General features: G+C 44.2%; 2 protein-coding genes across 14 annotated transcripts; one reads left to right on the top strand and one right to left on the bottom strand.

Moving 5' to 3' along the window:
- Positions 1-75,835: 75,835 nt before the first annotated feature.
- LOC138112768 (uncharacterized) lies at positions 75,836-288,047 on the bottom strand. The gene is made up of 9 exons (XM_069020365.1): positions 287,937-288,047; positions 259,450-259,530; positions 247,978-248,165; positions 247,739-247,897; positions 237,888-238,042; positions 195,918-196,077; positions 80,411-80,610; positions 76,693-77,508; positions 75,836-75,982 (listed from the first exon to the last, which is right to left on the bottom strand). Exons 6-9 carry the CDS (start codon positions 195,934-195,936, stop codon positions 75,836-75,838), a joined length of 1,182 nt encoding a protein of 393 aa, XP_068876466.1. The 5' UTR covers positions 195,937-196,077; positions 237,888-238,042; positions 247,739-247,897; positions 247,978-248,165; positions 259,450-259,530; positions 287,937-288,047.
- PAX2 (paired box 2) lies at positions 81,546-187,214 on the top strand. 13 transcript variants are annotated; one of them, XM_069019496.1, is made up of 13 exons: positions 81,546-81,649; positions 82,397-82,415; positions 83,220-83,368; positions 99,366-99,534; positions 100,816-101,013; positions 129,432-129,517; positions 131,561-131,680; positions 153,347-153,522; positions 155,362-155,488; positions 167,795-168,004; positions 171,704-171,805; positions 177,673-177,759; positions 179,684-187,214. In XM_069019496.1, exons 3-13 carry the CDS (start codon positions 83,344-83,346, stop codon positions 179,803-179,805), a joined length of 1,422 nt encoding a protein of 473 aa, XP_068875597.1. In that variant the 5' UTR covers positions 81,546-81,649; positions 82,397-82,415; positions 83,220-83,343; the 3' UTR covers positions 179,806-187,214. The 13 variants fall into 13 exon arrangements, with proteins under 13 accessions (XP_068875597.1, XP_068875594.1, XP_068875596.1 ...); XM_069019493.1 differs by lacking the exon at positions 82,397-82,415; XM_069019495.1 differs by lacking the exons at positions 81,546-81,649; positions 82,397-82,415 and adding an exon at positions 82,770-83,011.
- Positions 288,048-288,358: the final 311 nt, after the last annotated feature.

Below are 288,358 nucleotides of genomic sequence, written 5' to 3'. Positions count from 1 at the left end.
GTACACAGTGATCTCAGTTCAACAGCAGTCCAGCACCACAGATGACTGACTGAGCATCCACATGCTGTGAACCACCTCAGTAGGCGGGCTGGGACAGCAGAGAGAAAATGGATTAGGATTGAGACAGTAAACTCCACTGGGACTTGAATACTGGATATCTTCTCCACTGTCTGGCTCTGTGAATCAGAACCAATGCCAAGGAAGTGGGATCTCAGTGCACTGGGAAAAGAGACCCATCTGTTATACTTGCCTGGTGATAAAGTGAACCAAGGTGACTGCAAAGTGCCTGGCCATTCTGCACAGAGGAATAGAAGGCTGGTCAGGTATTCACATGTCCTCTTCAAAAGGTGGATAGCAGGTCTCTGTTCACACTCCACATCATGATTGGTTCAGACAGCATGTCAGAGGTGCCACTCTGCGAGGTGCCACTCTGCAAGGTGCCTGAGGTCGAAGTCCAAGCTTCTTCTGCTAAAAAGAAGGGAAAATGAAGCACAGAGAAGAAAAAAAATTTTTATGGGGTCTGCAGAATTCAACATCAGATGAGAAATTTTCCTTCACAAGTTCATTCACAAAAAGACAAGAAGTCCTGCTGGTTCCTTTAAATCCCTAAACTCTGAACAGACAGAGGATTTTCAAGTCAAAGGGATGGATTCCTGACTGTATAAACACTGTATCCCAAGACAATCTTATACTGATTCAATGGACAAAGAACATTTTCCAAAATAGCCATACATTGGAAAGTTCAAGCAGTGGGACAGTCTTTTGAAGGCACTATGAAGCAATTGGAGTAAAGCTGAGATACTTCTTTCTATTTCAGCTACTGTATTTTGGTACCTGCTCTGGACCTGAGTTTTCCCATCTGCAGAATGGAAAATAGGTTCCTGGGTTTTACACTTGGTCCTTAAGCCTGTTTTGCCCAGATCCCCATGGGATTTTTCATCCACAGCAAGTGGATGCCAGTGACTCTCCATATTCACACCATATTCCACCAGGAACCATGTGCAGGGCTGAGTCCACCTTCATGTGGTCCCACCCTCCATACCTATGCTTACCTGTGTTCAGGAAACCTGAGCAAAGGGGAGGGAGCATAGGACAGAAAAGAGGGGCTGGGCCTTACCCTACCTCTGGCTCAGACTTTCTACAAGATGTAGGGACAGAGTTCCAAAATGCTCAGTTTTCCTTTCTGTGAAACATGTGAGCTATATTCTTAGCCTCCTTTTGCCAAGGGGGTAATGCTTCCTCTCCCACCACTTCAGTCCCCATGGCATGCACCAGCAGCCAGATGGGTTGAGGACTGCGACCACCCCGTTCATAGCTTCTGGCCCCCTACACATCTTACTTAATCTGCAAAAATACCGACCTAAAACTGAGCTCCCTGGCCTGGAAAAATGAGGCTATTGGAGCTGCCCTGGCAAGGCTGCGTGGCAGTACTGTGGCATCACATCTCTGTCCTCACAGGATGTGGGCTGCGAGCTGACTCCACTTAGAGAGAACATTAACTACACCTCTTTATTATTGAGAAGAAATTTATTGGAGACATCCTTCCCTCTCTCCAGCTTCTCCTTTACCTTCGCAGAAAAGTAAACATTTAATTTTTTTTGTTGTTAATAGATTTAATGTTCATTTGTCGGTAGCCTAGGGGCAGGAACGCATGACATTTCAAATAATTGTTGTTTCGGGGGTATCCTCTGGAGGAAAATGCTGCAAAAGTGTGGAGAAGATTTAAGTAAATTACTGTGTCAGCTTCTATTTATTCCTTACATGATTGCCAGAGGCAGGGCTGCAAGATAACCATTAGACGCCCAGCCATAAAACAGGGAAGCAGAATTTCAAAAAGCCAGAGTGCCATTACTGGAAAGTTAGTGTGTAACATGTTAAATTATCCCCAAAGTAGGGGGATATAGGAGGGGGGAGCCACGTGTCTAAGAGTGAGAGAAAAGAAAAAGAGAAGAAGAGAGACTGTGTAAGAGAAGGCAAGGAGTTTCTCCACGAGGAAGGAGTGAAAGATAAGAATAGATAGATAGATAGATAGATAGATAGACAGATAAATAGACAGATAGATAGATAGGAGGGAATGAAGACTTGGACAGTTCTTAAGTCCAGCTCTGAGAGTCTGCCATGGTGCTTAAGGACCTTTGGAGCAGATGAAACCACTCCTTTTCCAATAGCCAGAATAGGTTGCAGTCAAGGCAAGTGATTGTGTCCCTCTGCTCTGCACTGGGGCAGCCTCACCTTGAATATTGTGGGCAATTTTGGTAACTGTAATATAAGATAGATATTAAGCTATCTGGAAGCATCCAAAGGACAGAAACAAAGATGGTGAAGAGTCTAGAGGGGAAGCTGTATGAGGAGCAGCTGAGGTCACTTGGTCTGTTCAGCCTGGACAGGAGGAGACTGAGGGGAGGCCTCACTGCAGTTACAACTTTCTTGTCAGGGGAAGAGGAGGGGCAGACACTGATCTCTGCTCTGTGGTGACAGTGACAGGACCCAAGGGAATGGCCTGAAGTTATGTCAGGGGAGGTTTAGGCTGGATATTAGAAAAAAGTTCTTCACCCAGAGGGTGGTCAGGCACTGGAACAGGCTCCCCAGAGAAGTGGTCACAGCATCAGCCTGACAGAGTACAGGAAGTATTTGGACAATGCTCTCTGGCACATGGTGTTACTCTTGGGGTGTCCTGTGCAGGGCCAGGAGCTGGACTTGATGACCCTAGTCGGCCCCTTCCAACTCAGCATATTCTGTGGTTCTGTGACAGGTTCCCCTACCCAGAACAATCAGCTTCAAGCTTTCCCTTATCAGATCCATTTCACCTCCCGCCTCTCAACTGTGGGACAGTATATCACCCAAAGGATTGGTGAGGGCCAGGGGCAGCCCCAGCTCTGCTGGAGACCATGAACACTGCTGCAAGATGATGCTCAGGCTGAAAGTTAAGCAAGTCTTGAAACCAAAAGGAAGGAAGTCTGTCTGGGTGGAATGGGAAATGCTCAGGTATCTAACATGGAAGCTAACAGAAAGGGACTTGCCCCCCACACCTCACACTGCTTGTTGTGTCTCTTTGTGCTGTTCTGGACAGATCCTGCTTGTCCTGCACAAGCTTCCTCATCAACCTCCCTCCACTCCTGTTTATTACTCACACTCTGCAGCTCAGCTCTGCCCTCTCACTCATTGCCCAGAAGCTGCTGTTTCTCCTTTTCTTTCATTGGAATTTATTTACATCGTAAAAAACAATTAAGTTCCAAAAAGTCTTATTATCCCAGAGATCTGGTTTTATCTTCCCCAGCATCACTCTTCATTTGTTCCTGCCACTGCTTCATTTTTCCTCACTTTTTTGTCCAAGGAAAGCTTGGCTGTGTGGGAGTCAAGGGGCTAACGAACTTGGGACTGGGGCCCTGTAGCCCCAGCCTCTCCAAGCCAATGTCTCTGCTTCCACTCTCTCACATACAAGGGTGGGAGTCCAACCACACACTCAACAATAAATAACCAGGGAGATTCTTTTCTTCTTCTTTTTTTTTTTTTTTTTTTTTTAAATGACTCACAAGGAAGACTTGCTGGTTAAATCATTGCTAACTCTCAACCTCCTCAATATTTCTTTGCTAATAGACTTCAGGTTTAATTGAAGGATCTTCTCTGGACTCTGTCTAAGGCACCATTTTCTCTTTAACCCCACCGCTCACAGCCTCACAAAAGCCAATCCATTAAGGGTCTTCATTAGTTTGAGCACCAGCCAACCACCCAAGCGGCAAAGGTCAAACACAGTCACCTGTCACAACATGGCAGTAAAACTACTAATTGTATGGGAACAAATGAGATAAAAAGATGGTACTATTATGCTATTTGATTTATTTTGTTTCCAAAGAGTCATTTAAGACTAATTTACTTTGCAAGCTATAGAGTGGGCCTGTGTGGATACGGATTCTTCTGTGAGCCAGTGTGGGTATGTGCATGTGCACACGAGTGTCTCTCTCTCTCATGGATGTACACACACGTGCACATACAGGGGTCTGAAATGCAAGTCTAGGGAACCATAAAGTCATGGTACCATAAAGACTTACATTTAACCCTTCATGCAGGAAGAACCCCACATCACACCGAAACAGCTCTGCACACTGCAGTAGTGGCTCAGAGTCAGTCACATCAGCCCTACTGCTGGCAGCTCAGCTGCCCAAGCACCATTCCTTAGCATTCCAAGCACAGTGGCAACGGCCAAGGCCGTCAGTGCAGGATCCCATTTTGGAAGGGCACTTGCTTTGGAAACTGTTCTTTACCTTTTTGTGCTCAGGAGGAGACAATGTACGACATGCCCTCTGGTGGACACGTATCAAGTAGCAGCAGGATCAAAATGGGAAGGTGGAAGAGGCCATATTTGTAGACACAGCAAGAAGTCGTCTTAAGAAATGTTTAAAAGCTTGCTTTCTCTCCAGCTTGTCCTGGGAATCATTTTCCCAGTACGTGTCTGTGACTGCCAGCTGAAAAGATCTGGGCTTTCTGAGACACAAAAAACACAGCCCAGCCTCACCTCTTTGTTGGAGGTGCCAAAACAACATGGCCATCTTCACCACCAGTTCCCCATTACTAGATGGGGGTATCATTTTTCCTAGAAGAAGACAAATACTACTTCTGGAATACAGGCCTTCTTACTCAAACACAGGACCCAACCTCAGGCTGTGCAGTCACCCTTCAGCACAGCAGAACAAACATCATCCAGGATCAGGACAATAGTTTCCATGGCTTTTAAAAGACACTTAATGCTGATCGCAGCTTTGATATTGAATATTAAATCACCAAGAATTCTCTGAGTAGAGGTGAAATGTTCAGGTACTTTTCAAAGAACAGATCTTTACATGCTCATGCATTAGGGACACTGCCTTGGCTACTTTGTTGTTCAGATCAACAGTTTCAGGGCAATGCAGGGAAGAAAGCAAGCTCTTACAACACCCAAATGTGGGGAGACATGATCTCCTCACAGGAACGACATAGCTCCTTCTTGTGCAATGAACTGTGTGGTGTGATACACGTCCAGACTTGATGAGTAGAGTTGGCAGAGTGGGAATATTTCCATGAAGGCAAGATTGTAATTTCTGCTTTTCTTTGAAGTTTTTTGACCATCTCTGTGCATCAGATGTAGATCACCACAGTTAATGCATGCTACCCCTCTCTTCTTCTGGGGCTCTCAGAGTCCAGAGTTGATCTTGTCCTATGTTTTCTATTCCTTCTGAAAATGGGAAAGACCTTGATCATAGCTTTGTGTGCCTACGGTGAGCATTTACATGAGCCAATACTATCACTAGGGACCTGAATTGCATGTCAGCTGTGCTTCTGCTCCCTCTTCTCCTCATTTATTTTCAGTTTGTCCCCAGCCCCTTTATTTTTGATCTGGTCTCACTTCACAACTCACCCAGTGCTGAGATAGCCATAGCAGACTGCTTGTCTTCAGCAGCCATCAAAATATTGCAGAGGATCCCACCAGCCCAAACTCATTAGCCTTTAGCTAACAAAGGGTTCATGAGAAAAATTCCCTGAGCCTGGATTTAGGAACAGACATGGCCTTTTGTGGGTGAGAAACAGGCTCCACCAAGCCTGTGATGCATCATCACAGCTACCAGCAGGACCCCACACTGGAGCTGATTTCTGGGTAGAAGGAAAACTAGAATTTTTTTGCTGGCAGTGGGTCATTTGCACCTTTTAAATGAATCCAATCAGCTCTAAATTTGATCAAGAACTGGAAGAAGGGAAAGGGAGGAGGATGACAAGAGCATTAGAACATTTCTCCCTTTTTTGTTATTGAAAGATTATATTTCAATCCACCTTTTCTTCTGTCAACATTTGAAAAATAATAAACCACGCAGAGCTTTTTGAGACCTTTTCCTCCCATTATCCAGATATTCCTGTAACATGAAAGGGTAAGCAGCATTTAACAGCTCCAGTGGAGTCCAAATTAGTTTTTCTGGCAACCAAATGCAGTGTCTCCTCCACTATGCACACACACACACACCACTGCCTAAAGCATTAACAGATCCTGGCCAAAGCACAAAGCTAAGGAACCAAAAGGATGCAATGCCTCATAGTGTTAAAGCCCCTAAATACACATTACATTATGTTATCAATTTCAATTACACAATTTCAACTGTATTTCCAAGGAAATGGCTCCTTAATCTAGGGTTTAGGATGGTGTTTCCTTAAAAAGTGGCTCTGCCCTTACTTTATTTTCTTTGTTCACTTAGGTGCTAGGAACTGCACAAACCTTTTTCTGAAGACCAAGCTGTACCTTTCTTTCTCCTGTGTTTTTGCTGGTGCTCAGGACAAAAGTGGTCAGCTGCCTTTCTTAGTTGAACCCACTTTATCTTCCAGAAACGGGATCTGTTTTTTCCATTCTAGAGACACGAAACTGAGGTACACAGGAATTAAGATCCAAAGGCATCTGATGCATTTTGTAAACCCTTTATGTTTTCAGTGCACTTAACTCACTCTGCAAGTTCCATAGCTTCCATTATATTCAGTAAGGACATCTGTGACTCAGAGCCACACCTCAAGACAAAGCAGGGGAAAGCATGACCCTAAAACTTAGTGAATTATTACTGGGCCAAAGTGACTCATCCAACAGCTCTTTGGAACTCCCCTTTCAGTAACTATGCAATGAGCGTTTCTTCACCAGACCCTGACTCACTGCAGGTTCAGTAAGTAAAGAGGCACAGACCATACAGATAAATGTCTTTCACTCTGCTCCACTCCTGACCACATCCAGGTTGAGAAGTGTAGAAGCTGAGAGTGTTATTTAAAATGTTTGCAACAAAAGACTTGTCTGTAAGGAATAGACAGAGATGCCTGACAGAAGTAATCAGATCTTCACCACACTAATGCTAACCACAGTGAAAAAAATGCTGTTTTGATGCTACTGTAACTATTTTGTGTGTGTGTGTGTGTGTGTGTGTGTAAGGGAGAAAAAAGATATCCTTAGCTTGCTTTTCCAACACGTATGAAAACTACACACTATCCCTCCTCAAATCACACCAAAAGAGAAAAGACCAGGCATCACACTGCCAAGAGTAACTGGCTATGCAAACACAATTTAGGAAGCAGCAGATTTGCAGAAAAGTATCTTGGAGTGATGATGAATCACATCCATGAGTCAACTATGTCAAGCTTTTCATGGAATAAAAGCAGTCACCACACCAGGAATATGAACAGCAGTGTCCTTTGCCAATATGTGAATTACTTTTCCCACTATAATCTATCCCACGAAGGCCTCCTTAGGTGGGCTGCTTCCATATGGGGCAATCTAAGCAACATGTCAATTCACTCAGGACTCCAAGTCCTCAGAGTGGGGAACATATGATCAGACATCTGTGATGATGAGATGGATGACCAAAAGAACAGGAACTGTCTAGTGGGAAGAAAAAGACTCAGGAAAGACATGGCAGCAGTTTACTAATAGGTGAAAGAGGGAAGGAATAAATTTTTTCCATGTCACTAACAGATACAAAGAGAAGTTATGGACTTAAACTGCAACAAAAAGAGATTTACTCTGGACATTGGCAAGAATGTTAGAGGAGTAAGTACTGCAATAGATTTGCCTGGCGAGAGGAGGATGACTTCACTGGGGTTTCTAAGGATGGATTAGACAAACATCTGTCAGAATTGCTTACATAACTGTGATCTCTCCTTGGGAGCAAAGATATAGGCTAAAGAACTCCTAAATAAAGCTCAGCCCTCAGAAAATTCCAGCATTGTGATCCAGAGCATGGTCTGCTAGCTCTGCTCAGAGAAACATATAGTATGAAACTGTGAAAAAATTATATTTTCCCAGAAGATATAAATTAGTTAATAAATGTAAAACTTCAACTATGCAAACACCTAGCCTGCAAGATCTGAGACCTTAGGGTTAATGGTTTACAAAATCATAAGGAACAGAAAATAGGGGTTGATAAAGAGAGGATCGGGCAGACCTCAACAACAGCTGGTACTTTCAGTCTCCATTGTAGCTCAACAGACTTGTACTGATTGAAGAAGCAGTGGCTTGGGGAGCTGATGAGAAAGTCCTAGAACGACTTTTCACAAAAAAAGCTGGGATGGCTGAGAACTCCAGTTCAGAGCCAGCTCATCCCAACGATCCCGTGAATTCTAATCTGATTTTGCCTGCTTATCAGTGGCCTGCTTTCAGCCAGCGGGTTTCTCCACACCACGGGCTCTTTTTATGTCGTGATGTTCCGGACCACCGGAAAGCTGGCAGGGCACTCTCCGCTCTCCGCTGCGGCCCCGCGCTGCAGGCGCAGGACGGGCCGCTCCTTCAGCACCGCGGAGAGCGGCCCCGCCACCGGGCCCGGGCGCCGAGCGCGCCGGCATCCTCCGGGAAAGGGGGGCAGGCTCTTCCTCGGGTCACCTCCATCCCAAACCATCTACCAGGCAGTTTGTTACGGGGTAAAACAAAACTTGATTTATTCAGGCTTACTTTGCGTGGGCTGAAATGTGTTCCAAGGAAACACTTAGATCTGAATGATGACCAATTCCAAAACAGAACTCTAAATTATAGTTTAACTTTGCAACAGTTTTGGATCTAAAATGATTATATTGAATAAAAGTGTTCCTACTATTTCTTATTTTAGAGGGGGAAAAAAAAAAAGAAAGAAAAAAAAAAAAAAGAAGAAGGGGAAAAAATGCCAACAAAACCCAAAGCAAACCACAAAGCTCCATACTGCTGAAAGGAAACGTCCTAGTATGATTTTGTTCCCATTGTAAATGGCACCAGGTCATTAACCAAGCTAGTTAAGTAACTCACCAATTTTCTAGCCATCCTGCCAACCAGAAAACCAGCCTGTTATTTGCTCAATCAGATAATTGCATTTTACATTTTCAACTAACCCTTAACAATCGGGAACTAATTAATGTCCATAACACACCAGTGAGCTATGAATGTTTGCTTCCAACTTACTGATAGGGAAACTGAGGCAAAGATCTTTGTCCCAGGCTGGAAAACCTATCCAGAGCAAAGGAATAGGTAGAAAACCTTCTGCTTTCCAGCCTTGTATCCGCTACATTCCCTTAGAAACACATGAAGGATGCTTTTATCCATATGATGAAGCTACCAGCAACCACTGAATCATCAACTAAACCATCAGTCAGCCTAATAATTAGCCAACTAATTAGCAACCACACAAAGCAGATTCATTTACTTGGGGTGCCATCCAATACTGTAGTAGCAGGAAAGTTGGATGGCAGGATCTAAATAAGGAGTGGAATAGCAGAGCTTTGCCCCACGCCAGGCCCTGGCCAGCTTGCTAACAGGGAACAGTGGTCAGCTTTAGGCTCTAGCACTGCAGCAGAGTTTCTTGGTGGCTGATGCACACAGGTCCACATTCCCAGGTCTTGCTGGAGGAGCAGGGGAAGGAGCAGGCTAGGGAAAGGGAAAATGAAAAGCCAGTTTTGAACCTGAGTCCCAACATTCTTTCCTGGGGGCCAGCGGCAATGCACACCCTTGGCTGCATACAGGGAGTAGGCAAGGTTTCAGCCATCCAAGTGGCAAACTTTCAGTGTAGTGCAGTGTTGAGAGCCTGGTAAAAAAGGTGATTGCCTTTATCACACAGGGCTCGGTGTATCAGCCATCTTCCTGTTCAAGTCCTTCTTACTAAATCCATTTTCCCACGTGGAAACTACCAGATCCCTACTGAATTGAGAGGGATATAAGAATATCGAGAGCAGGGAGGGAATCTCCCAACAGAAAATGCAGCAAAGAGGAAAAATTGAGCATTTGCATTCAGGGTGTCTGGGGAATACCAATGCCCAGAATTAGTCATTCAAGCAGTCTGGAGTCAGAAAGCAGCTGCAGTGAAAAGTCAAAAGGTCTATATGAAATAGAAGGTTTTCTTTGCAGGTAAAACCTTCAGTGTGAAGCATCTAGAGAGATTTTTTTTTTTTTTTTTTTTTTGAGGACACAAGACTGTTATTTTAGTTCTTAGTACAATTACTAACCTCTGAACTTGCAGGGAAACAAAATTTGTATCTTCAAGAGCACTCTATCCGTTAGCCAAGAGACCTCAAATATCCAGCTAAAAATGTTTGGGTTTAGCATGGAGTGAAAAGAAAATAGAAGTTAAATTTATATTTGAAGCCACTTTACTTAACTCACATCATCAAGGAGTGAAAGACTAATTGGTAGCACTAGGAAAGAAGTTGTTAACCCTGAAAAAAAGTGGGTGAAAAACAGAATCTTGTCATCACCTTCATGTAAACTTTTCCTCAGCACTTGAGGGATTTCAGTATAAATTTCTTCCAATGGAGGAAAAAAAACTTAAATCGCATGGACTCCTGAAAGACCAAGGCCACACCAGCAATAAGTCTGCAGGACAGAGCAAGGTATATGATGTACATTTTCCCCTTCCTCCTCCTGAAAATCAGAGTGAATTTTTCCAAGTGCTTAATGCAAAAAGATTTTTACTGTGCTAATTAAGTGAATCAAATAATTATTTTCCTCCTTTCAAAGCAAGATATTTTATTAAAGCATTTTGATCAGACTTGAAGATGTAAGTCCAGGTTCATAAAAGATGATGTAACTATGCCTTAACCATTTGCAATGTGTTAGCTGAGCTCTGCAACCCCCTTTTAGCTCCTGTGAGTTGCAGAGTGCAGACACCTAAAGGTGGGGTAAGCTGGTTCATTTTGCCTCCTAGCTGAGGCAGGCTGCAAGGGAGCTCTGAGCAGCTATGTGGGTTTAGCTAATGGGAGATAACTTCTTATATTGTGATGCACTTGCAATAGTGACTCCAAGTATTTGCTTTAGGCTTACCCTCATTCTAATACCATTAAAATGGTGTGGCTCAGCAGTTCCCAAAGGGATTATCATGAGCCTCCGTTTGAGGAGCTCCTCATTTCACCAGCCCCTGAGAATGGGTGTTAGGCTCACCAAGTGCCCAGTGGACTCATCCCCACTCTCCAACTCCTTCAGCCTGTTCTGCAAGAGAGAGTGAAAGAAATATTGACACAGATTCTTTCCCATTTTCAGCATGCAGAACTGCCAGGACTCTCTTGGGAAGCCCAGCAATCTCCCTGCACCTCCAAGGCCCACAGAGCTTTTTGTCCATAGTGCATGAGGAGCAGGCTGGTAGGGAGGCCAAGAACCATGAAGTAGGCTACTGCAGCAGGAAAACCTGTGTGAGGATATGTGAAAAATAACCCTGACTTGCTAATCCTAGCTGTGAGCAAACAATTAGCAGGAAGCAGAGGCAAACAGGAAAGCTGATTTAATTATGTGACACTGATACAGCCAGTGAACTGGAGGGAAGGGAAGGGGGGAGGCGAGGGGGGGCACCGGGGATGTGGGGTCAAAACAGTTTGTAAAAATCTGTTTCACAAAAGCTGTTGTTCCCCTCGGGGCAGAGAGAGATTACCGTGGCTCAGTGTCTATCAAACACGGGAAGAGAATAGGGCCAGGGGCAATGAGACAGCTTCCGAGTATGAAGGGCCCTTCTTCTTCTCCGCAGCAACCAGCAGCCTGCCAAAGAATTCCTGTAAGCTCTCGGCGGCTTTGTGTGCCTGCCTGGGCTGTGGGCAGCTCTGCAGCAGGCCTGCCTATTGTCGGCAGGGCTCAAAGGGAGCAGGGGAGAGAAAAGGGGAGCTGGGGGGAGGAAGAGGGTTTAAGGGGGCTTGTTGTTATCAAAGCCACAGAGGTTATTGTGCTGGAGCAGAACCACGCTGCTTCTGAGCCCCTTCACTGGGGCTGTTAATGGAGGCACTGCAGGGAGACAGAGGGTGGGATTTGCTCCATGTAAACTCGCTGGGGTCTTCCTCTGCCTGCGCTCTCCTGGCTGACACCTCTGGCTCAGAGCAGGCTCAGAGAGGTGTGTGGACAGAGGCGAATGGCCCTGCACCCTCCTTATCCGTACCCACCAGCATCCAAAGACACCTGCCATGGGAGCTGGGCTCACATATGCTCCCACCAACACACCTGTGACAGGCACACACGGAGCACAGAGCAAACGCCCCTGCTCAGCACGGGTACCGGCCACTCAAGGATTCAGAGATACAGAACGCTTGTCCACATCTGCAAAGGCAACAGTTCATCGCTGAAGGCATCTACAGCTGGGCATACAGATACACCTGATGGCTGATATGCATACCCTCAACATCTGGGTCCTTAAACCAAACACACAGTCAGATAAAGCCATGCACAACAATATGAAGGCATGATTTTCCTAGCAGGCACAAACAAGAAAGTCTCAGGGCACAGCCTCAGAGATCATAAGCACATGGCAGAGTTAGCACAAGGGATGCTAAACCAGGTTGTTTTAAAAGCTCCATCTGCATCACAGGAAGAGAAGCTGAAGGCCCTTGGGGAGCAAAAGCCTCAGGAAGGAGCGTGTGAGCAGGGGTCTGTTGTCAGCAGCTTTTCAAACACTGGTGCAATGTGTAACAGAATCTCCCAAAACACTGCGCTCCAAACAGCCTCCAAATACCATGACCGACCTGAGGAAGGGCCTGATCCTGAAACTGGGACGTGCCTCAAGATACCACAGAGTCAGGGTAGACAGGATGGAAGAGCTGGATCGCTGCTCAAACTCTAGTCTGACTTGGATCAGGACAACTGAGCCAGGCAGTTCCCAAAGCCTGGCATGCTAGTGCAGCAGAATCCATGACAAATCCAAACTCTTGCTGAGGAAACCAAGCCATCCAACATGAAATCACAAAGGAAACTTTTAGTGGGAACCACGGTCTCTATCTCCTTATCCCCTTAAACTTTGAGAGGAGAAGTAGCAACTAAAGTCCTTCCAAGGCACAGAGGGAGGTTTCACGTGTGTATCAGACCCACAGCCAAAACCTTGATGAAAATGGGAAATCACAGAGGTCTGGCTCTTTTCTTAATCTAAGTTTGGCTGTAAAAGGTTATCACTCTGAAAAAAAAGTCAACAAAATATTCTTTCTGCATCAGGAAAGCTTCTTCATGCTCATGTCAACAAGGTTGATAGATGCTTTACTCCCCAGTAGCCAAGTCCACACCTGATCACAGCTCAGGTCAAAACAGCCTTCACCTGATGAGCATGGACAGTGGAGAGTTGGTGCATTACACAGCAGCCAGACTCTCTCCTACTCCCAGGGTGGCCCCACTCATCAGTCCCAGAGAGATGATTTGTCCCAGTGCTGATTCACCACTTCAGTGCTAATCATTCCAGTCCAGACTCACAAAAACACTCATGGGTGAGAGACCCACGCACACAAACACACACATGCATGTGTGGGGTGAGAGTAATTCAGGTGCACCCAGAACCTTCTTCTTCCCTTCTCCTCCCACTTCCACCCCATCGCCCAGCAGATGCTGCTGAGACAGCCCAGATAGGCAGGAGGGAAGCTGGGAAGAGGGATGAAGAGGTACCCCAAGAGGGAGAGCAGCAGCCTCCAACAACCATGGTAGGAAAAGTAGGGGGGCTGAGACTGTGGGGGAGGGGACGGAGGCAAGGCAGGGAGGGCTTCTCATTGTGAGGGAAATTTTATTTTTAACAGATGCTAAGGCAGATGGCACAGAATTAACAGAAAATGGGAGAGGAAAAAAGAGGAAGAACATTACTGGCTCCAGAGAGAGTGGACATTAAAAAAATAAAGAATAAGGGAATGAAAACAAGTTTAAGTACTCTCTCCAGAGGAGGGGGGGAGGGAAAGCGCGAGGCAGAGCAGGGACGAAGCAGCGTGATAATAACCAAAGGCGTGAAATTGCAAAAGTAAAATTTGTGGCACTCGGGAGGGGCTGATAAGGCCCCAGCTTCATTGCAAAACTCACTCAGAAATTACTGATGTGATGTTTTAGCCTTTATCATTAATAATAATCGAGAGTGGGGAGCGGGGTGGGGGTGACTGAAACAAAGAGGGAGAGAGATTGTGTTAGCATCTGAAACCTGGGGAAGGAGGAAGAGGACACAAGAGGAGAGCTGGGGGAGAGGAGAGGTAGGGGGTGGGAGAAAAAGGAGTCCAAATGAGGGGAAAAAAGGGATGAGAAAGGAAAGTTGAAAAGGAAGCAATACTGGCCAAGAAAAAAAAAGGAGGAGGAAAAAGCCAGAGGAGGAAGGTTAAAGGACATGAGGAGAACAAAGGGGGAAGGCAGACAAACAGGAGTTGGGGAAGAAAACACCAAAAAGTGAGAGGGGGGGAAAAAGCAGTCAGGGGGCGAGAAGAGGGTGAATGAATGGAGAAGTGACAGCAGAGATGAAATAGTGGGAGAAGACAGACTGTAGGACAGGGATTAAGAGAGGGGGAGACAAAGAGATATGGCCCTGCCGCTCTCCTCCCAAATTAATCGAGGATACATCAACCCAAGCCACTAAAACAGAGCTATTATGAATGGGTTAGTCACAGGTGGAGTTAAAGGCCTACAGAGGGATATTAGCCAAAATTGAGTGGCTTTTAATTTCTTTCTAACGAGAGATTGTGGCTGGGGAGCCAGACACTGCCTCGGCTTAGCTAGGCCTGAAGGCAGCTAAACACAGGAGCCGGCAGCTTCCCACAGCCACGCTACACCACAGGCGAGCTGACCTGTGCCGCGCACGCAGCGAGCTGGAAAAGGCGCACACGGGCTGACCTGCCCGCTCCGCGCAGCCACGGCCCAGCCGCGCACCGCAGCGCGGGACGCGCAGCAAACCCGGCAGGGACCCCGCACCGCCCTGCCGGCAGACGCGCGGCCAGGGCCAGTGCCTCACCACCCATCCGTGAGCTCAGGTGATTCACCCTGCCCGTCAGGGCTTGGCTTTTTACTGGAAGATCCCCCGGCACTGCAGTCTCCTCATTGCCCTCCTGGAGAGACCAGGGAGCTTCGACACAAGACCAGGACATCTGGGTTCTATTTCTGGCTCTGCTGCTGGCAATTCACCACATTTCTCCATTTTCCCATCTGCTATCTGGGAATAATGCAGTATTGTTAAAACTAAGCACTTAAAAATGATGAATCAGACCATCCCCTCACTCCAAAATCATGAGATTGGTTTAAAAAAAATCATGACATCTTCTAGAAGGATAGGGCCATGTATAGAAGGACTCACACACCTTCAGAGAGCTCACTCTATTGCACCCTAGTTTCATAAAATATTTAGAGAGTTTAATTTTTTCCCCCTGAGCTTAAAGCTCACAGTTCATCAGGACTCATGATGTTGGGGAAAAAAAATCTTCAGAACTGGTGATACAATGCAACATAATTTTTTCGCCCTATAGCTGGGTGCAGATTTTCCATTAAAACCTCTTGCTTCTCAAAGTATAAGGAGCTATGTCATTAAAACCAAAGGGAGTCAATTACTAACAACTCTCTCTCTCTGTGAAGCAGTTTCAGGGGGGATCACAAAAAAAAAGCTGTGGAATCATGGCAACATGCAGCTCTTAACATTTTCTAAACAAAAACATTTGTTTTATGATTGAAAATTACTTTCATTTCCAAGTTCTAGACCATTTAGGCTTAGAAGGGACTTTCAAGTGGTAAAAAGTTGCACTGGGAACAAAATATTTCATTTTATCCAATACAAAATTTTGGGGTTAGGGTATAGGAAAAGGGAGCTAGGATAAGGATGAGAATCAAATTATTCCTTTGTGAAAGCATTACATTTTTTTAGTTCTTGTCCCATTTTGGAGCAGGAGTAACTGCAGTTTAAAAATTCTCATAGAAAAAAAATATTTCCTGCCTAGATCCAATTTCCATCTATAGGAAATGTTTTAAGGACTGCAGATAGTATATGCTAAGTATTCTTAATTTATGTATTTATTTCATCCATTGCTGATATATCCCAGCCTACATAATCCACATACACACCATCATCTCAGTGCTGTTCAAATACTCACACATCTTGCTCTTTTTTCAATCTGAACCCAGGCTTGCTTGTGATGGTTGCGGAATTTACTCAGAAGTGGATGTGCTTTCAGGTGAGAGACAAATCAGATGAGCTGGAAAGTGTGTGTGACCTCTAAGCCAACAAAAACACTTCTGCAGAATACACATGAAGGCGTTCCCACAAATCAGGGTGAACTCACGTGATACTGGCTTAGGAGCACAGTGGTACATGCTGTGATACAGGGGGTGCTGTTCATGGAACAGGTATCCTGTGTGTCACAAAACGCCAGAGAAGCTGCTCTTAGTGCATGGAACATCACATGAAACCTGATAACAACAGCCATGTCTAATGAGCAGAAGTCACACCTGGAAATCACTTGCTAGTTCATCTGAGAATAATTCATAAACTTAAGAGACAAACAATCTTAGTGGTGAGGCAAATCTGTATCACTCCTCTGGATCTTACCGACACTTGGATGAAGCAATGTTATCCTTCTAATGAAAGAGCCTGCAAAGAGAAGGGACAACATTCACATGAGGATGTCACTCTCTGCTGGGGCAAAGGACCCAGAGGCAGGGTTGCTGTGTTCTGTGCTCAGCTCATCTTCAGCACTTTGTCTCCAGCTCCACCAGAAAACAGGAGTAGCAGCCAGGTGTCTCTGGTTTGGCTTTCATTCATTTGAAACTTTGCAGGCTGTTTTTCTTTCAAAGACACAAGAAAAAGATCCTGCACATTCTTCTTTTACTCAAATAGTAAGTTCAGCTGGGAAAAGTCAGCAGTGCTGGAGTCTGGCTTGTCCAGCTTCTGAGCCTCCTTCACATCTCCAGCTGGAGAATCTCTTACCTGCCCATCAGGGAAACAGTCCTGTGGCACAAAGTTCAGCCTTCAGGGATAATTTACTTTCTCACTGAGACTGAGGGACCCCAAGAAATATCTTTATAGTGGACAAAAAAAAAAATATCCTAGAGAGAGAATGCCCCAGGGGACAAAGAAAAGCAGGCACAGGTGATCAGACCACATGGAAAACGCACGTGAAACAGAGAGGAGGGGGACAGGGCCGCAGAAGTCAAGCATCAAATAATGTCAGTGTACGTTCTTATTCAGAGACCTCAGACTTCCACACGGAAGTTTTCCAGCTTGCTCACTCCTGCAGGAGCACTGGCTGAGTTCAGTGTTTCCTGTTGATAATTTCTCTGCCTCGTCTGTCGGCATGGAGCTAAGACCATCCCCGCTGTCGCGAAAGCCTTTTTCAATAGGTACCGTCCCCCCTGGGCTGCCAGCTGAGGCTGCTCCCTGGAGAGCTACACACCTCTCAGAGTCTATTAAAGCTCAATTACCCAGGGCTGACTGGCCTCGTTGTCTGGCAAAGGGAGGTAGGATGTTCCTCTCCCTCCCAGGGTCAGGGCTGCTTTACTATGGCCCAGCCAGATCACATCTATGTATCAATTTAATAAGATCAAATCGAGTACAAGATGTAAGGGGAGGAAGGCAGTGAAAGGAAAAGCTGTAAGAAGGCAGCTCAGAAAGCCACCACCGCCTGCTTAGTCAAGACTGGCCGGGCCAGCAATGACAAAGGGCACATTGCTGATTTATGCTGCAGGCACAATGGAGCATCTTGATTTACATCAGCATGGACCTCCTGGTCTCACACACCCTGTCCACCAGCATATTCCTGTGCCAACCCAGCACAGCATATGAGTCACGAGTGTTTTCTCAGGGACCAAAACCACTCTCTCCTATGTCCCACTTCCCTTCTGTTGCCATGCTGTTCCCAAGGAGGTTTCGCATCTTCAGCAGTCAAGTCCTGGCCTTCCCTATGTGCTGAGAAAGAGCTGTCATCAACGCCAGCACAGAAGTTTCTATCAGCGATAAATGGCTTCCCTCCCACCTACACCCTCCCTCTTTGGATGTGTCTTCTGGGGTCTGAGTCCACAGACAGAATTATACTAATAGATCAGTCACACAGATAGCAGTCGTGTTTCATTTATTACTCAGAATCCTTATGGGCAAAGAAAATAAGAGAAGCTGAAAAAATGTAAGCCCACTTATTTTCTTCCTCATCCCTTAAGGACCCATGTTTTCCAAAGCTGCTTCATCAGCAGAGAAGGTGGGGGTGAGGGAAAGGAGGACACACTGATACTCAGAAGGTCTAGCTTTGGGTTAGCATGTCTCCACCATGGTCCACAGGACTCTAAATGTCACACAGAGATCAAGAGGTAAAAGTCTCAGGTGAATCTGGAAAGAATCCTTTATCCTCATAACACAGGCAAGGAAACTGAGGCAAGGGAGAAGCCTGGCAGCCATTTACAAAACCTCTCAGAGATGTGCCTGAGAAATGGAGACAGGTGAAGAGGGGTCCCCTACGCACCAGGCTCCCTGTCTTCCTTGGTACACTGTGACACCTGCCACCAACTGAGGAATGGGGGAACAGAAGAGAGGAAACTCATCAAATGCAAACTATTCACGAGTGTCACAGACATTCAGCCCAGAAGGTCTGTCTGCACATTATCCCGTCTCCAAACTGCAAATCACCACTCACCTCCAAGACAAACCTGAGAGCTCTGGTAGAAGGCATATACCAAGCACATTGAGTCACATGGCAAGAGTAGGCCTTATTAAAACCTCCCCTATTCCCTGTTTCTGGTAGAATCTGTGGGAATGCACTTCAGAGCTTCTTGTGAAAACTCATTTCTAATGCTGAGCAGGGAGAGCACGATGTAGCAGTGCATGGAAACATGGATGGCCCAGCCTATCCAGCCCAGAGACGCACAGAAGAGCAGGGCTGGTGCACTCCTTGTGCATTCAGAACACCAGCACTCTCTTGGGTGCAAAGTGGAGCTGACAAGGAAATGCCTGAACCCCAATGCTTTTTCTCCTGCCTTGAGTTAACAGAGTATACCATGCAGCATGGAGCAGCGGCAGGACCTGGCCAGTTTCACAGGGCAGGAAGGAAGCATGTGCCCTGCTGCCAGCTCTGTCAAGCCTCCAGCTTTCTACCTTTTGGTAGAACTCCAGAACACCCCTCATTCTTCTGCAGGACTTTCCTCACTGGAACTCTACAAAAAACTTGCTCATTTTCTGACCTAGAGCAGTGAGGCCATCAAATGTTTCACTTCAGAGGAGAGATGCATCACTTCAGAGGAGAGATGCAGAGAGAGGAGAGATGTGGGTGGGCATTTGATCTGGTAAAGAAAGCAAGGACTGGGTGAATGTCATTGTCCATGAATGGAATGGAACAGATAGGAAAAGCAACAAATATCCTCATTCAAGTTGGGCATTAGCAATGGTGATGGCATCTATCAATCAGACACTGGTTCCACTGGGATTGTGCCTCCATGGTACATTTTCCAGGAGGGCCTGCTACATATCCAGTTTCCTTCAAGACAGCAGCTTAAGGAGGTTATGGCTGCATGACCAGATCCGAGGAAGAAGAGTTGATGTATGCCCTGTAGTTTGCACCGGCAGTCATGTCCAGAGGTGCTGGCAATTTGCATTCCGTGGCAGCCCTGCCACACTGGGCACCACAACACCCTGTCTCCCAGGCACAGGTACACACAGACATGAGATCCACATGAAACTGCTGTCACAGTCCCTTTAGACCTGGGGAAAAGCTGGGTTTCTGTCTGCAGATGCCTGCTTTCCTAGCTTTATTCTGGACTTTTTGATATTTGCTGCTTCTCTTCAAACTTCAGCATCTGGAGCCATGACATTTTAGGGGATATGAATTTGAAGAGGAGTGTGGGGTGGCAGAGATTTAGCTGTTTGTTAGTGGAAGAAAACCTAACAGATTCCACAACCCCAAAAGGCAGAAAAAAATTAAAAGAACATTACACCAAAGCAAATGGGGTTTTATTATGTAATTTACTGGCTTTGGCTCTAGACATGCTGAACTAAACCTCCCATCAAAAAATCAACCCAAACTTTCCACCTGCACAAAGAGCAGGAAAAGTCCCATCTGTGCCAAGGCCACGGAATGTGGAAACATCTTGTCCCCTTCCCATTCAGAACAAGCCCAAAGTGAACCCCTGCAGACCAAGCTCAGGCTCAGATGCTTCAGTTAAGAGGAATTGTACCAGTCTGGTGATCCAGAGAGAGATAAACCTTCATTTAAGAGGATTTTGGGCTTTGTGCTGTCTATGGTTTAAAACCTTCAGAGCCTCAGAGGTGAAGATGTTCTTGCTGGTAAAAGAGAAGAGATAAAGCCAAAGAGGAATAGGTCCAGCCTGCCACACACTGATGAGGGGGACTTCCAAGGAGACAACATGCACCAAGAGAGCTGCCCAGCTTGATCAGCCGCATACTTGGTGCACTGAAACCCTGCTGAAGCGTACCTTGACCTGCAGTGGGCTTGAGCAATGGCTGGGAAACTCCAGCAGAACACCAGTGCAAGAACACTTTGCCCCACAGAGTAAGAGGCAGTGAAAGGCAGATGAAGGGAGGTGAGGTGGCTTAGGCTACCCAATAGGCTGGCGGAAAAGAAGGATTGAATATTCCCCCATGTGCTGCCCATGTCCATTGCTCCAGCTGCCTCCTGCTGAGGAAGCAGGATCTGATGGCACAAAGCACCTTATCCCTGGCGTTGACACCTGATGCAGCCAAAATGGGCATCAAATTGATACTCAACTAAAACCGTGGCACAGTGCACTGCCCAGGAAGCCCTGGGTGCCACGGTCCCAGATGGAGACTTAAGGCAGCCTCCTTCCTGGAGTACCAAGCAAAATTACCTTCCCTCCCCCCATCCCCAGACATCATTCCCTGGAGCTTTACAGCAGGACCACAGGCACTTAAGGGAGGGATGGGGACACAGAGAGATGATCTCCCACCAGAAACTGTGTGGGGAGGATTAAAAAAAAAAAGAAAAAATATGGAAGAGGCTGTGAGCAGAGACAGAGAAAGAAAAAAAGAAAAAAAGGAGTGGGAAGGGAGAAAGTGAGAAAAAGAGAGAGAGTGAGAAAAATGACAGGAGCTGAATTTTCGGCGCCCTCACTTTAAATCAAGATAAAAGACTGAAATGGAAAATAACAGTCCAGAGAAACCCCTGGACGGCTTTGGGCGTTAATGGAAACACATGGCTGAAGGCTGTAGTGTTGTCAGCTTCCCCGTGCTCTGACATTCCTTTCTGATAATCCGGCCTGCCATAAAATTAGAATAGCAAATACCTCCTGACAAAGATGCATGTTTCCCTCTATTGTGCCATCATAAAAAAAACTCCGCTGGTGACTCGAGGAGCCGCAAACTTCAATTTAAATTTACAGTGCGGCGGAAGGAAAGTGATATGCACTCAAAAATTTTAATAACCTATTAAGTTACGACTTCAATTTCATTTTATGAATATTTTCCTTGGGGAGCAGTGCTATCACAGAGAAAGATAGAAATTTAAAAAAGATAAATAGTGCCATTAATCTCCAACATTTCTCTTCCATTATCCTTGAAAATTAGGAGTTATTTTTGTTCAGATCTTCATGTAATTAGCTCCCTACACTTGATTCACTAGCCAGAAAATGACCATGTTCAGAAAATTAAAAATTTGTCATTAAGTGGAATTTAACATAATATCATTTATCTTTATCTATTCCCCAGCTGACAGCAGGAGCCTTGGAAGTGATACAGGCTTCTGTGTCAGAGAGTAGAGGCAAGTCCTCGACATGAGAGGGAGAGTGCAGGAGTGTGGGGGGAGGCTATAAGGATGTGGGAGAGGGGGAGCATGTGAGACAAAAAGGAAGCAGGAGCTGGAGTCACAGGAAGAGGGGGAGAAAAGGAGGAGTGGGGCATGGGAGGAGAAGGAAAATGCGGCAAGCAGGCAGAGGAGCAGGGCAGACAGCCAGGCAGGGTGAAGCGTGGAGGAAGGAGCAGGAGGGGTGAGGAAGAAGAGGGCAGGGAAGGCACAGTAGAGCTGTCTGCTGAGCTCAGTGGCAGAGCTCAGGAGGTGCCACCATGAAGCCAGCTGGGTGTCACTATGAAAGCAGAATTGGTGGCCTGGTGAAATCCTGACCAGGCAGGATCCCTGAGCGTGTGCACTGCATGAATACCAAGGCACTGGTTCCTGCTGATGGCTTTCTCTAGATCTTCCCCTGTCCAGCTCACCAGTCCTCCATGAAACACAGGGCACAACCCAGAAGACATCCTCATTAAAGTCAGAGGAAGGCTTTTGCTGCCTATTAAAGACCTAGAGCCTGTATTGGCAACAAGATCCAAATGAACATTGGCTGTTAGCAGACCTCATCCTCTTCAGGTGCTTCAGAGTGACCCACTGAGTACTCTCCACCACGTCATTATCACCTCGTACAGAAGGCAAACTGAGGCATAGAACAGGTTTCTGACTTGCCCAAGGTGGTGAGACTGGAAGCAGAGCTGGGATCAGACCCCAGCCCACACTGGCAGACCCTTAGATACCTTCTGCTCCAACTCTTACTTTCCACTCCATTCCCTCAACTAATCCTGTGTGCACACCAGAAGTGCAGCAAGAGCAGCTCTCCAGCATGGGCTGAACTACAAGAAGCATCTTCAACTTCTGAATCCCTCTCATTGACTGAAAAACATTAGCTTCCTAACCATCTCATTTAATCTGTCTCTCCTACTCTCAGTGGCGAGATCTAATAAAATATCTCTCTGGGGAAAATGAAAGAGAATAGGTGTAAGGAAGGAGAAGAACACCATAAAGCAAACACTATGGGCAGGAGCTATTTTAAATAACTGGCTAGCTAAAAAAGCCAAGGACATTAGCTACTCAGCAGTTCCATCACTAGAGCTTGTGCTATTTTAAGCAAATCTCTTTGCCTCTCTATTCTGGGTTAAAGTTTGGCGTTTTTTCCACTCCTCCCAAAGAAGTTTTGGGAAGTTTTATTTATCTGGGTTCCACTGTCCTATATCTTTATTTTCAAATTTTGTTCTTATTTTCTCTTGAAAGTACAATGAAGTGTGTTGGGGAAAAGCCACAAAGATTTGCATTTCATCAAAAACAAGCTTAATGACCTACCACATACTCTTCTGTGCTAAACATAATACAGAATTTTGCACAAGTGTCTACTGGACAGTGTGCAGTATGTCACATATCTGTACAAGAGGGCATAAAACAGCACAGGAACATTCTAGTTCAGATGCTCATCACCATGCTCCATGGTTGTGATTTTTTAATGCAACCTAGGGAGTTATATACAAAAAAATCTCCTCACAGGTTCCTGCAAGCCACAGTTGGCAGCTACAAAGTACCAGCCCATGTGCATCAACCTATTCCTTTCTATGTATAAAAGGACAAGATAGGTCAGGATGATTATGCTCATCCTGTAGCAGGACACAGAGGCACTGGAAGTACCTTGGGTGCTACAGCAAGCCAACAGCAGATCCAGGCATGGGACCCAACCATCCTGCCTTGTTTCTACAGGCAACCACACTCTGACAGCTCTGAAGTTTCCCACCACCATCTGGGGAATGCAATGCTTCTTTATAACTCAGGCAACTTCTGTATTCTGGTGCACATGTAGCTGGAGTCAACAGCAGGGCTGGATAAGCATAGGTCTGTGTACTGGTTTTATCTAGGTACTGAGTATGGCTTGAGATCGGATCAGATCTTAGCTAAAGGAAAATAGCAGCTGCTGTTGCACTTGCTGGGGTGGGGTGCTGTCTCTAGGGATCTCTTCTGGGACCCATTTACTCATCTTAAGTGTACTGCAACCATGTCTCTGGTCTAAGCACTGACTGGAAGTACCCGACACTCATTACCTCCCACATCAACATTGCTGCAGAGCAAACTCCCTCCAACCAGTGATCTGAAATGTCAAGAATCACCTCATCCCTTCAGCAGGCCATCTCCAGACAGTTATCTGGGACAGTCACGAGGCTGGAGGGCCCAGGGTGAAAAGTAAGGTTGAGTACATTGGCATAGGAGGGAAATGTTGGTCTTTGTGGAGCACCTCTCCATGGCAGCACCAATCTGACCCACAGAGAGACCTGTGAAGCATTTCCTTCTGTCCATGTTGGGATGGGTTTCTGACTGATGCAGAAGTCAGGAACGTGATTTCCTCTCACTGCCGTGTTGCCCAAACCATTTTGTTGTGCATCCTAGAGCATGTTCTTTCCATGCTGGATCTCAAACAGCCCTTACCCTCAGGTCTCCTCCCTCCCACCCTCTCACTCAGACTCATGCTCCTCCTCTCCTATCCCTCCACACTCGCTTCCTTTTGCCGTTTCCCTTCATTTTCTGTCTTTGCTCTGTTTCTGCCCTCTCTTCTCCACTACTAGAGCTGTTTGGTTCATGATGCTCTCAAAGCAGAGGAGAAGGCCCCCTTCTTCTCTTATCTACTTACGATATGATTTACCAAAGTGCCTTCAATTTGTTTCCCTATTCCTTGACTTAGTAGCTATCCTTGCTGCTCTCCTTAAAAACAGTTCTCTTCTTCCCCTCCACTGTCTTCCTCTATCCACTTCAACCCTTTTTCATACCCTTACAGGCTAAGCCAGGCTGTTCTCTTCCTCTCTCCACACACAGACCCTGGCCCATCCCCTTCTGCTTCTCCCATTCCTTTCTTATGCTCCCCCTCCTCACCAGAGCTTCAGCACTGCAGCCTTAAAGCAGGATAAATGGATATGGATATCGTACAATAAAACCTTCAGAATGGAGAGTTTTGTGCAAGTGAACAGCAGCCAAGCCTGAGAGACTGAAAATTGGATAAAGGGATTAAAACAGTAGCACATTAACAGGAGATTTAGAGTGTAATAAACTCATTTCATAATAATATGTGCGTTGGGGCTGGTAATAAATCATCGCGGGATCCCTGCCTTCCGCAGTGCCGGAACGAGGCAGTGACCCGAAAGCGGGGTAGGATTTCAGCGAGATGTGGATTAATTTCACAGGGTTCTTGGCCAGGAATAGAGCGGCTGTGCCATTCCCGTACAGCTGCTGCTGTTACTGCTGGCTTTTTGAAAAAAAATCCACAAAAAGCTAACAAATGAAACCAAACAAGAGGACCTGCCAACACCGCCTGGCACACATTTGTGGAGAAGGGTACTCAAGTGGCCTTCACCAGCACCACCCCAGAGGCCAAACATTAGGCCAAAACACTTCTCAGTCACCTCCCTGGACAATGTCCTGCACCCGTTCCACACAGATCTGTGGGGTGAAGATGATAAAACAGCAACAGGAAGGAAGCCAGCTAGACAGAAATGCTAGGCTAAGTCACCACATTAATGGCCTAAATAACCTTGCCTAAGGCACTAAACTCAAAAGAATCTAATGAACACATGCAGTAGATATTCAAGCCTGGTGGGCAGCCCAACATGCAACCTCAGGACAGGTGGGGATGGGGAAAGGCTGAGACTCCAACTCACCTCTGCTGCACAAAGCTCATGAAAAGTTACAAACGTGGTGAAGCCTCAGATCAAGAAAGGGAGGAGAGCAGCATGCTGGAATGTTCCCAGAGAAAGAATACAGATGGATCCAAGCCGTATTGTCATTAGGTGAGGCAAGGACTTTGCAGCAAGAGGTAATAAAAGAATAAAAACAGGAAAATGTACTACAAGCATCCTGAAGCAAAGGTCTTGAGGAGGCCTTGGGGAGGTGGGGACAGTTTGATGGTATCTTAAAAGCAGCTGGGGAGCAAAAATACCCTCCCCAAAAGAGAGGTATGGAGAAGCTCACAGCAGTCAAGGCACTGGTCCAGATGACATGGGATTCGGGCTCTACTTCTTGCTACTGCAGCCATGGAGATTGCTTAGGACAGTCAGTGCTCAGGAAAAATCCTGCCTTGCTTTACCATAAGCCATAGGAGTGTGGCCCAGTGTGTTTGAGAAAAATACACGTTGGTTGACATCTAATACAATGTTAATACACGTTAATACAAATGACATGAAAACTATAAGCTGTATTGAATAAAAGATAGGATGGGCCAATCTCTGAGGAAAATCTCGAAACATAAACCAAGACTAGACTGGCATGAAGAAGGGAGGGTAAATTTAGGTGAGGGATATGGAGCACTGTGGAGACTGAGGAGGAAGTGAATCACCAACAGTACAAAATTCAAATCTCAAAAGCAGACCTGAGAACTTGAAGACCTGCAGATTCACAGAGATTTCTTTGCTGGTATTGCTAGGGTGAGAACCACAGTGCTTATTTAGTCAAGGCCCAAGTCACAGCTCTGGACGTCAGTGAAAGTATTAAGCTCTATGCTGTACTATCCAAAGGCAGTGGTAACAAAAAGTCATCAGTTGGCAAACCAGCCATCTGCCTGCAGGAGCAGATGGAGGATGTTCAAACCAAACAAGCCATATAACTGTTCCTCAAATGGAAGCCTAAGCCTTGCAAGAGGCCTGCATCAGAGGAAGAATGCTACCTTCATATATGATTTTTCTTTACCATGTGTGCGGTGGCTGCTGACAAGCCACCTACTATGCACAAATCCCTCAAGAAACCTTGTTTCTTTGTCACAGGGAGTTTTGCAGAATCATGCATGTATGTACAGAAGACACAGCAAATACCTACAGCTTTTGCAGGACCAGATTGGAAAGTAGGCTAAAGTGGCATGTTTGGGTTTCAAAAGAAGCATTTGACATCACATTGAAGGGTGGATTAAGGGAAAATTCAAAACAAGGAGAAAGGCAAGATTTCAGTAAAACAGAAAATGAGATTCAATAAGACAGAAGGGCTGAATGTCTCAGATCTCCCTGAGACTCATTCAGTCACGGGACAAGAAAGGGTCCCCAGCACCACTTGGAAAGCCATGCCCACAGGTCCTCAAGAAGAAAGCACAGGAAAGGCATGACAAAACATCGGGTCCCAGAAGACCATTGCCTAAACTCCCAAACTACTTCAGAGGAAAATAAACTACCAGGTTTACAAAATGTTGCAAGGTTTGGATAAAAGCAAAACATTTCACAGTTTTTTCAGTGCAGAGCACCACAGGTAGCCATTACTAGGTCAAAGGCCCAGCCCTCAACTCACAGCTAGAGAGGTCACCAGCCTGACTTCTGGACAAGGGTCCTGCACAAGGCAAATAGTCCAGCCTCATCTTGGGCCAATTACTAGTCACTGACACAGACTGGAACAGGTCTAACAAAAGTGATCTGTACTTCTACACTGACTGAAATGTCTACTTGGAATGGAGGAGGTACATAGTCTTGTTCATCCTCTGAATCACTCAGTGCAAAGTCTTGAGTTTGACTCTTCCCTTGGCCTCTAAGTGCCCAGAGCATAGATTTATTAACCATGTCAGGTCACATTCTGTCCTGCTGGTTTAGACCAGGCAGCTTAACTTCTACTCAGGCAATTCTCATAATATGGTTGGAGACTCCCCTGTGCTCCCACCAAACCTTTTGATGTCAATGAAACTACTTGAGTTTCAAGGAAAAAGATTCATGAAATGTATTCCTGCCAGTTCAGTCCTCCCAGTCCCCGGCTTTATACTGTGCTTGGACATCTAAGGGGAGCTACATGTTGAATACCCCATTTTGGCCATGAACTGCTGTTCTGCACAGCACTGAGCTCAGAGGTTTACCCAACACCCCAGACAGTCTGAGGCCCCAAGACCTACAGCTGAAGTCTTTGTTGTCTTTGCTTTGTTGTCTCCCACTCCGAGCAGCTCTACCATATGGCAGAGTTGACTTCTTACACTTCAACATGAGATGTGACAAACAACAGAACACCACTCAAAGGTAAAATGTGCACTAAGCAAAGGGTTGAGTATTTTTTCCTCAAAAGAAAAAGAACTTATTTGAAAGCACCTTTTGTAAAAACATACTTCAGAGGTCACTTCCAGGCTGTAAAGGCTATTTTCGGCTAATAAACAGGAACAAGTATAACTATGTTTTAAAAATGCATTGGTTAAAACAATTTAGCAAGTCCCTTGAAAATAAAAAGCAACAAATTTGAAGAAAAGTCTTAAGAAATCAGAAATTTTACTCAACATTTCTTTTACTTTTTTATAAATACTGGAAAATGTGGTCAAAAACCCCAAGCAGGTCAGCTTGACTGTCAGCCTATAGTAGTGGGAAAAAGGGAAAGCAGAAAGGAAAATTTCACTTGGCTATTTCTTTTCCTCTGGTAGTAAGGGATGATCCCAGCTCAGCAACACTGCACAGTAAAATGCTGGGAGTCCCAAGACTCCACCCAATGAGGTCAAACAATGCACACAAAGCTACCAGTGGTACATCAGTGTCACAGACAGCAAGGTGACAGTCCTTGAGAGGAGAGCTCAGGGCCTTTCCGACATGCCACAGCAGCGTGTGGCCCTCATGGTATTTGAGCCAGCTAGGAGGGTGTCACAGTGGCAGCAGCAACAGCAGCACTGCTGCTCACCTAAGCTGGCTTTCCCTCATTACCATAGCTCTTGCCACACCACTGAAGTGTAAATTCACTCAGTAAATCACACCGGCTTCACCGTTGCAAGACAGTACTCAAGAAGCACTAATAAAGAGGGAAAATTGGATTTGCATCGAAGTCAGCCTCAAACTTCATCTGTCAGTCACTGCCAATCAAGGCCGGTAAGCCCCAGCCAGACTTCCCTGGTAGTACACTGGCCATGGAAACTTGGGAAGCCAAGGCACAGAAGTGAATATACTCCACACAGGGCCTTCATATTCCTTTACCCCACAAGAACCAACAAGACCAAGTACTGTGTAATAAAAGCTGGTGGACAGTGAACCACAACAGTAAGTTACTCTGAGTAGTGAACTAGAGAGCCAAGGGGCTGTAAAGTGCCTTGATTTCTCTTCTGCTGAATTCAAAGGAGGTATTTCTTCCCACTACCCCTAACTAGGTGATATTTAAGAATAAGAAGTAAATTCCATAAACCCTCCAACAATTTGACGTATAATTTCAACTGGAAAATACAGGTAGCTCTGAAATAGCTCTGAAAATGCTGAAGGACCCAAGTTCAGTGTCCTCCAAACACTACATCACAGCTATCAGTCAAAACTATTTCTTTTGTGTAAAAAAGGACCAATGCTAGCAAAAGGGCTGAACATGGCTAAAACAAAATATGTCTTTTTTTAGTTAAATGTAAAGGCTTGGGTTGTCCCAAAATGACATTTGCATGAGAAAGGAAAATAATGAGAGAGATAATAATATAAGAAAAATTTTAAAGTTTTTACTCTCATTTCATAAAAAACATTTAAAAATGGGGAAGAGCAAAGAAAAGCATAAGGCGTTTTTCTACATGAAAGATTTTGTCTGTTTCACAACATCCCCCTTCTTTACTAAGATGAAAAATGAAATTAAAGCTATTTGATTCATTTCCCCACAACTGGTGCACAGTTACACTGACCTGCAGTAGTTTTAGGTTTGCCCTGCTGAAAAGGGCCACCACCTTCCAAGACACACTGCAGGTATATGGCTGGTGAGTTAAGGCATACCATTGATTTCTTATTTGTCACAAAATATCATTGCAATGCAGCTGCATGATATTGCGCTGGCCAGAAATCACCTTCAAGACAGTTTAGTGGTATGACATGGTACATTGTCAACAGTAAATCTGGGCTGGAAGGCAATAACCCATTCCGATGCTGATCATTGAAGACACCAGAAACAATTAAATGCCTACTGTTAATCATGCTACCTGGCTTACAGGCAAACCACCTTGTTCTGTAACCTTCTCTGATTTTATTAGCTCAAGAGGCTCATATTAGGTTGCTTTGTAGACAGAAGACCTGCAAAGACCATGCAATGTTGGTAGAAATGGCTTGGCTGTAGTGAAGTGCTGACTCTATTCACAACAGATTGACCCTGGGCAGTTCTAGCGAGTGCTGGTCAGGTGAACCCTAAGCTCAAATATGATTTTTACAGTTATAACACTTTCTGTTGGAAAGACAAGCCACATTTACCAGCATTTCCAAGTTCCTGCACAGACAGTTCCTCCCTGTGTAAATTCCAACTGGACAGCAGAAGTCTCTTCTTCAATTCCATTGCAAAGGAGTTATTTAACATTTCCTTGGGTGTTAATAAATGCACACATAAACAAGTTGCCTTGCTTTGGCAGAATAATCAATGGCACAAATATGAGAACAAGAAGAGTAAGTGAGGCAGAAATTCTGCAGAAAAAGCTCAAGTTGAACCAGAGTCATCAGTGCAAAGTAAACCAAATTCACTCATGGACACTTCAAAGAGGAGCACAGATGATCAGTTATGTCAGACCTCGCTACACTGGGGGGGTTTCAGCTGGAACATTAAATCTAGGCCTGGATCCCAGATTCAAGGGAGATGGTGGCAAATAAGAGCCCTTTGTGAAGAGAAGTATGAGTGGTCTAAGACCTAGAGAGCATGACCTGTAAAAGTGAAAAGAAATGAAGACGTTCAATCTACAGATGTGAAGGCTTAGGAGAAACATCTTTCTAGTAGGTAAAATACTGAACCAAAAGGAAGGTAATTAGCCCTTCTCCATGCCAACATGGAAAAGACAACAAGACTTAAACTGCAGCAAGATCTAGATTATCCATGAGGACCAAGTGTCTAATGCTGTGTACTAGTGCTACAGGCTAGTGAAGCACTGAAACAGATTGCTGAAGGGAAGCTGTGATATCTCATCACTGAAAGCTTTTAAAGACAGAAAATTAGCTAGAAAGTTATAAAATACTCATCTGAGGTAGAATGGGTCTTGCCCTAGGGTAGGGAGATGGATTGGATCATCTCATGATGCTAATTCCAGGCTTAATTTTTCTGATAAGCATATTCAAATTAAAGAAACTAATTCACAGTGAAGCTGATGGATATGTCCAATACCATATATTAGACCAGTAGCAAGAGAGTATTAAGACTACCAGTAACTGGTATATGCACATCAGTGACATTTGCTTCAATACTAGCTGCAAAAAAAAATTGAGAAGCAAATGGGGAGAAGGGTAATTTACTGTGATTTCCCTTCCTCAGTGTCCAAAAACATTTCCAAAATAGCCTAACCAACAGGCTGTGATATGTATCTCTATATTGGCATAAGTAGAAAAATTTCTCAATTAAAATTGAAATATTTTTTCTTCTTTAAGTTTGGGGGTGAGTTAATGTTAAGCACTAAAATTATCATACTTTTCATTAAGGAATACAGGCGTTTTGTTAAAAAATAAGAGAAGTACAATATTTAGACTTACCAGAACTTTTTTCCCTGAGAAAATGCAATGAAAGGCAAATGTTTTTCAGGTCATTCTATATCTACCTTTTCTTCACAAGGAAAAAAAGATTTTTAAGCAAATTACTTCCCTGCTTTGGCATTTTTGAGTCCAGATTTCATACTCAATCAAAGCACATTTGTGTTCCTGTCTTATGGAAGGTAGCAGCAAGAATCTGGGGTTCCTCAGATATGTAGAGAGACACAATGTCAATGGTCTTGATGACTTTTTGGTCAAGGAGCAGCAACACTGGTACTTGGACAGTTTGGTTAGCCTGGGGTTTGTCTCTGATATTTCTCAAAGCAGGTCCCTCTGTTGCCTTCCTGTAACAACACAATTCCTGAACTGCACGTGCAGAGCCATGTTTTGGGGAGGGGCTGGACACCTCATTGCCCTAGCTCATCCTGCTGAAGCCATTCCTTATACAATAACACCTTCACGTAGTACAGTGCACCTTGTACGCTGCCTGGCAGATCCCGACTGGAACCATGTGCTCACTCCCTGTCACTCCACTTCCAGAGTCACACATTAAAAAATTAGTTCCTTCTCCATCTGAAATTGCAAAATCTGCTTATCCTTCTCTCATAGGGCCAAAGTCTTATCTGGTAGAATTTAGTGGGACCCATTGCTATTCACTGATGCTGCCAGTTGTCCTGCACGTTCCTGTTACACTGACAGATTTTATTTATTGCATGCAGCTGGTATAATATGCCCAAATCTACATGGCTGTTTCCCAGGACTGTGTAACCAGGACAGCAAAATAATTGTTTCAGAGCATGGACAGAGTTCACCCAGATTCTTCCATCAGATCATGAGCAATGGTCTATAGTGAGCTGCCAGTGGCATAAAGAGGAATTATGTAAACGGAGTCATTAAAATGACAGCCTCCTTTGAAAGGGTGAAATGCACACATGTTCATCCAAACACAACATATACGCTTCACTACAAATGGGACTTGTGCAGGTTAAACTTTCTTCTGTGTAGGACCAATTGTCCCTTCTGGGCCACATTCTTACCTCATGTAAGTTGGTGTCTTCATGTTATACTCCTAAAGCCCTGTTGAGCTGAAATCTCCTCCCCACCCCCCAAGCTAAGGATCTGGAGCTTTCCCTCAAGTGACAAAAAATCCACATTTTTAATACTGCTTTGTTGCTATCATCACCAAATAAGAGTCTGTTCAGCACACGGTCTGCCCTGTATTTTTGTCAAAACCGAAATACAACAATTACTCTCATCTCTCTCAAAGGTCCTGTGCATACACTTCTTGCTGTAAAGTAGGGAATATAGTTTGTCTGAACTTCACTTGAGTATTGGTCATTTTCAATATGTTTCTGTTGTATTAATGGAAAAATATGGGAGCCCTCCGGTGGTAAAAATAATACCTTTAATTTCCCATAGATGATAACCAGAGTCTGTAACCTGGCAGACAAAGTGCCTACTTCAGCTTTCAAAGGTACAGCTGTGAGTTCAGAACTGTATTTTTGTACCTTTTCTGTTCACTTTATTCTGCTCATGCAGTTTTAACTTAATTAATACCCACTGATTAAGCAGGACCGTCAAAATCATAACAACAGCTACCATCACCAATGGGTCAAATTTAGATGTGCAGTAAGGTGTGCAAATGCTGTAGGAGGGAAGGGCACATGAAAGGATGAATACCTGGGGCTTGTGTTAAAGAAGAAAAATCATGGTGTCAATGCACTGATTTTCATCAGAGGTCAAGCATACCTGATCACATTCAGCTGGCATAATGAAAGCCTCAACTTCAAAGAAAAACTTTATTCCTCACAAGAACAGTTTTTAAAGCTATAACGTCCAACACTGAACTTCTACCAGCTGTGAGAACACCTCATTAGATTCACTCAGATCTACTTCTTAATGGTACCGTCTTTCTCTTCCCCCCCCCCATAAGTTTCAACTGTAAAACCACACACTTATCCAAAAAATAGTATCCTGGAAAGGGGTAAAAAAGGGAAGAAAGATCAATCTGACAAGTTTTGTCTTGGCAAAATGAAAAAAATAAAGTGTTTCACAGCAACCAGAATGCACAGTTTTTATCCAAGTGATACAGTATTAGATTTTTCTTTCCACAAGTCTTTAAAGTTGCACTTAAATTTCAAAATAACCAATGTAATAGGAAAAATGAAAACTTGTTTTGCTTCTAAATGTTAGGAAAAAAACATTTTGAGTTTCCCTGCATCACTGTTTTTTGTTAAAAATGTAGTTTTCAGCCAAAACACAATTTACCAATAATGACAGTCACAGAGGCAGTGGTAAGAGGCCAAAGAAGGAATCATACACCAGGGTTGCAAAACCAGCAATGGGAATTACTCCTTTATTTTGCTACATATGTGGAACTGTGTGTGAAGCACTCACAGAGCTGTCTCAAAATCCTTCCTCTGGCGTTCATAATTGCACCTGAAAGGCACACAGAGACCCATGTGTTGCCAACAAGTGTCATTTCCTCATTTGGGAGACAAACCAGCTGTCTTCTTTCATCACTCAAAATAAAGTAGATAGGGATGTTGACAGTGGGGAATTCTCCAGAAGTGGCCAATCCACCCAGGTACCTGTAGCAAAGGGTGCGATAGAAGCTCGTGGTAGTGGCTTGCCCGGGTCACATCACAGTCCCATGGACCTGCAGTGCTGGAGCACAGCCTTTCCTGCTGATTGCTCCTTCCTGGCAGATGTCAGTCCATAATACCATGGAGCATGGTACATAACACTGCCTATGGTCAGGTGACCATCCATCACATTTACATGTCTCCTTATTTCTGATCACAAGGACCAAGATCTCCAAGCCAGGACCCAGCCTCACATCATGCGGCAGATCTTCCTCACTGGTTTCACTTTTGAGTTGGTTATAGTTACAACCACAAGCTACAGCTGTAGCTTAGAAACCCTTTAGTACTTTGCCTCGTGCAATGTAGGAAAAGAAAAGGTAGTTTGGGCCAAACCCAAGAGTAATGCTCTAGAAAATTGTATTGGCACAAATAAGAGGCTCATCTAAAGCACACAAGGGTTAAAGAATTTCTTTACCTAGCATAGAAACTCACAGTTCAGAAAGCATGTTCTGAGAGACAGACCTGCCCCCTCAGACATGCAAGGACCTCTCATCAGGAAAGCAGAAGGCAAGATCCACAGTGCAGATCTGAGAGCAGAAAACAGCAGTGGCCCTGTGCGGCAGCTGTTCTTCCCGCTAGTAAATAGGCTCAGCTCACCCTGACTATCTTCAGAGCCAGTTGCCTGATGCAAACACCGTAATGTTTTGCATCAAAGTCTTGCTTCTGTACTGTTCACAGTGCTGGAAAAGGAGTTTCCCACTACCCTTCTAGTCTTTTCTATCTGTGCATTAAGCACAGAAGAAAACAGAGTAAAAGATGCTGAGAGAAATTTTGGGATGCACACCTCACTTTCTGAATTTTATTTTAAATACTTCCTTTGTCAAGTGACACCTTGGATGGGAAGGTCAGGCTTTCCACCTGTCCAGACATCACCTGTTAGTTGTCGAAGATAATTTTTATCTTCTTTAGACTCCAGAATTAATGTGTCTTTGAGATGAAAACAGCTCACAGCTATATTATACATTGAAAATCTTCATTCTACTTTTGTGCTATTCTGGATTTATAAGCCTAGAGTAATTTTAACATCAATAGAGGAGGGCTCTCCAAGAATAAAAGACATATGAATGGCCTAGAGTTCATAGCCAATTTTAAAATATCAACTTGCATAATCAAGAGTATAGCCCAAGAATCAAGGAGAGGCAAAGCAAAGAGGAAATACACACTATTACATTATAGATAGCCTCATTTACGGGAAATGCTCTCAGAGCCAGTCATGAGTTGGAAAATCACATCCAGTCATGGTTTGACTCTCCATGGATAGGACACAGCTGTGAATTAGGTATCTTCAATCTTCAACCATATGCAAAATAATATTTCAGAAATAATCTGGGCTTCCCTCTTTCCATCCCAAAAATAGATTTCCTCAAAACTGGTATCAGTATTAACCAAAAGACAGTAGGATAAAAGGAAAATATTTCTGAGGAAGCAATCTGCCAGATCTCTAGCTCACGCAAAAAACTGTTGTGTTGATTTCATCTCCCTCAGATCCAGCCCCACATTTGGAAAGAGATTTTTAATAGCACTGCTTTTAAGCTGATCAGATAAACGCTATGCATACTGCTGATTAAGAGTAGTCAAGCATAGCATGAACTTCAGCACTTCAGAGTTTTGTGCTGCATCTACCCTGCACCATCACCTGCTAACACTGGGCAAACACAGAGAGAGTGCATGTCCACGGGGAAAACCCTTGACACTGACTGCACGTGGACACGGGTTCTCTCTGCTGTTGCTCATGGTGCTTGAAGAAGATGTGATCAGCTGTAAGAAAAATGCCAAGCATAAGCAGAACTTTTTGTGAGCAAATCAGCTGTCTCCCCTTCAGAAGTTCAGACCTCTCAAAATCCTTATTTACTAAAATTCAAGCAAAAAAAATCAGAAGCAAATAAGCGTCTCTGTGTCACCTCTTGGCACTGGAAATGGGAAGACTAATTACAATTTTTCCTCTCCACCGTATTTCTTTCTGTGACTGTAAGGCCAAATGACACAATGACCTAAATCAACATGTCCCTGGTTCCATAATTTCTGTCATTCTACAACCGTGTCTGTCATTGGTGTCCTCTACTTGTATTATGTCCACATGACGGTCCTTACCCATTTGGAAGATTTCTATGGCCAGCTATGTAGATTTGAGAGTATTTGCCAGTAATGGGAGTAATGTCCACCTTCCAGTGCTTGTCCCAAACCTCATCTTTAAAGCCCCACAGAAACAGCAGAAGGCCACCAGAAAGCAGCTGTGTTTTTCAAAGACTGTACTCTATTGTCTCCTAAAGGCTTCCAAAAAACGTACTCTTCTGGACCTCCCAAACATGCTCGAAGATTATCATCCATGTTTGTAATGACCCAGTATTCCAGCTAGGGATTTATTTTGTTCTCCCATCTCCCTTTTGTGTTTTTTTTTAAAAAACAGCATCACAGCATAGCAGCCACCACTGCTGCAGCAGCTCTGTGCAAGTCACATCAATTCCGTTCCCAGGGGTGCAAACCAATTTCTCTTGTTTTTCCACCCGTCTCTCTGGCTGAACCTCCAGCAGCCTTCAATCCCATTAATCCAAGCACTGCTGGCGATGACGAAGACTGATTTCACCAGCAAACGATCAATTTGTATCTCCCCCCCTTTTTTCTTTTTTCCCTTTTTTTTTTGATGCGATGTACAAAATATCATGAAAAAGGCGTTAGTGGTGATAGTTCCACAACAGTGAAATAATAGAGTAATAAGGCAATCCACTTTTGACCTTGCAGGACAGCTAATTCATCTACCCATCTATCTTAATTATTCCCTGGGTTACAAAAGAGAAACTGTACAATTCATTCATTCCACGGTGACAATTCCATTTTCCACCCCCAGTAAAGCACCATCCTTTCTCTGCAGTGATCCTGCCATAGACCACATCCCTTCTCAGCCTACTCACACCAGCCCTCATGCAAACAGTCACTAAAGGCCTGATCCAAAGCCTGTTGAAGTTGATCAAGTCAGGCCCTTGTTGGCCCTGGTGCACTCCAGTCCATGCCCTTCCATACTTGCACCTCATTTCTAAGCAAACAAGGAGTCAGCCACCTTCACAAGCCATATTAAAAGTGGGATCTCTGGTGGAATAGACATGTGTGCAGACAGACTAACTGTGCCCTGGAAGACTGACTTTTTCAGATCTCCTCTCATGTTTCTGGAAAGAAGGTATCTTACAAAAAGGGACGTATTGTCTCAGAAAAGTCTGTCTGCACTGGATGAGAGCAAGATAGGACTTCTGAATTTGAGGGGCATATTGTGATAAGGGTACATAGAAGACATAAGCCAGACAGTGGAGAAGAGTCACAGAGCATTTTTTGATGGCACTGTTTTAAGTTTTGCTTTGTGTCTTTTGCTGAATATTAATTTATCTTGGAAGCTAATATCTGAGTCTCAAACACCTTACATCCATACAACCTGATCTTCCTGCTGCGTCCCCTTGGAGGCTGAATACCACAGCTTGCCCATTTTTAGACATAGTATATACAGGTAGACTGTTGGCACATGAATCTCCAACCTGCAGGGAGAGTGGTATGAATGAATGTCTCCTACCATGCTGTGAAAGAGCCAAGGTTAGTCGGGGTCTGCTGGCATTTGTGATGCCAAAGTTTGACAACATCCCTTACAGCTTAACAGTTGCTAGGAAGTGGAGAATTGGCCACAAAAGGAGGTAAGGAGAAAGGTGCTTCAAAGGGAGTAGGGGTAACTGAGATAAATCCCACTGACTCTTGGTTGTTCCTCCTGTGAGTTAAGTTGGAAAAAAGCCATGGAAATCCCCATAAGGGACAGCTCTTTCCAGTCAGGTTTGTCCTACTGAAAGGAGTCTTGGCTGCTGATATATCCTTGAAGATTTGCACTTTTCTAGCATCTGACTTCTCTGTTTTTAAGGTCATCTTTGGACTACAGCTTACTTTGTTTCTCTACTTAGCATCTTCATATTCCCTCTGGACTCTGGAGCAAACCAGACTCCTTTCCCCTCCTCACCCTCCTCTGTTCCCCGTCCCTCAATTTACTTTCTTCTTACTGCTCAAGCCTGTATCTCTGCTTGTCTTTCCAAAACCCAATTCTCCTTATCTACAATATACACCCCTCTCTTCCTTAAAGCCACTAAACCCAGCACTTCATTTCCTCTGTCTGTAACACGTCTTTTTAGCTTGATTTCCTTTGCTGCCTGGTTTCTGCACCTCTGTCACATTTGTCTCCAGTTTCTGTTGCCCTACCATAACAAATCCGTTCTCTTTTTCACATCCCCCCTGTCACCTCCTGGACTCCTCCATTTGTCCCACATAGTCCATCCACACTTTTGATTCACTTTAGTAAAGCAACTTAAATCTTCCACCAACTTCACTCTGCTGATACATCTTCTGCCCCCTTATATCTTTTCCCACTCTTACCTTCATTTTCCTCTTATTATGGTTTTTTTATACTTACTGTGGTCCCTGACCCATTATCTCACCAACCTACTCTGCTTCCTCCTCCCCATAAACTTTTACATGGTTAGACATTCTATTTCCCTCTTTGTCACGTCTAACCTGAGATCGTAATCTCTCTTAAGAGAAGTAGGCACATCTTCTTACGTGACATTTATACTGTGCCTTGTCGATGTACAGTGCTTTGAATGACTATTATTAACACATCAGTAATACAAAGACACCACCCTGGGTTCAGGTATCCCCAAGACACAGATTTCTCTGAGCATCTAAGTGCATCAGGGTAGTATTAGGGCTGCTTTCCCCTTTGTTACAGTTTTCCACTAACTCTGCCACACAGTCAGGAACAAGGTCCTGGGCTAGAGCATAAACCGAAAGATGATACCCTACATCCTAGACAGCAGAACTGGAGCCTAAAGTCAGGTGTACACAGGGTTAGCAGGAAAATCCACCCCGATGACAATAAATACCCAGGACATTGCATAGATGTCTTCAAATCCCTTAGTGCTGAGATGCCTACTGCCATCAGCTCCTCTGAAGACCCTAAGTCAGTTGATAGGATCCCGGCACAGAAATGTGGGCAGAATTCAGGCCAGCTGAATACAGCCCAGGATGCCACTGAGCAGTGAAAATAGTGAAGCAGAAGGCAGAGCCTGGACCAGTGGTGCTGCTTCACTGCCACATGTATGCCATTGTGCTCCATGCCTTGATGTGCATTTCAACAGAACCTGCATAGTATGTCCAGGCTCTTTGGAAGCAGCAAGTGGATGCTTCGACAGATGAGGTCTACAGTGAATAATGTTATAGCAGGACACAGATCATGTGTGAGTGAAAGTACCAGCAGCAAAGCAGGGCAAGCTGATGCACAGATAGAGCTGACACACGTTGCTGCAAGCTGGAAACAGCCTGTACTGTAACTACCCTAAGTCCCAGCAGAGAAGCTGTACAGTGTCAGAGTGCAGAGTGACACATAACTGCTTTTCCAGTTAAGACATTGACTACCAGCTGAGGAGGATGCATTTCAGTCCCTGACTGACACAGGTAAGGCCCTCTTAGGTGGCCAACTTCTCTCTGTTAGCATAGTTACAAGGATGATAAAGGGGATGGCCCATGAGCCCCAGCACGATGTGATTTTTTTTTTTTTTTTCAACAACTCAGAATTCATACTGGAAAAGCATCACGGTCCCCTCAAGAATTAACCTTTCTGCACCTCCCGCCAAGCTGGTACTTGTGGTATGCAGGAACATTTCCCACCTCAGGCATAGTTGCTAGTCTCTTTCTTGGCATTGGATATGGTGTATAGCTAGACAGCTGAATGCTTTGATCTTCTTGATGGCTGGTGCACATACAAAGCTTTTGGAGTCATGTACTTCCTTGCTCCCCAGGAGAGCAAAGTTTCTTGCTCAGCTGAAAATTAACTTCTGGAGTTTGCACTTGCTCACTTCCTCTTAAATGGCCTGCAAAGCAGCTCTGAAAGCCAAGTATTACATTCCCAGGATCCCATGACTGCCTTTTCCCAGGCACTCCTCAAGACAAAAGAAAGGGAGAAAGGTGAAGGGAAGATTAAGAAGAACAGGCCAAAGAAGTTTCAGAGGAGAGAAAAAGGAAAATGGAATGAGAAGGGAGTGAAGGAGAGAAAAAGGAATGGAGAGAGAGAGGGAGCAGCAATAATAAGGTCATTTGTTACAGGAGCTACTCCTAGTCTGTGTGTATGTAACACAATTTGAGCTAATTGTATTGCCCTCACTTTGGGGACGTTGCTGTCTGTCTCTGAAGCTTTTTCTAATTTCCCCCCTTAATGTACGATTTCAGAATCTTTCATTCTAATGATTTTAATGCAATCAGCAAAACTATGCATGTAATTGTCTTTGGCACGGCACTCGCTGGAGTGGCACTCAGGGACAGCTCCCTGAACCCAGGACTCCGACAGGAGAATGCAAAACAGGCCTGTTTTCAATCACCGCGGCAGAAGGCAGCCGGCAACGTCTGCGAAAGGCTGCCGAAAAAAAACATTTGTCGGAAGACAATGACAAAAAAGGGGGTCTCAGCTCGGTGCTATTCAGAGACAATTTGTAAGCACGGCTGTTGAAGTCGATCCAAAGGCTCCGGAACAGCTGGAGCTTTGCAGTGATTGATAAGTGCGCCCAGGAGAACTTCATTTCTGCCTGAATGAAGACAAAAGCCCCGCGATGCTGGGCGGATGGGTAATGTCACTATCATTAAGTAGTGAGAGTGGATATGCCAGACCTTCAGATGGGGACACAGTCAGGGCTATGAGGAGAGGTCAGGGCACCCTCCCTTCCTTCCCATCACCGCCAGCTCTCTCCCCTCCCTGACTCCCCCCCTCCTCTCACACACGCTTTCTGGACAAACACCCCCTCTGCTAATTGTAATGCCCATATAATAGAACTTCCCTCAGCTTATAAGTACAGACCGTAGGTCTCTCCGTCTTCTCTTCATAACTACTCTGCACACACTCCTTCCAGACCTTTAGAGATGGTTCAGACTGTAGGTGCTCCAGGCAATCCACATGCACCTTTTCCACGCCTAAGGTCACTGTTGCTCATGATCTCACACTCAGAAGACACCACCTTTGAGAGCTATCTTCAGTACCTATACTTGGGTGACTCCCCCCAAAGGCTGCTTGTCTCCTTCGTCCCTGTATTGCTCACCAGTACCTTCTGAAATCCAAAGCCTGCATTTCTAAAATCAAGTTCAGCTGAAATTTTTGGGCAACCCTGTGAAAACAGACGTGAAATACAAAGCTGATCACAATGGAATTGAACGCATCTATGTGCTTTGCATTGAATCTCAGCTGCTTAAGGTTTGTCTGGTTTGGGATGTTTGCTCACACAGTCTCTTTTTCCCTGCAGAGTTACCACATCTCACATGCAGTCATCATGGAAAGCATTGGAGACAAGTCAAAAAATTAAAACCTCAGCTTTCACTTTGTGCTCTTCTCACGGTGAAGAAAAAGCTGGAAAATAAAAAGCAAGTTGTTCTGAAGCAAGCACCAATATTAAAGGACCCTTTACATATCAAATTACTTTTGGTGCTGCCCACAACTAGCCAAATTCAAGAGCTGGCTCCTCAGTTTCTACATATTCTGTAGCCAGGACATTGGGCACCTCTGAAACTCTGCAGTACACTTGCAAATGAGCAATGCACCACAGAAGCCGTCAGAAAACAGTACACAGCAAGGGTGACATCCCTGCAGGAAGGGGAACAAACTGCTTGAAGTTTCTCTAAGCCTAGATCACAAATCCCCAGAGGATTTAACAATCTATTCAAACACTTGCTTCTTTCCCTTCCAAGTAGCAAACCCACCTCTCTTTTCCTGCTGTCAATGGCCAGCCTAGGCAATGCCAGAGACAAGACAAAGACCTCTTCCAAAAATCCTACAGTCTTTCCTTTAGCAAGAAGTATTAGTCCGTCACCTTTTGGGGTGGTTTAAGGAATGTGAAGGCAAAAGAAACAGAGAAAAAGGTTCAGATGGGCAGATGGCCCATCACTATTATACTTCTTGCTGATATTTTAGGCCACCCCTCTCACGCATAATGCTATTTAGATGACACGACCTAAGAACACACAGAGCTACAGTTCCTCAGTGGGGATCCCGGTACAGGATACTCTCAACCAGCCACAGCTGAGTGACTAATCACCAAGGGAGATGAACCTGAAGAAAGATGAGAAGCTTAGAGTCAGGAGGTCTGGGACTGTTTCCAAACTATTACTGACCTGGACCAAATCACACCCACTCTGCTGTATCTTTTTTCCCCTGCTTTTCTGCTCAAGGGCTCTGCAGTAGAGGATCCAAGCTGTAGTGCAGCTCTACAGTAACTACAGCAACAGTATCCCACCCTGAGCTGAAACTATAACCTTCCTAAGCAATAACATTTATAAGAATCCCTATCTACCAGCACCCAGCATATTCCTGCCTTGTTGCCACTGTGTCAGAAGCCATAAACCAAAGTTACTCAGGGAAAGCAAAAAGTCCAGCTATCAGATTATCACTTCCCCTCTGCACTGCAGCTCAGATCCATTTGAACCTTTTATGAGCACCACCACCATCACTCCCTTGATTCCCATATCCTTCACAGATATTGTGCTGCCCTAAGGGAGGGTGCTGAGAGACCTAGGGATGCCCTTTGCTGGAGGTGATCTCTGGTTGCTCACTTTTGGCAATTAACTATTTAGAGCCCAGGAGGCATAAACTCACTATTCTCCTACTCATCCAGTGACACCTGTGTCAGCAATCCCATGTCACCTCAGACTGTTAGTTCTTTGGGCAACGGAAAGCTTTGTGCCCACTATACAAAACCTACCACATGCCCAGGCCTCTCTGCCACCACAGGAAGCAGCAGCAGCCCCCATACAGCTCCAGCACACATACAGATGCCCGACATCCTTCTGTGCCTTCTGTTGGTGGTGAAAGCAAGATCATCTGACATTACCCTCACCCTCCACCTTCCAAATTCCAGGAACCTCTTGCTGAAGCAACATGATATTTTTTACTGACTTACACCCTGCCAACATTTTGCATTCTCTGCAAGGTGATGGAATAGCACAGGCCAGTGATCAGCAGGAAAGCCAGTTCCCACTGGCCTGCAGAGGAACACCAGCCCCACTGCTATTTGTACATGTCCTCTGGAATCTCCACATTCAGCACTGTTCTTGCCAAAGCCACCACCAAAATGTGCACATCATTCCCTAACCTCACTGTCCCCAGAGCTGGCACTGGCTGCTTGTTCTGCCTGCCTGCTTGGACAGCTAAATAGTTTATGCAGGGCACTGCAGTGCTGGGGGGATCCCAGGCCTTCGGCACATGCTTTGGAGGGCCCCTTGTGGATATCCTTCCTGAGCTGGTAGCCCAACTTGGCCGCAGCAAGAGAACATCTCTTGTAGCCTTTCTGGAGCAGGAGGGTCACAGCAGACACTTTCTGGAAAGGAAAATAGAGGCATTCAAACAGCTGAGTGGTCTCTATCAGCCAGAAAAAGAACAGAATCCCAAAGGCCCAGTGGCTTACAGCTGCTGTCTTCCACTGAGCAATGCTATTTCAGCTTCTATACCTCCACTCTGCAGGCAGCTGTGATGATACAGAACCTGCTTCTGCAGGCAGGAATCTCTTTTCAGAGCCTGCACATTCAGCACCAACGTTACCAGTAACATGTCAGAGCAAAACATTAGCAGTGAGAGGAAGCAAGGTACCCAGATTTAATGAACTAATCTAGACCAGCAGAGACTTTATTACAACTAAGTAAAGACCTCCAAAACCTCCACTCAAGCTCAGTCAGGCCTAAGTCACTTTCCAGAAAAGTGACTTTCCATTGCAGTAATATATTCCCCACAAGACACTCCATTTGTCATAGCTACCAGGTTCCAGCTTCTAGCAGAAGAAATTGCCCAAGCATCTCACTGCTGTAAGCTTCCTGTTCCTGATTTTTGTTCCCAGAAAAGGATTCTGCAAAGTTTTCAATTATATTTTCCTAGTTTCTTACACCAGTCTGGGATGTCTGTTTAGCCTGATCCTCCCAGTGACTGTCATTCACCCTTCAGTTGTCACCTGTAGCATGACTGACAATACTGTCAGGTACAATACAACCTTCACATGGAGATAGACCAATGGTGAGCATTAAAATTCTTTGATATTTTCATAGAGTCAGATACAAGACTCCAAGGTCCCTCCTTGGCAGTGCATAGCCTGCATCATATCCTTTTGAGTATAGGGCACTCAAGAGCACCAGGCACAGGAGCCCATGGCTAAGCAGACCAAGACAAGCTGTATGCAGCCCACACACAAGGCATTCAGAGGGACAGTCGGGAGGTGGTCTGTTATTTTAGATCTGTATAAATACAGCCTCTATTCCCACCATGAGAACACATGGCAGAACCAGAAGTAGACCCATGATCTGAGAGCTCTGTTCTGACCTGGACCCAAACAGCAATCATACCAGGTGCTGACAAGTTCTGATCCCTTCATGGTCCTCCCTGCCCTAAGCTATGACAGTAGGGCCAAGCAGGATCCAAAACCTCCTCCAACCTGCCTTTGTCCCCACTCTGATCTTTGAAGTAATAAATAGTGATAAATCTTGACAGAGAGCATCCAAGTGTCTGGCATGCTGTGGAGGGTGAGGGCAAGGCAGCTTCTGCTACAGGAGATGATCTCTGGCCTGCCTTTCTTGATGACCCCAGAGAATTCACACCGCCCTGCTCCCTCCTCTTGAAAGGTGATAACAAAGGTGTGAGTTTCTAAGCCTGAGTGGCTCATGGAGTTAAAACCCAGTGAACCTGACCAGATCAGTGATAAAGCCAGAGCTCTGCTGAATTGGTCATTCTCTTGCTCTCTCCTTCTCTTGCCTGACCCCTCTTTTGCATGGTTCATAGAATCGGCAAAACTCCCTGACACAGAAACTGGAAGACACTCCATCTGTCGGTAACAATTTCCAGCAGCTCTGACAGGAACAGGCAGAGCACAGGAAGAATAAAAAAAGGGAAAGGGAAAAAAAAAGAAAATAATTCCTTCTGCCTCGTATTCTCCCTTTTGTTTTCCCTTTGGCTTCCTCTCTTTCTTAGTGCTGTGCAAGTGTCTCCTTTCCTTTGTCTGCAGCTGGACGATTGAAGACAGTCCATGGACCGCAGGAGGCATCCCAGCTCGAGTCATAAAACAAACTGACTCATCCCAAGACGAAAGACTACATGGAGATGGGTAGATTAACCTCTCTTATTTTAAAGCCCCCACAGCACTTGCAGCATGCTGGCTCCCCGTCCCGCTTGCCCACACTGGCAGGGAGGCTTGGAACAGGTGAGGAACATCAGTAGAGAAGACGAGACTGGCGATGATTTATATCCACATACTATTTGCATTTTTTAGGTCACCTTTGCTGGGGCTGGGGGGATGCTTTCATTCATTTTATTTTGCAGAATGAAGCGTGGCCTGGAACCATCAGTGTGTTTTTACCCACTAGATGCGTAGCTCTGTCTTTGATCCTTCCTGCTCTCATCACTGTGGCTTCAAGCCTCATGCACAGTAGGCTTCACAGAGGATTGGGGAAGGGTCTGTGAGAAGTCAAGGCATACAGACTGAGATTTCTGCAGGCCCTTCTGAGTTGTACATCTGAGTCACAGACTGACACTGTCACTAAGGAGACTGGACTCCAAAACCCAAGCTGTTCCTGCCCCTCCTGGAGTTCTGCTGTCCTTCACTAAGCAAAAGTCATCCTGGCGAAGTGTCTAGGGAGAGGCAAGTATGATGCCTACCTCTTCAGACAATACCCACCCTAGCCAAACATTAGATCAATGAGAGTTATGGATAGTGGTATCTGTGTTGTATCTTCAGAGCTGCATTTTCCTCATCTCCCTCTCCCACTGCGGGATTTGTTTTTCAGAATAGGTGATCTCTTGAAGGAGGCATGTGAGATGATAGGAAGGAGAAGCCATTGCTCTGATAGGCCAAATGCCAAGAAACAACAGTATTTATTACATAGGACTAACTTCCACCATGACAGAACCAGAGTATCAAATAGTCATACAACCCACACCTTCAGAAAATACACACCCTTGGAAGAGTCTGGCTTGAAAACAAGGCCTTACATGATACAAGTCACCTGTATACAGAGAGGAAGGGAGAGCACAGGAGGAGAAATAGAATGACAAGAGCAAAAATGCACAGAACATACTTGGTTACCAAAAGTCACAGCAAGTCAGAATTTTAAATTTAGCCCAGGCACCACTTGTGACATACCAGCAGAATACGACACAGGGTGATATCACCAGCAGGGTGCTATCCACCATGAAGCCCTTTCCTTTAAAAGACAAAGCACATTTGGCTCAGAACCTACATAGTATTTCATGGCCTAGATGACACTGGGTCCATGAGTCCAAGACACGCAGATTGATTTATTTTTAACTTCTGACACAGGTAGAAATTCAGAATAAAAGCTTTATTCCTTCCTCTGTGGTAGAAACATCATCAATGTCTATTTAAAGCAGGAATTGGTCCCAGAGTTGAAGAGAAGACTGAACTCTAACTTTGGAAGTGATCAGTGCTTGGACTCTACCCAAAGGCAGGAGTTCGACTTCCCAGCCAGCTCTTTTCTGTGCCAGGATCAAGCTTTCATGGTGCCCAGCCTCACTTGCTTTGAGTACCATGGCACATCAACAAAAGGAAGCCCAACACGTAGCTGCAATTGTCCTTCCTATCCAAAACAGCTGATCAGAGCTGTGCCAAAGGCTGCTGCTTGTTTCCTTCTCAAGAGATAATTACAGCAGCTAGAAAACACCATTTGCCATGTTGCTTTTAATTCATGTCAGCAGAAAAGACAGCTACTGCTACACTCACTCAGGGGCTGCAGGTAGAAGTCTGGGAAGGATTGAGTTGTTCCAGTCTCAGCTGCAAAGGGCTGGGAGACTTTCTCAGCCATCACTGTTGTCACCCTTTGCTTTGCCTTGCCTTGACCCACAGTCCACTCTGCTTTCTGTGTCTGCTCCACAAACAATTAAGGCATCTGCAGTCTGAGGTTGAGCCCATTGCTGTGAAGGGAAGGGTGACCCTGTGCTTGAGGCACTGCTGCTGCCTGGAAGAACAGGAGTTCGGGTCTGCTGCAAGCTCCTTGACCATGTCCTGGGGAAGTTGCAAAAACTCCCCAGGCTTTTGGTGGATACTTCTCCTCAGTGAGCCAGAGAAGCTACCATAAGCTGGCTGCTGAGGCAGGTGGTGTGTGACAGTGCAGACTGGCTGAGTGCTCCAGCAACTGCTAACAGGGGCAACAGTGAAATCTGGGGCAGGAGGGACAGGGGTGGATGTTGCACTCCACAAGCTAGAAACACGTGCTGTTTGCTGGGGTGGCGAGGGAAATCCCAGAAGCGGGAGACACAGACTCAACAGCTCAATAAAAGAGAAAGGGAGAGGCAATTAGATAACTCATAGGAGCTAGGAGGAAGAGGCTGTAACAGATCCCCACTTGAGAAAACCAGAACTCTTCTTGCAGACCTGGCAGCCCTGTTCTTTTAGACTAAACAGCCTTCAGAGCAGCTGTTGCTTCAAATCATGCTTTACACAGCACCCACCACCACAAACCCCAGCTGAGATGGGCCACCAGGCCATGAAGAGCAGCAATGAAAATAGAACAGACAACTCAATTCATGGAACATCCCTCAAGCAGAAAGCACACACAGTGAGCCACAAATGCTTCTAGTGAATCTGAAAGCAAGTCCTCTTTAAGGTCAGAACTGGCCCAAATTGCCTATAATTGTACAAACTGATGAAAAGCCTGAGTGACTCAAAACCTAGGGAGTTTCAGCCATGGAGAATCAGGGCAGGGAAAGTGAGGAAGCAAATCAAGCCCTCCTGGTACAGCTGCAACCTCATGCAAGTCAGCACTCAGTGGGTGCTTTAAGATTCTATCCACGACAACCACACCAAATTCAGACTATGCCAGCATGGCAGTTGGAAGTGAAACAGTCAAGTAGCTGGACACCAAGGATAAATAAGATTTCTGCTAATCCTGCTTTCACAGCAGGATACTAGAAAATTTAGCTGACCTTTGTTAAATAAGCTCAATGGGTCCCTTGAGAGATGGTGAATTACTGTGAGTGAGCAAAGAATGCCTGCCCTGGGCTATAGCCTGCAGAGAGAGTTTTTTCTTACACAAGAGGCTGCAATCCAACCCCCCCTTCACTGGACAATGTATTTCTTTTATGCTACAAGGAATAGGCCACCCCCAAGCTACTGCAAGGCAAGCCAGTTGTACCACATCTGTAGAACATGCCTCAGCAGCATAGGAGACACTCCTCACCACACAGCTTTTCAGCTGTGGCACTGGAAACTTTCACCAGGAAAGCTGAGCTGCCAACAGAGCAGTTCTTGCCCCAGGATGTCACTACCAAGCTGCCTGTTTCCCTGCTCACAGGTTTGCCCTCTGGACTGCCAGCATGTGCACCTGTGTGGGCCCAGGATATCCTGTGGGATAGTGGAGGACCAGCAGCAACTTGGAGACAAGCCCATCATAGACTTCAGTGGCACAGGGTCCCCTGACTAATATACTGTGAATCAGTACATGCACAACATGGACCAAAATGTACCACAGCCAGATGCAGCCAGGCTAAAGTTTCATTGCTACACACACATTTCCTTTGGGAAATAAAAAAATTAAACACCTGTCCACCTGTTCCAGCTTGACTAGCTGGAATTTAGGCCGCCTCATCTGACTGGCTGAGGAAGCAGATGAGACAGAGCAAGGTAACATGAAGCTTTTCATCTGTGTTCTGGCTGAAGTGGATTTGATGAGACACAGAGGTCACAAAGGGTGACGTCAGTTGAGACATTAACATGCTACAGCAGGAACTACAGACTATTTCCTTTCCAGGCATAATAAAACAGAAAACAGTATTGCAAAGCTGCATCTAAGGTCTTCCATTCAGCATCTAACAAGCTGGATCAGAAAACCAATCTGGGCCAACCTCTTTAGAGTGAACTGAGCTAGGACAAATCCCACCTGGAAGTGATATGTCCAGAACTACATTTCTGGGCATCCACAATTTCTCCAGGTGCCCCTACTTTTTCCTTTCACAACCTCAAGTAGTGAGAAGGAGGAGGGATGGGAGAATTGCAATCCAACTATTTTCTTTCCATTTCTCATTCTTTAAGCAATCCCTGGGTACCTGGATAGACAAATACTTGGATTGCCCACTCATGGCAAATTAAAACCAAAAAATATGCTTCAGGTTGTTGAGCTCCCTTTATTTGTCTCTCTCATCTCCTCCCAACTCTGACCTCTCTAAAGTTCTCAACTGGATCAGATCACAGATTCCAGTGTCCATAAAAACACGAACACTTTTATTTTAGTTTGAATCCTATTTCAGTGACCCTGCCAGGACGGGGGGTGGTAAGGAAACAGGATCATTCATCGTGGCTGAGCAGTACAATTCCATTTGCCAGGCTCTGAAATGAGAGGCACTGCTGATGAAGTCAAAAAAGGAAAAAGCTCCTCTGTGTCATTTCTCTCCTCTTCCCCACCCCAAGCCTTTTATATTTCTTCTCCCCTCTCCACCCCCTCTGTCTCCCAGCAGGCTCTCTGGAGATAAAGGGGGAGAGAAGCATAAAGATTGGTATCTCAAGGGAAACCACACCTCTCAATATTCAGAATATTGTATATGAAATGTCAGAGGAGTTATCAATCTTACTTTGAAGGCACAAGGAGCTTAATTTGTTAGTGCAGAATGCAAAAGGGGCCTTCCAGAGCCATTCACTGACTCTTCAAAGTACATTTCACCACTGGAGGTTTGTGACTGCTCACTCTATGTAGAGTCCAGGTAGGAAAGGGAGACACATCCAGTCCAATCTGTCTTAGGCAGCAAGGAAAGGTGCAGACAAGTAGAAAAATATACAATGGCAGCAGTGTTGTGCAGAGGAGCAGCATGAGGTGAGGGCCAATTCTTAGCTGGTGGAAAGTCATATGCTACTCCAGTTGGCCTGTAACATAAGATGATGCAGCCCAAAACATATAAGGAAATTAAGCAAACTGTCTGCTGACTCCAATGACTACAGCAGCTTTGAAACCAACTGAGCCTAATCCTTTCCCTCAACCTTAGGCTCATCCCTTGTCATCATCGAGATATCAACATTCTTCCTTACCTCTTCCCTAACTTCAGTGCATGTAGAGAGAAGCCTTAGTGAGGACCAGACAGCAGCCTGAGATATGACAAATAGCCCTCAAACTCAATAGTCACATACTACACAGCATTACAGAGAACTGGATCCTGGCTGACAGCAGAGCACAGGGAGAGCAGGGATTAGGCTCCAGTGAGAACAGTGGAAAACAATACTGGTAGGGCATCTCCAAAACAAAAGAGACATATATTTATATACACACACACTGTCAGTACAACGTTTCTGAGTGAAAGACAGGTCAGCTCTATGACAAGCAAAGACAGGGGGCGGGACTGCTCCCTGCTGAAGAAAGATTACACTGGGGCCGTAGGCTGCAGGTTGTGTGTTCTGGTCTGTCTGGCTCCCCACCTCCTTGTCAGCCCCACAGTTCAGGAGGTTGACATTCCTAACCATCACTTGTTTTCTAGATTGTGTCATCCACAGCCTTCAAGTCTGCACACCATCCCTCTTCAGGGCAACCAGTAGGAAAAGGTTTCAGTCTTCCCCTAATTAATCTCTCTGATATAATTCCTCAACACCAGTGGTTGTATATGAACCAGATAGTATATGATCCCGTTCTCTCTTCACTTGTTACCAAATTACAGACAAATTAGATATGTGTTAGTTTCAGGGACCTACAAGAGATCATGTGTGTTCCTCTCTGACCAACATTTTCAAGACTTGAAAATAAAGAGTTGATTCTTAGTTGTACATTCTGTACTACTAAGAGTGTTCTGCTGCTCAAAAGTTAGTGTAAGTAGCACATCCATTCAGAGGATGGGAGAGGAAACCTGGGCACCCCACAGTATTCAGTGCATCCTGTTTAAGAACCAACTTGTGCAGACAAGTACAACTCCCTTGATTCCCAGGGAGCTACACTGATTTAAACTGACTAAATGTTCAGACCCCAAGTTTTATACAGGAAAGTTTGAAAATGCTGGACTGCTGCTGTTTCCTGCAGAGCCAGCATGTGGAAATGAGGTGCTGTTTTTTACGACAGACTACTGTGCAGAAAAAAATCTCCTGGTCTCAAATGTGACCTTTCCATCAGAGGTCACCAAAAAGTCATCAGTGATTTCATCAGATATCAACCAACTCAATTGCCCTTACGTGCACACACAGCAGTAGCAACGTACAGGTCACACTCATTTCCTTGTGTGAGTCAGTCACTCTGAGCCCAAGGCCACCAGTTAGAAGAAAGAAAGATCGTCTGAGATCCTGAATTAGATTTCTGCTCTTGGCTCAGATCTCATTCTCAGAAATATGCCTACTGAGTGATTACAGGAATAATATGCCCACTTCAATGTTACAGGAGGGTGTCCTAGGGACAAGTGGGCTGCACAAAGGCTTCTACCAACAACCCAACACCTCCGCTCAGATGTGGATTTGCTCTGGCATATTTACCCCATGGATTTGTATGGCTGCTGCCCAATGTTAGCTTGGAAAAGACAGTAACAAGATGAAAGAATAATACAGACATGAGGGTGACTATTTTCCAAAGAGGAAACACTTGCTATAGCTGTCAATGATTTACAGGGTCATGTTGTTCATTGTTGACATATTTTATTGTCATTATTTATCACGCTCACTGCAGGAGCCCTAAGGAGCCCTGCACAGGAACTTGGGCCATGCAGCGCAAGGTGATGTACAAATACAGAAAGCTGTCGGGGGGGTAAAGGCACCGGAGTCCTGCCAGCTGCTGCCACTGCAGAAGATACTGCAGATTCACAGCAGGACATAAAAGAGGCAGTAGGGGGAAGATGGCAGGTGTCCAGAGTGCCAGAGTATTTCTCAGCTCAGCACAGAACAAAAAGATTCTCTTCACTCCATCAAGTTTATAGAGTTAAGTTCACAAATGCTAAATGCTTGCATCATTTTTAATGCTTTCTTACTGGCCACAAGGCTGTCAAAATGCAGAGGAACTGCCTGCGCAGTCAGAATCCTGAACAGCAGATTACCCAATAATAGTAATTACTATTGGTATTATTACTACAGATTTATATAGGCTGCCTCTATCAAGAGAGATGTTGTGCTCTCCTTGTGAAATAGCATTTTCTTTGCTCTTCCCAGAAGAATTAGAGGCTTTACAGGTAAAAATATACTGGCAAGCTACTCCAAAAGCACTCCAAGAAGGCAGAGGTCTACATCAAATATGTACATTTGCACCTGCTTAGTCTGTGATCACTTTTGTAGTGGTGTAAATCAGGAGCAATGCTCTAGACACTCCACTAATACACATCAGTGCAGTTCACTGATTTTATATAAAAACCCCGCAGACATTGGACAGGGAGAGAGCGCAATCAGACCCTGTCCGGGATCACCCCGTGTCCATATGCTGTTATTCATTACAAAGTATGATCTCAGTGCCTAGGGGCTCCTAGGAAGGCCAAAGTCCCCTCCACTACAGTCTGCACTGATCAGTAATGACATACAGCACCTGCTTCAACAACTTGAAATGAAAGGAGACAGAAACCAGGTATTCTGGGTACACTCTCAGATTATGAAAATACTGCCAAGTCTTGCAATTATATGGGGAGCCCATACAAGTCACAATTTTTCTTCAAGCCTCAGCTCCCAATCTAGTGAATTGATAAGATCTTGGAGAAAAAAGCTGCTTTTTTACCCAGAGAAGCCTCACAACTCAGACCTTCAGGCTGGCCTTTCTGCCCATTTCTGATTCCCAACTGCATCTCCAGTGCATGGATGAGTTGGCTCTCAATCCTATTTATGCTAAATCAGTCTAGAAGGAACAAGAAGCCCAAAGAACAAAACAATGGGAAAGAAAGAACGGTTAACAAATGCCACTACAACCCTTGTGAGTCAAAACTGACACAAACTTTCCAAACTGAATTTTCAACGTGCCTGAACTTGAGTCAGAATTCCCAATTCAACCTGCACATTGATTTTACTTATTATTATTCAGATCTAAAGAAATCATTTATCTCTGTCAAAAAAAAAAAAAAAAGTGAAATACCAAGACACACTAGGAAAGAAAAGAAACACACCACTGCTCCGAGACTGTGGTGGGAGCTATGCAGAGCTGGCAGCCACACCCCTCTTGAGAAACAGTGTGGCTCCTCCCTGCTCTGGTGAGTTCTGTGCTGTTTTAGTTAAAGGGAGTAACCCAAGTCTCCCAAAGAGCAGTTGCTGCTATTACCGATACATAGAGTTACTAACAAAACAAAAAATGACAAAAAACCCACACAGGATAAGAGACTGCTGGCCCTTCAGGGAGCACAGCACCTGCAGTCCAGATGGGAGAAAAGGCATGGCTGTTAGCAGACAGCCCAAAGGCCTCTCTGAAGTACAGCATCCTTCCTGGACCATCCTACAGGTCCCACAGACACTCACAACTCCGCAGCACTGCCAAGCTCCCCGCATCGAAAGACTTTCAGGAAGTTACAGGGAGACTGCTTCAGGACCATGTCCCACACTGCCTGTACCAGTAGAAGGACCCCCTTCAGGATCTTTTTGCTGCTTAGCATGAAATCACTGACCGGATAGGTCAGAGGGAACTACAGAGATTGTCTTATTCAACCATCCTGTCCCAACCAAGATCAACAAGAGACGGCTGCTCAGGGCTGTGTCTAGTCAGTTTTTAAATATCTCCACAGCTGGAGACCCCACAAGCTCTCTGTGAAACCTGTTCCAGTGTTTGACCACCCTATAGAAGCTATTGGTACATGCCTCTCATGTGGAGATATTCAGCCATCTCCTAACCTGATTTGTTCACCATGCATCAGAAATTAAATAAAATAACTCCACTGTCCCTAGTCAGCATGTTACTGGTAGTGTAAGAAACCTACTGCAATAGCACTTGGAGCCCAGCTGGAGCTCGGGAGCCCATATGTTACATCTGTCACACCATGAACAGACAAGACACAGAAAGAGTGAAGAAATAGGATACAGAGAAGTGGCATGGTTCAGTTTAGCTCATACAATAGGCAGGACTAAAACCAGGGTCTCTGAATCCTCTGTTCACTTCACAGCATCAGGAGAACCATGCTAAAACAGCCACAATAAAGCATCTGTGTTCCACTCTGCCACCAACTTTGGTGACATTTTTCGTAGTAAGTACAAGCTGTTACAAGTTTAGCCTTTACCTTTTCTGTTCATAGATCCAAATAAGGCTTTCTAGAAGATAGTTCCTTGGTTGAGTATTCCATCCATAAGGAACATGCTCCAATCTCAACTGCAGCGATTCCCCTTCAGAAGAACTTTCATTGCTATACAAGACATCTAAGGTCACTAAAGTTATCTGCCCTTACTACTGCAACATGGATTAACCATGGAAAGAGAAAATAGCCACAAAACAGGAATTTTCTGATGGACCAAGAGCCACATATGTCTGTAGGCCTCTTAGAAGGCCATAGGTCTCCTTCTCATTAAGACTGCCAGGTGCAAGCACATACCCCCTGTGCCATGGTCTGTGCTCTCATTTGTAGAGAGCAACTCTGTGCAACTTCTCTATCCAGGGCAGGGATACAACTGCTCTGAGAAGCTCCACTTTTCCCATTTATTGCCTTCTGCCAGCACTTTTCTGGTTAAAGGCAAAGCTGAGGGAAAGTTAAAGAGCAGCAACAGCTGCTCCGGTGTCTTCCCCAGATGTTCAGCTATGTTCAGCCGGTTAACGGTTTGAGAAATCATTCGTCAGCAAAGGTTTTGCTGCCTTGCAGGCTTATCTCTGAAACAACATGGTACTTACAGAAAAACTCACTCTCACCCTGCCACACTTAGCACCTAAAAACCCCTTGTCATTTCTTAACCACACTTTCTATTCTCTCTTTGGGGTGTAGAAATTATTTGGTGCCTTGATGGACCAAGACCTGACAAAGCACCCACTCAGTAAAGACTATGTGCATGCACTCTCAAAGGTTAATCTGAATGTTTCATGAATTTAAAAAGTTAACCCAGTTTTTCCAAGTCCTGTGCTTCAGCATGTCTCCCTGCTAGAGTGCTTTCTTCTGCTGATTATCATTCAATTACTGTTATGATTCTCTGTTCCAGGGATTGATTGCAGAGGTCAGTGAAAGGAAGATTACAAGGAGTGTTAATGTTGAGATTAGGATATGGTGGAGATCAGGGTGGAGCAGAGTGGCTCATGTCCACAGTTACAGCTGGTCAAATTGCAAACAGCAAAGGGCAGTTTAAGGAGGCCAGTGTTAGGTCCTCTTAACACCAGGTATTAAGAACTTGGAAGTGAACCACAGTGACAAGAGCTAATTGCCAGCAGGATACAGTCAGGACACATTACAAGTGTTAACTGCCAATTAAAATGACAAGGCCAATATCAGGGCCACTACAAAGATCAATTATGGGATTACAGCAAAGGTCTACAAGTATATAGGAACAAAGCCCACCTGCAGCCACACAGACAAACTCAGATGAGGAGCTTCCAAAAGTGGGAGAAGACTTTTTTTGCCTTGAGGCAGCTGAAAGACAGAGGCTCAGTCTCTCACAGCTGGCACAACTGAGGTTCAGGGAAGTTCAGGAAACAATGCTGATTTCCTCCAGCTGGAGTTTCAGCTGGAGACCTTTACAGGTGGTAGGAGTAAGATATGACTTATCTTCTCCATGGTGTTAACAGCCTTATGGGTGTGAAAGACCTACCAAGAAGGGCAGGAGACAGATGTCTTTACAAAGGGCTCACTGGAAAAAGAGCACAGAGCATAGCTCTATCAGCCTGAGGAACCAGCCAGGTGTGAAAACAAGACCTGCTGTACTGCTTCTTTGCTAACGTTGACACCAGTGAATCTGGGATCAGAGGTTTTAAACTCAGCCTTGCTCTTTCCGTGCTTAATTACCTGTCCATCCATAAGCACATTATGTAGTGTGTGAAAGGGCTCCTCAGACCTCTGCTGAGCACTCCAGTCATTTCAGAGCAACAGATGGAGCTTTATTAATAACTTTAGGGATTTTTTTCTTCTGTTTGCAGAAATGTCCTATTGCACTTTGGACCTGACCCATCTTCCCAGCTCACACTTTCTCGCCCCTTTTGAAGGCATCTAGACATAGCTGTAGCACAATCAGGACAGGGCTATAAAAATGCCATCTCTCCTTTGCCCTCCAAAGCCATCTAGGTGAGGACTGAGGCTAGAGCATAAGGTGGGAAGGTAGAGAAGCCACACTGGGCTGGAGGAACATATGTGTAGATTTCCCTAGAGCCTGAGCTTTGGTTTGTTCAAAGAAAGATGCCCACGTTCAGGCACATTCCAATTACAAAACTCTGTTCCAGATTTGCTCTCCCCTCATATCAACCCACCAACACCTAAATGATCCCATCTTGAAACAAAATTGTTTAGTGCCCACAGAGACTGACCACATCCACCTTTGGGGCAGAGCATGTCACTCCAGAATCTTTCATACATGGAGAGGACAGTGATTCTCTGCATGCCAATCCTACCAAGTTCAAATTACACAGTCCTAAGTACCACAGAAGTTGCCCAGATTTCTTTGGAGCTGCAGGACCCACAGTGAAGTTAACTACAACCTGACAGCACACCTGCCTCTGCAGAATAACCAAGATGACACCAAAGCCCCATCCCAAAAAGCCTGACTTTTTATTCAAGCCTTGCAGCTGCCCTTACACTGCCCAGCTCCCAAGCTATACCAGAGCACCATTTGCCCAGGCTGCTAAATTATGTCCCTTTTACTGGCTGGACAAGATCCCCTCAGTCCTGTGCTGTGCAGAGGCAGCCAGTCAGAACTGCACTGCCTCCTCAGCTCACCTCCAAGATGCTGCTGTAAATCCAAAGAGAGATTATCTTACCTGCCACAGTGTTACCTCCTTGACTGCCAGCAACGGCAAAGGGACTGGTGAAAAATGCTGTAAATTAATTAACATCAGACCTCTTGTAGCTGTTTGTTACTGTAAACAAACATTTTAATATGCAGTAATTAATTAAATCTGCCATGCTGTCCCCCTCCTCCCATTGATCTTTCTTCAGCTTTTCTTCTGCTCTGCCTCATCTTTTTCGCTTGGTGAAACAGATCACTTGCAAACAGAGACACAGCTTTCCCAGTGGTCCAACAGCAGCGACCCAATTCAAAGAGATCACTTTCCTCTTCTTAATCAAATGTTGGGTTCTTTTTTGCCCATACATCTAGGGTTTTTTCTCCTCCTGTGCACATTCTTTTCTCTCTCTGACACTTTCCTTCTCACTTATCAAATGCAAATATAAAACTATTTTTTTAATAAAAATTTGAACAACATCCCAACACTTACCAGTTGTTCCCCAGACAAAAAAGAAAAAAAAGAAAAAAAAAAATCAGATTATGTATCTTGGCACAATCCACTTCCGTTCATCAGAATCTTTCCAGTCCCCTTCTATTACAGCTCAGCTTTTTTATTCTCCCTACTCTAAACTGAGCCCTAAGTTTTCTCTTAAGCTGTAGGCAAGCTGTACCGGGCACTGCTCAGAAAAAACACATCTTCCAGTTAAGTTTTCCTGTTAGCTTCTGCTAACACTGTTACAACTAGTAGAAAGCACAAGCCCAGCATTCCAGGCAGAATGGGCTGAAAAACATCAAGGAGCAGGAAGTATAGGGCTGCTCCATGACAAAGTATAAACCAAGACCCAAAGGTGACTGAGCAGCAGCAACACTCACCAGTTAAGTTTCACAATATCTAGACAGGAGTGCCAGACCAGCATCCATGAGCATTCCCTTCCCCCCCGCAAGGTGTGTCTTCACATGTTACAAAGACCCAGGTATTGGTCATGAAACAATTTGCTTTCTGTGGGTTGACTGGGCCTATTTCAGGGGCACACAGAGCCCAGGCACCAACATGGCATGGGGATCTGGCAGCTAAGTCACAGCTATGGTAGGGACATGGAAACACAATAGAGATGTGATGGCAGGAACCCCAAGGACACTTAGGGCAGTGCCCTTTTCCACTATCACAGCAAATACCATTTGAACTCTGCCCAGCCCAGTCTAAGTTCCATTTGGCATGTTCACCTCACTTCCATGACACAAAAATTATGGTAATATTTGAATAGTCAGAGTGCATAGGTTTGTGGGATGAGGACTGGGATTTAGAAGCATCCCTGTATGTGCATACAGATGGAGGTAAGCGTATGACAATGAATTTACAGAAAGGTATGCATATAATAAATGTTATAGCAATGCATGTCATTTGTGGAAGGAGCCCTTTCATTGATAGGTTGTAGCAGCTTCATATTCACACAACATTTCCAAAGACACCCAACAAAATTTTATTCCCATGGTAAAAAACCTGTTGGTGTGGGTGGAGCTAAGCCAGCAGTATTTGCAGTGGGAGGCAGATGGAGCAGAAAGGAGCTGCAGTTCCTCACCAACACTGGTTTGTACTGCCACTGGGAGAAGTTGCCCCTCCTGGCAACCACAACTACCTAAAGAACTGAGCTAGGGCCAGGAGCAGAGTCAGGAGCTGTGAGCCCCTTTGTGCTATCCTGATCATTTGATGCAATCCTTATTCCTTCCAGAGAAGAAAATTTCTGCAGGCCAGATAGAGCTGCCAGGCAGACCACCAGCCCTGTTCCATTGCAGAGGGAGAGTGCCCTAACCTCCACAAGCCTGCCAGAGTGTGCATGTCCTAAGGCTGCCTCATACTTTTTAAATTGTGGGCTTCACCACAAAAGCTGGCTCCAATGAAGCCAACCACAGTCGTGAGTACCCAGCCCCTCTAAGGAGCCAGCCTTGTATTTGCAGTTTTATTATCCATTTTTCTTTTAATGTCCTGCACACTTGAGAAACCCTGTGTGAGAGTCAGAATGAGAGAGGGAGAAAGAGAGAGAGCTCATCATGCCCATAAAAGGGACAGATTCTGATTAGCTGAAGTTATAAAAATGATTTATACTTGCAAACATTATTTCTACTTGTATTGTTTGCCTGCAAGCGTTAACATCACGTCATGGACACTGTAGCCAGACTCAGTCATCCCTTGAGACGGGACAGATGGCTAACGTCCCCTTCCTATCAAAGAAACCCCAGAATGCAGAATTGGGGTGACCAGAAGAAAGACTTTGCTCTGGCTCTTGGCACTTCCAAGCCTCATGGGAACATTCATCCACATGCAGCCAAAATAGAGTCCCAGGCATCAAGAAGAGCAATCCTGATGTCAGCTCCTTCTCTGTGCTTGGCATTTCTCGAGCAGGAGAAGCATGCTGAGTCCTGCCTATATTGTGTGCTTTCCCCGCCTCCTGCCAGCCCAGATCTGGGTTTATTTCCTCATCCGTGATTATTGTAAAGAGGAGCAGAATGAAATGCAGATGCAAAACATGCTCGTAAGAATTTCCTCTCTCTCTCTCCCCCATCTGCCAGAGAATAGATTTTAATCTTTAATCCATGAGCAATCAGCGAACACTAGCGAATTGCAAATTACAGATGTTTTACTGTCTTTGGCATTTTTAGCTTCCTCGCTTCCCCACTGCCACTCAGTGTCTTTCTCACATCCTCCCCTCTTCTGCATTCATCGAATGCCACGCGCCATCACCAAAACCATATGACACTGTCATCATTTGGTAATTAAACCTTTACTCACTTTAAATACGCAAAGCTGGCTGGGGTAAGCAGCACTTAACCCTTTCCTGACAGGCTTTATGCATATCTGGAATGAAGGGAAGGGGGTGGATGGTGGACAGAACAGTAGGTGAGGGGAAGCCCATGTCCAAGTGCTGAGAGACTTCTCTGAAAGTATCCCTGCTCTAAGAGAGGCCAGAAGAGATGCAAAGGTCTCTGCTTGTTTCCATTTAGCTTCTGTCTGGACTGTGTGGTGCCACTGACAGAGGGAAGCACAGGCTCCTCTGTTAAACAAACCCCATGGGCTGCTGGAAGACATTGGGTTCCTGGTAAAGGAACTGCTCACCACAACTATAACCCTGCACCACACTTTCATACTAAGCAATTACAGGCTCAGCCCTGGCTGTTTCAAGTTGTTTATTAGCACAAACTGTCCCAGTCTGAGGTCCTTGGTTTGATTCTTTGCTGCTCCAATGGAAATCTCCAAAGAAAATCAAGTGCAAGGACATCAGGCAGACATAGAATAGATATAGAACCATAGGTAATGCCTGAAGAGGGGTAGAAGGTAGGTGTGTAATCACCCTTCCTGGAAGTATGTTTCAGCTGTGAAGGACAAGGAAGAACATTTATATTGCCTCTGTTGCAAGCTTATGGAGAAAAGACAAAATATGGCATAAATGCTTTCAGCAAGAGCTGCTGCACTGGCCTGGATCTCTTATCTTAGGGTGGCTTCCAGCAGGGCCCCAGGCACAAGTGAGCTCTTAACCCTACTAGTCAGTGAGAGATCTGAATTCTCAGTGGAGGTTAAATCACAATTCATTATCAAAGGAGTCCAAAGTAAATCGGAGCTGGAAAGAGTAAGACATGGCAAGACAGGAGGGAGGGAGGGAGGGAGGAAGGAAGGGAGGAAAATGTTGCTGCAATTATTTTGCCATAGATTGGCAGGGCCTGCTTTCCCTGTAAGAAGACTGCAACATTTGGGGAAACATAAATAACAGTTGACAAGAGACTGCACCATAGAGACAGGCAGTAATTGTTTCACCTCCCTCTGTGCCCTGTCCACTGTAGGCTCCCAAGGAACTACCTTTGTATCTTAGCTCGAGGCAGCAGCTCAGAGCCCCTCTGGACCAGGAACAGCCAGAGCCTTAATCATTTTCTACAAGTTTGTCAATTTAACAAGTGTTTGCCCAAGGGGCATCTGTCTTCCTGCCTTCTTTTATTCCTCTCTCTGCTTGTTTGTTTGTGAGCTGGTGTGTTCTGGCTGCTATCACCAGCTTCACACAAGTCTGGCTCTAAGCAGGATGTGGCCCTTACTGGAAGCAATATGGTTAACCCCAGTTTCAGAGGTTACTAAATGGTATCCTCTCCACTTTCTGCCTTCACTTCTTTTTTTCCTCCATCTCTCATTCCTGTACGTGTGGGCTGCAGCAGTCACACAGGGATCATTCTCTCCTGCCTCCCTTCACCAGAGACTGAGTTTACCCTATGGCAGCTGGAATTAAATTCATCCAAAAGCTGAGCACTGGCTGTTCTTGAAAACAATATCTTTCAGCAAGTCCCCGCAGTACCTGGGGCAGCACCAGGGAGCTCTGGTTCATCAAGGCATTTTGGCACAGCATCCTGCTGATAGGTGTCTAAGCTGAAGGTACAGCTGTGTTGGGTGAGGAAGAGGAGGAAGGCAGGAGTGAAGACTGACTGCTGATGGGAAGGGGATGCACTCCCCTCCCAGTGCCAGACCCCCAGGCCCTCTCAAAGTGTGACAGATTGAAACACAGAACATAGGAATTTTCACAGTACTCGAGACAACCAAAAAATAGGTACTGAATCATCTCTCTTTTTCTCTTTGAATGTACCAATTAGAAAAAAAGAATACCATAAGAAACTTTACAGTGCCTGATTTTAAATGTATTAATTTGTTTTAAATTTCTCAGAGTGGGGTTACTTACAGAGACACTGTTCCTCTTAGCCATGACCCTCAATATCATTGTAACATGCCATTAGAACAACTGAGCATTAAATCAAGAAAACAACTTACTCCCTCTCACATTACTCTAAGCTTCTGTTCTAAGAGAGCACCAACATTTGGTGCCCACGATTACCAAGACCTGGTCTTAACCTTAGCCCAAACCCCAAACTTCAGGGTCAAGTCACTCATCTCTACAGTAAAGCAGAATGAAGGACACAGAAGTCCAAAGGCACCAGATCTCTTCCTTGTTGTAAAGGCCCAACAGACTGACAAAAAAATAGGGTGTTCAATCAAACAGGTGATAGCCAGAACTGTCATCCCGTAGTAAGAGAGGACAAAGTCCTGATGAGAACCAAACATCTCCCTAAGGATGACAACCCTACAGAACACATTCATTTTGGCTGCCTCAACCTAAAACTTCACTTGAATTATAATGGACAGCCCATCCTTGCAGTCAAGAAAAATTAAAGACTCAGCAGCTGTGAGAGCTCTGTAATGTCCAATCAAACTTGGTTCTAGTCATTTGGATTGAGATGATTCTTCAGCTTATATTTCTGGCTGCAATCAGACCTTTATTCTAATTTGGTTGTGGGACTACAAAGATTGAATCTTCTAGTTCAATGTCCCATCATACTGCTATCTACATCTCTATAGTGCTGTGCCTTTCTTTCTTCAAGAGAGGGCTGTGTTTGTCTGGAAGCATTACAATATTTTTCCTGAATCACTTTTATGGATTTGATTGTTCTAGTATTTCAGCACCAACACGTTTTGGAGATCCTTGCACAGTATCTCCAGGACAGTTATTGCTGTCTTAAAGACAGGGTAAAAACACAGAATAAATTCAGCCAGTATCTCCCACAACACTCAATTAAGCCACAAATAGGAATATGCTGGAGGTTTGGATCCTATCCTCACTTTGTTTTAGGTCTAAATATTAAATATGTGACCAAATTACTGAAGTGTTTAAAGGAGTCATTAAAGATGGGAGTGGAAGGAAACTGCTGGCAATTACTCCCCTGTGAGATGGGACAGGGAAGAAAGGACTGACTGCAAAACACATGTGTTCCAGACATGGCTCTTATAACAGAACTGGGTGATAAGAGCTCAGCCAACATGACATTACTGCAGGCAGGCAGCACAGCAGTCCCACGAAACCTCCCTGCCACTCACCTGTCAGTATTTCTTTTTTTACAGGGGGGCTGGCCTTGAGCTTTGTACCTAGGTCAGACTAACTGATTACAAGGGAAGACTTGACCATGATCCCTTTGAGAAATGTGAGGAGAGGAACCTCCACTTAAACACTTAGATTCATGGCACATTGCATCTCACATAAACCATATGAGAGGCAAAAAGTCTCAAGTCCAAAGAGAAATCTACCAGGATGCTCACCTGTTGGCTTTTCTTGATCTTTGAGACAGCAAAGAAATGCTTCACAAGAGCCAGAAGTACCACAACAGCTACAGTTGGGATTGCCACCTCCAAGAAGGTATCACTGTGAATAACTATGAACCACAGATTCCAATGTTTCACTTCAGCTGCAAGAAACCTACAGCTGACAGCAGAATTTGTCTCTGTAAGCTGCCCTCTGTTCTCTATGTGCTTGGAACTGCATCACAGCTTCTCCAAGACTTGCTGCCCCCAGGCCCTTCACATGCCAATAGCAGTTTATAATCGCATTCTCCTTACTACTGGCAGGCAAGTCTTTAAGAAAAGTGAGTGAAAAACCCAGGAAATGTGTGTCCTTATTAATCACTGTTAGGGCTGACAAGGAGGAAGTAAGTCCTGGACCGTATCTGGATACAGGAAGGAGAACTGGAAAGACCACTTCCCAAACAGTAAACAAGGCCCCAGAGGCAGAGCCCAAAATTACTCACATGCAATCAGAGAAGCTGGAGTATGTTTACAGGTTCCCTTCACTCTGACATGAGGATGGACAGGACCAAAGCAGACATACCAGGGCACTTTCCACCTGCCACTTTGATCAAGAAAAGTCTCTTCTGCTTTCCACACCCACTTCTTGGTGATAAACATCTTCCCAGGTCACTTCTAATGCAGGCCATGGGTTTAAGGAGAGATGAGCAAACCACAATACATGGAGCATTTGCCAAGTCCTGGTAACAGGCTAGAGAGGCAGAAACACAGCCACCCTTCCCACCGGTCTCAACTCCTTCTCCAGTGGATTTGGCCACAGTCTGCTATGTGCCAGAATATTTTCCTCTGTGGCACTCTTCTCTGCATGGCACTGTTTCATATTAGAGACCCCAGGCAAGACAGAACAGAGATGGAATATGCACTTGCTGAGCACTGACCACTGTGGAATTAACAGAGACACCAGTGAGGAGTTTCTAGGGAAGACATCTTATTACCCATGCTCTGTCCTCCCCATCACCCTTCCACAGCTTTGTCTGACTCACTGACATGTCTCCCTCAAGTCTTCTCCAGCCCTTCCACTCATCTAGCCTAGGTGTTTCACTGGCACACAGTCAGCCTGTAAGAACAAGGACTGCTCCAGAAAGCAACTTGAATCCTAGGTCAAATCTAGGTTCCCCAACTATATCTCTGGCTCTGCTAGCAACAGAAAGAGCCTCAAATATCCAGCATTCCAGGTGAAAAGATCCAACAAGACATTTTGCTGGGGTGGGCAAAGAGCTGCAATTGGGCAGGCAGAACAAAAAGGAGGAGTGGGAGTGAGTGCTGCAGAACATAAAGGCATTGTACTTAGAGGGATAAATGATGACGCAGGAGAGGTGAAACTAAAGTACTACCAAACTTCAGAGAGTCAGTAATTTACATATACCAGTCCCAGGGCCGGGGCTTCATCTGTGCTGCCATCAGTTTCCACAAGCCAAACTGGAAAGTATGTCACATCCTGTTCAATCCTGGGAGGTAACAGGAGTCTTTCAGACTTGCAGGTCACTGTGCGTCTATACCCTCCTTTCTAGCACACTAAAAGATCATGTAGAATAATGCAGCCCCCTCTTAGCATGCTGCCCAATAATACTCACAGAGCAATCTGCACAATGAACTGCAAGGAGAGATGGAGGCTTTAGGAGAATGCATGGACACACAGTCCAGATGACTGCCATGGAAACAACTTGGCTAGCCTGGCTCCATCAGGAGGAATACCTGCCCAAGGCCAGCAACCCAGCAGGAATGCTGCTCTGTTGAAGAGAATAGGAGCCCATTTCCAGACCATTTCTTCCATTCCTCCTGCCAACATCAGCTGTTCCCCTATTGTCAGGCTTTGGCCAGGTGCTTTCCATCAAAGTATTGTCATGATCTACTTTCCATTTTCCCTAGGCCAAAGAAGCTGAGGTTACATAGGAAGATTGCAGAATAGGCAATATATTGTTTAAGAGCTTCAGAAAGCAATGGAGGTAATTGATTCTGGAGTACTTGGTTGAAAAGAGGCAAGGTAGGAAAATGTTCAGAAGTATTTAACCTGGCCTTCTAGCAGAGATGATAAACTCTTAATAAGAGTCTCTTTGTATTGTTAGGGGAAGCAATACAAGCCACTTCCCTTCTCAGTGCCTTTTTTTATGTCTTCTCAACTTTTCCCCTCCAGCCACCCTCACCTCAGTGCTTTTAGGTACATGTGCTCTCTGTCTCTACAGCACCTTGCACACAGCTGCTGGCCTTACAGTGGTAACAATGACAAACTCCATTGGCAGACAGTCTCCTGGGGAAGCTGGGAAAGATCTGGGACAAAAATGAACTTGTATCGGTTCAGGAAAGGAAAGTGGGAAGTCCAGAAGTATTGTCATAGTCTTAGAAAAGGGCCTGGCAAAACCCTAGTTGGAAAGCAACACCAGATGGACCTGCACAGAACACCATCACATGGACTAAAACCTGGCTGATGGCCCATGAAACAAAGGTAAGGTAGCATAATAGTGATCAGCACAGCGAAGGGAATAGCCGAGTCTGGTGTCAGGCCAATCCACTGGTTTACTAATGACATAGAGCAAAGGATATCAAACACTTTAGTAGATTATACCAAATTTTCGCCTTTGTCAGCTCAGCAATGAAGACAGGGCCAAGTAAAGACTCTTCACTCATTTTATGCCTATGGTCTAATACAAGTTCTTCTGCCTCAGTTATGGTCACAGCACCCATTCTGTGATGACCACTTCCCTTGCAAGAATGAAATAAATCCCATCCTGCTCAGCTTCTAAAATGAAAGGAGATCAGTCTGCCTAGCAAAGCTGGAGGCAAGCTGATGTGCTGGGGGTTACCTGAATGCTTGATGGTTAAATCACACTATATTTCATCATGATAAAAACCCAATATAAAAACAGACAAGACATGAGAACCATCTATATAAAATAACTATCCATAGGTGTTTTCCAATACTTAGGAAATTCACAGCAGCTTAGACTTTTTTTTTTTTTTTGTGGGAGGTGTTAAGAAATGAAGAATGTTTGCCCTGGATGACTTTGCCCTCATATGGAGTGCTGCAGGACAAGGACATGCACAAAACCTGCCTGAAATAGCCAACACTCAAGGCATTCCCAAGGCCATTTCACCCCATAGTAACTAGTTCGACTGTGTCTCAAGCAGCCACAGATGAGAATTTCCTGTTACTCTCTGAGGACATTTGAACAGTAAGACACCACGTCAGTCGCTCCCAGACAGTAACTATCAGACTGGTGGCCAGGATCTGTGCAATCAGCACTTTAATTAGTTTGGCTATATGTCTGTGGTAAACACATGCCAGTCACAGGGCAGGCAGATACCCTCCCACACCACTCTGGTGGCATCGGAGAAACCAGCCAGAAGGAAAAAAAGGAGAAAGGTGGCTTTTCAGCAAAGTAGATGGGAAAGTCATGTTAGAAAAGACAGTGAGCTGGCCCTCAGCATCAATATACAAAGCTCATGGTCAAAAGAGGGGTTTCATTCATGAATGAGGGAAGGAAGAAGCAGCATTTTTATCGGGCACCAGAGATAGAGGAAGATCTCACTAAATGGAATTGAAATGAAGCAAGCAAAAGTCAACTTGCACGTTACATGGAAGTGCCCTAAGAGAGAGGATGAAAGCCTTGGGATTATTTAGGTCACTTGAAACTTTCCTGGATAAGGCATCTAATCGCACACAGTGAAAAATCTTCTGCTCACCACCCGAGGAGGGATAGCCAAAGGACCAACTCATATTCCCTATGCAGGAGTGGTTTCCACCAGAACACAACTGCTGAAGCATTCAGCTATCCCAGAGCATTACCCAGTGGTTAGCAATGCAGTCAAATGCAGGCAGAGCAATACTGAGGGCTCCTTGCAGGCTCCCGAATCAGTATTGGGAAGTTTGGCTCATCATCAGCCCCTGATGCGAGTTCTTTCCTTTGCCCAAGCAGACTGCTGATTAACTAGGAATTAAGCTGGCATGAGACAAGATCTTGTTGATGTCTCTATAAAGCTTCAGCTGATAGACAAAAATAACTTTCATGTTGTCTATTCTGCTTTGTCTTCTGCAAACATGCCTGGTTCTGCCAGGCTGTCAGCCAAGGTCCTCCCGATACTGTACTTTTCTGCTTGTATTTAACAGGAGGAGATGTGCAGCTTGCTCACGCTTCCTTTCCCATACATCCATGTTCAGCCATGTGCAGGCTCACATTCACAATGTGCTCCACACATTCCCACTCATGACTTGGACACCTGCACGTGTGTTCACATAGAAGAATCCCCAGGCTGCCTGCATATGGGTGTCCACCAAGCGCTCAGGGATACACAGGGGATCTTATATTGTCACATAGACACACACTTTCTCACCTCCCTCTCAGGCATAATCATATCCCTATAAATGTGTGTGCATGTTTGACAATGCCTTCACTTGAAGAGATACATTCCCTTTCCTACTCATTCCCCACCCAAGCACTCACGTGCACCACAGCACATATACTGTATGCAAAGCCCATACCCTTTAGACATGCTAAAACAAATTAATACTTACATACAAGACATGCATACAACATGCATATTTGAACATGCTTGCAAAGAGTGCAAATACACTGCAAACCTACAGAAAGAAATACTTTTAAGTCATGTTCATCTATGTGTGTGCAAAGCAACCTCACTGAGAAATGAGTTGCTGACATTTCTGTAAGGGGAAGAGTCACTCTTTAGTAAAGATCAAGCTCTTTTTCTCTTCACAGTTCATCATTAGGTTGGAAACATGGAGCAGTTTTAAACTGCAGATATTTGTTACCATAATTAACATCAAAGATTCCTCACAAACCAGTTTAAGAGAAAAAACTTCTGTCCTGTTCCCACCATACAGTCACCTCCAATGCCACCACTGATACTCATACTACAGCAGTACCAGGTGAGGGATCAGGAGCCCACACTGAGCTGTACAGAGTGACCCTACAGCCCCTATCTGAATTCCTTCCTGTGCAGTACAATAGATGATGACAGTGGTAGGGCCTGTTTTGCCTGGATGAGCAGTACCTGCTTGCACAATCTCCCCTTTCCCACCCTGCACTCTCTTTCCCTCTGCACACCTCTGTGCCTCTGGCTTCCTGGTAAACACACAGCTTTCCTCTCTGGACTCACCAGCAGGCACCTGGTTCTCGGCAGCCTCCACAGAGAGTGACGGCGCAGATCTGTGCAAGCGCTGACACAGGCAGCCAGGCAGCTGTGACAGGGTGAAGACATAGTGGTCTCTGACACACACATTTACATCATCAACACAATCACTGATGTGAATTTGAATTCTCACCTGCTTAGAAGAATATTTTCCTCTCTCCAAAAAGTGCTAGTTGATCACTGCTCTTTCCAATGAAAATTTTTCATACTTTTTTGAAAGTATATTTTCTTCACAAGTCAGTGATCTGCGAGTAATGGAAAAGCTACATGTATGAACTTACTTGTTTCAGAATTATGTCTTTTCTTCTTTTTTCCCTAACTCTGCCCCCAAGAAGTATGAGGTGCTATCTAAGTGCAAAACTGCTAGCACTTACACAGAAGACACTTTGGCAGATCTGTCTCCAGATCACTTTAGCAGTCATAAGCTAGCTTTGAACTGTGTAAATTTTTTCAGAAGAGGGAAAAAGAAAATAATTATGAGGAAAAACTCTCTGCTGTATTTTAGCTGTTAAAATTAAGAAATTCAAGTTAATTTTGTATCACATGCCAAAGCAAGCACAGGGGGGCTACTGTCCCAGGCTGAGAGAACACCAAATTTGAGTCAAGACTTGCAAATTTTCATAGGGGTTTTTGGCCATAAGGGCTCATACAAGACCAAACACGGTCATATCAGAAAAGCATCTAGCAATACATTCTTGGAGTATTCTCAAAGGCTTCAGGAAAAAAAGGTACTGGCACTAAGATACCCTAACACAGATGTTAAGTAGGAGAAGAGAGAGTAAAAAGAAGTTTAAAGTCTCGATAAGGAATAATCAGAGACTACAAAGGTTTTGATGTGAAAAAAGTACCCAAACTGTAAAGGGAAGGAGAAGGGGAAAGGGACTGTTCTTAACCTCTCCATCAAATTTTTTTCTGACCCAGAATCCTTCACTGACCCTAGGAAATGGTTTTGAAATATTGATTTCACAGACAACAGAAGAGGGACACCTCATAATCGCCACCAATCCACAAAATATTCAACCCTTATCTTGCAAGTATTTATTGACCTCTGATGGTAAAAAACACTGAGGAGTATAGGCTTTTAGATACTCTTTTGAATTCTCAACTGCAGCCAGATTACAAACAAACAGTATCAACAACCTCAAATAATCCCTCGATGGAGCCTTCAGGCCTCTGTTTGCAACATCAGCTCTCAAAAACAAATGCAAACCTCAATAGGAAGCACAGAGGGCTGCAGTAGCTCTGTGGGATAAGCAAAGACACCTGTGAGGAAGAACAAGGGCCAGCTGTGCACTCAGGGAGAACAAGCCAGGGGCCGAGGGCAGCCCCAGCACGGGCACACAGTGGTGGGGCAGGACTGCACAGTGCCTGAGCACAGCAGGCAGAGCCAGGAGCTGCCAGCAGGCTCCATCAACAGGGTCAGACAGGACTGGAGAAAATGCTGCAGCATGGGCCTAAAGACCACGCAAAAGCCACAGCTAAGAGACATAACTGGAGGCAAACTGTAAGACACATATAAAGGGGGCATCTAGGAGACAAGCTACCTAAAATGTAAGGTCAAAGTCTATCCAAAAGGTCAAGAAAACAAGCCCACCGACTGCATAAACAAAGCAAGGCCCAGGTCTGAGCTTAAATCGACCTCCTGGGTCCCAGCCCATGGGCCAGAGGGTGTGGGGCATGTGGAGGCTACAGGTGAGGCTGGTCAGAGCATTAAAGGTCACTGGGACATTTGATGCAGGATAAGGTACTTTGTCCCAGTAGGATGCAAGCAGCCTAACATCCAAGCCCTGCTCAGAACAGAGTGCTCTATAGCCCATACCCCTTCACAGACATCCCAAGAAAGAGCTTCCAAGAACTGCCAGAATTCTTCTGCCAAGAGGCGCTGCTTCTCTGTGGGATTCAGGAAACCTGGTGTGACCTGCTTTTAGACCAGCAGGTCTAGACAGGAGAAGATCAAACCTGCTCTTGATTTTGTCCAAGCCTGAGGAGGCAACTTAAATATTTTGTTTAATAGTTCTTTACTAAATTAGCAATAAACTAGAGATACATTCCAACTGTATCCAGAGGTTCCCAGATCTGCTACTCATTTTCTTTGTGCCTTCCATCTACTTTTGCCTTTGCTTCTCACCAGTAACACAGAAACCCTCTATCTGTTTTTCCTACTTATCTGCTCTGTGCTAACTTTGAAAAGCATTTCTGAAAAGCATCCCATAAGGTTCTCAGATAGGTGCTTCGAGGAAAAATTCTTTCCTAAATGAAGATTTTAGAGCAAAGACTAGTCTGTATCTTTGCCTTCCAAGGTGACACCAGAGTATTACCTAGCTAAATAATGACATTTCTGTTAAAATAATCTAAACCACCTGCACCATTTTATTTTTTTTAAGAGAAACTTGCATCTGTTGGACTTGTTCACCTTAAAAAAAAAAAAAATTTAAAAAGGAATAGTATAACTGAAAAATAAATTTTTTAAATTAGGTTGTTTTTTGTGTGTTTTGGTTTCAGGTTATTCTTTAACTCTGGACCATACGAATTTATGTGATTACCCAGCTGTAGACTTCTTAGAGAAAAATTATACTCAGAAATTACTAGTAATCTTGTTGTGTGTTTTTAAAGAAGGAAAGTGTTGTCATTCATAAAATATACAAGACTCCCACTGTCATCCCCAAACAATGTATCAATCACTAATCAGTTATAGCTTGAGATATATATGAACAAATTTACAAACTTTACATCCTTCTCATTTTATTGCTAAGGTTTGAGCTATGCTTTTCTCCGCAGCTGTATTAGTTGAAAATACATCAAAGCTGAGACTTGCATTTAATCACTTGACTCCAGGAGCTGGGACTGAGACAAATTGCTGTTAGGGTAATCTTGGGGACTGCATTCCAAGAGCTGTCAGGGCAGCTTCTGAAGGTAGCTGGTAGATAAGGCTGAGAGGCGGCCGTCACATATGCCCTGCAATGAATACAGAAACCCCTCCAGTATTTCAGGCTGAGTCTGAGACAGAGTTCTTAAATGCTAGTGACCAAGGGAATAACAACATCCAATCCTTGTTCAAAATGCAGTCCCTCAGTTAACGGGCACTCAGTTCATTGCTACCGTATGATTCCTTTATCTGCTGGGTGATGATCATTTCTGCTTGCAAGTCTGATTAATTTGTAAGGGCATCTAGAAGTTGGGGAGCTTGTGTGCGGGGGCGGGGGGGGTATTACCGCAGGCCTAGGCCCTAGAGTATATCACCGCCATAGGGAGGAGGAGGAGAGAAGATCCAGCAGGCAAGAATTGTGCAGCAAGATTGATTTATTTAATTATTTCACAAACTCTTTTATAGACTTTTTTCTTCATAGTCTAATTGGACAAAGGATCAGCCACCCCTTGGGGGTGATTGGCTAAAATCCTACAACATCCATTGTCAAAATATTCCTCTACTGTACCATAAACAAGACTTTTCAAGGTTGCAGGTGGTTTGGTTTTTTACATAGCTCTGCTACCTCTTCTGTGAGAGAGAAAAGTCTCTCATGGACTTAGAAAATAGCAAGAAAATCCTTGCTAGCAGCATTTTTGTATCTACGGGGGGGGGGGGGGTGATTTCCAGTTTTATTTACATCTAAAGGGATTTGTTTCATTAAAAGTCCATCTGAGTGCATTTTCTGAACCTATACCTCTTCTAGATCTATCTCAGACTACTCAGCAAAACAAACAGCTAGGACTCGGGCACCTCCAGCCCAGCTGAGGTCAACAGAAACCAGAGAGCTAGTCGAGCTCAACTGACTGACACCAGCAGGACTTGCTCTAAAGCTGCTGCTCTGTGGAGCATCTCAATCAACCCACAGACAGAATTACGGAAGGAGAGGCAAAATAAGTGCCTAACTTTCCTTTCTTGTGGGCAGCCCTGAGAAGGCCGCCAGCTCACGCCTGCAGCACAGCCAGCTTCCAGGCTGGCAGCAGAAAGCAGCAGCAAAGGAGGGGGCAGAGGGACCAGAGCTGGGCAGGCCATAGTCCCCATCCACAATGGAGTGACCAGGGCTGGGTGATCACCACTCCTGGCCCACCTCTGGCTCTGCCAGAGGTACACCCAAGGAGCGCAGCAGAGGGCAGGGGCTGGAGACTTCCAAGGCATCACCCCCTCCCAGAAAAGGGAAACTGAAATAAAAGGCAGAGGGAGCCTTGTGTGTGTTTTTATTATTATTATTTCTGATTAAAGAGGAATTCATTTCATCTTTGCCTCCTGCCAGGGGCTGAGGTGCCGCCATTGAGGTTAACGGTGCGGAAGAATACAAAAAAATTTCATTGAGGAGGATTATAAAAGTTACTAGCTGGAACATTAACAGAAGAGTAACTTGTAAAAAATGCAATATTACAATATTCACAAGGACGGTAGAGCGTGGTAAAGCTATAAAATTCAACATTAAAATCTTCTACAGCCTAGATAACCTAGTTAACAAACATTGTATTGGAACTACTTTTTTTTCCGCGGTGCTGAGGTGCGTGGGGCCGGGGGCGGCGGGGCCGGGGCCCGGGGCCGGGGCAGAGCCTCTCCGCGCTGCCGGTCCCTCCGCGCGAGCAGCGCATCTGCGGAGGGGATGCGTGAAGGCGTGGAGCCGGCGCGGCTCCAGCCCCTGATTCAGCACTGATGAACTTTATGTCATTAGCAAAGCGTGGGAAGTGATTTGTCTCATCCAAACCCGCAAACAGGAAGCACGGATTCGTGTCATTTGTCACTAGCACCTAGTGCCCATACAAATAACAGCCAATATCTTTCCCTGCGCTGATGAAATTCTACGAGGCAAAAAGAAAAAAAAAAATACACAAAAAGCACAAAACCCAAAACAACCAAAGCTCAGAAAAAAAAACACCAAAGTGGAGAGGATCAGACATTACTGTAACTATTACTATTACTATTACTATTACTATTACTATTACTATTACTATTACTATTACTATTACTATTTCTACTAGTATTCTGCTCTTAATAATAACGGTCTCATGCAAAGACATCAGCCGCAAAGGTAAATTGATGCCATTCTCCCAAAATCGGCAGAAAGAGCTTTAATCTTTAGAGTCTCCTACATCAGGCGAAACTTATTTCTCTTGCAAGAAGTAGGGACGCATTTCCCCTTGTTGTGTGTTATTTTAATGTTGTTTGTCGCCGCATCCTTCTCCCCCCACTCCCTTCCCTCTGCGTCCTCGCTCCCTCTGTTCTGGGGGCTGCGGAGTCGCAGGAAGCAGATAGTGTGAAAGGGCCGGGAGAGAGGGAGAGGGAGCGAGAATTGCTCTGAGCGACTGCGGAGTGGAATTCAGTTCCCTGGGGAGTTAGCAGACAGTTTGTGGAGATGTTACTCCAGAGTTTCAGACTATGATAAATATGATAATTTGTATAAAATTTGAATGGGTTCTTGTTTTCAGGGAGAATGCCTCCGATGATGAATGTTCATGATTTTCAGATAGATGGCTGATAAAAAGTGTATTGAATTGTTGAAAGCGATTTTAATTTTAATTCTCTACCTGCAGATGTCTGATAATAATAATGTCTCCTAATAAAATAGGAAGGTGTCAGTTTAAGCAGCAGTATTTCGCTTCACTTCATCCTTCCCATCCCCAGACTGTGGCAACATTAACCTCTTCTTATAAAAAGGCACATAAAATTATTATAATTACAGAGTTATTAATTTTAAAAAGAGGGTTAGCAGGATTTTTTATTATTATTAATAGAGCTCGCACAGTACCCCTGCAAGTAAATCCCCGTGTGAAATGATGGATCCGATTGCTAATTCTATTATTAGGTATTGCCTAGGAATTGCCTTTCGGGTTTTTAATTAGAGTAATTGAAACTAGAAGAGGCGGGGCTGATTATTTTTATTTTTTCCCCTTTGTTATTATTTAAAAGTCATTGATAATGCTCCCTGCATTCAGATATCATCTTCAGAAGGAGACTTACAACAAAGCAACAAAGGGAAAACAGACAGATCCGCGGGTCTGGAGCTTGAAACTCCCAAGCCAGCAGTGTGCGTGTATTAGGTTAATTGGGTTTTGTGGGTCTGGGGGATCTCTGAGACTATCCCCAACCCAGCTCTTACTGCCTCTGAGCTGGGCTGATATTTCATGTGTAAAAAAAAAAAAAAAAAAAAAAAAAAAAAAAAAAAAAAAGGAGGTAAAAAAACCCCCAACAACAACAACTCTAGTAACATGAAATCAATGACCTGGCAGTTACACTCTAATTAGCGCCTCCTGCGAAGCAGCCCAAAGCCAGCCCAGGAAAGCCGCACACAGGCACCGCACGCCGGGGAGCGGAGGCAGGCGCGTCCTCGGCGGGCTGCGGCTCCCCGTGCCGGGGGCAGCCTGGCTCCCGTCCGAGCCTTCCCCGCTGCCTCTCCCACCCGCAGCCGCACCCTCGGCTCACCCACTCGCGGCGGCGAGAGGCGCGGGGGGTGGCTCGGCCGAGCAGCGGGGACCGGCCCCACTCGGCTCCCTGTGGGGCAGCCGCCGAGGAGCCCCCGGCTTCGGTCTCGTTTGCCCGAGCTATTTTTCTCTCGCCCTGAAAAGAGCAGACAATATTGTCCATTCATCAGAAAGGCAGGAATTTGGTGCTTCTGGTTGACTCCGAGACGGGTAATTCAGGGAGAAATGAAAGCTGGATAAATGACTCGGTAGTGTGAATTAGTACGGAGGGTGCAAGCCGCCTGGCAGAGAAGTGCGATTTTATAAACAACGGCATCATCTGGCAAAAGGGTAAAGAACTGTGCAGAGCTCACAGCTTTTCTAAAGCATCACATTGATATTTTATACATGGAGAAGAGGGGGGAGAGAGATACATGTGATATATGTTCATAAGCACCGACTATGCAAGCACAAGGGAACATTCCCGTTCAGATCCCCAAACAGGTGCATCTCTCCACGTAGTAAATGCTCCCTAGCTGTCTCCAAAATAAATGGTTATATGCAATAAAATATATAAAAATTAAAGTCTCTTCATTTTGATATAAAGATTCGGGTTTATATTATAAATTTCTTATATATCGCCACGTATTCCTCTCCACAGACGTATCTATTTCGGGTATATGTGCGTAGTTGTGAACATAACATATATACTTATAGTTACACAGGGAATCCGAGAGTTGGCAATACGTCTAGCAACGAGAGCGCTCGTTAGATATATGGTTGCATAAAGGATCGCGTACAGTTACATTAAGTCCCATTAAGACAGTGAATGTCGGTCTGCACCGTTTCGCACACGAAATTACAATTACAAGTTCCTGACTAAAGAGCAGGAGGAAATTGCCAGAAGCTGGGGTGGTCCGGTCCCCCGGCCTGGTGCCTGCGACCTCCTTCCCACCGGGGTGCCATTGGACTTAGGAAACCGGAGATGGGGAAAGGTATTTATTCAGGGCAATTAGAAACCAGGTACCGCTTCAAAAATCGATTTATTAAGGGGGAAAGGAGTCGAAATTATTGTTAAAAAAATGCGCATAAACGAGTCTAACAAAGTAGGGAAGCAGAAGCATATTGGCGTGTAAGGTATCACACTGGAACTGCTTCTACTTCAGACCTCGGGATTAATCAAAGAAATCGGTGCTGCTGATGAGGAGTTATTCAGCAGCTGAGCTCTGGAAAACTGCATCCCTGCTTTCTTTATACATTTTATTCTTTTCAATTGGTTTGAAAAATTAGAAGTGTTTAGAAAAAAGAAATACACATTTCTTCTTCCAGCGGGCTGGAAAGCTTTGATTTTATCCCCCCCAGCCCATCCCCTCTCTCTTCTTATCTTTCCTTCCCTTTCTGTTTTTTCTTCCTCTCAAGTTTGTGGTGGGGACCGCAGGGAAGGATGCTTTTCAGAAAGAAACTGAAGCACCTTTTTGGAGAGCACTGCTCTCCTTCGCCACACCCTCAGCATTCCTAACTCCTGTTTCCACCGACGATGCCAGTCCTGGAAGCCAGCAGCCCGGGCGTTTTGTAACCTCCGACGCCAGGCAGGGAAGAGACAGATCAGGGCTCTTCCTGGCAGTTTCTCTGCATTGTGCTTTTAAACCTCCCCCTGGCAGGGCTCGGCAAATGCTTCTTTGTCCGCTTAGGAGTGGCCGTGGCAGGGGGAGGCGAGTGCTTCCCCTTTACATGGACATTCGTCGATGACAAAACTTTATTAGGAAACTTGGAGGAAGACCCGACTTCTGGCAATCGGGGAGAGATGACAACTGCCAGAGATGCCCGTGGCCGTTAGCTTTAACTTTCTCCGCTTCCAAAAGAGATGTGAAAACTCCTCTTTCCAGACTGGTCATCTCCTCCCTCGAGTGTTTTTAAGTGCAAATCTTTAATGCTGTTGAACCAGAACCTCTGTCCCTTGGCCGGCTCGCAGGCAAAGTTGACAAGCTAAGGGGATAGTGGAGAGTGAAAGTTACTGATAGGAGTGGGACGAGGCAGGAGTGGCCGCACCCTTCTGCACTCACTCGCTGGGGTGTTACGCCTGGCCCTGTCCTCGCAGACATGGACCGCTCGGGAAGTAATCCCCCGAGACCTACTGATCGCCGGGCGAAGAGCAGCGGATTGCATCTCTCCCCTGACGGTCGACGACGTGTTACGGTGGAGGGTGTAGGCCGGGGGGGTGCTCGCGGAGGGGGGAGAGGGGAAGAGGGAGTTCTTGGGACAATTTATCAGTTATTAAAGGACCCTTTCTGGACCTACAGAGCTCAGGGGCATTTCTCATCTCAACTCCAAATAGAAAAAAAAAAAATGTAGTCAGCTATCTTTAATCATTGACTCGAGGGCACATTTCACATCATCTCTCAAATCTGCATTTTTTATGAAGTGGCCAAAACGTGTGCTGTGTGCCTAATTTTCTCTCCCTTACAGGCGTTAAGAAGAGTAATGAGAAATCGGCTGGAAATTAACTTGCTTCTGCCCCTGCAGCCTTCTCCCCTCATGAGAGACTGGAACTTTTATCCCCCTCACACACACTTTTATATCAACTGGTTCAGAGCCCGGGGGCTGCCGGGGTTGCGGGGCAAGGGGGGGTGGGGGGGAGGAGGGAGCTGCCCGCAGCAGAGTTAGGAGACAGACCTGCAAAGTTCCCTTTTCTCTACAGCTCCCAGACCATAACAGAGATTCTTGTCACAAGGACAATGGTTGTGTTCCCGGGAAAAGGTGAAAGGCACACGAGTTACATCTCCCCCGGCTTTTACTCTTCCACTCAGTGTTCCTCTCTCAAACCTACTCCAGCCTCCAAAATACTGAAAACTCAGCGCGTTCAAGAGATCCGGGGACCAGGGAGGCAGCGGATGTAGGAGGATATTTATTTTCTGTGCTTTAATATACGGAAACACATTGTCATTGTTGTCATTATTGTTACTCTTATCTTTACTAGTGCCTGGAGTATTGGAGTTTTCCACCGAGGTTTGGAGTTTTCCACCGACGTGGAGACGACGTGTAAGAACAGGCTGTCTGGGAAGGGAGAACCACTGTTCCCTCACTTCTTGCACCTTGAGGTCTATTTTTTGTTGTTCCCGTAGCCGTTCCCCAACCCTCGCCCCCGCGCCCGGCAAGAGCTGCAGAGCAAGCAACCCGGCAAGGCAGCCCAGCCGTGCCGTCCTTTGCTCCCTCCCCATCCCGGAGAAAACCGTGCCCGGGGGAAAAGCAGGTTCTTCCCTTCCCTCGACGTGCCGGGGAACTGTTGCATCTGCGCACCGGCCCACACCGGCGCCTGCGAGGCAGCTGCGAGCCTCTCCTGCTGGTCCCCCCGGGCTGCCGAGGCCGGCCAGGGCTGGAGAGCCGGGAGTTGCCGCGTCCTCCCTGGTGCGGAGGGGCCAGCGCCCGCTGCCCTCTGATCGTCGGCCCGACGGGAGGCGCTTGCTCGCGGGGCAGCTGCTCCGGGGCACTCGCAATGGAAACTGGAAGGGAACCTAAAAAAGAAAAGTGTGGCGGAAAACAATTCTTACAGCTCAAAACAGCGTTAAGCTGAGATTTAGGAGCTCCATAAAATGCCAATGGGGAAATCACCTCGGCGCAGGCTGCCATAAATGTTTCAGCTTTTCTGTTCTAATTCTCATGTCTACCAAGTGTTTGACGGCTCTTAAAAACCTCTTTACTTCTTTTCTTTTCTTTTTCCTTTTATCCTTTCCTCTCTTATCCTTTCTCTTCTCTGCCCTCTCACTCACTTCTTTCTATCCACAAACGCTAGAAAGGTGGGGGGATTGTTTTCTTCTTCTCATATGTTCTATTTTTTTCGCACATTCTGTTTATTTATCCATCCATCCATCCATCCATCCATCCATCCATCCATCCATCCATCCCCCTTTCATCATCAAATTAAACGTCCCCGTCCTTATTCAGACCTTTTTCTCTAGTATTAGTAAAGATCAATGTTGGTCTCTCTATCTACCCCTTCACCCTGATTTCCATCTTCTCACTTAGTTCCATGCTTCTTTTATTTTCACCTCCTTTTGCACATTGGCCCAGGGCCTGCCCTGCGTTCCCAGTCTCTCATGGTTTTTACATGATCTTCCATTTTTCCTTTCCTTTTCTCCAGTTCTGGCAATAGCGAGCGGAAGCCCCCCGCCTACGTGTCCACCTACTTCATTCCTATCCTAATCCACGCTGGGACTCTCCAGATTCCCCAAGCCCCGAGGCACCTCCCGGCCCCTGCGGACCCAGGCTGTCCCTAAGCACAAGGGCGCCCGCAGGCCGTCTGGCTGTCGGGTCCCCTTCCTTGAGATAGAAACTTGTGTCGAACTACCTGGAGAAGGAATAAGCAATCACACCGACTCTTCCCAACTCCCGGGAGAGCACTGCCGCCCGCCCGCCTCCAGCCCGGTGCAGGGGGTGCGGTAGCCCCGACCGCGGGAGACTTCACCTGGTTTTGCCAGCCACCGTCTCCAGCCGGGACCACCAGCCGGGGCCGTGGAAACATCCTGGGAAGCGCTTTTGAATCTAAACGTCATCACAGGGCAGCGAGGGATAAACGCTCCCCGGCTCCAGGGCTGGGGCAGCAGCCCCCCGGCCGGGCCGAGGCCGGAGCCCCGTGCCCGGCACCGCCGATCTGCACTGCCCCCTCTGGCGGGACGCGCGGCCCGGCCGCCCCGCCGGCAACGGGGCCGGGGCCGCCCTGCTGCTGGGGCGCCGGGAGCCCCGAGCCAACAGAGCTGCGCCCCCCTCCCGGCTGCCCCCGAGCCGGTGCAGGAGCTCCTGGCCTGATCCTGGCGGGGGACCCGGCTTCCCGCAGCCGGCCGGGTTTCGTGCGCCGGGGCGCCATCGGTACGCCCGCCCAGCCCACCCCTCCCTGTGCCACGTCCCGGTCGGCAACTTCACGCCAAGAGCCCTGCACCGACGTCGCCTGGCGCAGCTACCCTGGCTCCATCCCGCCCGCTCACCTCCCACCCCCGCCAGCACCCCGACACCCCGCCGGAGAAACTCGAAGGCAGCGATAGCCCCTGCAGCCCGCGGGCGGCCGGGCGGCCCGGGCGGGTTCCGTCCCACGGCAACCCTAACCCGCCTCCTCCCAGGCACTCACCCCACCCATCCCAAACTTCTCGCGAACCCCTTCCCACTCCGCTGCTCTGACACCAGCTCAGCCACGGGAAAAGCAGCCTTTCCCCGTGCCAGCAGCATCCCTGCAACTTTGGTAGTTCGAAGTACTCCTGCTCATCTCACAGCCTCTACGGACGGCCCCGGACCAGGGGAGAGGCCCATTCCTTGCTCTGCTCCTCTCACCTCTCCCTTTGTCCTCCCCCGTTCCGCCATCACCACGAAAAAGCACCAGGTGGCCAGCCCAACACTAAGGCAACAGTGCGGGACAGAGCGGCAGCAACACGGGCATCCCGCACCTCTGAAGTCACCCCGAAACTCTCGGGAAAGGGCTGGGTCTGCCCGTGCACGGCTGTCGACCGGACGAACCGCAGGGAGCGGCCTCCGAGTGCCGAAGCCCCCGGCCAGGGTCCAGCCTCGCCTCTGTCCTTGCGTGTCCCTTGCCGGTTCCTCCGCAGGTCCTCTTTTTAATATCCTCTCCACCCTTCAAAGCACACCCTGCCTCACAGAAAGGGAGAGGAGACCTTGGACAAAGGACAAGGCACTCGTTTCCTTACGATGCTCTCAAGCCAGACAGCCAAGTGATGTGCATTTCCCCTCGTCATTGGAAAGCGTCCCTGCTCCCCGTGTCGCTAGTGTCTGCCCTATTACCTGTTGCACCACTTTCTCTCTCGGACTATGGGGAAAGAGCCTGTCTGCCTTCCTTTTGCACACCACAGCCCCATCAGGAGTTTATTCCTTAAAACACTCCGTCCTGGTTTCTTTCCTAAAATGTGCAGGCAGCCAGAGCCCGAGCCCGCAGCGGAGGAGCGGGGAGATTTTCCCTAGTGGTACGAGCGGCCGCGGCCAGAGGGAAGCGGCGGCCGGTGCTGGCTGGGAGCAGGGAGAGCCGCGCTCGCTCTGCCTCCGCATTTCCCTGGGAACTTTCTATTCCGGAGTTAACTATTAACTGCAGGAAAGCAGGCAATTTTCTTCGGAATGCGAACTATTTCCTTTATCCAGCAGATAGATGTTTGGGGTGATTGATTAAAATAGAAATTGATATTAAAATATGTGTCGTAGAACACTTTCCCTGTAGTCACAGTCGCACGGCTACTGCCGCATGCAGGAACAGGCGTCCTGGGCAAGCAACGCACCGAGCTGCTGCCGAGGGTTTTCCTGGTTCGCCAAGAAATGTTTTAATTGTGAAATACATGCAGATATAGTTGTAATAGCTCGCATTCATACATTCTGAACAGTGCTGAGCGAAAGGGCACACGGAGGGCGCACAGCAGCACTCACGCGGGGGAAGAAACGCCGGGGGTCCCACCACAGAAGGGGGAGGTGTTGGGATAATGCTTGGTGCTCCCCTCGGGAGCAAAGGCGGGGGCGGGCGTCCAACGTGTCGGCAGGGTCGGTGGGTAAAGAGCAGAGATTCACGTATATAGAGACGGTGTAGAGCCAAACAAGTACTCTATAACCATTTGTGGGGCACCAGTTTGCTGCAAAGAGAGAAACAAGAAATTTTAAGAGGGAAGTCTGTAATTCTAGACTCGAGTTAGATAATACTTCAACACGGATTTAAGGTAGGAAGAGATGTGTGTCCGTTAAGGTACCCATAATCGTTCACTCCTTTTATGTGTAGCAGCACCTGCGCTCCTTGCTTAAGGGTCGCAGTCTGACACCGAAGACGACTGTTACACCCCGGGAAACCGGGAAAAGTCCCGTTCCCGTTTATCCCGGCCCCACCATGTGTTGCTGCTCTCCCTCGGCCAGCCTCGTGCTAATTAACCTGTGCCCCTTTTAATTAAGAGAGGACTCTCTTGGCGGCGCCCCCCGCTCTGCCCGACGGCGCGCAGCCGCACCTCGCCCCTGCTGCCCCCCGAGGGGCTGGACCCCCAGGCAGCCCCGGCCAGGTCGCCAAGCCCGCCCCAAGCCCCTGGGCCGCCCGCCGACCCGCCCCATCGCCCGCAGGGGTGGCTGGCATGGGCACCTGCCCTTCTCGGCCCGCTCGGCTCAGCCTCCTGACGGTATTTTTCATGCTTCGGCCCCCTCCTTCCTCTCTCTGCCGATTTACACAAACACTTTTATCCAGAGAAAGGGAAATTTTCCATTCTCTTTTGCTGCTTTTTCCCCTCTTTCCCGGGTTTGCTCCTCTCCCCCTTGCTCCCTTCCCTTCTGTTTCCTTGCTCCTCGCCCCCCCGCCGCAGTTTTGTTTGTCCCAATGCCCGGCCGATCATCGCGGTGTATGAAGTTCTAACTGGTTTGTGTCAGGCAGCTCTCTCTAAGCAGTCTGGCGTGACGGATTAAACATCAACTAGTTAAATAAAAATTAATATCAACTGCCTCCTAACTTCTAATGTCATGTTGTTTATAACTAATGAACTGATTAGGGGATAAACACATCAGGAAGACATTTCTGCTTCCCTGCTCTTTCGAGAGAGATTTGCAGAATTCAAAGTAAATCTCCCAGAGTCCCTTCTGGGTTTCTCCCATACCAGTCTGGAGAGGCAGGACGGGGATTCCGTGGGGTTTGTTGGGGTAAGCTCGGAGGAATCTGATGCATGTGTCAGGGTTAGCTGGACTTATTTACACATCTCACCCAGGAAGCGTTTCAGCGCGGCTCCGAGCAGGGCTCGGGCTGCAGGGAGGTGAGGAACCGCTCCAGACAGATCTGGCGGCTGCTGCAGACCGGGCTGGAGACGGCGTCTGAGGCAAATACTCGTTGCTGCAATTATTGACTTTTAGTGCCCCTTTTTAATACTTAAAATGAAACTTATTTTTTCTTTGCTTGAAGAGGCAATCGATGATTTTTAAGTGATATGAAGGAAAGCGTTCCCTCCACCTTCCTTATTTTCAAAATTCTCCACTTTTCTGGGGCGTGCTTTTCGCCAGTCCGCGTTGTTAACATTTTCCTAAACACTTTAGAAAAAGAAACACATGCACACACATAACCCCCAACAGCCTCATCTTGGAGAGGTCCCAAGCTTTTAAATACTGTTTGCCCAGCACCGCCGGCTCTGACAAGACAATAATAACAGGGGAAGCTTTTTAAAACCAATTTAGCAAATGCAGAAATGTAATTTTAATGAAGAATCGATAGCAGAATGGTTCATTTTTCCTGGGACTCCTTGTTGGAGCTGAGACAGACTTTCAATCAATGGGGAGATAGAAAGGGGGGGTAGAAAGAGAGAAAGAAAAATATTCGTTCATTGATGTCTTTAGCACTGGGAATTTTTCTTCTTTTCTTCGCAGCTTTTTTCTATTTATTATTTTTTTATTTTCAAGCCTTTACCAAAACGCGGTGGTAAGAGCAAGAAAAGAGACTAGTGGACAGATAAATGGAGGGACGGATGGATGGATGGATGGATGGATGGATGGATGGATGGATGGATGGATGGACAATCTCTCAGAGGCAAAAAGCTAAGCGTCACAGAGGCAGACTTCACAGGATTGCCTTCCGTTGCCTCCAAACTAAACAGTGGAATCCCCGTCCCCCGCCACCCCACCTAGAGTCTGCCCGGACCCCCGAGCTGAGAGCTGCCAGCTCCCGGGTGGGCTGCACCACCATCTAGACCAATCTCCCACCCCGTCCCCGACGCGCTCCCCCCTCAGCCTGAGCCCACCGCCTCCCTTTTCAACTTGGAGGAAGTTCCTCCTCTGTCCCGCGTCCCTCTCTCCTTTGCCAGCCCCTCTCCGAGCACATTTTTATGGTAATAAGACAACAAATTAATCTGCTGTTGCAACAAGACTTCCCTACAGGTAGCCAGCTTGAGGGAGGGGGGCAAGGGGAAGCAGATTCAAAGTCCAGGCATTGTCCCCCCTCCCGCAGGATCCCCGCGGGACCCCCCCCCCCCCAGCCCCTTTCTTCCCTGGCTGCACAGCCCTGGTAGACTGGAGCAGGTGAGTCCCTCTCCACTTTTATAAGCAGCAGCGCTGCATTTGCTTTGATTGTTATTTATTTTCCCCTCCTTTTAGCCTGTCCCGGCTCAGTAGAGCGGCGTTTCTTTCTCTGTGGCTGGCTATTTTTTTTTTTTTTTTTGGTGGTGGTGGTGCTCTGGTGTGTGTGTGTTGTTATCTAAACCGTTTAGTTTTGGGTGGTTGCGCCTAGATCTCGAAAGTCAGCGGGGGAAAGCAAGACACCCAAGCGGGGAGGAGGAAAGCGAAGAAAAGGCCGCGGCGGATCTACTGGCTTGCAGCCGTCCCGGGGAGACGGGCCATTAGGCAGAGGAGCCATGGCTCAGAGCTCAGGGAGAGCAGGTAAGGCGGGGGGGCGCTGAATATTCAGCAGGGAGGGATGAGACCGTCACCCCCAACTCCCTCCTTTGGCAGGAGGCAGCCTGCCTCTGCTCTCCTCCACACACACCCTCCTCTCCTCGCCAGATCTCCCTCTAACACTTGCTATCTCACCTGATAAATACCCTTTTCCTTACTGGGTGCCCGCTCCAGTACCCCTCGGAAGGCCGAGTTCCCACCGTGTTTACCGTGGGAGCTTCGCAAGGATCCGCAGCGGAGCCCTCAGACGCGAGCGAAAGCCGGTCCGAGCCCCGGTCCCTTCCCTCCCGGCCCGGTCCTGCCGCCAGAGGCCCCGGGCGCTCCGCCTCGCCTCCCCCGGGTTCCCCGGGCGGCCGAGCCAGCCCCTGCCACCGGCCTTTGTCGATTTGCCCCAAACGCGGAGGTCCCTCCCGTCTGCAGAAAGTTCAGGGCATTGCTTAAACTCTTCCGCCAACGACTCCCTCCCCACCTCGGGAAACTTTGCTCGCTGTGCTGGCTCTGGATCCGCGTTGTCCCCGCCTCGGGCAGCCCAGCGCCTTGCCCGGGCTCCGCGGGGCCGAAGCGCGGGGCTGCGGCGGGCGGGGGCCGGGACCGCGCCGCCCCCGAGCGGGGGCTGCCTCTGGGACCCCAAACCTGCCCCGCCGACGGACGCGTCTCCGGATCGCCCCCGTCTCCCAGTGAGCAATTTTATGATTTGCAAACAAAGCTTCAAACAAACCCCGCCGGAGAGGTTTTCCTCGGCGCTGCCGCTCGCGGTAAAAGCACAATTACGCGGTTTGGTTCCCTCAAATTAAGTATATAAACAGAGCTTTTAATTTAGGGATTTTTGGAGGTAAAAGGACATAGAGGTTTAAAATACAAACCTCACCGGCTGCCAGCACAGAGCCGTGCTGTTGCCCCGGCTGCCAGTCGTTTGCTGCAGGGGAGGGTTGGAAAAGAAAGGCTGCGGCGGGTGCCGGCAACCGAGGCTAGGAACCAGAGCTAGCAGCGCCGGTTTTCCTTTGTCATTTTTGATGGAGTCGCAGGGTGAAATATCCCCCACCTAGAGAGGGATTCAAGTGCACAAACAGAGAGACACGTATGGGAGACAAATAAAAATATTCGCCATTCAGAAAACAACATCTCTTCTGTCGATAGTTTTCCCGCATATAAATGTGTGTGCACCACCTCTGTAAATCTCAATATTAAACACGTTGTGTGTGAATATATATATATGCATATACACGTACAAGCTTATGTTTTCATAATCGAACCAATTAAATCTATTATATATGCTGTATACTATATATAAATATGACAAAGATTCACCAAAACGTAAAGGAAAATTACGAAGGCAACGAAAAAGGCCTCCTAAAAGAAAAGGCTACAGAGGCGCTTTTTCGCTATTCTGCACCAAAAATCTTCTAAGCCAAAACTGAAAAAAACCTTCAGAAAGTTTGCAAACCACTCTGTTCCTTTTCCCTTCTGTGTTTTTAAAGGATCTGCCGAAGTCCCTTTGCATCTGAGGTTTAAATAGGGAGATCAATAGAAAACAGTTGTAATGATCTAATTAATTATGGCAAAATTAAAAGCGAGTAGAAAATCAATCTCTGATGGTGTTGAAGATGGAATTAAATTGATAGTCCATCTGTTCACCTCCTAGACCGTATAAATATGCAACCCAAGGACGGAGCTAATGGGATCGAGCTGCCTGGGAGACTCTCTCATTCTCTCTCTCTTCTTTTTACTTCATTCCTTCCCGAAGTTCAGCCCCGCAGCCCCCGTGTTCCCGCTCGCAGCCCTCTGTTCACCCAGCATTTCCCCTCTCGCTGGAGACACGCAAAACGCTGCTTGTGTCGAGCAACTCAAACCGGCGGCAGCAGCAGCCCGCAAATCTGAGGGTACAAAGCCGTGTGGTTGGGGGGGGAAGAAAGCTGAGGAGACAGCGTTCAGTAAAAGCGTGCTCCCTATCGTGCTGTTTTAAAATCAAACGGACATGATGATGATGACGATGGCAACGGAGTAGTTTGAGGATGTTCTCCCTCCTTCTGAGCGTCTTTTTTACATTGGTCGTGGGTTCAGGAAAGTCAGCCGGATTTCTATAAAATACGTGTGTGTTCTGTCAGGGAGAGGCGACACATTGAATTAGTTTTGTTTGTCCGGTTTTCCTGACTGTGAAGCTCTAAGAGCAGAGACACAACGGGAGGCCCTCAGTGCCGCCCTGTGCCGGCGCTGTCCCCTTTCCCCACACACGCCCTGTCCCCGCCCGGCCAACCTTCCTCAAGTGGGCACTGGGCACTCCTGCGCCGGGCTGTCCTCGGGCTTCCACCCGCCTGCCCACCACGGTGACATTCTGCTGAACGACCAGCGCCACTTGAAAATAAAGGAGAATCGGTGTAATTGCTAAATTTGAGGCATAACTGTATCTGCCCGTTTTAAAAAAATAGTAATAAAGAAATACCCTGTTTCCCCATTTCCCCGGTAATTTGTAGGTGCTGAGCATACGCTAACATCAGGGAGAGCTAGGGCGAGCTGTCAGGCTGGAGGAGTTTCCCTCCATCCCGGCTGCTTTTTAATTGTGAAAAATTAAAGCTAGGGGCTGCGGTTCCGTTGGAAAATAACCAATCAAACCGATGATATTATTGCCTGGGTTAGAGCTGCGTGGGGTGGGACGGTGGGGGAGGGTCGTTTAAATAAGTGAAGCCTAAATATAAATCAACTAAGACGGGGGGTCCCGGGCCCGGATCTAACCGCGTGTGCACACCCCCACTATGGGGGCGAAAAAAAATTGACCGTATCTCACCAAGTTGTGTCAATTTAGTTCTGCCAAACCCCGAGAGCCGACGGAGGGAGTCCCGCCGGCTTCGCCTGCCGCCCCCAGCGCCGCGCCGAGGCTGGAGCCGGTCCCGGAGCCCCGCGCAGGGCCGGAGCGGGGGAGAAGGGGAGGGGGGGAGGGCGGGTCGGGTCGGGCTCTGCCTGCGGGGACTTCCCTGCCAAAGTTTGCCTTCCCCTCACACTTCCCCATCCGGCCAAAAAGAGTGCCCCGGGGGGCGAGGGGGGAGGGGGAGCAGCCCGCAGCACCAATCGGATTTATTAATTGATGTATTGAAAAGAAAGATTGATTGACATCTCCTAATGGAAATTACAGCCTCACTTTCCTGCTGCACGCTGCCCTCCCGGCTATCCCTTCATAAAGAAAGCCTTGAGGCAAAAGGTAGATTTTCATTTAAAGTGCCCCGGTCCTCAATTTCACAGATTAGATACATTTAAAACACAGACACACATATTGCAAATTAGAAGCTAATTTAATTATAAATCAAAACTGGGCATAAATCTGCACTCACCACAAAGGATCCATTTAGCAGAATGCAACCACCTCCTCTAACCCTGGAAAACTGCCTTGCAGAAATAACACTACATATACATTGCCAAAGTTATGGATTGTGCACAGTTTTAAAGACATCCACGGGAGATATTTTTCCCCACGCTGGGGGAGGGTAAAGCCCCGTGTGTCAGAAATCAGCCGTTCACATGGTGACAATTTCTCTTTCTCCTAGAGAAAGGATTTCTCCGACAAATAAAAGTTTGCATAGATGTAGAAGGTTGTAATTCTGAACTTACAGGCTGGGAGGGAGTCAGAAGAGGCAGATTTTTGAAGTCCAGCAGGTCAGGATCAACAACCACGCTCACACACGCACACACACACACCCACAGAGCCGGGGCTCGTATTGATTGGTGACGTTTGGTTTGCAAACCTCAGAGAGGAGAGAAAGGAGGAAAGTACCAGGGTCCGAGTGAGGAGGAGGAAAGGCAAACACCCGGGAACAACGCTTCGCGCTCGGAAAACCCCTCTCCCTCTGTCCGTCCTCCATCCCGGATCCGCTCGTCCTCTCTCCTCACTGCGTGCCACTCTCCCGCGCCCGCACAGTTGCTCCCTGACTCCGCATCACTCCCGAGCTGCCCAGATGAAGCAGCCAGGGAAACTGGAAGGATGTGGTGTCGGCTCACAGTTCAGTCCTTCCCCGCCCCCTTCACCTTCCAGCTCCTCTCTATAAGTTAGAATTCTCCATTTCCCCCACCTTTCCTTTAGTCTCTCTTTCTCTTCCTCCACTACGCTGACACCCTCCCCCCCCCCCCCCCCCACTTCTTTCAGCACCTCCGTTTCCCCGCACACTTCATTCCTCTGGCTCTCCCTCTGTGTCTTCCTCCTCAGAGGCAGTAAACTCCGAGGCCATTAACAGCTGATGTTAAAGAGGCATGAGTCTTCCTGCCACTTTTTTTAATTAGGCGTCTAACTTGAGCTTTGGCGGCTCTCAGCCAGGGGAAGGGAAGGAGCGAGCCCCTCTTTGCGAATGGCACAGGAGGAGAGAGAGCTAAATTCGCCCGTTTTCCCGGCTTTCGCACAAAGAGGGGAAGGGGGAAGAAAGTTTCCCCACCAACTTACGACCACTTTCTCCTGAAGCCCTGCAGACTCGCGTCTTCCCCCCCGCCGCCGATTCAAGCACTGCTCCGCAAGCAGGACCCCCCGCGCCCGGCCGGGCAAGCCCCAGCCCTCACCTGCGGCTCTCGCACGGGGCGGAGGGGCCGCGCCAGGTCCTTTGTTGGTGCGTTTCCAGCCTTTGTTTAGCGGTGGAAACGAGCCTGCCTTCCCCGACCCAACTCCCGGCGCATCCCATCGGACCGGAGAGCCGTCCGTGGCGGAGGGAAGTGGGGGTCAGAGGCAGGGCTCACAACAGGGCTTGGGAAGCGCTGCCAGAAAAGCAGCAACTTTCTCCGGGGAGGTGGATTCGTGTGTGTATAGAAATTGTTTGGGCTCAGCTTGGCTGGGAAGGAAAAGTATACGGGAAGGAAGGAAGGAAGGAAGGAAGGAAGGAAGGAAGGAAGGAAGGAAGGAAGGAAGGAAGGAAGGAAGGAAGGAAGGAAGGAAGGAAGGAAGGAAGGAAGGAAGGAAGGAAGGAAGGAAGGAAGGAAGGAAGGAAGGAAGGAAGGAAGGAAGGAAGGAAGGAAGGAAGGAAGGAAGGAAGGAAGTCAGTCTCGAGGCGTATCTATGACTTTCTAAGGCATGTGTGAAGAAGTCTGCTTCCAACTTCCCCCGCCAGCCCTGCGGAGGGAGTGGAGCGAAGCGGTCGCCCCTCTCCCCGGCGGGTCTCTTTGTGCGATCATTTTTGGAGATGTGAATCCCAGGCAGTCATTACCACACTTTGGCCCCTCTGACTGCTGGAATTACCCTTTCCGGGGACTTTAATGGGCAAGCCATAGGGTTTTTCGCTGATCCGCAGCAGTTTTCGCTCCCTCCCCGTTTTTATGGGTGTATTATAGTTAGGGGTTATATAAATGTTTTTGCGTGTGATAACTGTAAATCCTAACATTTGCAAATCGCCCTGAGGCAAACTAACCTTGGACGGGCAGATAGAGGGAGGGAGGATCTCCCACTACTGCTGATTAAAAGGAGACTTTAATAAGCGTCTAATTCACTCATCGGGAGTTTTATGGAGAAATTAGAGGACAAAAAAAAAGACATCTCCAGCGTAGGGGGGAGGAGGCAGTAGAGGGGGGCTCCCACCCCTCTACCCCAGCGGCAGCCCAGGGCAAAGGCAAGAGACAGCAGGGCCTTGCCAGTGGGACAGTCTCCTATCACGAAAGAGGCAGGGTTCACATCTGGGCCAGTTCGTTTTTGGGTCAGAGGAGCAGCACGAAACCCCTCAGCCCGCTCCTCCGCTCCGGGGCAAAGAAATGAGCAAGCAGACGACCGGAGGGGCTCTGGGACTGTGAGACAGACAAAAGGAGAGATCGGTGGCAGGAGTTTTGTGGCGAGTGGGAGAAGCCGGCCCGCGGAGGCCGCCTCGACGGGAGACAGGTCTGGGGACCCCGCTTGCAGCGGGGCTCCTCCAGTCCGTACTGGGTGCGAGGTTCGGGGGCAGGGATGGACCGAGACCCCAGCTCGGTGCTGGGAGCCGTGTGCCCCCTCCCTGCCTGCTTGCTTAGGGTGAGAGGGGGCAGGCTGGGACGGCCTGTGCTGAGGCCGCCCCTGTCCCCACATGTCTGTGGCCCGGGAGGCTTGGAGACTCGCCCCAGCTCCGGCCGCCCCGGTGCGCTAAGAGGCGGCTTTGTTGCAGAAGTGTCTCTTCACATTGTTGGCTCTCCCCCCCTTCACTCTTTCTTTCTTTTTTTTTTTTTTCCTTTCCTTTTTATTCCTTTTTTTTTTTTCCTCAATGAGGCTGCAAAAGGTCTTCGGCTTGTCTCGTTTTTGTGGCAAACGCTCTCTTGTAAAGAGGAGAGGTTAAAGTGTCGGTGACTGAATAAAGAGCAGCACACGTGGGCTATTACCATTCAGGGCAAACAAATGCAGAGAAGGGAAAAGCCAGCAGCAGGCAGGGAGAGGGGGGAGCGCAGCCCCCCCCGGTGCACACACGCACCCGCCCCGCTGGCAGGGCCCGGCCGCCGGCCTCCTCGCGGCCCCGGCATCCCCCAGACATGCAACCCACCCATGGCTCACAAAAGAGCTAGAGAAAGAGAGAGGGGGAGACATGAGGGGGTCTTAGATGGGAAAAAAAGAAAGTAGCTTTAGGGGGAATGTGCTGTGGAGTGTGAAATTGCAGCCCGTGGTGCTCCATATTGTACCAGAAGCTCTCCAAAAACTCATCCTCCAACGTGACCAGAGGTGCTTAGAGGGGGAGAGAGAGGGAGAGGGGAAGAGGGGCTCGGAGACACAGGGGGAGGGGAAGGATGGGGGTCTTTTATTCTTTTCGCGCCCTCTTTCTTATTAACAGTTCGTTTAAAACCTAACTTTATGTTTATTTGTTGAACTCGGCCACCAAGAGCAATCTCGGGTGTCCTGGGCAGAGCGGCTGGGGGAACGGGGAGGAGCAGATGGACGCTGACTGCCTCCCCTAGCCCTGCTGGGCCCTACCCGGCCCTACGCGGCCCTCGGGAATCCTCTCACACAGCTTCGGTCCTGTTTCCATATCCCCACGCTACTGCTCGGCACCTCCGCCCTGCCCCATCGCCCGCTCCCCTCCGGGATGATCAGACCACAGCACCGCTACAGAGAAAGTGTGGATACCCCTTTCATCTGGGCGCTCGTTGGCGAGAGGCAGGGAGAAATCTCAGGCCAGAAATCATCCTGTCCTCAGACAAAGCACCCCAAAAGTCGTCCGGGAATGTTTTACCAAAGTGTCCGCTTCCTTGAAGATCCCTCTGACACTCACACACACGCCGACTCCTTCCGTTAAATGCTCGCATCTTTGTGGGGCCTTTTTATAATTTTTTTCCCCTCTTCATCTTTTCACAGACAGGGATTTTGCCACTGACTTTCTCATGAGAGGTTAAATTAGTTGACACAGAAACTATGTGTCAGAAAAATACACATAGAAGGTCAGCATAGATTTATTCTGTGAATTCGTAAATATGGTGCTGAGAATATTAAGGGTTGAGCTAAACCACCTCCAAACTACCAACATTTAGGGTGTAAGTATTTGTGCACTTGACAAGGGGAAGAAGACAGGCAAGGTGTGGAGCCGAGAACTTAGCAGCATCTCCATGTTGTACAGATGTCGTACCTCCGCAGCATGCCCTCCTGCATCCTATGGCCATAGGTCGCGTTTAGCTGTTTTCCAGCGTAATTGGCTACAGACAACCCGCAGAAAACAGGGAACCAACGTGGATGCAAGTGCTGGCTCTGGAGCCAACTGCGATCGCAGGCACAGCCTTTTACTCCAGGCCTGAGCTCTCCGAGGGGCTCCCCTCGCTGCCCAACCCCTATTGTTCCTGGGCATGGTGCCCTTCCCGAGCGGGCAGCGGAGCAGGGGGAGCAGCTTCCGAGAGCAGTGTCTGTACAACCTGGTTGCCAGGGACAAGGCGAGGCGGCAAGTTAGCGAAGCCAAGGCAGCACGGCAGAACTCAAAGGACTTCGGAGGGAACCTGACAGGGCCCTCGAGGTTATGTGTATTGGAACCAAGGGTGGGAAACAGGATCAATGCAGAAGATTTCGACTTGATCAGCTGGAGAAAGCCGGCTAATGAAGCAGATCGAAAGATGGCTATCACTACTATCAACTCACCCCAAAAGTTTATTTTTCTTGAAATTTCCGCAGGGAGGCGGCCGCCTCTTTTGAAGTGTAAATGTTTCTAGTTTGGGGGGGGGGGGGGAGGCTGGGTTAAAGAAGAAGGGGGAGATCCTCAGATCCTCTTTGAGTAAAAAAAATAAAAGCAGGAGAGAAAAAAGGAAAAGGAAAGAAAAGAAAGGAAAAGAAAAAAGAAAAGAAAAGAAAAGAAAAGAAAAGAAAAGAAAAGAAAAGAAAAGAAAAGAAAAGAAAAGAAAAGAAAAGAAAAGAAAAGAAAAGAAAAGAAAAGAAAAGAAAAGAAAAGAAAAGAAAAGAAAAGAAAAGAAAAGAAAAGAAAAGAAAAGAAAAAAGAGAAAAGAGAAAATATTAATCTAAAGTGGGGCAGGGGAATAAGTACCCAGGGCTCGTGAAGTGGAATAGGTGTGAAACTATGGGAGTGGAAAGAGGACCGTGGTCTTAGCCTTGCCCGGTCCCTCGGGACACACGGCAGTGTCCGGGGGCGTGCAGGCAGGCCGCTATTTTTAATTTGGGAAGGCAGAAACTGTTCAGTGGATTTAAACGTTGACAAAGCAATACTTCCAGGAAGTCTGGTGTGGGAAGGGGCACCAGGTGATATTGTGGTATGTGTGGTGGGGGGAAGGGGACAGCTAGCGGACAGTCTTCCCTTCCCTTCCCTTCCCTTCCCTTCCCTTCCCTTCCCTTCCCTTCCCTTCCCTTCCCTTCCCTTCCCTTCCCTTCCCTTCCCTTCCCTTCCCTTCCCTTCCCTTCCCTTCCCTTCCCTTCCCTTCCCTTCCCTTCCCTTCCCTTCCCTTCGAAAGCTGTCTTGTTCTACCAGGCTCAGGGTTCCCCGGTTTTCTCGGGTTACCTCCGTGCCGTGGGATTCAGGCGTCGTGTCGCAGAGTGCTCATTTTGTGTATTTCTCGAGTCTGTTATTCCTGTCTTTCTTCTCAGTGATATGGGAAAATAGTGAGGAAACTAAGGCAAAATACATTATCGGGAGATTTGGGATTCGCCGGCTGCCCCAGCCCACCACCAAGCTGTTATCTCCTCACCGTACAATCGGCAGTTACAAAGGCTCAGAGCATCTCTGAGAGAGGGTCCATGAACTCACCAAGCGTTAGTGCAGGCGCAGGGAGTTCCCTTCCACCGGGCATTGCCGGGGGCTCCCGCCCGCATCTCTCGCTCTGCCTTCGGGCTCGGCTGTGTGCCTAAGCACGCCCCCAAGGGCGCGGGGCAATGGGGGCTGCCTGGGGCGGAAGGGAGGGAAGAGCGGGGGTGGCTGCTGGAAGACGAGAAGTGACCTAGACCAGTCGGTGAGGGAGAGTTGTAACAGGGCCATTTCCAGCCACGGGCAACGCGGGAGGCGCCGAGTGGCGGGAGGGGCTCCCGGCAGCGGCGATAAGCAGGCTCCCGGCCCCGCCGCGAACAGGAGACTCTGCTGCCGGGGGGCTCGACAGCCGCCGTTGTCCCACCAACAGATACACGCGGGCCGTGCCGGGCCGTGCCGGGCCGTGCCGGGGATCCCGGCGGGATCGCGGCGGCCCGGGCCCGCCGCCGGCCCTTCCCCGCTCTTCCAAGCGACCGGAGGGCTCCATCTAGAGGCCGCGGTGGGGAGCGCCGCCGCCCGCACCTGAGCCCCGGCCGCCCCCCCCGCCCCTGCGCGGGGCGGCCCCGCCGCGGCCGTGCCCGGAGCCCGAGGCGGGAACGCTGATAAGGGACCCGGAGGGTGGGCGGGAGGCGCTGCGGGCCCGGCGCGGGAGGGCGAGCTGCGGCCGGCGGGTCGGAGCCACGGCGCGTCCATGGTGAGCCGGGCACCCTGGCCCGGCAGCGGGGCAGCCCGCGGAAAGCAGCGGCCGCCCTCAGCCTGGCGTGAGGCGGCAGCTCCCCGGGAGGGACGGAGCAGTGCCTTTGCCTTCGCCAGGCGGGCGGCAGCGATCACCGGTCCTGAGCGGGCAGCGCAGAGCCCCCCACTCCCGCGGAAAATTCGCCCTGTGCAGGAGTTGCTGCCAGGAGCGGGCAGGGCCGCCTCAGCCGTGCCCTCCGCGCCTGTCCTCAGCGCAGCCCCGCAGTCACCGAGGACTCACTTCTATGTAACCCCGGTGGTGTAGCAAAAAATTTTATTTTCCAAATCATCCTTTTTTTGCACACAAGGGAAAGACAGAGGGGAGAGAGAAAGATAAAACATCAGCTGAAGTGCCAAAATGATTTATGAGACAGTGGAAAATATTTCATAAAGATCTCTCAGACATTCTTTACTTAAAGTGGTTAGAAAAAAAAAGGGGAGGGGGGGCTGTTTTGTGACAGATAAGCAGAGGGATGGGGAAGGATGAAGGAGGAAAAGAGAAGGAAGTACATTTCAGTTGATGGTAAACTCTCAAGTCTGAAAGTCAAAATTGAGCTCACAGCAATTTCTGTCTTCCCTTTTTGCCCCTGGTTATTACGCTAAGAAGGTGTTTCTTACTTGCTCTATATTGCTCTGCTAGGTCAAAGCCATGTCTTTTAGCAGTAGACTTATTAGTGAAATAATTTTAAAATCCCACTCTAGCATTAAAAAAAAAAAAAAAAAAAAGAAAAGAAAAGAAAAAGAAAAGAAAAAAAAAAGACGCAGCAGAGATGGGGAAAGTGTGAGATTGAATTTGCTGTTATATTCCCCAAATGCGTGTGAGGGAAAACTTTGCAATGACTGAAACGGGCCCAATCTCTCAGTTTAAAGAGGTGCAAGAAGCTCGCTTGCTCCTTCGTTCTCTCTCTGTCTCGTTCTTTCTTTCTCTCGGTCTGTCTGGCTTCTATTTATTTTTCTTTTTTTTTTTTTTCCTTCTTTATACATTCCCCTCTTGATCTCTCTCTCTCTCCTCTGGCTGTCCCTCTCCTTTTTATTTTCCTTCTTCTCTCTCCCTCACCTCCTTTCTTTCTTTCTCCCACACTAAGCCGCACACCACGGGAGCCTTGATGTGTATCGAATCCTCCTCCTGTGCCGCTTTACCCCGAGTAAAGTCTCCGGTACAAAAAAGCGGAGCGTGAGAAGGGAGATGAAACTAGCAAGGCGTGTGTGCTTGTGTTAAATAAGGGAGTTAAGGATCCTGAGCCGCAAGTGACAACAAAGCGGGGCTCACGTCCGTTCCCGCGGGCCGGGCAGGGGCGCCGCCGCCCCGCACACGCAGGGCCCGGGGCGCTCCGGAGCGCGCGGCCGGGGCTCCCCCGCCGCCGGGTCCCGCAGGCAACGGCCCCCCCCGCGCCGAGCGCCGCCGGCCCGGCCCTCCTCTCTCTCCTCTCTTCTCTCCTCTCCCCTCTCCTCTCCTCTCCTGGCCGCGCTCGGCTCGGCGCGCTGGCGAATCAGAGAGTGTCGGAATCTATTGCCTTTGTCTGACAAGTCATCCATCTCCGGGGAGGCGGGCGGGGGGCTGAGGGCGCTGCGGCTTTTAGAGAGACACACACCGGGAGCGGAGGCTCCAGTCTCCGGCCCCGGCTTCTCGCAAGCACTTCCCACCTCGGGCGAAAGTCCGCCAGGCGCCGGATCCGCCGCCCGGCCGAGAGGAGGGGTCGCGCCCGCCCGCCGCTCGCCGCTTTCCCGGGGATTGCTACTCTGCTTTGAACTTAAATGAACTAGCCCCGGACCGCGGGAGGAGAAGGAGGGAGAGCCGCGTCCTCCTGCGCCTTCTGCCGCCTGGCCGCCGGCCGCACCTTGCTCCGGCACCCCCTCCCCGCCGCCGGGGATGCTCTGAGCCCTCCCAGCCATGACACCCACCTGCCCCCCGGCGCCGCCAGTCCCTCGCTCCCACGGACTCTGCTGACTCCCCCAAGGCCGGCGCAACCCTCCCGCCCCCCGGAAAGTACTTCGCTGCCCGCTCTGCCGGGCAGGGGGCCCAGCGCATCCTGCCGCTCCCCTCCTCTCCTCTCCTCGTGTGCTTTTTTGTTTTGTTTTGTTTTCCTTTTTTTTTTTTTTTAATTTTTTTCTCCCCTAAGTCTTGAAGTTGAGTTTTAGAGGCGACACGGCGGCTTCAGCCGATTTCTTCCCATTCCTTTGCCTCCCCATGGATATGCACTGCAAAGCAGACCCCTTCTCAGCAATGCACCGTGAGTACTGGAGCCCGGCTCCTTCCGCTGCTGTCCCTTTCTCATCCCTTCATTCTTCCTTCCCCGACCATCCTTCCTCACCTGATCCTCCTTCAGGTCCACCTTTCCACCCTGGTCGATAAAGGGCTTAGAGAGGCGTTCAAAAGGCAGGACGGATACTGCCGGCCCGACCAGCAGAGCGAGGATGCCGGGCAGCCCCGGAGCCGAGGGGAGCCGAGCTCCGTGCCGGCACTGGGGAGGGGGCCAGGACCCCCAGTCCGAGGGCAGGGGACTGTGTGAGGCTGTGCCTGTGCTGCGTGCCCTGTGTGTGCGAAAGAAAGGCCCCTCTGAACCAGCTCTATCCTCCGCAAATACACTTTCCCCATTGCCCCTCAGACAACAGGAGTTTATTCGGACTCGTGTCAGTCCCCGGGACGGGCCCTTTCTCTGTCCGTGCCCAGCCGGGCCGGGACTCCCCGCAACCCTCCGCGGCTTTAACCCCCCAGATTTCCCCGCGGTCCGATGCTGTTTGCTTTGATTTCGGATTTCAGTGGCAGGGAGGGAAGACGCCAGTTTCAAATTAATGGCGGGTTAGTAGGTGGCTGTTCTGTGAGTCGTTTTGGTTTGGCGAAAGGTTGGACTGCGGGAAAAATAGGACAATTGTATGGTTGGGAGATGAAGTGGCTTTGGAGACTCCCAAGAAGCCACGATCCCTCCTGGTTTATTTACCAGATACCCGGTGTGAATTTTAAATACATTCCTGGCACAGAGGAAAGGGCATTCGTGCTTATTTTCAATTTTAAAAGGCTTTCTTAAGAGGGGGACGAAGGAAAGCGAAAAGCCCCCTTTACTAGAGACTGTAACCAGGAATTTCCAGTGATTTTAATTTAACCACAGGAGAGAAAATAATTCCGATATTTAAACTGAAGAAGAAAAATACAAATAGAAAGCTGAGATTGAGAGTATGTTGAGTCAGGAAATGAATAATTAAGAGCAATTTGTAACTTTTGACACCGAAACTTTTGAGGACACGCCCTGCCCGCTGCATAAAACACACATCGAAAAGATAGAAAATGTAAATGCTTGAAGTTTTAAAAAATCCCGATTTTGCCTTGAGAAGGAAGGGGCAAAAATACAAACCCATTACCAAATCCCCAAACGCGGATGTAGGTAACTGCCTTTTTGTTTCCTAATAATTGATTTCCAGAATACATTGCTTAAAATGTGAGGTTTAATTTCCGAAGAGCTTTAACAGCAAACAGTCCGTGCATTAGACATTATTTTTAGTTTTCAGCGGTGCGACCTGTTTTCAGATGCGATGTCAGTAATTCTGGCTCCAGAATGATCCAAAATGCCTCGAAAGAGGCATTTCACTGTCGCTGATTTTTAAAAAACTCTAGAGAGATTCCGGACCAATTTTTGGCTTCCGATTAGGGCAAAGAAAAAAAAAACAAAAAACAAACCCAGAACAAAACAAAAAAACCCCACCAACATTTGATTCGTTTGCTAAAATGGATTTCTGGAGCTACAGACCTGGATATTATTAAGCAATTAAAACAGATGCGGGCGCAGGCTCCTGACACGCAGACAGACAGACAGCAACACACGATCGGTACGACAGCGGCACGACTGGGTCTGTGCGGATACAGATGCCAGCACCTACATGCAGATAAATACACGTAAATATCTGACTGCTCCGATAGAAAGAATCTTAGAAAACCATGGGGCAGAGCAAAACAAACTCGTGTGAAAAATACCCGGACTGCAGTAATTTGAATTATTAATTTTTAATCTTTTTGCATCTGTTGCCTTTTAATACTTTGTAATGCGAGTTATAATAGGTGCTTTGAATTATTTATCATGGAGTTGCCGAAGAAATTGCTATCCTGTAACTTTAGAGGCAACATGTGCAGAAGGGGTTCTGAACAAATGAAGGAAAAACACAACAATATATACCCGCGGGTTTTAGTAGAGGAAGATAAATATTCCCCGTCCCCTCTGAAACCCTAAATATGTTTTAAAAAATACTAACAAAAGAATGCAAAAAATAACCCCGGTTCAGCGGGGAACGACGAGAAAGCCAGCCGGCGCCCCGGCCGATGGGGCTGGGAGGGGATGTGTGTGAAGGTGTTACTGAAGGGGTGGGGGAGATGGGAAAAACTCTATTTGTGCGAAAGGACTTGGATCGATCGCAGGGCAATGAGAGTTTCCACTAAGTTCAGAGCCAATAAGTCAGTGTCAGAAGCAGGAAAGAAAAAAACCCTCAACGAAAATACAAACAGATCATTTTTCAGCAAACTGCAAAACGAACTAAGATCTCTTGGCGACGAAAATACAGGAGGTTAGGGTTGTATGAAAAGAAAGCTTTAATACAGAGTGCACTCCACAGCTATATCAGCTGGATATTCCAGAGACAGAGACGCTCAGGTAGCAGCGCCAGCGAAGCTGTACCGCCTGCGAGTGGGCATCTCCCCGTGCCCGGGCAAAGGCGAGCTGCTCTCGGCTCTAACGTAGACGTTGGATTCACGACCAACTGTCTAGTCGCGTCTCAAAAGGAGATATTTCCCTTTATCCCTGTCACTCCGTTTCTCGTGCCCACGCTTAGCAGGTGCATACCTTTTTTTTTTTTTTTTTTTTTCCCAAGTTATTTCTAGAAATGGAGAAAGACAGATCGGGGGGAAAAAGAGATCCTAGCAGTCCTATCTGAGAGAGAGCGGGCTTTTGCCTGGAAAGGGGGGAACAGATGAAAACAGCTAATTTAAAGCCTCCCTGAATTAGGTTTTTGTGGTGGAACAAAAACCCGGAACCGTACGAGTCTGTTAATTTTTTTTTCCTGGAAATTTTTTCCTGTAAAGATCGAAAGCTAATGAGAGAGAGGGTCCGCCTGTAAAGGAGCACCAGCTGCGGGACTCAAAATATTTTCTTTCTCTGTCTCTCACTCCATTTCTTTCCCTTTCTCTTTTTCTCTGTGAGTCTTTTCAACTCGCATCCCAAAATAACGGTATAGGACTGCTTGCATGGGGGACATGCCGCGGGGTGAGGGAGGGCGGAGTTCGCGAGGAACTGTAATTGACAACGTGATAGAAAATCCTGGAAAGAAAATAAGAGAAAAAGCCCAGGAGTAAAGAGAAGGGGGTCTGCGGCAGAGTCCGCCCGGAGCCTCTAAGAGGTCGAGCTCTGGAGTTTGGGAGTGCATTGCTACCCTGCTCTGGGGAGAGGAGCGGGCGCGGGCGCTGTTTCCATCTTCGGCCCATCACAATGGCCCTGAGAATCCACCGCTCCGTCATCCCGGTCGGGACCGCAGGAGGAGAGCGGCTCGGGGAGGGAAAGTGGCGTACGGGAAGGTGGAGGACAGTCTTCCCCCGGTTCGGGAAAATTCACTCTGCCTTCTCTTTCCATCTTTCCATCTTTCATCTTTTTTTCTTTTTCTCTTCCATCTATCTATCTATCTATCTATCTTTCTTTCTTTCTTTCTTTCTTTCTTTCTTTCTTTCTTTCTTTCTTTCTTTCTTTCTTTCTTTCTTTCTTTCTTTCTTTCTTTCTTTCTTTCTTTCTTTCTTTCTTTCTTTCTTTCTTTCTTTCTTTCTTTCTTTCTTTCTTTCTGCTTTCATTTTTTCTTTTCTTTCTATTTCCTCATCCTTTTCTTTCTCTTGTTATCTCTCTCATTTTCTTATTCTCCCTGTTTTTTCCTTCTTCTTTCTCTCCTTCCTCCTTTTTATCTTCTCTCGCTTCCCCACGTCCTGTCCCCCACTCTCGACCCCCCGCCATCACCTCCATCCATCTGTAATGACCGGAGATTTTGCAGTACGAGTGGTAAAGAACCCACGACTAACGGTGTGTTTCTGGTGTGCGTGGGTTGTTGTGTTTTTTTTATTTCTCTTTCCCCAGCAGGGCACGGGGGTGTGAACCAGCTCGGGGGGGTGTTTGTGAACGGCAGGCCCCTACCTGACGTGGTGAGACAAAGGATAGTGGAGCTGGCTCACCAGGGGGTGCGACCCTGTGACATTTCCAGGCAGCTGCGGGTCAGCCACGGTTGTGTCAGCAAGATCCTGGGCAGGTAAGGAAAGAGGCAGCTCCTTCCCCTCCCCTGAGACTGCAACGTTGCATCCCTTCCCCGCTCCAGTATGACCTTCCGCCCTTCCCGCGGCACCGGGCTCTCCCCGCCACGACCCCGAGCGGCCCCAGCACCTTCGCACAGTAGGGACCCGCGGCTGAGCAGGGCCCCCTCCTCCAGCTGGCAAGGACGTGTTTCTCCCCCGCCTCCCCCTTTCTCTCACCGGCGGTGTTTGAAAACTCCTGGGAAGACAAAATAATTTGAGAAGGGTGGGCGGGAGGGCGGGAAAGAGAAGGGACGGGAGAAAGAAAACGAAAGAACGACCAAAAAACCCCAATCCAGCAACAACAAAAAAAACCCTAACTCACAACAATCCGTAAGCAGCCTTACCAAATACATGGGTAAATAAACAACGGGGTAAATAAATAAATAAATAAATGCCCGCGGTAACCGGTCATCGCCAAATGCGGTGTGCAATATCCCTAGGGGTTACTCGGGGAGACCCGGCGCCCTGGCCCTGCCGTTTGAATGCGGAGCGGTGTGAGCGGGCGGCAGAGCCCCAGCCGCCGGTGCGTACGGTATGCGCGCCGCCGTGCCCGGCGAAGGCCAGGACAGAAACGCTGCCGGCAGCAGAGCTAATGGCCAGCGGGGAGTGGGCTGGAGGTGCCCTGTACGAGCACCCGCTTTAGAGGGACGCCGGGCCGGGATAAACCGCTCTCTTGCACCCGCAGCCCGGCCAGCGCCCCGAGTCGGGAGCGGCCGGCTGGGAGATCCAGGCGGGGGAATGCGAGCCCGCCACTGCTCGTTCTCCACGCCTCCTCCCGGGCCGCCCGGCCCGATCCCGCGTTCGGCGGGCTTCACCTCCGTACGACGGGGAAGGTTTCTGTTTTATTTCCCGACCCCATGGCCTAGAAGAAGTGTGTGCGCATAAAGCCGGGGAAGGGGGAGGCAGCGCCCCTCGCTTCTAGCACACACACAAACACACGCACACAAAAAAAAAAAGGAAAAAAAAAAGGGGGAAAAAAAAAACCCCAAACGGAGAGCGAGCCCTAGAGAGGCGAAGGGATTGCCTTAGCCCCAGGTCAGGCCGCCTGGTATCTCGCGGAGCCGCGACATGCACCTCCCGAGCGGCCACGGCCCGACGCCGCGTACCCGCGGGCCGAAGCCGAGGTGGGGCACAGGGCAGGGGGCCGCGGGGCGCTCTGGGGGGCAGTCGGGCTCTGAGTGCTCGAGGACGGCGGAGCCATTCCTGACACGGCAGGTCACTGACCGTCTTTTGTGCAGGTATTACGAGACGGGAAGCATCAAGCCCGGCGTGATCGGAGGCTCCAAACCCAAAGTGGCCACCCCCAAAGTAGTGGATAAAATCGCCGAGTACAAGAGACAAAACCCGACAATGTTCGCCTGGGAGATCCGGGACAGGCTATTGGCCGAGGGCATCTGCGACAACGACACGGTCCCCAGCGTCTCCTCCATAAACAGGTAAGAGCAACCCCGCAGCTCGCGGCCCAGTCGCATCTTTACGGCCCTATGAAACCCTTCCAACAGCGAGGACGGCCTAATCATTCCTCGGTCAGGGTAGATCCAGCCTTCTCCAGTCCCCTGCCAGCAGCGGAACCCGTGGCCACAGCCCGCCAGTCCCCGGCCCGGTCCAGCGGACACTCCCCGGCTCCGCTGTGACTTCCGAACTCAGTTCTGGGCAGCGGGACCGAAAACAGCTGCCCGTTCCCCCAGCGCCCGCAGCGAGCAGCGGGTGCGCGGATCTGTCCCGGGGCTCGCTGCCGCAGGGCCGCAGCGTGTGCCCGCCGCCTGGCCCGGGGGCAGCCGGGGGTCGGGGGAGCGCTGCTGCGAGAGCACCTGAGCTCCCGCCGAGCAGCCTGGCACTGCCACAAGCTTTGGGTGCTGTTCAGGCTGGAGGGGTGATGGGCTGCGGAGCCGGGGTTTCCCGTGTCCCTCGAACACCCCTACCGGGTGTAGATGACCTCCAGCCTTGCCAGGGTATTAGAGCTCTGAGCCGGAAGGCTGCCGTCATCTTCTGCCAAGCTGAGCTCACAGCCGCGAGCCGCTGAGCGCGGGAGGAAGGATTCCCTTGCACCCACTCCCCCGGCTCACTCCCCGTCGGTAGCCCGAGAGAACGGCTAAATTTTCCGGGCGGTTCTTTACTCGGCTGGGGAGCGCTGCCCTCCGCGGTCCCTGTGGCCCCGACTCGGTCTGATCCCTGCCCTCGAAGAAGGCTGGGCAGCAGCGAACCATTCCCCCCCGTGCCCCCCTCCCCCCCCCCCCCATTTCCTCCCCCGGCTGTTAGGGTGCGAATTTTGTTGTTGGAGGGACTCAGATTTGGTCTCAGGTTTGAGGTGAGAAAAATAACCATATGACAGGCAAAAAACCAGGATCGATGCAGGAGAAAAGGGAATAGATGTAATCGAGTACTGACAGACGTCAAAGCACTCAGACTGTTCACATGTCTGCACGTTCAAACAAAACGTACATCAGACCTTCACACTTCGGCAACACAACACTCTTGTGCACACAGAAAAGTAATTACACTGTTTTAGTGTTATGTATGTACAGATACCCTGACCATACCCACAGAAATACAACCTCTAGAAACAGAGTAACACAGAGATATTTGCAAAAGGTACATACATAGGCATGAAAAACCTCACCAACAGAGTAAAAATACGTGAAATTTTGGATGCAATCCCAAGTGTGTGGCTCTTCCCAGTCAAATAAACATACATAGGGTATGTGTAAATAAGCATGCAGGCTTTTGTAGTGTCTACACTGACAAAATGCACAAATCAGTATATTGGCCCTTTTGATATATAACAAATTTAGCCAGATTAAAAAAAATAAAACCAAAACCTGGTGTATTTTTATAGCAAGGGAAGCAAAAAATAAATAGCAAGGAAAACACAGTGGTATTTTTTTGTCCTGCACTTTTCATGGCAGATTTATCAAAATATGTCTAATAACTCAGACTGTGTATTTCTAAATCTGGCATCCTATATAAATGGGTTTTAATATTTTGCAAATGATATGGAATTATCCCAAATCATCTTGAAAACAGCAGGTAGAATTAGCTAGTGGAATGTACCTTGGCTAAGAAAGATTCCCTCAGACACACTGTCTCTGTAATATACTGCTAGGCTACCCTAGGAAATTATCCCTGTGTGTGCCATCTGTATTAAAATGGTTATTAAGTTATGAACAGGGTAACATAATACTGATCGGCTAATTATACACCCTCCTAAAAAACCTCCAGGTCTCTGTTACTCTCTCAGTCAGGTATTGAAATAATAACAGTTTGACATTCAGACACCTTACAAAGGCAGCTGTGGAAGGACAGACAGCTATTCCTGTAAGGAATTGAGCTGGCGGTATGGAAGTCCAGAGGAACTGGACACAGGCTCTTTGGAGGAATAGCATGTGTGGACCCAAAATACATTTCTACTTCAGCTAGCTTAAGGGATCTCAGCATCCAAAAGTCACTGAAGTCTCAGTCTTATGCTTGCTGGACTCAATGCCTCATGCCTGGGTTGTGATGTCATGGGCAGAAGGCAGAGCACCAGATTTGGCTCCCACCATGCTACCAGTCTGCGGCACGACTTTAGGAGTTTTGTGCCTCAGTTTCCCCACACTGGAAATGAAAACTGATTTTTCTCAGCAGGACGTGGAAACAGATGTCAGTTAGATTGTACTTATAAAATACTTTGAGGACAAGTATTTTGTAGCTACTAAGTATTATTATACTAAAGATGCTCAGCTGTGACCCACCACTGCAATGGCATTTGAGTGTGCAGTCCCCAAGGCTCAAGAGCATTTTAGCTTCATAAGATTTTGTCTTTCCCCATTCCTTTATGAAATTCAGACCCAACTTCCCACTGTTCATCTTTGTATGAGGCTCCCTGAAACTCCCATCTGTGAGGAAGTAAGCCCATAACACAGGTTGCAGAATTTGCAAGTCTGTCCTAGACAAGAACAGGACAGTGAACTGGGAAAAAATTGCCATGAAATAGGAAATATTGAGTATATTAGGGCCGAATCCTAGTGCTGTGGAGAGTAGCGGGAACTTCATCACTCCAGTGACTTTCATGACTCCAGCTCACAGAACTCACAAAACACAAAGAAGGGACTAAGTTCACAGTTTAAATACACATTTTCCTCTCCCTCGTAAAAATTCACATAAAGAATTGGATCAGTTCTTTGTAACAGCAAATTCCTTACCTGGAGTACATTGTCATGTCTCTGATCACCAATCACAAATTGGAGTTAATCTAATACGCAGTCTCTGAGCAGCTTCAGAGAGATGACAGTTTTAAAACCTAGCCATCAGTAAACATCTCTCTTCTTACTTCTGCAAAATGTGAAGTTTTCAAAGCAAAATCTGGTTTGGCCCAGTGTCTAGAACAGTTAGAGTTACATCCAGGAGTGTTTTAACATATTAAGGCAATTAGCAAGGCATTTACAGAAATAGAAGTTACCTATATCCCTAGATAGACTATGAATACTGTGCTTCAAAATGGACATGTCTTTGTACATAGAAAAAAATTACTTTTGGTTATTATAAGATTTTCTGACAAAGTATTAATTACATTTTATTTTCTTTCTGAGAATTAGTTTAACATTAGTAAAGGCTTTTGGGTGAGAGACTACAAAACAACACAGTTTCAATTCAATTTTAAAAGTCTCCCTTAAACAATTAAATTTTTTTTTTTTTTAAATACATTAATTCTGTGTGCCTACATTGCACTGATCTGTCACTGTTGCACTGAGAATAGCAGGACGCATTTGGGACGACATGTTATTCAGTTCTGAGTTTTATCAGAAACTTGTTCATACCAAACTCATGCAGATAAAGGGTAGATAAAAGCTCTAGTGAAAAACATGACTTAACTACCCTGTCAAGATTCAGAAGAAAGTACTAAAGTCTTCTGCTATGCAGTAGATTTCTTTTAATTACGGGAAAAAGTCTAGAGAGTATACGAGTTAATAAGCAAAGTGCACCAGAAATGACAGGATGGAGATCAGTTATCTCTACACCAAGAGCTTTCCTGTTCCCACTTCATACATTAAGTATTCTGCAGCATAAACCAATGGTGTATGTGTAGGTATACACACGTACATATATACAAACGTATATATACGTGCATATGTGTAAACTCACACACATATACACAGTGCACGTAATTGAGAAGCAGGCAAATGCTTTGGTAAGCAATTAATGCTTTAAATTGCTTGAGCACCTTGCTTCTTGAGCACTCTGCCAGCCCAAACTTTTCCATCTATCATATGACTATAAACCAGTTATCTTTGGTCACTTCAGGTTAGAGTATTTCAACTGAATTTAGACACTGCTAAATTTAGATGCTCCTTGTGGCAGTCTCCTAAAAATGAACTTGGAGGCAGATATAAGTGAGAACTTTTCCTTTGTTTAGCAGAACATATAGTTTGCCTAAGAACACAGGTTTCATGAGATGATAATCATCCCAGAAAAATCTTTTGAATTTGACAGTGTACTTCAGTAGGAACAGGATGGAGCACATCATGGACATACATTCACGGTAATGCAAGTTATGCAATGGACATTGTATTTTAAGCACTATTTCCTGCTTCTCTTAAATTAATGAATTATCTTAGATTAATGAATGAGGTCCAGAAAGGCAAAGCAAAACAACCTCCTCCTTAATTTGTCCCTCTATCCCAGTTCTTGGATGGCCAGGTTCAGTACTAGGGACTCCAGTTAGTCCTTAACCCAAGGCATGCCAAAGGTAAAGCATTTCAGAGTTCAGTCAGCCTTCTGGATACACTTTGGACCCTGAGCTCCTGAGAGCAGACCTAACTAATGCCCCATGGCAGAAAATAGAATTTAGTGGATATATTATCTCAGTCAAACTGCTGGATGCTTTTTCAATCTTCTCATTAATTTCTAGTATTAAGCACATAGTTTAGGGAGGTGTTTCCATTTTCACGATATAGCAATTGGCTAATGATGCCTAGTTGAAGTCTCCAATAATGATGTGCTTTTAAAAATACATATGGAAAGATGCATACATTGACTTGGGTTATAAAGACCAGTGAAATATACTTGTACACTGAAATATTATTGAGCATAGGGCCAATTTCAGTGGCCTCAGGCTGGCCTGTAGTTTAGAGCAAAGAATGGCATAGTCGAAGATCAGACTTCTCTTACTAGTTCTGACATTAATTTTCTGATTGATCTTAGGCAGGTCACACGGACTCCTTAGGAGGCTGTTTCGCCATCTGTAAAATGAAACTAACAGCTTTTAGTTACCTTTGTAAAACTCAGTATGATCTTTCACTAAAAGTGTCTATCGAGTTCAACACATGACAAGAAAAAGTTCAAATCTGGAGCTAGGTTGTTTTACATCAGCTGAGGCTTTAGCTCATGCAACTGAGGTATGTGCAACATTTCAAGACAAACAATTGTCTGGCAAAAACCAGGGCAGGGCAGGGGCTGTGTTATATGCGGAAGAAATCAGTATTACGCAAACAGAGCTTTCTGAGTCACCCTCACTAGCCGGCAGCACTTGAGAATTCCCCAAAGGACATCCCAGCAAAGTCACTGGTGAATCGCTTCTTGTTTTCCTCCCTGAACAAATCTGAAATTCTTGGAAGACAGGTAATGAGTCTAGGGAGAAGCTGGAAGAGTACAGAGTATCTCTAATGGCAGCTTGTTCATAGAGATCAAAAGCAGTGACAACTGCATTGTCTGCAGTGAACTCAGAGTGAATTGGCCGAGCTTCACCCTGCAAGCATGCATGTGTGTCACACAAACCCATCACCACTGCTAGTATTTAGTAGCCACAAGTCAGTTTCCTCAACATAGAGACCAAATATTCGACTTGTCATGTAGACTGGATCTGCCTCTGTCTGACATTGTTTTGGTGCAAGGGAGGGGTGAAGAAAACTTGTCTGACAGTACTAAATGGAGATTACCAGGTCTTGTAACCTGGCACTTCCTAGTACGCACAGATTCTACTCAGGATTCTAGCAGGAATCCTCTCTCCCAGCTGATGCTGAGTCTAAGATTCCTATGTGATTTCCTGCACCAGGGCATGCTCTGAAGATAGAAGACTTCTACTGCCAGTTGCTTTCAGCTGAGCAAAGAATCTAATCGGGTCACACAGGGCTTCATTACAGGGAATATACTCCTTTAAATTCAGACTCTTTTCCATCAGACACAAACCTGGTATTATCTTCTTTTTATCATTGCAAATAAAGGACAGGCTCATAAAGCAGAGGTTACAGACAATGTTACTACAGCTGAAAGAGTAAATGAATACTCACAGCATTTCTCTTTGTCTTATTCATCATATCTGGCCATTGGAAGGTTGTATGGGAGGAAGTACAATAAGCTAGCTGCATTTTTTCTAATTTTCATATTGCAGAGATATTAGCTCAACAGAGGCAGTCAGCAAGTAGAATTGGTTGTGCCTGGGAAGTTTTGAACTCCCTGTTCTGTGAACCTCCAAGTTCAGAACCGTATCGGCCCCTTTATCTCCTAAAAATCCCAGCCCTTCCTTTTTTTATAGATGCACAAAAAGCTTGATTTTTGCTGGAAGTTGAATATTTTCAGGATTTTGCAATCACTGAATTATTGTTGCATTCTGCCATAGAGGTAGCTGCACTTCTGCGCTGGGTGAGTGAGTCTTATGAAGCTAAACCTCATTTACCAGAATCACTATTATGTGAAAAAAACTAATTTGACTTTGGGAGAAAAGAGGAGAAAATATAAGTAGCTTGGCCAAGAAATGACGAAGGGGTGAGAACAATATAGTGATCTGAAGGGCACAGTCCTTCCAACAGGAAAGGAATTATTCACATTTAAACAAAGCACTATAGCCAGGAATGAAGGGAGGGAAATAAGAAAGGAAACATTTAAATGGTGACAGAAGGTATCCCCTGATAGGGAGGTCCATTAAACTGTGGGATTGCATCCCATAGGAACTCCTGATTTCTTGGAATACATATAACTAGGTGGCATTAATAACAAGCAAATATACAATAAGAAATAATCTTGTGTTGGCTAAAGAGATAGATAATGGTCTAGCAGGCCAGCTGGACCTTTTACGATATGATGACATGGTGCGTACAAAACAAAGTCATGTTTTCAGACACATATCAAATGTCAAAAAACTCCCATGTCTAACCCTAAAGCCTATTCAAACAAAAGATTTTCATATTACTTGAATAACAGTATATGACTTCAAAACAGTTGAACAAGGCTGAGCTTCACTTAGATTCCAGTGTCCTTAATTAAGGCATGGTGAAATTCAAATGGAATTTAGGCTCTCCACTTAAAATCAGCAAAATATTTACAGATCCCACTTTTGGTGTTGGTCTCTATAAATGGAAAGCTAGAGACTTCTAAAAGCATTTGCCATTGGTCCGACATCCACAAATCTGACTGGGGGCTTAGGAAATCCCATCTGTGTGTAGGTGACTCTAACAATGATTACTACTCATGAAAGCATCAGAAAGGTTTGAGTTCTTCTCCCAAATGATTATTTTTTAAACTGAGACTAACAGGAATGAGGATTTTTTCCACTGTAATCCAAATTAATCTGTTGGAGCCTATAGCTGCATTGCCATATTTATCAGTCCCAACTGTTTAAAAACGCCAAGGCAGAGCCTGAACTGTATAATTGGCATAAGAATCATGAGCACTTGTAATACAATGTAGGTTTGTTTTTACTTGTTTTCGCCTTTCTACTCTAAATTTTAAAGGGGATTTGGATATCTGACTCCTATTAAACAACTTTAAAAACATCTTAACAATGCAGTCCTTTGAGTCTTCTGAGAGCTGACAGATCCCTTTTCAAGCCCCCACAAGCACTGGCAACATACTTTGCTAAATTCTCATGCTACCACTTGACTAGAGGAGCTGAAAAACCCACAAAAAACACCGTTAGGCTTGTGATGAAATACTAGACACTATGATATTCAGCACTAGCCTCCAACGTTCTCTAGTGCCAGTAACTGAGGGGTGATTTAGCAGCACTTACATGCCTATCTACCCAGCTGAAAATCACCAATCTAATCACTTGGTCTCCAAACTCCTCAGGGCTCACTTAGAAATATTCATTTCCAATCAATTTGCACCTGCTAATATTTCTCAATGCTCACATGTGATCACAGAGTCAGAAGCAATGCCAGTACTTACTATTTCTATTGCAATAGCATAAAGAGGCTCTGTGCATAGGTCACAAACCATTGTCCAAAACAGGCACAGCATAAATAGGAAATTCTTTCAAGAGGTGCTTTTAGAAAATCAGTATATACACATCTTGGTTTACACCAGCCCCTTAGCTTCTACTAGGCTCATAATTCAGGCAGTCCTCAAGGTTTCAGGGGTCCTGAAACAAACATCTTTGTCTGTCATAGGAAATGAGATATGTGGGAAGGGCTCACTCATCAAGTCCAAGTCTAGGTAAAAAACAGAGCAAAACTGGAGAGTCCTTCTCTATGGGCTCATATTTGACAAGACGGAGGCTGAACACCAGCTAGGCTGAAAGAGACTCCCCCCTCTTCCATGATAAGTAGGCATATAAATAAATAAATAAATGGCATCCTAACTGCACTGAGAACTCAATAAAACAATCACATCAAATATGAGGAGGTATAAATCTCATGTCTGCACAGGTAACCCACTCAATTGCTTTTATTATGGCTCAGCCTGACTCCATTTATTACCATCCGTGGCCTGGGTGAAGGATGTTTGCATGGAGGGTGGTCTCCTGGTGAAATCCTATCCCTGGAGCAGTGACAATCAGCCCATACAGAGGTGGATTTTGGTGGGGAGACCAAAGGCAGATCCATCTGTCTGCATGAAAACCAATCAATAACCCTGTAACTAGACCCCTTGTCACCGGGAAATGGACAACACAACAGTTCAATCCTGGAGCCATAGGAGAGGAATAACTGTGGTTGGGGTATGAAGAATGACAGGATGTATGCATGAAATGTTTGAGACATATGGAGAGAATATGTCTGTCCATATAGATATTGAGAAGGAGTGATGGTATAGAAGGAGTGTAGAGGGTACATTAACATATAGTAGGCAAATTTGAAAGGTTGATGTGTTCAGAGGTGGGCATGGGGAAAAAAAAAGCTGAACTATACCACATTTTTTTGTATAGGACTTTATTTATACAGGGACTTTGAGTGCAAGGCAGATAGGTACTTTTGGGGAAATGTGCCTGCTGGTTGGGTACTACATATTGGTATATGGTAGAGAACACGTGTCTCTGAGCAGGCACGTAGACCATGACACAAAATGCAAAAGGAAGCACATGCAGGAGTTGGAAGCAGTCAGGGAAGAATATTCCTTTGTCCTTTGTCTGGCTTGGGATTTATGCGTGTACTGGTTTTGACAGAGAGGAGGAAGAGTGATGTGCCAAAAGCCTGAGCTAACAGAGTGTGAGTCCACAGATACACTTCCCAGAAAACGCTATATATGAAACATTTAACCAAACCTCACTGTTAATTCAGGAAGGGAGATTCTGGTGGCTTGTCTCTGCCTCTATGAGAAATAGAAATAGGATATTTCTTGCTTTTGTCATCCCCTAGCTCTGCAGTTCCTGTAGCATTTCTAAAACCTGCACAGTGTATTGCTCCCCAGGCTTCCAGCAACTCCCCCAACACATGCACACAGGCATACATACACAGGTATGATGGAGTTTGCCTCTAATAATTGTTCTCTCCTGGAGACAAATTTACTATTCCTATGTTAAGTTCCATTTTTGACAGATTCTCCTCCTTCCAAGGTAAGAATCTTTCCCTCTTTTTATGGGTCTAAGGCATAAGGGTTGAATATCCATCTCTGCTTGGGAGACAAATTGTTTCAAGATTAGTTATCAGCTCTGCTCAAAATGCCCATCACTGTATTTCATTTGAGCAGGGTGGTAGCTGTGTTTTGCAAGGCAGACTGGGTCTGTTTGCTAATTTACACAAGGAAAAGCAGAGACTGTGACCAGACAATAAAGTCACAAAAGAAACCCTCACGTATCTGTCAGACAGGATGCCCTGTACCACCTCTCGTTCCAGGGTAGTTTGCACAGTTCTGGCAACAAAAAGAGTACTCATTTCATTGGTCAGGAAGGATTAATATCCCAGCCCTTTGATTCCCAAAACCAATCCTCATTTGTTTCAAACCAGGCAAAAATACAGCAGCAACCTCATTACCCCACTGCCCACTTTCAAGCTCTCACTTTAAAATTGCACTAGATTCTTTGAGCACTAAGATTTGGGCTCTTCTTAAAGGGATTACTGCCTTTCAGTATACCCATGTTTCTCTAAAAATTCTTTTAAGAACAAGTTTTGGTCATCTGTCTCTAAAAAGAAAGTCCACAGCACGATGTAGCTAGGTAATAGTGCCTGCTGTTAATATTTGCCTAAATTTAGGCCACTTCTTTTAAATGCAGACTTTTGAACTTGAAAAATTAAACATTGCACCTAAATTACACATATACAAAAAACACATTAATAAAATCAATGTGAAGGGAGGAGATGTATAAGAGAAGAGAAAAGGAAGGAATATTATTTCTAGAGAAAAGGATATCATGTTTGCAAACTGAGTGCATAGGGGAAGTGTATTTCAGGGATACACTATGTACAAATGTGCCAAGGCAGTGCAAGCCAAGGCAGAGTGGAAAATGTGCAGTGTCACAAATTTCCTTTCCCTATGGAATAAATAGCAAATTTAGAGTTTAAAGGAGACAATGTTTGTAGTGCTGACTCTGAGAGACGAGCCACAACATGAAGTTTCCAGAATAGGAAGAGAGCACAGCTGGGTGGGGTTGGGTAAGGAAAGGGCAAGAGATAAGGATGGAGTGAAAGACTAAAGCAGATTTGAATTGTATACTGTCAAAATCAGAGCTGCTGTGGCTTTCCAGAAGGCAGTTTGGGCCACTGTGCCAAACAAGATGCCAAGTCAGTCAGTGTTAACATCAAACTCCCTTATGTGGCTTTAACAATTTCAGGCTACATGTGTGCCTGAATTTAGGGTCTGTGAGTATGAAGGCAGCCAGGATGGGGACAAAGTAAGTGGGTCTGGCTGTGTGCAGATTCTTGTGAGGTGCACAGGCTGGAGAACAGGGAGGAACTGCATGGGTGAGTCTGTATGCTTGCACATGAAAAAGCACAAATAAGTTTGTAGAAAAATGAATGCCATTATTCTAAACCACCTTTACAGTTTACATGAGGTTTTGTGACCTGCAAATATTAAAAGAAAAACACATGCCTATGGCTCTTCATTCCCCACAGACAAAACTGGGAGAATCAGTGGCACAGGAAGGCATGAAATGGAAGGGAGTGTGGCCCATTTCAGGTGCATGTGTGTACAAGGAAATGCCCCTGGCACAGTGAAGGACAAGGGATAAAGTGATCCTGGGGAATAGAGTCTTTTGAAGCCGGCATGAGGAGGATGCCAGCCCTGTAAATGAAGCCTTAGCACTGTTCAGAGCACCACCTTTCCAAAATGAAAGCACCTTCTGCACCATTTGAATGTGCTCCAGGATCACTCTGTGCACGGTGAAGTAATCTGAGCATGGAAACCTGGGTGCGTTTGTGCAGATAAACCGCTGAGTCTCTATTGTTCCATCAGACAATCTTCGCTGTATGGATATTTGGGCGAGACATGCCCTATACCCCATGACATGTGTACAAGGAGGAGCATGGGCATATCACTAGGACAACATGTCCAGCTGGGAGTATAGACTTAAAGCAAGTAGGTATTACTGGTCTGTGTAAGAACTAAGAATAGTCTTATCCATGGAAACAACAGCACAACTCTGCAGTTACATGCAGGGAATCACAGTGGTGAGCAAAGGCACGGCAATACATGGGACTCTGCACAGGATTCTGTGTGACTGCTTCCTGATGGCCAGAGAGTCTTGTAAACACACTGATGAACTATGGCTATAAGCAGATGCAGGGGGGACTCCTAGCAGTGCTCATATCTTTGTCAGCAGTTCTTTTGGACAGACATGGAGATAAGGTGCTTTGGCAGCCATACCACCAATGTGCTGAGGAAACACAGCTGGTGAGATGAGCAGCATCAGTAGCACAAACACGTGTGCAAGCGTGTGTGTGACAAAGGGGCATCTGCTGACATGTCTGAACACTAAAGGTGTATGGCAGGGCAGATACACGTCATGTACAAATGTAGGGACAAGTGCCTGTTGTGCGTACCAAGTGCAGCCGAGGGAATGAGGGGTGTATATGGCATGATACATTTGTCAGGGAGTGGATGTATGGTAGTTCACCTGACATATGATGCAAGAAGAGGATACCTGGGGATAGTGGGGGCAGAGGAGATTACACTAAAGGAGATATTTCTAGTTATATCTATAGTTTAATGCACTGGACTCTGCCCTTCTCCCATCTCCCCTCCCTAGTTATATCTATAGTTTAATGCACTGGACTCTGCCCTTCTCCCATCTCCCCTCCCCTTGCACTCTTCTCCTCATTACCCAGGTTATCTTGTTTGGGTTAAGAGGCCAATTTCAACAGACTATAATTGAAGAGTGAAGCGAATCTGATAAGATAAGGAAGGGACATCATTCCTCAAGGGATCAATAGAGGTTTCATGTTCCTCCTTCCCCTGCTGTGTCCCTAACATGCTAACACTCTGTGTCCATGGGCCTGGTTTATTTACTCTGCTTGTCTGCAAGACTGGGAAGGAAGTGCAGGAGTAGATGGGGGCTGTAGCCTATCTGTCACACAGCCAGAGCAGGGAAGGGGGCATAAGGAAGGGACCACGGTCTCCTCTGGGACTCATGAGGAGGCAGGGAGGTGACAAGTCTGATACCCTCCTGGCTCTGGCAGGGGCACATATTCACAGGGGAGATGTTCACCTTTGGTCTTTTATCTCATCGTTGCGCTCAGCAAGGAAAGGATATGGACAATTTTTCTTTATTTAGACTTGCTTTCCCTAGCATCCATATGCAGACAAGCTCAAGCTTTTTATAAGTACTCACAGGGCAACCGCTCAGGGCTCCCAGGATGACTGAGGCATAATTACCCCATCCACAAGGCTGGTAGCTACTCCTGAGTAGGTTTATGTTAGTATCTGAAGTTCAGGCTTGGCAGACCCAGTATCTCACAAGCTGTTCTTAGTGGTGTTTGGGACCAAACCAGCATGTGAGGATCCCCTTAAGAAACATGAAGCTGTCTCAGCAGTGAATACAGGTGTTCATGGCAGGGCTGCCAGGGCACCCGCACTGCAAAGGCAGAGTTTGTTCCACTCCTGATTCATGCTCCTTGGCAGGAAGATGTGTATCTCACAGAAGCAATGTGAGATCCATAGGAACCATGCCCATGCGAGACACATATGAATGTGCAGGCAGCTGGGGCACTGTAAAGAAGTCCCTCCAGGAGGCCCAGACTCTCACATCAGGCAAGCTCTGTGGATGTTCCCCTGTCCCTGCAGCTGGCACAAGGAGATGAGCTGAGAGGTCAGCACAGTACAGGATCCAATCCAGATCCCATACAACAGGGCTGGGCAAGTTGCTGGAGAGACTGAGACACGGAGGGGTCTGGGACTGAGATATCTTCTTCCAGCTGATTTCTCTTTTATTTTTAACACCCAGAGAAACAGACGCTGAGAGCAAGTCAGTCATGCAGTAAGCATGTGGCAGAGTTGGGAATACAACCCAGATCCCCTGACTCCCAACCTCAGGCTTTAACCACTAGACCATGCTTCCCTCTAAGCCACCTTGAACTTTCCTCAGTGAGGATGGGGGCTACTAAGCCTCTGTGGGCTGCAGTTTACCAAGCTGTCAGGAGTGTGCTCACTGGACCGCCTCACCAGAGACAGCCTTCCTCACGCATGCTAAAAAAGTTGAAAAGAAATTCATTTCATGGCCGGTGGTTGCTTAAAAAAGGCGATTCCAGCATATGTATGTGATAAATGTTAACTGTGCATTAATCGCATTAAAGAGGACCCTATAAACTTTTCATTTCTAATTAAATTCTGGCCGGTGATTCTGGCGAAGCCAGCTCACTCCGGGCCTTTGTTTATGTGGAAAATTAAAATGCAAATACAATGGAATTTATTTCCATTACTAGAGTGATATGCTGGGCTCCTCTGTTTAACAGCCTCCAATTATTTTTCAAACAGGTCTCTCTCCCTCTTTCCCTCCCTCTCTCCCTTCCTCACTCCCTCATTTTTTCCCCTTCTCCCTACTACCCTGATGCTGCTACCCCAGTGTGAGGGGTGGGAGGTGGTAAAGCACTAGGTGGGCTAAGGATCATGTAATCTGTTCAAGGTCAAATTCAGGCCAGAATACAGAGGAGAAAGTGGAGAAAACAGTGTGAGAGCACAAACAAGGGAGCAAGGGAAGTAACAAGGCTTGAGCTAATGCAAGGATGAGTAAGGAGTTACCTGTTAGCAACCTCACTGAAAAATACAAACTAAATTCACTGGCTTGCTAAATCCCAGCCATATAGATGGCCTGACTCAGGTCATAGATCTTCCCCTGATGAGATATTTTGATGAGAGGGTACAACTGACAACTCTCTCTGGAAGTTTTCTGATCTTTCACAGCCTTTTTCTTAGACTTTGTCTGGATGTGACTGCTACTGGGCTAAATCCTAATAGCTGGGGAAGGACAGAACAGGCCCAGTGCCAAACACATTGCCTGCGCAGAGCAAATAAATTCATGCAGCAATGACACATAATCATCAGCTGAAAAATAACTGAACTCTCTTGTTCATTTCCAAGGGACCAAATGTGGCCACACTGTCTTAAAGCATTACTGCACAATATCCGCACAAGTCAGAAGCCATTGCACAAACCCAGAGATTCATTGTACGTTTAAAATTTAACACATATATTTACTGCTAAATGCTGCTGACACAGAATCTCATTCTTTCTTACATATTTGAGAGAACCAGGTCAGTTCAGACTTGGGAACATTGCTAGTCAGTCACACACAGATCAGAGGCATCTGTTAACTGACACAGATGCCCTTCTATGCATTAATGTAGAAAGTCATACAAGAAGACCCTTGCAAAGGCAAGTGTGTGCTTCACTGAAGACATGTAGTAATTTATAGATCCTTTCACTGACTCAGTCAAATCTATTTGAAACTGCATAGTATAGTCTTGCTCGTAATTCTGAAGAAACTCATCCAAAAATGTAACTGAAAGGTCTTAGCAAAAGCCCTGAGTTACACCAGAAGACACACACACCTCGAAGCATGCAGCTGAGAACCAGCCAGACATGCCACCCCATGTGTCATACACACACATGAGAGACCTACCTTCGGCATGCCCCACTGGCAAGGACAGCTTGGGAGCCAAAGGGATATTCTTTAACGCATGTGAGCATCTTAAGGAATCACCTAGTGTAAATGATCCTGCCCCAGCCGAGACAGGGAAACAGGAGAAGGACACATTCACTTACAACACTGAAAAGAGACCATTACCCAGTCAAACAACCCAATCCCTGACATCATTATTCAATACACAGGAGCCCTGAAATGCACACTAACTCAATCACACGATTACAAAATAATACTGATGGAATCAATGAGACAGACATGCGGTCATACAAAGCACACCCACCCTGGTGTTAATACACAATAACAGCCGCCCAACAAGCGAATACAAAACAGCCATTCACGACTACAGGGCAAAACACCAAAACATGGGGCCACATTCTCAAAGGAGGCTTGAAAACTGTGGTAACAAAACCCACCCTTGCCAGAGGGGTCTTAGGGTATGGACAAAATCTGGCAGTTGTCAGCCTAGTGAGCAGCAAATAGTAACAGCCTTGTTGAGCAGCACAACCGAGCACATTCATGTCCTAGTGAGGCTGGTGGACTCCCAGGGCACTCAGAACCGTTCAGGATTGCACCCACAGCCTTGAAATAGACTGATCTAGTGAAGTGACACCTGCTCAGTGGCCAAAAGTATCATGCAGGCACTCTTAACACAAGCAGGGGTGCTTGACATTCAAGACTCACCAAAACACAAGCCAATATAAGAAAGGAAATCCTACAGAAAATCACAAACAAAAGAAATTCACACCGTGGACAGATGAAAATACTGTTCAGCACCCAAAGCCACAGAACCATCTCACAGATGTTGCATCTGCAAAACAGCCAAATCCTCTTCCCAAACTACAACAACACACCAAACCTACCACAGCACTACTGTCTTTCCTCTTTAGAGAGGAAAAAAGCAAAGTGACACATAGAACATGCTCATAATGCCACAAATAATCAACCTTCCTCATGCCTTGCAGATTGTGCCAGACCATGCTAACCCAAGCGCTTAACACACAGCCCAAACAGCCAGCTTTTGCAAATCCTGCATGATCTTCTTGGGAGGGAGATGGGGGAACCAGACTGTAAGTCCTTTCCCTGGCATGGCCGGCATCAGCTCATAGCAGGTTGTGTGCACAAGAATATGCTGTTATTGAAACAGCCAGCAAGGCTGGGGAAAGGCTGCTGTTGGTTGTGTGTGCCTGCGTGCGTGATGTGTACAGGAATTCCCCTTCCTCTACCCAGTGCCGCTGCTTGTAGCCATTAAAAAGCCCAGGTCCTCATGCCGGGTGTTCAGTGAGTATTGATTCAGTCTGCAAGCAATTTTAATATTTCTTCAGGGACTTTCCAGCAACAGCACAAGTCATTAATTCACCCTCCCAAATTGCTTATTCAATAGAAGGAACATGGCTCCTGAATAAAGTCACAGAATTTATGTGACTCACATGAGTCAGGAGGTCAAACAACTGTTATGGAGCGAAGTTAAAAATCCAAATAAAATATTGACACTTTTTTGGGAGTGAGAGGAGGGGGAAGGAGGAAGGCAAAGAAAAGGTATTTAAAATAGGGTTTTGTTGCAATGCCCCCAGGATAAAGAACGGAAAGAGACTGAAGACAAGCTGGAGTTTGTAAAATCAATGGGATTTATTGCATATCCGCTTGGCATTTAATAACTCCTTCCTTTCCATCTTTCCCTGCTCTGTTTGTACACGGGGGAGATAAAACCTACAAATAGCCAGCCACAAAGTACACAGATGGACACCCCAAACACGAACACACAAAGGCAGGTACATGCACAGATGAATGTTACTGTGAGGCAGTGGCATAGCATCAGAAGGTCCTCTCAGGACTCAGTATCTTGGCTGAACTAGATAGAGCCATTCACGTAGGGCATAGGAGGGAGTGTGTGTCCACAGTCTCAGTCAAATAAAAAGCTGGAAGGGGAAACAGAGGCACAGAGTGATTTAAAAGATTCTGCTCACTCACAGAACGCACCAACGGGGATCCAGGTCTCTTGGTGCCCAGTTTGTGTTTTTGCCACTGAATGAGACTGCCTTTTACAGGAACAAAAGCACTCACAGTGGCCAAGATCAGGCCTCAAGAAGGAATCCATCTCACAGGAGGGACACACAAACCACACAAAGAAATGGATCTATAAACACCGTGCAAGCCCATCCATATGCAGATAGATGCATACACAGATACAAATACATACATGCTTTTACTAAGGTCATTGATATTCAGAAAGCAGCGCAGCCAGATCACACACAGAAGCAGGAGCACACCTGCAGACAGACAGACCTGCAATGGCCTGCTTGTACAAACGCACAAGCACACACACACACACAGATCCATCAGTACAGCCCCGTACAGCAGCACAGCCACACTGAAAGTCACTGCTTCTGCAAGCCTAGATTTTACTTATAGTGGTATCCTCTTAGCTAGCTGCACATAAATGGATGCCCACATACACTTAAGTGCATTCTGCACAAGCATATTAATATATAGGACTGTCTCCTTATTGCCTTATACTGTGACTGTTTCAGTGAAACCATGCTAATTTTCTATCAGTCAAAGATCTGAGACTGCTGTAGCCATCAAAAACATTATTCATAAGCAATAACTCCATAAAAACCAGCACAAAAGAGTATAGCCTAACCATCTAATCAAACAGTACTGCATGGCTTGGGACATTTAAGTGGCTTTCTCTGGTTTCTTTGGGTTTTTTGTTTGTCTGGTTGACTTTTTAGCAAAATCTTAGGGCAGCTGTTTTCTGAGATGAGATTTTCCAAAAGGCAATTTTTCAAGGGCTTTTTTGCATTGTGATAAAGATATTTGAGAGCATTTCTTTTGTAAGGTATCTTTTGACCAAATACACAGTGTGTTTTAAAATTAAGGAAGGTAATGAAAAAGATGAAATTTCCATAACGATGCTTTAAAAATAGTAATATTCTTGCATTAAAATATGCTTCTGTCTTACTTCTAAGATTATTTTGTTCATGATTGATTTTGCAATTGCCTTTTAAAAATGACACGATAGAACCTTCGGCTCACCTTATGCTACCTCCTGTCTTCTCAGACTACAATAAATTCTAGAAAAAATGTAAAGGGAGTATAGTTTTTTAAATACCACTGCCTACGTCCTTCTCTATTCCTCTGCCTATGAATCCTGATTGCATCTGATCTTGTTGAACTTAAGTTAGATTAAAAAAATGAAATACATGTTGATTTACAGCTGGAGGCATTCTGATTCATTAGGTGAACAAGTACTTGATTCAGATTAAGGGGACCATGTTTTGAAATAATGGAACTGAATAAAATCACTAAAATTCTCTAGAATATCATGATTTGCAGAAATAATACACCATAATTTGCAATACCGTATTCCACTGCAAAATCCTTAACTGCAAAATTTGAATAATTAAATATTTATAACTCAGGTCTTCAGATAGTGTTAAACAATTGCTGCATCTCTTCTGTGTTTACCCCAGCTAGTGCCTGGTTCAGCAAGTCAAGCTCTAGACAAATCAGTCTTAGAGATCACTAAAGCTCACTGGGAGAAAAGTTGCCTGCATGGGGATGTAGGGATAAGGAAACACTTGTGGGAGGATCATTTAAACTGCTCCTCTTGGGAGGTTGGTTGTCAATTCGGAGTTGTTGAAGGAGTCTCAGCTGAGATGGTTTCATTGAGAGGGAATAGGAAACAGGCTTGTTTACACAGGGGCAAACAGGAAAATTAATCTGAATTAACTTTGCAAGTACATTGGTTAAAAGCGTTAAAACATTGTTCAGGTGCTCATTCAAAATTTGAGTGTCCTAAATTGAATTTAGTTCACTTCATTTCCAAAGTGAATTAAGCTAAACTAAATTAAAGCTGCCTTAATTCTAAACAAGGGAGTCAGAGGTGTAATGCAGTTTAACTAGACTACTTTAATTTCACACATTCAGTTAATTCAAATTATTTTGCAGAGCCTTATGTAGATAAACCCTCAAACTGCTAACTCCTATGGACAGAGACTGTATTTATCCAGGAGCCAGGAAAAGGGTACCCAGAGGCTAGGGTACTCTACCAACCACTGCAACAGTAACAGAAAAGGATGGAAGGCTCACAGAAACCCACAGTTCTGCAGTTAATCTGATGGAAGCCAGATATGTTTTTTAAAAATAGAGCAGATCTGCATTCACAAACTGACACAACTATGCAAATGTACGCACTGGTATGGGCCTTATAACACAACAAGTTTCCACATTAATTATGTATCAGTATTCAGATACATTAGCTCTTACATCATAAATATGATAGCCTTGTTAAAGACTACTGCTAGGTGATTGTGACTTATTATTTGTAATAAGTATGTGCTGTACAAAAACATCCATATAGAAAGCTGAAGATGGTTACAAGCCACACATCTGAATATTTTCCTACAAAACTCTGTTAAAACTTGAAATAGTTGAACAAATATTTATTAATTCTTCATGCAGCCTGCATATATAATATGTGACCCAAATGTCTAACTCCATGTAGCCATGGTCATAAATGCAGACCTACAGGTGAAGATAAAAAAGTATGCTGGCTGTGTGGTGAATTGAAACATACTAAGAAACAAATGTTAATGCATTTGCCAACACAATACGGACACATAAACATACAGCTTGTATCTCTAAACACTAGGCCTGACAATGACTTACATGAGCCAAACACACTGGTTACAGAATTATCTTTTCACTATATAAAGCTGGCTTTGTCCTATAAATATGAAAACTAGACAAGAGACTTCTACAGAGACAGGCACCAACTTGATGCTGGGAGCCATGTAGACTCACACCCTGAAGTGCTCACCTGTGCTTAACTGCTTTGGGCAGCATGATAAAGCAAGGAAAAAATTATACTAAGAGCAACAAGGACTAGAACAGGAAGGGAAAGATTCGGCTTCTTGAATATTTGATTTGATTCAATTGAAAATGGAGTATTTTCAATGTGGTTTTGAATCAGAACTTTATTAAAATTCTATAGCTACATTTCAGTGCAGTTGGAACCTGCTTTTTCAATAAAATAGAAACATATTATTCTTATTTTTATTTTTTAGCATAGTCACCAATTCACCTGAAAAAGGGAAAACCCACAATTCTGCCATTCTAATAAGACTTACATTCTTCTTACAACTTCATTGATTTCTTTAAAACCCAAGGTAAAAATAAGATTAGATTAAACAGACACATTCTCAGCACCGTTTGTTTTTTTTTTTTTAATTTTGGCAAAAATCTTGTCATGGTAAAGGGTCCACTGTGAAAATTTTCCCCAGTCCTGACAAGCATAAGGGAGGCACACAAAATGACACCCCTATAAAGGGGATCATTTACTTATCCAACACATGCAAGCACATACTGCAGTGCAGCACTCTGAAGGATGCAGAGATAATACACTGCTAATACACAATACTGCCAAAACCAAAAGTTAAAAAGTCTCGAGTCAATAACCTCCAAAATGAAGAGACTGGCATAAAATTCCCAATGCTGTAAATAAGATTTTTTTTTCCCTTGCCTCCAGTTCTGGCCCCTTGGGAGGCAGCCAGGTCCCACTTCCACCTGGTCCCTGCAGTTAAGAAGGCCAGAAATACCTTGGTATTAAATGAAAGCTGAACTAATTGTTTATCTTCAAGATCTGAGGCTTTACACAAAATACCAGGTATGGCATAACTTGGAAGAGGGCTGAGAATGTTATCTACACTTATCTGATTCCTCCCAGTTCAAGACTCCCTTCCTAGTACACACATGTCTTCTGTTAATCAAAATGAATGTCCACAAGGAATTCAGCACAGACTCTTGAATTTTAATAACTGGAAATGGGCTCAAAGCAAAGCTTTCAATTAAAAGTTCCCATACTCCAGATTAAGATACTTAACCTTAGCAAGCCCATGTGTTTCTGTAGGTCTTCTTAACTCACCTGCTGGTACAGCCGCTGTTCTGACAGCTCCAGCCCGCTCCGCATGGCAGTCACTGTGTGCTGGCAGCTTGTGGGGCTGTGCCCCATGCCAGCTCCATGCTGCTGCAGCAACACTGCTGGCAGGACCCAAGCCAGCCAGTCTAGAGGTAACAGAAGATGACACCCTGAACTGCAGAGCTGACACTCTGAACTACACATCACTGCAGTGTAGGTGTAATCAGAAAACAATTCATTCCTAAGAGCTCAAAAATTTTTGGGCCTTTTCATGGCAGAAATGTCTTGCTAGTGAAAGGGACTTCAGCAACTGGCAATGTTTTTCTCCTGTTCTCTTCCTGTGGCTTGTTGGTTTTGTAGCTTTTGGTCTTCTGTTGCAGAGATTATAAATTTGTTGAGGGGGAAATGTAGATCTGTAGCTGCTTTGATGGATACTTTGATGGATGCTCTGAGCTGAATGTCTGCTCCGTGGTTGCCTATAGTATTAAAATTTGGAACTGATGACCCAGGTGGTTCCTCCCAGGCCTGTGTTTCTATGTCCAAGACCAGTAGAACTCTTTTGGTCCTTTAAGATTTCCTTAATTCACCTTAAAACCAAGATGTCAAAAACCCAGGATCGTTTGCTTCCAATATTTTGTTAACTGTATGATATCTTCTAGATGTTTGGATTTTAATGAATTTCTGGAAGAAAGCCTTCCAGACGTGAACTGAGTGTAATAAAAGTAGAAACACCTGAGAAAAGTAGAAATGCCTGAGGACATTTCTATGCTGCAGTCACTGCTTGAGAGCAGCTCTTGTAGACATATTTTAGCCAGCTTTAAGCCAACCAGCCTGGGTTCTGATGGCTCTGTAGCCACAGCTTTGCATAACACAGCAACTATTCAACTACACCTATTTCCCAGGTGGGAAAATGGTTCTTACAGCCTCATGCAGCAATTCATTCTAGGAGGTCAGGCTAGGCAATGTATACACATGGGGCTGACCGCTGTCAGTCACCAGTACCAGGGGCATGAAGTTGTATGTTACCACTCTGCAGAATGAGGGGGCAGGCCAGCCTCCTGCCTGGCACACCTACTCTCAGAAGGCAGACATCTTCACCTTTCTTCCCTTCCACCCCTCTTCCTTATGTCTGCACTTGTACCATATAGCACAGCAGAACTGGAATGGGTAGAGATCTGCTAGAAGCTGAACGTTAATGCTCTGCTCAAATTAAATGAAATAAAACCATATGGTGTCATCATGGGTCACTGATTTAAAACAACAAAAAAAATCCTAGCTCCTCTCTAAGCCCTTCAGATAGTAAAACTGATGCTGTGAATTGTGTGTCTTCTTAGAGTGCAGCCAAGAAATGCAGTGAGAGAAATGGGCAGGATTGGGCTTTCTCTCATGTTTGTAGTGAGCAGGCGAACCTGGAACAAAGTGACACTTTTGTGCCCATGTCTGCAGGGATGATGTCAGTATAGCCTCAGTGAAATTGATGGACCTGCACAGATTAACAGCAGATAGAGAGTCAATTCTTCTCAGAGAGGGCTGGGATTGTGTTTTGAGATATGTAAGGCATCTCCATTTCGACCTCTCACCTATTTGGAAGCTTTGGGGAAACAGATAATCCCTCTTCATGCACCTTCTAGGACTATCAATCTAATCAATCTAATTTATCTGTCATACTTGTGCTTATACACTAACATAGTACATGATGACCCTTCTTCTCTCTCCTTTTCCAAAAGGTAGGGAGAAGAAAATGCAATTTTCACGATAGGAACAAGTTTGAATGTGTGAATATTGCTTGTGGCCCCTGAATATGGCAGGGTTTGAAGGCATTCTGCTGTCTTGGCAGGGAGTGCCAGAGCCCCAGGCCAGCTAGCGAGGAAGCTGAGTCTGCTGCTCCTGACATTGTCAGCTGTTGTTCTGAGGGTTTTACGTGTTGCAGGAGATTTTGAGAGCAGTAGCTTCTACTGCTCCCACCCTGCTTCCTAGGAGAAATTATGCTGTGGCTTTTATGTAGCAACTGCAGCTCTGATCTTCCCAATTACATCTGCTGTTGCAAATTCAAACACGACCACCAAAGCCTGTGCAGCTGAAATAAAATTCTTGTTGCCTTTGCCTATTTCCCTTCACGTACCGCCACTGTCAGCAGGGTACATGTCACTTCTGCTTCAAGCAGGAGAATGAAGCCAATACTGTGCTACAGCTCGCTGAAGCACTTACTTGGCCCCTGTTTATTAGAGAGTCTGAGCCCTTCACTCCTCCTTCCAGCTGTCCTCACTGTGCCCCAGGTGGCACGGCAAAGCTCCTATCTTCACACTTCAGGCAGGAAACAGAGCACAGAGAGAAATGCCATTTGTCCAAACTCTTGATGAGAGGTCCATGACAGAGCAAGAACTGAAGCCCTTCCCTAAATCGGATTAGGCTCTAACTATCAGACTTTCTATTTCCCTTCCTTCTCCCCCAAATCCCTTGGCTGTTTTTCCTCACCACATTACAAAGCTTGCTTTCCATTTTGAACTTTGTGCAAACAAGTCTTTCCCTCCCCCACTTCTTTTGCTCAACTGTGAATTCAGCTGTGTTTCATCCTATGCACAGAAACATAAGACTGTCTCCTATTTGAACCGAAGCCGCATTCAGAGCTCTTTATGCCTCTGCAGCACCAATCTGCAGGTGGGATATTGTTGGTTCCATGGGGGCTTTCACCAAAGACCCCAAAGCTGCCTCTTCTCATCCCATGTTCTCCCTCTCTGCCAGCATCACTGGGATGGTCACAAGCCCTTTTGTAGGAAGCCATCGGATGCAGAGCAGGCTTCACTGTCTCGCTCAGCCCTGCTCCGCGTCCCCCGCAGGCTGCCTTGCGCGCAGCGGCGGCACAGCCCGTGGCTCAGCAGTGCAGCCCGGCACTAATTAAGTAGTGCAGCACAGCAGGGTGTGTGTGCCTTGGCCATCACAGACTCCCCTGGACACACTGCAGAGAAAAGGCTGAAGCTTCACAATGTTGGCCTTCCAAGAACCGCTTTAATTGCCCAGTAATGCACACCCTGGGGTCTTGTAATGTGCCTCTAATATGGAGCATTTAAAATATGAATACTCCAGAACAATTACAAGGAGTTTGGTGCTCTTCTGAGTGTATCCTTCCACTCTCAAAAATAATCCACGACAAAGGAATATGATCAAAGTGAGGATACCAGTGCTTTCTGAAATCTGTCAGGTCTTCTTGAGGCAGCAGGACACACCAATCTTTCCTTCAGTTCAACTTCATCTTGTTCTTCCAGGATTAAAAGAATTGCTAAATTGTGACTCCAGATGATTCAATCCTACCTTATCTCCCTCTGATCAGCCCTAGTATGATTTTTTTTATTTGAGATACTGTCGAAAGTCTCTGCAAGCCGTAGTAAGAGAAGAAACCACAGAGTATGTTAGGCTATAAGAGAGTTTGGATAGAAATGTCAGAGAAGCAAGGTGAGTTTTCTGTGATCTGTCATTCTTTCAGCAAGTAATTTCTGGACAAGTTTAAAAGTGATTTTCTACTTGCTTATTTACAAGGAATGAAAGTTCTTCTCAGAAAGCACTCTGGCTTAACTAATTTTAACTTCTAATATTTCTTGCTACCTCTCTCGATTAGAGCTTGTTACAACTGTAATACTAGAAGAGAAGATTTTTTTCTGCCCATCTGTATTCAGAATCAGCAAAAGGAATTGCATTAAAACTGACAAAAATAATGAAATAGAAATCAAACATTGGAAATTCATGATCTAATGTTGAAGATTTAAGAAAGTCAAAGGCATTTGGAAATAAGCAGCTGGTTTCAGCTGGTGCTGTATGTAGTATTAACTCTAGAAGGAGTTACTAGAAGCCAACTATGGCAACTCATGAATTCCAGGATGGATGTATAATTCACAGCATGATACTTTTTACTGTAATGACATTATATGCCATTACTTAAGATAATATTGCATATTAAATTCAGATTGGGAAATGAAGTTCAGTTGCTTTACTGCAATCAAAGATCTATAAATGTCCTGTTGCTGAGACTTCAGAAGGTTATGTATTAAACCTGTTTATATTATCCAAAACTCAAAGTAGTCAACTTGTGCAAAAATCTCCCACTGGAAAATGAAAAATGGGAATTTACAGTAAGTACCAGTTCCTAATTAAATAGAAATGCTGTTATTGGAGTCACTGATTGTGATGGAATTAAAGCAGGGATGAATTTAGTCCAAAGGGTCAATTGATGCTTGAAAATATCGGCATCCATCTCAAGGAATCAGCACTGCTAACTGATGTGCCAGGACTTGTGTCCCTTCTGCTTTTGGGAAGGGATGAGGATGTAGTCTGCAACACTTATCTTTCTCCAGTGTCTGAAGGCAAGAACAAGCCATCAAAGACAGCAAGAAGTGATTGAGGTTTTGCGACCTCTTATACAGCCGTAATCCAGAAATCCTAGATTTGAGGCAGCAGAGCTGGCTTAGTGTGTATTTCAATCCCTGGCAAGGGCGAGAAGCTTTCAGCAACACCGAAGTTTAAAGACAGCATTATTATGCTGCATTTGTTGCTACGGGGCCAGGTCAGCTCTGTTCATCTTTCATCTGCTGTTTCATTAGGTGGTCTTGTGTAGGACAGACTCACTCGAAGCCTCTTAAAGCAGCAGCAGTGCTGCCTAGCTAGCCTGCTGTTTATCACTGTCCCTAAGTGAATCGACCCAGGGGGATGCACTGCCGTCTTCTGTACTGAGCATTAAGATCCTGAAATTTCTGCTCTTTCCTTACAACACTAGAGTTCCGTCATGACTTTAGGGCAAAGTAACACTGCTGGGGAGAGCCTTTTCAAGACCTGCCTCTTCTTTTAGCCATAGAAAATACATTCTACCAGAGACCTCATTAGGTTCACTGTGCATTTGATGCCAAAAATTATTTGACCTAAGCCACTGGAGGCTGCACAACCAGAACTGCTCCCCTCTGCTCACGGGTTCTGGACACTTCCTTTTGACATAAAACCAGTTTCATTCTTAGGAAGGGAATGTTCTTGAACAGAGCCTTTCACCTCTGGGTCACTAGCAGAAATCTGGCCCTGCTTGGTAGTGACCGAAAATCATTACCAGCTGACAGCTACTTGGTGCAATGAGCTGGTGAGTCTCATTCCAGTTCCTAATGGACACATCTCAGTAAACACAGTCACAACTGGCACTAACTGGTGTTCTCAGCCAAGAGACCTCGAACTGAATGGGGAAGGAAATTGAACCTTCCTCTTCATCCCCTGCCTGGGTTTTTGGAATATTATGGACAGGCATTTTATACCTGCAGCGTTTCACAGGCTGTTTTTACTCTAAATGGCTTTTTGAAACTTCGCAATTTTCATGCAGCATGATTCAGCACAGCCTGATCTGCCATCTCAGTATAATTAGACTCATCTTATGGTTCCCCTCAGTAGAAACTGAGCTGTCTAGTGCCATCTCCCAGTACAAATGGTAAATCTGATGTCATATCTCAGTATGAATGGAACCGTCTGATGTCACCTCAGTGCTAACAGGACGTTTTATAATATGTCATCTAAGGCTGCAGGGGAAATCTTCTAATCCATTCACTATGCTACACTACAATAGAACATAACACAGTATAATGTGTAGGTTAAGTTAGACACCCTCAGGCAGATTTTGGATAGATGGATAGATGGATGGATAGAAACATTTATACAAAGTATACATACATTATATCACTCTATTGATTTTTAAAAAGTTCCAGGACTGCCTGGCTATAATGAGATTTTTGAACTTTGTGTTGCGATCAATGAGGGGAATATTATTGGCCTGGAGAATTGATATACCCGCTCTCTGTGGCTTGTTCTGCTCCTGGACTGCCCCTGCCCCCAAGGTGTACGATTCCATCAGACACTTAACCTCTTTTACAGTGTCATCAGGCTAAAAGGAATCTAATAGTGACACGGGACTTGTGCTCAGCACTCTGGCACTATTGCTTTCCTGTCACAAATAATTTATAGCTTTCTATTTCCATCCCTTTGCCTGCACCCCATCCCCTTTTTCTGTTTCTATGGGCTGGGGGAAATCAATAAACTCAACAACCAGAGTGGCACTTCAGGGGGTTTTAGGGGGAATGTGAGACAAGAGGGAAAAAAAGAAAAAAACAGAAAAGAAGAAAAAAAGTTATATTATTTGCCCTAGCACAGTTTTCAGATCAGTTCCTCACCTAGTAGAAGCTGCATGACCTCAGAGTCTGGCCCTGAGGCCTTCAGATGCTTTTTGGTATAGGTTCTCAACAACTGTAGATTAGGGCATCTGGTACCACCAATCTGGATGGAGTGAGGATTTGGACCTCCATCCCCAGCTAGAACCTTGACATTCTCTGTCTCCAGCTATGTCCCAGGCAGCCTCTCTGCCACTCCAGCTACTGGTCAGGCTTTATCAAGCATGTAGCAGAGTATTCTAACATGCTGAGGTGAGATGTTTTCTTTCATTTCCTAAAAAGGTTTCACTCTCAGGAGTTGTGGTTTTTTAAAATTGCCTTCACAACGTCTCTGCCTATCTCTATCCATGCCATACCACCCACTAGTCACACATTTGCTCTTTGAAGTTTTGCCAACTTTTTCTTTAGAACAAATTTTTAAGCTCTCAAGTGGGCAAGGAGAATCTTCTATTTGCTTTCACTTTCTGGAGAGATTTTTTGGGAAGAAAATAAAGCTAATAGAGTGCAGGGCTGAGAGTTCCAGAAACTCAGGCTGAAGAGAATCTGCAGTCTTTACCCTAACTAGACTGGCTGAAGAGAGGAGAGGATTGTTTTAATCTCAGAAAGGAAGCTAGGCTCCATGGCCTTCACAGGTCATGGCTTATTTGCTGAGTTCCTTGGCGGAACAGCTGTTCCCAACTCACACACACCCAATATCTGCCAGTAGTCAGGGACCTTGGCAGTCAGGTACTAGGTACTAGTTATTTTCTTTCACCACTGACCTCAGTTAGATTTAAACCAGTGACCTAGAGGTGAAAGATTTCATGTAACAAGAAACAGAGCACTGACAATTACAGTTCAGTTCATTGTCATTCTGAGTTACATTATGAGCTTTGTGATGTCTTTTTGAGTTCCCATGCTGTGTTCATTCACCACTTGACAAACACCAGATTTTGCCCTGTTTGATGGAACTTCTTTTTCCTGGTGATCTATATCCCACCACCACTCCCTACAGATGCCTTCTGTTTTCACCTTCTCGTTTATGAAGGGCAAGGGCTTTGGGCAAGCCTTCCACAGTTCAAAGCATTTAGTCAGTCAGAAGGGTATTTTTCAGGTAGACAGCAAAATTAAAGCTACACCATTTGTAAATTCAGCAATGTCTCTATTAGCTGCAAAGACTGCTTTGTGATTATGCTCACAGATCAGACCATAAATGACAATGCAGCTGTCAACACACAGAAGATCCTAGCTTGCTCACTGAACACCATCCTCATGCAGTGAACACCCAAGTTTGGGATAAAGATGACAGAGCAGAAATAGGATGATTCTCTGAGAGCTGGACTATTAAAGCAGTAGGATCAGGACCACAAGGCAAATGAAGCCATTCTGATACACCAAGAGCACAGATCACACCTTCAGATTCTGATAGCTGGGACTGTGGGTCTGCAGAGGCACAGAGAAGATGCATTTGAGCTCTGAATGTGTTTTGTTCTTTTCCAGGATCATCAGAACCAAAGTTCAGCAACCTTTTCACCCAACACCAGACGGGAGTGGGACAGGTGTGACTGCACCAGGACATACTATTGGTAAGTCGACTGGCATGAGGGGTGGTGACAGGTCAAGTGGAAATGGGGATGAAGCTTAGTTGAGGGAACAAAGTCTGACAAGCAGATGCTAAGCAAAGCAAAAGGGAGGAGGGGGTGGGGGGAAAGAAGCCTCCATGGAAATCAGAGTTTTCTATTCTTTGTCTCCCCTGTTACATTGCAGAGAAGTGAATCACAGAGAAACTAGCCCAAAGTAGGGGTTTGCCCAAGTGATTCTGCCTTAACATCCATTTCACGTTCATGGTCTCTCCTTCATCTCCCTATAGAGAAGTATTTACTGCTGTCCTGTCCAAGCGCCAGTCTTCACCTTTTCTCTTGTCCTTACTCTGACTCTCTTTTTCCTTCCTATGAATTTCTCTTCTCTCCTCTCCCTTTGCTAGAACTGGTCCATTTCTCAGCGCTAGTAATACACAAACATGAGTAAGATACTCCAGCTGCCTCACAACTAAGTTCTTCATTGTTCTAGCTCTGCAGTCAGGTATCCCATGGGTGTATTTCACTGAGAAAATGCAAATTTGTTTTTGCTGGGGGAGATGTTTTGCTGGTTTGTTGAGGTGAACAGAAGATGGAGGCTGTAATACAGGGACCAAATGTCTCCTAGTCTATTTAAAGATACTGTGTTAGATGTGTGATGAGATTCTTTTGATCTGTATGGTGGATATGTCTGCTGTTGTTAGCATAGCTTTATCTAGTGACCAATCAGAGCAAGAAAAACATGCAGTATTCTGGGATACTGTGAAATACAGTGGCTTATTTGTGGCCTAACACTTTCTTAGATTCTCTTGGTTATTGAGGATAACCTGCTGCTACACAAGGATTTACTGGAAAATGCTCATCTGCGTGGGACAGAGCTGGTAGATACAATCCTGTACACAAAACATATTCAGGAGTACAATGGAATTATTGGGCCAATATGGAAAAGCATTTCTGGATGCCCTTTTAATCTGGGCTTGCTCATTGGACTGGCAATCACTGATCACAACAGATGGAGTGGCAGATATGATTCCTTCTTGGAACAGTAGTGCAATGTCTAGGGAATGTAATGGCTGAGCTGGGATAGTGCTTCTAGTGGGGTCTCTCATTGCTCTGGGATGTACTGGGAAGTGTGGGTCTACATTGGATAGTGTTGAAAGGGTCTTCTCCATCCTGAAAGGCTTGTGTTGGGAGTATTGATTGCTTCAGGTCAGTGCTTTATGAGCTGAATGATGAATAGTGGCCTGTAAGAGAATTGGGATATTCTCTCCATTACTGGGACACAATAGATATGCCTGCTGGATGCACAGCTCCACCTGTTCTACCTTCTAAAGGCCTGATTATCATGAAGGGATCATTTCTAATCTGGATAACTTGTCATTTTTGATATATTGGAAATTCATGAGCAATCTTGAACAGCCAAGTGGCCAGAGCATTCTGCCTACTGATAATTGGTCAGTGCAAAAAGAAGGCACTAGATTTTCATTAATCTGGGTGGTAGCATGTATCACCAACCAGTTGTTCTAGTAGAGAACTGAATTTAATAGTCCAGCACTGAAGTGCTTCTAACCTGTGCTAAGAAGATAATTTTTCACTGAGTGTTTCAGGTGGGCATGTAAGAGGCTATTCTGCCTAAGATAGAACATGGGCACTCCTGGTGAAAAAATGCTGAGAGGAAATGATCTGGTAAAATATGGATGGACTATGAAGTCACTAGAGAATGTGACCTATGCAGCATTTCACTCGGTTACCTTGAAAGCCTGCTCTGAACTGGGATGTAACAACAAAGTTTAGCTTCTTGATGGAATACACTTGTTATTAATGGCCCTGTACTGGAAGGCTGTGAAGCCACAGTATAGAAATGGATAAGCAAAGCTGGGATGCAGCTTTGCTGGGATACAGTAGAGTAAGTCCTTCAGCATGAGGGACTGGGAATCTGATTAGTGCCCAGGCTTTCCTGTTAGACTGGTGACATGCATAGCTTTCAGCTGGGGATTCCTGAGTGCTGTGCTGCTCTCCTGATGGCCCTTTTTCCCTTTTCCTTTTGTCCAGTGCCCAGCACAGCATCCCCTCCTGTCTCCAGTGCCTCCAATGATCCAGTGGGCTCTTACTCCATTAACGGGATCCTGGGGATTCCTCGGTCGAATGGCGAGAAGAGGAAACGTGATGAAGGTAGGGGGAGGGGAGAAGCTCATCCTCCCTTTTATATTCTTTGTCCCCATGTACAGGCTCCAGTTTCAGGCCAAGGTTTGCAGCTGCTCCAGGGGCTAGATCAGTTTTAGCAACAGAGACCAGTTCCCCGCCACTGCCCTGCTGGCTTGGAATGCTCTTCTTCCGAGGCCCTTTCATGACAGGCTGCGTCTCCAGACATCTGCTCAGCAGGCAGAGAGCCGTCTCCATTGCTGGAGCTGATCCCAAGTTCATTCACTGCTGGAAACGGCTGGAACTGAACTCCCCAGGTGCCAGCAGGTGCCCGGACTTTGAACTGTGGGTAAACATGGTTTCCCTGACTCACTCGATTTCAAACTAAATGCCATCTCGGAGAAGCACCAGCAATGTGGGAGTTGTCTTTCATCCCCCTTGCAAACAAGTTCCTGCCCTGTGACGTGCCATGAGCTACATTAGCTGGTGATCACAAGGGCCCAGTTTTCAACGGGTAGCATCTACCGCAGCAGAACTGTCATGCTGGCAACAGTCTGAAAGGAAAACAGGAGGTCTTCTGAGTACTGTGACCCTAAGGTTGTTTTCTAACCCTTTCACTAAAGCTCTAAGGAAATAGGATTAAGCTATCTCCTTTTGCTTCCTACTTGCTGTGAAGTATTCAGGGCAAAGATCCTGAAATGAATCAAAAGCTGGAGCCTCCATAGACTGAGTCAGGAGGGGTGGGTGAGGTCTTGGTGCTCTTATGGTGGCTTTTAAACACTTTTCCTTAAATCTGGATCTTTTAATTTGGTTTGTTCTAAAATTGAGGGCCAGGAAGTGAACTTTTAAAAGAATATTGACTAACCAGTTTGTTGGGTTCAGCTCTGACTTCAGTATGTTGAGTTGCTTGTTGCTTGGAAAGACCTCTTAGGACAGGTAGCTCAGTGTGCTGTGTGTGCTGTAATCCCAAGGCTGTCCAGTGCAAGAGCACATGAGAGTTCTCTGCGATATGTGGTGAGAAGAGAAAGCCCTCCTGAGACAGATGCTGCATTTTGAGGTTTTGCTAGTAATTTTCTCAGCATTGGTTCTGGTGAGGTTCACATCTGTAAGTTTTTGATCCAAATAAACACAATAATCCTAGGAATAAAAGGCAGTCATCATATTCCCTTTCTCTCTAATGCAAAGTAAAACTAGATGCAAGGACCCAATCCAGCTTCTATTAAAGCAAATGGGAAGATTTTTTTGCTGATGTCATTGGAAATTGGATCGGGCCCCAGAGGAAGATCCATTTCCCAGCTAGATGGCAGTAGGGCCCAGCTAAGAGAAAAGTGTAGCAATGGGAGGGCTGAGTCAAAGTCAAAAAATGTCAGGAGTAAGAGACTACAAGTATTGCAAACCTTTCCAACATTTCCCATCATTACCTATACAGGAAGTAGACATTTCAAACTAAATGACACGTTTCTCTAATGGTTGTGCAGATCTCCTGGCAGTCATTTGGGAGTTTTGTGAATCCCTGTTCTCATACAGTCCAACGTGGTGATCACCAGCTCTCAACATGGTGCCTCCACATCTCATTAGAAATGAAGCTCCTCAATCTGGCTTTAGCTACTGTTCAGGCTAGATGCAGCCACACAGTCACTTCCAGCTTCAAAACCTGAGCTTTCTTTGGAACAGTACAATTAAACACAGAAACAACAGAGCAGCCATCTAAGTCTGTGACACTTCACAATGATATATTGACAGTAAGAACTACTCTTTGTGTCTGTCCTTAATTCATCCCAGATTTGATTTAGGCAAGTGACACTATGCAGCTCCTTGCTGTTGGCCAAGTGCCCACATATGCCACTAGGAATCAAAAAGGTACCAACCAGACAATCTTGCAGATGTTACCTGTCTTTAGCTCTCAGAGTTTTAGGTGGCAGTTATATGACATGGTTGCAACTGCCTTGGATAACAGCCTTAATCCTGCCATCCCAGATATCTGCTGCAGGGACATGTGCTTCTGACCCAGAGAAAGCTCACATGGGACCCCCAGCTAGCTGCTGAGGGGTGAGTTGAGTTATCTGGGCTCACAGTGGCCTTCAGAAATGCTGAAAGATATCATCCCTTTGCAGGACTAGGTCCTAAGGTTAGAAGGGTCCGAGGGGAAGTTTTGCAAAGCCAGTGACCTGCACTCATTCCTGGGCAGTCTTCTCTGTAGCTCTGAAGATTGATTGTTCCTACTTGAGATGGGGAGTAGGAAAAGTCTGTCAAGAGATCCAATGCGAGTATTTCTTTCATGCTCATGCTGGATGCATACACCTTCTCAGTATTTCCCAGAGCTTCTGAACACTTTGTTGGAGTTTCTTTCTTAACTGCAGGGTTTATTCTCACACTGAAAAGCCCTTGTGAGCTTTGCACATCTACTTCCCAAGCATTTAGGGAATGGTTCTTCCCTAAAGGAGGCAGAAGAAGCAGCACTGCTCTCTCTTTCTTTCCGCTCTGTTGGACCAGCTCTGCTGCAAGCATTCCTCTGTGAGGAATGCAGTTCAGCAGAAAGGGAAAAGTACCAAGCTGCTCCTGAATCACCAGTTCTGAAAACCTTGTTAGCAACCTCTGTGTTGGCTGGGGGGAACAGGGTGGGAGAAAGACAGAGGAGCTTCTATCTGAGCACACCCCCTCCCCCAGGTCCTCCTTGCTGCAGCTGGTGCCTACATTAGACAGTAGCACAGATGATTAAGAAGAGGAGAGATAATTATGTGTCAAGATGATGTAGCAGAACTCCCGAGTTGGACAGAAAGAGCCAGACGGATGCATGAGGTGGGCTCAGAGATGGACGCTGACAGCCAGGTGTGAACCTCACAGGGGTTAGAGGGAAGAGTGGGAATCCCAGCCTACCAAATATACTGGTTCCAAGTGCAAGGGTGGCCTGGGAAACCTATAGCATCGAGAAAGAGCTAGCTGGGAAGCAGCTCTGAGTGTCTACTGGTCACAAGTCTTTCCTCAAAACTCAATATGCCTTCCTCAGGTGAATGCCAAGAAAGGATGGTCAGGATTTACCTTGTTAAGACCACATTACCCTTTTGTTTCAGTTTTTAACCAGTGATTGCAAAACTTCTGCCTTCTGTAATAGATTAGACAGAGTTTGTCTCCTGCGATTTTAAAAATAATTTTACTAAAAAAGTTCACCACCAATTGTCTAGCACAGTGTGTGCCATTTCTTGCGGTCTGTGGGCATTGCCAGTGGAGCTGAAACTTCCCTCTTTTTGAAACTTTTCCCAGCACTTCCACCCACCATCTTCCAAAGGCAGATGTGATCCTGCAGCATGTAATGACTTTCCCAATACCTGTGAGGGTCTTAAAATATCACGCTGCATCTGAAAACAGGAATTCCTGGCTCTTCATGATTCGAGTGTTGTAGTACTCTGTGATGGCAGGCCAACCATGTTCAGCAGGGTCATTGCCAGACTAAGAAACAGCAATATAACGTCCAGAATGATAAAGGGGAAAAATATGAAACTATTTCTGTTGTTTCATAACCCCTTAATTGATAGCTAAAAGAAGGAGAACTGGGTTGATCCAGACGCACTAACAAAAACTTAGTATCACTCATGTTGTAGTCTTGAGCACTGTAGAAGGAGAAAAAAGGAGAAATGCAGAGAAAGGAAAAGATAGATAAATACATAGATAGATAGATAGATAGATGGATATAGATAGATAATTCATAACAGGAAAACAGTATATCAAACTGCTGCCAGCATGCCCCAGCATCTTCAGCTGGGAAAAACTTCAGCAATTTTTACAAAAGCATTCTTATGAGACATGGCCCTTTCTTTCTGTAATAGGCTGCAAACAGATGTCCTGTCTAAACCCAAATTCTCATTTGGGATTCATCTTCCAGTGAGGTTGGTTCTGTAACATTCTCAGCATTATTAATCTTGGTCCTTGACAGTATCTGTAGTATTTGACAGCATTACTGGCAATAATATCTGCAGTGCCAACAATGGCAGAGATAATATCCCCCAGTATTATTGGCATTAGTAGGGATCATATCTGCAGCCTGTTATTGGTGGGAGCAGACGCAATGTGTCCAGTATTATTAGTATCAGTAGTAATAAAACCCAAAGGCTTGTTAGTGTGATCAGTGCTAACATCAGCAGTAGGTTTGTGGGAGAGGAGGGGACAGAGTGATTACTACTTTAAATGGCAATAATACTCAGGCTGTTTGCAGTAAAGGAATCCCCAGCAGAGATGGAGGAGCAAACCTGAGAAGGCAGAATTCTCTCCTTTCCTTTCCTCACCTGTCATTTTGATGATTAGAGTTACATTGATTCCCAGTAATGCAGGGTTGTGTCAGTGCAGGGGGACAGTGCAGAGTCACCAAAATTTCTGCAGTTCTGGTGGTGTTTTCCAGAAAGTGTTAGCTGGATCAGTGCAGATGGTTCTGCCATACTCTTCAAATGGGATTGAGCTATGCCAAACAGGGTGTTGCCCACTAGCTGTAGGAGCATCTGCACTGTAAGTTCTGTAGCTATAGGATAGGCAACATCACTGCCCTTCTCTTTAGTGCTGCTCATGTAATTTTCTGACTGTTATTGCCACAACACCCTCTACTGAAAATCAGTGCTTCTGTTACATGTGGTTTTCTCTTTCCTCACTCCAAATGGGAGTGCAGAGCAGGGTTTTGACAGTGTTCAGCTTGGGACTTTTCCTACCTTGTCATAATCTCATTTTCATGTTGGGAAATTACAAATGTCTCCTTCCGGTGGAGTGTGAAGCAGGGAAATCTGTGACAGTCCCAGTTACCGAAAGCTGTTTTTTAAAATACTGCCCCAGGACATAGGCTGTTTTAAAGACTTGAGTTCAAAATTTTTTTCAAGTAGAAAGTAACACAGAGTGGAGAGGTGTGTAGCGTGTCTAAGTGTTTGAGCAGCTATACAGAAGCTGAGTATGCCACTGTGAGTATGATCCCATTTGTGTTGTTCAGAGTGGCAGTGATAGTATAATTTGAGAGATGTAGCTATGACATTTCAGATGACTGTGTCATTGTCAGTGGCACCAGTATGTTTTTGCAGGCAGTTGTGGTTGTGGTTATCCTGTTGTTGTAACTATCACTATAGGTTGTGGGTTTGTGACACTAATGATGAGATTAACTGTATCACTACTTGCTCTGCTGCCCCATTACACTCAAGGCCATTACACTCTTCACAGAAGCAGCTGTGAATTGTTTCTTGTGGTACATTTGCATCACGGCATGCAGTAAGGTTGTTTCAACATGGTAATTGTTGGTACACTGGTGCAGTTTCTACTGTGCTGTCACTGCAATTCATAGAGTTGTTACTGCAGCTGATGTAACATGTTGGTTGAAAACAGACTGTCACCTGGCCATGACAGTGAAGTCAATACAGCTATGTCACTGCAGCACCGTGTTCAGAACAGTATGTTTTCATGAAGCATGGTATTAGTGTTCCACAGCACACTGGGATTGTTTCAGAACGTACAGTGTGCTTATGCTGTCATCTGCAGTATGATGATGCTTTGCTTGTGCTGGAGTTGTACTAGAGCAGAGGTCTAGCCCGTAACTGTCCTGTAGGGAAATGCATTCATACATTTTTGCTATGCTGCCTGCATATGTTTGCGAAGAGTATGAGTGAGTCATTCCACTTGACCATGTCATGACCTGATGTATGTTCATCTCTGGGCATATTCGGTGTATTTCTGTCCTCCCCAAACCCTAATACTTGTTGAAGACAACAGGGTGTGTTTGGACCCCTGCAGGTGACGGAACAGCACTACTGTCTGTGGTAAGCCTGCATTGTTTCACAGTGTGATTTTTTGTCACCACAGCTGACCTGTTTGTGTTATTCTATATGACTGCTTTACTGCAGGTCAGCAATAGTCTTAATGACACTGGAGACACATGCAGTTATATTGCCTCAGGTGCTAACCCCATGTTCCAACCATCACACACAGTTGTGGGGTGCGCACACAGCAGTTTATGGCTGTGCAGATGGGCTGAGCAGATTCTGGAGTCTTTCTCACAATGTCTTTCTCCTACTTTCCCTGGGACTGTGTTGTTTTATGCAGCGCGGCTGAGTTTCCAGTGGCTGGCAGCTTGCAGCAATGGTGTATCTCTGCAAACAGGAGTGGTCACAGGGGACCAGGCTCACTGTGTTTATACACACAAGTCTACGTAACACTCTCTGCCATTCTAGATGAAAATATAAATTGAAGAGGGAGTTTATTCTAGGTAGCCACCCACTTCTCCCTCCTGAAGGTCTTTGGCTAGTGAGACTCCTGGAAGAATGTAAGAAAAGCACCTGCTACTCATCCTGCACCTCTCTAAATAAACTGCAGGAGGATGTCAGAAAAGGGAGAGTACATAAGGAAAAAGAGAGGAGGGGGAAACTGGATAAAGCAGAGGACAATGAATAAGCAGCACAGCACTGTCAGAAATGAGGGCTGCTGCACCAGGAATCTGGAGGTCAGCCTGTAAGCAGGAGAAACAGGATACGTGTGTTTGTGTGAGCATGTCTGCACAGACCCTGGGAGTCTGGGGAGTGCGCATTGCTCAGGAGGAAGTCAGGTAAGGGAGAGTTAACAGCTTACATCACAGAAAGCGGTTTGGACAGAATGCCCTGCTTCTAAAGCTTATAGTGCTGCTTAGTTTGGCAGGGGTTGGTATTGTCTGAAGACAAGCTGGTCTGGCTTCAGTTGTATTTGTGTGCATCTCTGATTGTGTATTCGTGTCTCTAGGAATGCATGCCTGTTTGGTTTTTGTATTTCTGTGTTAGGATCACTGGTTTCTACTTATCTGTGCTTATGTACTGGGGTGAGTGGCAGGTTGGACCCGTATTTTTGTGCATGCCTATGGAGACCTGGAAAATGTGTATGTTAAGCTGTGTATAATATTGCCTAGTAGGAGAATGCATACTGTGGATCGTATGGATGTCTGGGCTTGTATGGCTCAGTATTAGTGCTATGTATTTCTATAAATGCCAGGTATTTGTATTCACATTTTGAGCATATATGTGAATGTTGAATATTTGTATGCATATTCTGAGTGTATGTGTTGTTACATACTTGGAGTATCACTGTATCTTTGTGGTTGCTGGATATGAATATGTAGCCTGTTAGTGCTGTGCACTTCTGTATATATTTTGTACAGATGTGTATTTGCATTGAGGTTATATATTTGTGTGTATGTTATATATATATACACATATTGGTTGTTCTTGCCTGTATAAAGGCTGTTTATTTATGTAAATAGCTTGTATTTGTTTACATGATTTGATTCTGTACATGTTAATTCAAGGAAATTACTTTGAGTTACAGGTTTTCATTTAGTTAGTGTACATATACTTTTGTAAGTTATTTATTCAGAAATTACATTTAATTGACATGCATCTGCATTTGTACCTCTGTGTGTCCCAGTTTGCGTTCTTGTGTCTTTAATATTATTTGCTAGGTTTTGTGGGTGCTACCTATGCATAGAACTTTTCTTTACTTTTATTTGTGCGAGTACCATGAGTGGGTGCTTTTCTGACTATTTATTATGGGTATTTAGTTTGTGGTTAGATCTTTCTCCACTTTTTGACTCATTCTTGGGAGGGGTTGTTGCAGCTAATGTATCAACAGGAGTCAGGCAGCTACAACTCCTCCCAGTGTCTCTGCCCCCTCCATGAGTCTACCTGTGCAAAGGCTGCTCCCCAGCTTTGCTAGATGCCCGTCTCTCTGGATCTTCTTGGTCACTTTAGATGAGTTTTACTTTGGGTCTGCCTGCAGTCAGGGAGGTGACTGTTACATTTTTTCATGGATGTAAAGAGTATGGGAGTCAGAGGGAGCACAGTGTCTGAATCCATGAGGATCCCAGGTTAATGTGCAATGGATGACAGAATCAACTGTCAAAAGGAAAATCAACTGTCAAAAGGAAAATCAACTGCAAAAGGAATCAGAAATAGTTGGCAATGTGCAGGCAAATGGTATTTTAGAGGGTTGTTGGTTGTTGGTATAACAGTGGATGAGGATGCCATGACAGTGAGAGATGACACTGTTTTGGGATCAAGTGACATGGCAGTGAGACGTAAGGGCAATACTACTGTGTAATCAAGGTGACATGGCACTGAGACAAAACATGGGTCAAGGTGACATGCCAATGACCCAGGCTGATCTGCCAGAACAGGAAGAGCTGGGATCTGCCCATCAGCTGAATCAGCTGACTAAGGCAACAGGAGAACAGGAGGAGATCAGAGGCAAATCAACAGACCTGTACCTGGGCTGTAGGACCCAGGTCACCAGCAGTGTGGGACATGCACTGTCTCCATGGGATCAGTTGCATCCTGGTGTGAAGGGCTGGGGCAGTCTGTTGGTAGTGGCTGTTTGCTCACAGTGATGGAGAGCAGGGATAACACAGTGATGACATCAGGTGGTGGACATCAGGCTACCTGTGAAGGTAGCCGTGGACCATAGGGACTGTGTGGGCAGGGGCATTATTCCCAGTTGCTGGAAAAACAAAGAACCTAACAGGCAGTAAAACAAAAACAAAGGAGACTTGGAAGCACCTGACAGCCCTAATTCATCACAGCCCAAGATTTTTTCCCCCCTCATGTTCCCATTATATTTGTTTGTAAAAGTGGAAATCAATTTTGAAGGTAATTTTCTGGAAAGAATGGAAGGGAGGTGGGAGGGCCGGATAAGGCAGAGATGGCAAGAGGAAAAAAAAATTTAGGCCAGGCACAGCCCAGGGGCAGCTCTTGGCAAGGTGAAAGAAAATTGCATATTCAATCTCCATCCATGAATCTCCCTTGCTGCTGCCCGCCTCCTGCTCGAAAACAATGAAGGCTTTCTCCCCTACGCTGCACAACGCCTGAGTATCAGCGCTCACTTTAACTTCAGGGTCATTAATTCACCTGATTATTGCAGGAGAGGAGAGGAGAGGGTTGCAGAGGCATCTATTCTAAAGAGCCCTCCCTTAGCTCATCCTTTGATTAGTTCAGGGTGGGGGGAGTTGAGATAATGTGTTGTCTTGGACACAGTTTAAAATGGGAGGGGTTGAAGAGGGGGTGGAAGGAGGTAGAGGTAGAAAGGGGAAGATGTGGCCCAGCTTGTTGTGGAAGGGAGGGTTGGAAAGCAGTCATTCTTGCATCCCTCTGCTGTGGTGTTACAGCAAATTAAAAGTAGCGTGTTCCACTTCGTAGCTATCTTTCAGGGAGGGGAGGGGCATGGGTATATGTCGGCATGGGGATGGGGGGGATCTTATCATTGCTTCCTCAGCAGCCCAGCGTAGTGTCACCCTGTGAGGTGACATTTGAATTTACAATTCCGCAGAGAAAAGCCATTAATTCACAAATTAACATTTCTCCCTCTCTCTCTCTCTCTAGCTCTTTCTCTCTTCCTCTCTCTCTCTCTCTCTCACACATGGATGTGCAAGCAATTGAAAAGACAAAGGAAATAGCCTTAAGGAAGAGACTTTACTGCTACTCTGTCTGTGCAGAGATTGCTACTACTGCTTCTAGATAGATAAACCAATTACCTGAGCTGCTCTGTTCATGGCAGCCTGCTATTACCTCCTTTTGTAGAGCTGATTCCATTGCTGGATTACACTGTGTGTATCTCATTAATGTAAACCAGCATGATACTGGGCACTGTTTCTGACCCTTCTTGCCATAGCCCCTTGCTCTGCAGTGGAAGAGGGAACTGGGAGAGGAGTTGAAGAGAGGTGACAGTAGGCACAACGTACTTCCTAGTGCAGGCCACACACAGAGCTTGTTAGAATACCTGTGCTAAGCTTAGAGGAGATAGGGGCTTCCCTTCTACAGAGGAGATTGCATGACATTAACCCTGATCTCTTCCATGTCTTGATGAGCACTGAGGGTGCGGTGCAAGAGGCCTTGTGTGTGGGCACCTGTTATGGGCAGTCCCTTGCATTCTCAGCCCTACACAGCGTTTTCAACAGGTGTAGAAATGTGTGCGGCAAGCAGACAGAGAGGTGTGAGTACAAATACTATGTATTCGTAGCTACAGCATGTAGCTGACTGCACCAGGACCTGACTGACTCACAGAGGTACACAACAGAGCTCAGAATAAGAAGCAAGAATAAGCACTTCAGCTTACAGACTGAGAGGGCCAGATTTCTCTGTAGTGCAACTCCATTGAAAGCAAGTAAAGGATGCCTGTAGAGATGTTTTTGTCTAAGACAAACAATGGACACTACTTCCACACAGGCCTGTTGTCTTCTGATTCCCTCTTGTTGCTCTTTCCTGCCACAGTCTTTCTCACATGCTTACTTCTGCTATCACTGCTGCTGTAGCTCCTTGGACAGCACATGTACAGTATAGACACACACCACAAACACACACACATAGGCATTCAGCCACATGCTGGTGCCACCCCAGGCACACATCTGTGACACTGGCAGCCTGACTATGCAAACTCACACCCCTGCAGACGCAGCTTCTCCCCACCTGCTCTGGCGAGGTCCCTTCAGTGGCTCCAAGCCCGCCTGCTGCGGCGCACACTGGCAGTCAGCTTTCTGAGCACCTTCTGGTGCTCTCTGCAGACAGCCTTGTAGGAACACGCTGGATACCCCTGCTTTTTGGCCTGCTCACACAGCTGCATGTGTTTGGGGAGAAAATGTCCAAGCAGTGCTGTTTACATAAAGACTTGTACATACTAATGTGCAAGTCTTTGCTCACTAAGCATTCTACCTATACAAAACTGGACAGAAATCTTCACTAACAGATTTTTCACCCCAGAAGGGTTTGATATGCCATGTTCAATCCATTCTCCTAACTTTCATGAAAGGAATAAGCTTGCAGGGGGCAGTTATACAGGTAAAAGAAAAATGGATCACAACGGCTGTTTCTAGAAACCTGGTCTCCACATGCTCAGTGGTTGGAGTATGTGCCTTTCTTCAGCATTGGCTTGGCTCCTTAAATCTTCCTAAAAACTTTTCCTTTTAACAAGAGCATCTGCCCCTCTGACATTCCCTGTGCCCCACACCGTGCACAGCACATGGCTGGGGAGCATCATCCCACAGCTGGTGCTGGAAGACGGATCACGATCAGCGGAGGAATCGGCAGGCAGTGCCAGTAATTCAAACCATCCTGACCGTTCAGTGAACCTGAACCTGCTGACCTTGACAGCACTAGACAGCAGCGGCCTCAGGAATCCCAACCTTTAGAAAGGCGTTGGCTGGAGGATGGCTCCTGCTCTCTCCCTTTCTTTCTCTCTTTCTCTTCGTGATCACATCCAGCAGCCAAGGGGACCCAACAGTCAATCCCCAGTGCACCAATTAGCTCCTAATTTGGCTATCTCTGCACTCCCAAGTCTACATCAATGTAATGTTAAGCACTGCTTGCTGTTCATAGATGTAAATCATTCCTATAGAAGAGTGTCTTCTTGTGCTAAAGGAAAACACTAAGCACCTTGTTCTCAGTCAGGGCCAGAGAAACCCCTCCTCCCAAAATGGGAGCTGCTGCTGCTGTTTGGAAAGAAAGCAGAAGCACTTTACTTCCCTAAGTGTAGTATCAGATCCTCTAGCCTTGTTTCACTGGATCCCAGGGGGAACAACAAGATCTCACCAAGCTATTATCCCGTGAGAATCTTGGTTGGATAGATGAGGGGCAAGGAGGCAATTTGATTGGAAGGGAGAAAGAAAGAAAAAACAGTGCATTTAATTTTGTCACCAGACCTTGCATTAAAAAAAAATGCAGTTTGTGAACACTTTAGGATGCTTTCAGGAGGCACCAGATTTACTCCAGCTATCTCTGTAGCTGCCAAGCAAGACCTGAAAAACACAGCATTTTGTGTTGGCCTGCAGAGACTTTGCAAGCTCTCGGATGTTGCATATGGAGGACAACTCTGTTAATAGTAGATGGCCGGAAAGAAGCAGTTACAGATACATATTTGTATCTATCTATTTACACACACCAGGCATGTCTGTCTTCTGTCTGTCTCCATCCATAACTCTTTGAAGGTGATTTTTCCAAGTGTCAATCAGATAAAATAAAGGATGTTTTAAATAAGTGTCAAATGCAATTCATGCCCATCTTAAGGCCCTTTAAAATGTCAGAGTTTTGTTAAGGAGGCTAAAAATAATACCTAGATCCACATTTTCCTTTCACTTTTGCTTCATTCATCCAAGCATCCTACTGCTTACTTCCCAACAGGTTCAAGGTACAAAGTCCTCTTCCCACAGAGTTCAACAGCTACAGGAAAACACACAGGAGTACAGTGCCAGAACAGGAGCTAGGTCATGAGTATCATGGTTTCCATTTGGATGTGCATCAGGTCAGGACTTTTTCTCTCATTGACCCTGCTTTTTTTTGGGAGCTTGGAGGAGCTATTCTGTTTTTAAGCTAGGTGGTCTGCATTGGAACAGATTTGTAGATATCTGATTAAACCTTAATGAGGTGGTTATTGTGTATGAAATGTCCATCAAATCTTGAGTGCCTTCTTCTGCTCTCTTAAATGCTCTAGAAAAGGCTGTTATAAAGGACAGGTGTACTTCCATGCCTGGTTTCCCAAAGGACCAGTTGTTCTTTGGCTTTTGGCATCTAGTCTGAGAAGAGGTAGGCCTTGAATAGAAGGGTTGACTTTCCAAGAAGATCAGAACTGTTCTAGAGTTTGGGACAACTTTACTAAATCCCAGCAAATGAAAAACAATGCTCCACTAGCTAATCCTCAAGGCTACTTATGGCTCTTCTCTGCACAGACCTCACTTGTCTGTGAAATAGATTGCTGCCCATGACTGGGTCCTCTCTTGTTTGGAGACTACCTTTTGCAATTTGGAGCATATCTCCAATATACATTTTATTGAGGTCACATCAGTATGGGTTCCTTCATATACCAGTAATAGCCTTTATATGACCTCATGCAGAAAGATGACAAGTTATTCTTCTAATAATCTACAGTTATTATAGGAATAAGCATTCAAAAAAAAAAAAAAAAAAAAAAAAAAGAGGTTTGCATGGTGACATTTCAAGCAGATTGCTGCCTATTGCAAGTCCGTAGCTGTTTTATTGCATGGCATTTCACAATTATCCATCCTGTATCATATGTTGTTTATTAACCTTCCCATTCTTAAGATCTCATTTTCTACTGAAATGTGGCTGACTCTCAGGTGGACCATGGCAGATGTTGAACAATACAGAGCATCAACTGTGAAATTTTGCTGTGCCATGTCCAAATGAAACCACAGGAGAATTAAGATATGCTGTGGGTAATCACTCAGGCTGGATTTTGTTCAGGACAGCCAGGTTAATGTCTGCACTCTTGCAAAAAATGCCATGGGAATTTTAATGACTCTGAGTGATTGGAGCCTTTGTTTTATAGCATGTCAAAAATGGCAGCTCTAAAAACACTCTACTTGAATACTGGTTTAGTGCTGACTCAGAGGAGCTTCCAATAACATGATTCACGAGTATCTGGCTCAGGGGCAGGTACAGACTCCTTTGACTAGTGAGGTTAAGGTAAACGTGTGTATGAGGGGAAAATACGTGGAATGAAAGGAAGGGAAAGTATAGAGCAAGGGAAACAGAAGCAAAGGCAGTATTAAGAGGCATATGTATGGGGGACCAAGCCAATGGAACTCAGCAGGCTAAAGAGGAATTCATATTTTCTAGACTGTTCATTAGAGATGTCCATGGTCTGACCCTGAGCTGCTGAGTCTTTGTGCTGGTGTCCTCTCAGTGCTCTCCACTGGAATCTCACGGATTCCCAGAAGCTGGGAGATGGAACTGGATGGTGACAGGCCAGCTCTGCGCTTCCTGCCTTGTCTCTAGCAGTCCTGATAGCAGTGTTGATTTGCATGTCAGGCAAAGCACTGCTTGAGAAAAAAAAAAAAAAACAAACCCTCCAAGTGTGGCGGTGTCAGCGCTCGCTGTTGTTCGACAGTGTAAAATTAAATTAATAAAGCCCCCAACACAGGAAAACATAACAGGAAATTAATGGCCTTTACTGTCGCTCTGATGCAGTCATTTGCAACCCTGCTTTCCGCACCAAAGACTTCATAAATGCAAGCAGTTTCTCTAAACAAGCATAGTTAGGGCTGCATGCGATGTAATTTTTTGTGTTGCTTCTGTCCTTTGGAGCTAACAAAAGCCACCCTTTTTTATATGCTCACCAAGGGGGATCCTGCCAAGAAGTAGCTCCCCAAGAAACATGCTTAGGAAGATGAGAGAAGAGAGCTAAGTCATGCCAATGATGCTAAGAACATCATCTTCTCTGGTAGAGGGAAAGCATAGCTTCTGGAGCCCTGCTTCCCTGCAGCAGCAGCAGCAGCTGTCCCCGAGGGCACTGCACTAAAGGAAATGTTGTGGACACCACAACAGCATAAATCAGGATAACCCATCTGATTACTTTTAGGATGTGTAAATCAGTATAACCGCTGAATGCAAGAGGCTTACAGATTTACATTGACCAGAGGATCTGGCTCACTGTGTGAGAGTGCTGATTGCTACTTTGTCAACATAAACAAAGCCAGTGTACTGGATCCTGGAGCCAGCCTCATTTCTATTTGTCTAACAGTTAAACCTAATAGCACTAGTAAGAGATACTGGACCTAGGAAACTACTACCTAGGCTAACACCCCTCACCCGCACACCCACACGTGCTGTAGTGCATGTTGTATACACACCTGAGACAGCTGCTTGCATCCTAACACCTGGAAAGACTTTTGCGGCCATTTTCAGTAAGGCTGGATGTGCTTATTATTACTATCCAACACAGACTTAGTTTCCCAGATGCTCTTGTCCAAATTTGCAATCATACACTTAGATACAGTAGTAAATACATATGATTTTCATATGCATATACACACTCACTTCCTTAAATGCATTTTGCATGCTCCCATGATAATCCAAGACAGATCTGAGCACATACTTCATTACACATTTGCACACACAATTCATTACATTTACATTCTCATTGAGCACTACCATTTTTGCTCATGTAAGCCCTATATCGGAGCTGCACTGCCTATCCCTGCTCCATCTAGGGTACTCAGTCATACAAAACTCCTGTCTTAAAAGCACTGCTGTCAGGCACCAGCACTCACTCTTCCTCAGTCAGGCACACTCACTTCCCTGCATGAGCAGCCTTCCTTACTCACCAATCCCTCATGTGAGCTATACTCTCATTTCAAAATGTAAAATCCCTTTGTTTCTGAGCCTTTCTGCTCTAAGTAAGGAATACACACCGTCTATGTGTTGCTGACACACTTAAATTACAGAGACACATGGACCAGCACAGTAGTATCAATTAGCATACTGAAATTCAGGCTTGTGGATTCCCTTGAGGCAAATGGACACAGGAATCTGAACAACTGTGGAGTTCATGAAGGCTGATGCACTTCCTTGAGGTGATAATCTTCCAGTATTTATCTCCTACTATCCCTATTTCTGCAGGATACTGTACATAACCTGAACTTGTACTGTATCTTCTTTCACCATCGCAGCATAGATCCCTGATAACATTCCTTCTCTATGCATTCCTGAACCTTGCCAGCCCCTTCCGTGCTCCATCATCTCTAGTCTGCACTCACTTAGGATCCTTCCCACCTGAATTTGAGGTTCATCTTTCTCCATACCAGTTCAGTTATCACAATCAAAGCATTCAAAATTCTTGCAACACTACTACATGCTGCAACTCAGAACTGACCCATCTAGAGATGACATCTTCTTTCACACTGTCTAAAAGACCACAAAAATTCTCATGGAAGGAAGTGTAACTCAGAATTTACAGCCTTCCTTTTCCAAATCCTACTGACTAGGGCAAGAAAGTTACACAGGTGAAAAGATCACCGGGTTAGAGCTGCCACTCCTTGCACTTGTCCTTACTGGGGGGAGTATGGTACTAGTTTAATAATTATTGAGGATGCAGTGTCTCTAGAAACATTGTGACAGCTAGACTGGATCAGCTTGTGCCGAGCAGGACATGAGTACCAGACACTTCTGGCCATCTGAAAATGTGTGATACACTACCTCAGGAGAAGGTCTTTGTCCTTGATCTTTCTCTTGGTTGGGGGTCAGTTCAGACACAGATGTGGGAGGTCTGCTATTCCCAGTGGGAGCCTGAGACCAGGGTTTGAAGCACAGGTCTGATAGTGCTGGGGTCCTTTGCAGACCCCCACTGAATGCAACACGAGGGTCTGCACAGGGCTGGCTGCCGTGAATGACAAGCACTGGCTATCGATCGCGTTCTGAACTCGGCCCAGCCGATAGAAGGTAATTAATGACTCCATTTGCCTCAGTACTGAGGAGAACAATTGAGTTTGAAACTGCAACAACTGGCAGTGTGGGGAAAGGCCCCCCGGGACGGCCAGGAAAGCTGTCTGACAGGCCCAGGCTGCATGGGGACACAGGAACACATCAGAGGGGGAAAAAAGAGAAGGGAAATCGGAAAAAGAGAAAGAGCAGTCTTAACACAAAAGTGTGACTTGGGAAGGGGAAGCACATGTAGCCACAAATGCTCAGAGAGTGGGAGAGGCATGCTCTGAGTTAAGCACCCCAGCAGGGATGGTGCAGGCAGGCTGCAGGAGAGGACAGGGTTGCCTTGCTGGTGCAGAGGGACAGCATTGCAGCAGCCGGCTCAGCACCACTGCATCAGAGAGTTGTGCTTCTCTCGGATCCTTTGATAATTAGATGGGTTCTGCTGTGTCACCTGGCTGGCAGTTCTCATGCCAGTCACACTCGTTTTTATTATGACTGTGATTTTTATTGGTAGAGCTGCTAGGCCCCAGCTGAGATCAGGGCCCCACAACGCTGCAGGCAGACATGTCATGGGGATGGTAACAGCCCCTTCCCCAAAAGAGAGCAGTATCTCCATATTTGTGTGGCAGCTGCACAGCTTCTCATGACCTTCCTACATGTTTCTGTGCCACAAAGGTCTCCCTATGTCAGCAATACTTCTGAGTTATTTGTTGAGATGGTCCTGTCCCACCCTGAGCAAGAGTTCTGTCTGTCACTTGTAGCCAGGGAAGTAACTGTATTATGCTGCTTTGTGCTACTTGTCCATTATGGTGTCTTTGTCACTTCCAGACCTGGGAATGTCTCTTTGTTTTGGAATTATTTAATGGGCATATTCCCTGTGTCAGATGCAGTTAAGGTTGTTCTGATGTTCTTTGGCACAGCATTTCTTTGTTATCTGTCAGGATACTTCTGTGACACCCGTGGAGCATTTCTATATCTTGTGTTGAGGGTTTACACTGAACATTCGCTGTGTGTACTCCCTCAGCTGCCCCTCAGGAGAAGAGAGATTTCCTGTCACATGTGCAAGGCCTGATCAAACCAACAGCAATTGTGCTCTTTTGTGAGGGACACAGTGACTGAGGCCATGGTTCACCTCTCAAGCTGTTTGTTAAGATTCTCATGATTTAAAAGAGGTTTCTCTTGCCACTAAAAGGGAACCAGGAAAGATGATGGTGCTTCCTATTGGTACAGTTACCAGTTACCTAGGTGGCAGCCCCAGACTCATCCTGGAGCCGAAGCCTCACTTTACCCCTTTGAATAGCCCCCCCTTCCAATATCTGCTTTCCTGGCAAATCCCTGTCCCTTAAGCTTTTACTCCTAGCACTGTTGTTCATCAATTGAAGTGACTGTTGCCCACCACAGCACCATTCCTCATGCGATCTGCTAGTCTTTCCCAATTCAAATTTTCCCCATAAGCCCCTTCTTCACCAGCACCCACAGCCCTTTGATGGACTGTGTCTCTTCCCCAAAGTCCTCTCTGGTCTTTCTGCTACCTTCGCTATATCCATGTGGCTGTCAGCTCTCATACTTTGTGTACTACACTATTTGAAGCTTCTCCTCATGGTCCAGCTCACAGTCATACACTCAGATGAGAATTGCAACTTTGATCTAAAACCAGATATTAGTGTCTGGCCCTTGCAGTTTCAGGAAAAAAATGAAAACACATCCTCTATAGGTTTTGACACCAGAAAACAAACACAGAGGATTTACAATCATTTGATTTTGAAGAAAATAAAATGATCTGTGACTGTGAATGCCTCAATGTTAGCAACACAAGACATACAAATCTGTCATTCAGGATCACCTCTGTGAAACCTTCTCTGCCTCCTAAGTAAAATATATATGCACAATTCATATAATTGCTCTGTGAAATTTGGGATTCATGCGTCCTATCATTATTAAGCCCAATACTACTGCAAGCTGTTTAGACAAGATCCACCTCAAGGTACCCTACAGGCCTCTGTGAAAAGTTTCTTTGCTTTTGTAGATTTTAAAGCCTAGGCCAGGGCAGAGTGGCCTACCCCTTCCTTCCTCCCTCTCCCCCTCAGGAATTTCCACATAAACTAGGGCACTGTCTTTCTCCTTACAACTTTTCCACCCCTCTCTATTAATTTGCTCGCTTTGATCATTCTTATTTCTTCTTTAACCCCATTCTTTACCCTTTTCTTTCTTTCATCCTTATCTTTCATTTCCCATAGACTATACAGATCCTCACTCATCAGCTGGTCCTGAGTTTCCCAAATATACATACACACTTATGTGTGCTCATGCACACACACACACACGCAGACACAAATAAATAAATAAATAAATAGAAAGGTCAGTGAGCAGAGCAGCAATAACCCCTAAAACAGTACTATCAGAGGGACATGATTGATCAATTGAATTCCATAGCAGCTCAAAAATGTGGGATTAAGTAGTGTATTATACGCACAATGAGTTGAGGCATGATGTTCATTTCAAGTTCATTTCGCCAGCCCTCTGCCACCAGATCAGGCAATCAATAGGGGCAGCAGATATCATATATCACCTCTCTCCGTGCTAGGCAGAGAGCACCATAATCTCTCGCAAATTTAGAGTGACAGATTTGTCAAGATCTGAAGGGCCCCTGAATAAATGAAGGAAAAGAGACTCAAGAAAGCTGTGATTTCAGCTTCACACAAAGGCATGGCCTGTGCACACACGGAAGGCACATGTGCTTAGGGCTCTGAAGGCAGACAGAACTGCAAATACATGTGCATGTGTGCACAAATCTGTGTAACCACCCAGGGCAACTCACTAAGGGTAAAATCTGATTTAATGACAATCAGTGAAAGTTTTACTGTACACCTGTCCACTCACACCAAACACCATGCAGAGTACAGGGCTGCCATCCTTGAAAATCAGATATAGTCAAAACCAGCAACCACAGACAAATGCCTGGTCAGGCATGTACTGTGATGCAGAATCTAAAGAATACCAGAATAATTATCTACTGCAAAAATACCCATGTGTATTAGCATCATGGTGTGTACAATCATGCACACTGACTGACACATGTGGAAAAATCCTCAAAGGCAAACAGCTTCACAGGCTGTAGACAGGTTGAGGCTGATACAGAAACATTTTTTTCTGAGTCTGGGCCCAGGAGTTCTGTGCCAGCTTTCTGCAGGGAAGACCAGAATTCTCTTAGTCCTCCAGAAAGCCACCCCCTGAAGAAACAGCCCAGTCCATCTAAAACATGAAAACTGTAGTGACCCACACAGTGTGCAGTCCACGAAGCCTGATCTTTGCTTTGTTTTCTTAGTCAAATCTGTAATGAACTTCAGATTTCAGGAAATTGATAACTTTCTCTTGTGCAAATAAGCCTGGGGAGAGGAGAAAACTCCAGGGATCAGTGCCAGTAAACAGCCTTACTCTGACATGGGGTGGAAAAAAAGAGAGAAGAGGCTGCTCGAGGGAAGGCTGCTGGCAGGGACAAATCAATATGTAATATTTTCTATGGTCTTGTGAGTGGTACTGTACTACGCTACTGTATATAATGTACTATTGATTATATCATATCGTATAATCACCTATAAACGGATATATCTCATAGCCAGAAGGCAGCAGGCTCAGTTGTAACTCTCAGGCACCAGTTGGGCATTAACTGTGCCAGGAAAATACCATCTTGGCACCATCCGTGAGCTAGAAGAGGAAGCAGCAGAGTGCCATTGTTCTGGATGCTGCACAGTGAATGTCACTCCAGGCTCCTGGGAGCATCATGTGTCCATGAGCACCTCGTGATTGCATGGAGGAAGGAAAAGGTCTATACAGAACCCTCGAGCAATTTCTTGACAGACAGCAGGTTTCTGAGATTCACAGGCTAGAGACCACTGAGAAAGGCTTAAGTATGAGGCATATTAGTGAAAAACCAGGAAGATAATTGCAGCACAAGAGGAAGAACCTGATCTTAGGTTAGTCAGGGTGATAGGGCAGTCAGACTTGTGTCTGATGAAGCCCAGTAGGTAGGGATTCAGGTGGGGAAGGAGAGTATGGAGGTATATCAGCATGGATGATGCAGAGAATTATAACCAGGCCTAACCTATATATATATATAACCTATATATAACCTAACCGAAGTTAGGCTGAGATGTGACAGCAGAAAGATACTCAGCACAGTTGGAGGAGATTATAATGAGCAGATTTGCCTCAGATGAGATGAGGGATTATGACAGAGGAAGATTCACTTCAGCTGGGACAGGAGGTTATAACAGACAGACTCACCTTGGATGTGACAGATGCTAATAGCAGGAGACTCACTGGAGATAAAAAGGGGTTATAACAGAGAAAAATGCACCTCATCTGAGTTGGGAGATAACAGGGGAAAAAAACCCAAACCAAACCCATATAGGTGATCAGATGGTTTATCACAGGAAAAGATTCACTTTGGATGGGGCAGGGCATTTATAACAGACTCACAGCAGAGGGGATGAGTGGGCTATAAGAGATGTGGGATGGCACAACAGAAATAGAGACACCCTGGAACATGGCAGGAGACACTGCTGTGAAATTGGACTGTGTCAGAGGGCTGTTGTAGGGACAGAGATGCACTTATAGGGAAGCTTCTACCAGAAGGCAGCTATATTCCTCGTAAGAACAAAGGAATACCAGGAAGGCTGATTCCCACTGAGCAGGACTAGGTTTCATAACACAATAATTCATTTTGGATAATAAGGGAGACTGGCAGAGACAAAGATTCATCTCATTTTGGAGGGAGTTTTATAACAGAGATATAGGTCATGATAAATCACAAACTACACATAGGTGAATGGGACAGAAACCAACATTTTTTGGATGGGACAGCTGCCCCACAGGGAGAGATTGGTCTGTGGTGAAACATGGAGTCAGAAACCAGATTTTCCTGTTATCTAAGGGGGATGAAAGACTCATCTAGGACATGATCAGATGAGAAGGAAATTATAGGAGTGATAGCTGCTCATGGGACTGGGGAGCTATGACAGAGACTGGCTCCCCTCCAAGCTGTAAGAGAGACTTTTTCCCATTGCAGGCTTCCTCAGTCGTCTCCAGTACAGACCATCCTCAGCACTCTTGTTTCTCTGTGAACTGCCTCTCCAGTGGTCTTCTAGCGATGCTAATCGCTTTGCTTTGCTCCCATTTTATGCTCAGCAGTGGAGATTTGGCAATTTTTAACACCGAAAATCAGCGGAACCGAAACTCATCTCTGAGCTAAGCACCATTCTCCACAGCCTCACTCATCCTGGGCAGGAGAGTCCCACAGAACCCACTGGAGCAGCCTGGCCACTCCATCAGAGAGGAGGGGGCTCCTCTTGGATCCCTGCAGCCTCCTCTTCCCTCAGGAGTGGCACAGCTACCTGGGTGGAGGCAGAGAGCCTCATTCTTTCTCACTCCATCCTTGTCCTGCATCCATTACCAGTTCAAGCCAGGGTGGTGCTAACTCCCTGTTTTCTCTGTCTGTGCCCTGCAGATGTATCCGAGGGCTCAGTTCCCAATGGAGATTCCCAGAGCAGCGTGGACAGTTTGCGGAAGCACCTTCGTGGCGACACTTTCACCCAGCAGCAGCTGGAAGCTTTAGATCGAGTTTTTGAGCGTCCTTCTTACCCTGACGTCTTTCAAACATCAGAGCACATCAAATCTGAGCAGGTGAGGGCTTGGCCTGGTAATGGGAACCCACAGGCACTGAGAGGATGATGGCAGGGAGATTCCCTCACCAAAATCCCTCTCCCCCTCTCCACCCCTTGTTCTGACACTGACCTGTTAGTGCACGTACCTTTTACAGCTCTGTCTAGTTGTAACTATATCACTGTGCTGATACTCGTGTATACACAAGCTTTACCTCCTCTCGTGAACTGGCTGTATACATGCACACTGTGCTCTCCTCTGTCCCCATGACATCTTTTCCTTCTGCACACACATCTGTCTGTATGCAAGCCTGTTCTTGCCATGAACATGCCTACACCCCCATGCATGTTCACTGGCATGCAGCACTGCACAGAAACTCTGCACACTGAGATCCCACTGGTGACCAGCGAGCCACAGGGTTTGGTTTTAATGGATCATTTTCCTTCATGGCCCAATGCTGAGACTTGACTCCCATCTCCAACATAGTTTTCCACACTTCTGCAGCTCTGCCCACCTTTTCTTTACTCCCCCACTCTCCCGGCCTTTTATCCCAAAAGCTGTTTGTCTTAATAAAATGAAAATCAAAAGTCTTTTTAAACCGCCCCAAGCCATAAACCAACAAAGGAAGAGAAGGAGAGGCTGGCTGTGGACTCCCTTCATCCCAGAGTCCCTGGGTTTATTACAATGAATAACCTTTATTTACTTTCATTAGACTATTAAGCACCAGCACAGTCATTTTTCCCCCTGAAACTCTGAGCAGGGCCCATAAAGCAAATCCAAAGCCTAATTGAGTTCATTTTAATTTCTCTCCGATCACAGCGAATTACTCTGGTGATAAATCAGGGGGCAGGCTCACCCCCAGTAGAAGGCCTAATTTGCAGCTAATTACAAAACTGATTTCTACAGGAAGATCAATACAAGAAGGAATTGGAAATGACTAGGCAGTCCTAGCCAAGCAGGGACAGGGGCGGGGAGGGGGCAGCATGCGTGGAGCCTGCTGGAGGAGGGGAAGATGTGGGGAGGGGGTTGGGGAAGTGCATGGAAAAAAACGGAGGAGAAAGAGCAGAAAATCAGTTTTAATTTAACGTAATATTAATCAGAGCAACTTTTCCTGCTGTTTTGTAGCCTTCCTGGTTTCTCCAGCTCCCGCGTCTGGTCTGGAGGCTGCCACAATAAAAAGGCAATTACCAGAGCCTTTCGGACAGGACACCCTTTCAGATTCAATGGCTCTCCCCCTCCCACCCTTCTGTTAGCCATGTGGCTCCCCCCTCCCCAATTTCATACCCCAATGCACAGAGTGACAGAGGCAGCGGATGAGGCTTTGTTTCTAAAAAGCTAGGACAGAGGTAACAGTGGAGGGGAGGCAAGCGACCCAGGCAGAGACCCTGGCGACAGTGGGCTACCACTGGCTGCTTCCTACAGCCCGCCTGTCCTAGTCATGTCATTGTAGTCCTATGCCCCAGCTGTCCTTGTCACCAGGGCAAAACACCTCCCACCTCCACTCAGCCAAGAGGAGGGGATGTGGATTTCCCCTTTCTTTTCCCCTGGGCAGACACAGACAGCCATCCCCATCCCCACAGCACTGAACGAAGGCTCAGCCATACCACAGATAACAGGCCAGATTCCTCACCCCTCTTCCCCTTCACAGCATCAAGCAGGCGGGTGGGACAGTTCATCCTAGGATGCCCTGCCCTCATCCTCCTCAACCCTCTTGTCACTTCATCTTCTCCATTTCCTCCTCCTCCTCCTCTTCCATCTGTGCAGGGGTTTGCATCTCTACTCTTCCTCCCCCCCATCTGTACACCCTTCCCTTTCTCCCATCGCATCAATAGCGAGCTGTCTTTCTCCTCTCTTCCCCAGGGTAATGAGTACTCCCTCCCAGCTCTGACCCCTGGTCTCGATGAAGTCAAATCAAGTCTATCCACCTCTGCTAACCCAGACCTGGGGACAAATGTGTCAGGACCCCAGACGTACCCTGTGGTGACCGGTAAGCTGCCTGACCAAACAGCAAAACCAAGCTTTTTATTTATTTCCCTCATCACCATTAGCTTCTGCTTTTTCTGCTAATGCAAGATATCCCTCTGTGGCAAACAAGGACAGAGACAGAAAGACTGTGGAGAACATAAGAGCTCAAAAGAAGTTTGAAATTCAGAGTGTTGGCAGTTTGGGGTACACTTAGATGTGTCCAGGTGTGACTCAAAGACAGGCAAACCCAGATGTGAATCACGAACTTGTGTGCCCAGATGGGACTTAGGGTTGGATGCTAGTGGAGGACAAATATGTCCAAATATGCACTGTGATTTTTTCCTTTGTATCTGAGAACAGGGTCATAGCTTACCCATTATCTCCACTTGGTTTTCTTTTGGAGAAATAATAGTTTAAGTTTTATTCAGCCCTGGCATTTTGAAGGGGCATTTGCAAATTAAATACCAAGATCTGCTGAACTGTGAATGCTAAACTCCCCCCTGCTTAAGCCCATGAGTCTCTAATGAAAGCTGGCAAAAAAATTTGTTCACAGCCTTTCCTCATGTGTGGGTACATATAAACTCAGATGTGTCTGGGAGAGTAGAAACTGTGAGCAAGCACGTGACGGACAAATCTGGATGCAGAGAAATAGGAGGCAATCTCTGTGCAGATGCATCACTGAAACTTCCTTTTTGCTGGTGGCACATGCAGAACCTGAGTGGCACAGCTTGGCCTGGGACCACAGGTCACTCCCACACTGTCCTGATACTGGTGTTAGACTGCCCGGTCCCGTGTGTGTCTAGAGCCATAAGGAAGTATTCTGATGCCACGGCCCTTCTTCTCAAGGCTTTAGTTGCCATCTGTGGCTGCTCACACAGCTACTATAGACTTGAACATCTCCTCCTGGGTAGCTAAAGTGGCTGCAAGGCTCAAGTGACTTGCCCCTGTTTGGTATATCCCCCTTTCTTGACAACTTTCTAGCCCCTCTAGAAACCTCACGGCAAAAGTTGAGAAACAACTCAAGACAAAGAGGTCTCAGTCCTGTTAGCAAGGGAAGAAGCTTCTTGTCCCTTGACCAAAACAGTCCTCTGATGGCACAGAATCAAGAGCACTGGAGTTTGTATCTCATTTTTCTCTTGCAGAAGCCCCAGCTAATAGTCCCCAATGTCAAAGCAGCTCATGGCTGAGGCAGGCTTGCTTGTTCAGCAAACACTGACCAAGAGCATATTGTTGCATGCAACTTCTGGCTACCAAGAACTTTGGGACCAGGCAGGATTAGTAACAGTTAACTGAAACACAGAGAATATCCAGTGTGAGGTCTGCAAAATCTCTTGGAGAACATGGGAGATGAACTACATTATTCAGGAAGTGTCTAGAAAGCATGACATCCCCAGACCTTTTTCACGGCTTTTACAGCTATCAGGCTTGAGTCAGTATCCTTGTATCCGTGCAGTTTCTTAGCCAACCAGAAAAAAAAAAACAGCTTAGCTGTGGCAAAAGTGTTTTACTTTTCTTTGTATTTGCAAAACTCAGCTGGCGTTCATCTACTGTTCAGCAGATCCACATCTCTTACAGGAAATATCTTCTTGTCTTTGGGGAGCAAAGCCAGTAGGAGAGCAAGGCAAATCCCCACAGCTGAATGCAAAGGTGACGTGTCTACAGTCAGAGTTTAAGATTCAAAAGGACCATGAAAATAATTCTTTTTAGTCCTTTTGCCTAAGCGAAGATGGTGCATTCCAGCCTGTTAACGTGAGAGCAGGCTTCCTGAAGGCTGGGACACTACACAAGCCTTGGACATGACTCTCACAAGGGCACAGCAGGAGACAGATTTGGTCTCACAGAAGAGACTATAGGCCAAGACAAAAAATTTTCTTCATGTCCCCCCCAACCTGTGCCACCCCTACTCTGTTCCCTGCCACACTCCCAGCTCAGCTTGAGAATATCCCCATCTGATCCATCTGGATCCAAGAGTGAGAAAAGTTCATTTCAGACCCAGCTTGACATTCCCAGGTGGCAACTTAGCACTAACATCTCAATCTGTATGCGACATTTCAATCAGTGCAGAGTAACAAAAGCAGAACTATTAGCACTGGGAGCTGTTCACTGGTTGTAATGATGGAGAAACTCAGAAACTGGAAATGAAAAGGGGAAGAAAAAGCCCCTCAACACCCTGAAAGGCATCAAGGGAAGAAGGGCGGAGAATTTTTCCTCTACACTTAGGCCAGGATCCAATGTTTGGATTAATGGTGCCATTACCCAAGAAAAGACTTCAGATAATGCTCATTCTTAAAATGTTTTTGCTGGCAATTAAATGGTTGCAGGTATTGATCTCCATTGATCTGATGTTCTCAATTTGCATAATCTATTAAAGATGAATGATTCATGATATGTTTGCTATGGGGCTGGGCAATGCTTTCAGGAAGGACCAGAGAGGTGAGGAACTCAGTGCTGCCTCCTGATCTACCCCAGCTAGGAAATTAAAGAAGAGGCATGCAGATTTCTTTGGTATCACCCAGATCCTGCTCCCAGGAAGGGATATTGGAGTAATAGTGAGTATTGAATTGCTGGCTGCCTCTTTTGCTGCTATGGTGTCATCCTCAGAATGCCTCTTACTTTTGTCCCAGGGCAGTCTGTGAATCCAGGTGATACCTGAAACAAATGTGAAACAAATCTACCCATTCAGGGTACAAATTCTGTGTGCAGTCACTTCACAATGTAAGATTTAGAGCTTCAGTCTACAAGCAAATCTCCCCAGGTTAGTCTTCCCAGACAGAAGAAAATATCGCTAGGTCTTTCCAAACCAAAGCTGTATGACACTAGATTCTTGTCCTTTCTGAAGACTTAAGAGAAAGTTCTTCTCTCTGGCTCATGACTAACTGTCCTCAGCAAGCTCTTTCAGTTCACACCATTCTGAGAACACACCCCTCCAAAAGCCATCAGAACCTCAACAATATGTAGCTACCTAAGATTTTGAAATGTAGCGAGATCGTTAAGGAACAGTGTTACTGAAATCCCTTTATCTGGGGACTTGTCTGGGGGCTTCTTGGAACTGAAGAGCTGAAAATGCTGCAAAACAGGCAGCCACCACTTCAACGTGCCAGAAAGTCTTCCCCAAAGTCCTGGGCATCTATTCAAAGACACAGCTTAGCACCACAGCTATGTACAGCCCAGCCTTACCTAGTACTGCCAATATCAAACACTCCCCTTCAGACAATTATTCTACTAACATGTCTTAGATGGCTCATTTCTTACTCATGTCTCCTAAAGCATTTTTTTGCTGTGGAGCAGACAGGTCATCTTATTTCTCCCTATTAAGTACATGCAAGGAATTTTGAGTTGACACTTAGGGACTAGCTGGACCCTAGGCTAGGAAACATACTCTGCTGTCCTGCATATGGAACAGACAATGCAGAAATTTTCAACTTCCTTGTGACAATGCAGAAAGAGAAAGCTCTTAAGAGTTACTTGAGAACACCGCCTCATGTCTTTCTGCACACACAGGCCAGCAGACCAGCTACATCTTGCCTTGATGTTGCATGGCTCTCAAAGCTGGATTGGTGTAGATCCCTCACAGTTTCTTGGACAGTATCTTTGGTCAGAATTTGTAGAAGCAAAGATCCAAGCTTGAACATACCATGATAAAGCAAGTACATGCAGTTGAACACTGTTCCAAGAATTTTGTTGTTCAGAGTTGTTCTACTTCAATTATGTCTCTTGAAGGCAAACAGTCAAAGCAGATGAGCATAAATCTCTACAGGACTAGGTAAAACCAGAAAACCTCAATAGCTTTCCTTTATTCACTCATTTCCATGGATCTTTGAGTTTGGAAGGTACTCAATAGCTAGGTAGGTACTCAACAGCCAAGAGAGGAGTGGAGAAGAACCTCAAGATTTTGGCACTAGCAATAGGAATACTTTAAAAGCACAAGGATGTTCACAGAAGCCTTGAATCAAGAAGAGAACAAAGGTTAAGATCTGTCTTTAAGCACCACCAGAAGTCACAGCTTCTGGAATAGTCGTGCAAAGAAGTGAGATGTCTTCAAAGCAGGTTCTGGGGACTTAGATTAATCGTTTGGGAACAGAGCCCTTTCCAACTCAATTATCTAGCCCAGGAGTTACCCAACAGAAAGGCAGTACTACAGCACGATGGACCTTTCATGTATGGCTTGAAACTTGCTTGTTAACTACTAAAGGGGAGGGTTTACCTACTGGATGGGTCATAAATTTTACAGGAAAGGTGAAGAAAAATTTCCTTTAGTTGAATCCCAGAAGTTTTAACTAAATAGACCTTGTTTGTGAGCCCACTACAATCCATGAGATGTACAAAGAAAAAGTAAAGGTAAAAGACAAGATGAAAAAAACCCCATCACTCCAGGAACTTCTATGGTGACTGAAATGGGAGTACGTGTCCCCTTCTCTTCCTGTGAGGAGGTTTATGAGTGCTTCTCTGCTACAGTTAGCACCTATTAACAGGAATACAGAACTTTTAAAGTCATCACCACCCACACCAAAACACCTACCATGTACTATATGGAAAATGTTTCCTTCTCTCTGGGAAATTTTTTTTTTTTTCCTAAAGCAACAAATATCATCCAGGGTGAGAAATCCTGATGACAACTCACAGTGTATCAAACAAAGGCACCACAAAAGCAAAAAGTTCATGGATTTCACTTTCCTTTAGGCCTCCCCTCTCTGACATGGGATCAGATTTTTTTCAGTTTATTTTTTAAATTCATACATGAACGTATGCAAAAAAGTTGGAATTACTGACTAAAAAGGATACTTGCTATACCTGAAAGACATAAAAAACGTAGTAATCAAACAGCATCTGATTTCTATGAAAGTTTTCAGGAAAGCTGTGATGCCAATCATGGAGAAATCACTGGCTAGACACTTGGATCCAAAATTTTTCTGAAATGCAAAACCATCCTTTGAGAACTTTAGCCTCCTGCCAGGTGAAAAGATACTATTTCCTTCATTTAAAATTAGTGAGTGAACCAAAGAAAATTTTGTTCAGTTCAATAACCTGGTCATTTAAAATGAAGAAACAAACTAGGATTTGAAAAAGCAGGAACATTTGTTTTCCTCAAATTAAGTGAATTAGAGTTGGTATGAAAGGATGAAATCTATAAGTTTTAAAATAGGGTTCTTAAATCAGTCCAACTTCCTCCTTATATCTATCCTTTCCTCCATTTAATAAATAATTTTTTAAGGCAAAACCTGATTAGAAAAGCTTGCTTTTTCTGTTCTAATATATTTAGGAAGTCAGGGAACTTATGGTCATTTTATTTAATTAGCATGAATAATTACAAATACTGTGTTTAATTTAAGTCTAATTTCCATCCAAATATAACTTGACACAGATAACAAGTAAAAAGTTAATAATCTAATAAAATAATAATATGGACTCATTGTTCACTATTTTCCCATGTAATAATATGTGAAGACAAATTATATTAAACAACATAATTGCTTAAATAAATGTGCACATGATGCAGTTCATCTACTTAGCAAAAACTGAAATAACTATGTTTAGGGTAAATTTTGTATTTGTCAAAATATTTGTTACGTCCCATAAAATTCAAGCATGTAGAAAACAGCCTCACAGTGGAAATGTAAAACAAGTTGATCCAGCTTGCTGTTTTAAATCATGACTAAAACTGACCATTACATTCAGTTGTACTTATAATGTTATGGTGAGAGCAGAAGCATTTCCTTCCCCTTTTCCTTGTTTGTACTGGTGAAAAATTCTTGTCTTACTCCAGTCTAATTTAGCCTCTGATACCAGTGAGCAATGGCCCTGGCCAGGGCTTGACTAAGCTGACTTAAGAAAACCTCTTTAGCAAACTGCTGTGGGGGCCCAAGTTGGCTTTGGTGATGGCAGATCCCACAGATGCTGACCCCGCTCAGCAGCACAGCAGCATGGCTGCAGTCAAGCAGCCTCTTAGGCACACCTCTGGATGCTCCAATGCCATGAGAATGGAATATGATAATCATTCATGCGACTGCTACAAGGTTCTTACTATCCTGCCTTACTAAAATGAAGGTCATATTTTCTGTGAGCAAGCCTCTCATATTTAAGATGAGGAACTGGCAAAAGCAGACGTCCACAGGACCTCCAAGTTTAATCAACTGTTTCCCCTCCTTAAGAAGAGATAATATCTTCTTATCTAGTCAAGGAATTTGTAAAAGCAAAAGGTGTTACTATTCTTCTCTGGGACCAAATGGCTGAGAGTGATAGATGGTCAGATGAATGATCCCTGGAACAGACAGGAATGGGGGGGTAGAGGGGAAGGAATCACTTAAACTATTTATATGCATTCAGTGGGATTTTCACTGACAGTAACTTTATGATGCTGAAGAAAGCAGCTGGTGGGCTTTAAAGGCATATTCAACTAAAGAACACAGAAATGGATGGACCCAAAAGAAATAATATCTTTGCTTTCCTTAAATTAGTATTTAAGTGAACAATAGCAGTGAGTGAAAATAATGTTATATAATGACAATGGCAGTGAATTGGCATTCCCAGTCCAATTTTCTTCAGCAAGAGGACAGCATTGCAGGCTGCCACACTCTATGGTGCTGGACAAAAGGGGACTTTTTAAAAGAAAATAATTGTATTGTATTGTCTTTCCAGAAATTCAAGTTTTGCCTTTTCTTCTGAGGTTAAATGAAGGATCCAAGAAGTACAACTTTGATAAAAATTCTTATGATGTAGATATTTGCCCAGTGTAGCGAAGACTGTGCTTTATAACTGGGTTAAGCAGACATTAATAACTTTTGATGTCCATCAGCTGTACTGGAATTAATCAGAATTTCTCTTCACTTCTTGTACAACCAAAATTGCCCACTGCAGTCTTTCAGAGAACTAGAGAGACTGGAGTAATCTTTTTCCCATCTTTTTAAGTTTAGGACCGCTGTGGGTTACCAAGGAAGATCTATCCTATCTTGTGATCAGTAAAATACCATTATGATGAAACCTTGGAGTTACCTGTGATGAGGACTGCATGAAAAACTAACAGGTTCTAATTGCATTGCCCAGTACATATTTCAAAAGCATCTTGTTTAAGAGGTAACATTCAAGTCCCAAACCAACAAGGAATAAGCACATTACATTTCAAGACAGGCAGAACTTGCCAAATCCAATGGGCTGGGACTCAAGAAAGGGGACAGGATAAACTCCACTGAATTTCTCTTTGCCAAGTGCACAAGTTGCATACACATCTTTCTCCCCTCCATGCAGGACTTTAAAGCATATCTTCCTTCTTCAGGTCCATCTCTAAACAAATGTACTGAGAGCCATATGAAATAGACTTCAGTGGAGTTCTCAAGTGATTAAGTGATCAAGTAGCTTCAAAGAGTAAGTCCAGATCACAGGTCTACTGGAAGCTCCATGTTTAACTCTATATGAAGACTATATAATTTTCTCTTCAAAGTAACATTCAGAGTTAGCAGGTCAGTTTACTTGGAAAGCATCAGTTGATCAGATCAGACACAAAACCTAGATTTATAACATTCAGTTTAATGAAAAAAATAAGGCAAATAGATTACAAAATTTGACATGGAATGTGATGTCACAACAGCTTTGACTCTTAGGGGAAAGCAATCCAAGGTTGTTTCTTTAAACATGTACTCAACAATGTAATGGGCTAAGAAAAGGGATTAATGTGTGCAGAAACAGAAAATAAACCTGAACATACAAGGCTCACTCTCTAGTCAGTAGGAAGACAAGAAAGGTATAATGAGAAGTAGGCTAATCTTGGCACGCTTTTAAGTTCTTCTAGCAAAGGTCTGTTATGATCAGAGAAGGGAAGACAGTCTTTATTTTCAGTGCAACTTACAAAACACTCTTGCAACAGAAAACCTAGGAAACTAAGAATAGAAAAAGTGGTTCTTCTGACATGACAGTAAGCAAAAGTAAACAATATGCTGTGTCAGTCATGTCTGGTCTTTTGTATGGCTTTTGGAACTGGAGGCAAGATTCCCATGTAGGAGAAAGTGATGTGACTCCACAGCCTATAGTGTAAACTCACCAGTCCATGAGTTCTGAGGACCCAGTCCCATTCTGTTTACCACAATGAAACTTCTCGAAGGAATAGAGAACACAAATACAGAAAAAGATGTTTCAGAGGTGGGTACAAGGATAGAATTCACCTGAGATAAGATTCAGCTTTGGCACAGGGTTCCGACACGAACTTGAATATTCTTCTCTGGGCTCAGTTCTTCACAGATAAATGAGTGACCTCTAAGTGATGCTGTAAGGATATGGGTTCTAAAGTGTGGGGCACTGGGGTCATACAAATATTTGATAGAGACCTCAGGAAAAGACAAAGAGCAGGAAACATTGTCAAAATGGTAAACAGTGTTGAGTGGGTGTGTAAAAGCCATCCCTCATGCATGGATGTGCCATTTTGGTATTCTTTGTGTACTGTAATGAAAAGGAGCACTGGATGCAGATAGCTTATCCTCCAGGAAGCCAGCAATGAAAAACAAGCAGCTTATCTAGTCCTGCAACCTCCCCCTTCCCCGCTTCCCTTCCCTTCAGCACGAGAGAGCATGATAAAAGCTGAGATGAGTCTCCATAGGAACCCAAAGCTGTGAATCTTCCTCTCACTGTCTGCCCAAAATCCCTTCATTTGCAGTGGGAATTTAGGCTAGAGATCACCAGTTCTTGCTCTTTGCCAAAATAACAGAGGAGAGGGTTAGAACGGAAGAAAAACAACCATAACACAGCAAGTACAGTCAGAAAGAGAGGAGTAGGTGATGCACAAAATGTTGTTCTCTGCTGTGTTTCCACCTATATCCCCACCCTGTTGACTTTCAAGTTACCCCCACCATGACAGTGGGCAATTTTTTTTTTGTCGCCTACAAACAAGGATACTGCTTGCCTTTTAGAAGAAGAAAGGAGACTGGGGCAGGAATAGATTTCTGCTGCTTTGGAAAGGGGTTGCAAACTCATTCCATTTCCCCCCCATTTGATTACAGGTTGGTATTCCAGCCTTAGGAGCAAGACATACCTTGGCATTTGCTTAAGGAGCCTTAGAAAGGAACACTCCTCAACACAACATAGACAAGCCAGTATGGCACTGCTCCACAGCTTGCTGGCAGTAGCAGGACTTCTGATAGGCAGGGGCAAGTTCTCCATCACAAATATGAAAGAATTAGAGAATGGAAAAATCAAAATTGAAAACATAAAAGATGCAGCTGAAGTTTGAGGTGGTTAAAATGAAAAATGGGACTGTGCCATTCACAGGTGGAGAGATAGATCAATCAATTGATTTTGTATACAGTGACATGCTTTGGAGCTATAATTCACTGCTGGGGCAATTATTCCAGCATAGCAGTGGCAGGAGTTATACCAGAGACAGAATTCTGGTGCTTTTAGTCAGTGGAGAGTTGGACAACAAAGGAGTAAAAAATGGTAAATGCCATCCATCAGTAAAGATACATGGGATATAAATTATGTCTGTGCAGTTGCAGAGTGTAGAGGGAAAGATAGACAGACAGATAAATAGACACATAAAAGTCTGAGTTTTGGTTGTGCAATCATTCGCTGTCTGACCTTATCCTCGCCTCCTTTCCACTATTCTTAGAGAGAAGAGTGTTTAGCATTATTGTGTTCAAGTCTCTTTGCCATGTTACTGTTGACTTCTTTATCCCCCCACACACTGAGTAAGTGGTGATGCCTCTGGAAGGTGCAAGGAATTTTTCTTCATAAGCCTTGATGTGTTCAAGAGAGGGCTGGGCTCATCTCCACTGTGAGTCTGACAGGGGTTTTAACAGCCTCACAACATCGGGACAAATAGCTCCTGGTCCCTTAACCCTTCCCAGCTTTGCAAGGCAAGGCCTAGCACTGTTGTTCCCATTGCAAGGGCTTTACACAGTCTTTCAGGCTGAAATCCTCTCTGTGGTGGCTGGGCAGAGCGGAAATCCAGGGGCTGGATCAGATTGGCCTAATGCTACAGCAGCTTAAGCAGTCTGTTTTACCAGAGATTATGGTTTCACTTACACAGAGCGCCTGAAAAATGCTGCGGTTTAGGAAGGATTATAGCTGAAAATTCCATGCTTTAAAAGAGAAATAAAGCAGGGGAGGGACTAAGAAACCCAATGTGCCTGGGGGCTGTGCAAACAGGATTAACCCCTGCCCATAGCACCTCTTGCTTCTGCCCACCCACGCTTCCATGTCCACCTTACTCTCTGCCCTTTCCTCCTCAGCAGCTCCCCACACCTGCTGTCTCGGAAAATGCCCAGGACCGAAGTGTCCCTACTTTATTTATGTATCACTGTCAAATGGATTTCTTGAAAAATATCACTTCACTTGCAGCCTGTGAAAGCCCAGGGAACTTTTGGCCCTCTGCCTGCAGATAGGTCTCTACATCCAAATTATCTTGTATCAACATTATTTGGATAAAGGCTTCAAGCCCTCCCAGAATGCTGGTGATGACTCTGCCTGTCTGGTCTGAAAGTAAATCTGTGCACTCCTTTCCATCTGATGAGAGAAGATGCAGGAGAAAAATAGCTTGGGGGGTTCTCGATCTGCAGAGACTGGCTCTGGCATATGAAGTCTCCACTAGTGGGATAGTAGGACAGTGTATGGTTGTAAAAAGCAGAAGCTGGGTGCTGATGTGCTGCCTACTCTGGGGACTTTAATTAACTGTACAACAAAATCCAGATACTCCAACTTCTGTTCCCCATATCCTCCACAAAAGGTCCTTGCCAAACAGAGCTTCCTAGCAAAGAAGGGAAAAGAAATTACAATCCTCACTTAGCATACCACAGACTTGAGGAACTGTATCCCTTTTATCCAGGACTGATTCTTCCCAATTAATTGAAACTTTCCTGCAAAGAAGTCTTGGGGATCAGAGACCTGTGCTGGCCATCCATGTTAGAAGTACTTGGAGGAGAACACAGATGGCAAACTATCATTTCTGCCAGGTAGCAAATCTTTAGGAAACAAATGTCTCAGGATAAACAGCATTCGCAGAGAGAAATTGCCCAGCCCTTTATTGTCTAGGTGAGCACTACAGCCTCAAGGCAACAAGGTGCCGAAAATTAATTAAGCCAGTTCTACATTAATGAAGTCAGATTTATGACCTAATTATATGTCGTATTTCTATTTCTCTGTATAAATCAAAACCACCAGAACTAACTTATTTCATAGGCTATTGGCAATAGTTGTCATCACAGCGGAGAGATGGCTTTCATTTATTGGCTTGAATGTGTTTACCTGAGGATGGATGATTTGCTAGATAATTTGGATTTGATCTGATCACATCATCCATGCTTTGCTTTCAGATGTCCAAATACAGAACTCTATTACTGCTGACACAACAACAGTGGGTGTTCTGGAGTACCCATGCTTTAGGTCACAGAGTTCTCCAATTCCCAAACATCCTACTTGGCAGCCAAGTTAGGAGCAGTTGCAAAGCTGAATCTATTGTGCCTATGAAAATCTGCACATCAAAAATGGAGGCCCAATGCAAACAATGAAAATTAGACCTTTTATAAGTCCCCCACATTCCCTCTCTTCCATTATGTCTCTCTGTCAACGTACCTATCTGGCAAAACTACTCTCTGGGAATAATCAGAGTCAGTCCTGACTGCTTTTATGGTTAAATCTCCAAAATGTGCCACTGTGAAAAAGATCAATTGATTGATCCATCTGTCTATTAATTGCACAGTCCCATTTGTATTTTAACCTCCTCAAACTCTAGCTATACCATTTTTGTCAAACTTTTATGAAATTTGGCTTGAGAAGCTTTGGCCATTAAACCCAGCAATCTGTATAATAGATGTTTATAGCAAGATGCTCTCCTGAGGAAGGTTACCTTGGGTCTGAAGAGAAAAAGCTGTGTAATTCCTTGGGCCCAACTGTGTAAGTGTAGCATCTTCATATGCCCTTGGCCAGCAAGAAAAAGCAGCAGGAAAGGGAGCACAAAAGCTTCAGAGCATTCTTCTTCCCAATCCTATGCTTCTTCCTGTCCTCCCTTTCCTGCATGTTCCCTCCCTCACCTCTCCTCTTCCTGCCTCCCATTCCTCCCCTCTGCCACTGCACTCCATTCCCCTCATCTCCTGCTGCCCTGCAGAGGCATTCCTGCAGTCCGAGCCTAGCCCCCAGGCACATTAACTGCTGTTGTCTCAGCACTGGCTCCTCTGATCTACTCCTAGCCTTTTTATTTTTGTTTTTGTTTTAAAATTAATTTCCCTGTAGATTTTAACCACTCCATTTTCATTTACCCATTTTGTTCTTCCTCTCCTCCCTTCCCCACCCTCCTCTTCCTTCCCCTGTTCCCTTTGTCTGTCTGTGTCCATCCCTTACCCTACCACAGAAAACCTCTCCTCTCCCCTCAGTATAAAGCAAGAGCCTCATGGAGCCTCTCTCACCCCTTTCACCCCCACCACGCCGGTCGGCTCTGGGCAGGCTGATCTTCAGCCCTTCCACATGGCCCTTTCAGACGATGCGTCCACGCCTTGCTACAGTGCCTTCCTTCATCATGGTGCCCACTTTGGGCAGTCCAGCAGCCAGCCTCTGATAGCAGGTAACCGGCCTTGGCCACGAACTGAGTGGGGATGCTGTAGGCAAGGGGTTTAGTTTCGTCTGACGGGGAGGCCAGTAAATGCTGCAAGCTCTTTGAGTGCAAGTGGGAACCAGAGCAACCATGTTCTAGGTCTGCATATGCAGCATATGTTTTCAGCTCCATGAAGAATCAGAAAGTTTTCATGCCTGTCCTTCATTTTTAGAACAAAACAGGAAAAGAAGCTCTAACTACCTAGAAGTCACTGGGTGTCCCAGTTGGATTGGGCTTGGGACTTAGTATAGAATTTCACATACAGCAAAACATCCTGTGTTGCCTCAATTAGCCATCCAATACCCTGAGTACTCAATACCTTGAGTACTGCAGGCGTAGCACACTGTGTGCTAGCCCAAGGCAGATGATAGCAGCGTGAAGATCCCAGCCACCTCCAGGCCTGTCTGGGTTGTTCAGCATGGGTTGTAGCTACTAAGTCAGATAGACATTGGTGAGCACTGCCATAGCCATGCTGTGAGCAGCATTTGAGTCACCGGTTTTGGGAGTGTCAATGTGAGCTGGTGCCTTCACACAGCAGACCAAGCAGTTAAGAAACCCAGCATCATGTCTGAATGTCAAGAGCAGGAAGGATGTGTGAGAGACTATGTTTTACAGTTGAAAGAATACAGAGCTGAGATAGGTAGCCTTCAAGGGAAGAGCAGGAGTGAAGAAATAGGCTGCAGAAGATGGCAGCACTTATGAGCAGCAGGCAGGAGGGGAAGATGGGGAGGAAGGTCAAGTTTCAGGTAGGTAGTAAGGAAAACTCCTGAGAAGGTGACTGAAGCAACATTGCTGCAGAATCCCAGGGGGGACTTGGGTGAAATAGTGGGTATCATTTTAGGTGACCACTGAGCATTTTCCAAAGGATGTAATCTGGGCTCTTTCAGAACAGACAAGTCTTAGTGCAGACCACAGTCCCTAATACTCAAGAAACATATCTTACCTCCGCCTCTTCATGTTCCTATATTATTTTTCTTTTTTGACTTAATATCCTTCCTTTGTCTTGTCATGTGAGATTTCCATTTGTAAACCTCCATGTAGGAAAACAGCAAGTAACAGCAGAGAAGACTTGTGTTCATAACACTGTCTTGGTCCTACCTTACTGCAGCCAGTAAGAGCCTCTGAGTTCTGGGCTCTTCCTAAGCCAAGAAGTCTCCCGACTCTCTCCAACATTACAGATATCTGGGGATACTGTCATATATGACCATCCTCTAGCCTAGAAGGTGCTGTGTTTCTTGAGAGGCACTTGCCTTAGGACTCTTATAGGGAGCTAGACATGGTACAAAGTGTTCAAAAGCACAAACAATGTCACAGTGATTCAGGTGCTGTTCCTCACTCAGATGGTTCTTGCAGGAGAAGAATGGCTGGAGTTGGAAGCATGTTATGAGCTAGCTTTACCACAGCCCCGCAGTACAAGAATTTAATAATCCTGTCTACCTGTTTGTAATGAGAGGATGTTATGGAAGGGGCCTGTTTGTATGTAACAGCATTTTAAGAGTTTCTCTGTGAGACTCTTACTACTGTTGTTACCGATACAGTACTTGTTTGTTATCTTCTTTTTCAAGACTGGGATTTTGACAGATGATCACTTTCCAACAAATTTTCCATGCTCAGTTTTAAACATCAACCTCTGTGTGCTCATGTCTGAATAAAAACACAGGGGCATATGTGCGCACATCAAGTAGCAGAGTAAGTGTATATGTGTTCCCACCTGAATGGAAGTGTCAAAATGAATAAATTTTGCTTGCAGGTACATAATGTTATCTCTAACTTTTCAGTGATACTGTTTTCTCACTCATCACTTGTTATTTCTCAGGCTAGTCAACAAATGAAACCAAAAGAACAAGAATTTTAAGCATAAAAATTTCTTTCCTTAAACCAAAGTGAGAAAAAAAAAAAACCTACATCTACTAGGTGTTATTCATACTGCTTAACATACAGCTACAAATCACTGAAGAAATAACGGTGATAAAAGAGTAAAAGAGTGTAGAATATTAATCCCTGATACATTATGTATTTATTTTTATTGGTATTGGGGAGTGGCTGGAATATGGCTCAGTTGTTGTCTAAGAGGACGTTAGCTAGGAACATCAGCCACTGATCAGGAACCTCTTCAGGGAGAAAGAATGAACTCGCATTTCTGTTTTCTTGAGTAAATCACCTCAGTAATCTTTAGTCAAGACCTGTGAAAGCAATGACACTAGGTTATCCTACCTCATCCCAGAGAAACTTCCTCCCTTCAGGTTAATGTTCCATGCTTATTAGTTTTTGCTTTGCCTTGTAACTGTTAATTATTTCTGATTCCTCAGCCAAGGTTCATGCTTGTTCCAGGGCCTGCTTTTATCAGTTACCATTCTGCTGGTAGTAGAGCTAAACCAGTGCTGCTTCTTCTTTCACTGGCATATCCCAGCACTGTTCCAGTGATTCCAGTGGTGTTAACGGGCTATATTTAACCTGTCACTCCTAAAGGTGAATCAGACTCTTGCCCTCCAGTTAGAACAGACAGGAGAGACAAAATTTAACAAAAGAACAAAAAATGGCACAAACTTCTTGGTGAGCTACAGTTCATCTAGGGAATGTGAAAGGCTTTAGATGCCTGGAACAGGCTGACATCTCAGTAGGCAGTGTTGGAGGTTGAGTTGTAAATCTCTCAGCAGCTGTGGGGGAAAGATTATCTTAATTTATTTAGCGTTTTGTTTTGTTTTTCTTTGTTTGTTTTGTTTTGCTTTGGCTTGAAACTCCCAGCAGCTTCTGAGATTATTTTAGTTCATTTAAATGCAATAAGCGCTAACAGCAAATGCCCTTCTGGCTGGCCCATTTTCAGGCTAACCAGTCCAAATGAGGAAATGCCTCTGGCATCAACCAAGAAGCCCCCAGCTGCACTTCCTGAGAGGAAAAATAAACTACAATCATTCACCCAGTCCACACCCCTCTTTACTACTTTGGTGGTGAATAGAAATCACAGCTTTAAGTATTACAAACAAAAACTTGTACCTGTGATAAAAAAGAAGTGAGACTCAAACTAATTTGCATGATCCTATTATTACATGTAGTACACCAGCACCTGGAAGGAGTCCAACCAGTACTGGTCTCATGCTAAGCACTGTGCAAATGTACTAAAAGTGTGCCCTTGCACCAAAGAGTTTGCAGCATAAAAAGAAGCACAGAGAGGTAAAGTGACTTTCTTAAAACCCTCAGCAGGTGAATGGCAAAGGTGGGAAGAGAAATAGGCACAGAAAACTCTTGGATCACTTCCCAGTGCCTTGCACATTGATCATGCCCTAAAGCAACATCACCACAGTTTTGGAACTGCATCCACTGCATATATTTGGGACCTCAGCTACTCTGGCAAAGAATATGCTGCCATTCTCTGTGCAGATCAGGGCCATTTTGATTTAGTTAAAATAGATCCAAAATCTACAATGAAACAAACCGAATTCTTTTGAGCCTCATCAAAGCTAAGTTTTAACATTCATCCTTACAGCGCAAGATCAAAAGTGCCCCAATTTTCACCCAGAATTTTCAGCGGGTGGACAGAACTCATGTAAGAGAAGGGGGTGCAGTAGTTGCCTATCAAGTCATGTGACAGTGGGACAAAAGGTGATACCAAATCCATATTTAAAGATCTTATCCATATTGATCACCTGTCCCGATTCTCTCCCTTTTCAGGTCGTGATATGGCAAGCACCACCTTGCCTGGCTACCCACCCCACGTTCCCCCAACTGGACAAGGCAGCTACCCAACATCAACTCTTGCAGGAATGGTTCCTGGTAAGTCAGTGCCAACCCTCGGTAATGGTGCACACATGTTTGAACGGTTACCAGCATTGTGCGAGTTTTCACAGCTGGCTTGGCTATTGCTTTGCTGACATGAAGCACTATTCTTTTCATAAAGAAACCATCAGTTACCTATAACCAACGTAGCTTACAACCCTTTTTGTAATGTATCTCTTTCCCCCTAGTAACTGATTCACTGCTGCTATGGGCAGCTAGCTAGCTATAACCTGCGGCAATTAATTGGTAATTAATTAACTCTAGTATTCATTAACTAATATAATTATTTTCCAATGACCTATGCAGATTATTTTGTACTGCTCATGGCTCAAGATACTCACCGATTCACTAACTTAGGGTAACAACTCACCTTATGCCTAAAGCCATGGCATCAAGCTGAATATTATCAACGGTAATTTAATACCTGCAGTATTTGAAGATCCTACTGTCTACATAGCTTAAACTTACGAAGAACTCAGCAATGATTAACAGCATTTCAGGAGAAACTAACTATTCACTTCTAACAACCAACTACTTACCCGCCTCCTGTTTGTAAGATAGTGCCTCCAATCCAAGAAACTATCAACCTACTCCTACATCCAAAGACAAACTGGTTTTTTGCTACCCAATGCTTCGGAGAAATACCTTATCTCAGTATATGGATTCTCCCACTCTTTCAGAAGAAGAGAAGACCATTAACTCTAGGACAATTGAAGAGTTCATTACCTCAGGCTCTATTACCCACTCTCCTCTGATGACAGTTGTCCCCAGTAGATAAATGAAGAGGCAGGATTTTTTTCTCAGACCTGGTAGCTCAGAACTCAGAACTCATCTGCCACTAATTTCTGCTTGTTATGGGCCATGGCTGTGAGTCCTGACGGTTACGGGGCAGATGCACAGCCCATTCTGCAACCTCTGCTTCTGAAGGGATGAGTCCAGAACCAAAGAAGAAAAAAGTTGAGGACAGAAAGCTCTTAAATTACTATCATATGATTTTCCAGGGCTTATGAGTGGAAAGCCTAACTTAACCCTCATTCAGATCTCGGAACACCCAGCTAAATGAACATTAACTTCAGTGAAAATACAACTGATAGGAAATGTTTCCAGGTCAAAGTCTGAACATCTTTAAGTGACAGATCATAGAATGGCTTGAGTTGAAAGGGACCTTAAAGGTCACCTAGTTCCAACCTCCCTGTCACGGGCAGGGACATCTTTACAGGTGGTGCAAAGCCCCATCCAGCATGACTTTGAACACTTTCAGGGATTGGGTATCCACAATTACTCTGGGCAACCTGTTCCAGTGGCAAATTTTAGGGCATGACCTACACTAAATTATTCAGGGAGATGGTTTGGCTTCAGAATCAGAGAACCACTAAGACAATATAAAATCAATTAACACCCCCACACACAACTCCCCCCAGTAACAGTAGGCATATTCAGTTAACAATATTTAGATCAGTTAATGGTCAAAACTTTTAGGAGGTCACAGCATATAGAAATTATTAATAATACCAAAACAGCTGGCTCTTTGAATAGAGACTGTTCAGTGATTGCTATGTATGTTTAATGTCCTCATTACAAGGATGATACTGACTTCTGAACTGGGACAAAAACTTTAAGACTGCAATTATCAGGGGTCACTTATCCAAGAATAGGGTATTTCAGCTCCTTGATGTGGAGGTTGCTTATCTATAAGACAGTCCCAAAAAAAACCCCAGCAATATTCCCCAAAAGAAAAGGAACAGAATTATACAGAAAAAAGTTAAGTTATACTTAAAAGTTAAAAAAAATTATTCCAGTCAAATGGATATCTTTACATTAAATCTGATGTCAACATTCAATCAGAGGAAGTTTTTCCAGTGGCCTATTTGGGCATCCCATAGTAGTTACTGCATCTTTCAACAGAGCATCAGGTTCTGGCTGTTTCAGTCATATCCCACTGATCAGACCCAGCCAGGAAGCCCTTCTCTTCCTGTCTTCTAATGTGACTGAAGCCAACAAGATGGAGATAAAGAGGCTTCCTGGGAAGAAACAGAAGACTTGGCTTTAATGGGTCACACTGCAGATCTCTGCAGCCACTACTCCGTGTCAGGGGCCAACGGGGGAAGTATGCGGAAGGGTGTAAGAGTAGAGCAAGCATGTATTGGTACTTTCTCGAAAGATCTCCCAGCCTCCACACTGCAGCTAAGAGACTTTCTAAACCAGATTTAGTATCTTTCTATTTAATATTAAATCCTTGATAGATTTTCCCTCCACAAATGTAAAACATGTCTCCTGAACCCATATAACCTTTAACATGCATAACCTTTAACATGCATAGAAACTTATGACAAGAAGTTCCGTAGCTTAACTACATATTTTGTGAAAACTATCTCCCTTATTTGTTCTGAACCTGCCACCTGCTAGGCTCACTTCATGCCTCATTGTTTCTGTATTAGAGGACTAAACCAATAAGATTTAAATACAGATGCCAAGTAATAGTAAAGATTCCCTGAGCACAGACTGCACAGAATATAGGCCTCCTGAGATCGATCCTCTGTGCTGACTTGCAACCTCTGTTACAAGTCCAGTCTGAACAATCAAATACGAAGGTGCCAAGGGTTTGTTACGTGCCCTCAGGCCAAGAAAGTTCAGAGGTCAGTGCTCTAACTACACTGGAAACAAGGAGCTGGCAAGATGACTACTTAGGAAGTATCTTTAAGAAACGTACTAACATCCAAACAAACCTATTGTTCAGATATGAGCCAATATGACAAAGAGGCTCTGTCTTCTCTAAACAAAGGTGCAGAGCTAAACACACAGCTGTTCAGAAACCAGATTTCTAACCCATGCAAAATTCTGATTCCTTGATATTTGCTTTTATCTTGCATTGGTATGAGGAGTCAGAATCTTGCAACAGTTCAATTTGCAAACATCAAGATGAAACATTTCAATAACATCAACATGTACTAGATGTCAAGACATATTAAAATAATGAAAGAATTGAAAGGAAATTAAATGAGATGAGAAAGGCAAAATAAAACAAAACAAGAAAGTTGAAACATAATACTTTTTTTCAATTTGCAATAATTTCAGAACTTTTCCTTCCAAAACTCTATTGAAGCTGACAAGCTCAAGCAAAACATTTCCATTTCAATGAGACAACATTTTCCAGTGGAAAACTGTTTCTGAGAAGATTGTTTAACCAGTGCTAATAATCAAAGCTGCTATGTTCTACCCATGACAACCAACTAGACTTCTACTTGCATAGTCTAGAGAAGAGCTTGTCTCCTGTAGCACTACATTCACACAACACGGCCAGCAAATGCATGTCTCTTAGGTTTATGCGGATGACGTGACAAGATACATATCCTGCATCTACCCTTCCTGTAACTTCAGGTCTCGAGCTGTAAACATTGATGAAAGCATGATCCTGAAAGATGGTCCTGAGCACACACTTGAAAAAGCAGGGCTTAGTCACTCACAGAAAGATGAATCAGGTATTGGGCTACACTTAACCTACAGATCTCAGATTTCCTACAAAGGTAACAGAATACCTTTGATCCATGTCTCAATTCTTCCTCTTTCCCAGCGAGGACATCAAGTTTCTGCAAACTGTTTTAGTGAAGTGAGCATCCACTGAAGGAACTGCAGTATACACAGAGCAGAGCGGAGCCTGCAGAGGGCCGGGGACAGCAGCGGCAGGGAGTCGTTAAACAGAATCCAATGTTGATGAGGAAATTACACTTGTTTCATTAGTGATCGGGGAAGGCGATAGCTCAGTTCCTCTTGGTCACAGTTGAGCTCAAAAGCTCATTATCCTGCTGCATGCATGCTTTCACTCCTCGTCAATAAACACTGTTTCCAGTGGCTGCCCTGCCTCCTCCCCAGTGCTTCATAGATGTGGCTCTTTCTCCTGTGCTTAACCCGTGCTTTAGGAACACTATAAACAGTTTAAGGGTGTCAGCTCAGGAGAGGGTGAGAGAAAAGTGTTGAAATATCAGAACAATTTCTCTCCATACAGTGAAGTGATGTTATATGAAGCACTTCAAAAGCAGAAATTCTCATGTGAATAGTTTTTTTTCTCATTCTTTGGGAGGCAAACTCATTCCAGTATATTCCACAGATAATTCAGTAGAGAATAATCTGGACTGTGCCTTGCATGGTCATCTTAGTAGGTTTCACCTATTCCTTCCTAGCTAGTTGTCAAGATTTTTGATGCAAGATGTTTCTAGGTATGGGATTATATTGAGTTATTATCATTAAAACAGTAGTTAGCAAGATCTCTCACACAAAATGAGGTTTTATGCTGAAACTAAAAGCTACTGTGACTAAAATACCTTTGGATGATGATTTGGTTTGATTCATACTCATTTTTGCACTGACTACTTTGGTAATCATCCTGAGTACCTTTTAAAAACCTTGCTGGAAATATTCTCCTCAAGTTTAAAGCAGTACAGATCCCCTAACTGGAACAGACTTCATTTCTGCCATCTGAGAATCTGTGGTGTTGGCTTTAACACTCCAGTGAGAGGAGATTTGCAGAGATTATGCCATAATTAATTGACAGTCTTTGGTAATTGTATCACAGGCATCCATCCCATCTTGCATTACCTTCTTTTCCGGTTCCATGGTATCTAGCAGGAACAGCCACGTGCTTTTCAAACACTTCTGTTGTAACAATTCCACCTCTGCCATAGGGCAGACCAGAAGCTAATATTCACACTACTCTTCCACTGCCTTTTGAGCACATAAGGCCTTTCAGATGGCGTTAATTGTCCACAGTCTGTTGTTACTACATTAAATTGAGCTTATGATCAGATCATGCCATGATTTTCCATAATAGAATAATACATGTTTAAGTTTGGGGAGATTTATTTATTTTGAATGTAGCACCATACCCCTTCAGTAACCAAATACCCTGAACAGCCTTCTAAGAAACAGGGAGACTCAGCTCCTTCTGTACAATAAAACTGAATGTTTTAAAGGACTCTACACCATTCAGATCTTGGTTCAGAGTCTTACTAGATCACAAAGGTTGGAAGTATTTTGGTTTGGGCCCATTTTACTAATGTGAAAAGGGGAGCTGTAGCTCAACTTGTCTTTCAGGTTCAGCACAGTACCTAAAGTGTTAATCATTAGAAAATTATTTTCCAGAGCTAGAATGCAGCAAATTTTCTCTATAACTCACTAACTAAGCATAAAAGAGAGGTTAATCATGTATGAATCACTTTTCCGACTAATACCATCATCCAGAGTAAGAAGGTGATTCATGTGTTTTCCATGTTGTTTTATATATAGCCTACTCAGAACATTCCCAAAAATGAATGATACTCTTCAAAAATATGCCATCACCCTCAGTACCCTAATAACAAAACTTAGTGATACATATTGCCATCAACAGCACTGCTAGTTCCAAAGAGTTTCTTGTGAGCTTGTCCTATCAACCTTCCATGCCTGATGTCTTGACACTACTGAAGAACCTTAGATGTTATTCATAGGAAAGCTGATAATTAGGTGCATAAAAAGCTTGCATATGCAGTCCTATTGCAGCTTGAGAATTGGAAGACAGAAGGCAATGAAAAATAAGGAAACTAAAAAACCCCACTTTAATAATTTATTTGTATTACTGAATTTGAACTGATTTTTTTATTGTGAAGAGGTCAGTCTTGTGATGATTAATGGTATGGGTAAGCAACTCTGCACTGAACCTTTGCAGCTTTGCACTGCAGTGACTTAAGGGCAGAGTACCAGCTGGACAAAGAAGCTACATACACTAGTTTTCCTGCTGGTAAACAGATTCAGCATGAACACTGGTCTGATGCAACAGCAGATGTAAATCTTTATTCCTAACTGTATTTCACACCTTCCTCGGTTTCTTCCAGGGAGCGAGTTTTCAGGGAACCCCTACAGCCACCCTCAGTACACGACCTACAACGAGGCCTGGCGGTTCAGCAACCCTGCATTACTAAGTGAGTACCTCTTTCCCACAGCACACCCCCAGCCTCGCGCTCCTTCTGTTTGTCTCTTTGTTTTCTTTTCTTTGGTTTTTTTTTAGTTTGTTTGTTTCTGAAGAGGGTTTTCAAGTATTTGGGCAGGTGAGAGGCCTTTTTCCTCACTCTCCAGTCCAGTTTGAAATGGGTATATACTTCATGCATGTTTTGTATCAGTTCTGAAGCCAATTCCTCTTTCATGAGGAGGTCAGAACTCCAGTTCATCTCCAGCTTCTCCATGGGCTGCATCCACAGTTTATTCCGGATTACACCAAAAGTTAAATTTAGGTTCTGCTACTCTTAGGCCACAACCAGCATCCTTTCAAGGCCTGGTTAAAAATTCACATAAGGTTTCACTCCTCTCCCAGGCTAAATCCAGTCAGTTCCTGGGGAATCTATAAATCCCATAGAATTTTGTCCTATTGGACCAGTTGGAATAATGTCCAGAGTGGGAGACAGGCTGCATCACAGGATTTATAATAGGCAGTAGAGTTTTCTTGCAGGGACATATATCTATCTCCAGTGACTAATATGCTCAGAAATAGTCAGGGTTCTTCTCAAAGGGGAAAAAAACTCCTACAAGACTTTAGGTTCTAATACAACATTTCTTTGCAGGGAATAGGAAGAGATTTATTATATGTAAAATAAATCAGTTGTGATTATTACCTACCTTTTTACTGAGGTTTAACAACTGGATAATAGATGCACATTTTATTCCAGCTGTTAAACTTCAGTAAATGTGATCTTAATAATCAATCACTATTTAACACACATTCGATAACCACCTAAAGAGCTTTCATGCCAAAAGTGACCCAAATCCCAAGTAGTAAAATCTTGTAATTTTGTTTCATTTCTCCCCTCCTGGTTTTAAAAGTGACCCATTATACTTCGTCAGGTACACTCAGAACATCTGGCCCTGACACTTTCCTTGTGGCTACAGATCAGGTGTGGCATATTTGTGCTGCAATGTTTGTTGTGGTTTAGCCCCAGGCATTAGCCAAGCCCCACACAGCCACTTGTTCATTCCCCCACCAGGAGGATCAGGGAGAGAATTGGAAGGATAAAAGCTAGAAAAATCCTGGGCTGAGATAAAGACAGTTGAATAGAGAAAGCAAAAGCCACACACACAAGCAAAGCAAAACAAGGAATTAATTCACTGCTTTCCATGGGCAGGCAGGTGTTCAGCCATCTCCAGGAGAGCAGGGCCCCATCATGCATAATGGTTACTTGGGAAGACAAACACCATCACTCCAAACATCTCCCCTTCCTCCTTCTTTCCCCTGCTTCACATGCTGACTATGATGTTATGTGGTCTGGAATATCCCTTTGGCCAGTTCAGGTCATCTGTCCTGGCTGGACCCAGACTCCTCACCAGCATGGCAGTGCAAAAAGCAGAAAAGGCCTTGGCTCTGTGTAAGCCCTGCTCAACAATAACAAAAACGTCTCTGTATTATCGATCCTGCACTCAGCACAAATCCAAAACACCGCCCCTTTCCAGCCACTGTGAAGAAAACTAACTCTGCCCACTCAAAACCAGCGCAAATGCTCATTGACTTACTCTACTGATTGTCAGTAGATGCAAAAGGATCTCCTTTCTGTAGAGGGGCATCATATATAGAGGCCACAGTAGCATCTATCCACTGAAGTGTGGCCCTCACTTGGCTTCCACTGATTGCCTTTCCCTAATCCCATTAGGAGCTCAGTCTCCAAGTTCTTTTTTTGGTTATTTTGCTTTTCTTTCTTCCTACCTTTCTGTTTCTTTTCAGTTCTCCTTTATTTCTTTTCTTAGTTTGATTGTTCCTGTTTTTTGGTTTGGTTTGGTTTTTTTTTTGTTTACTGTTTGTCCTTTCAACCAGTCCATTCTTCTCCTGTGTTAACTTTCAGGTTCCCCTTATTATTATAGTGCCACATCCCGGGGCTCCGCACCTCCCACTGCTGCCGCTGCCTATGACCGCCACTAGTTACCATGGAAACCACATGAAACTGCAGGGCGACAGCTTAGGCCTCCACATTGTACCTGTCTGATCACCTCCCTCCATCCCTGGGAAGGGTGAAGAGACCTTCTCCATTCCTCCCCACAGTCCAGTTCCTTCCTCTTCATCATGAAGGCGCCGGACCAAGCGCTCACCACGTGAGACTGAGACCCCCTCGTTCCCCCTACCCTCCGCCCCGACCGCTCCCCCACGCCAGGAACAGCCTGTGGCCAAGTGGCATCCCCTGAGGGAGCCCTCCAACACCTCTGGGTAAAGCTCAGCCATGCAAAGTCCTCTCGGCTTCCAGGACTCCAGGGGGACTGGGAAGCAATGCAGCTGGCAACCACTGCCCTACAGGACCCCTTTCTGGGAGCGGTAAGGGCCAGGGAAATGGGAGAATGCCGCTCATGAAACACTGTTCCCCAAAGATATACTCTTCTGTGGTGGACTCTTGAGTGTGTGTAACCTGTGATGCTCACCCTGTTTCCCAGGACAGAGGGAACAGTCTGGCTAGAGCAGAGATGGCAGCACAGAGACCTAGCCCATCTGGCAATGAAGAAAGGACCAAGTAATGATCTGCACCCCATGAGGGGTTCTCTGTGCACCTCATCCCCACTTTCCAGCATGGATTCCCCCAGAGTTGGCTTCACCTCGTGGGTGGTGACTTTGCAGGCCAGAGTCGGGAGGAACCTCACACATACACCCACAATTTCTGTGACACACAATCAGCTCAGACAGGAGGATGGAGCAACATTTACAAACAAACCGACGAAATGAAGAAATATATAAATAGATATATAAATATAACTGTGTTTTTATGCTTTGTCATGAAGGTCTGTAAAAAGGAACAAAAAAATCCCCAATTTTCTAAAAAACCCAAGCAAACAAAACCAACAAAAAAACCAAAATAATAATTAAAAAACCCTACAAAAATAAAACTCCAAGTCCCATCTCTCCCCACCACCTGAATGGCAGACGAGTTCCTCTGACGTTTGATGCTCCTCTTTCACTCTAGGGTTTTGTTTCCTTTCTGTTTTGCACTACAATGGGATGATGGTATTGGAGAGGATTGGATGCCAGCTCCACCCCGTCGCCTCCTCCTCCTCCCCCTCCTTTCCCAAATCCTGTCTCTGGGGAGCAGTGTGGACAAGTCACATCTGACAAAGTTACCAAATACATCAGTCAACAAAAAAAAGCACTCTGAGGCAACAAATGTTTTCCATGTCACTGGTTGGCAAACAAAGAAAACAAGCCCAGCTGCGCTCTCACTGCGCTGTGTGGTGGAAAGTGTGGGGCTTCATGTGGGCCCATCTGATTGCCCTCTGGACAGCTGAGACTGAGATGGACAAATTCAGGATTGGCTGGGATAATTGCTTGGTTCCCTAGTCCTTAACCTTCAGTCCTTTTACCTTAAACTCTGTACTTGTGACAACTTCAGTTCACCCACATCCCAACTTTTGCAATTTTAGATATGCCCAACACCCTATCTCCAGATCTCCACTGCTGGTGACAACCGCCTCATTATCTGTGCCCAACACCTAATTTCCTAACCATCATAGCCCTGCTATATGGGCCCCCCTTTGATTCCCCATCCATCTGCTCATACACCTACTAATTTATAGGCCCCCATTCAAATCCATATGCTTGCATCCTACCAGCCAGACTCAAGATACAGCCCCATCTTTTCATCTTCAATCCTGTATTGCGCACCCTAATATTTACCCCTTATCCCAAATGCTCACCTGATGATTCTCTAGGGATTCTCTGCTCATTTTGGTTCCCAAGTCATGGACAAACACTGTTCTGCAAAAGGCTAACTGTCAATAGAAATGCTTATTACTCCTGTATTGTCAGCAAACTCATAAACTGTTCCTTGCACTGACACTTCCTAAAAATTACTCAAAGAAAACATGAAGGCAGCTATAGCCTGTCCCCAGGGCATCAAGTCTGCCAAAGTAGATCCTTGTTGTTTTAGAGAGGTTTCAGATCAAACTTGTGGGCTATTGTCCATGGACAAAAACAGGATTGAGAATAAAACCCCCTAAGGGCATAAAAGTGAACAGTGGAGCAATCTGTACAGCCAACATCATGTATAAAATCCAAAGTTCCAAGCCTCTGAGGAGATGTGGTAGTGGACTCAGTATTCTGTCTCCAAGTTTAACTTGTATGTATGAAATCCACCATCGTAAACAGCTGTGTTGATCCCAAAGGCCCCTTTCACCTAACTCTTTTAGCCTTTGCATGGCTTTAGCTGATTATAGGTCCGTGTCTTCTTTAATGGGGTGCCCAAATGATAAGGGTATTTGTGGGGACATTTACGTAGAAGATATAGAGCTAAAATCTGTTCCTGTACAGAATAAAATCAAAGAGGTTACTCCTAATCTATTAAAAGTATCATTCTGCACATCTTACCTCTGAGTAACCTGCTGCAAATAGCAGAGTTGTTACACTGTCACCAAGACCAGAATTTGGCCTGTTGTCTCATCTTATCCTACGAGAGAAGAAAATTTTGAGCAATTTCTAAAAATATGCTTTCACCACTCCTTCTGTTCTCCTTCACAGACACCAGATAGATGCTGAAACCTGTTAGAATGGTCTTTTAATCTCTCAGTACAACCTCTGCTCTACATGTGCACCACCCAGATTCACTCAACAGGTAGTCAGTGCAGAGGCAATAAATCCCAGGACCAGAAAAGAGAAGCTCCTGAGGAAGCTAAAGAAAAGGAGACTGTCACACCTCACACTTAGCCACCTGCAGCCCAGGGCGCAGCTCAGGAGAAGCCAGCAGCTCAGAAATGCTTATTTTTATAATGGTGTTTCACCAAACTTGAGGACAAGAGCTAGGGTCTGAGAGCAGGATTTAGTTGTCTCACTCATGGCTGGCTTGATTTGACCCTTGGAGGGCCAAATCTATTGTTGGTTTAACTCCACTGGTAAAAAAGGATTTCCACCAGGCATTGGATTGGTCTGGAAAGTTCGTAAGTACAGCATGTAGTTTGACCAGGAAAATTCAAAGGAAAGCAGAATTATGCAAAGGACTGGGCAGTCTAATCCTCTTCCACCACCATCTGTAGACCCTCATGCGAATGTACTGAATTACATTTGCCAAAGAGTTTCTTGTGTTGGTTGTTTTGATTTACAGTCGGTGGATGCATTGTAAAGCAGTATTATAGCCCAAGTCTAGTAGCTGACATGGGGATTTATGTGGTGATATTACGCAGAAGAAAACCATCAATATTCATCTAGATTTCATTAGACTGGACTATGCAGGAAACGCAAAAATTCTACCAATTATTTAATATTATGTTATTTGCAAAAAACAATTGCTGCTTTGTAGGAAGATAATGTGTGTAATGTGAAGGCAATTCCTCTTGTATATAAGTTCATCTCCATCTTCATCATGGTAGTTATTAAAACAGCCTCGTCTCATCCTGTAGATAAGGAACACGCTGTGTGTACTGTGCAAGTCTCGTTGTGCTCACTGAAAACAAAACAATGTGTTCAATAAAGCACAGCACAAATCCAGAACCTGAGGGAACAGCCAAACCTTGGAAGGACCCTTTCCCCAACAGGCCAACAGCTGCTTTGTTATAGGTGGGGGGTTTAAATTAGTTTTCTTTTAAAAATGTTACAGGAAAAAAAGAAAATTTTATGCAAAATCCAGTGAAGTCTATAACTCAAACCTCTCCTCCATTCTGCTGTCACTTACCTTTCTCACATATCTTTCTCACACCCTCTTTCCATTCAATTTCTATCCCTCTCTTTTATTATTTCTCATTCCCAATGTACTTTTCTATCCAGGGAGGGAAGAGCACTACTGATATGAGAGCAGGTATCTGGGACCTCCAATTCCCTAGTTCTCCTTGTGGCTCTAGAAAACCTTTGTCAAGTCCAATTTCCCCACACACCTCGATTCCAACACTCTCTAAAATGGGAAGAACAACAGTTTCTAGTTCACAGGGGGATTGCACAGCTGAATTAATTATCACCAGCTCAGTGCGTTGAGATTCTGGATAGAAAATTCTATCAAAATGTTAAACATTATTGTGAATAATAACTAATGTTTCCACTATATTTCTCTCTTTTCCTTTTTCTTACAAATCATTCTTTGTTTCTTTATTCTTCTTCCTTAGCTCTCCCTTCACTTCTTTCTTCTCAGGTCATTCTTAGTTCTGTTGCTATGTTTGCTTTATCCAATGGACCAACCAGAAATATTGTGAGGCTCGGTCTCCTCTGTCTCTACTTGATCATGGGGAAAGAATCTCGCAAATTCTCAAATGCCATGCTTGGCTGGAAACAACAAGGACCATGGCATTCAAAACTGGGCAGTACCTTTGAGTCCTGCTCTCTGAAGCTCTCACATCCTTTTGGCCCAGTGGAATGTGGGGAGGATTGCATGAGGTGGATGCATTAAACCTGACACTTGTGGCCTGCAAATCTGTTGGGGAGAGTTGGTGGCAATGAGCCCTGCTGCGGAAATAGGGAAAAGTTTGCATGCTTTCTGACCCATCAGTAGCAATGAATCAAACTCAGAGTAAGGCTTCAGAATTAATTGCAACATGAATATGAGGATGTTAAACAAGGAAAGGAAAACAAAAAGCCCGGCACCTCTTTCTTCTCTTGAGTATAAAATTATATATGCTTATTAACATTTTCCCAAGGGAATTTTTGTTTTGCTGAACTGTTGGAAAAACTCCACCCTTTTGTCCCTAAGGAAAAGCACCCCTCTGGAAAAAAAGAAATAAGAATCATAGCTGAGCTGCCCCCTTTGGCATTGACAGAGTCAGGGCTTCTGAGGGACCCACAACTACCACAGTGTGCTCCTTGGCTGAGCCCAGGATGGTGGCAGACTTGCAAAGCAGGAAGGAGGGACCAAACCGACAATTACAGAACTGATAACAAATGTAACTGTAGAGCAGCTCTGCTGATGATCTCCAGGCTAAGCTAGACATGAGACCCGGGAGGGAAGGGGGCCAGTGCCAGGTGCAGGGTCACATCCATTCTAGGCTTCTGCGGCCCCTCTTGGCTTTTCCTCATCACTTCCGTTCTGTTTGACTCTTTTCTTTTCTCTTTTTGTGCACATGAGAAATAAAAGCAAATTTTTTTTTCTATGTCATTTTTGTGGCTTCTGGCTTGTTTCTCTTTCCTTCTCTCTCTCTCTTCCCCCACTCCCCCAACACTTCACTCTCCAAGAGATTCCCCTTGAGGTCTCTGGTATGTTACATTTGTTGCACCTGGCACCCTTTGGGCGCCATGTAAACATTGTGATTGTTAACAACCACCGTGCTGCGTGATGGAAGGCACTGCACATGCTTGCAACACCCTACAGTACAATCCAGCCTCTGAGCCCCCACCAGCTATCATGTGCTCCAATGCATTGCCAGCAGGACTCTCTCTCTTCTGTTGATCTCACTCGATTCCCAATGATCCATAATACATCAGGTACCCCCAGGTAGTTCAGAAAATCAAAATGTAATTGGGTAGCCACAACATCACAAAGATGTGTGGTAAAGCCCAGAGTCTCCTTCCCCTCTATGCTTGTTTCCTCTTAGCCCCAGTTGGGAGACTCTGTCTAGGTCAACTGGGGAGCAAAACCCAATGTAAAGACATTAATAACCCATTCTCCAAGCTATTCATTGTCCACCCAATGAACAGCTGGGCATTATATTCAGGTATGCTATAAACATACCAAATGCTGAGGTATTCACTCAATTTCTCCTCAGTTAAGCATTAGTTCTCCAGGAAGTCACATGCAGTTTAGGGTCATAGAGGCGCACTAAAAATGTAGCAAGAAGTCATGCTAGACCAAATCAATTTTGCTCCTACAATTTTTAGTCATTAGAAAATATTTTCACAACAGCTCATGAAAGCCAGTGGGCCCCATTTTCTGCCAGTGCATGTGTATCTTAAGGAAAGCCTGTGCATAAGTGCTGTCATGAAATCAAATAGTTTTGCTCATCAGAGAGTTAAAGCATTTCCTTTTGTTTAATTTTCTATTTTTCCCTTGCAGTATTAATAGCATAGGCTGAAAGTCCCCCAACAGGACATTTTCCATAAGTGAAAGTCAATTTGTTGAAATCCAAAGCAATTCAATTTTCACAACACTGCAGCAAAACTGCCTGGCAACTCTCCTGAAGTTGGAGGGCTCAGGTTCCCAGGGTTTTCCACCTGTGAGACAGACAGGCCTGGGATGTGATGCAGGGATCGGCTTGCACTCAAAATTGGAATAAAACTGGATTCCCAAATTCTGACATTTCTTATGCATCAGAATTCTCTTTCTCTACCAAAGTTTAGGTGATAAGAATCAAACACTAAATTGATAGATGAATCCTAGATGTTAAATTGACTGAAATCAAACAAAATTAATAATGTACATTCACTGTGAGAGGTGAAAGGCTAAGAATCACCAGATATATGTGTCAGATGAACGCAAAACGGATTTTCAAAATTCATCCTGGTAAAATAATCTTACAAGAATGATTTAGAAACTAGCATGATTATCTCATTTGTATCACAAAATACAGCCCAGAAATCTTCACCCTGACATTCCTGTGTAAGTCTCCATAACTGGCAGTAGAACTACAGCAAAACTTCTGCAACTTTCAAAAAATTATATATCTTGCAAAAATAAATACTTGCATGAATGAGCTATTTCCACCATTCAAACTAGTACTATGTTCCTTTAATAATCCTACAGAATCAATGGGAGTTCTCAGTGTGAAAATGTTATGTGATAAAACTAAAAAGAGCACCAGTCTGTCTCCTAATGAGGAAAATGATATTGTAAGGGTTTATGCAACACTAAGTAAAGAAATCCTCTTTATGATTACTCTGACAAGAAAAATAAAAAAAAGTTTGAATATTCTGAGATGATGATAACCTTCTTTAAAAATAACTACACTCTTTAATGAGTGTAAGCAAGAAAAGATAATACACATCTGAAGGTATTCATTTAGGTAGAAGATGGATTACTGGACACACAATCAGTACTGAAAAACTGTAAGGACCTGGGGAGTGGCAAAAATGGAAGAACAGCAAACATAGTATTGATGTTTTAAAGGAAAAAATTCATCCTGAAAACTATAATCTAGTAAATCTATACGATTATGTCTGTAAGCAAAGGAAAATACTTTAAAATATTAAGGGAAGGATCCGCTCACTAAAAAAGCAGCTGTTAATTAAGATATGCCTAGTAAACAGTCTGTGTATAAATTCTTCTCTGCTTTAGAAAAAAGCTGGGAATATCCTCAGGACAGTTATCTTACATAATTCAGGCGCTGTCTGCAGTGAAGTAAAGAAAGTTGGTATTGTCAGCACCTTATACTTAAAAATCATGATCCAAGTACACACAAAAATTACAAGATTGACTAGAAATAATGTAATTTGTATATAACACCATTTTGTATATATGTATACTTATATACATGTATATAAAATAAATACAAAAGAACTTTTATTTGACTTCTAGTTTCAATGTTCTCAAGACATCTACAGCTACGTTATTAATGGTGCCTCTTCCTCTGTAAGAGTCAGAAATTTACTTCCAGTGAAAAGGAAACGTCTCACTGCATCACGGGATGTTGTGGCTTAGTGCTTTTGGACACAGCTCAAATGTCCTAAGACCTGGAAATGGCCCAGTAACTCCTGGCAAGGCTGACAGGGCTGGTCTGATACCAAAGCTTATCAAAGACTTGCGTTTTTTCCTGTTTTCTCCTGTGTGACATTGTGGTGGAAGATGCCATCCAAAGCATATTTGATCATTTCAGGTTCAAAATTCTACCTGCAAATTCATTCTGTAGTAGCAGCTTTGAAAGGACTGTTTTCCACTGGTTCTTATCCCTGTAGCAGGAGAAACCCTCTTGTCAACCTTGGCTGCTTCTTGCAATCCCCCTGCCATTGCCCTTCCTTCAAGATCCCTTTCTGTGCCTTGCCAGTTCTGCCCCAGGTATGTTGACCCTTGATATTGCCCACCACGAGGAAAACACGGATTCTCTGTAAACTCTCTTCCTCCTCCTCTGCCTCCTACCCTCCCAGGTATGAACCTTCACATGTTTCTTATACAGACTGGGGAGCGCATCCAGCACCCCACATTCCATGCTCAGGCACTACTGGCTCCTCCGCACTATTCCCTTTCCCCCACACATTCAAAGGACCTTGTCTGTCCTTACTGTTTTTGTTGTTCTCCAAAGTCCCCTTTACTACTCTGACAGGAACACCAGGTTTCAGGAAGGAGGCAACATTCATCTTTACTATAGGCATCCTAATTTTCTGCTGCCAGAGCTCATAAGCAAATGCTGGACCTCTGAAACTGCAGCTACCTGTGGCTTCTGACCTTTGGGAGAAAAGCTGTAAGGGACTGTTTTGAGGGGGTTTGTTTGGTGTTGGATTTTTTTTTCAAACTGAAAGAGGGTTGATTTAGATTAGATATTAGGAAGTAATTCTTGACTGTCAGGGTGGTGATACATTAGAACAGGTTGCCCAGAAAAGTTGTGGATGCCCCATCCCTGGAAGTGTTCGAGGCCAGGTTGGATGGGGCTCTCAGCAACCTGGTCTAGAGGGGGGCATCCTCACCCATGGCAGGGGAGTTGGAACTAAATGACATTTAAAGTTCCTTCCAACCCAAAACATTCTATGATTCTATAATGACTTTTAACCTGAGACTAATTTCAAACACATCCTGTTGAACACTTATGAAAGAAATAAAAAAAAACCTACACAGAAAACTCAAATGGACTGAACAGGGTGAAACTTCACACAGGTAGAGAACCTCTCAGTACAGAAGAAAGAAGCTTTTTTTTTTTCATGTCAGCATCCCTAAGAATCCTGTTTTAACCACAGAGCTGCATTTGGAACTTCCTTAATATATCAGCAATGGTTAGTTACAGTGCCTAGCTAATCAGGCAGCTTCCACATATATACTTTACAGGCTCATATGAAAGTCAAATCATCATTACCAAGCAAATCAGTTGAAAGCCCCTTATTTTCATGCTGCTTTTTCTAACATCAAGACCAGTAGTTTTTAGTGTGCACTTTTAAAATCACTAGTTTAATTTTAAGGAAAATGCTTTTAATATAACTGGGAAAGGTGAGCTTATGGACATAGATGCACTGTACAGGCAGCTATTCTTCTGCTGCTTCTTTTTTGTTCTTACTGTTTGCCAACTTAAAAAGATTGAAAATCACTTCTCTAGATATGCTTAAAATCTCAAAATATGACATAAAATCCAGGAACCCAAATTTAAACCAAACAACATCTAGCTAACAGTTAGCTGTCTAACCCATCAGGAAAGTTTATATATCCCATCCCCTTATCAAAACTGAGTAGAAATAGGATAATAGCTTGCTAATGCTACCAGCTGAGCCAACCTTTTATCTCAAGCAGACACAGTCCATACTCAGAAAGTTCCAAATACACTCTGCACAGAATCATTCTCCTTAAAATGTCATGAATTGCCTGTTTGAACTTGAAAAGTCTCAGAGAAAAAAAGAACAGAAAAAGAATTGAGCCAAGGCTGCAAAGCTGGGTACCCAAAACTTAGTGAGTGCCAGAATACAGGAAGACTGGACAGAACTCTGCAGGCAATGTGCCAGAGGGAACAGGAGAGAAATTAAATCAACATGATATTCTTTTTGCTCTCTAGCTTGGTAGAATCTATTAGTAAAAGGGTAAGATTATCACAAGAGGTTTGCACCATCATGAACAGAAACTCCTTGTACACTCCCTACCATCCAGCTTTGTCTAGCAACCCATTAATATCAAGCAAGTATAATATGCTAGTAGGTTAAATTTGCTAATAAACCAGGATGTGAACATGTTATAGCTACTTAGTATTCAGTTTGCTCTTTTATAAATGATTTGGTAGAGAATCAGGCCCTCCTCTCCCTCTCTAGCTGACTCTCATCTGATTCTAATTCAATTTCTCTGCCTATTGTTTATTTCACCGCTCCCCTGTGAAGTGTCAAATGCTGATGTTCCGTCAGCCTAGAACTGTCGTTTATATTTGTCATTCAGTCCTTGTTAAAAAATAAAACAGGACTGCGCCTGCCTTGGAGCGCTCTGCCTGGGAATTCCCTGTGGTAAAATTAGTCCATTTAGATGGAAAGTTTTGTGTCACTCCCCTGTCTAAATTGGCAGATCTGGCTCTTTTGCAAAAACCAATAAACTGTGAACCTTGATGCATCTGTCAATCAAACTCATCTTTCGTGAGCAAAGCCAGATGACAACAAAAGCTGGGCAGGCTCCTCCGATTGGTTCTTCTCATTTAGGCATATCAGGAGGCACCTGTCACTCCTCTGGCTCAGCATCATGCTCAGAGGGACTCCATTCCCAGAGAGATGAAGCCTTACTGGGGGCTGGGTTGGGGTTGGGATGGGAACGAGAAAGGGGGAGTTTACTCTTCTCACTTTCAGTACAATCTGCAGCTTGGTTCCTTCCTCATAGCTCTGGTGGGAGGCAAGGAATTGGAATCACCTTTTGTTCTGGAAATACTTTTTTCACATCTTAAGCAAGCTCTTTGATTTCTTAAACTGCAGGTTTTCTGGTGGCTAAAAGGATGCAGCAGGAGCAGTAAATGTGACATGCTATATCCCTGGGGCTCTGGGAACTAAGCCACAATGCCACAGAGGAGAGACAGGACACATTCCAAACCCCTTTCCAAAGCTGCTGTGCCTATCTGATCACCCACTGAGGAGAAGCATAGAAGGTATTTCTACCTGCCTGCTAGGAAAGAAGGGGAATGCAAACTGTTTGCATGTCAAAGGAAGCATTTCATATAAAGGCATAAAAGAGGGAATAAAATGGCAGCAAAGATCAATAGCTCACACCACAGGACTTGAGAGGAGCTGGCACTTAGGAGCTGATGATACCCCAGGAACAATCCGCAATGAAAGCAGAACTTCATAGGACATCTCAACTTGTCCAGTTTTCACTGGAAAATCCTGAACTCTGCTGTCTGCCCAAAAAAGGAGAGCCTTTTTTTTTTTTCTTTTGCTTTCCAAAAACTGATTTACAATTGTTTTTTGTAGTGTTCTCATTTGCATACTTGCTTTAGGTTGCCATTGAACCAATCAAGAAACCTTTTCTTCGACAGAGCTGTTGCTTGATGGTGGATTTATGTTGCCTGTTAGGCACCTCATAACAAATCTCATCTCAGGTATCTGTATTTTCTCTTTCTACTTTGTTTTGCTCAGAACAGCTCTACCATCGTATGTCACTTACACTGTTTGCAGGTACCACTGTAATTATCTTGGCAGTGCAGTAGCCAAACAGTTCTCTCAAAATCAGAATACGGTACATGACTACTTCTCACAGTTGCCTTACAAGTCTCATCAAAGTTTTCTGCTTTTGCTCCAAGAAGGATATGTGATAAAAGACTGAAATCTCAGCCTCCCTAAAACAGTTGTGAGTTCTTTTGGTTCTAACATCCAGTGTCAATTACAGGCTCAAAAATAAAAGACAAAAAGCTTAAAAACAAACTGCAGAAAAGCTCTTTATGACATTAAAGCTCGTGTCAATATTCTTACTTACTGAGTGTTTGAGACTTGCCAAACTGGGCATACAAAGCACAGATTTTCATGTGAGATGAATCTGGTAAAACATTGACTAGGTGATACTAATTAGCTTTCATATACACATTTACTGGGCTACACATATAAGGTCAAAATACGATCTGTACATCAGTGTTTGAGAGCCTGCTGAAAGACTGCTTTTAGCAGGCAGGTTACAGGGTACTGAGTGAGTACACAAAGTAAGCATAGCCAACGGCTGCAGTCTTGGAAAGAAACGCTACAAACTGAGACTATGAGCTATCAGCTACAGATACTGAGACAATGACTGTGCATTATGTACTGTATGCAGTAAGACATCATTCCTGTCCTGACCAACCTACTTATCATTAGACAAAACTGAAAGGGAAAATGACTCAGTCAGTGCTGCTCACCTGATCACTGACAGCAAAGGAACAACATATAACTCTCACCAGCTCTGCCAGCACACTGGATCTTCCTGCCCTTTATGTTATGGATAAAAGCAAAGGGAGCCATCATCAATTAGCCTAGCTAGGGGTTTTTTTGTGGTTTGGGGGATTTTTTTTTTACAGATTCTTGAGAAAGTAAATGAAAGAAAAGATAATGAATCTTCAACACGGGTTCTCTACCTGCTGCATCATTTTCTGGCAGGGGAACACATTCATGTAATACATACAATGTTTAAGCAAATGAATTGGGAAACACTGTGACAGAAGAGAAACTTTATAATGCTGCATTGTGGAAATAGAGTGCTAACAGAGAGGTCACAGAAGCACAACAATGGGCCAAAGAATGGCCATAAAGCCATTAATTAATTTCAGTGTTTTGGGAGACACTTGGCCAAGATTCCCAAAAGCAGCTCTCTAAAACGTAGCTCATACTCAAGGATCTAACCAAATACCACAAGTTTCCCAGAATCACCAACAGCCCAGCACTTTCCCCATTCATGAGCACCTTTTCCTGTTGCAGATGCACACAGAAGTGGAATTCCTCCCATGGTTTATTCCCATCCCAGGACTCTGCTTTGAAAGTTCATTGCCCAACAAGTATGAGAAACTGGCCAGTATTCTGAAGTGTATAATCTTTTGTTATTTGGTTTCACCTTTGTCAAAATATTCCAAAGGCTCAGTTTCTGCAGTTGTCACTAGCACTTCTAAAGAGTCCAAATGTGAGCTAGGTATGTAAATATGTACAGCTCAGTATTTTTACTAGAAGACTTTGAAAAGTGTTCAGACACTCAGTTGCACATTATACACTGAGTTTTAGGTTTCTTGAAATTTTTTGTTAAAGATCCCCAAAAATCTATCCACCTTTTTTTTTTCTCTATCTACTCAGACCTTAGCTTTAATTAGTTCATTTATTTTTAACTTGCTCTTCTTTGAAAATTCTGGGGTTTAGGTAGAATAGGAAAATTCTCACCCTGTTCTTCTACCACCTAGATTACATATTCACCATTCAACTTCTTTTTAGGTTTTGGTATAAATCAGAACAAACTTAAATTATACCCTGTGCTCCAACTATTTAATTGTTCTTTCCCTTCCACCTGTATCAGGTGATCACTCTCAGTAGATTTAGATACTACTATCTGCAGCAGAAATTCCCTTGTTGCTTTGTGTTTGCACAGCACGTAACATAGCAGGCTCCTGGCACACTCCAGAAGTCTCAAAGAACTCCCACAAAATAAACTCTCAACAGCAAAATATTTTTGGGGAAAAGGCCACAAAATACCATTGTTGTGAAACACCCAGGTGATATAGAACTTTTCTTCTCCTTGGAGGCGAATTCTCTGAAATTTCTGACTTCTGGGTCATAGTGCCAGATGTGAAGTTCCCACCAAAGGAGGGGAGATACGTCGCTATCCCGAGTGCCGCAGCTTCTGTGCTGTAGCACAAGGTACTGCGATCTTCCCCAAAGTGTCTCCTTAGTGAAGCCGCTTGGCTGGACCAGCACACGCTCACACACACGTGCACACACAAATGCACGGGTGGCTCCTGTAATATGAGTCAGCAGCAAAGAGGCAGGAAGGGTCTCCGTGTAGACTTCCACGGATGAAGGTTTATTGCAACTGCATTGTGAAGGAGTCCAGTGGCAAAGACAAAAACACAATGAAGGGTCCAGGTTTAAGTATAGGAGCAGGGCAAGTACCAGGGACCAATGATCTGATGGCACAGGGGCAGTATGCAGGCAGGACTAGGGAATGGGAGCCAATGGGGAAGCTCTGGGGGAGTGGCGAGGGGCAAGGGCCAATGGGGGGAACCTGGAGTGGAGAACCTTCTAGGGCAAGGACATATGGGGTAACAAAAGGGCAGAGAGGCCAACGGCCATCCAGGCACGTGGAACTGGGTTACATTAACATAGCAACACAAAGCATTCCGGGGGACACTTCTTTTCTCACCGTAACCTGGGAGAAGTCTCTGGTACTAGGGCCTGTCTCACCACAGAACTCTCTTTGTTCTTTGTAGCACAGGCTAATTGGCCACCACAGGAAGAGAGAGTGGAAATAAGACTAAAAATAACTCTGAACAGTGTTTGATTCTGGGAAGTTGTCACAGTCTTTATCAATATCTCCAGTATTACCAAATGTACTTTTCTAGTTTTGTCTTTAAGTATGGATTGTGTGTTTTGACTTACTATTACTGGTTAATTCATGTGTACATCTTCATTTCTATTTTGCTTGGATAATACAACAAGACTAAAAAAAAAAAAAAAAAAAAAAAAAAAATCTTTATTTGCTCTGAGACCTGTTTGCATTCCCAAGCTGAGCCTGAGCACAGATATCCATTCTCTCAGAAGAGAGCGAGACACCAGAATATTTGAGACCCATGGTGAAGAGTCTGCAGAGAAAGGAAGATGTTTCTGTGGTCATATCACAAGACTGGGCCTCATCATTTTTGTGTTCCTTTCTAAGGTGACTAGAAGGCTTTTTGTAGTCTTTCCTTCTAAGTGAGTCCTACATTGGCAAGGGTACTAGGGTTTTTTTGTCATCTCTGAACTACAAAGGTTTTAATTCAGGAAAATCAAAGCTTTGGTGTATCTCTTCCCTTGTACAACCACTCAGAACACAGAAAAGTTGAGCCTGGATTATTTGGTTCCTTACACACAAACCATGAGTTTTTTGTGCAATATACATGTATCTGTGTATGCTAACAGCGAGCATCAGAGCCCATGTTAAATGGCCATCCAAAACCCTCAGAAGGCAGCAGGAAGCTTAGACTATGGTTTATGCTCCAGAACAGTTCTTAATTTGCCAAAACAGACACTCAGTTTGAATACGCCATGCTGCTAACAGAGGAGATACATACTGACAACAATGATACAGATGCAAGAACTTCCTTATGCTCCTTCTCTTCAGATGTAGGTATTGTGATTGCAGGTCATCTCACTTTGTCCCATTAACCCTATTTCAAAGCATAGTAAATCTATAAACCACTGATCAGCTGGTTTGCTTAGCAAAGAGAGAAAATATTTTTCCTGACACTCCTTAGGCACCCAAAACTAGTGGGCAGTTTGTCTAATATGGCTTGCTCCTAAACTGATCAACCTTGAAAAAAAAAGGCAGGATTCTAGTTTTGGTTAGCAGGGCCAAAATAATAACATTTTTTCTACCATCTAGTCCCATTATATTATATTTTTCCCCCAAAATGAGCTTTTGTCAACCTCTTACTCAAATGCTGAACAAGTCATCTAAGATACAGCCCAGACTAAAGAAGCCAAAGAGAGAAGAAAATGGTCGTTAGAAGGACGAGAGGAAACAGTTTAAAACCAAAAGCACCAGCCATACCTCCTCCATGGAGGACTTCATGTCCCTTGAATAAACACAGTGCAAAAGAACTCCTTCATGCTGCTCTCTGGACTGCCGAAGTAGCAGACTGCTACTCACGGAGGTTTCTGCTGTGAATGTAGGCATGACTCCAGTTTTTAAAAATACATTATATGGATAGCAACCAACTTGTACATACAATCAATTATGGTTCTCAATTTGAGCAAGGAGATTTTACCTTTTTGTGCTTTCTGTACCTTTTCTCAATCCTGCAGGATGTTCATTTACATTGTGGTTAACTCACTCAGGCTCATTGGAGAGTTCCTATCAAGCTCAGTTAATGCTGCAATGTTGGTATGACAAGTTACCTGTGCTGTGCTAAAGACAGAGGTTGACTGTACAAATGTCAGTGAGAATCTGTCAGTTCTGCTCCTGACTATCTGCTTGGCCATGAGGTTAGTCCCCTGAATTTTGTTTTACTAACCATAAACGGAGTTGGTTAAAGACAAATTACTATGCAGACCATTGCCATCTCCTGCTTGAATCACAAGCACACCAGAAGGCACTCAGGGATCTTTATCTTCAAGCAACCACAATAATTCTTTCTTACAAGTCACATGTGAATAAAAACCTCTTGTTTCTGATTAGACCAGCTACAACCTTCTGTAAACCTCCATTACAGGTTAGTCACTGCATAAATGAGGCACAGCATTGTTATTGCTTCCTCCACCAAGTATACAAGAATATTTATGTAGTTCTTCAAGGCTCCAGGCAGAAATTTTAGCTACACCATTCACTCAAAGATCCTTCCAAATTCAAATGCTTTTCATGTCCTCAGGAATTTTCTCTTCAATTTAACAATTGGGACACTTTCTTACCTTTATCTGTGCTCCTCATGGTCTCTTGCTGTGCTGCTCAGGGCATTCTTTGACCTCTGCATCCCCTGGTGTCAGAAACACTCTTAATTGGAATTTGTCAAAATGGTTCCTGAACACTCTCCAGAAGATAAGCTACAGGCTTCCTTAGCAGAACCAGACTCTGCAGGTCACAAGAACACGAGAAAAAGATGGCAATTGATTAAATTACAAAGAAGCAAATTAAAAGCTGATTAAAATTTTTCCTCAACAGTTTGTATTTTGACCAATTGAATTTGTAACCACTGGAAGTTACCACGATTCCACAAAAGACTGGACATTTTATAAACAGAAAATAAACCAGGGTTATAAGCACTCAACAAGCATTCTGCAGATTATGTGAGCTCACAACAAACTGTAGGAGATTCCTGTGTCTGCCCATTGCACAGTTCTACCTTCCTGTAAAGAATCTGTTGAGACTACTGCTAGAGATGGTCGACCAGGCAAAACACGAGCATGTCTCACAAATCCTATACCCCTAAATCTACAGGAATACCATTAAAAGGGAGGAAACAGCTTGCAGCTGTGGCTTACATTTCTAATCGTGAGACCTGCTGCAGGAGCTGCATATTGAATAATTTCAAGTAATTTGTCTTGCTGCTTTAGCTACCTATTATATCCTGGTTAGTTCTAAACGCAACCCTCTTGGAGCTTATTTTGGTTCATTTTGTCTCCACTGTCTTATACAGAGTTCAGTTTTAAATCATTGCCTCTTCAGGAGTTTTTTCATCTGTATTTCACAATGAAGAAAGATTTGTATTGTTTCAGGTTTTACTCTTTCTTTTCAATTTTTAGGGGTAATTTTTTAATAAAAATGTTTGTATTTCTGTCTCAAAGATTCAGTGTTATAGGAGAAAATATGCCCATTTACTCCTTTAATGTGTCCTATGTCATGTTCACCTCACTGGCTCAGGACAGCCTGATCATAACCATTTTTCTCAGAAGCCTGATTTACCTTCTGTATGCACCACTGTCAGTCAGCTATCTGAAGTCAAAAGAGTTACATTCATGTAAACAGAGTGCAAGTGAAACTGGAATCAGGCATTGACTTTTAAGATAGCTGTTTTCAAGTTCATTGCCACAGCTACCCCAGAGGAGACTCCTATTGCACTGTGATCATCTTGTCTGGCCTCTGATATGAGATACCCATAGGGCTGCTCTGAATTAATTCCTGCTGTGGGTCCAATAGCTGGAGTTGAAGTAGAAGAATCTGTTTCTGAGGAACATTTGCTAGTAACTGTAAAGGTTCAATTACTGGAAAATACAGTGAACCCTAACTGTAATATTTTGACAGCTGATTACCTGCACTGTTGGAAATGTGCACATTTTTTCTGGTTGAATTTACCTGGTATCAACTTATAGGTGCTTGATCTTCTCAGATACTAAACTGTGATCAAACTATGTTGCAGAGTTCTTTGCTGCCAAACTACATGTCCTTCAGTTTTGTTCGTATTTATAAACTGTAATACTACTAATCTTACTTTTAATGAAGAAAAAAAATCCGTTTATAAATAACCTGAATTTAGAATTTATGTCTGTGTGTGGAATCACTCTAAATAAAAGAGACAATGCCTATGTTCTTTCCTGTACACTTGCTCTTAGCACAGTAACTTTACATGGCTTTCTAGTTGGCAGAAATCTTGGGGGCTCTACAAAAAGACTGTCTCAAATCCTTTGAAGTTTTATTACGACAGCTGCTGGCTTCCTACATCTCCTCAACCAACCTACTTTGTTTTAGCACCCTAGAAGTTCTGATGCTCATATGTTGTCTGGCAGGATACAGACTAGAGGCTTGACCAAACCCAGCATAAAAACAACATAAAGACTACCATAAACAAGCACTCAGTCTTCTCAAAGCTCAGTTGCATCATTTTTACCAAACGAGAATTATATTTGCGTTTGCATTTAATATGACTGAACAAAATAAGAGAGAGTGTGTATCTACCACACAACGTTGTGTTTCACCATCCCCAGTTTGGGGCTTGCTCCTCAAATTCCAGTTCTGTCTCCAGGCTGTTTGTGATATGGGCACTCATTTTGACAGCTGGACTGATGAAACCTTGGGTCCCAAGACAAAGATGATGACTGAATGCTGGTAAACTGAGCCACAGTGCTCTAAAACCAAGACAGGCCCCACTAGTCTGCAGCTAAAGGCTCTGGATGGCTGTTTCAGAAATGCTGAGCTCTGACTTAATGCTGCTTGTGGTGAAATGAGCAGAAAAGCTACTGGTAACTCTTCCACAGATCTCAGCTTTGAGAATTTTGATACATCCCACTCACAGTGGAGAGAAGCCCATGGGAAGAGACAGAGGTGAAGATAAAGCTAATGAAGCCTATCCTCTACCCATGCATACAACCAACATTTCACAGACCTATCTCTCCCTGACCAAGTCTTTAATACATCTCTTTAGGACACTCAAAGACTCCTAGAAGACACATAATTTTAAAATCCATTTAATAGTTATGCAAATACTTTTGTTGCACCCAAATTGAGTTTTTCTGTCTTCAGTTTGTTTTAACATTATCCATGCGTAAGCACATGCATGTGCATGCATAACTACTCTTCTGCATTCAGAAGTTGTGAAGTCAAAAGCACTAAAATGGTCATCAACATTACTCTGACTAGAAACTGAATCCATATGCCAGAGTCATGACATTTTAATGAAAATGTAATGATGATGTATTTTAATTATATCGGGAAGTCCTGCATTGTCTCAATCTTGGACAATGTGAAATGATGTAACCTGGGATCATCAGTGGCATATGTGGGACCAGGCACCCCTTTCTGAACCATATGGAGAGGAAACTGGGAACCCAAATCACAGAACTTGTTTTGCAAGATGTGATTCCTTCTTTAATGTCCCTGGCAATGACAGATACCAGTGCATCACGAGGTGCTAGACATCACTTTGTACCTACTGAAACAGTATTTGGGCAACTATCAGGATTTTGAGGGTTAACCAGATATGTCCCTAGCTTCCCAGTCACTTTGATATGAGAGAGAAATAGAGATGTAGGCATTACAGGTGGAGGCTTATGGCTGAGCCCCAGAGACACCACAGAACAACTATGAGCTTTTATTGTTGGGATTTTTTCTTCCTTTTTTTTTTCCTCCCAAGCTATGGTGCAAATTGTGGAAAAGCAGTATCATGACTCCCATTACAAGACAAGTGGCACTCCCTCTTCCCTTCTTCTCCCAAACCTTCTTATGCATTATCCATTGCACTGAGTTGTAATGAAGAGTGCCAAGGAGGAATAGGATTTTTCTTCTTTCATTTTATTTTTTAAGCAATCTCCTCCTCCACCTCTCCTTTCTTCTACTCCTCCTCTTCTTCATCCTCCCACCTACCCCCATCCTGTCCATCTCCCCTCATCCTACTCACACACCACTCCCCCCCTTTACCGGTATCCAACACTGTCAACCCAAACACATGATAAATTGCCCTGTCAACAGAATTCATTCAGGGACCAATTAATTCCACAGAAATGAACCAGGAGCCATCAGTTGCTGAAAAACTCCAAGTGCAGGGAGCGAGGAAGCTAGCTTTGTGTGTGTGTGCGAGGGAGAGAGAGAGAGAGGCTTGGGAAGTTAGTCTGACAGAAATTGGTCATTTAATGCTTAAGTGCACCGTAGACAGCCCTGTCATAGCAGCCAGCATGGCAAAAACTCCCCCAGTGCTATATTTATTAATTATGTGGAGCAGCACGGGGGTCACTTCACTGTCTCAATACAGACTCATCAACTTTACTTCTTGTCACTGGAAGAGATCCCACAGCATGTGAGATAGAGGGCCAGGCCTTTTTCTGGCTCTGTCTCCTGCCATCCTGCAACAATACAGGGTAGAAGCAAGTTTGGAAGAGGGCCACTTGTGCCCTCAGTGAGAGTGGGCAGCGGCAGGTGGGGACACAAGAACAGTCAGAAGTGGGAGGCAAACCGTTATCCCACTGCTACCCAGCTCTGGAGCAGAGATGGTGGGAGCCTGGAGATTTCATTTGCAAAGCTTCCTCATTATCCTCCTTCAAACTCTCCTTAGCCATGATGCCTGCAAAAATCTGACAGCAGCTAGGCTGCTGATGTATTATGAGTACTGCCTATCCTGCTGATCAATAGCATCTCATTGCTCCTTACTGTATTCCCTCAGCTGTCCATACTAGCCATTGCTTCTTGGCTCATATTTGTAAGCTCTCTGAGGGCAAGACCATCCTTCTCTCACATAAAAGTACAGCACCAGGCAACACCTGATCTCTGAGAAGTGTTCCTCAAATGGTAGTAACAGAAATAATAATAACAACAACAATTCTATTTTTTCGCAGAATTACAGCAAATAAGGCTGAAGTTGACCTTAGGAGATTGACAAGACCATGCCTTTGTCAAGGCAGGATCAACCACTGTTAAAGTACTAAACCTTTTTGTCTATCCTGTTTTTAAGAACAACCACAAAGGTTACACAACCTCCCAATACAGTCCACTCCAGTGCTCCACCACCCCATTTTGCTCTCCAGCCTGCTGTGGCTTTAGGATTTGAAAACACTCAATTCCCTCATAAAAAACCATCAAGCCAGGCCCCGAAACATATCTCCACCTTTAAATAAGAGACAGAAATATGTCTCTACCACATGATGTAGATTTACAGATGATGCATGGGCTGCTCTTTACATTTTCTTGTTTGCTTATAAAACAATGGGATGCATTCTGGTTTAATCTAACAGAAGATGTATTTTCCAATTGGACCAGTAGAACCAAATTTTCCTCCTCCATTAGACAGCTTAAAAACAAAGAAATCCTGGGAGTGGTGATACTGTACTAGCACTGCAGATTTTAGACCTCTCACCAGCAGCTCTGCTCATTCAAGTACCCTACTGAAAAAGAAACAACTCTTCCTTCACACTTGATGTCCAGTGAAGAACTGCACTGTTGGACTCTTCCAGCTGAGCCTGAGATCAGCTCAGATGGTTAGAGCAAGATGCTAATAATGCCAAGGTTATGGCTTCAATCTCTATAGGGGCCATTCACTCAAGAGTTGGACTTGATGATCATTTTGGCTCCCTTCCAAGTCAGACTATTCTGCAGTATTATTTCATCTGATGCCTGATGAAAATAGAGCTATACTTCAAAGTTTTGGATTACTGTTCTGGATTTTCCTAACCTTTGGGAATATTCAAGAACAAGGCTTAAGTGCATTTCTTCTGCAGACATCTCTCCAAATAAACACCTATCTCTTCATTCTTGTCAGTGCAATAGGGACACCACAGCAAAAGTCTGAGTTGGTGAACTACTGCAGTTGTCTCTTGGCAAAAAGCTGTTGCCTTTACCTCTCCCAACCCCACCACGGTTCAGTTTAAAGAGGGCAGAAATCCTTGCCTTGCCTATCATGGTACACAGAGGTGAGAACACACCTAGCAGTTCAGATACACAGAGACCCTCCAGCACATCAGATGGCATATTAGGTTTAGTTGAATACCACAAACTACAAAAACATGCTCTCCTGATTTGGAGCTACAGTCAGATCCTTCCAAGGCTTGAAGGACACCTTGGAGGGAGATATACTAGGCTGCTTCCTTGTACCTATCCCTATCCCAAAGGCAATCTTCCAAGATTACAATTCCACAACCACCTTATAGCATCACAGGCCAGAGGACAAATTGGAATAACCGTGTGAATTTACTTAAGAGAGGTGTTCTATACAAGCCAGGGAGAGAGATCTATGCTGACCTCCAGACAACAATAACTCTAAGGAGCATATCTTGAACAACAAAAGGCAAGAAACAAATATCTGATCTAATGGCAATCTCTGTCTACATATTTATCTTTATTTATGGCTCCACTGTCTCAGTAATTACTCAGTAACGGGTAAATGTTAGTGTGTGGTGGAAGGTACAGTCTGATCAGGAGACTCAGTTGACAAAGGACTACTTAAGCCACACGGGACCCTTACAAATTCCTTCCATGACCAACCATGGTAGTGTTTCTCAGTCAGGCTTTAAGTGTGCTGTTTAGCACCTGTTTGTTACTAATAACCAATATTTTATAGAGGAATTTAGATGAAAAAATGTTTTCTGTTCCTTAATCCCATGTAAGAAAAGGAAGAGAATCTTGTATTTCATCTCATGAGTAATTTACATGGACAAAGATGATTTTAGCTGATCTGCAGGATGTACAGTCTGCAATAATCTATACCACTGACTCTTAGGTAACTGCCTGTGGAGCAAGTATTAGCATGCATGCAGAAACAGTAACCACTCCCTTCACTTTTTATAATCACTACAATACAGTATTAGTCAAAAAAAGCCTAGTCATATTCCCATGGGAAAAAAACCAAACTCAATGACCTCAGGAATCCCTGCTAGTTCTGTTCATTTCTTCCCTGTGCTTCATCTGAAATGTGATGGGGAAAACAATGAATTTAAAAAGTGAAACTTCAATATACAATTGTCATTTGTTGGCCTTTAAAAATCTCATATTTCAGATATTCAGAAAAAGGGCTCATATTACAAACTAATTCTCTCAAGTTGCAGATAATATTCAGAATGGAGCATCTGACTAAGATAATTTTCAGTAGATTATAGTTTCTCTGTATTAGGAATCCTGAATTCCTTGAAACCACAAGTGTTGCTGATGTCACTCAGATATTGTAGTGATACTATAAATAACAAAAACAATAGAAAAATAAATATTATAAAATGATCCTACTTTGTACCAGAAATAAATTACCCCTTCATGGAACGGGCATGACAGAAGAAATCAGATAGGAAATAGTCTTGATAGTGGAAGACCTGATAACAATCAGGTCAGAAAATTTACTTTTGTCTTGAATAGACTCTTATGGAGATTCTGATGGCCTTCACTGTCTAGAAAGATAGGCAATAAAGATTTCATTCCATGTGTGAAAGGATATTTTGGACTTCCATTTGCTTACCCCAAGAGACATCCCCATTACAGCAGCACCCTGTATTTTGCTGTTATAAGTTTGCTTAATACTTTGGCCTCAAGGAACTCTCTCTGCTAGCCAAAGAATTCAGTTAGCGTGTCCCTGTACTGCAGCTTTGCTGTGGACATTGTTCTGCATAGTCACTTCCTCTCTGAAACACACATTTGTCTTCCAAGTATCTTCTGCTGGTATGTGGCAACTTACCGCTAAGCTAAAACACAATAGGTCATCAGTTCCTAGTGTGAAAATGTCAAATCACTGTCTGTTGGGGAATTACACTGTGATGCAGCTGATAATGATTTATGAGGACGAGTCCGGGGTTTCAGGGGGTACAGGCCATCATCATCCATACTTGAGCACATCAAGGACACAGACTGCAATATAACTAATACTGGCAATCAGGGAAAATAGTTCTGTGGTTCTAGGAGATCGTTGTGGACTATCATGAGCACTACTATTGCTGATACCTTTTCTTGTAAGAACAGCCTGACTCTGTAGGCTGTTAACTTAGTCAGCAGCAGAGGATGAAAAGTGGTGTTTGGATGATGAGCTTTCTAGTAATGGGGCTGGCTAGCTACAAGTGTCCAACAAGTCAGAAAGCAGCCTTAAAAGCCCAAAAGCAAAAAATCACAGGGATGACTGAAGGTTTCCATCTTCCTTATAACCCTTTCACCTTTCAGTTACATGGCTAGTAAAGCACCATTCTAAAATGAAAGTTATTTCTTAGTGTAATAATTTGTCTCCTATTGCTGACATTTAAAAGAAAATATGGAACTAAAATGTTACAAAGACCACAATTTTTAATGCTGGACTGAGCCATTGCAGCCTTGGATATGCAGAGAGCTTAATACACAGAAAGCAATATGAAGACTGTATAGTCCCTCCTTATAAGACAACTGCATCTGCCCATGATACCAAAACAGCTCTTCTAATACAAAGAGTGCTGGACTCACTCTCCAGAAGAGGTTGTTATTGGTAGCTTAAAGGACAGCAGAGAACTCTGACCCCATGTTATCCTTCTCAGGCCATTGTTTTTTTATTTTAAGCTGCTGTGTGCTGCTGCTCTTGGAGTGTGGGAGTCAATGCTGGGCCCCAATTACTTCAACAGACTGTTTGCAGCATCACAGTACAAAAGATCACACACTGCCCTTGCCCTCCCTGGAAGTCTAAAGTTTTTGCTCTCTTGTAACTTTTTTAGGCTGAACTGAATGTTCTTCTCACTAATACAGCTGGAAGCACTCAACACCATCCAGGTGAGGTGGCCAGTAGCTGCTCTTAAGCACGTGTATTTTCACATGCCCAACACACTGCAGAAGGCAGGATCAGGAGGGCAAGGCTGGGCTGAATCAGATGCAAAGTACCTACTGAAGCCTGCAAGGACTGAGGGCCCACACGTTAGAGACATATATGTAAGAACCTGGTGTAACAAGAGGAGAGAACTCTGCCATAAATGTGGGAGGAGCTGCTGTCATTGTATGAGCAGAGGAACCTTGGTTTGGCCCTGGAGCTTACAATGAGTCCTTGTTTTCCAGGGGTAAAGCCAAGCTGCCTTCACTTTCTGCATGATGAGAGTTTTCAAAGAGCACCTGAATAATTCAGGGAGGCTTTGATCTGAGGGCAGATGGACACAGGCATAAACTGTTTCCAGAGCCAGCTGGGAAGCAGTATTCCTGGCACTTCTCACCTCCTGCCACTTCTCCTTGACATCCGATCCTAGGCCAGCAGCTCTCCCAGCTCTCATTGTATTGGCAGCTCAGTGACATGTTTGGTATCAGTGGAGATCCCACAGTCCCTCTCTGTGCTACTCATTTACCACCTGAGAAGCATGGTGAGGCATGAGACTGCACGCTGCTCCTCAGGTCTCCTTTCAGGGATGAATGAGATTGTCCTTGGGGAGAAAAGGTCAGTATGTCCACCTCACTGCTTGGCTGAAATTGCCCCTGATCCAGGGGCAAAAGTCTCTGGAAAGGGTGCTTGGGGTCTATTTTTGGGACAGTCTGAGTAGGGGTAGACCTTTGTGTGCAGCCATGAGAGAAGGTGATGACAGGAGCTCTTACCAAGTATCTGTGGTCTCCCTGTTACTCCCTTTCTTTTCCAGGTAATTCTGTATCTTGAGTCAGGATTTATTTAGCCTGTCAGGGTTCATCCTGACCTGAGAAAGATCATCTGTGATATACATCAGTCCAACCAGGAAAAGAATCTAGTCCTTTACAGCTAAAAAGCATATGCCTTTCATAGTATATTTACAGTTTCCGGTGTCATAGTGACTAGATGCTACAGCAGTGACTTGATTTTGTTCAAGTACATGGAAAACATACTGAAAATTATTTTACTCATGTTGACCTTAACAGAACAATTCTGGATTTACACCTGTAAGCCCATGAGAAAAGTGAGAATCAGAGTGTGAGCTGATGCATTCAGTAAGACAGAGAATCTTTTATTTGGTTTTGTTTGGGTTTTTTTACAGTCATTTTCCTATGATCACTCTTTAAACATGCTTGTTGTCTTTTCTCTCTTTCTCTCTCTCTCACTAAACTATAAAATACTGTATGAGCCATGGAAGTTTTTCTGATTTCACTATATCTCCCCTCTACTTCTTTGTGGGCCTAGACCTCACTGTGCTAAGGAGTCAATCTGCAATCCTACCTTTCACTGAACTGTTTGTATGTTCTGACACAAAAGGATGGGAATGAACAGAAAAAAGCAGAAGTTAATATAATTAGAGGGTCCCTATGCAGTCCTTGTTTCATGCAAAAGCATTGCTCTGTCATATAAACAAGACACAGTATAACTTGTCCCACTCACAGTAACTGCCTTTCTAGCAGCTTTCTAAGGACATGTTTGAACGGATCCCACCACCACAGAGGCACTTATCACTTCGACTCCAGACTAACACAGGACTTCCCAGGAACTCAAAACCTTGCCCATTTTACAGCTGGGGACCTGAGGCATAGGAATTAATTACTATGTGCACGGTCACACTGCAACTCATAGCTCAGCAGAGAATCGAAGTAATGTCATTTAGATGCCACTTAATGTCACTTATTATTTGATGCGCTAGACTGTTCTTCCCACAGCTGATGACTCTTTTGTATGTAAATCAGCCACTTCAGCTGGAAGATAGGCACTGTAAACTTAGATATTGAGAGAGGTAAAGAAGCTGATAAAAAAAATGAAAACAGAACTATCTGGCAGGGTTTACAAAGGGGAAGATTTACTGTGATTAGCAGTAAAATGTTCAGAAGTATAGAAACTTTCTTGTGTAATACTGATGGCTCTGCTCTCTAGAATTTTCTATCACCTTTCAGCCAAGAAGTGACATGTATCTGTGAGTCCGGAAATGGGGTCTGTGTCCCAAGGTGAACTGAATATCCTTCAGGATGAGGACTGTATTTTGTTGTGTGTTATTGCTAGTGCAGTGTGCTCTGGTCCACACTTTTTCAGGAATACCAGAAGTGATAACTTAGTGGACAGGCTGGATACACCCAGTCCCGCAGTTCCCAAGCCTTTTTTGTACTTGTGGATTTACCTGACATGGAATAACAAGTTTCATAGCACAAGGGCAAGAATTAGCCTCTGTGCCCTAAGAAGAGAGGAAAGGTTATGAGTAGGACTTAGGGGATGAAATGAAACAAGATAAAAAGTCCTGGAGTGCAAAGATGCAGGCAAGCTCTATTGCCTGGATGTGTTGTCCCAATCAGGCCATTAAGTCTATTCAAATGAGTACTTTGTACATATATGGTGTTTGCAAACTCGGGCCATGATTAAACAGCAATGACATGTAGCAGCCTATGAAGGAAAGCAGCGGGTGCTAAAATGCTTAGCTGTTTTTCTTTTGAGAAATCAAGTGTGCTTCAGAGATAACAGGCCATGAAGATTAAGCTGCTACCGCACCAAAGGAGAAAAGCAGATGGAGCCACCAGCACTGCCACAGATGAGTACACAGAGATGTTTAAAGGCTGGAGATTTTATCAGCCCCTGCTCAAGGAGGACTGTAGGTTTCAGCTGTGGAAGCGGAAGAGAGGCAAAGAGGAAAAGAAGGGGAGGAACATGAACTAGAAGGATTTCATTAATTAAAAGAGATTAATTAGCACCATAAAAGCAAGCACCATGGATTACAGCAACTGTCAGCAAAGAGCAGTGACAGCTGCAGCAGAGCTGGCCAGCCACTCCCATCCCCAGCCACTGGCCATGTCCACACCTCAAGCCTTAGGGCAGTAAAGCCAGGCAGCTCAGGTACCCCCAAAATGAAGGGTAACTTGGAGGATGGATCTCAACTGGACAGGGGAATGAGCTGGTGCTGGGTTTTTGTACATTCCATGTCACCTTGAGCAAATCACTGATCTTGCTATGCTCCAGTTCCTGAAATAGGGAGATAATTCTTCTGAACTGCCAATTTAAATTGTAAGACCTTTGGGGCAGAGAGTAGAGCACACCTTCTATTATATTTATAAAGGATCAGTAAGCATTAAAGAAGTGCTGCAGTAAAGAGCTAGTTAGCTGGTAACTGGAGTCCAGATGCACAAAGCTAAAGTTAGAAAAAGTGTTCATGCACTGTCCCTCCACCCCACAATGTACCTTTCATATCAATAAAGTATTTCATAATTTAGCTATGCCAGAGGTATTTTTAATTAAAAACCAGGAAGCAAATATTACCAGCTTATTTTCTGATAAATGTTTATGCTTCTATTGAAAATGTTTTCACTTTAATATTTTCTTCTATTTGTAAAACACCAGAATGCAGAAAGGCTTTAAAATTAATATAATCTTAATTTTGCCAAAGTGATACATTTACATGGCTATTAAAATTGCTTCATTCTGGTTTAGCCAAACTTCTCAAACTATTATGGATCACGGAATACTTTTGATTCCCCAAAAACTCTGTATTTACAACTGTCATTATAATTACCTCCAGCTTGTTCCACTGCAGTGCCACAAGTAACACATACTGTTCACATGTGAAACATTTTAGTATTTCCTATTCAGCATCTATAAATCCTGTAAGAACATATTTATTTAGAAGCCAAATAAAGTGTGTTTGTTCAATTCTGTACATGCACAGCACTGGACGATTTGATCTCCACTAAAGGTTCCATTTGTTCTTTAAAACCACAGCATGTTCTTCTGTGTATTTCAGAAACAGGCTAGAAATCTTAGATCGGGGCAGGGGGGAAGCTCTGGAGAGACTCCTGCTCCCAGCTTTCTAACTCTCAAAGGTACAGAAGAGTCCTTGCAGAAATGTATTAGCTTCCCACTTGCCTCAGTTTATCCACATACAAAGTGAAGATACTACCTAATACAGCTTCACAATATGTTGTAGGGCAAATATATTTGTCTCTGCCTGTGGAGCAGGCAGAGGCTTGGGAGGACAAAGCAACAGAAACAATTGGTACCTCCTAGTACAGAAACACAGTCCCTCTTCAAAACCCTGAACATCCTAGACAGACTTTAAGAGTCTTTAAAGACAGAAAACTAAACCCTAGTAATAAGCTGGGTTTTTTCCTGTACTCTCAGCTGCCATTGCAAGTCACACACATCATCTGGACTCCAGCTTGGGGGAAAGAGAATGTGAAAACTGAAGATACATTTCTGTTGACCCTACCATTTGGATTGTAACTTGTGAGGGACCCATTCTTGTCTCCAAGCACAGGGGGAAGAACTACAATATGAAGCTGTAGATTTACTATGTGACATTGGGTGAATAACTTCTTTTTGCCTTGTCTCTGTTTCCCCATTAGCAAGAAGAAGGAGGGAGGTAAAAGACATACCTCCTGGAACCACTGGAAGGACATAGTTCACCCTCATCCCAAGCACACAGTGTCTGCAAAAAAGATGCATCATAAGCTGATTCTGACCTGAACTCTCTGCCAACCATGAGAGCTCCCTGCTCCTTTAGGATGCTGAAGCCAGCAGTCCTGTAAAGCTCTGTACCTGCCTGCTGTGCACACAGCAGCCATCTCAGCACGAGTGTCAGACTCTGGGCTGCTCCAGTCTATTTTATCACAATTTACTTGGTAACAGGTTACAAATGTGGCATCTGATGAAAATAATGAGCCTTGATGTCACTTAGTGCACGAGGCTCCCTGTGTGTGTGCAGGGAATAGCAAACAACAGCCAGCCTGGCCTCCTCACAGGTGCCAGCACAATTGGTCCCATGGCATCATCCTCCTGCTGTGCTCTGTCTCAGCAAACCTCACCCACTAGCCACATTAAGGCACCATCAAAAACTCACTGCAGCATCAAGGTCAAGCCCAAGGCAACCCAGAGCAGGACTACTCTCTACTGTGACAGGTCTATGTCCTTTGGAAACTCACCCAGTGGCCAGGTCTTAAGGACCCTAGTAATGCTCTCAGATGCATCTGTGTCCCACTTCCAGGGGCACAGGTCAGTCAGGAGCAGGAACCAGCCCACTGCAAGAAAATGATTCCTCTTTTCACCTTAGCACTGTTAGTATGATGGAAAAATTTTCAGTGAAGAAAAATCCCACTGAAAATGGAGAGGAAGGTTACCCAGCTCTTAAGTGACTAAGAACCCCTAGTCTTAGGGGCTGGTCAAACCAAGCTGTACCAAATGCTTGCTAAGTGGCTCCTATCCAAGTCCCTTTGCTCTTCTGAGACTTGTTTTTTCTTTTGCTGGATGGAGACAAAAGCACTCCTTATACTCCATGGGATGGCCTTAAGGGTAAATCTGATAAAGAACAACCTGGGGCTATGGACAAAGATAAATGTCCTTGCAGCTGGTGGGAAGGGTACAAGCAGCTGTGATACAAAGCAGAGAGAGATGCATCAGAGAAGATGGGATAACCATAGAAAAGATTGTGAAACAAATGCTAAAGCAGATATAGGAACGGAAAGTAAAAAGTTAAAAAGGTAGAGGCTGTGGAACAGAGACATGATACAGCTCTTCATTCATATTCCGAAGTTTTGCCTTTTTCTTTTCTTTTAACTTGGGATTTCCCAGAGATTTTTCAAAGTTTCTACTTAAAGAAAAAACAAACAAACAAACAAAAACAACAACGACAAAAAAAAAAAAACCACCACCCACAAAACCCCAAACAACACGTGCCTTTAGATAGAGAAGTAGGACTCTGTATTTTTGGATGCTTTGGCTAGGTATCCAGACTGATGCCTCCCTGACACTGTGTCTCAAACGGGCCAGATTTAAACACTTGAAAATCCCCTAGAGGAGTTACCTGATCAGAGGAAAGGAGACTTGTAGCCCCTAACATTTACTATAACCACTATTAGAGTTTCATGTCACTGTATAAAAATATACCATGACTACATACAGACTTACAGTCTTTTGGAAATAGGAAACAGTATAGAAAAAAAACCAACAAAACAAACCACCATCTTACTCTTTTTCTGTATTCAAATACCATTGTAAAAATTGCCCAAGATGCAGAAGGATCTTGCAATACCAGTGCTGGACTAACAGGCAAGAGGTGAGGGTTGCAGTTCTCATTTTGCTCCCCTCTGTTGTTTAAAATCCAAATACGTGATTTTCTATGTGTAAGGAAACAGTCTTCCCAAATTCCAGATCATTTGGATTACAAAGCCAAATCATTATCTGGTTGCTTTTTTGTTTTAAAACAAGAGACAAGTCCTATCATGACAGGGGCTCTGATCTCACGAGAGCCTTTCATTGCTATTGTAATATAAACACTAGCCCCACTCCTCTCATTAAAATCTCATCTTCTTCCCCAGAGCTTCAACACTGCTCATAGTCAGGTCACTGAACATAGCCCATGTGTAAAGGGAAATGGCAGCAGGACAAGAGAGGGTGGATGAGGACATGCTGAATACTTACGTTTGTTGAGCTGGTCACAGTGACACCTAGCTTTTTTTTCCTAAGTTGACAGCATAAAGCATATAAGAAATGCAAATCACAGCTTTAGGTGTGCATAATCTTGCACTGAGTTTAACATAGAAGTATCTGAACAGGGAAAAAACATAATGTATAAAAGGGCTTCTTTTTACTCTAGCAGAGAAAAGCTTAACAAAAACTAGTGGCTTAGAAGCTAGAACACAAATTCAGATGGAAATACAGCCCTCTGTTTTAATTTACTGTGATTAGCTGTTGAAACAAAGTGTCAACGGAAATAGTGAGTTCTTGCTCTCTTAATGTAAACTGTACAACGTGTCTCGCTCAGGAGGGCGAAGTAGATTGTTTTGGGATTCCTTCTACATGTAAATCTATTTTTTCTGTTACCTACTAGTCCATTGCTGTCAGTCCCTCACAAGATCCTTATCTTTCCTCATCTTGATCAGCATGCCAACCTTTGCCACACCTACAAGTTCCTCTTTTTATGTTTATTCCTTTTTCAGGTTATTAACAAATATATTAACCAATTCTGGCATTGTTACAGATTACCTCTTTTGCCTAAGTACTTCTTTCAGCAATATGAGAATTCTCACCACACCCCTTGCCAGTCTGCTTCCTAATGATTCTCATATTTGGAGAATTTTTTTTCTGCTATCACTTCAGTGAATGCGAGTCTCTAGAATATGTCAGCCAAGGCATTTTCTGTAAATTTCTGTCCAGAGTAATTTGCGAGTTGCCTGTCTGTGAGGAAGTCTGAGCATTCCTATTTTGCAGATGTAAAAGTATGCCACAAGAGACCTACATCCAGATGCACAAAGCCTTTAAATGTCTAATTCTCACTGAACTCTTATCCCTTATGGATAAGACCTCAAATGACTGTGGGGAGAGCACTCTACTTGAAAATATTATGTCTTAGGCAAAGTGCTTTAGCAGTACAAAAACAGACTCCCAACTCCAGAGAGCCTCCATGCTCACCTGCACACTACATTGTAGAGTCAAGAGACAGACACACTAAAGCCAACATGTGAAGTAGTTACCATCCTGTTTCATCAGCTCCAGTCTCCAGTTGTGAAACCCACAGCCATGGGTCACTGGGAACAGCTCTCCAGATCAGGTGGATCAGCTACTGGGGACCTGGAAAGTCCTGGCCAGTGTGATGGTCTATGAGCAGCTGGAGTGGGGCTGCAGCCTCAGCAGCCCATATGTCAGCAGCCAGGGAGACTGGCACAGAAGAGACAGCTACTGAGCAGGCTGTGTGTCTAAGCCCGACAGCTGGACAGTTCACCTTTTACACATGTGGAAGTTGTTGCTGCCAACAACAGAGGGCAAAACTAGGTGATCTTTAAGATCCCTTCCAGCCCAAACCATTCTATGATACTCCTTAAAACACCTGCATAACCCAGGCCAGCTCAACTCTGCACCCAGAGAACTCTGTCTTTACATACTAGAACCCCTAACCCCTGGGGCCTGCTGACTGCGACAGATAGAAAAGCTCTCTGCAGCAGTGTCTGCTGGAATGTTTTTTAATTATCTCTGGAAAGTATGGACTGTGTATCATCATTAACTGGACTAAACACTGACGGTCAGTGAGTCAGGTACCAGTAAACGGTGCAATTAACAGCCAGAGGAGAGAAGTGTATTCAATCTGAAAGCTTTCTTTCTTAATCCATCTCCACTCATCACCCAAAGTGCTGAGCAGCGGACTTTTACTTTCAATTACATTAATCAGGTTAATTCCAAGTTAAAGTCAACATTTTAATCAAGAGGCAGGGAAGTAGAGGGCTGAGGGGAAGAAAGGAGGGAAAAGAAGGGCAAGAGGAAGAAGGAAGAAGAAAGGAAAGAAGGTAGGGTAGAAGATGCAGGCAAAGAAAGCAGGACATTAAAGTGACAGGCACCACTGAAAAAACTTAATGAAATAAATAAGAAATAAGCTTTTATGTTGGACCTCTAAATTAAAGGGGATAGCATTTATCTCCTGTGTAACTTTGGTATACTGGGTTGTTGCAGGGGGATATTGGACTATCTCAGAGCAGCTTCAGGAATGCTGTATTTTATGGCAAGGATTGTCCATAGAAATATCTCTTTTGAAGAGTCTGTAATGACCCGAGTCACAGACCCATCACACCATGACTCCTGTTTGCCCAGGCATAACTCTCCTGCATGCCCTGTAAAGCTCAAAAACATTGCATACCTAGAAAACCTACCAAGTGCTCTATCACACTGAACAGAAATTCCACTGGTACCCACAGCTGAATCAATTGCATTAGCACTACTGGGGGATCCACTCTTGCAGAGATCAGGTACTAATGACTACAGAAATATGGCATTAAGTCTTTTCAGAGAAGCCGGCTCTGATGAGCCCATTGTACGTCACTGCTAGAGGTTTTTTTAACTAAGTGAATAGTTAGAGATGCCCAGCTTCCACTGGATTTCAAAAGGACCTGGGAGAGTAATTTCATTTAGCTCCTTTACTGATCACATTTACAGATGATCCACATTTGCAAAGGAAACCACAGAAAGGATGCTGAAAGGTTCATCTGGCTGAAGGTCCTCACTCTTGCCAGGCAAAATATAATGTGTGGGGGGTAAGAAGCAGAGATTTAGGAGTTTTGGTTTTGGCCCATCACACCCTGTCTTTCACAGTCACACTAGTTTACAGAGAAAGTTCAAGGTGCAGCTCCTGTTCTACAGAGCCATCCTGAATCCTGCCTGAGGAGCAGTCTCACTGGCTGTGTGTTTCATGACTATCTCCTGGACAGTGAACCTACAAGTGCTTAGACTGAATCACAGAAGGGACTCATTTTGGGCCTGAGCAAACTCTGTTAATCCTTGGCTCACAGCACAATGCCAGTTTCTTCTCTTGGAGGCTTGAAAAAAATCAGAGGGAGATTCAGTGCATAGGAAAACAAAAGCTAGAGGAAAATAAACTTTCTGTGGAAAGGAAGCATATGATAGAACAGATGGACTACCAGGAACACTTATTTACCTCCTGATTCTAGTATAAACTTCTCCCATGACCATGGGTGAATAATTTCTTCCAGCCACAATTTAACCATGCAATGAAGCAACAGTGCCACTGCTGTTACCTTTCCAAAGCACTTTGACAGGAAAGCTGCAATTTAGCATTATTATTGTTATTATATTTTTATTATATTTTTATATTTATTAACGGCAATTTTTAATTTAGACCCTCTCAGGACCATGTCACACCTTTAAACTAGCTGGACTGTATCTTTAACATCTCTAAAAAATCAGAATAATCATACATTAGGAATTCAGAGCAACAAAACAGCGCAAAGGGATTGAGAAGCACACAAGATATACGTAAAGTGAGGAAAAGCTCTCAATGTGAAGATGACTGTATGTGTTACCTATTAAAACTCAAGCTTAGGAGACTTTGAAACAGCAGCAGGCATTGTGGTTCTGTTCCTATGCTTGTGAGGTTTGATAGCATAATAAGAACCACATGCCCCAACTGAGCAGAATGGTACCTGCTTTTGGAAGGGAGCAAGAGACAATGAAACATTGTCATCTGTTCCCAAAAGCCATCAGGAGCAGAGCTCCAGGACTTTCTCCCCAGCAGGAGCTCAGTTCCAGCACTTCTGAATTTAAATTTTAAAAAGTTACTTGCGGTTTCACTTGAATAAGGAAACAAATGATGCAAAAATAGAAAGACCGGAGTAAATAAAAGAAGAGCAAGCAATTAATTAGTGGGTCTGATCAAGAATGCCCTGCCGTGCTCATTCTTCCTCCAGCATTCCCCACTCCCACTCTGTACTTGGCGCTCTGCTCAGACCCACACTGCAGCAGCAGAGCCCCCTGTGCTGCCTGCTCCCCTCACCTCAGCTCACCAGTTCAGCTCTGCAGCACAGCTGGAGCTGAAACATCCCCCTGTGCCACCTTAACCAGCACTCCTGAACACCAGTCTCCCTAGAAACATCTCATTCTTTTCCCTCCCTCTTCTCACCATCACAGTCAGAAAGCAAAACAGGTTTCAGTAGTGACAGGAAAACACCTCTTTCCCCTAGGAGTAGGAAGAAAGGTAGGAATGTGATGATTTAGCAGATTAGTTTGGGATCCCAACAGATTGTGTTCTGATACGGAAAGATGCTGCCAGGTCAGTGAAAACAACAAATACCCTTTGTCTAGAGGCAACCTCCTGAATCTGAGAATCAATGCTAAAGTCAGCCAGGGCCACCAGAAGCATGAATTTTGTCACAGGAGAGCTGTAGCTCTGGGCACATGGTTCTGCTCCTGAATGCGCTACTGAACTGTTCACAACCACGGCTCACTCTGCCACACCTATGACCTTTCCTAGGCTGCACACCTCTCATGGAGCAACTCTGCAAAGAAGGATTTAAACCCTGATAAATAGATGGTTGGCAAAACCACACCTGAAGATGCAATAATAATAGCAAAAAGTGGAGTTATAGCCATAACTTTTTTCACTTGGATTTGCTAGGAAAGTACAGAGCTCAGTGAAGCTTTTCTGTTGTGATTGCAAAACTGGTACGTCATCCTGGTGTTTCTACATCATTAAAATCTCTGCATGTACATATGGCTTTACCACATGCCTGCAGATAGCCCAGTTCTTGACAGACTGATTCTATAGACTACTAAAATACTACTAAGAATAGGGCACCTTCCTAAATAAAAAAATAACCCATATCCTGAGTAGCTCTCATATCCACCTCCATCTGATAGGGCAATCCATCACACCCTAAAGTGCAGGTAAGGAAATCAAAACACAAAACAGGAAAGAGTGATTTTCAAAAAAAATGCTCAACTCTCATGATCTTTCTATTCAGTAGTCCTATGCCTCAGAACAAGGTTAGGCTGCTGTGTTCACTAACCTAATTCACTGCCAACTGTGTTGAATTTCACATTCCACACCATGGCCTTCCTGGGGCTCAAACCTTCATCTTTTTGCCCTGCATGTATACCTAGTGACTTACACACCTATCTTACTGTGTGCTTCAAAATTGGATCCACATTGTCGTGATGCCTGCTGATTCCTCTCATCCTGAGGCTCTGGGAAGTGATGTGGAGTGGAAAGCAGAATTAGTGGTCCCAAACCCATTGGCAGAGCTCCCATTTCAATGTAGTCAAGGAAAAACTGTAAATCATAGCTTCTAGGGATGGAAAATCTCTGGGAGGTCACATTCTCCTCTGAACACAACTGCACCTGCTGGAGGCTTCAGAGTCCCCAAAACCCTGTTCTCCTCAGTGGTGTGGGAAGTTCTAGGAAGAAGAAAGGAGAGTCTTCTCTTCCATTCCCTTTTCCTTGCCCAGAGGCTCTTGTTGAAGGATGGGATATTGATTCTTCTCCCTCCAGCCTCTCCAGCAGTACAAGGCCTTGGCCGGATGGAGTCGGACTCAATCATAATTGCATTTGCATAATACATTTTACCTTTCTCTCCTCCGCTGTAGTTTTCTGAACTTGCCAAGTTGCAAGCTGACCCTGTGAGCCAAGGCGTGATTAACTGAGAAATTCACAGCAGCGCCACTTTAATCAAAGGGGACAGAGGTTACAACAGCTCAATATTAGCGATAACCAGCCTTTGATCCACAGAGCTAGGCCAAGCCTGGCAGGCAAGCTGTGAGGAAATGCATCGTCAGGGCTTTTGTGGGGAAATAATACCTTATTAACCCCTTCATTTAACCTGCTGTGGGTGAGCAGAGAGAATCACCAGAAAAAACTCTCTTCCAGAGTCTTAATTACAGCCCACAAAGCTGCTGCTTCTTAAAACTATACCTAAAGGTGGTAAATTCCAGAAAAGAACCACCTCCATCTCACACGACCTATAGACTGACTTGTAAGGGCAATGACAGCTTCTAAATGCTCCTGCTTCTACTCTAGACTGACCACCGATGTCAGCCCATCGCTGGGGTTGATCTAGACACAGCCCAGGCTATCAGCTTTCAGCAATTCCCTACAGTGAATTGCTACAACACATGAGCAGCGTTTCCAAGTCCAGTCCACACTGCTGCAAAGCCCTGGCCAAGTCACTCAACCCTCCCCTTCCCTTGCTTCTCCTCTTTTGCTGGAGAAAATGCCATTTCTTAACATGGAGTTCCAATAGGATCTAACATAATGTAGCTAATCAGATCAAAACTTAACATGGACTTCATCAAATAAGTGGAGATCATTCTCACAATCAGGTTGCACCAAAGATAATATGAAGTCTAAACAATGGGAGAAGTACAATTTGATAAGAAATGTGTTAAACTCAATATGCAGTCCTGAAACAGAAAATAGAATCCCAGGGGAGAAGAAAGTCCCAGTTATGGTAACTATATAGAAATTGGAAACTCTCATTTTCTAAAAAACTTCCAATTTTGAAATTTGTTTAGCATGGGACTGGAAATAATCCACACAAAAAGAAATCTATAATAGAATAAATTTCCTGGCAAAACCAAAGCTAGGTCAATCAAAATGTTTTATTTCAATTTTAAAAATTAAAAATTAATTTTCTCATTTAAAACCCTTATGAATATTACAGAATCAAACATACTTTTGAAAAAAAGCAATTTCAAAATGAAAAACACCTTTTTCTTTCAAAGAGTGAAATGGAAGGTGACAATGCTACCAACAGGCTTCTGTCAAAAACTTTTGTGAAACAAAATATCAGCAAAACTGACATTTCAGAGATACGTTTCTCTTTTCAGTTAAACAGTCTTCTCTGGTGGGAAACACTCTTTTGAAACCAATCCATTGCCTTAATTATCTTTTCCTGAGAGGACACAGAAAAAGGAAGTGCCACCTTCCTGAAGGCTTTTTATCCACCCACTCTTACCATCTTCCCTCAAATGAAGACTTGGCCAGAGAACCAGGAAGAAGTCTCACCTCTGCTGCACAGACCAAAAGGACACAAAGTTTTCCAACCAAGACTTTGGCCCAACATTCTTTCAGTGAGGGAAGAGCCCTCCTTAAATGGGGCCAGCAAGGGTGAAGAAATTAGCTCATATACTCCCAAAGCAATGCATTGTGGAATCCAAGTACTCTGCCACTGAAAATCACACTTTCCGGTACAGTCACATTACAATTTTGGGTCATGACTTCGAAAAAAATATTACTTGGTCCCATTTTTGAAGGATTGTCTCTAGACACCTCCAGGACTCCTCATTTTTGAAAAGCAAGGCTCTGAGAACCACCATCTTTCCCAGACTGTTATTGTGACTACAAACAGCTGCAGGCAATTGTTTTGTTTAACAGATGTCTAAAGCCAGCGGAACCTCTACAAAGGCACACCTTAACTGGAGGAAGTCAACTCTCATCCTGTGGATCACAGTTCTGCAGGTTTCAGCTCCTCCCACACCACTTTCTCCTCATCACTTCTTGATGAACCATCCTCTGCTACTCCCACCATGTCTATTTATCTTCTTTCTCTTCAACACATTGGTTTTGTGTCTTATTCACCCCTGCATTAAATATCTCTAGAAATATGGAAGGAAGCAACAGGAAATCTCATTCTGACAAAAAGAAAGGCACTTCAGCAAGGGCATGATATTTACCAAAAGCCTGCATTGGAGTTTCTAACCTCTACCTTGTACCTCAGTAAAACAAACAAACATCAGTTACCTATAGCATGAACTAACCCTCTGACCTTGAAAGTGCAAGATGCAGCCCACTGATAGAGGATGACAACAGATATCACACCAAGCCCACTGAGCGCATTGACCTCTGTTTCCTGATCTTCTAGCAGGAGACTGTGGCCGCTTCCCTCCCCCATCCTTCTCTACCCCCCTGTACACCCAGTCATTAATTGATCCTTGATCATCTCACAAATATATTTCCTCTTTCCCCAGGGCAGGTCCACCCGCTTTTCCCTCTTCTCTGCCATTAACATGGGTCTCACATCACCATGCACAGCAGCACACGCACAGCTCCAAACACCTCAGGGCAGGCACATCATTTCCAATTGTGAGCAAATGCTGTTGGTTTTCATTAATCTGCAGACACTATATTTGCCAATTTCTCCAACTTTTCTTTCTCACTCTCTCTTTCTGCTCCAAGGCAGGTGAGTGCATCAATTTTCTTCTCATCTGTGGCAGTTAAATTAAATGGAATCGGCCTGATTGCTGAAAATCAAAGAGAAGGCTGATAAAGCAATTAAATCCCTCTAATTCCTCCCCTTGAAAAGGTGCAGCTTGGCTCAGAAGCTAATTAACTTCATAATGAAAATCCTTCTTCACCTTTTTAGGCTTTCTTTCATTCTTGTTTTTGGTAGAGGTGGTAGGTTGCCTATAGAAGAGGGATGTTATAGTGATAAGCATGGCTTCCTTGAACATGGCAGACAACTGGGTGCATGCATCACATCAGAGTCTTTCCAAGGGGCCTAATGTGAGCCAATTCTGCTATGTAGGACCAGAATGTGCTGTGGTGTTTGCTCTGCAGTCATACAAAAGCCCTCAGGATAACCTGTTTGTCACTAGCTTTCAGGTTTACCCTGTGCCCAGCCCACAAAGACTACCAAAGCCTAATCCATTTGTAACAGCTTCAGCTACAGCAATTGCAAGTTTCATCTCTGGGAGTCATTAAATTTCTCATATGACAAACAGCAGCTTCTCATTAGACAATTAATCTTAATTGTTACAGTCATAAAAGATAGGTAGGCACAGATCTTTAGAACTCTGCACTCCATCTTCCTTACTCCACTTCTACTTAGCATTTGGGTGTCTGCTCCTTCCCACTTTCATTTTGTTGAGAGTTGGAAGGCTCTCTCAGATTTTAATAGGTATCTTTCAATTCTCTTACAAGTAAGAGAATTGTCAGCCCATGCTATGCTCTGTTTTTCTCTGAGCATGCTCTTCCTGGTACCAAAATATCCCACAATATTCTACATCCAGTCCCAATCCAGAGTGCGAGTGGTATCACACTCCTCGTGCTCCAGGACAATACACCCTCGTCATGGAGCTCATACGAGTGATGTATTTCAATTTGCATCTCCCAGGACCTATACAGAGGAACACTGTTCCAGCAGTATTCTGGCATGTTGATTCTCTAGGCAAAGCCTGGTCCTTCACCAAACCTTAGTCCCTTTAATTTATCAACGTGGGATTCAGTAACTTCAGTGAAAAGTTGTGGACAAATCTTATTCAGTATGGTGCCACTTTAACTATATAGAAAATACTACAAATGTATTATAATACAAATATACAAGGGGAAGACAACTGGTGTTCATGACATATCTCTGTACACACTGGCATCTAATTTTCCACCAGGCAAACCTGTATCCATGTTTCTACTTTCCAGCATTATTCCTGCTATTAGAAATCTGTGCTTCCAGTTAAATTTACATTCCCTTTTGTTATAAAATCAGCTTCAGTTTTCCAGGTTAAATAACTCTTCACTAACTCTTGCCAATTTTTGCCAAACATGTAATCAATGTATTCGGTATATTACCATTCACCAAAATTTTGCCAAATATGAAAGGAAGTATATTCTACTAATAATAATGGCAATATCATATCACTCCTGGGAAAAGTTAATTTTGCTGTTACTTTTCTCTTTTGTTTGGAACTGAAGAGGGAATATTGCTTCCTAAAAATAATTAACTGACCTGTCACCTGTCCCTGATGAAACTTGCCACAGGGTTTTTAATTACTACAAATGTTCTGATCAATGCTGCTGTACCGCATGCAGAGAGTAGTTCTCTTAAAATAGTGTAGAATGCCCAGCAAAGCCTTAAGACCATCTTTTGTCTATACTGAAAAGTCTCCTTTTGGCATTGTAATTGGGAGCATCTGATTTATAGGACAGAAATGTTTTAAAGCATAGAGTTTAGACTAATACTAGTTTTTTACCCAGTGTGCTATTTGCCAGGACCTCACAACACTGTATAAAGAAATATTTTGTCCACCCCCTGCTAACTCCTCAGCACTCTGTTCTCTACTCCCTGGAGGAAGCATTTCTGAATGAACTCAAGCTAAATCCCAGTAGAACTTCCATCCCATCCTGCTTGGTTTGCGAGGTATAACCAGATCACATCCCAAGGAGGTGTGGCCGCAAGCTGTTGGCATCCGTGTGTTATCCTCTCTTTGACAAATGGCTTATTTTTGCTGCAGCAGTAAATCTGACAGCCATTGTTTACTCCTCTGTCTATGCACTCATCAGCAGGAATGTGCACAGCTCCACAAAACCCAAGCCCCTGGCTAACAAATGGCTGTGCACTCCAACGGTGCCCACTCTCCACCATGGAAATCCCTGTTCGCAGGCATTAGAAGATGTGCTGAGGGAGCCTCTGACCCTATGCCCAACAACTGAGGACAGAAACTTGGGTTCACAAAGCCCAACTCATCGAGGAGTGCATCAGCCACTACCTATCATCCAGTCAAGGGAGCAAACCTTTTCAGTTGGATCCATGTTAGACCCCATGTTTTACTAACAGCCAGGATTTTGCTTTTAACGTCCCAGAGATTCTCTTTTACCAGAAGGAAATCCATCACATGCTTAAGAATGTATTGCATGTTTGGTTATCAGCAGTGCTAATATTGCTAAAGAGTGAATACTTTGTGATTGCCAGTACCACTTTACTCCAGGGTTCTCAAAATATGTAAGCAATACCAGCCCTCTGGCATCCCTGTAACGTCACCCGCTATGAGTTGCCCTTCCTGCAAATGAAGGAGGCATAAACACACAGTAATTTGTCGAGGTCACATAGGAAACTAGTGCCAAAGTAAGGATTCAGGTGTCTTGATTCTAAGCATTTGTGCTAATGAGAAGATAAAATAGTTACACATTTGGTCCACCACAAGTTGAATAGGCATGGAAGACAGAGGAACCTTAAGTAGTTATTCTGTAGTGAGGCTGCTGAAAGGGGAGGATAATAGACCCACCTACAAGCACACGTGTGCATCTCTATCTGATGCACAGTTTTAATTGTTCTATATATGTGATTTTGCAACCATTTTCCCTAGAAAATCTACCACTGACTTTGACTGTAGAGGACCAGATCTTCTGTTTATCATCATAAAAAACATGGTATGCTTTAGAAAGAGCTGCATGTCACCAAATATATACTGAATGTTTATTTCCATCTCCTTGTAATTTTTTCCTTCCTTATTAACAAGGCACCCTTTAGGTTCATCTAAAGCTCCAGGGTTCCTTTTTGGGCTACTCTGCTCCAAGCAGCACATAAGAAATGACACTGTCAATCACCTGCCTGTGAACTGCAGGAATTTGTCACACCAAGGGGGAGATGTGCAACATAATGAGACCTTTGCACACTCTTCAGTACTGGTAAGCAAAAGGCTTATGAAAGCATGCTCACTGGAATACACACACAGCTGAGAGGCATAAATACACACAGACATGGGCTGCATAAAGACAGGCACAGGCAGAAACATCCTTAAAACCCAATACGTCAAACACGAAAACAAGACGTGAACACACAGATGGATAGACACAGGTAAACAGGAACACACAAACTCAACCCTCTTAACACAAACTCTCACGCATGGGAGACACAGAAATAAAAAGTGCCTGCATTCACACACACACAACCAGAGCCACATCCAGATAGTATCCCACACACAGACTAACGAAGTCACAGCACAGCACAGGAGGAAATACACAGCCACTTGCACTATTTAGCAATAAAGGTCTTTTTCATCCTTCCTTTCACCCCTGTAGGGAGCAGTACACGGGTTGTAGAACCCAGGCTACGCTGAAGGAAGAAGAGTGACATCATTCAGCTTGGACATCCTTAGCCAGGGTACGGAGCACTGAGGGTATCACAGCCTAGGTTAGGCATTAGGGAACATGCCTGGGATGACTGAGCAGGAGAAGGTTTGTATTTCAATAAACCAAGGGCTGTAACAATCTCTGAACTGAGGAGCTTAAAGCCTTGTTAAAAGCAATGGTGCAGCATTCTAACCGGAGGGGCCGTGTTGTCATACAAATGAGATGAGTTTATTTTCTGAGCCGTACCATTTGTTCTGACAGGCAGGGCGGCTGTAAAAGCTGGCGAGGGCACAGCAGGGGGCCCGGCTCTGCGCACAGCGAGAGACCGAGGAGAGGAGAGGCAGAGCTGCACCAGAGTTTGGACCCAGACCAAGTCCCTGCCTCTACCTTCTGTAAGCAACAGCCTTGCAAAGAGACTAAGAGATGAACCAGCCGGCTGTAATACTGTGGAACAAATGTATTCTAATGAGAGGTGCCTGGCAGCCCCAAGGGCGCTCTACACGCGCCCATCTCCTCCTGCCCTCACCACCTCCTGCCTGGCTGCTCCACGCTGCCCAGATCTGGTTTCCAGCAGCCAAAGATGCTGCACGGGGCACTGGGACACACAGTGGGGAGCACACTCAACTCAAGTGCTCTCCTGTGTTGCTTCAGGCCAAGCTGTTATGAAATGTTTACCAAGGTGTCACCTGTGTCTCCCTGCTGGAATGAGACAAGGAAATCTCCTGGATGCTGTCTGTGTCATCTGGGCTGTTGGTGATCCTGTGGTGTTTCCTGCATCCATTGTCTGTCTCTCCGTGAATGTGTCAGAAGGCCCTTTCCACTTCAGACCAAGAAAAAGCTTTGCAAAGAGCAACAGTAACTTTATCCCTGTTTCTCTAGTAGAGAAAATAAACTGCATAAAGCAAGCTGACTAGTTTGAAATCTGACAATGAGCCAGAATGTCAGGTGTCTTTTACTAAAATACTAGAGAACACAGATTCTTTTCTCTGGGAAGCCATCAACCTGGCAGCAATGGGGCTGGTACAGGGTATACCAGAGAAACTGCCAACAGAGACCTGGAAAACACAGGCACAAGCATTCCAGAGCATTCGCTATAGCCCAGATATCAACAGCAGGCATAGGAATTGCAGTTTTACTTGCAGGATGCCATTTGTATTGAAACTATTGACATTAACCCCTTGATAGGTACCAGGGATGTTTTATCACTTCCCCTCTGACCAGCTTGCCAAGTTTCTATAGCAAATCTTCTCCTTACAATGGCAAAAGGATGCCATTTTCTTTTGGCTGCTGGGCACCATGACAACCAAACTGTGGCCAGTCACCAACAACAGATACAGGGAAAGACAGGGAAGTCAGCCATCATGGTTTGGGTTTGTTTTTTGGTTTTTTGTTTTTTTTTTTGTCATCAAAGCAACAGTTTGCTGGTTAAGAACAGAGAATATGTTCCTCCAGATCTGGAAAGAAACCATGCTTTCCAGTCTCATTGATCCAGAGCTTAGTCCATCCTTTGTCACTGTTAGAAAAGTGTTTACTCTTTTGTCATGTGTACAAAAACTACACTCAGCTTCCAGCTCTTTATTTCTTGCACTTCCCCAGTTAGGCTGCAGAAATTAGGAACTTCTGTTCACTGGTATTAGCAGACGATGATAAAAGCAAAAGATTACCTATCCCATCAACAGTTCCAAGAGGCATTTAGCACCCACAGTAAGAAGCAGACAACAGGAGATCAGGGATGGTATTTCCCCTTTAATGTATACTTTCTCTGAACTCTTTTAAATGGGTTGGGAACCTCTCAAGGACAGAATTTTTAAGTTCTGCCTGCACAAAAGGATCCAAATCTTTTCTAGGTGTATATAATGAGAGCAAAGAGACTACACTAAACTCAGGACTATGAGGATAACCTGTCTGTTGGAAGTAGCATGGTAGGGATAACACCCTGGAGAATCACCATGAGATGGAAGCACCTCATCCAAACCACTCTAGACGTCTCTGGTCAGACTAGGAATATCCATGAAGCTGAAGGTAGGTAGGCATGCCTTTTTGGTTCCTATAGGAGTCTCATACCAAACTTTCAGAGTCTTCTTTTAATACCTCATTAAATAGCAACAATTAGGCTTTCTTACTTTGACCCTTTTAACTAACTCCCTAGCATCTAAAATGTGAATTAAAGCAAGCAAAACAAATGTAAGAAATGCTTCTTACTCCTATTTGTATTAATTTCCCATGCATCTTCTGCAGTATAAATACATGTAGTTGTGGCACTTAGGAACATAGTTTAGTAGTGAACTTAGCAGTGTCAGGTTAATAGTTGGACTCAATGATCTTGGAAATCTCCAACCTTAACAATTCCATGATTCTACATAGCAGACTTCCCAGTTCTGTTCCAATGAGGAGTTAATACAGCCCTAGCTTTATATTCTTGGTGCAGTGAGAGTAGCATCATCCTGATCAGCAGTTTGGATCAAGTCTACTTAATGGAAGAATAAGTGAACTGACCATTTGGTTGCACTCAGTTGAGTTCAAAGGAGGGGAAGGTTTTGGATCATTTCCTCATTATCAGTCCCTGGCTGCTCCACCTCCTCTTCTCAGTGTGCCAACATAACTTATTCCAAGGCTTGTTGGGGTAGGGGATGGAAAGGGAGAACAAGGCAGACAGCCAGAGGATGGTCTCAGTCCTAAGGTGTTAGTGTGACAGCCTTGTTTGGCCAATACCCTAGAAAATCAATTCAAGATGTTCAGGCTAACAGCATCCAGTTCAACTCTGACACTCTATACATTGGGTACAGTGGGGATATAACATGCACTCATCTCCTGGATACATATAACAGTACCTGTAATTCCTGCCCAACACTGGCCAAAGGCCATATGTATTTCAGACCCCAAAACTGTGGCTGTGCTGAGACAGAACTAGGGCTCAGATAATATTTTACATACCTCTGACACTAACATATGACTCCTAACAGTCCTGTTAGCATTGAACACCTGCAACATCAAGCGGGAGAGCAGCTTATTTCCAGGAGCAACTCCCGCCAATCCCCACATACTCTTGGGCTCTATTTTCAAAGAGAGATAAATGGTGCTTTTAATTAGCACCTTCCATTTTCATTTGAGCCTCAGGGTTTTTGGAGCTGGTCCCAAGAGGGAGACCAGGAATCTGAGGAAAATCAATCTTAATTCAAACCAGTAATAAAAAGCAGAACACTTGCTTCAGAGGGCTTGCAAAGAATCTCTTCAGCGTAAACTCTCCTTTCATAACCTTTGGCCTCCTAATGCAGTGAGGAAGAGACTCTAAGAAGTGCTTTCATTCTTGTTTCATTCTACTTTCTTAACATTTCCCATCTGAACTGGTAAAAACAGAGAGCAGAAGCCCATAATGGCTACATCTGGGCAGTGAAAACTTTGTAAGGAAACCTGAAAAAGTGAAAAAATAGTCCAGAGGCTTCTAATCAAACCAGCAGCTGAGCTATCTATAGCACTGTTTCCCAAGACAATGATTGAAATACTGTATTCTTCATTGTCTGACCATTGTCCAGGAAATGAGATAGCTGGAGATAATGAGCTTAAGCAACCTAAACATGGCTTTGGAAGAAAATAACATACATGAGGTTTCATGAGGCTTATCAGAATAATCTAAACACCTTTCCACTTGTGTAGGGCCAAATACCAAAAGGTCACAGTACACTAGCAGGTAAACTACTCCACAGACACGCTCTTCTCCTGCCTCTACCACCAGTGCAGAATCTTAGCCCATTATGCCATTCACTGTCTAACCCTGCAGTCATTTCACTATGCAACGCTGCCATTTCCATTTTACATGTGAAGAACTGAGGCTCAGAGGGACTCATCTCAGCAGGTTTCTGCCACATATAAAACAGCTATAGTTTTGTCTATGTAGGCCCTCTATAGACAATAGAGAGAGCATTAATATGTCCAAGTAGTAACTGACTGTGTGATTACAGATGGTAACTACTGTGTAGGTAAGCATCTTAGAATGAGATGACTCCCAGATACTTAAAGCAAGGTGAGACAAATCCTACCTTGAGTGGTTTTCTCAGAATTACATAGGAAGTCTGTGCTCAAATAAAGAATTGCTTCTCCTTACATGAAGACATCCTGGCCACATAAAACATGCTTTGCCCAGCACGCAGTGGAGGGTGCCAGGAGTTACACAGTTTTAGTCCCTACATTCTGATTCCATCTTTCTGGATGTCACTTATCAGACAGACCTGCCCAATACCCTCAGCAGTGCCTTCCTCAGCCAGACTACTTGAACCTGTCCAGACTATTACTGGACATGCCTGCAACATCCCTCTGCCATCTTTCCCACAGTGCCTTCCAGGTGCAAGAAGCAGATACAGCCAAGTTCTCTATGTCCAGTCTTCTTGATGCCAAGGGAGGTGAATAAGTAAAATCACGCCATTTCAGAGTGAGCAAAACTCCTGCTTAGCCATCTCAAATGAATTTTAGCATATAAATAGTACAAGATGAAAGCCATCAGAAGAGACTGAGAGGCCTCCCAGAAACCCACTAGTTAAGATCTCCTTGTTAAACTGAATGTCTCCATTAGGTCAACTGTGCAACAAATACCACCAAAAAGTAAGTTACAAACAGAAGAAAGAATGTTTATTCTCAGATATAACACTGGCATCAATGTACCAGGGAAAGCCAGACCTGGGGAGCAAAGATACTACTAAGACAATGAAAGAAATCTCTAGACTGATCCTGTTCCAGCAGATACAGAGCTCTGCAGCTGGGAAGAAGCACTCAGACAACAGGTAGGGCTGTAGATCTGATTCCTCAGACAAGAAGAGAAGATGGAGTTGGTATCATTACCCATGCTGAAAATGCAAAAGGTCCCCAGATACAGAAGAGTTCGGATACGAGAACAGACACTGAACTTGTTGATCAGCAGTGAAAAAAAGAGGATGCCACTGAGACCTCATCCTGGAACCTTTCCCAAGCACTAGCCCTGACCAGCCACAAGCTCCCAGACTGCTGGCTCCAGAACCCAGTTAGGATGCCAGAATCCTGGCTGTGCAACCTGCCGCATGCTTGCAGAAACCTGCTTCCCTAATTTAATGCAAGCTTGTAGAGTTTTGTTTCTGGAACCCATCCTGAGCAGCAGTGAGAAACTGCAATGGGGCTGGTCCCAGGCTCTGCAACAGTACTGTCCCACTCCATGTTCTAGAATGACCATACACCAGCAGCATCCTGATTCTCGAGCCCATTGTAGATACAGTCAGAATGCTTGACTTAAATTTCCACCAGTTCTTTAACCTTGCACACTATTGTACATACAGTATGCAGCAAAGCCACTTAAAAATAAATGAGGAGGAAAAAAAAAAGACCACATGACACAGTTCAACATCCTAGACAGGAGAGGGGATATTTTCCCCCAAGCCATCTCTATAGCCTTTACAGTTTCCTGCTGTTGTAGCCTTTCGGAAAAGGCTGAGGGCAGCTATAGCCATCATAGCTAGAGTGCTTCAGAAACTGAGTGTTGGGGTTGGTTGTACTTGCTGACAGGGAGGTAAAAGTTTACACTTCAGCTGAGAGGTATTTGAGGGAGACACACTACCAAGGATGCAGCTACACTATGGTACATGACAGTGGCCTGGCTAAAGAGATCTCCACAGCTACAAAGTACATGCAATGCCAGCTCAGCAGACAACGGAAGATTCCCTTGCTAAGAGGTAAAGCACCATGACTGCAGCTCCTGTGCAGCCACTGGCCTCATCACAGGCACAAGAAGCCTCATCAGGTCAGAAAGCATGGGAATAGGGCAGTGCTGAGCACCAGCCACCCTTGCCCCATAAAGCTAGCCAAACAATAATTTCCTGACTGCTGATTAGGTCTCAAAATTTCTGTTTCTTCTGCAAAGTCATGTTTCCATTTTGGTAAATTTTCCTTAGTCAGAAAGAAGGGACAGGGGGCTCTTCATCTAAATCAGATTCAGGGTGATAACTGGACTGAAATCAGCATATCACTGCAGAGTATTTCTACTTCATCTTATTTCAAGAAAATTACATTGAATCAAAAACATCTGGCAGAAGAAGCCAGGCCAAAGCTAGTGAAACACGGAGGCTGCTCCAGGTGATTAATCCAGGATTGGGGTGGTGGGCTGCAACCAGGAAGGTTTACAGCTACCTTTGCACTTCTATCCTGAGTTTCAGCTAAGGCAGCTTGGATGGAGCCCAGGATCAACGTCTATTCTCTCTCCATCTATCTCCCTCTTTCCCCCTCCCTTTCTCTTTCTCTCTCAGTAAATCCCAGAGAGCACATTTCCGTGCCAGAATAAGCGTCTTTGTGAGGAGCGAAGGGAATGCACAGAGCCGCTAATGAGAACAAAACTGGAAAGCAAAACCTCGGGCTGGGGAGAGCCTTCCTTCCGCCCTCCTCCGCAGCGCCGCGGCACCCTCAGCGACTCTGCCGGGGGAGGAGGGCTGGGGGCTGGGTGCCCTGACCTCTCTGGCTCTCCTACCCGTCTGCTCCAACTTCCCTGCCTTTTTAAGGCAGGCTGCAGAAAAGGCAGCAGAACAGCCTTTATCATGCAAATAACAAGAGTAAATGGGCAAATTCCCCGGTGGGCACTTGAGTGAAATGCAGAGCTTCTGGCAGCGGCGAGAGGGGGTTGGGGAGGGGGTGCTTTATTTGCAGGTCTCTGTTCTAATTTAACTGCAATGGCAGCTAAAGGAGACACCAGGGACCTGCTCTCATCCTCAGCACTTCCCGTCGCCTGCCAGGGCCACAGGCAGAGAGCGCGAAAGGGGGAAGGATGGTGAGTGACGTCGCGGCAGAGCCGCGGTGAGGCTCCAGCACCGAGGTCTGAGGCGCTCCGAAGACGGGATTATGCCCTGTCTGCTGGGCACCTCCCCACTCCCTTGGGAATCCTGGAAGAAGATCAGGGAGGAGCGTGAGCGAGGGCTCTGGAGGGAGATGCATTTGATCCGCTCCCTCCCAAGGCTCCAGGGAGTGCCAGCTTCATCCCGTCTCTGGGAGACTTGCGAGTAAGCTGTCCGCCGAACATCCCCGTCAGCACCTGCACCCCTGCGGGGAGGGGGCTGCAAGACGTGCAGGGACGGATCAGGAGCCACCCTCCTCATGGACAAATCCCGTGAGCTACAGGATCAGCGTTCACTGCCGGCACGATCCCTCAGGAACGCAGGTCAGGGGTTGGGTCCAATCCAGACGAGCAGCCAGCCTGAACACAGAATGACAGAGGACATGGGCCTGGCATTCAGGGACCATACAGCTGATAACCCACCTGCCGGTGCTGGTGACACCACAATGTGAGCTAACAGGTTCACAGGAGTGAGAATTGTGTATTGAATCACTACTTTTGGGCAGAGACCAGAGCAGACTGACAGACCCAGACCACTTTGTGCCATGCTTCCTTCTGTAAAATGGGAATAGCACCCCTTATGTGAACAGACACAGCCTCATGAACGGGGTGGGTAGTGAAACAAAAAAAAAAACAACCAACCAAACCCTTGGGAGAGCACCAGAGTACTCGGAGAACAGTGATGAGGAGATATACACTGCAGGATGAATGCCAATGAAAAGCAGCTGATGTAGTCAGAGCCAGAGGGAAGAGATGGTGTTAGGAAAAACCCACAATTCCAAACTCTTCCTGCAGCTTAAAAACAAGCCCTACCATGACTAGATTTGAACCCTAAATCATCCTCAGTTATTTTCAAAGGATGTTTGGGAGCTATTCAATCCATCAACTGCAAAGCCCAGCTCATGAGAATCATCCCCACTTTTCCAAAAGCTGTTGATGTCTTTTCCCGTCCCACTTTTCATCACAGTCTGCTCTGCTCAAATCAAGGATCAAAACACTTTACACCAGATCTCAGTGTGAACCCCATAGCTGCATGGGAATGGTGGGAAGAAATGCTCTTCTGTCCTTCAGACAGTGTGAGAAACAGAGATGAGCAGAAGCTAAGTGACTGAGCCAAGAAAATGTAAAAGATCAGTGGCAGAGGCAAAGTTGTAAGTTGTATTTCCCTGCATGAAGCCACCCGTTATGATCCAAGCTACAGAACTCTTCTTTCTTAAGCTCTGGGACCTAATCTTCCCCCTTCTCTCCCTATATCCAAAATGTTAAAACAGTGGAGCCACCTGTCCTGCACATAGCACCTCCTAGTTCCAGAACTGGCACACTCGGGAGCAGGGAAGGATGCCCAGCTGGCTGTCTCTGAACAACCCCAGCAAGGCTGAGGGTCCCGCTCGCTGGCCTCGGGGAGCGTGGGGGACAAGGCGGCAGCCACGACTCATTTGGCATTCTGAGAGGCTGGTGCGCAGCATCCCCATGCCGGCAGGGGGTAAATGAGAGCTCAGACATGAGTTATTGGAGCACTTACGTTCCCAGATTCTCCAAAACGTTGGGAAAAGGACAAACTGTTTAGTTGTAAAGAGCCTGGGGGGTGTGAACGGGGAGGGGGGAAGGGAGAAGGAGGGAGCTGTGTCAAACTAGTTTGCAGAGACTTTGAAATTGAACTCACAAGACAGGGAGGGAGACCAGGGAAACCAACCTCCAAGGCTTACCCTGGAAGCCTATAAGCCTCCCGTGTGGATTCTGACAACAAACTTGGAAATTACCTAGCACCCCTCTCCACCAGTCAGTAGGATCCAGTAAGGCTGGGAACAACACAGTCCACAGTCAACTGCTACTACATGGCTGCCTGCTGAGCTGCATTGTTTGGGAGGCAGTTTCAGTTGTTCAGGAGAAGAAAAAAGGAAAGCTGGGCAGAAGCTGCAGCACTTATTTTTGTCAGAAAGGGATGGTTTGTAGGTACCACAAATATTAGAGTCACCCCAATCTTTTAATAAACATGAGCCACATCTAGACTTAACTACAATAAGTCTCAATCAAACAAGAAGTCTTTAACTAATTGGTACTAACTGGTCACAAACTAACTAGCTGAACAGTGTGGAGGTCCCAGCCACAGCTGCATGAAGTAACGTTCAAGAGAAACAGAGTGAAACTGAGGACTCAGTACGCCCAAATGTGCACAGGACATCTCAGAGGAAACTTGGACCTAGTGCAATTTCTATAGCTGAATTCTCCAGTACTTAGAGATATACAACAGTAGGTTAGAAGCATCCAACTTTCCCATAAAAGAGCTATAAACTCCCCAGCAGCTACCACTCTTCACCACCCCAAGTATGGTGCAAATCAGATTCAGATCAACTGCTGGGCTGATCAACACAGTGCAATGAGCAGAACTAGCCTGGCACTTCTCTACTGAAAGGGTTCAGAAAAGAATACAAAAAAAAAAGGGGAAGAGGTATTAGAGAAAGCTTGCTTAAATTATGATAAATTTCTTGTGGTCTTCAGACTTTTTATTTGTATTGTTATGCTGAGACATGTATGTTGCCATGATGAAATTTCACTGGCAGCATATTTCACAGGAAATACATTTCCCCAAGCCTTATTGACCAATTCTTTAGATTCAGTGGGGATTCTGGTGACTGCTTTTTTTTTTTTTTTTTTTTTTCATTCTGCACTACAAGCAATGAGGATGCTGATGTTGTGCTAGGAAAAATGTTGTATCAAAAAGTACATATTCAGCTCCATTTGATTTCTAACTTCTTATTCTTGCCAGGCAACAGCCTCAGCATGGTACTACCACATCATATAACTTCCATCCTATTGAGGACTATGTCCTAGTTACTGAAGCAGCATCTTTCAAAGGTTGCCTCTTCTGTGTTCTCCTTAGCACATGCAAAAGAAAATCCCCATCACAGACTGAATACCTGAAGGCACACTGGACGTGCCTGAAGGAACTGCCCTGTTCACTAACTGCCAGGCAAACTTACAGTCCTCAACATTTTGCAAGATCACACCCTGGCTGAAAAAACATTCAAAGTGAAGGTCCAACCTTCTCACAACTTAAGGAAAAGCTAGGTTGAAGAAAGCAATTTCTCAGTCAGAATACTGTAGTATACAGTAATAGTGCCAGATATTACCACAGTCTTGGTGACAAAGTCATCTGCCATGGGAACTCAGTCATCACTGTCATGTTGCCCTTTTTGAGATACTCCTTCTCAGGAGTACCACATTGATAACAGCACAAGAGAACTAAGTTTCATCTGGTACATTTCCTATTACTTTGTTCCTGGGTCCTTTGAAGAATCCAGTCATACAATTTGTTCTCTTGGTTTCACACTCATTTCACTTACGTTTGTAGATTAGTTTTGAATATGCTTCCTAAAAATCTGCTACTATCCCCACCTTGTTGACTTCTCTCTTTTCCTCTTGGCACCATTCTCCTTATATTTTCATATATTTTCTCTCCACAAGTTTTCTCTCAAATTCTCCCTGCTAAATTCCCTATTTCATCTCTTAGATGGTCTTAAAAATAGCACATCCTGATTTCTTTTGCCCTAGTCCTCCCTTCCCCATTTCACCACCACCCCCCAATTCCATCTCCCAAAAACATTCCCCTGGTCACACCTTCAGAACCTTCTCTTCCCACACATGTACCCCACCCTGCTTGCTCATTCATTTTCCATCTGCATCTCTATCCTCCTGGATTCTTCTCTAAGTCTCGGTGATAAAAGTGCCAGATTGGAGTTGCTGTGTAAAGAGGGTTCATTTGCCATTTGCCACCATATGGGCCCAAAAGCAAAATCGTCAGCTAAGCGATTAAATCAAGTATGTCGAACAAAATGTTATGAACTGACATTATGGGTATATAATTTTATGCCATTTGTTGCCATCTGTTTATCTAAACAGCCCCCATTCCACACAAACACACAGAAGTCTCTGCCACGCTCACAAGGCTTCAGTGCAGGGGTCACAGTGCCTCCCTTTTCCTCCTTTCCTCTTTCTCTTATTCTGTCCTTCCATTCTCTCTGCCTGCATTCACTGTGGACTTGGACCCTGGCCATAGACAAATCTTCCATTGCACTTCAGCACAGATTTAAAGGAAACCACCTCAGAGTAATCAAGGAGTTTGCCTTAGAGAATAAGGTGTGCTCTCTTGCCTAAAGACTCTTGCCAAGTTCATTTCTATACAAGAAAATGAAGAAAGTATCCAACCAGAAAGGGGGAAGGACATAAAGAGATAAGGGAACAAGTGGTGGTCTGAAAATGGGTGTTATTTGTTGATCCTCATCTGGGACAGAGAAAAGATAAGAATAGGTTCTACCAGCCTTCTTTGCTCAGCCGAGCTTTTTCTGTGCTTCATTTTACATTTTCCTGTGTCTCAAAGTGGATCACAGTCTATTTCAAGGTTAGGTGGTGGTTGTGACAGACTGCATACTGACCTGGTGACCCTGTAACCATCCCACTCTCTGTAAGAATGTGAAGGCACCTACTACTCTAGAAAATGCTTAACAAGCATAGCAGAGGATGAAACCATAAGCAGCTCCCCATCCTATGGGCTGAATTTATTCCTCAGTTTTAAGATTGTTCTGAGGAGACTAGAGATAGGTATCAAAGAGACTATATGTACATAAAGATTAACTGTTTCTTTCAAAAGGAGAGAAGCTACTTGTTCTACCAAAAACAGCCAGAACAGACAGAAGATCCAACATGATAGTTTATCTCCAGTCCTTAGAAACAGAATTCACCCATTTGCAGCACTTTTTAGACCCAAGTTTCCATCATCCACATTACTGCTCATGCAGTGATGAAGTGGGCCTTCCTTATGACCACCAAGAAGATAAGGCATAACTGTGTCTGAGCTGAGTACATCTCAACATATCGAGTCTGTTCTTGAGGGCTACCTCATGAGTTTAAGAGAGTTGGCAACCAAGCAAGGAAAATATCTTCAACCAATTAGCAGTCTGTCCTGGTTAATGATTTTAAAGAACTTTAATGCTACCTTTATTTTATTAATTGTTCTGACAGGGTGTCCTTCTTTTCCAGATGTCATTTAGTCTGAGGGAAGTATCAGTAGTTGTCCCTGTAGTTCTGAATGTGACAAGGTGGGTGGGAACATTTAGCTTTCTTCCTACCTGAACAAAACCCAACTCACTGTATACCCTGTAAAGAGAGCCAGCTCCTCTCTGTGAATCCCTCTTTCTCTTTCACCTAAGTTCAATCAGTTTGAGGATTCTTTGTGGGAGAGTGTTGAAGAGGAAAATGGAAATCCCTCACCATTTAAGTCTCCCATCCTCATTCATGGAGCTACTGAGCATATGTGTCTCAGCATGGTGTAAATGAGAAGGTATTATGACTCTGTTACTAATGAAAAACAGTGACCAGACATTTTTCAAGTGTCTGGAGCACAGGTTTTGCTCAGAAGCCAGCACTTGGCCTCAAAAGTGTATGTATTTCCCAGGCAGTGGGTAGGTTTAGCTACAAAATGATTTGGCCATGAAGCTTCCCTTTATCTTGGTTTCATTCACCACTGACAGTTCTATATTTAACACCCCCAGGCCATCTGACCACTGTATGCTGGAGCCACCCTGGCACATAGCTCAGATCTGCAGCTGCACACTGGAACCCAGAAAGCACTGCTGCTTCTCCCAGGGAAACTTTGCAAGCACAGGGAAAGTTAACACCTACTTTAAAAAGCTCAAGAGATTCCTACAGTTCCAGTGGATTTTGGATAAGGCCCTAAATGCTGGCAGTTCACAAATGATTACATAGCAAAGCCATACTAATAAACAGGAGCTCTTTCCAAGGCCATTGCTGATCTTCAGCTAAGGAAGTACAAATACACAGCACTACCAAGGAGGCTCTCAGCACTTGGCAGCAGCAAGTGCTCTATGCCGAGGTGCCCTGCTGGAAGCACAGTGTACTGCTCAGTTCAGGCCAGCTCTTGTCTGAAAGCAGGCAGCTGTCTGCCTAGCTGTTAATGCAGCTTTACACTGTGTGTGCATGGCTTCTATTTCCTTCCTGCTAGGACAGAAACAGTGAAACACCTCAAAGACCCCTGGAGAGCCTCAGCTAGTCCAGAGACAGCAAGTCACTTGCTTAGAAGAGCAACCTGGCATAAGCACAGCCCACCTGTCCTCTGGGTACTGTACCAGCTTCCCATCTGCTCCCAAGTGCATCTGAAGGTGGCCATTTTAATCTAATAAGCATTTGATCACTCCTATTCTAAAAGGCCACCTCTCTGCCAGCACATCTGCAACTACTGCCTTCATCAGATAGGCCCCTTCTTACAGCTTTTGTGTCTGCTAGGTATGGCTGTCATCAGAGTTGCAGTAGGCAGCTATATTGCTCTTTACCCCAAAGCTTGATTTCCAACAAGGGTTAGAAGGAGAGAGGAGTGAATGGCAAAGTAGCTGGTCACCACTGCTTCCCAGTACAAGAAGCAAAGGTTTTGCTATGCTGTATTAGGCACAGCCATTCTGCTGCTGCAATGAGCTCTATCACCCCTGCTTTTCTGCAAGTGATGCCCAGCCTCCCACCCAAAGCCAGGTTTCAGGCTACCTCTTGTAGCGCAGAACCCCTGTGTGACCCTGGATCAGCCCTTGCAGCAGATAAAGCAGTCACCATCAACAGGCAGGGACAGGAGGGTACCACCAGAGTCCTCCAAATTCCTCCAAGGTGGTAGGGACACAATGATTTTTAAGATGAATGCTTTACCAACTTCAGAACAATTGAGATATTTGATACTCTTCAGCTGGATATATGAGCTTCAACCAATGTATTATCAAAACCACTATAAATAGCTCCTCTTAAAGGCCAAAATAAGAGAAGGGGGGAAAGTGAAGGCAGGATCATATAGAAAAATCACAAATTGGAAAGAATACAACTTCCAATATTCATTGCAACAACAACAAGGAAAAGAGCACATGATAATGTACAGAAAAGTACAGTCTTGGATATTACACAGCAAATATATAACTGGAGAGTCAGGAAGCCTAATTACCAAAGGAGAATCAAAGATGTATTAAAAGGAGTCAGAATGAACACAGTAAGTAATACAAGTGGAAAAGCTGTGCTGTCTCAGATTGTGTGACTGCTAAATCAAAAACTAATATAGACTATGAATCATAATGTAAACAGAAGAATCAGTAAAATGAGGAAACTCCTTGACTTTCGTGGGACAAGGATAAAGAATTTCTTACTACTGTAGAGACCTAAAAGGTAACTAAAAATGTAAAAAGGAACATATTTTATTGTCTACAAGAAGAAAAGTATTGGAGAAAGAAAAAGATTTGACAATTTACAGTAGATGCATCAGCAGTATTCAAAAAACCATGCTCTCACTTGTGCAGACTGCACACTCCTTTAGAGAAATGCTGTCTCTGCAGACTGCCATTTGGGCTGTTACTAGAACAACAAACTGTTGATGGTATGGATACAGATGGCATTTTAAGCTGGGGTAAAACAGCAGAAGAAAATGATCAAAGGCTCAAGGCAACTGTGAAGAGAGCAAAAGCTGCTGGGCTGAATGAGCATGAAATATGTAAATCCCATTTAAGAGAGACAACATACCCCCCAGCAAAAGCAGAAAAGCATGCAGGTAGATCATGAATAAGTTGAAATCACCATCAATATCCATCCTTCAGCATACAAAGGGGTGCCAACAAAGGGTAAACTGCAAGGAATACATGCCCAAATGAGCTGTATGAACCAGCACCCAAACAGCACCACTCTGCAGAACTGTCCAAAGAACTAAGATGAAAATCTCAATAAAATAGCATGAAAATAAAAGAGCTAAAGGCAATACCCCTGTAGGTGTTAGGACACTAAGCACAGAATTAATCTGTCAGTGGCAATTTCAAAGAGGGTAGTTACATTGACATTTTACAGCATAACATTTAATATTGAAAAGAGCAGCATATGCCTCTTTGGCACAACAAAAATTAGATGGATGCAACAAGATGATGATGGGACAAGGTACACTTTTTCTTTTTTAACCTTTTTTATTTTTTAATATGTGTTCTCTGAAGTAACCCATAATTCAATTTTGCCATCACCCCGACAAACACTTTAAAATAAAGACATACTTTCAAATGAAGCAGTATAGCAGTATTGTCTCTGCTGGCCACTGAGCCAATCTCCAGGGTATTTAACAGAAGTCCAGAGCCTAATTGTGGGTATATCAGCCTCATTTTAAAATTAATAACTTTGTCTCAAATTCTAGACAGTGATGTCCTAAAGGAAAGGCTACATTTTGGCTGAGATTGTGTATTAGCACAGAATTTGGGAATGCATGCTTACAACCACAAGTACAGCTTAAGGTAAAGCACTTCTGTCACTAGAGGGGATTCTCTAAAATTGGTGCCCACGATTCTGTGCTGTCTTTATACTATCAGAATTGTATTGTTCATTTGGGAGCTGAGAAATCTTAAAGGCATCTCTAAATTAATTTATATAGGCCACAGGTGAGCAGAATTCCAGTGGGGAAAAAAAAGAAAGTGCTATGACAAGCAGTAACATAGATGATACAGAATAACATAACCATCTTGTAAAAAGCATCGTATGTTTGGAGCCAAACATTTCCTCTTCCCCCACTTAGTTTTATGAGAATGTACTAAAGCTAAACACTCATGTCATAAGTAATTTTTCTAATCCTGGTGTACCTGATGTAGTAATATCTGAGAGGTAGCTGGCACTCACTGACAAGGGATTACAAGAATTCAAGCGCTATGAGCTGAAGTACCAGGCAAGTACACAGTGCATAGTTCTCATCAAGTCCAGTCCCAGGATGCTGGTAAATATCAACCCAATCAACAAGCTGAAAAAGAGCAAAGTGACAGATGACTGGTAAACACTCATTTTACCTCCTGACATTTTTTTTCAGAAAAAAGCCTTAAGAAAAGGAATGATGAAATTGATAGTACAGGACCTCAGAATCACAGATGTGTGAAATACATACATAATTAATCTGAAACCCAGTATAATTTCCATAGAGATGGTTTTCATTAAATTAAAATTTTTATAATTTCAAAGCAATTGCAATAATAATTTCAGTCAAAATGTGAACAACAGCTTCTGCTAAGATGTTGATAGTATTGGCAATGCATTGTGAAATGCATTGGGTTTGTTCAGCAAGCAGTTGAAAAATCAATGAATAGGAAGTCTGATTGACACTGTCAGATGTCTTCTTCAGACAAACAGCAGATCACAATGAATACTAGCTCATACTCAGTGGATTTTAGGATTCCACCCCAGGCCAACAAATAAGGACAACTTCTCTTCATTATTAGCTATTTCACGTCTTTGGAGAAAGCCCAGTTAACAGTAAAGCACTGATTACATACTTCAAGGGAATTTTCCCCAGACAGAGCATTTTATAAGATCTCTGAGACCAGGCTATCTTTTATTTTTCTTCTGTACATTACTGTGCTAGGAAACTCATGGCCATGGCCCTACAAATCAATTACCCTTTCATGGCAGTGTAGGGGAGAATTGGGAGAGCATTTTCTGACGACTTACCACGGGCTTCTCTTCTATACACAGCATCCAAATTAATCCTTCACTTGTAGAGGCCAAAATTCCTTTCTCCAAATTTCTCCTTTCTGACATGAGGTGACTCATATACCTCCATTTTACTGATCATGGCCTAACTATCAAAATGCCACAGGTCACATCATAAATACTTCAGGTGAGATGCAAGCAAACTGTCAACCATTTCCCAGGACCAGGGTAAGATCTAAACAACTTGTGAGCTCTCTGGAATTCTACAGAGAAGGATGGATGCGCAGATAATCCCATTCTACAATAAAATCATCAGATGCAGTAAATGTCTTATCTTACTCAATACAGCCTAGGTGTTGTGTACATCCCATCTTTACGAGGAAATACAGGCAGAATCTTTTGCATCTGATAGCATGAACCATTTGTGGATACATACATGGATACCCTGGACTAAACTCTTACAGGCATTTGAAAACCAAGCAAATAGCTGGTAGCTCTAAAAGTCTTGCTTCTACTTCAAGCCTAGTGATAATTGCAGGGACTAAAACTCAGATCCTCAGTTTTAAGTTGGCATCAAATTAGAATGAAATGAGAGGAAGCTAGGAGCTAAGCTTAGAAACCAGGGAACAAATCATCTGCCACTGTGTGACAGGCAAACTGTTAGAAGTCTTCAAAAAACAAGTTTGAGAGATGTCTGCCCATTCCAGAGCTGAATGGAGCCCAGAAAAAATGAGAAAGAATTGCATGGTGAATCTAGATCTTCATCCCTTGGCCTCTCTTGTAAAACAATATAGGGCACATGACACACTACAACGCATTAGGATAAGCATTTTATTTCACTGCAGATAAACCTTTCAGTCTGCTTTCTGCCTGTTGGACTACAGTTCTGTCACTCAAACCACTCCCAATTTCAGCAAGAGTTGCTTACAGCCCTATACTTTCTTCTTTGGCACTGGCTGACATTAGGAAAATGATTCTGAAAAGAATTATACATTAACCTTCTCATTAATGCTATGGGAGTAGAACAAAGAGCTTGGATTGACATCTCACAGAAAGCAGGGGTCCTCTGTTCACACAGCAGCAACTGAAAAATACTTGCTGCATGTAGAGACAACAAAATAAGGGAAATTAAGTCAGTACCCAGATGGTGCCTAGCAACTACTACTTACAGGATTAGGGCTTAACACAGCAAGAGTAAATAGATCTAGAACAATCTCTAGAGATGTGAGCTGCAAGCAAGACATCCTGCAACGCCTTTCAAAGATGAAGCCTTGCTCCTCCAGCTTAGCAGAAGAAAGAATCCTACCCCTTAGCCTTCCTGCAGATAAGCAAGCATCTCCATTGTTGCTTTACAGATGTCAAATGAATCTCATGCTTTTGTCCATATCTCTTTACAGTAGTAACAGAATTGCACCCTAGTCAGACAGGAGCCCTAAGTGGAAGGAGAAAGGGTCTAGTGGGACAGATGGATGAGCAGAGACGTAATTCCAGAGGAAAGCTGCTGTCATCCCATTAAAGATGAGGTTAAAGGTAGCTGCAATGAAAGAGTGGGAGATATTTCACTGGGGGAAATGGAGTGGCACTGAGCTTTGAAATTGCACTGCGTGAGAATATTAATAAAAAAGTTAATGACGCAATGTGCTTTTTGCTCCACATTAATTACACTTTTACATTCCAGTTTTTAATGCATTTTACACAAGACTTTATTTTACATTCCAGGAAGGGGAAAATATAATTGCCACTTTAATTTCTATAGCCAAACCCTGATAAGATCACAGCTGTGAAAATCTCATAAAAAGCTTTAAATTAAGTTAAAAAAACAGGGCCCTTCCCTCCTCCCGTTACTTGTCTTCCTGCATGAGGTGCTATCAGTAGAGATGGCAAAAGTGTTGCTTCAAGGCAGTGTTGTTCCCTGGCATGGAGACCTTTTCTGAAGACAGCACCAGCTTATGAGGCCTGGACCATCTAACACTGTGTAGGCTGCTGGAGCTCACCTACCTCTATCTGCTGTCAGTGGGAATAAACCCTCTGCCAAGGTTATTTGGGTGTGCAGGGCCCTAGCTGCAACACACATAGCTCTGGTTACTACCAAAGACACAGTCCCAATACCGGGGCTCCACATGCACAGACAAGACTGAAGAGATCACACTGCTACAGACTGTGAACTGAGGCTTGGTGAAATAACTGGTTTGCATGAGATAAATGAGAAATGAATGACAAGAATTGCAAATTATTGTTTGAATCCTGTCAGAGATGATGCCTGTCACTGCAGAAATAGATCAAATAAGCTATTGTGAAAGTGAAGTAGCCTGATGCACCTTCTTTCTTCCTTTGCAAGGGACAGGTTCTGGGTCTGTCCACAGTGTGTCTTTGCAGCCAGCCAGCCCTCTATAGCAGCAGATTGTGTCAAGTCCTAAGGAATCACTCCACATATGCCCCTGCCTTGGACCTTGACTTTTCTTCCACTCAGAAATCCCCACAGACCTTAGGATCCATTACAGGCACTGCACAAAATCACAGCAGGACTACATTCCTGTATCACAACCATCCATTTTTTTTAGGAATATGAAGAGAGGCCCATTCATCATTGCGCCTACAGCTCCTAATGCAGCTAAAGCAACATAGCCACACTGTGTGTGCATGGCGCTCGTACTGTGTTGGGACAGTGGTTGTATGATACAGTGTATGCAAGTCTGAACATGCTCAAAGCAGTCTGCAGATATTCTCCTACCAGGAAACTGATTTGGTTATGGAAATGAGTTGAGACCTCACTTGCAACTGGACAAAACCAAAGGGGAATCAGACCTTCATCTATTCTTAACAGCAGTCACCTACAATTTGAAATATTCAAGCAGACCCTTTCATCAATTTCCTCTTTTTTATTCATGCTGTGGATCCTGCCACATTACTTTGATTCTCCACATCCTCATCCCAGGAACTCCAGGATAAGCCAGTGACTTTGTCATATACAAAAAGGTATCTCTTCCAATGTAATGTCAGTGTTCCTAAACTTATGGATCCCCATGTCAAGATTCTTAACATAAGCTTATCATAAAGGTGAGAGATTAGATAATCCATCCTCCTGTCCTTGAAAGGATCACTTATACAAGAATCTTGCTTGGCATATCTCTGTATATAGACCAGAGTCACTTCTGTTAGAAGCCTGTGACCTTGCTGAACCACTTCTCCTTGGACTCTGACTTCTTTCCCTCAGAATGCCAAAACTTGATATCCCTGTTTTTTCTTTCCTGAATTCAAGCCCAGTCGTACTAGTCTCTATATTTCTATCCACCATTGCCACCTATGTCTGTTCTTGTGACTTGATTGGAGAAAGATAAAATCTCACCCATAAGTTTCTGCAGTAAAAGGGAGTACTCAGAGTACCCCATTCCAAAACCCCATGCAGACTGAACAACAGAGCTAAAGAAAGGTTCACCTCTTCATAAAGGTTTTGTTGATCCTTTTGAGCTCCTTCTCCTAGCTAAGTTCCAAATTTACACCTCTGAAAACAAAAGCAGAATCTATCACTCACATGCATATTATTTTCCTTGATTGTTCTCTACATGCAAAAAGCAAAAGAGGAATATGTTTTCACATGTGAAAGAGAGAGGGAGTGAAGAAATAGGAGAGATTGAGAGAACAGAAGAGAGAGAGGCTCTAAAACCTCATTTTCCTGGTAATTTACTCTTCTATTCAGTTGAGTCCTGCTGCTCGTAAGCCTATTCCTGTTACAATATTAGATATAAACAAGTAAACTGTGTAATGGATCACATTAAGCAGGCCCTGCATCTTGAGGCAGGATTTAATTTGCATGGCAGATTATCTTGTCTGCAGTAGGAGAGGCACCCTGGGGCACTGACTGCATTAATAGGATCTAGTTTCTTAAAATCCATTAAGTCAATTGAGTGGACCAGTCTATAATCTCATTTCAAATCCAGCGTGAAAATGCTTAAACACTAGCCCTATGACACTGACAGCAGAGAAGTGACTAAAGGGACACTGGAGACTGCACTCTGCCATATTGCCTGCCTGCTGGGAGTAGGCAAGAGAAGGGAAATGGGTAGGGCTCATTCTCTTTTAGCAAACTCTATTCAGCAAGATGCTGACAGCAGGAGTGAGGTGAGGAGTCAGAAACTATGTAAGGGGGAATAGTAGAGTTTCTCCCAAGTAATGCAGTGAGTTGTTAAACGATGTCAATTGGCTGATGACGTTTTGGGTACCTTATTCCTCTGACAGTCAGAAATACAAGACTGTGAAAGGGGGATGCCTTTACAGGGGGTGTTCTACTATGAGTCACAAGAATTGGGATTTTCAAACTATCCAGAAAAATAGAATGAGTCTGAGAAATGTGGTGTTGCAGTTAAAATACAGGACTAGAATATGAGAACATCAAAGCTGTGGAATCCTACGCTTGTGACCCCTCTGCTCTGGACTGCCACCAGCAGGCAATGTTCTTGAACTCAGATATATTTGCACAAGGTTATTCTTGGCCTAGCTGATCTGAGTAAACTTTTCCCATTTGCCCCATGGGAGAAAATTAGATAAAGGCTCAATTTATCTTAATCCTGTCCACAAAGTCCCCTAGGTAATAACTCTTGGTTTGGATATATATAAACTATTTAACATAAAGGGTCTCCAGTCTGAGATCTGGGTACCTCGACCACATTACGTTAACACTGTAACCACAAATAGCAACAATAGTAGTAGGGGACACACAAAGCCAGATATATTGAAACTAGACAGATAGAAACTCAAAAGGAAGAAAAAAGACATAATAACATAACCTAAAAACTGAAAGAATAAGAAACCTCCAGGACTAGATGGCATTTATGCAAACACTCTAAAGAAATCAAAGTTCGTATAAGTTTACTAACAAAATCATTCAATTTATCATTAAAAACAGCTACTCTTCCATCAGGCTGGAGTGGAGCCAAAACTCTGTGCTTCTTTTAAAAGAGGTGCTAAGGGCAATCATGGGAATTATAGACCTCAGTGAGCCTTACGCCAGTACCAGGAAAAATAGCTGAGAAAATCATTAAAGACAGAGTTATAAAGCACCAGGCTAGGTGAGTGTAATGTGGTAAAGAAGCAGCTCAGCTTCTCCAAGCTGACTTTCTGACCTGCTAGTGTTCCTTGGAAATGTCAGCAGCTCTGAAGAAGCAATGATAAGTAGGAGTCACCTAGCTGTTAAGGATTTAACAAAAAACACATTCAAAACTTTTAGGGCTCCACTCCTGCTAATATGTGTAAGCTCTAAGGGTGAGATTTTACAGCACACCACTGATTTAAAAAAAAAAAAAAGAAAGTTGTACTAAGTTCTTATAAGAATCCCATTTCTCTAACTGTGGCAGTGCCTCTAGAAAGCATCAGACTCATGTTTTAGTGCTTAAGATACGCCTTTCCCACACAGGTGAGCTGTGGCAACAGGCTCCAGCAAGCTGCTGCAGTGCCTGGTTCCTGGGCCACACACAGAACCATGTGCCCTGTATCTGCAGTGGATGTCAGACTACCACACCAGGTATGTCCTCAATGCTGAAGCATGTTGGGAACAGGCTACTGCTGAAAGGGCTACAGCAATATTGTTCAAGGGCCTACTACCGAAGAGTGGCAGAACATTGCCCAGAGTCGTTCCAAGCTGCTGCGAGTGAGGCCACCTCATGAGACCATAGGATACAAGAGGTCAGGGGGAAATTGATCAGGTTCTTAAGCATTTAGGCAAAACAAAAGTGGCATCTGTAAGGGAAACCTGCTCCATAGCCAACAAATCACCCACTTTCAGTCTCAAAATTGTGTGGCTTTTTTCTGATGTATCTATAGTCTTGGATCTAGTTGATTTACGTGTTTCCACTTCTTATTCCTTCCCAGCTGGAGTCTCTCAGTTTGCCATACCTGGCAGCACTCATGCTGTTACAGGCCTCAGCACTGGTTCCTCCCCTATGAACACACAGCTTCTCCTTCCTAGCTTTCAAATGCTGCCAGACTTGCTGCCCAAGGCAATTGTGTCAGGGGAGCCCAAGGGACTGATATTAATCCAGTGGTGAATACCAGTCATAATCAGTCCAATATATTCTCCATTTCAAGAAATCTCTCAGATCTGATTCCTAGACACTATGTATCAGAGAGCTCGCTATATACCCATCCTGTTCTTATTCCCTTCCTTAAATATTCACTTTGTAAGGAGACAAGATTGCATGGAAGATGGATATTTGGTTAGTCCGGTGCACCAGATTTTATATTCTAAGCATTGGACTGTTGCACATCATTTTTCACAAAATTGCAGAGGCACAAGCACAGCTCCACTCTTTTCCTTCAGAGATGTGTACTCTGAGTGCCACCCTCCCCAAATGGACACAAACATTTACACAGCAGTCCCTGCTCAAGCTCAACATTTTTGCAGCAGTCCTTACCCAAACTGCTAAGCATAACCTCCAGGGTCATGACCAATAATGGCAGTCACACTCCTTTGAACTCTAAAATTGCAGCAGGCAGTGCCACAGGACCCCTGATGGGGTAGGTGCCCATGGACAAATACCCCTTCTACAGACAAGTCATTGTAAGAAGGGGGAACACTTTTGCCTGGGGTGAACAACTGCTATATGCCCTGGAGAGATGCAGAAGGAAATTTTCAGCTCATGGGGTTTTATTACTGGTTTTTGGCCGTTCCCTGCTGCCCCTAAAGGAGGTTTGTGGCTTAAAGATGCAACCAACACTGTCACCTTTTCTTAAAAATATAACATGACACTGGTGAACTGCAGCTTGCAGAGCAAACAACATCATCCTGAGCACTCCCCATTGGTCACGTGATGTCCTGCATCATCACAGACCCACACTATTTTCTACCTTGAAGGAAAGAGAGAACCATTGGCTGTTTACAAACCACAGCATCATCTAACTCTCACACACAAACCACAGATCAAAGGTCTCCGCTTTCTAAACCACAGGGGCTCCCAGGGACTCCAAGAAGCAGATGTCTAGCAGTATACTTTCTGCTAGACACCAAGTCTCTGCAGTATGTGGTAGAAGGGAAAACATTTCCCTTTAGATACCCTACATACATATCCAAAAGATACAAAACCGCCCAGTCACTCACACCTGCCTGTAGGAGGCACAGCAAAAACTGAGGAGATCAGGTGGAGACGGTTACACAGAGCTAGTGATACACAGCTCCAATGTAGAGCACTGGCTTATAAACTGGGTACAAACAGCACGGCAAGGAAGAGAAATGGGCTTCTGTACCTTGAAATTACAGCAGGATACACCAGGAATCAATTTGACACCTACCCTTCTGCTCTTCAGCTTCCACGTTACAATGAAGGAGCTCACCTCTACCTTGAACATATATGAAAGATTGAATGTGTACCCTTCTTGAAGCCATTGGTATCTGCTCAAGCCTGACAAGATATTGAAACAACAATTCCAAGAAGCACAAACTACCCCATCCATCTCCCTGAGTGGCTCACTTGCCTCCTGATGACAATCTGCTAAATATCTTCAGTTAATTAGTCCGCTGTTCTTTGAAGCAAGTAAAAATGCAATGTGACTATTGTGCTAGGGCTATTTTTATATAAGCTACTCAAAAGAGACAGTTCATTTTGTTGAAAAGAGCTGGCAGTTTTGTGGGATGCCTCAACTTATCTTTCCCTCATCAGAATGACTCAGATTCAACAGGCTCAAAAAATACCAAGACAGACAAACCAAAGGAAATTACAAGGTTCTTCAAGGTGCCCTCCAGAACCCACAGCATGACTCAGCGGATGCTGTGGGCTTCTGGTGTGCTTCAGAAAAGGGTCTGCCAGCACTTGGGTGGGAGAAAGGTCATGAATTGCACTTCTGAGGATGCAGGGGGAACACACAGTTTTAGGAGACTAATATGAACATTAGCAAAGTCTCTGGTTTGAAGAATTGAGGAAGAGAGATTAAAGCAAGCCCAGTCTCTCTTGTCAATTTAAGTGTGCATATATATACACAGAAAGAATTAAAATAAAGGATACACACAGGAATTTAAAAACTTTAAAAATAAATCAAATATGTCAGCACAACAACTTTATCCAGGACTGGCAATATTATATAAGTGTGCAGTGAAGAATGTGAGAATAGACAGTAGGATTTGGCATTCATGGTGGGAGCTTTATTTAACATGAAAAGAAAGATGAGTTTCCATGAGCCTCACCAAGTCAGAGATTAAAGATAACATCCAATAACCATCCAATAACAAATCCATTAATTTTTCGTATCAAACATGCTGAGCCAAGACGTATTCCCCAACTGGGAAAAACTAGGATCTGCCATCTCCTGGAGTGTCACTGTACACTGGGTGAGCTGCAGACAAATCACTAAAGCCTGACAAGGGTATATCTGCTGAAGACTAATGACTGAATGATCAGAAATTCAATCCTCTCTTTGGCAGTCCTCTGTACTGCCAAAAAACTGATATGAAAGCTGAGGTGTATGGGCCAGGCTCATCCCTTGGTAGGTCCACAGAATTTAACAGCTTTATCAGAAATGGCTTTTGACCAACATGTCTATGACAGTCAAAAGTAGGCATGGTCTACAATAAAATTTGGCTTAAACACTGAACAAAGATCATCTAGAGTGCCTGCAACTAAAATTAAACATGAAGACTATCAGCTTCAGTGAGTGCAAAACAAACACCTCAGCCAGAAGGAAAAAGGAAAAGCGTTAGGAAAAGTAACTTGCGAGCCATTCTTCATCTTCTAGATGGCAGCATTGGTTTAACCACAGCATTGGTTCTTTCCAATTCTATGCTACAGCATTAGTGACAGAGTTGCTGGCTCCCATGTATAAATTTCTTTGCATCCTATTGCACAAAGTAGTCTCCATACCCTCCAAGCATATGGAAAGCTAACTTTACATAGTGGACATTCTATTTGAAAGAGAGAGTTCTGCTTGAACCTTCTCTTTCCATGCAAAGTGGCCTAAAAAGGTAGCATAAAAGCAACCTAGAGACTGGTTTTGTTTGCTTTGTAATGGAGGCATTTTTGAATGTACTAACCTCTTTATGTACTCCCCCAAGCTCAAGCAATGGAGTCGAAGAGAACATCCTGTTGTAGACTAAGATGTGCTCATCCAAGAGTACCAGCTTTTCTGGGTCTGTATCTAGGAAATGTAAAGGGCCCATTTGCACCAAGGGATCCAGGCACCAGGCTATAAGCTGAGGATGATGAAAGCAAACATTTGTTAGCAGCTGGTGAGGGAACTCCACTCATTCCTTCCCCTAGGAGCTGTGCCTACCTTCCTATTCTATGGTCTCTACAACACGTGTGGAAATCTGAAGTCTTCACTCTTCCCTGCCTCAGACTTATAGACCCTGGGGGTCCCAGATTCACTGGAAAAAGGACTCTCAATATGTGGCAAGACAGCAGCTGAAGGTGGTTAAGCTGTTTGTCTTCTCAGTGCTGCAGTAATTTCCCAACTGATTTCTGAACTCCAGAAGAAATGACAAGGATGGAGGGGAGGAGGGGAATTAGAGGAAACTGCGACTTCATCATTCAACAAGAGTTTGTGAGAGAGCAGGTTATGTTGGGGGACCACCAAACGCGACGTCTTTCATTGCCCCACCTCCCACAATGCAAAGGTGCAGTGTTACCTCTTCTCCCACTCCCCCCATCTCATCTACCCCCAGACAAAGTATTCCTGAGCTCACCATATAATGCAGTTTTTCATGGCATGCCTGCTTATCAGGACTCTGAAACTATGTGAGACATGCATGCAGACAATGGGCCTGTCTCTCAGCCACAGAGGGCTCTGAAGGGATCCCTTTCAGCGCTCACAGATTGCTCTGTGTTCCCTTAATTGACAGACCCGGCCAAGTCTGACAGCAGTGGCGTGCAGCTGGTGCAGGCTGCTCTGTCTCAGGTAGGCCACCTTTCAGCAGGGAAATTGCTTTTGATTGGCTTTATTGGAAGTAGCTTCTCCTATTCTGCTGGCAAAATACTCTTGTATTTAATGGCTGACAGTTTAGGACCAAACTCTCTTTCCCAGACAGTTACTTCTTTTCCCCATAGGCCTAAATAAGCCATCTTGAACAGGACTGGACCTCAGCCATAAGGTAGAACCTGATTTGGTCAGAACTGCTAAGGCCCTGAGACTTTCAGGAGCCTAGTTTCTTTTATCTCTCAAATCTCCAAGATTTGTCTATGGCCTGAAAAAATTAAGATCACAAAGCAGGATCAGAAGAGCTGACAAATACTAAGAGGAAGTTCTTGACTTTAGTGCATGCTCTAGACCTTCTGAGGGTCTAGGCTGCCACTTTCAAGAAGGCCTGCAGGAGCTGGTGAAGGATAGACATCAAGTTCCACTCAGACCGTTTTCAGCCTTGGGTATCTGTGACACCAATTACTTACAAAAAGTCATTAGTGTGCAAATGAGCGTTTCTTGGGAGGGTGGGGGGGAAGGGTGGAGAAATAAATTTTAAAAAGAGAGTGATGAGACTGGTATGTTCTCATTTAAGTTGTTAGCCTTAACCTGGCTATCCTGTCCTTCACTCTCTGGTATGGTAGATGAGGTTGTACAGACTAAGCCCGTACTTCATGGGCTGCCAAATGCAGTCCTAGTTCTTTTCTGCATTCAAGCAGAACTGAATTAGGCTTCAGCTTTATCAAAGGAAAGTGTAAAAGTAATCTCCAATGCCTTCCATAGCTTTTTCTTTTCCGAAGTTCTGTTGGCCTTAATATTTTAATTTTTAAAAATTATTTCTATTTTTTTATATATTTGCACTCAGCTTTGCATTTTATTATAGCACTTCTGACAGGCTTTGCTTAACAACAGATACAATCAGGTTTGATCTGTAGGGGTCATTAGTAAAGACCACTTTGAGAACCTACTCAGAAACCTGGGGAAATTAAACTACTTTGGCACCCAATGAGCTATGGTTCTCCAGAAATGATTACTTCAATGACCTAACCAACCAGTTCTTCAATGAAGGGAGATAAGAAAGAAATTGAAAGAAAAAACATGAGTTCAAATAATTATCAACTGCACCTTTCTCAAAGTACAGCAAGAAGAATTTAAAGCTCTCCTCTCAGATTTCCTGGTGCAGAACAGCTGGGACAGTGAGCAGCTTCCTTCTCCCTGCAGTAACATACAATCTAGCATGTCTGTGCCAAGTCCGTTCCTGTTCTTCAGGGCTCCATCCTTCTGTCTCCTTCTAGGAAACACTTCTTCTCTTCAGGTATCAAACTACTAGAAATGGGATCTCTCAGGCCCTGCCTGCTCAAGAGATAGAGGGGCTCCAGAGGAAGGTACAGGTGCTGTTGCAGTAGACTCCTCCGTGCTTAAGAATCATTTCCTGTTTTTGCCAGCTGTGCCACCTCAGCTGAAGCCTCTACAAGTAGTGAGCACAGGTGAGGACTGAGGGGACTGACACCCACCATCAAATACCGTGATTGCAGGTTTATTAGCCTCACCCTGTCCAGTTCTTAGCCTAAACACCAAAGCAAAAGGGAAGCTTGTTATGTGATCAAAGCACTGAGCCAGATGTGGGGAATCTGCATTCTCTTTTAACAGTGCCTTAAGATGCTCTAATTAACTTTTCAAAAATTCCAGACATTTGCCTGAAAAGTACAGACCATATTTTCTACATCACGTAAAGTTTCTGGTGCTGCTTCTCAGCTATGTAGGTTATTTCAAAACAGTGGTGTTTAATCATTTCTATATTATTGATATGGAGAGAATAGAAATCTCTTGCAGAAGGCCCAGAGATTAGCTATAAGAAATATCACCATGCTATGCAAAACATCATCACAAGTTGTTCCTATAAACATTACCTCTCAACACCTAGCACTATAGGATCTGGGCATTTTCTATGTGACACCAGTGAAATCCTTCTCTCTCTTCTGCGTACATCTCTGTAGGAGATATTGCTTCTTATTGCTTGCTGATTTGTATTATGCTAGTCTGTACTTCCCTGTGTTTAATGTTATCTGAAGTGGTTGCTTGAACAGAAGGAGATGTAGTATCACAGGGAAGTATTTTTCACAGAAGACTGTATTGTAGGATTTCCTAAAAATGCTCAGAAACTGAATTCATTTGCTTCGTGAAGTCTGTTCTCCTTTGCAAGGAAAGATCTGCTGCATCCCACCTCTACCATGTTATGTTCCTATAAGCTGCAATGTACTAGTTTCCAGCTGAAAAATCTGATCTTTAAAGTAGGTAAGTCTTATACCTTAGGAACAATCACTGAGATCCTCTTGTCTGAAGACAGTGTCAATTAGACACTGATAGGGCAGGCTACGGGCTCTATTGCACACTGTAGAAGCATAGGGCAAATGGTAGGGTTCCCACCTAACCCCCAGGGAATTTAGTTCTGCGTGCACTACACGATACAGGAGGACACAGTTTCTGCTAGGCATGAACTGTTGAGTCTGATTTTCCATTGTTTCAAGCAGAGAAGAATTTAGACTTTTTGCTAGGTGGACTGACACACAGTGGGCTAGGACAGACAACACAGGCATACCTACACTACTGCAGACATTACCCTGATACTTAACATCACCCCTTTGGCAACCACAGGCTTATATTTTGATTTATAACCTAGTGATCTTTTCCAAGGTTTATAACTCTTTCAGTACATGACAACACATGCTGTCCAGTTAGGGCCCTTTCTTTGGGGCTATTGGGACAAACTAAAAAAGAGTGGCCAGAGAAGCACTGAGAAAGACACAACAGTGGCACAAATTCCCATTGAAGAGGGGTCAATCTGCAAGGCTTTTTAGCTCCATGTGAAAGCTCTTTCCTGGGAAAGTCTCCAAGCCAAAGGGGAGAGGCCCAGAGGGAGGGAAGACTAAGAGGCCCTGAGGGCAGCCAGCAAAAAAGGTTTCTGGCTCTTCTAGATGACACCTGGATAAATAGGAAACACTGTTGTCCCCTGATGCTACCTGAGTTAGGGAGGTGACCAGCCACTAAGGGTCTGAAAGGCCTTCAAGTTACCGTACTGGCAAGTCCAACATTTTTACCATGACCACTCCAGTGGGAGTCTGGAGTAACTATTCAAGGTACTATTACATCTCAAGTTGCTTTGCTCATAGCCTGATGTAAGGTTTTGCTAAGCTCCCCGTGCTGGCTAGCCCAGGCAGGGGCAAGAGGTCCAGGGGACATGGCTCATGAGCAGAGGCTCTGGGCCTCTCCCAGTCACTGGGAGCAGAGAAAGGGAAAGGCTATGAAAGGAGCACGGGGGTGGCAGGGAAGAAAGATGTTACAAGGCTACGTGTAATGACTGCCATGGGGACAAGCACATAGTCAGGGCTCTCAAGCAACCCTTAAAAGGTAACGTCAGTCATTTTCACTGGTGGGGGAGGCAAGGAAGAGGACCAGGAGAGCAGCTCAGCTGCAGCAAAGCCACACAAAGTTGGTCTGTTCGGCTGCCTTTGTGGCACTGTTGTATTTATTGAAGGCAGCAGCAGTTTGTTCTGTCCTTTCAGTTACTGTACGGGACCGATCAGGGTGCAGATGGGACTACAAAGCAGCCCTTGTTGTCAGTAATGTGACTCACATGTCAGGCTCTTATTTGCTGTCAGTGGCTTTATTAAAGTCTACAGTTTCAGACCCTAGACCCTTGCCTATTGTATCCCTTGGCCCCAGAGATTCTCTTAGGGAGCGCTCACAATTACCAACTCTCTCACAAGAGCACACAAACACACTGAGCTGGCAGAGCAACTGCATACTCAGGGCTGATGCCCAGGCTAAAGCCAAGCTGGGGCACTTCTCATGTTTAAAGCTAACACATGTGCAGAAACAGACAGGACAGAGAAGAGGCCGTGTCTGGCACAGGATCTCTCCATCTAAGATCATCTGGTAATATACACATCTCACTGACATGAATTTATTTTTATGTTCTGCACTTAGAAATATACTAATATTTGCACTCATGCTCACATAGGGTGAGGATAACCGTGGATGCCTATGTTTACATACAAATTCACATCTGTGCTTCACTCATGTTTGTGCAATCACACTTGTGCACCAATATCAATACACAGATAGGATGAACCTTTGCACACCACACAGAGTCACATCAACAAGTTCTCCCACAGATACTCACAGCCTCAGTGTCACACAGGCAGGTACACTTAGTCTCACCACTGCATTCTCACACGCAGCTACACACAACCCACAGATCATAGTCTCACCCTTATGTCTACTTCTCACAGACTCAGCATGCACTAGTGTGGCTGCATAGTCACTGCTCCACACTTGAGAATTTCCACAAAGGCACTGACATCCCTTCACTTTGAGTAGAACAAAATTCGAATTTCAGAAAATCAACTGAAGTTAAAGGCTTATTTCCTGGGCAAGTATTCCTGTAAAGGCTCAGACTCTGATATAAATGTAGAGCAATTTCTGTGACTTTACTGTACACTAGTGTTGCTGAGAATAGAATTCTCACTTCCTTCTGACACAAAGTTATCCTTCAATATCATGGTTGTTCCTCACCACCAAAGGATTCTCTTTTTAACCTTAAACTAGAAAGCAGGATACTTGCCTTGCAAGATACCTGCCCTGCTGCAGTGCACAGTCTTTTCCCCTGAATCAGCCAGCTACAGAAGAAATCATGAAACAGGCTATCAAAATTACTAAAAACTGTTTGAGTAAGAATGGAATGAAAAAAGGACATAAGCAGCCAAGAAAAGATCTTTATGAAAGAGAAAAACACAACAAACCAGAAATTCAAAACCAAAACCACACAACTTTGAGAATGAGAATGCAAATGCTATGATAACAAAGGAGGACTGGCTTGAACATCCTATGGTGTCAGTGAAAGTCCTTGCACAGACTTCTCAATTGGATTGGACACGGTGTCTCACTGTTTCTGTTCAAGAGTCACTTCAACAGCAATGAAATAATCATCACAGATACATATCCTATGCACACCAAGTCAGAAAAGTCATATAAGCCCAAGCTTATTCTCATTTCTGTTCAAAAAGACATTATACCTATGCATAACATTAAGAGCAAGCTAACTTCAATGAGAACCAATTCCATGATTCCCTGCATAAGCCCTTATATTATAAAATGACCATGAGGTAAATACACTTTTCTCCAGGTCACAGAACAGTCCTACTGAGTCCTCTTTGAGTGACTTAGGCATAAAACCAGCCTCCATTCTACACAAGCCTCAATTTCACATAATCATGACAAAACTCCTGGGCTCTGATCTGCAATGGCAAACCTGACCATCTGTGGGCTTTACGGATCTTGGACACCACAAAAAGATCGTGATGTTGGAGCGTTGGATTCTTCACACTCTGGCACAAACCACATTAGCCAGCCACTTGAGCAGCTCTGCATGATTCACTAGCTTTGGTACTTTTTAGTGCCTGCTGTTAAAATTCTGTGGTGTTTGTTGTTTGTAGTGGTGTGTGCTGATACATATAGCTGTCCTAAACAGAGGTGAATCTGAATAATCGGGTGATGTCAGAAATGCCTTAGACATGAACCACAGAATCACAGAATATGCTGAGTTGGAAGGGACCCACAAGGATCATCAAGTCCTACTATTAGTCCTGCACAGGTCATCACCAAGAATCACACCAAGAGTGCCTGAAAGCATTGTCCAAACACTTCTTGAACTCTGGCTGGCTGGTGTGGTGACCACTTCCCTGGGGAGCCTGTTCCAGTGCCTGACCACCCTCTGGGTAAGAAACCTTCTCCTGATATACAGCTTAACTCTCCCCTGATTCAGCTTCATGCTGTTTCCTTGAGTCCTGTCACTGGTCACGAGAGTGAAGAGATCAATACCTGCCCCTCTGCTTCCCCTCATGAGGATGTTGGGGACTACAATGAGATCTCCCCTCAATCTCTTCTCCAGGCTGATCAAACCAAGTGGCCTCATCTGCTCCTCATGCATCATCCCTTACAGACCCTTCACCATTCTCATGGCCCTCCTTCGGACACTCCCTAGTAGCTTAAATTTTTTTATATTGTGGTGCCCAAAACTGCCCCCAGGACTTGAGGTGAGGCTGCCCCAGTGCAGAGCAGATCAGGACAATCCCCTCCCTTGCCCGGCTGGCAATGCTGTCCCTGATGCCCCCCAGGACATGCTTGGTCCTCGTGGCTGCCAGGGCACTGCTGGCTCATATTCAGCTTGCCATCGACCAGGACCCCCAGGTCCCTTTGCAGAACGCTGTTCTCCAGCTTCTCCTTCCCCAGTCTGTATGCACAACCAGGTTTGCCCTGCCCTAGGTGCAGAATCTGGCACTTGTTCTTGTTACACTTCATAAAATTGGTAATTGCCCCAATTAGTGATTGTTGAGGTCTCTCTGAAGGGCCTCTCTGCCCTCAAGGGAGTCAACAATTCCTCCCATTTAAGTGTTGTTGGCAAACTTACTTCCTTCAAGTCCTGTGTCCAAGTTGTAGATGAAGATGTTGAGCTCAGGGCCTGAGATGGAGCCCTGTGGAACCCCACTAGTGACAGGTCACCAGCCTAATGTCACCCCATTAACTATAACTCTCTGCCCAACCTAGCACATAAAATGATTTTTCAACTGTATGCTGGACATTCTTTCCAGAAGGATACTTAAAATTTGCCCATTAATACTGCAATTGTCATTATTGTTTCAACTTCAATCTCATAGAAGAAATCCTTTTAATGCAGAAGTCACATAGGCTATTTCAAACCAAAATACCCTGTATTTACAACTCTGGAAATAGATATGAAGAAAACAAGTCCAGAAGAACACATAAATTGATTAGTAAGGGCTCTGGATCCACAGAGATTTATTTCTGCAATTTATTTTATATGTCCAGGCAATTATTTTGAAATCAAACTAAACACATTAAAAAAAAATCTTTTCAGGATTGGCAGTAATAAATATATACCAGGGACCTGATTTTTCAGAAAAGGCCTGCTTCTTAAAGAATCCAAGTCTGAGTTTCTAAGCAATACAAATCTTGTTCCAGAAATAAACCCTGAAACAGGAAATACAGAGAAAACAGAACTGTACCAAAATACAAGATGAACAACTTTTGGGTGCTACAAGCCTATTTTTGCTATTTAATATCATGTAGAGTGAACCACACATTGCATCATTATAAAACACAAGGACACTTTAAAATCATCTAAATAAAGAAATGCATCTATATATTTGACTCATATATGCGTACTTATTTGATTTCATTCTGACAGTACAAAGGCTGGTATTTCTGTTTCTTTCTGGAATTCTGCATACTTCAGAACAGCCCTACTTGTCACAGGGAAAACTGCATGGCAATGAGTCTGGACTAGTAGGAATGTCTCTGTATTTGTGACAGCATTGAGGAAAATGCTTGTAAATGAAAAAAGTTTGTAAAGGGAGATCAAGGCTGGCAATAAGAGCAAAATAACAAAGTAATACAGATGTACAATGGCACTTTTTCTATTAGAGGGTCTTAATCTGCTTACAAATTATTATTGTTCAGCATTTGTTGCATGTGATGGTAGCCCCAGTGAACTTGGTCAGTATCTCACCAAGATGGGCATAACAACAATGCTTCCCCTACACTCTCTATATCCCAGAGGCTGTAATCTGATCATGCTGGGGACTGCTTAAAAACTGTAGTATATCTAAACATAGTAGATCCTGAGATGCTACGTGTTTACTCCCTTACTGGCATGCTTTTATCCCCAATTAAATAATTTGATTACATGCTTCTTTGGAAGGGCCTTTTAAGATCACTTTGACCCTACTTAGTTGACTTTCATAGTAGTTTGGTTGCAATTTCAAGCTCTTGACTATGCAGATTTTATTCAGGTAATACCAGATTATAAGAGAAGATAAAAACAGAGTATGAAGGCAGAGTCCCTAGATGATCCAAGACAGATAGAACTATGCAGTCCACATAACCAGTAGGTTTTATAAACACCATGTCTCTGACCTGGAAACTTGCTGCACCTTTCTGCTATGCTATTGCACAACTGACCTTCCCAGCCTACCTGGTTAGTAGACCTGCCCTCCTTCCTACCTCTCCACTGCTTTTTCTTTCTTTGACACAGCAATCAGAAGCTGATTGTATTCCCTCTCAAGGACCTCCACTGCTACCTGTACTCAATATCTTTTATTTTAGGCAAGAAAAGAGCCCTATCTCTTAACCATCTCTATTCCCACACTGTCTGTTAATTGCTGGATCTCCAAATCTGCATCCTTGTGTCCCTCACAGGTTTTATGAAGGACTAGAGCTCCTTATAGATGTCCCTTGCTTGTTTCATTGGTCTTCATCACAAGTCTATCTGCAAGATCCTTTAAAACAACATTTTCAAAAAAAGCTTTGTCCTATTTGTTTATGCTGCTTCTACTACTTCAATCTCCATACATTCCTTAAGCCATCTCATTCTCATCACCTGTTGTCTTTATCTTACAGCTCCTCTCTGAATCTATAGAGCAAAGACTGCCTCTTCTTCTGTTTTCAGCAGCTATTCAAGCAAAACACCAAGAGCTTAGGGAATCACCTTAAAAATAATCTTACCATTGGTGTCTAACTCTGTTCTTTCACTTGGTAACCTTTGCCTTCCTCTCCAGTAATAGTTCTGTTTACCTCTGCAAGCATGTGTCACACATGCAAAGCATAATGAATTAAAGATCAGGTCCCACAGGTCTGATCCATTTTACACACAAGTAAAATTCCCACTACCATCAGAGAACACCCCAGTGTGTGATTTAACCCTGACAATTACACTCAGATTATTACTCAAGAGAATCAAGCTGCTTATTTGGATTTTTATACCTCCACTATCACCATGTAGTCAAACCAGACCAGCAGACTACAGATGCTGGTGTACCTCAAAACCCCTTGGGGTAACTATCTGACCATCTCTGGTGGTAAATGAGCAAAACACTAAAGGTCATCAGCCTGTTACAATCTCTACTAAAAAGCTCCCTCCATCTTCTAGCTCAGGAATTAAAATTTCCAAGGCTGAACACTAGCAGCTGACAACACATCCTCAGTATGGAATTGTATCAGCTGCATTAAATTGGGTTTGTGGAAGTGCAAGAACTGCAGGATATTGAAGTGACTGGGAAAATGTAACAGCATTTCCCCTAATTCAGGCACATGGCCCAATCCTGTAGATACTTCGCCTTAAGGGTTTTTGTCTACTGACATGGTTTAGAACTGTGCTGGCTCTCCCTTCAACTTTCTATCTGCTGGCCCTGCTTGCTAGATAAATAGCTATGCTCATATAGAAAAACCTGCACTAATAAAAACATAGACAGCCAGAAATCTGCTGCCAACAAGCAAAATATCATATATTTCACTGCCCTGCCACGGGAGAGTCATATCTCACTGAACAAATATTCATTCCTAAACACTGTGCTAATGCATAAAAGAGTCTCCAACATATCTTGGAAAATTTATGGAAAAACAAGGCAGTCCAAGCTTCAGATTCTCTGTGCTTTGTTTTGCCTCTCCTCTTTCCTCCTTGAGACCATTTGAAGAGAAGATGATTTTAGATTTTTCCATGTGCTTTTGTTCTTTAACTCTTCCCTCTCTACAAATAGGTCAAGTGGATCTGTGCTTTAGCCTGGGCTTTTTGTTGTTATTTTTTTGTTGAGGGTTTTTTTTATTTGTTTGTTTTGTTGGTTTGCAGGTTTTTTAGCCAAGTTGAAGCAGAAGCACTAGCTTCTCTGCTGTCAATTATAATGATTTGACCATGTCACAATCTTCTGTCTTAGACTGCTAGAGTTCTAAAGCATGGAATCATCTTTTGTTTGCTCTGCATTCATATGTTGTCTGGCATAGACATATTCTATATGTCTATGTATATATGTATATGTCATAGGTAATACGGATCCTTGGCGTTCCAGCAATACAAATATATATTAGCAAGCGAGGGTTGCAGCAGTAAATGTGCAGTTTCCCTGATTTAAGTCAGCCAAATCAGAACTAGGTTATTTGTCTACAAGTCACACTTGGACCTAAAGCTCTCTGGGACTGTATTTTGTGACTGCCAGGCCCTTAAGCACAAGCACATCCCCCAGTATAAATGAATACTTGGAAACAATTCAACTTCTGCATGGTCAAGAATCAAGAGACTACCTCTATCAAATAAATAAAGAAGTCATACTCTTACATAATTTTTATAGCTTGCGGCAAGCAAAAACTTTTTCTTTAGAATGACTAAGTTGCAAGGCAACTATCTTTCTAAATTCCTTTTCTGATTTGTAACCAATGGGGAATTCTTCCCTCCTTGCTCACAAAAACATTTGTGTAGTGCTACTGCAAACTCTTAAGCAACTGACACTTTCTAGGCCAATAGAAGCTACATTTCTTAAGAAGAGTCTCACAGTATTTACTAGAAACAGTCATATATTTGCATTTGCTCTCATAATTCAGGATGGCTGTGTGCCTTGAGATCCTTCAGAATGGCAGGCACGATTGGTAACATAATTAGTTATTATACGACAGCATTTTTTGAAAGATACTGACTTAAACATTGCTTGTTTTGGCTTCATTATCTGGAAAGCACAAGCAAAGAAAGCAAGTAAAACATTTCTTAAAAACCAAGTGTTACCATTCTATCACTTTCAAAATTCAAGCTCCTGGCTATGTAGATCTTTGATAGGTGTCATTATAGTAAATAAAAAAATTAGGGGGAAGAAGAGTATGAACAGGATTGCTTGGTATCTAAGAGAAAAGAAGGAATATTACACTGCCAAGAATAGAAAAGGACACACACTGCTTACCTGTACCTACTTCAACTCCTCACTGGGGCCCTACAGAGCTCACACTCACCTGAACATGGCAGTCAGGGACAGCAGCACAATACAGCTTCTCTGGAACTCGTCTTCAGCTCACCTCAGCCTCTGTATGCAGCTGACATATATATAATTTGGGCAACATTAAGAAGGTGATTCTAGCTTCATTAGATATATAAATAACTATATATATATATAGTGCATAATAAATAGGATAGAGACCAATCCTGGACACATTAAAAGTAATATCAAAAATCACTGGGAAGGAATCAAAAAGTTCCTTTTCATGATGCAGGTTTTCTAGTTGGAGTTAAAGATGAAAATCAAGTTCTCTTCCAGTTCCAAACATAATTCCACTAAGAAACATGTTTCACATCAACAAACGCTAATAGAAAATGTTTCCCACTGCTCACATGAAACTGTTATGCAGATGAAACATGTTTCCTGCCAGTAACAATGAGTTACCTGCAGTTAAAACAGCAGCTAATCAGCTTTACTCACCATTAACGTGAAATGAACATGATGCTAAGTCTACAAAATGCTGGCTCAGAGCAGCCATGGTGGTAAGTTGGCTATACCAAGTGAGAGGTCCTTACCATGTTCTCTAAGCACTGCATAAGCACAAGTCTTTAAGACTGCTTTGTTACACTAAGGTATCACTGTTAGAAGATGCTTATTCATAGTATCAGGTAGAAAAATAATTATCTGTGGTTTTCACTTGCCCTCCAATTTAAAATACATTTTCTTTTATTTTACCTTCAAGTAACACCAGCTGCTCCCAGGGCTGCCCTATCCAGAATATGCTGGTGACCAACAGCCTCTCCCACTCAATCCTGACTGCCTACTGGAAAACAAAGTGGAAGGTACTTCACTCCCCAAAAGTGAACAAGCAAAATAATGTCCAGTTCAGTTTCTTAATTCAGCATTTTGATCCAAAATTCATGTACATCAAGTGGCATTTTTCAAGAAAGATGACATTTAATCACATAAATTCACAGTAGGCATCTTCTGTAAAATCCAACTCCAGTGCCCCAAGTTTCTTACTTTGGCCATTCATGTCACAAATGTAATTAGCAGCACTGGAACAGGTCATGATCTGAAAAGCCAATACCACTATATTCAATATTGAATTAAAAATAGGGAGACTTGCAGTTGTCCCTTCAACTGCTCCAAGCACCATGACTCCCACCATGTTCCTCAGCTGCTATTCCCATGTGCTAGCTCACACCCTCTGGCCAGAATAAAACATATACAAGCATAGAGAGGCATGGGATATAGCCAATAGCACATACTGTTTATAGACCATTCTTGATTTTTACTCAGGAATGCTCTACACACACTTTGTTATAAAAGCACAAGGATCCTTTAGCCTCAAAGCAGCATTAGGTACTTTCTATCGCAAAGAGCTGTATGTAGCAGACCAGAACTATCAGCTAGCATAAATCAGCCTCAGCCCCCCTTGAATACATAGAAATTAAATTATTTATTCACCACTCAAGGTGTGAAATCACTCATTTTTGGAAAATGAAATTTTCGGTTCTCTGTAGCCAAATCACTGAATACACAGATTATCCATACCAGAGCACTCTGGTGTCAGTAGACTCAAATGTCTTATTTGTAATTTTGAAGAAAGAAAAAATGTTTGGTCTGTAGTAAAGACTGGTGTTTTCTGTTAGGAACAAGATTAAAGAGATATGGACAGAGAGCTGGATATTTGCTGAATTCTGCAAAATCAAATAAGGCTAGAACAAGTAGATTCAAATCTGGTGACAATGCGAGTATAGTATATAATGCTGGTAGGTTGGGATTTGAGTTATGCTTAGGGATAGCAGGATCTGACAGAAAACCAAATTTACTATTGACCGCTGTCAGACCTGTAGAGAAAAGCCAAAGTCTGATACCACTAGACGAGAATGCCAAATTCTGGGTTTCTAAGCTGTCATCAAAAATAGGATTAGAGTTGGGGATAGAGTCTGGAACAAGAGAGATTAGAAGGGAAAATTAATTGTCTAAATCTTTAAGACTCACAAAACTGGATGAAAGTTAATGTTACTATAGCCAAATATTTATTCTTTATTTTTCACTGATGGCAAGAATCTGGGTAGAGGTCAAACCAGGGTTAGGATTACAATTAGGCTCTAGCTTAGCATTCCAGAAACGAGGCTCTGCTAAATAATTTTTGTTGCTCAATTCTGCCAAACCTGCTCAGGGATAAGGAGATTAAAATGTATCATTTTTAATTGTCAGACAGAATGGGGTTACTGAGCCATGATCAACGTTGGAGCCGGAATGGCATCATTGCTTGAGGTAAGATAAGTGGTAAAATCAGTATCAGCATATTTAAGCATCTTCTGATTAACTTTTGGACATAGCTGGATTTCTAGGCCATCACTCATGCCAGGAATAAAGTGAGGACTAAAACTAAGATTTAGCATACAGTTCTGTGCAGTCAGATTTACTGATGAATTCTGTCCAGCCTGCAACAGGATTGCAGCCTGCCGCAGTGGATTTGAACTTTTCGTAATTAATGTTCACAGATCAACAGGTTCTTTAGCCATAAATGATACTGCAAGTCGTTCACATTTAGGACTTGGGACAGGAGTCTCTGCAGCATCATATCTCCATTGCAGAACTCTCCCAGGTCCTCAGTGGTAAGATATGAGCTGATAGCCGCAAACATGTTTGCTTTTTCAGCAGCACTGTGTCCTTGTGTTACAATGATCAGTGAGGTTAGGGCTTAGCTTTGTGGCAGGATTCACAATGGGAGGTTTTTGTGCTTATTTGTCTGGTCCTTGAAGAAAAGTTAAGGGTAGCTGTCAGAATGTTCAAATGTGTTATGCTGAATTATTAAGGAACCATGGATACCTTAGCTCTGGACAACCCTGGGGTTAGAGGCAGCATTAGGGTTTGGATCTGGAGTTGAATGCCATGCAGAGATAAGTTTATTGCTACGTTTCCCTAGATTCATAGATAAAAAAGGAGAACCAGTATGAATCAGTTCATACACCTCATCCCTAAATTTCAGACACAACTGAATTCCCACGCTATCATAAAATCATTTAGGTTGGAGAAGACCTTTAAGATCATCAAATCCTGCCTACTCTTTTAGTGTTTGGGAAAGCTTCAATAGAGGACTTTAGACAGGCAGCTGTGCAAAACAAGCCTTGTGATAGGAGCATCAGTGGTTTACTGCTTCATTATATTTAGCCTAAAAGTGAGTGGGCAATGTCAGAAGATTTGACTATTTAAGCCTATTTCCAAGCCATGAGGGCTATGAAAACCACTACAGTAGGTTTCATGTGGATTACTGTTTGGTATAGGATGTTCAGCAGTGCACAGGAAAATGTTAAATTCTGCCCTGTCTGCTGTAGCAATTTCACAGTGAAATATAGAAATCTGCCTTTAAAACATAAACAAAACAAAAAACTGCCTTTTCCTGCTCCCAGTGCCAATCATTTTGTCATATTGCTAAAATTTCTACCATTTTCTTTGGAGATGCATTTCTGTTTACCCATTTCATCTCCATCTTCGCAATCACTTCACAAAGCCACTGCTCTTTACAATATAAGCATATGTTTGTGTCTTTATATTCTCTTCTTCAGTGTACAGTTGTTGCATTTGATGCTTTGTGAAGGTCTTGTGAAGGTTTCACACATTTCACTCTGATGAGGATTAGGGCACAGATCTATGCAGGGATCAGTAACAGTCTGGCTTACCACTAGTGTAGACCTTGTCTTGTTGAGACATAGAACTCATTTTTATCTCACAGCCTAAGCTTTGTTGGTTTTCGGGTTAGGCTTTTCTTCCTGAGCAACTTGGAAGCGATGCAGTATGTTATGAGATCTCAAGTTAGTGCGGGTTTAGGGTCTGGGCCGAGCGCAGGCGCTCCTTCAGCTGAGTCGTGCTGGGCACACCGTACCTGGCTGTGGGCGAGAAAGCCCGATGGGAAGCGGGCTGCCTGCCTCCGAGCGGACAGCCTGCCCACCGGCCGCACTCCAAGGATACATCCATCCATCCGTCCGTCCGTCCATCCCTGCCCCCGTCCCTGGCGCCGGGATCGCGGGCTGCTCCCGGCAGCGGCCGGGGCCCCCGCCGCGCCTCCGCCTCAAAACGCGGCCTGCGGCGCCCCCTGCTGCCCGCCCCGGGCCCGGCCCGCCGCCCCGCCCGCCCCGGCTGCCGGGCGGGGGGCCGCGCTCTCCCACCAGGAGCCCTGCTCGGAAAGGGCCACGGTACCCCACAACTGCCTGCATCTCCCCCTCCCCCCTCACTGCTAAAATAGCAAGTTTGTATGCAAACCCCAGCTGGCCCCATTTCACCAGATGCACATTCATTTCTATTCCTTTTCATTCTTCACAGAACATGTTATAATCTTTGATCATCATTTGTTTAAATTGTATAAGTAATCTGCCCGGTTTTAATAGGATTTTTCTATGAATCGGCAACAAACCATGAAATGTGATATTTTCACCATGACCGACCCAGGAAATTAGTCAACTTTGTCCTTGATTTACATGGGACCTGGCCAACTCCTCACGCATCGCAGTGGCAGCCGCTCACTGCCTGCTCCCCCTACATTTCGTATTGCAATTCTTTTCTCTCTTTCCTTCTTCTTTATAAGCAGAGTTATATATACACCACAGATTGCCATCCATAAACAGGGCTTGAATTTAGCAATGCCTCCATGGCTGCCTAAGTAGCCCAGATTAATGAGCAAGGCCCCACACAATAGAGATTGGAAAAAGCACCAGAGACTTATAATTATTAAATGCAATAAATGGGAGATCTTGTTTTCAGCCTCTGATTCTCTTCCTTTTGAGGGCAATAACACCATTTCTTCAAGTTTTCCATAGCAAGTATAAGAACAAGCTTCCTCAAAAGAAAACTGAGATTCTCAGTTACAATAATTCATCCTAGGAGCTGGGTCTTACAGGAAAAAATAATCACTGCAGTACTCAAAATAAAATGGCCAGACTTAGAAGTGTTGATACATTCTAGCAGAAGATACAAAAATAGCTGTTTGAACCTATCTATCCATCCATCCATTTCACTTTATTTTAAATAATGTGCAATTTCTATCCTAGCCTATATGAAAATCACTTTTATTTCATTATAATTTCAGTGTTTTGACTTGTTTTTTCATCCCATTGTTTGAGTGTGCACACATGCAAGCTTTTGATAGAAAGTGAAGTTGCAAGGCAGTAATTTGGCATCAAGACTGTAATGAAAAACACCCAGCATGATCCTTTCTTAGGTAACAAGTTCCTCAGCTTGGGCACACAAGTTCCATCCTCCCCATGAGGATTTTCAGTTCCTGTTCAATTCTGCTCTGCTGGAGATGATGGCTGTATGGAGAAAGATTATGTTCCAAATGCTCAAGCCTCATGAGCTACTTCCAGAGATTGTGAAGACACTGGAAGGCAGAGTGGACAAACACAGCACAGCCTGCCAAGAGCCTGCTACTAGCTATTTAAATAGGTGAGAGAAAGAAGAAAGCAGTCCTTCAGCTGCATCCCCCAGCAGCCACAGCTGTACTGAGAGAACATGGGGACACGTTGCTCCTTAGGCTTAGTAGTGCTCAGTCTCTGCAATCCCACCCCAACAGGCATCCAGTGCACACAGGCAAATGCTAAGAATGTCAGCAGCTGCAACAGGTAAATATCACCACATTGCAGAACATACCACAATTATATTTAGAGTTTTATCCTGTCTCCCCATACAAGCACAGTCTTTGTATGTATGTTTGCTCACAGCATTTGTTCTGGATTCCCCAATGCAGTGTCTCTAAGCCGTTATGGCAGCTATACCTGTGGTCTGGTAGGTAGCTCATGCAGCACTAAGGGAGTCAGGTTTCTGGGCCACAGTTTGTTCCTCAGCCACCTTCTGATACCAAATCATCCATTTCCCCCCACTGTCTATTTCAGGTTAAAATCTCTTGCAGGCAGGAGCTGTCTCTCACTGCATGCACGTTTGTTACACAGCAGGGTAAGGACTGGCCATCAGCTGGCTTGGGGTGCTCTTCTTGTCCCTGAGCTTTTCTTGTCTCACGCAAAAAAGCCACCATATTCCTCACCATAAATTAAACCAGGAGAGCTGCTGCCCCTTCCTTCCCTTGCTTAGCCTCAGCTCTTCAGGGCAGCTAGATTCTCTGTCCTGGAGCCATTTACGCCCAACTTTCCAGTCCAGGCCTCCCTGCCCCCACATCCCGTGCACTCCCCAGTATGTCACCCCCTCTCAACTCCCCGGCCTGTGAACAGCCCCTAAGGTTAGGTTTTATATTTCTTACCCACTGGCCCCTCCACTCCCACCAAGTCAAACTTCAACCAAACAAAAAAGAAAACAGAGGGAGAGAAAGGAAGAAAGAAAGGCCCCAAGAGGCTCCCGGTCGTTCCAATCAGGTCACTGTTTCCATACCAATTAGGACAGATGCAAAGCACATTATTAAAAATAGGTCTGCAGACCCATCTATGTTGATTATTGTCCTCCGTTTCCGTCCCCAGCCAACTCCGTTAATTAATAAAGAAACTGCCAGAGAAGGAGGGGGGGAAAGGGTGGCAGGGATTCCCCTGACTGGAGCCTCCTGTTCAGAGAGTTCAAGAGAGAAATTGGACACTTGAGCCTCTCTGCCATTTTCCATTGTGTGTGTTTTTCCTAATGAACGGTTTAGTGATGCAGGGCTGGAAGTCAGCTTTACCCCACCCCCACTAACTACCATCCATCATTAAGTGACCCAGTAAGAGGTATTTAGTACTTAACCCTCTCTAGAAGAAGTCAGGTTGCTGTGTGGCTGGTTTTTCCCTCTCCAACTATCCCTTCTCTTCTCATCACCTTGTCTGCGTCTGAAAATATCTCTGCATTTTTTTGCAGAGGATTGCTCCTCCTTAGAGGAGCCCTAGAAAGAGACAGCAGCAGTCACCCCATAGCCAGCCTTTGTACAGAAGAGGAAGCACTCATGTAGTGGAAAACCAGGGATGAGGTCCTGGCTTTGTTGACATTGTCGAGGCCAGGATTTCACTCTCACAACTGTAAAACCATCTGCCTCTGAGAGGGCGAAGAATTTGATGGAGAGGAGGCCCTGTAATCTGTGCAAGGGATATTGCTGATCAATATACACGTTGTTGATTTGCAAGAGGAGAAAGAATACATAGTCAGTAAAAGTCAAGGAGGGCTGTGAGAAACATAAGTGATAGATAATACTTGCAACAGAGAGCACGCTTGTCTCCTTCCAATTCTGCTAGCCCTGCAGGACTCTTCTCCAGCCAAAACTAATTTATCTTCATAACCCTTCCTCAAAAAGCAGGACAGTGTTATTAGTGCCATTTTGACAGTGGGGAAACTGAGTCAAGGACAAACTAACCTGACCAAATCATTAAATGAGTCAGACAGAGCTAAAAATGGAACTGTGCAGTCCAAGGTTTCTCAGCCAGTGCACCTTTGCTTTAAAGCGGAAGTTAGGGGGAGGCAGAGAGGTTAAATGAACCATTATCATAATTAGACTTGATGAAAGCAAATCTGGGGTTTGGCCCAAGATGGCAGATCACGTTTACCTTAAATGAATGTATGTCAGTACACCACCTAAAGTTTCTCTATTAAAATGCCCTCGTGAGCTCTGAACCTGTGAGGTAGAAGTCCCAGATATAATTTAGAGTGCAAAAGGCCCTGCATGATCTTGGTCACATCACTTATCTCGAATGACCTCTAAAGGCTCTCTCCATCTCTAAAACAAGGGCTGTCACACTCATTTGTACTGTAAGGTATTTTTTGCAGGGTCTTTCTTACTAACACACTTCTACAACACTCGCGATATTGGGAACTGCTGATACTTCTGGAAAAAGAACAGCCACAAATTGCAGCCATTTCTGTACCTCTGAGCTGACAGGCAAAATGCATTCACAAGCACAAGCAGGAAGGAGAACTGTAACGCATAAGCAAAACACCCACCTGCAGATGCCAGCAAGGCTGTTTCATCTGCAGACTGACTGCAATTTCCAATTAAATACCAAGTTACTTTCACACAGTCTGTTCTTTCGTTAGACTGAAGGGTTTTGTTTTCCTTTTCCTGAGTCATTCTTTACTAGAGACTTTCCACATCACATGTTTTATTTTTCACAAGGGCTCTAATGCACTGCATAATAAAAACTCATGTCACAAGTCCAGAAAATGCACTGCGGGCTTCAAAAATACACACAGACAGAGGGGGGGAAAAAAAGAAAAAGAAAAAGACAAAAAAAAGAAAAGAGGTTTGGATAGAAAAGATGTTTGGTGGTTTTTTTCAGCCTACTCATTTTTATGACATTCCCCACCCTGCAAATTGAATTGCTGGGAACATCAGATGATTGATCTAACACTGAGGTGCGATAACATGCTTTCCTACACAACAGAACTGAACTTCTACTGTAGTATCAGGTCTACTATCATGGAGGAAAGAGACCACAAACATAGAACTTAGTCTGGCATCCCCACTTCTGTAAGGATCACTAATAATTCAGAACACCATTAATTGACAGCCAGCATAGATACATTTCAAGTTCACCAGAGAAAAAAACATATATTATGGGAAATAAGGCAGTCCTAGAAATACAGAGCATCACCAAGATGCCTATAGAGACAAAAGAGGTCTGGGAACTAACTGCTGCAATGGACTTTATACTGGAAGTGAAATCCTCCTCTGTGTGATGAGATACTTCTGTATACAGAGATAATCAATGAAACAAAAGCTACAGGAGGTGGGTATGTGGCAAGAAGTAGTCTTTTCTTCCTACTGTACTAGGAACACTATTTTCAAAATGTTGGTCTCTTCAGAGTACAAAATACATGTGAGGCTGGGTACTACATCTTCAATAAGTACACTGTAAATGTGCCAGCTTGGCCTGCACACCTGTGACTGAACCAGAGATACCTAGAACTAGAAATAGGACCTGTATTCTTCACAGGTCGAGTATAAAGAGTAAAAAAACCCCCTTTAACAGAGAGGCCACAGAAACATGGACTCAGAAACAGAAACTGTCCCACCTGAAACATCCCAGCATTTAGCAAATACCTTTTGCTCCTCTAAACCTTTGAATGGGGACACTGGAAACAAAGAATGTACCTGACCTCCACCCATCATCATGGCTTGTTTCATCATGCCAATGGAAAGAATACCCTTCTCTTTCTCCCCTTCCCATAAGCAGAGCCCTTGTACTGTGATTACAAAGGACACACACTGACTCTTTTTGGCTGTCCACAAGGAACAGGACTATCAGAACCTCTTCTTCCTTGGGAAAACTTTGTCTTTCGTGTCATTTTTCCTGAAGCTGAGGCTCAGAGTTACCAAAATATGACCTCAAATGAGTCAATGGGACATTTCCCCATCAGCTGGGGAAATGGCATCATCCTGCCTCACATTTATCTTGTGGAGCCAATTTCTGAGGCACTTCATTTCTGAAGCACTTTTAGGTCCTGGTACAATTTACGTAGGGCACACTCTGCTCTCCAGCTAAGCAAACATTGTTTTGTTTTCTTTAGCCCTTGAGAGCTCTTGCCTTCAGTATCCCCCCAAGGGGAAAGGAGTAGAGCCTCTTGTGTCGGATGAATGCTCACATGAGAGGCTGGTAAAGCAAGTGGTCCCTCTTGGCTCATATACAGAGGAAACACAACCCATGATACAGGATAAGCTCCTCATCTAGTGCTGTATCTGGATCTGACCACTGCCTGTTTGCTCCCCTCCTCCTTTACCAATTTGTGAGCAAGTCCCTGACCAAATTGGAACAAACCCTTCAGCAGATGCTTCTCTAACTTCCTGAGAGGCATGTTGGTGGCTCCTTGTTGGAGAGCCCTTAGATCAGGCTGAGAGCATTCAAGTGAATCTAAAGCATACAGGAGGGCCCTTCAACCACAGAGAACCCAGCCATCCTCCAGCTGTTAAATAAATATAAGCAGCAGTGACAGAAAATCAGCACTCCACAAAATTGTTTACAGGTTTTGCCAGAAGAACTTAATACCAGCAAGAGCAATGTAGTGCTGAGTGGGAAGGAGACTATTAATAAAGGGCAAGGGAATTCTGGGAGAGAGCAATGGCATTACCAAGAGGCAAAACTGACAAAAAGGACAAAAACTGGCATGAGCAGAGATTTGATAATACTGAGTTAGTCTCTTCTCTGTCAGCAATTTGTAATTGTCAGCAATCAGAAGTACTGATGGTAGGAAACAGTAAGAGAGCTAAAAAACAAATAAAATAATCAAAGCAAACACAAATATAGACCATTTAGACTTCAGCTAAGGTAGATCTAGTTAGTGCTGCAATCCAGAGCAAGAAAAGCCAGGAGGAAAGTCAAGCTGGAGAACCAAGTCAGCATCTAAACCAGTGAGTAGCACCACAACAACTAAAACAAGCAGCTTCAGGTCCAACTCTAAAAGCATGTGTTCAGTGAGATACAGGTAGAGCTGAACACACCTTCATTCTGAAGGTGCTCCTTGCTCAGCACATGGAAGTGACGAGACAACAGAGTCCATTTTAAGCTATATAGCATGTAAATAGCTATACATCACGTTCCTCCTCTTCTCCAAGTTTGCCCTCCCTGAAGGCCAGAAACTTCTTTAGCCTTTGGCCTACAGTGCAAATCTACTGCTTTGTCATCAGAATATTTGATAATTTTTAAAAAAAATGGAAGACTGTTACCTGAAATAATTTAAGAAGCCACACCACGGAAATATTCAAAGGTCGAGCATTTATGGCCTGTGTCCAGTTCTGAGTCCTGTATCCGTACAGCAAGAGCAGACCTCAATAAGGACATATTCACAGCTATGAACCAATGTAAAGACAGGTATCTCTCTCCAGGCAAGAGAGAAATGCCTACCTGCCAGACTAGATGTCCCCCCCTGCTCTTCAGTGCTTCTCACCCACTAGCTTACACAGCTCCCCACTCCCATGTACTTATATCTACAGGTGCCCATATTTAACTTAGATACTTGGATTTCACTGCAAACAAGCCACCTGGAAACCAAGTGTGCAAGGTCTAAACTCTTTTGTGGATTTCACCCCAAAACTTTGTGGTTTGTTTCCCCATGTCCAAAATGTGAATAGCAGCAAAGAAATATGGTGAAGTCTTCAGATACTGTTATAATGCAACAAAACTGAGTAATAGAGCTACCAAGTGTAAAGAAGGGAAAAATAAAGATCTCTATGGAACCAGTTAGAGGAAAAACATTTCCTGATTATTCAACCACACCACAGCCTTTGCAGTTCACAGTCAAATCCCAGTTATAGTCTCTCCAGCACTGCCTCTGCCATTTACAAAGAGCCACATAGTTCTCCACACTACTCTAGTGAAATTTCAATAATAGGACAAAATAGATGGGAAACCAGAAGCTTTAGTGAATGAAACATTATGGCATTGACTCATGACTCTTTTTAGTACTCCAGTTCATAGAAATCTCTAAAGGCAGCTGCTTTCCCAACATATTCATGTTTTCACAGGATCCAATGCTCTTAATGCCACCTATGCCCCCAGCACATGCTGTCCTGTGTGTCAAGAACATTCATCCCTAACTTCTTATTATACTTCGAAAAATCCAATCCCTTTCTTTTCATAGTGTATATATAAGAAACATATGGACAAAGTTGACCTTGTAGTTATGTCCTGGATAGGATTTGACTTCAGAGCCCTGATTCAGACACCCCATGTAATAGCAGGCAGATGATCAAGTTTCAAAGCTCCTCAGTTAATAGAGATCCTACTATTGTTTCAGTGGTCTTTGAATAGACTCTTAAGTGTTTTTTTCCACTCAATCTGCACTGTGTATTTACATTGTAAGCTCCCCAAGGCAGAGATTGTTTCTCATTTAACTGTGCCTTTTGTCACAACTAAAATTTAAGTGACACAATTATGCCCTGGTCCTGCTCCAGCATACTGACTTGGGGATTGGGAAGGTACCAAAAGGGAGCCCTCATGTTCAGGGTATTTCCTGCCTTGAGGTGTACAGTCTTTTTTTGGTTTTTTGGTAACAGATTAAACAGATACACCAGGGAAGTAAGTTTCAAAGAGAGAGAGAAAAGTCTAATGCTCTAAGATCCAATTCCTGTGCTCAGAGCATTAGATCCATAACTTCCAAAAGAAATCTGGGCTTGACATTGCTGCTCAGGAACTTCAGGAAAGACCTGGAATTGTCTTATGTCAAAACTTGCAAAACACAAGAATACGGTGGCCCTCAATTACTGTTGATTACAATGTTGATTCACTGCTCAAACCATAGTCCAGCCCCTGGAGGAAAACTGGTTTTGACCTGTATCTGCATCTTTCCTCTTTGCTCTTGCCAAAAGCATGTGCAGTATCCAAAGAGAATTAGCTCCAACACACATCACCACCAAGTTTATTTACAGTAGAGTAAATGTGACTTTTTGTTCCTGTCCCAGTGTTATACCTTTCCTTCAGACTTTTCCCTTTCTTTTTGTTCTTCTTCCCCCAAAGATCCCCAAAAGCACAGCTCCTAAAGTACTGCCAGGAGACAGCAGGCACAGCAAAGCCTCAGAATGACTCCTAGGCTTCATGCCACTAGCACCTACCCCTGCAGCCCTAGCAAAGTTGGTAACATAAAAGCTGGAACATCCCCTAAACCTTCACTAATTATCCCTACAGACTTCAATGTCCTCCAGAACCATGTGAAGGATCTTCCTAATTACTAGCCAGACAATGGAGAGTGGAGTCGAGTCCCTGGGATCCTCCAGCCTGCCAGCCCCAGCCATGCATGTTCCTGTTTGGCCTCTGGTGCTGACTGCTCCATAAGGAGACCTCCACCCCACACTTCCTCTCTTCCATCTCCACCCAGCTCCCCTCCCTGCCCCCATCACCACAACCCCCATCATGTGGATTTTATGAATGAAACTTTCTGACAGTTATAGGATTGGCAGAGGCCTATTCAGCAACCTGGGGAATGTGTGAACATCAGGCTTCATTAGAGACTTCTCTCAGTCAGCTGATAGCTCATTAACTTAAAGTGGCCTCTTGTTTTAAAACCTCAGAGACCAGGAGGTGGGGTGTAGAGAAGGGGGGATGGTTCTCATTGTTCCTCTTGCCTCTCTCCCCCTCTGCCCCCTGTGAGATTAGGCGCCCTTGGAGGGGAGAGAGAGAGAGGCTAAAACAACTTTAATTAGTTATTTTCAAAGATTTTCTCCCCCTTTCTTCCTTTTTTTGTTTGTGTGTGGAGCAGGGGGGGTCTCTCAGCTGGGTTTTTCTGCATGGAGGAGCTCACGTCATTATGCTTAAATCCAGCTCCTCCATCCTTTGTCTCCTGGCCAACAATAGAAGAGGGCTTGTAAAAAGCTCCTTCCAAAACTCCTGGAGACTGTCTGAAAAGGAAGATGGGGTGAAGACTCCTCTCTTTCCTCCCTCGGTCACAAAAGTGACAGTCTGGTGCCTGTGCCAACAGCTTTCCTGTGTTAGAAGCTAGTACTGGGGGTAAGTAGGGCAAACAGTGTACTGATTCCTAAACTGCTGTTCTATCAGATGAAAAGTGGAGCCCAGACTCACTTCACAAAGTGTCTGGTAACTGTTCTCTGTGAGGCTTTAAGGTCAGGCTGGCGCTCCAGACATCAAGGTCATTCTTAGGACTTTATCCCAAGTTCTAATCCTCTTCTTTCTTTTAAAGAGATCATAAAGTAAGTGTAGCAATAGGGCAAACCCCCCTTCATGACTTCACTTCAGAAGAACTGAAATAAACAACTAAACTGCCATTATTGTCATCCATAGAGAAACTGGTTGAGAGCAGCACATTCATGTCTTACGGACAACCAAACTACAAGCCACAATGGCTTTCAACAACTCATGCTTGATGGAGTTTAGCAGAATAGAGAAGGTGACATCCCCTCAGTTGTGGCATAAGAAGCAATAAAAACAACAAAACAAACAAAAAAGCAACCCAAACATAAAGAAACCCAAACAACTACAAAAAAGAAAGGCATCTTTCTTCCTTGCTATCACCAAAGCCCAGAACAGTATCCTAGAGTAACAATTGCTATGGTGCCAACCTCCAGCTTCTCTTCCAGTTCTTCTTTCAGCACTGCAAAGAAAAATTTCTTTCCATAGACTCTCTTTGGGGCCATCCACAAAAGAGATGTGTCTCTGAAGAGGATATAAGTTGAAGTTTCAGTGACTAGATGAGTTCATGTGCAAGGCAGAAAAATCTACCATGAATTATGGTTTAACCAGAACATTTATACACTCTGTAAATCACATTTAACAGCATCTCCTTTGGCTGTTTAAATCAGAAGCTCCCAAGAATTTGGACTAATAGACTGATAACTCAAACTTTATTCCTGCATTGCAGCCCAGACACGAGAATTGAGGTGTTGGTGGATGTTGCAGTAGAAGGCTATACCAAGGAGAAGGTGAAAACTGCTACCATGGCTTCATGAATCAGATTCAAAAGCAACAGTTTGGACAACAGGCATTCCAGGATAAGGATTCTACTTCAGTTTAAGCATTTGGTATCCAATTTGATCAGCTTTCTTTCATGAAACTAAACAACTTCTTCAAGTTTTTAGAAACAATGACCTTCATTCCCTTGCACCTTCTTCAAAATCAGAGGATAAACCTGCTCCCTCTCCAGTCAGTGGCATTCACCTATGGTCTGAGGAACCAGAGGGTGGGATTTTGCCCCTATTTAAACACTGACAGGCCAAGCAGAGTGGTTTGGAGTCATTTGTGCTGTGTTCCTGTCCATTCTCACAAGCAGAGTGAGACTGGCCGGCTCCTGGCTTTGCGGTCCTCAAAGGAGCTGTGCTGTGCCCTGCAGTGCTGCTAAAGCCGTGCACTGGTGCTGCCAGCCAGCTGCCAGAGGCACCACCTTACAGGACTCAAACACTTTCCACAAACTCTGTGAACCAGGGGTTTCTTGCAAGACTTTACAGGAATGTTCTTTTTGGCAATGGTTGTAAGGATGACAAGTCTTTCCCTCCATTGTATACATTCCCTTCTATTTCTCCTGTCTTAATCTTACTTCCATGGTTTGTGAAGATTTTTTAAAAGTTAAACATCTCCAATACCCCATCCTATACGTAGCTGTATTTTCAAAGTAGTAAACATGGTTATTATGCACCAATAAGAGGCAGAATCATGTTCTAATCCAGTTGCCTAATGAGCCTAGCATCTCTGAATTAAATAAACTCTGCAAGTATTACTTTTTATTGTGCTTTCATTAAAGCAAAGAAGTTTCTTCCCTTGCTGATTGCAAGGATTTTAAAACATAGATTCATTTGCATTTGTGAGAATTTTCATTCTCTGCCCTCAGCATCAAAGAATGTACTACATTTTGTGATGAGTCACACCAATTTTCCCTTGCCATGAACTGGTAGGTTCCAATGCTTCCAGGAAAGGCCACTCCCCAGATTTCATGACATCACTCTTGAATGTAAAAAAAAAACAAGTCTTCAAGCTCTTTTCTACACTTACCACCAGAAACAGCTCTACTCATCAAAATATTGGGGTTTCCCTCCAAGAAAGCTTAAGGATTACTCACAGGACACCCACCAAATTTATAAGAAGAAGAAAGCAAAGATAATATAAATATAAAGGTAAAGAAAAAGGAGACAGTGCTATAATTCTGTTTTGTTTATCTCTGTGCTACAGAAGCATACCAACATCACAACACACCAAGTACTACCCCCCTACAGTTAAAAGATAAGCTATAGAGATGCTTGAAAATGAGTTGATTTCCAGCCTTTGGGTCTAAACCCAGAAGACCACGAAGCCTGCAGAGAAAAGCCTAACAATGAGCTGTGGCTCACTGACTAGAAACAGACACTGTGCTGGGCAAGTCTAGTCTTTTCTGTTTCAAGACAGAAAAGAATGCAAGGAGGAGTTGTTGTTTTCCTCACTTTACAAATGGATAATGCAGATACAGACTGTGCTATCCCCAAGATCAAAACGCAAATTTAACACAACCAGAGGTAAAAGCTACATTGCCTGACTACCACTCACAGACTTCATTTAAAAAAATAAAATCTTGTAATAAAGAAAACAGCACAAGATAGGAAAAAAATCCTGATTTTCAGACCAATGGGTATATTGATATTATTTCAAGCAAAAAACTTTATCTACTCCATATCTTTGGAGTGTCATGACTGCAATAAAATACTGTTTCACTGAAAAACTGCATCCACCACCTCTTTTTGAACATTTTCCATGACAAAACGGAAGCTGAGCAGAATCTGCATAGCAGTATGACAGCTCCTATGAGTCCAGTAGTTAGAAAAGACTGAGCAAAAAATGGGTCAAAGCATACCAACCAATGGGCAGCAGCAGTTTTGTGCATGGCAGTGGCATTCAAATAGAAAGTTTCCAAAGACATACAGCACTGACATTTTAAACTTCTTTCCCAGCATGAAGGCTGCATCATGACATGATCCAAATTTAGCCTCGATAGGCTCTATGCTGCCACAGCTGGGATGCTCCCTGTACCCAAGGCAGCTAATGCAGGCTTTGCTGAATTGATTTATTTCTTGGCACCAGTCAGAAGTCTAAAGCACCTTTTACTTCTCAGTCTAATGCACAATTCCTGCCATATGGAGGCATAGGTTGTTATATCACTGTAGAACAACTTTAGCCAAGATGATGACCAACTCCCTAGCTGGATGCACCCATAGGAAGAAACTTCTTTCTCAAGAATTTTGGGATAGGAATAGACTAAACAGGAAAAGTCTAGACACACAAAGAGATTAAACAACCTGCCAAGGTCACTGGGCAGGACAATGTTATATCTTGCACAGGGCTTAGCTTCCTGGTGTTTCTGCTTCTATATTAAGGTGCCCCCTGGAATGGAACAACTTGGTGTGCACAGACTACTTGCTCACTTGACAAATTTTTTCCTTTCTTCTTGTACAGGACAGTGTGGCACAATCAACCCCTCCACATACATGGAACACGCCACACAATTAGCACACTGCAACATCACAGGCCATGTATTACTGCTCTGTTATGCCAGATGAATTCACTTAGGTACCAATAGCTTCCTTGAGGCATGCTCAATAAAAAGATACCAAAAATCTCCTACCACCATCTCCCAGGACATTAGACTTCACTACAAGCATTCAATTTTTTGCCCCAACATTTCAATTTCAAATCCTGAGTCACAGAATATGAAGAAGGGAAAGCAAATTTAACATCTAAACCAAAATGAGTGGTCTTGTATGAGCTGCTAACTGTGCTGGCACTTGTTAAAGCTACAAGTATTTTATTTTTAGTTCTGTGTTTTCACTGGAGCTCTGAAAGTGCTCCAGCACATGCTGGTCTTAGGCTTACAGATACTGTCCCACTCACCTAAATAGGAATTTTAGGGCACTGAGTATCCCAGCTGCCTTTTTTCTTTTATATTAAGATGTAACAATCTCTAGCTTTCCCTCCCCCACCCCCCCATTCAGTGACGCCCAAAAAATAAGCATGGTACCAATCAGTGTGAATCTTTCAACATCAGAGAGCGCAATGCATTAATATACCCTGAAGATAAAAAGTATGTCTCATCCCAGAACTGGCCAGAGGAAGATGATGTTCTGTTCAGTGGAGCATCTCCTGGCTGGTAGGAAATGACATGCATTCTCTGTGCCCAAAACTACATGAGGATGAACTTTTGACTTCAACCCCTGCCAGGACTGAAGAACTTAAAACTTCTTTGTCCTCTCCCTGTAAAACAATCCCTTTTTACTGTGATGTCTGTGTGAAGGTGGCAACTAAGGCTCAGCCTTCTGTCATGGCCAATATCATTCCAGATTTAGCTGACATCATCAAAGTTTCATGCTGAACTGCCAACTTCTCTCCTTGTTTTTATCAATTTAATGCTTTTTTTTCTAAACCTATCCATATGTCACAACTCCGAAGGCATGCCTTTCCTAGCTGTCTTTTCCTCCTTCACTGTCACTATTTCATTTATGTATATAAAGATTCATAGATCAAATACAGATCACTCAACATCCTGACATTCTCAAGAGCTAGCTATGAACTCTGATTATCACAGAAATTTTTTCCTAAAACAAGTATCACACAGAGTCTATTTTCTCTTCTTAGTGAAGCCTCAGCCAGCATAATCCTGACATGTGGAACTTCCACATGCTCAGCCACTGGACAATACTATGAAATAAGGAGATGGTGAGTCATTGCTCAGAGCTTCAAGTTTCTGCAGGTGTGCTACACTGGCAGGAAAAGTCGAAGTCATAGCTAAGAAAATGATATGTCACTGAAAATGATAATCAGTTGTGATAGAAGACAATGGCAAAGCATTACAAAACCTGCCCTCATAGTAAAATGCAAAGCAATGCTATGTCCTCATGCCTAAAAAGTGATTTAGGGGAGCTGAGAACATTTCAGAGGATAGGGCACCTCAACAGCACAGTCCGTCAAGAACAGAACTAGTGGCAACTACCACTAGAGCAACAGTAACAGTGGTTGGATAATGAAAGACTTACTTATGTTCTGTTAGCTAATATTAAGGTAGAGTGGAATGCTTTTTATTTTAGACCAGCCCAGGCAGGTTCACACAACATTTGGATAGTTATGAAATTCTATTAGGCAAGAGGAATAACAAGTCTGTCACCAAAGACAGCACAAGAACAAAAAGGCTGCCATGAGGGGGCACTGAAAGAAGGCACTAGCCCTGCAACTAAGGAAAGGATTCTTGCAGAAATATCATTATGAGGGATCAGGAAGAAAAGGCCATCTACTTGATGCCTGTTCTGAAGGATGCAATGTCGTCTAAGAATAAAGCAGAGAAAGAAAGAAAGAAATCAATATGAAGTTCCTTCAGGAATGCAGTGAACACGGGGGGTGCCTCTGTTTGGCAGCCCCAGGACGCTGCAGCCCTGGCTCAGATTGTGTGGATATGTTTTTGACTTGTCCCGGTCAGCAGATTAATGGCATTAACGAAGTTTCCATTAGCATCGGAGATTGGGGAGGAGGGCGAAGAGACAGAGGCGTCCAAGCGGAAAGCCACATGACTGCAGAATTGATAAGGCTAAAGATGAAACGGAGCTTCATTGGCATAAGAGAGGCCAGGAAATGCCACTACAAATTAGCCCCAGGCCTCATTTCTTTTCCCTTCATTATCCAAACCCCTTCAGGAGAAGAATGGAGGAGGTTATGACCCTCTCCCAACACACACATACACAGATATTGAGTGAGTCTCTCTCAATGAACATAGACATGGGTATATCTGTGTGTGTCTAAGGGTCTGTGTGTGTGGTATATTTGTGTCTACGCAAATCTGTATTAATATACTAAGTAAAAAAATGTGTATCTGTATTCTCGTCAATATATATCTATCTGTTTTTATATGTAAGGGCATGTGTTCTTGTATCTACAAGCTTTGCAGTTAAAACTTTTTTTTTTTCATATAATTGAGTTTTTCCTGAAAGTAACACCATTGAATGCAAAATCTTGCACAATTCAAGTGAGAGTTCCAGCACCTGAACATGCTGCATGTGTCCACAGCAACTTACATATTACTTTCAGAGTTAACTGAGCATCTGTTTCTACATACATGTTTTCCTGCAGACTTATCCTTGTGCCTGCTTTTGGAGGTCTACATACAAGGTGTATTCTGAGGGCAACTACACTCTTCCACATGGTTCGGTTTGGGTTTTTTTCTTTTGTGTGTGCATATCCTGTGTGTGCCTCTGTATTCCACCAATTATGTGGTTCCTTGTGTCTGTGTCCCAGCTGTCTCTTTTCTGTGCATGAGTGCCTTTTTCTGAAGTCTACATACCACAAATAAGTTCTGGACTGCATACACACTTCTGTGTGTCTTTCCATTTGTGTATCTTTGAATATATGTACTTGAGAATACACATCTGTATTTATGAAAATTTTTCTTTAAATAACATGCAAACTATTCTGTGTAAAACAAGTTTTATTGTGTGTTCCTATACACATCATTCTTGAATACATATCAAAAATTCTATTTATTGCACCTGAAAATTAATGAATACAGGTAAAAGCAACAGCAAATAATAAAAAGTATTTGTCATAAGAAACACACAAATTCCACTATACAGCTATGAGAACAAGTTGAGGAGAATGAACAGAAGATCTGTTTTAGCTAGTCGTTCAGATCCAGCAAATTTAAGGTAAAGAAGACTATTTCTTACACAGACTAAAAAATAACATTTCTCCAAGTCTAATGACATCCATGTGTTAGTAAGAAAGGTAGGTTCTCTTCAAAGAGACTGTTAGCCATAGGCTACTAAAGAGACAACTTTGCCTAGGGGTAAACAAGAAAACAACCTCCTTCTGGGTTTGGAAAACAAAAAGGAGAGGAAAAAAGCCAGGGAAGGATGTGTAAATGGAGCTTTGTGCAATGGTGCTCTGTTATGTGAGCTGTATGTGACAATAGCCCTGAAACCCTATGCGAGCAAACTCATAAAAGAGGTCACTGTCTCTTTAATTAAAGCTCCCTGGTTTGAGGTTAAAAACAAACCCAGTGTTTTATGACCAGGTGTGCGTGTGAAAGAGATGGGAACACGATCCCCAGCCCAGTGGCACAGCAGCAGAGAGGAGATAAGGGAGGAAAGCTTTTTATTAAGGTGTCACTTGAATGCTGCACCAGGCAAGGCAAACACTGGTGAGGCAGGACACACAAGCCCCCGGGGACCAAGGCTGCAACAGGGCAGCACCAGGCAAGGGGAATGATGGAGAGGCACGATGAACTCCCAGGACCAAGCCTTCCAAATTATCAGGAACAGGAGAGGGGGTTCTAGGAGTATCAGCAGAAGAGAGATCAGAAAAAGCACCAAGAAGGTATGGGGAAAATAGCAACTGTTACCAGTCCCTAAGGCCTACAGATGCAAAGACAACAGTGATTGTGTAGTATCACTCAGTTGGCAAATAGCAGGGGAAGAGCAACTACAGAGCCCTTGTTGGTAGGGCTCGAGAGGGGCCAACCCTTCCTAAAGCAGTCTGCAGACAAGATCCTCACATTGTTTGTGAGAACAATAGGGACTAGACTGATCCTAGCAGATTAGAATAAAATGCAAAAGCAAGATAAGAAGCAGAGAAGTTGCACCCTGTTCCTGAGCCTTTCCTGTCAGTGATGTATATATTGCTCAAGACATTCATGCCCATGACACCATTACTGACAGCAAATCACACTTGGAAACTGGGGCTTCCATTTGCCATATAATCTAATCTTTAGATCTCACTCCTAAGGTACCTGTCACTATAATATTGAACTCTAATGAAGTGCCTATATCCCATGGGTCCATTTGGTTACGGATCCTTTCTTTACAAAGACTCCAGCTGTCAGTCCCTGTTCCTAAAACTTAGGAACAAGGAAAACATCAGTCAGTTCTCTTTTATACTAGCATGGAGAGATACAAATGTTCAACTTGAATCGGGAGACAATCCAGAACCAAGTCCCTGGGTTGCAGGACAGTTTCTCCTGGGCAGAAACATAACACAGACACTATCTATCACTGCCTCTGGGCGCTTGAAACTGTTTTGAGACACAAAACCTGAATTCCAACCTCAGCATTGCATGAATACTCCAGAGGCTGGAATGACACAACTATGAGATACTCAGCAGACAGATTTGCTACAGTAGTTACTAAAAGAAAGCTGAAATGCAACATGAAACAAAAAAACCTCATGAACCTCCCATCTCGTTACACAGCTATGTAAATAACAGCAACAACACACACTCTTGAAGTGCTGTATTATGAACAAATGAAAAGCTAGCTTGGCATTTTGTCTATTCAAATGCATGCAATTTTAGAGAAAATTGTTTTAATTTGTGCTTTTCTTTAAGAAAACACAGATAAAATTTTAGTAGGTAGTACTAAAGGCAGTAGAAGGTCAGCACGTCATTTACTGCACTCAGTAAAAATATCAGAGATCTGCAGATGGGAAAAGCAAAATGAGAAACGCAGCAGAACAAAAGGGATGGAGGAGGGATCTGACTACGATCACGGAGTGATGTTTTACTTACATTTATCAGTCTTCTGCTATGGAATTTAAGTTTATTTCCAGATGAGATTAACTATCCTATCTTCAAGTTATAGGCATGGAAATTAGAGCATGGAGAGGAAGTTTGACTGCCACAGAATTAGGAACAGAATCAAGGTCTCAGCCTTGTTGAACAAAAGAACAATTGATCATTCCAGCAATTTTCCAACAGCCTTTCCTTGAAATTTTTCCCTGCAGAAAGACTCCCTTTTTTAAAACATACCGGTTATTGGGCTTGATGCTGAATACCTGTGTGAAATTCTGCAGCCTGTGCTGTGTGGCAGATGACAGTATACAAGCTAATAGTCCTTCTGGGCTTGAAAACCAGGAAAACTGAAGATTAAATTAATCCCTGCTGTAAATCCACCGGAATCAACTAAATTTTGCCAAGAGAGGGTTTAAATCAGTTATGGTAACCTGTTTGCTAATAGAAAATAGTCAAGGCCCAGAACTACAATTCTGTTTATTTCCCTGTAATGCACACAATTCTCTCACGTAGTGTTTCCACAGTCATGGCTGCCATTCTTTTTATACCTGCTAAGTCTGACTTCTAATTTCCAAAGTAATTGGGCAAAATCCTTGGAAGTGTAACTCTCCTACTATCCATGAAGTGATGCTACAACTGAAATTCCCCTTTCCAGTTTCACAATCTGTGTTTATTCAATAGTCTGTGCATAATCATCCAGGCTTACAAGTATTCTGTGTATGAAACAGTTCAGAAATAAGAACATAGATGATGTAAAACAAAGATTAGTTTGTCTAAGGTAGAATGATTGAGCAAGCTTTTAAAATGCAGATTTACACTGACTGCAAATTTTATTCAGATTTGTTTAGCTATTCCAGCCTAGGCAAACTTTTTGAAAATCCAGATCATTCCATTTGATATGCTGAATGTGAAATGTATACCCCTTTAAACTCAAATCTGCAATACTTTCTAAAAATTCAGTTCAATTTTACTTTTTTTTTTTAGAAAAAGAAAATCACACTAAATGCAAGTATTTCAGGCCCAAGGAAAAAAATGCTGCTTTTAAACTAATAGAATGATCCTCCAATTTGCTCCATACATTCCACCTTTTTTGGTGTTGCAAACAAACCAACAGGTCAGTTATTAGAAATATTCTACTTCAGCATCCAATAATGCACATCATTTTACTTGGGCTGAGTTTTCTAAGCTTTGTTTTCTCCTCCCCTGCTGCCCCTAACACCGAAGCAAAGCAAATGGACCTCATGTAGCAATGAGTACCAGCTAACAGGGACAACCACTTCCACTTACTTTGTGCTTGCATAGTCACATAAACCGTGTGACCTGGGACATATGTTTATAGTCTCCTGCTGAGCAGGAGCATTGCCAGCATCTGCTTCATGACTGATGTTGGGTCTCCTAAAACAAGATTTTAGTGGTAAGGCCAAGTAATTTCTTGGTTGGATTTGGGGTGGGGTTTGGGGTTGGGTTTATTTTTCTTTCTCCATGTCTCCCAGCTTTGCTTCTTATCTCTTCCACTTTCCTTCCCAGGCTTGAAGAAAATGCCATCTCCTGTCACTATAGTGTATTAACTTATACATGATGTCTGTGCTGTTTTTTGTTTCAGAAAAAAAAAAAAAAAAGTAGCTTTGTGGCACAGTTAGGAGCACACTGACAGCCAGACCTCACTGACCTCAGTGCAGCTATGATGATTTACACCAACAGGTTATCAAACTCTTTGAAAAGCTATGTACAAGTCTCGTTTTTTACCCCCTACATTAGTGAAATGATTAAAGCAAAAGACCTATCTGCAAAAAAACTGTGGCTTCCCTCTATTTTCTTTGCCAGGAACTATAGTTAGTTGGATTTTTTTTTACATGTTTTTCAGGATGAAAATGTAGATTCAGCAAAACAAAACTTTTTTTCTCAGAGATCAACCACTTTTCACAAACTACGTGAATTAAAACACTTGATGAATAGATATTTTTAAATTTGTATGAAAAATTCCATTTTTCATATTCAACATTATTCCCAATACTAAGCTGTTTTTTAAAAGAAGCTATTCATTTCCATTTCACAGTAAGATCACCAAAACCTTCAATTCTCCCCATAGACCCAAAGAAATGCTTGAGGTCTTCTTTCATTGTAATTCATAAAAAGCACTCACAATTTTAATTTCTCATCTTTGCACTACAAGGAAAAGTGTCTTAGAATTTAGAGTTTTTCCCTCAAACAAGACAAGTGTTTTCCATCCAGATTTACCATAATTTTGTTGTACCACTCCCCAAATATCACTTTTGTCTCAGTTCATTATCTGTACAACTGAAATAACACTGTCCCTCACTTACCAAGGCCTTAATAACCATGCATATTTCTTGAGATATTTAGATGTTTGTCTTAGGTTACAATGTAAGATGTAACCAAAAGTATGTATTCTATCACCAGCTGTTAAAACCAGGTGGGGCAGTGTTCTTTGTCTCTTCCATGAGATACCTCTGATAACTCCCTCTGGAGGGATATCTTCTGCTAATGGGCCATCCAGCCTCATTTTGTGACTCATAAAATAACATCATCCCACTGTGAGATGCTCCGCCCAGGGGGAGGAACCAAGCATTCCTACCTGGATATAATCTGAGGTTTGGAACACCACAGTCAGCCCTTACCTACTGGATTCCCAGAGGACAAGAGCTACATAAACACCACTGGACCTTCAGGTGAAGACCAGACCCTTCTACAGGATCACCACTTCAACAGGACCACTTCCTCTGGACTGCTACCACCACCCTGACTAACAGGGTATCAGATTGTATCCTGACTCTGTCAGTGTTCTTGTACTATTGCATTTATTTTAATTTTCCTGTTAAATTATAATTCTGACTTGCAATCTCCCACTGGTTTGTTTTCAAACTGGTACAATATTGTAGGCTCGGAAGCACAAAACTATTGTAAAGATGTCCCCAAAGCTATAGGTAGCCAATCTTGTGTCAAGGGGGACAAAAAAAGAGCACAAATTCACTAACTGAATCATAGAGACCCAATAGAATAATAGACTAAAACTGAAGTGGATACTATAGACTGACTAAAACATCAAAAACTTTTTGACTATCATAGTCTTAACTTTTCATTATTCATTTTAGCATTATCCTGAAATGGAGAGGTCTTACTTACATATTTTTTGCTTAAGGCCCAAGAAGGGAAGACACATCCTTGGAAATAAAAGTATCTACATGAGAGCATACAATTAAAATCCAGTTTCCAACTCAGCTACTGTTCTTTGACAGTAAAGAAAGCATTTGCTTAGTTCCTTAGTTTCCCTTACTTATCTCAGTTTCTCAGTCCTACCCAATCATTTTCAATTCTTACGAAGATCTTGGCATGTGCTTCTCAAATCCAACAGTCTGTATTTGTATGGATCATTCTAGATACTTCCATAAAGTAACTAAGGATAATAATAACAGTAACATTTAGAAAGACAGACATATAGAGCTTCCTGAATCAAAAATAGTTATAAAATTATATGGGGGGCTGGGGGCGAACCAGGCTGGTGTATCCAACAGATCCCTCCCTATTGCTGGCCCACCTGCCACTACAGAGAAACTAAGGAGAACCAGTGAATGCTCAGGCCTCACATCTCCCTTCCCATATGGGACAGAGATACAAATGAGACACTTGGAATAGGAGGCATTCCTGGGTTCTCCAGAAATACTGCACATATTCTCAGCAGCCAAAACTGAGCTGTAAGAGTGGCTCAGAGACAGTTCAGGGAGAAACCACCTTATTCTTGAATGTTTCACAAAGACATGCCTTTGAATTACCAGCATCACTTTGGTCTGAGAAAGGAAAGTGTCTGTCAGCTTCAGCCACTGACTACCAGCTCCAAATCCACTAAGTTCCCTTCTTCATTGTTCTTCCCTTACAAAGTAAACTTAATATAGTACCTCATAGAATCTTTTTCCAAAAGCCAGACACAACACCTTTCTTCCACAAACCCTCTACCCTAGAAATGGGATAGAAAAAGTTACCCTCTACATTTTGTCCATTAAAGTGAAATAAGATAAAAATAAAAGCACGGGCACTCTGAAGAGTTTCAGTGAATGCCTATGAAATTAAAGGCAGTCAGCTGTTCTTTGCTGCAGCTATGACACAGTGCTGATACCCTGAAACTCTTCTGAGCTAGATAATGACCTGGAGAAGTCACTGTAAAGACGATCTCATCCTGACCACAAGGGAAAATATGGCTGACCTAATATCCCCTTTTACATCTCTCATTCCCCACTCCTTGCCTCATTCCATTTTTCCTCTGTTCTTTCAATTATTTGATTTCACAAACTTTATGAAATAGAAAAAAAAATAGAAATTAAAATAGAAATTAAAGGTAACGTTGCATGAAATTTCAAGAGAGCCAGGCTTTCATTCCCAGTGTCCACCACTGGCTTTTTGACAGTACTTTGAAGAGAGTAGAGGCTGACAGTTCTTACCCATACTTGTACAAATCCTAACAAGATAGCTCTCCTCATATCGAAGTCCTCCTCTTACCCAACTCCTACCTCTTTCAAAAAGAGGAAGGAATGCTGTTACTCTCCAGTCTGGGTTTGCTCATTCCTCTGCTTCTATTTCCCTTCTCCCCCATTTCCATTCCAAAAGTTCTCAGTTAAAAGCATTGCCTGAAGCAAGATCACATCTCCAGTAAGAGAGGCAACTTCATTACAGTTTAACATAAAAAGATCAGCTGATATCGATCCATAATTTGGACAAGTGCCACGCTATTGACAGGAAGACAAAATAAGTTAGAATGACCATGTTTCAAAAATTCCGTATGTACACTCAATCACTAGAGCAGAAATTGCAGTCGGGTATATAATAACACAGCCGTGTTCTCTATTTCCCCTGTAGATCAATGCTAATACGAGGAGGGCGCAGAAGATGGATGTTGCCAACAGAGAACCTTGAAATTCCAGGTTAGGACTTGGGTGGCTTCATGGATAAAAGTGTGTGTGTGCGTATGTGTAATGGCTGTGCAGTTCACATACAAAAGACAAACTCCTCCCTTAGTACCTGAGACTGCTCTACTTCAAGGTAGTCATTTCTACATTTAAATTCAAGTTACAGAAAAGAGAAACTAACCCAACATTCTACTTTATGTAAGTATCCAGGCTTTAGTCACACATCTAAGGGACCCCAGATGGATTACTCAGTGGACTTGGAAAACCACAGGACAATACACCTTCACATACTCATAGATAAACAGAAGCAATTCATATGGGCTTTCTGTACATTACTGAACAATCACTCTTCCAGAAGGTAATTTTTCCAGAAGATAGGTGGTAGCAGGAAAGACAAAATGTTTTTTTCTGATACTTTTTACTAGAAACCAGCTGCTGAAGTGCCACTCAATTTCTAGGGCATGCTGGCTATGTTTCACTAGTAGGATTTATGATCCCAGTGTAACAGATGTTTAAACTGGACAGCAAAGAGCAAGTACAGGAACTTGAGCACCAAAAATACAATCCTCTACCATTTGAGCTAACTTAAAAACCTGTTACAGTAAATATCTCTTTATTCTTTGTACAGACCAATTGGCGTAGAGAATGAGACAGCCAGACAATGCATTATACTTGCACTTTGCCAAGAGCAGTTATTTTTGAGTACTTAACTCTGTAAAGGTCAAACTCACACACATCTCTACCACAACAGGGTTGGATCCAATCACAGTTCACATGGGGGGGTTGCAGTCAAGTACAGGCCACAAAAGCAATGCTAGTGTTCCTAGGAAGTTAGCACTCCGAAAAAACTCAGCTGTGAGACATCTCTACCTAAAGCATTCCTGTAGCTAATAGCAGTGAAAATCTTATTTTCTCTATAAGCCTGCTATTTGAGACTAACATAACTCACTTAGCAATGCATTGCACACTATTCCTGATTATGTAGGAATACCAAGTAATTGAAGAGAAATAATACGCATCAGTGACTAGGATTTTTACCAGGATTCATCCCTTCCTGTTTCCTCCAGATTGACATGTATTCATCCTCAAGGCTGAGGACTACAAGCCACATAGTTCACTCAAAACTATGATTGTTCATTGGTAAATCCTTCCACACACAAAGAAATAGATATATGTTTCTCTGTTTCACTGCTCTTTTAGTAGTTCACAACTTCTTCAGTACTTTGAAGCAATGTGTTTGTGTTGCTAATGTTACATTGCATGAACAGAGAGTACTTTTTAGAAGATGTATTGTATGGGTCACTCACAGAAAGTGTTTGCTTTCAAGTTGTTCAGTAAAGCAGACTGACTTCCCAGAAAAGATGCTGCCCCATCAAAACTTCATTCCACATTTCAGCCTTGATCTGGATCCAAATTGCACAACTAGCCTTTATCCTGACAACAAGCCAAACCTATCTTCAGATACTCCTGCATTTTCTGAGCTGCACAAAACCCACGCTGAGGTTTGTGACTCATGCCCATTATTAGTTTAGTCAGATTATAAGCAGTTTTGATGCCTAGTTCTCAGCACAATGCTGCAATGTTTAGAACATGTATGGGAATGGTGAAGGAGGAGGCTGTCCACTGTATTTCTATTGATCACAGACTTTTATAGACCTACCTGTAGGGCAACTGTACCAGCAGAAACACTGTAAGAGCCACGGGTCTTCAGAGCATCCTTAAACTCTCAAGAAATCCCATCCAGTGAGCTATAACTGCCCTTTTACCTTGCTCTTCCTCCTTCCTTTTGAGCCCATCTGGCTAATAGGTCAGAAGTGGGGACACCTGTGCACAAAGCCATTGAAGTCGGGAGATTATTTGCTAGCTCTGGATGGAGGTTTAGTTCCCATCCGAAGCACCTGCTGTTGGCCCTGATTCACATGGGGCCCGAACGCACCACCGGTGGCCCCTGATTCACCTTTTCGCTGTTTGTTCTCTGAGCGTCATCGGAGGGGTATGCAAGGAGCTCGGCCTGTCTCCCTCCCACACGGGGCTTTCCGAGAGCTCTCGTTCCCAGCTTTCTGTGCAGGGATGCTGCAGTTG

The sequence above is a fragment of the Aphelocoma coerulescens genome, chromosome 6, assembly GCF_041296385.1.
Source record: "Aphelocoma coerulescens isolate FSJ_1873_10779 chromosome 6, UR_Acoe_1.0, whole genome shotgun sequence".
Classification (NCBI taxonomy): Eukaryota; Metazoa; Chordata; class Aves; order Passeriformes; family Corvidae; genus Aphelocoma; species Aphelocoma coerulescens.
Note: the sequence above shows the minus strand (reverse complement) of the source record. Positions and strands in the feature narration are given on the sequence as shown.

What these genes read in the sequence shown, in the direction of transcription:
- PAX2 (XM_069019491.1), top strand. Translation starts at nt 95,456, where the DNA reads ATGGATATGCACTGCAAAGCAGACCCCTTCTCAGCAATGCACC. An exon ending in AGCGTCTCCTCCATAAACAG is followed by an intron (nt 101,014 to 129,431) that starts GTAAGAGCAACC and finishes GTTCTTTTCCAG; the next exon opens with GATCATCAGAACCAAAGTTC. An exon ending in CAGCCAGCCTCTGATAGCAG is followed by an intron (nt 168,005 to 171,703) that starts GTAACCGGCCTT and finishes CTCCCTTTTCAG; the next exon opens with GTCGTGATATGGCAAGCACC.
- LOC138112768 (XM_069020365.1), bottom strand. An exon ending in CCCGGCGTTTCTTCCCCCGC is followed by an intron (nt 77,509 to 80,410) that starts GTGAGTGCTGCT and finishes TTTCTTTTTTAG; the next exon opens with GTTCCCTTCCAGTTTCCATT. An exon ending in TCTGTTATGGTCTGGGAGCT is followed by an intron (nt 75,983 to 76,692) that starts GTAGAGAAAAGG and finishes CTATCCCCTTAG; the next exon opens with CTTGTCAACTTTGCCTGCGA.